The sequence below is a fragment of the Heteronotia binoei genome, chromosome 3 (genome assembly GCF_032191835.1).
Source record: "Heteronotia binoei isolate CCM8104 ecotype False Entrance Well chromosome 3, APGP_CSIRO_Hbin_v1, whole genome shotgun sequence".
Lineage (NCBI taxonomy): Eukaryota > Metazoa > Chordata > Lepidosauria > Squamata > Gekkonidae > Heteronotia > Heteronotia binoei.
Genome location: NC_083225.1, coordinates 132928333 through 133192933, shown reverse-complemented (window position 1 = coordinate 133192933; position 264601 = coordinate 132928333). Strand labels below are relative to the sequence as shown.

At 42.4% G+C, this 264601-nt stretch overlaps 1 protein-coding gene across 2 annotated transcripts; it reads left to right on the top strand.

Annotated features, from left to right (window-relative positions):
• The first annotated feature begins 103899 nt into the window (after window positions 1-103899).
• On the top strand, window positions 103900-238733 carry LOC132568537 (prostaglandin F2 receptor negative regulator-like). 2 transcript variants are annotated; one of them, XM_060234457.1, is made up of 9 exons: window positions 103900-104135; window positions 156612-156989; window positions 157846-158265; window positions 159926-160309; window positions 165732-166157; window positions 206157-206576; window positions 223700-223807; window positions 234097-234402; window positions 235528-238733. In XM_060234457.1, exons 1-9 carry the CDS (start codon window positions 104072-104074, stop codon window positions 235692-235694), a joined length of 2673 nt encoding a protein of 890 aa, XP_060090440.1. In that variant the 5' UTR covers window positions 103900-104071; the 3' UTR covers window positions 235695-238733. The 2 variants fall into 2 exon arrangements, with proteins under 2 accessions (XP_060090440.1, XP_060090442.1); XM_060234459.1 differs by lacking the exon at window positions 206157-206576.
• The last annotated feature ends 25868 nt before the right edge of the window (window positions 238734-264601 follow it).

Below are 264601 nucleotides of genomic sequence, written 5' to 3'. Positions count from 1 at the left end.
GCTCCTGTTGATTCTCTCAAGCCCTGTTATCCAGTCCTGAGGGCACTGCTTCCAAGGACACCTGACTGGGCCTGCTTACAGACTGGCTTGCCTGCAGGATAGAGGCACTGTTCTGTGGTAGGTCTGGTCCTATCTGGAAGGTAGGTTTCAGACAGTGGCAGTGGGGGGAATACTGCTCGCCCCCTTGACCCCGGCTCATGGGGTCCCATAAGAAACCATTTTGTCTCTCATTTACATGAAGCCAGTGGGAGATTTGGGCTGACTTGTCACCAACATTTGGATGATACTCAGCTCTATTTAACTCTTCCACCAGAATCCATGGCGGCTGTGGAAACCATAAGCTAGAGCATGGAGACAGTTTTGGGATGGATGAGGTAATAAACTGAAATTAAATCACAACAAAATGGAGGTGCAGAATTTAATTTAATCATAACAAAACATTGTGCCCCCTACTCCCAGCCCAGCCATTGTCTACAGAAGGATATCATGGTCAGTGGTAATGAAAGCCCCAGAGAAGTCCAGGAGAGTCAACAGTGATGCCCTCCCCCATCATTCTTCTGGTAAAGGTCATCAATCAGGGTCACCAAGGCCATTTCTGTCCCAAAGCCAGTCCTGAATCCAGATTGAAATAGATCTAGAAGATAATCCATCTTGTCCAAGACCACCTGAAGCTGGGTAACCACCACCTGCTTGAGCAGCTCACCCAAGAATGGAAAATTAGCCACTACGTGATAGTAGTTTAGGCCCATTAGGTCCAGGAATGTCTTTTTCAGGAAGGGTCTCACAACTTCTTATTTCAAATCAATTAGAACAATATTTTCCCTCAGAGTGGCAACTACCTTCTGGGTCCCGTCAGCCAGTCCAGAGCAGCATGTTACCATTAGCCATGAGGGGCAGTGGGCAAGGGTGGGGTGGGGTGGGTCACACATTTTGAAGCACCATGTCCACTTTATCAGGCATCACTAACTGAATATCATCTATAGAACTAAGACTAGATTCCACCCTAGTAAAATCCCAAGCTTGAACCAGTCCAACTGTGGTATCTAAGATGTGTCAGGTTATATTAAAGGAGCACATTCTTGTTTAGAGGGTACTGCTGCACTTGGGCCTACATTGGCAGCAGTGGTTGCCAGCTGTGCCTTTCACCAGTTTTGGCTGGTGAACCCGCTGTGTACTTTCATGAGCAAATGAGAGCTTTCTGTTATCATATGTGCCCTGGTAACATCTATAACAGACTACTGTACACGGGGCTGCCCTTAAAGAGTGTTTTCTTCAAGCTAAAGCCCCAATGTTGACTGTAGTAGTTGTAGGGATTATATCACTCCAGGCTTGTTTCATTGGCTTCCAGTCAGCTTATGGGTCCAATTCAAGATGCTGGTATTGTCTTGTAAAGCCTATACAGCTTGGGACCAACATACTTTAAAGACTGCCTACCCTACGAATCTACCTGATTCCAGCAGGCATCTTCAGGCCTTTTGTTTGGGTGCCCTCCCTGTCTGAGGTAGAATTTTCTAGAATTTATAATATTAAAGGTGCTTTTGCACCATCACTAGCATATTTACAAAAAATATACATTTACAAAAAAATAGAAATAATATAGGCCAGCTTTGAAAGTCTTCTAAAGTATCTCACCAAAGACTCCTGAGTAAACTTAGCTGTCATGGGATAAAAGGATGGGTTCTCTTATGGATTTAAAACTGGTTAAATGATAGGAAACAAAGAGCAAGAATAAATGGACAGTTCTCACAATGGAGAGAAGTAAGCGGTGGGTTCCCACAAGGATTGGTATTGCAGAAGAGTCGGTGGGGGCTAGGGGGACTTATAGAAGATCATCCAGAAATATAGGTCGACAAGAAACATCATTTCCAAATAGGGGAAACCAACATAATAAGGGTAATTTTTTACAACAGCGCCCAGGCAGATTGAGGAGGATCTAGTGGTCAATTTATCGACCTGCCGCCTCACTGAGGTAAAAAAATGGGTATTGAATTTAGGATTAGGTTTTGTGCCGGTTCCCATCTATACCCCATTTAGAACAAGGGTGGATCTTTTTAAATTAATACAGATGATCAAACTTAAAAAATTCTTTGACTCCCCAACACCCCAAGACACCGTAGGGGAGAGCATGGATGAAACACAAGTTGTATGCAGACTTAAATCTTCATTTGTTCCTAATGTGTCTGACCCAATGATAAACGCTTTTGAGTGGGTGGTGCTTAGAGATTTGAAAGTGATGGAGGACAGAAACAGGAGAAGATGGTAAAATTTGTCGAGGGAAGTGCATTGCAGAGATTACAGACTGATATTTCTATCATTATCAAGCCCGCCGACAAAGGCGGGGCGATTGTTATACAAGATAGAAAGGATTATGTTTTTGAAGTGGAAAGACAATTGTCGGATTCTATGACTTACAGGCCTGTGGGCTACGATCCTACCTCGGAAGTGGCCAGACTAATCAAAATTGTGTTAGATGAGGCAGACATCATGGGACATATAGATAGAAATTTGTACAAATTTTTGCTCAGAGATCAGACAAGAACACCTATTTTATACACTTCACCCAAAATTCATAAAGGTGGGCTCCTTCCTCCAGGGAGACCCATAGTGTCAGGAAATGATTCTTTATTGGAACCAATCTCACAATATGCAGATACGTTTTTGAGACCACAAGTTCAACAGACACGGTCTTACATTCGGGACACGGGAGATTTTATACAAAGGGGTAAAAGTACCTACGGGGTTCATTCTACTCACTATGGACGTGGCAGCGCTGTATACCAGCGTTCCCTTAGAAGAAGCCCGTGAGATGATAGAAAAGGTACTGGAGTCTAGGATGAACAAACGACCCCCCACTTTTGTTCTAATGGAACTCACTGATATTATCTTAGAAAAAAAAATTAAATTCTAGGATGTGTTTTACTGGCAAATACGGGAGGTTGCAATGGGCTCCACTTTTGCCCTGAGCACGGCCAATCTGTTTATGGCGGGGCTCGAAGAAGTGTAAATATATAGCCTGGCATCAAACCCTTTTTTTGACAATATTTTTCTTTATTTCCAGTTCACTGATGATATATTTGCTGTCCTGGTGACACCTAGAGTGGAACCATTCCTGGATTGGCTGAATGGTATCCATGGGAATATACAGTATACAGGCACAGCAAGTACAATGAGGGTTATTTTCCTGGATGTGTTGGTTTACATAGACACAAAAGGATGTTTAGCATTTAGACCCTTTCGAAAAAGCATGGATAGGGTCTCTTATTTGAAATTTCAATCGTTTCACCCACAACATCTCAGAAGAAATTTGCCCTATGGGCAATTTCTCCGTATCAAGTGCAATGCGACCAACCGCAATGAGAATGTAGAAGAAAGAAACAGAATGACAAATGATTTTCTGAAGAGGGGATACCCTCAGGCTGTGGTAAAATGGGCATTGGAAAGAGCTGACTCTGTGAGCAGGGAGTCCCTGGTTCACAGAGGTCCGAGGGCGGTAGATAGAACAAAGAGGTTAACTTGGGCAGTTGATTACACCCCCATGACTGAATCTATTCGTAAATTGGTGTTGAGACATTGGCATCTGGTCTCTGAAATTCTGGGCTGTGGTAATGTTCCAGTGGTAGACTTTAGGAAAACATGTAGTATAAAAGATTTTGTAGCGAAGACTCAACTTTCAAGATCTTTGGAGCAACACAGTGACTCTTTGCAGGAGAGGGAGACCCCTAGTGGTCATTTTAAATGCGGCAGGTGCTCAGTTTGTTCACAGTCACTCCAGATTAAAGAGTTTGTGAGTCCCAATGGGGTCAGAGTTAGATTAAAGCAATTTACAACATGCCAAACCAGGGAAGTCGTATACTGCCTGGTCTGCGAGTGCCCCAAGATTTACGTAGGGAGCACCACTAGGCCTTTAAGAACCCGAGTCCAGGAACACAAATCTAGAATTCGTCTATCTGTCCCAGATGCGCCTCTTGTCAATCACTTTTTACAGGTCCATCATGGCCCCCAGGATTTTAAATTTGCAGCAATATATAAAATACCTAATTTTTTGGAGGTTTGAGCTGAAAGTCAGAAATTACTTAGAGAGGAATCTTTTTGGACCTTTAAGTTGGGGCCTTTGGCTCCAGAAGGTCTCAATTCAGGTCTGGAATTGTCTTGCTTTTTATAGACATCATATTCAGATTTTTCTGTCTTCAAGGTGTCTTTTATGAACAAGATAGGTATGGCTGCAGTTTTTTTCGAAAATGCATGATTTGCGGGCATTAAATTACCTTCTGGCCAAAATGAATTTTAGATAAAGAACATAGCAAAAATAGCAATTTTATCTCAAAAAGAAGTCATTAAAATCAAAATTAATTTTATTTCACAGAGAATTCATTTAAAGTTTTTAAAACAAGCATGTTTGAATAAAGTTGTTTGTGTATATTTTGTATTACAAAAATAAAAAGGTACTTTAAAAATAGGAATTAAGGACAGAATACAGCTGCAAGCAATTAACGCTATAAGATTGTGAGCACTCTGCCTAAGCGTTAGGTATGCCAGCGGTCCGTGCTGAGCTCAAATTGAGCGATGTGCTAAAATTAATAGCAAAATTAGGTAAGAACATTGTGAACAGGATAAAATTCCACTCAAAATTGTTAATGTATTGTAATGGATTTTGAAATTATGTTTATGATTTTAGTCCCTTGGAATAGATAGTTTGGAGCACAAATGTGCCTGAGGAAGCAATTCTGGGAAACGGGGTCTTACTGGTGTCCTGTTGTGCCAGACCTCCATCATACGGGACTCTGGATCCTTCTTGGACTCTGAATCAGTCACTGTTAATTCTATGGAGCCAGTGATAATTATCTCCAGAACTCATTGTTCATGTATCTTTAAGGGTTTGTGTGAGACGAAATGAGAGTTCAGTATGTAATGTGCCAAGTGTTTTCAACAAATCAGCATGTGTGAGTTCATGTATTTATGAATATACTAAGTATTTTGTATAAGTGTTAGAGTGCATAAGTTATTTGCAGCATTCACGGCTGTGTACCCTTTTGGGGTTGTGTTGGTCCCACCTGGAGGTTGGCAACCCTAGTAATTGGCTAGCAGGTCACCTACATAGAAGCGTTTGGATTTGAAGCTGGTAGTAATGGAAGTTACCATCTGAGTTTGGGATAACTTGTATTTATATGAAAGTATACTGACCAGAGTGGCCTTAGTAAAAAATGATGAGAGTTAGGAAATGCAGATGTAGACTCAGCAGTTCCTCAGTCTCCACAGAGCAAAGGAGCTAGGGCAAAAGTATCATCTGCTCTCCTCTTATATCTCTCTGTGGGGTTGTGCCTGTGATTACAATGATGTTTTTTTTTAACATTATTTTAAAATTCTTTCTGGGCATTTTCCTCAGGAACAATGATGGGTGTGAATACACAAAATGCTTTCCAATCCCCTAATGTTTATTATTTTTTGAAAGATATTCGTTCTGAAAGATTGGTACTTCCCCTCCAACCCACAGCAATACTCTTATGCAGGTCCCTTCTTTATACTGTTCTAATGCTAAGGATGCAAGAGTTGGACTACAGGGAACATAGCCCTAAGGGCAAAGTAGTTCCAATTGCTGAAAGGGAAATGTTGGCTGCTTCTATTGGGAAGCAGTTCCACAATGTACACTCACAGATGCTTGGGAAAGGGCTTCTCTAGTCCAGGGGTGTCGAACTCATTTATTATGAGGGTTGAATCTGACATAAATGAGACATTGTTGGGCCGGCCATGTTGGATTGGGCCAAGCCATGTCGGGCCGGGCCTGACCATGTGTGTACCTATTTAAGATTAGGTAGCAGAGATATCAACTTTATAAAGGACACAGATAAACACACACATACACACACACACACATATATAAAATGTAAAACATGCTTAAAACATTAGCACTCATTGGTCTTAAAGGTGCTTCCTTTGCATTTCTCCCATGGGATCCAGGGAATTGGGCAAAGGAAACTGGCTCTTTCTTTCTCCAGGGGACTTGGGGGGGGGAGTCTCAGCCAATGGAAGGAAGAGAGGCTTGGCTCAGTAGCTCTGCTGTGTGATTGAGAGAGCCTAGAAAAGCAAACTCTGCCTCCCCCCTTCCTCCCCAAGGGAGGAGCCTCAGCCAGTGGAGAAAATAGAGGTTTTGCTCTGTGGCTGCTGTGTGATGGAGCAAGCCTTGCAAAGCAAGCTGTTATGCAGAAGGAAAGCAAGAGAGAGGGAGAAGGTAGTAGATGACAGCCAGTTGCTCGGGGGCCTGATAGGAGTTTTCCGGGGGCCTAATTCGCCCCCCCCCAACCGCATGTTTGACACCACTGCTCTAATTCTTCCTCTGTATCCACTTAGAATCTCCTTGTGCCTGTCCTCCCCCCCCCATGACTTTTTGCTGGTTTTAAAAAAGGTAACAAATATATCACTATAATGTCACAGAGTTAAAAACACCATTGTTACAGTGTTATAGTGATATCATATCACTATATAACACTGTAACAGGGGAATGGAGGGGAAATGCTGCTGATGTTGGGGAGGTGGTCCAGAAATTAGCACCTTCCCAACCATACAGTGGGCAAGCTCACTCTGAATCTGATCTTCTTGGAAAGATCATATCAAAACAGGTTTGGAAAAGAGGGTACCAAGGATAGGAAAAGGATAATCAAGGCATGTTTGGAGATCTGTCATGTGGATGGTCTCCTCCCGAAGAAAACCCACTATACTTTGATTGCCAAACAGAACAAGAGTTCCATGTGGAAGCAGCTGCAGTTTGTAAAACCCTTAAATATCCACTACAGTTTTATCCCCATTGTTTTTGGGACTATGAAATATTAAGAAATGTAGAGATAAGATGTCTATTGAACAGTAGGGGGAGCATGATAACCACAGTTGCCCTATGGACAGAAATTTTGGCCTGTTCTACTGCCTTTCTCTGTAAATGTATGGAACTTTAATTTTATTTACTGATATCAAAGCATCTCGAATGTAGAAAGTTAATCATCGCTTTTTTGACTGGCTGATCCCCCATCTGTATATACACCTGTTCAATAAATGTGTTTTTTCTTTTGCCAGATATTTTAAATGTTGTCTTTAACACAGATTTGTAGTAGAAAAGCCACAGACATTAAACACAGTCCTGTGTCACTAAAAGTATGCTATTAAAGCATATGGGTCATCTGTAGTGAAAGCAGGGCTGTAAGAGTAAATAAGGAATAACTGCTACAGAATCAACAAAAATAACTGTTTTATTTATTAAGGTCCAGTTATAGGGCAACATGATCCAAGGCCATAAAATGAAGTAGGTAGATATTTGCCAGACCCTACTGTCCTTTGGTTTGCCTGCCCTCACCTTTCATTACTATATTGCTGTAGATTATAAAGACAATCACAGGCTAATTCCTCCTTGTCTTCAAATCAGTCTCCCCATCAAGTTAGATGCATTCAATGAGTTCATCCTGTGGTTGCTGGGCAACTGCAAACTGCTTGCTTCTCCCATCTCATAACTCTGCAATATGGCTGTTCAGAGGCTTAAAATCATGGGATTGGGGTTTATTTATTTCATGAGATTTTTATTTATTTCATTAGTTTCTCTATTTCATGAGATTCTCTATGGTGTCCCAATTTGGATCATGGGAGTTAATCAGTAGATAATCTTTACTCCCTTTTTAAAACAGCAGATAGCAGCCTCCCATCATATAGTGCCACCGCAACAATTAGGCTAGCAGTAGGCATCAAGTCAGTCAAAGCACCAGCATTTCTCCATACTTTAAATTTTAGAGCTAAAATTCTGCATGCTGCTCAGAAAGATGGTCTCTGGTATTTCTTGAGCCACGATTCAGTTTATAGTTCCTGGTTCAGGACACTGATGATAGGTTTTTGCAACTACGAGTCACTCCGGATAGGGTTGCCAGGTCCAACTCAGAAAATATCTAGGGAGTTTAGGGGTGGAGCTAGGAGACTTTGTGGGTGGAGCCAGGAGTCTTTCCCATTCCCCTTCCCTAAAATAAAATAAAAATACAGCAGTGCAGTTCCCCTGAAATAGTCTTCATTTCTTCATCCCACAGCAGCCAGTTGCATTTCCACAAAGTGAAAGTGAACATACACACACACTCACTCACTCACTCACAAAGCAGTCAAAATAAATGCAGTTTGCAACCACACAATTTGTGATCTCACCGGGGCAATTTACTCACAGAAGTTACTGAATGTAACCATCTGCTGTATTTCCACCAACTTCTTCAGACTATCATAAGAAAGGAAAAGTTCTGTTTTACTCTTTACTATGCACATTACTTCTGAAAGGAATGTAAAACAAATGGAGGGACTGTGCTGGCTTCCCTTCCTTTCTCACACTCGTTGGAATAGCCATGTGGCTCTGCTGGCTCACCCTGCCCTCATTCACTCTTGCTCCTACTGAGATTTAAAGGCGCACACACCTTCCAAGTTTCCAAGATTCTTCTAAGCCTTCCAAGGTGGAAAGGCACATAGTGGCTGTTGGGGCAAGGCTTCCCCCAGCTGCCAGCCAGGTGGCTGGCAGCAAGGAAGAGCCTGCAAAACTGGGGGATACACCACCAGGACCTAAGGGCTGGCAAGCCTAAGTCTAGAAGATATTTCCTCATCAAATACTTCAGACCTCAAGAAAATATTAACACACCTAATAACTGAGTTCGGTTTTATTTCTACCTGGAATAGAGAAAGGCAGGTTTGGTCCCCAATAACGCTTAGAATTATTTCAGTGGGAGTATCCTCCCATTATTTATCCACCCTTTCTATTCCCAGAGCTACTGTCAATGTGGATCCAGCATTATCAATACCATCTCACACATAATGGTGGACTGCCCCTTGCTTTGAAAAGAAAGCGTGAGAGCGGTGAATCCAGAGGTGCATGATAGCAGTCGATGCAAAGTTTTTGGAAGCTCTTCTTGTAGGCATAAAGGCTTAAAGTTAAATTAAAATACTTTAGAAGAAGAAAGTCACTATTCTATGTGCGTGAACATCAATGGGGATAGAAAGACAGAAAAGTGGGATTGGAGTGTGCAAGAATGACAGGAAACTGGTGACAGAGCAGCCTTTGGAGGTGTGTGAGGGAGGAAGGGGCTCTCAAGTATGGGTAACTGTGGGCCTTGTTTCAGTCTGGGGGCAGTGGAAATTATGAGTCTTGTTCAGTTGTTCAAACCACAGAAACTTTACAGGCATAGAAGAGAACACGATTGTTCCTGCTAGTTCTTTCCTCTAACCTTTGGCTATGATATTTTCAGCAGATGAAGCTTTTCCAACTCCAGAGAGAAAAAACAGTTGTTAGTTTCACCTGCTAATCCCTGTGAGTCAGGCCATTATTAACAGGTATACAATGGGGGGTGGGGGTGGAATCAATCTCATGAGTGCCTTAATCATAAGACTTCCCTTTCCCTTTTTTCCAGTTGTGCAACTTGCTCTGAACTAGTGTGTGTATAACTGTAATATGTGTATAATTAATTTGACCCAAAAAAGAAAGGTTTTTTTGTACTTGGGGAAGGTACCTATGTATGAGCTGATTTTTATGCAGGTTTTAATATTTATAAATTGATTAAAGATTATTTGATTTAGTAGAATTTGAGCTTTCTTGGGAGTGACCTTGATATTTTTACATATAAGGTTTTCCTTCTTTTTTCAACTTCTTTGGTTACTTAGCCACGGTTGTGAGGTTAAAATGGAGGAGGGGACAACCATGTATGTCATCCTCAGCTCCTTGGAGGAAGAATAGAATAAAAATCTATTTGATCACCATATATGATCACCATAGGATCACTGTTGGAAGAAAGAAAGTTATGATCCTGCCTATATTGAAGTTTGGGCAGCACCATGAAATTTATTTTAACTGTTATTTTATTGTTTTAAATTGTAACCTTAAATTATTTTTAAATTGACTGTTAGCCGCCCTGAGTCCACTTGCAGAGAGGGCGGGATAGAAAACTGAAGTAATAAATAAAAAACAAATAAACACCAACTAACTGAATCCCTAGATAAGCTATATTGTCCTGTTCCCTGCCGATCACTCCTGGGCTTCCATAACCAAGGCAGTGATTTAACTCTATAAAATCTGCAGCCAAGTTTGAACCCATTCCTTGATACTTGTGGACCAGACAACTTGAATTAGGTTGCCAACAGACCTGGAGAAAAACACTGCCTTGTCCCTTTAACAGAGGCTTCATGTGTGGAAATGGACTCTTGAAACTTTCCATGACATGAGGGTAAATAACATAATCTGTGCTGAAGCTACACATCATTGTATATTATGCTATTAGTACACTGCAGTGATCATTCAGATCTGTACTGGCATGTCCAAACCAGACAATCTAGTTATAAAAGGGCTGCTGTAGAACAAGTGTGGCATATTATCCAAAGATGTGTGGACACAGTCCTCATAAAACCCTCTGTTAAATTCCACCCCCCATGGCTGTTGGCAACTGTACTTGAAGCACTGACAGGGAAAAGGCGAATGTGTTCCATGCAGACCTGAAGGGAGAGGCTGGGCCATGACAGAGTGACAACCTGCACCTTTTGCCAGAGGCTGAGCACATTTCAGAGAGCTCAGAGAGAGCAGATAAGAAGTGCTATAAAGGTGAGGTTTGGCTTTCTAAACAGCTGGGGAAGTTGCTGAGAATTTCTGAGTTTGTGTGACTTGTGATTGCTGAAAATTCTGAGATTGCGGCTGCTGGGGAACTGCTGTTTGTTTGGTTTGAGTGGGCTGAAGGTGATTGTTGCTGATTGGTTAGGAGTGGCTGTGTTCTGGGGCAGACTGAAGCCCCACCCTCTTTGCATTATTAAGCTGCACCTTTTGCCAGAGGCGTGAGCCTTTGATGCGGGCCAAAGGGCTCTTGGCATGTGGCTCTTAGCCTGGGGGCTGTGTAAGGACCAGGAACCCAGATCCCTATTTTCCTCGTGTTCCCAATAAGTAGACCCTCCAGAAGGAGAGCCACATAAAAAAACAGGATTTAAAAGGGGACTGTATATTTAAAAAAAGCTATCATGAAGGTAGAATGCCAGTAGAGAGAGTGGGGGCTTTCCAGTGTTTTGCACTGAGTGTCACATCAGTGACACTCTGCCCACAGGACAGAAGTCTTGGGTGTGTGCTCAATGCAAGGAGCTCCTGGTCCTCAGGGAATGAGTTTGCACCCTTGAGGCTGAGGTGACTGGAGAAGCAGAGACAGTCAGTTAGGCACTCGAAGACTCTCGGGGATGTATTAGATGAGCCCCACTCTGAACGTGGCAGCTCCATTGCTGCCAGGGAGCATGAGGGTCGAGAGGGAACAGGGCACCATGCTGAGGATAAGGGGAATGCGCCCTCAGTAGGGACCTCTTCTTCAGTTGTTGAGGGGGTATCCTTTCACGCCAAGGGACCATCCCTGGGCAGAGAGAAAGGAGGGGTTTGGTAGTTGGTGATTCAATCCTTAGGCAAGTAGACCGCTGGGTGGCAAAACCACGTACTGACTGTATGGTGACTTGCCTGCCTGGTGCAAAGGTAGCGGGCTTTACGCGTGTTGTAGATAGGCTGATAGACAGTGCTGGGGAGGAGCCGGTGGTCATGGTGCATGTTGGCACCAACGATGTGGGGAAATGCAGTCGTGAGTTCCTGGAGGAAAAATTTAGGCTGCCAGACAGGAGACTTAAAGCCAGGACCTCCAAGGTAGCCTTCTCAGAAGTGCTACCTGTTCCACGTGCAGGGCTGGAGAGACAGGCACAAATTATAAGTCTCAGTGTGTAGATGAGACGATGGTGTAGGGAGGAAGGGTTTAAGTTTGTTAGGCACTGGGATGCTTTCTGGAACAAGCGGGAGTTGTACAAAAGAAACAGTCTCCACTTGTCCCCAGATGGAACCAGGCTGCTGGCGCTTAAAATCAAAAAGGTGGCAGAGCAGTTTTTAAACTAAATCTTGGGAAGAAACCAACAGGAGATGAAATGTCTCTGGATTGAGAGGACATCTCAAAGAGATGAAAGGTTAGCTGTTACTTTTCTACCGGGTAATGGATCAGAGTTGTCCACTGAGAGGATGACAAATAGTATGAACTGTCTGCCAAAGTCTCGAGGCAGCAGGAGAAAGGTTGCGGGCCTAACTTGCCTGGGAAATTATAGATGTCTGTATACAAATGCTAAAAGTGTTCGAAGTAAAATTGGGGAGTTGGAATGTCTAGTGTTGGGGGAAAACATAGACGTTGTGGGAATTTCTGAAACTTGGTGGAATGAGGAGAATCAGTGGGACACGGTGATTCCTGGATATAAGTTATATCGAAAGGATAGGGAGGGAAGGGTTGGAGGTGGGGTGGCTCTGTATGTCAGAGAGGGTATACAGTCCAGTAAGACTGAGGTCAGAGAATTAGATTCCCTTCTAGAAATGCTTTGGGTCGAAATAGAGGGCCCAAAAGGTAATTTAACTATAGGAGTTTGTTATCGCCCACCAAATCAAAAGATAGAGGACGATTATAATATGATGGAAGGCTTAAAGATAGTGGCTAAATGTAAAAACTGTGTCATAATAGCTGATTTTAACTACCCGCACATTGATTGGGTCAATATGTGTTCTGGTCGAGAGAAAGAGATTGAGTTTCTTGATGCTCTCAATGACTGTGCTATGGAGCAGATGGTCTCAGAACTAGGGTGACCATAATGTCTGAAGGCCAGCCAGGGACACGGGGGGGGGGGGGGGGTGCTTCGCGCGCGCGCCGCCGGAAACAGGAAGTGACGTCACTTCCGGTGACGTCACTTCCGGTGATGTCATGCCACCACCGGAAACAGGAAGTGGCATCACTTCCTGTGACATCATTTCCCCCGCGTCACCTGCCGGAAACAGGAAGTGACTTCACAGCACTTCCTGTGACGTCCCCAAAAATCCCCCAAATATCACCGCCGGAAACAATTTTGCTCTCAAATCCTGTATATACTTCATCAGTATATGGGATAAGGCACTTTCTCAACTGTGCTGCATAATGCAGCCTATTTATTTTGTCCTGTTGGCTCTGTTGGCTCTATCTGCGCCACCTTCATCACTTTCGGGGTGTGGATCCCCCAGTGGGGTGGTCTCCCGACTCCCTCCGCTGACTGTTTCTGATAGCCCTGCGCCCCCTCTTTCATTTGATATGTGTCCCGTGCGGGTGCCACCCTCCCGCCGGGAGATGCCGCAAAATGAGCCCCCTTGAGGCTTATGGCGGCAGGGCTCGGGGGAAGCGAGCTAGACTGCTGTTCTTTTGAGGGGTTATAGAGTGTTTCGAGCCCGTCCCTGTGGCATCGGTCCCATCGTTGTGGGACCCAGGGGGCCGGCGCAGCGGCACGCCGAAGCAGCCTGTCACTAATAACACCGGTCAAGATGCAGGACAGGAACCTGGAAGTGACCGACAGGCTGCTTCAGCGTGCTGCTGCGCCGGCCCCCTGGGCCCCACAACGATGGGACCGATGCCACAGGGACGGGCTCGAAACACTCTATAACCCCTCAAAAGAACAGCAGTCTAGCTCGCTTCCCCCGAGCCCTGCCGCCATAAGCCTCAAGGGGGCTCATTTTGCGGCATCTCCCGGCGGGAGGGTGGCACCCGCACGGGACAGATATCAAATGAAAGAGGGGGCGCAGGGCTCTCAGAAACAGCCGGCGGAGGGAGTCGGGAGACCACTCCACTGGGGGATCCACACCCCGAAAGTGATGAAGGTGGCGCAGATAGAGCCAACAGAGCCAACAGGACAAAATAAATAGGCTGCATTATGCAGCACAGTTGAGAAAGTGCCTTATCCCATATACTGATGAAGTAAATACAGGATCTGAGAACAAAATTGCACTAGAAGACACAAACACAAAGCTCCCTTACACTGAATCAGTGCTTGGGTCCACCAAAGTCAGTATTGTCACATAAGAGAAGCCCTGTTGGATCAGGCCAGTGGCCCCTCCAGTCCAACACTCTGCGTCACATAATAACATAAGAGAAGCCCTGTTGGATCAGGCCAGTGGCCCATCCAGTCCAACACTCTGCGTCACATAACAACATAAGAGAAGCCCTGTTGGATCAGGCCAGTGGCCCATCCAGTCCAACACTCTGCGTCACATAACAACATAAGAGAAGCCCTGTTGGATCAGGCCAGTGGCCCATCCAGTCCAACACTCTGCATCACATAACAACATGAGAGAAGCCCTGTTGGATCAGGCCAGTGGCCCATCCAGTCCAACACTCTGCGTCACATAAGAACATAAGAGAAGCCCTGTTGGATCAGGCCAGTGGCCCATCCAGTCCAACACTCTGTGTCACATAAGAACATAAGAGAAGCCCTGTTGGATCAGGCCAGTGGCCCATCCAGTCCAACACTCTGCATCACATAACAACATAAGAGAAGCCCTGTTGGATCAGGCCAGTGGCCCATCCAGTCCAACACTCTGCATCACATAACAACATAAGGAGGGAGGGAGGGAAGGAAGGAAGGAAGGGAGAAAGGGAGGGAGGGAAGAAGGGAAGAAAGGAAGAAGGGAGGGAGGGAGGGAAGGAAGGAAGGAAGGGAGGGAAGGGAGGGAGGAAGGAAGGGAGGGAGGGAAGGAAGGAAGGAAGGAAGGAAGGAAGGAGGGAAGGAGGGAAGGAAGGAAGGAAGGAAGGAAGGAAGGAAGGAAGGAAGGAAGGAAGGAAGGAAGGAAGGGGAGGGAGGGAGGGAAGGAAGGAAGGGGGGAGGGAAGGAAGGAAGGAAGGAAGGGGGAGGGAGGGAAGGAAGGAAGGAAGGAAGGCAAGGGAGGGAGGGAAGGAAGGAAGAAAGGAAGGGAGGGAGGAGGGAGGGAAGGAAGGAAGGCCGCCCCCCGCCCCCCCCCCCCGCTTTCGGCCCCCTTACCTTATTCCAGGGCGGCGGAGTCCAGCGGCGGCGGCGGCGGGGAGTCCTCCGGCGGCGGCGTCGCGGCGAGGGAGGGAGGGAGCTGCCGGCGCTGGCCTCCAGGGACCAGCGCCGGCTGCTCCGCGGCTTCCCCGCGGCCTCCGCTGCTCCCTGGAGGCCCTCCAGAGACTCTGGAGGGCCTGCAGGGACCAGCGGAGGCCGCGGGGAAGCCTTCGCTGGCCGGCGCTGGTCCCGGAAGGCCTTCCAGAGGCTCTGGAAGGCCTTCCGGGACCAGCGCCGGGTGCCCCGCGGCTTCCCCGCGGCCTCCGCTGGTCCCTGCAGGCCCTCCAGAGACTCTGGAGGGCCTCCAGGGACCAGCGGAGGCCGCGGGGAAGCCTTCGCTGGCCGGCGCTGGTCCCCGAAGGCCTTCCAGAGCCTCTGGAAGGCCTTCCGGGACCAGCGCCGGGTGCCCCGCGGCTTCCCCGCGGCCTCCGCTGGTCCCTGCAGGCCCTCCAGAGACTCTGGAGGGCCTACAGGGACCAGCGGAGGCCGCAGGGAAGCCTTCGCTGGCCGGCGCTGGTCCCCGAAGGCCTTCCAGAGCCTCTGGAAGGCCTTCCGGGACCAGCGCCGGGTGCCCCGCGGCTTCCCCGCGGCCTCCGCTGGTCCCTGCAGGCCCTCCAGAGACTCTGGAGGGCCTGCAGGGACCAGCGGAGGCCGCGGGGAAGCCTTCGCTGGCCGGCGCTGGTCCCAGAAGGCCTTCCAGAGGCTCTGGAAGGCCTTCCGGGACCAGCGCCGGGTGCCCCGCGGCTTCCCCGCGGCCTCCGCTGGTCCCTGCAGGCCCTCCAGAGACTCTGGAGGGCCTACAGGGACCAGTGGAGGCCGCGGGGAAGCCTTCGCTGGCCGGCGCTGGTCCCCGAAGGCCTTCCAGAGCCTCTGGAAGGCCTTCCGGGACCAGCGCCGGGTGCCCCGCGGCTTCCCCGCGGCCTCCGCTGGTCCCTGCAGGCCCTCCAGAGACTCTGGAGGGCCTGCAGGGACCAGCGGAGGCCGCGGGGAAGCCTTCGCTGGCCGGCGCTGGTCCCGGAAGGCCTTCCAGAGGCTCTGGAAGGCCTTCCGGGACCAGCGCCGGGTGCCCCGCGGCTTCCCCGCGGCCTCCGCTGGTCCCTGCAGGCCCTCCAGAGACTCTGGAGGGCCTACAGGGACCAGCGGAGGCCGCGGGGAAGCCTTCGCTGGCCGGCGCTGGTCCCCGAAGGCCTTCCAGAGCCTCTGGAAGGCCTTCCGGGACCAGCGCCGGGTGCCCCGCGGCTTCCCCGCGGCCTCCGCTGGTCCCTGCAGGCCCTCCAGAGACTCTGGAGGGCCTACAGCGACCAGCGGAGGCCGCGGGGAAGCCTTCGCTGGCCGGCGCTGGTCCCCGAAGGCCTTCCAGAGCCTCTGGAAGGCCTTCCGGGACCAGCGCCGGGTGCCCCGCGGCTTCCCCGCGGCCTCCGCTGGTCCCTGCAGGCCCTCCAGAGACTCTGGAGGGCCTGCAGGGACCAGCGGAGGCCGCGGGGAAGCCTTCGCTGGCCGGCGCTGGTCCCGGAAGGCCTTCCAGAGGCTCTGGAAGGCCTTCCGGGACCAGCGCCGGGTGCCCCGCGGCTTCCCCGCGGCCTCCAATGGTCCCTGCAGGCCCTCCAGAGAGTCTGGAGGGCCTACAGGGACCAGCGGAGGCCGCGGGGAAGCCTTCGCTGGCCGGCGCTGGTCCCCGAAGGCCTTCCAGAGGCTCTGGAAGGCCTTCGGGGACCAGCGCCGGGTGCCCCGCGGCCTCTCCGCGGCCTCCGCTGGTCGCTGGAGGCCCTCCAGAGTCTCTGGAGGGCTTCCAGCGACCAGCGGAGGCCACGGAGAGGCCTCCACCACTGCCGCCGGGCCCCGCGCGCGGGCGGGGAAGGCGGGAAGTGAGGGAGGGAGCGGCCCTGCGCAGGCGCAGGGACGCTCCCTCCCTCACTCCCCGCCTTCCCCGCCCGCGCCCGCGGCCCACCGGCTCCTGGGCTGCCTAAACCGGGACCTTTAATGGTCCCGGTATAGGCAGCCCGGGATCCGGGATTGGGTGGCCAGATCCGGGAATGTCCCGGGAGACCGGGACGGTCTGGCCACCCTACTCAGAACCTACCAGGGGTGGGGCGATCCTGGATTTGGTCCTAAGTAATGCCCAAGACTTGGTGAGAGATGTAAAAGTGATCGCACCGCGTGGGAGCAGTGACGATATAATTATTGATTTCACCATTTCTATAAATAGAGAGTTGCCCCAAAAGACCAGCACAACCACGTTTAACTTTAAAAGAGGTAAACTCACTGAGATGAGGATGTATGTGAAGAGGAAACTGAAAGGAAAGGTAAATACAGTCAAAACCCTTGAAGAAGCTTGGAGGCTATTTAAAACTACAATCCTAGAAGCTCAGATAAAATATATACCACAAGCTAGGAAAGGCACAAACAGGTATAAGAAAAGGCCTGCACAATTAACAAACAAAGTAATGGAAGCTGTAAAAGGTAAGAAGGACTCCTTTAAGCGGTGGAAAGCTAGTCCCAGTGAAATTAATAAAAGGGAACACAGGATGTGGCAAATCAAATACAAGACTGTGACCAGGCAGGCAAAAAGGGACTATGAGGAGCATATTGCAAAAAACATAAAGACCAACAGTAAAAAATTTCTTCAAATATATTAGAAGCAGGAAACCAGCCAGGAAGGCAGTGGGGCCCTTGGATGACCAAGGGGTCAAAGGATTACTGAAGGAGGATAGGGAAATAGCTGAGAAGCTGAATGTATTTTTTGCCTCCATCTTCATTGTGGAAGATGAGAAGTGTTTGCCCGCTCCAGAACCGCTAATTTTGGAAGGGGTGTTTAAAGACCTGAGTCAGATTGAGGTGACAAGAGAGGAGGTCCTACAACTGATTGATGAATTAAAAACTAATAAGTCACCAGGTCTGGATGGCATACATCTAAGGGTTCTGAAAGAACTCAAAGGTGAACTTCTGGATCTCCTGACAAAAATATGTAATCTTTCATTGAAATCTGCCTCCGTTCCTGAGGACCAGAAGGTAGCAAATGTCACCCCCATCTTTAAAAAGGGTTCCAGAGGAGATCCGGGAAACTACAGGCCAGTCAGTCTGACTTCAATACTGGGAAAGTTGGTAGAAACCATTACCAAGGACAGAATGAGTAGGCACATTGATGAACACAAGTTATTGAGGAAGACTCCGCATGGGTTCTGTAAGGGAAGATCTTGCCTCACTAACCTGTTACAGTTCTTTGAAGGGGTGAACAAACATGTGGACAACGGGGACCCAATAGATGTTGTTTACCTTGACTTCCAGAAAGCTTTTGATAAAGTTCCTCATCAAAGGCTCCTTAGTAAGCTCGAGAGTCATGGAGTAAAAGGACAGGTCCTCTTGTAGATCAAAAACTGGCTAATTAATAGGAAGCAGAGAGTATAAATGGGCAGTCTTTGCAGAGGAGGACGGTAAGCAGTGGGGTGCCGCAGGGCTCTGTGCTGGGTCCCATGCTGTTTAACTTGTTCATAAATGATTTGGAGTTGGGAGTAAGCAGTGAAGTGGACAAGTTTGCAGATGACACTAAGTTGTTCAGGGTGGTGAGATCCAGAGAGGACTGTGAGGCACTCTAAAGGGATCTGTTGAGGCTGGGTGAGTGGGCGTCAACGTGGCAGATGAGGTTCAATGTGGTCAAGTGCAAAGTAATTGCACATTGGGGCCAAAAATCCCAGCTACAAATACAAGTTGATGGGGTGTGAACTGGCAGAGACGGACCAAGAGAGAGATCTTGGAGTCATGGTAGATAACTCACTGAAAATGTCAAGACAGTGTGTGGTTACAATAAAAAAAGGCCAACGCCATGCTGGGAATTATTAGGAAGAGAAGTGAAAACAAATCAGCCAGTATCATAATGCCCCTGTATAATTTGATGGTGCGGTCTCATTTGGAATACTGTGTACAATCTTGGTCATCACAACTCAAAAACGATATTATAGTACTGGAAAAAGTCCAGAAAGGGCAACTTGAATGATTAAAGGGCTGGAGCACTTTCCCTATGAAGAAAGGTTAAAACGCTTGGGGCTCTTTAGCTTGGAGAAACGTTGACTGCAGGGTGACATGATAGAAGTTTACAAGATTATGCATGGGATGGAGAAAGTAGAGAAAGAAGTACTTTTCTCCCTTTCTCACAATGCAAGAACTTGTGGGCATTCAATGAAATTGCTGAGCAGTCGGGTTAGAATGGGTAAAAGGAAGTACTTCTTCATCCAAAGGGTGATTAACATGTGGAATTCACTGCCACAGGAGGTGGTGGCAGCTACAAGCATAGCCAGCTTCACGAGGGGATTGGATAAAAATATGAAGCAGAGGTCCATCAGTGGCTATTAGCCACAGCATATTATTGGAACTGTCTGGGGCAGTGATGCTCTATATTCTTGGTGCTTTGGGGGAGGCAAAGTGGAAGGGCTTCTAGACCCACTTGTGAAGCTTCTGATGGCACTTGTTTTTTTGCCACTGTGTGACAGAGTGTGGGACTGGATGGGCCATTGGCCTGATCCAACATGGCTTCTCTTATGTTCTTATAGGTTCTTAACCTAGATATCAGTGGAAAGGAAGATGATGTTCGTTTCTGAAATTGCCTTTCCTGTGCAGTGATGAAAAGTACATGAGCTTTTTCCTCCTTTGCTCCTGGCCTTAATTTACATAGTCTTTCTCCCTGCGTACACTGCAAACATTTTTCCTGCCAAAAGCTCTTTAATGATTGTTAAACCAGTAGACATGTATCTCGTTCAACTCTGTTTCTTCTAGAGTAGCTTTGCCTGTTGAGTTTCTGCCTGCCATGCAGCTGGTAGAGGCACAAAACCTCTGTCAGGTAAAACTGATGGCAACCTAATTCCACCCCAGTAGTCATTTTTCCATGGTGTGGTACAAGGTGCGTGGATTTCTTGAAATGACACCTGCATGGTGAAATGAACCTGGAAATCCTTCTTTAGTACACCTTTGTTGCTGCCTCATCCTCCCTCTCCAAAAAAATCACCCCTCCCTTTTCAGGATTCTTGTTTCTGTGGAAAGTATTTTGCTAACGCTGCATATGTCAGTAAGCTTGTTGAGGCTTGCCTGCTTGTGTTGGATCTGCATGGAATGATGTCGTATCAATACATTTTTGGATTAATGCAGCCTGAAAGATTAAACATGATGTAACCTGCATCCTTTTGATCCTGTTAGTTAGCTAGTTAGGATGCCAACTGAAGACTGTCAGCATTTCTAGAATGACCACGTGTGGCTGTGAGGATCAGGAAGGACGTCTGGTAACAGGCTTGGGCAAGGCAAAGCAGGAGAGCGTTGAGCAAACCCAGATAAGGTCAGGCAAAGCTCTCACCTGGAATAACTGGCAGGGCACCCAGTTGGAACCTGGTCACTTGTGCAATCCACATACTTTTAAGAACCTGTTCAGGACAGGCACTTGCTGATGTGAAGGGACGGGGTGGGGGTAAGGTGAGGCCAGGCAGGGTAGTGGGTTCTGCCTGAATGGTCAGACCCTCCTGAGCCTAGTAGCAGCCTAGCTTGGAACATGCAGGGTAGGGAGAGGAAAGGCAGAAAAAGGGAACAGTGGCAGCTAGTGACTGGGTGGATGGCAGAAGGTGGCTTGACAGGACCATATCTGCCAGCTCTACTGGACCCATGGTGCTGGATGCAGGTAACAGAAATAGCTACACCAATCTACATGATCTTAACCAGTAGAGGTGGCAGATATGGACCTCTTAAAAATGCAGTTCAGTGCATGTTCATAATTCAGTGATGCAAGTGTTTACCAACCTTGGTTTGGTGAAGCTTGCCAAACTGATTCCAATGTGGGGATCAGAATGTGTGTAACCAAATGGGAAGCTACATAGGTCTCCCTTCAAACAATGAGTGCAGGTAAACTTATAGCAGCCAGCAAAGCCTCCCAAGTCCTTTCTGAATCAAGCTGCCTGGCAAAAGGAAAGAAGCAAGGCCTTAGAGCTGTTTAGCTAACTCTCAAACTTGAACTTTTTTTTGGCAGTGCTCTGAAATCCTTCTCTCACCTTCTATGCCCTTTCAGTGCTAGGCAGGGATTAGACTCCAATGACATCTTGAGACATTTTTCAAAGAGGGCTGCTTTTTGGTTTATATGAAGGGCAAAACTCAAAGCATCCTTTAGCTTCTGACCAAACTAAAGCTCAGTTATTTCTTGCAGTGCTATGAAAAATGCCAGGCCACAGATTGCCCTCCCCAGCATACCCACCACAATAGTGGTTACAGATGGTTGGTCTGAATGAAAAATATTAATGTAAACAGAGACCATGGAAAATGGACAGGGGTGGCCAGTGCAGGAGCTGGAGCAGTTCTGCTCACCAAAGCAGCAACTTGATCTTCATAAGAGCTGGATTTTTTTTTGAGCAAGATAAATACAGTATGAAGCTTGAGTCTAGTGGCACCGTTAAGGCAAAGTTTTATTCAAGGCTTTCATGTGCATGCACACTTCTTCAGATACAATGAAGAAGATGTTACCAGTCCATACATATAGATAGTGAACAGTAAATTAGCATACAACAATGAAGATGTTTGACAGATTCAAGGACCAAATAGGAATAACAAGCTTAGTTACACAGAGGAAAGTGGTGCTCAGAACATATGAAGCTGCCTTAAACTGAATCAGACTCTTGGTCCATCAAAGTAAGTATTGTCTTCTCAGACTGGCAGCGGCTCTCCAGGGTCTCAAGCTGAGGTTTTTCACACCTATTTGCCTGGACACTTTTTTGGAGATACCAGGGATTGAACCTGGGACCTTCTGCTTCCCAAGCAGATGCTCTACCACTGAGCCACCGTCCCTCCCCTAAAGTTTATATGGTTGCCACTTGTTTGGATAGTTAAAGAATTGAAGACTGATGGGCAGATGTATTCTTAATTGTGGAATGCTGAGAGTAATTAACTGAGACCCTGCCATTATGCTCCATCCATCTCCTTTCAAGCATGGGGTGACCTTACAGCATCTTCTTCTACCTATATGTATGGACTGGTAACTTCCATTTCGTTGTATCTGAGGAAATGTGCTTGCACACAAAAGCTTATAGCTTGAATAAATTTTGTTGGTCTTAAAGATTCCACTGATCTCAAACTTTGTTCTTATGTTTCCCCCTGGAATTAAACCCAAACAAACAATAACCATATAAACTAAACTTGTTATTCCTGTTTGATTTTTGAATCTGTTAAACATCTTCATTATGTAGTATGCTAATTTACTGCTCATCCTCTGCCTATTTGTATGGACTGGTAACTCCCATTTGGATGTAGCTGAAGAAATGTGTGTGCACACGAAAGTTTACACCTGGAATAAAACTTTTCCTTAAAAGTGCCACTGGACTCAAACTTTGTTCTGCTGTTTCAGAACAGCTACCCACCTGGATCTATCAAAGTATGTAGCTGTTATTGTTCTGCCTGAGAGAATCTGTATAGCCTTCTTTAACTGTAGAAACAAGAAAGAAACCATGAAGGCTTGCTCCTTCATGGCATAGAGTCCTGCTTTAATGACTCCACTTACATCATTTACTTTACTAGCATTAAACAATTTGTTTTTCTTTCCACCCTCAAGCTATACTAGAATTGATGCTGGAAGTTCCATGAACAGCTCCTGAAATCAGTGCAGGGTGGTCTGGCTCTAATCAGGACCATAGGGTCAGAGGTAGGGGTTAAGCATTTTCCCTGGTGCCATTTTACCAGCTTGGGAATCCACTATTTGCACTGTTGATTGTGGAAGTGGTGGAGAAGGAGAGCTGAACTCATCTCCTGGTGCTTGGGGCAAGACCAATACTTAGATCCTGATTCTTCTGTGGGCCTTTCAAAAGGCCTGATTTTGACTTTGCTTTAAGTTATGTGTACTGTCAATTACCTGCATCTGTGCAAAAATGGACAGTTAAAAAATCCTCACATGGCAGTTACCATTGTAGCTTTTTCTCATACAATACATATATTCAAGCATTCAGGCATGATTTGGCTTCCTTGACCATTGTTCAAAATGAATTGATAACTAGAAATTATTATTTTGTTGTATTTCATAGTCTCCATGTGCTTTGTTCTCTGCTTAGGCTTGACCTAGATGGCCCAGGCTAGCTCGATTGCATCAGAAGCTAAGAAGGGTCAGCTCTGGTACATATTTGGATGGGAGACCACCAAGGAATTCCAGGGTCACTATACACCTCTGATATCTCTTGCTCTAAAAACTCCATGCGTTTGCAATAAGTCAGTTGGAAACTGATGACAAAAAAAGCCTATTTTAATCATTTATACAGGTTGCCATTAAAGAGGCAACTCTTCTACCTGTTCTTAATTACCTAGTTCACATTTCTTTAAAAGCCTTATTATTCTCAGGAGAATCCAGAATCCAGGCTAGTATGGACAGGGAAATCTTCAGTTTAAAGAAAGGTTGTCTAGTAATAATACTCCGGAAGGACAACTGGTGTTAACCTTTTGTTCCACATTTAGACCCTGGAGATTTGTATTCTGTAATTTTGCTCATAAAAATAGTTTTTCTGCAGTCAATAGGTAGTCTATCCAAAGCCACTCTGAATCAATGCAGTCTGTGTTCACACATCTTTGGATACTGGACTATCATTATCAGTATTTCACAGTATAGTGATAATTAATAATAATAATATATTTTATTTATATCCCGCCCTCCCCACCGAAGCAGGCTCAGGGTGGCTCACAACATGTAAAAATTACAGTTTGCACTATAAAAACATCAATACATAAGAACATAAGAGAAGCCATGTTGGATCATGCCAACAGCCCATCCAGTCCAACACTCTGTATCACACAGTGGCCAAAAATTTATATATATATATTATACACACACACACACACTGTGGCTAATAGCCACTGATGGACCTCTGCTCCATATTTTTATCTAACCCCCTCTTGAAGCTGGCTGTGCTTGTAGCCGACACCACCTCCTGTGGCAGTGAATTCCACATGTTAATCACCCTGTTAATACAATGTTAATACAATTCAATACATAATTCATTAAATAAAACCATCATTTACAATTTAAATTAACATTTGCTGTGCTACAGATCAGATTTTCCTCAGTGGGTTTGGTGGCTGGATATAGTAGATTATGTCTACAGCAGGTCTACATTAAGTCTACATTTAAGCAAAGGCCATTGTAAAAAGAGTAGTCTTGCAGGCCCTAAGGAATTGGTCGCGACTCCACAGGGCCTGCACTTCATCCAGTAGTTGATTCCACCAGTGTGGAGCTACGATTGAGAAGGCCTGTTCTCGCGCTCTCTTTAGTTTGGCCTCCTTTGGCCCAGGGATTGTCAACCAGTTCTTTCCCCCGATCTCAGTACTCTCTGGGGCACATATGGGGAGAGACGGTCCCTAAAGTAGGCAGGCCCTTGATCATAATTCACAACTGGGTGGTCTTATTCTTACAGGAAAACCCAATTGCAAACAAGTGCAGTATCTAATTGTGTGTAGACAAAACCACAGTTCTGTTTTCACATAGTTTTCTATCTGTATGAGCACTGAATATGATAGCTAATGAACAAATTGGTTGATACCAACCAGCCAATACTGAACATAAATTAGTGGATTTGTGTCTTGCAACTGATCCTCTGTTCCACCTTTAGTACCCAGAGCTTCATTTTGTGACAAGGTGTGTAGTAAAAATAAGGCTGACACTGGATAGGACAGGTGCTGAGAAGAAAAAAAAAATCTCAGCTTCAGAACAGTCCAAAGGAGGAGATTTAAACTCTTTTCCTTTGCTTAGAGTTATCTACAAGCTTCTGTTTGACCTAAGTAAAACAGAACATCACTACAAGGGAAGAAAGAGCTTGCACCAACCCAAAGAAGAAAAGTACCACCATAGGAAAGCATAGACATTTTGTGTTATGAATATGGAATGATAAAGCTCTTAGGCTGTTGGTACTAATGTGATTTTGCAGTCAGCCAAGAGCTCTGAAACCAAGCATTAAGCTGTTGAGTGACGCTGTTAAATCTCAATGCTTCCGCACTGGGTTGTTTTTTGTGATTTTGCTTTTACTCAACGGCTCTCCTGGGGCTTCTCCATGATGTCTAGAATGATGCATCTTAACAAGAACTGGTAGAGGATAAAGACATCTCTGGAGAGGGCAACAGTGAAGCATAGCGTTTTAGGAAATTTAGCTCAACTGAATTTTTAAGCTGATCGAACACATTTTGCATTCCAAATGGCACTTCTAATTTTGTAAGAGATTTTAAAATGTCAACTTTTTGTTTAATCTGGAATAAAAATATTGGAGAATATTTTTACTTTTCAATCCCCCCCTTTGGTTGCTGTATGGTATATATAACAGGATAGAGCTTCCAGACTCTCTCTAAGTAGCAGCTAGTGAGTAGGGTTGCCAGGTCCAGTGGATGGGGCAGGTAGGGTTGCCAGATCCAGGTTGGGAGAACTCAGTGAAGTGCAATGCACAGACTCCACTCTCCAAAGTATCCATTTTCTCCAAGGGAATTCATCTCTGTACTCTGGAGAGGGCCTATAATTCTGAGGGGTTCCCAGGTCCCATCTGGAGGCTGGCATCCTTACTACTGAGAGAGCACTTGGAATTAAGATAGCTTCATCTATTATTTAGGCAGTTTAGTTGTCACAGAAAAACAGACTTCATGTTGTGAAGCTGCTAGGTTGTTGTTAAGTGGCTTATTACATAGATCTGCCTGAGATCATCAAAAGTTTCCAAGAAATCATTCAAAAATGCCTTTCTATATGCCCAAAGAGGTATGTGTAATAAACCACTTAATATATGTTATTGAAGACATGCAGATACAGTCCTGAAAGGGAATCTGTCAGTGGCTAATACCACATACATGTAGTGTATGGTGGGGGAGGACAAATACTCCAATGTAAATATTACAAAATGATAATGTGTGCAACACTTTTAAATCTTGAGCAAAGATCAGGCCAAAGACCAGGATGGCTTTCTTTTACTTATTGAGGCCTTACATCTTGGAAAACAACAATAATCAAAGTGGGAGGGCTTCTGGAGTTCTGGCATCACAGGTAGATCTTAGGGAGGGACGGTGGCTCAGTGGTAGAGCATCTGCTTGGGAAGCAGAAGGTCCCAGGTTCAATCCCTGGCATCTCCAAAAAAGGGTCCAGGCAAATAGGTGTGAAAAACCTCAGCTTGAGACCCTGGAGAGCCGCTGCCAGTCTGAGAAGACAATACTGACTTTGATGGACCAAGGGTCTGATTCAGTATAAGGCAGCTTCATATGTTCATATATAAAGTGAGATTTCTAAAAAAGTACAGGTCACAATATTTTGTTGCTTGTTTTATGCCACAGGTCAACAAATCCTTCCCATAGCATGATGAGCTGCTTTTATCCTGTAGGTGTTTCTTCAAACGGCTGTTCAGCCTGATGCTGAGGATTCTTAGCTACTGGGCCAAAATGGTAAAATAAGATTTGCCCTCTCCATTTTGTATTTTCACACTCAAAACAGCTTCCAGGGAAAGCAGCTGTGACCACACATTAGAATTAATGGAGGATCTGAAACAGACCACTTCTTGGGCTTGTCACTGCAAGCCATTAGCAGTCACTGCAGATTGAACTTTTGACAAGCTTTCTTATCTGTTTCTATCTGACAATTTGCTGCTACCTCCATCTAGGGTCAGCTCAAATTCATTCTGTTCCAAGACTCCCAGTCACATCCAAGACAATAGCTAAAAGCATCTTCAGCCCCCCAGGCTCACTTAACCAAAGAGCTGAGTGCATAAATAAAATATTGCATTCATGGGAAACGGATGCAGCCCCTCCCCAGGTTATCTCCCTGTAACTCCCAGACTCTTTGGGAGTCTGTGGTTTCACTTTGTGTGTGCCAGAACAAAGCCAGATGTTCTGCCATGGAAGAAGAGAGGTAAACACAGAGCAGAAGATAGGGTGAGTTATAAGCCAGAGGCTGTTGTGACTTACAGTTGTTTGATATGGAAAGGAGTCAATGATGGATAGACTGTCTTCAGAAGTGCTCCAGAAAATATGATGATTTTCAATGGGGTGTAAGCCCAAGTTCTGTGGCTTTCTCTGGGCAGCTACAGCCATACTTGCAGTCTCTATCTTTGGCTTCTGTAGCTATGGAGCAGCAGAAAGCAAAGGACAAATCAGAAACAGTGCATTGCACCCATGGCAATACTACAGCTAACATCCTGCAGGTTGTTTTACTGCCCTGGTCATCTGAGCTTAGATTGTTATTCATTATTGACATGCTTTAAGTGCTTTGTGGTATTAATTGTTGATTATAGGTTGGGTAACCAATGGCAAACCACCCCGTAAAAAAAAAGTCTGCTGTGAAAACATTGTGAAAGCAACATCACCCCAGAGTTGGACATGACTGGTGCTTGCACATGGGGATACGTTGGGTAATAGGCATGGGATAAGGCAAAGTTTCCATTTTACACAAACAGATGTCAGGAATGTGTCAGTCAAAATGCTTGTCACACAAGTCATCTGCACTTTATTACACATTAGCATTATACAAATGAGCCAATGTAGTGCTTTCTGGCTTGTAACAGCTAGACCTGAAGTTTCAATCCCCAGCTGCTCAAGATGGAACTCACTGGGTTAGTTGTGGACCAGTCACACTTTCTCTCTCTGTCAAAGCTATCTCATGGGATTGTTGTAACAATAAAGTAGACTCCTGGGACAAGGGCAGGATGCAAATAAAATTAATGAATGAACACCTACTAATGCATGGATTTGTGCACCTGCACATATGCTGAAGGTGCCTCTTCTGCATTAGTGCCTCAAGCACATGACCTTTCCCCACTACATATTTGCATTTGTAAATCTTAATACCTATGTAGGCAGCATGAATGGAAAGTGTTTTCTCCTGTCATTACAGTGCAATAGATATTACTGTTAGGATTTCTAATTCCATTCCTGGGTATGTGGGGGTGGGACCTGGGGAAGGTGGAGTTTGGAGAATAGGAGGGAGCTCAGCAGGGATGTAATGCCACAGAGTCCACCCTCCAAATCAGCCATTTTTCTCCAGAGCAACTGAACTCTGCAGTCTGGAGATCAGTTGTAGTTCTAGAACTCCAGGCTCCACCTGAAGACTGGTAACCCAAAGTACCATAAATCAGTTGGTGTTGCTGCTTTTCAGCTCTCTCTCTCCCCCTCCCCTGCTTTCACTGAAAATAAGTAATGTGAATCATTTGCTGAGGTACACAGCTGCCTATAAACACAGTAGGCTACCAGGTACATACTTAGCCAAATTTTGTTGCTGCTTTCAAAATGGATCTTGCTTTGGTATTTCACTAGCATTTTGTCTATGCTGAACTACTGCTGCCTGTTTGTAAATTTTATATTGTTGGGTGGTTTTTAACTTTTCTTGTACTCACTTTTGGATTGCACAGGTGGGTGGCATAATTTGCATATTATGCACATTGTTTGATTGTGACACTCAAGCACATTACTGGTTACATTGCTTTGTGTCTTCTCTCGGCAGCCACCGCAAAAAGTCTGGGGAGAGACATTTTTTTTTTTTATATGTCAGGAGTTATTTGTACTTTTTTTTCCAGACAAAAAAAAAAGGAAAAGATGTAGAGAGCTGCCATGGGCCAGAATTCTGACTGTATCCATTCAGGTGGTTATTGAAAGGCTCAGAAGCTGAGGAGGTCAAGGGTCAAATTCAGAGTTGGAGGGAGTAACTACTCATAATGCTCAATTTAGCTGTTATGTGCAGAAGGCAGAGGATGAAATAACAGCAGAGCTATTTAAGCTTTGTTACTTAAAACTGTTTCTGGAACTATCTGCTGAAAGTGTCTCTGAAGCCACTGGGAACTAGCTGTGGTCCTAACTGATGTTACTGCTTGTGACTGTCCCCCATTTCAGTCTGTGTGCCTTGCCTTGTCCCTCACTAGCCTTTCTGGTTAACCTGGCTCACTCACTCAACCTGGGTTCATCCTGCAGACCTTATTGAACCATTGCCATCGGACCATTGTCATGTCATCCCATGGTCAACAACCAAGAGAAGAGCACGTCAATCATAGCTATACATTTAATTACCTGTAATGAAGTGGGCTTGTTTCTCACTTAAAAAGAAACTGGGCACAATGTCACCTACACATTTTACTGTATATATCTGAACTGTGAAAAGCTAGAATCTGGACCATCTAATGGCCCAAATAGGCATCTTATGGCCTGCTTAGAATCTGGACAAAGCCTGGACACCAAACTGCACAATAGCTTCCGAGGTGAGCAGCAAATTTTCTCATGAGTAAAATGCAAGAGGCATGAGGAGTTATCCATACAGACTGATAGACTGTACAGTAAGGTACAACGGGTATATTGACATCATTTGAAAATATTTCTTAATGTTGGGTTTATCAACTGGATGTGGTCACACACACTAAATAATGCACTTTCAATCCACTTTCAAGGCACTTTCTAACTGGATTCTGCCATGTCAAATGGCAAAATCTACTTTCAAACAGTTTATTTATTTATAATTTAGGTTTATATACCACTCTTTTCTGAATTCACAGAGCTCAGGATGGTTAACAACAAAATATATAGTTTCAAATCAAACTTAAAACACGTAAAGTAATATCAATGGCAATATGGTGCCAGTTTGATAATATGTATCACTGTCCCACTTATTGTGGGAAAGAGAGAGGGAAAAGAAGGGGGGGGTTAAGAAAGGATAGTACCTGTTGCTGTCCTCAGCCAAAAGCCTGGCAGGACATCTCCACCTTGCATGCCCTATTGAACTGCATAAGGTCCTGCAGGGCACGGATGTTGTTTGGCAAAGAGTTCCACCAGGTAGGAGCCAGGGCTGAGAAGGCCCTGGCTCTGATTGAGGACAGCTGGACATCTTTTGATCTAGGGATCATGCAGGAAGCCCATTAGTATGACATAACAAATTGCTTTTTTAGAAGGTTTCAGTTGATGTTTTTACTCACATTCAAGATCTTCTCTATAATAAGTACTAAAAATCAACTTAATGATTTCAGGATGATTTCATGGTGAATTATGTATACCCCAAATCTAGAGATGGTTTGATATTTGTGATCTCACTTTAGTAGATTTAACATCTTGAAAATAGCATCCACTAGGGTTGCCAGATTGGACTCAGGAAATATCTGGGGACTTTTGGGGTGGAGCTAGAAGCAAGCTTGGGAAAGCATGATTGAACACCAAAGGGAGTTCTGGCCATCACATTTAAAAAGACCACACTCCTTTTAAATGCCTTTCTTCCTTTGGAAATAATAGGGCACCTTCTTTGGGGGCTCATAGAATTGGACCTCCAGGTCCAATCTTTATGAAACTTGGGGAGGGTTCTGAGGAGAGGCACCAGATGCCTATGCTGAAAATTTGATGTCTCTTAACAGCCCCCCCCCCGATACCTATGGACCAGTTCTCCATTATACCCTCTGGGGACCAGTTGCCATAAGGTATAATGGAGTGTCCATTGGACATTCAACCCCCACACACATAAGCTTTCTGATAACCCTGAAGCAAAGGGAGGGCCTCCAAACCAGGGGATCCTCTGCCTCCAATTGGCAACCCTAGCATCCACTTAAAATTCTTCTGGAGCTAGGCCAAGGTAGCTGTACATATGAAAGATTCCCTTCCTATGGTGTTGTATAAAGAAAGTCAGAATCCTTGGTGAGAGGACTTAAATGATCTTAGGAAGATTCTACCTTTTGTTTGTTCAATTCTGGCACTGATTCTGGTGAATCTTGCCAAGTCAGATAATAGCATAATGCAATGGACTTTGTGGAGTGAAATACAGTCACTTCATCTCATTCAAAATATCTGAATAACAAGCCCTATTAAAGCTGCATTTCAGTTTTCACTTATCTGGAAGTACTTTCCATTAAATTCAGAGGGTTTTTTATTTCTGAGTAAAAATGTTTTAACACTGCACTGTGAACCCTTGAGGTTATGGTGGCTCATAAGGCCTGACAAGCCAAGCCTTAAACCTGCTTCTGCAGTTTGGGGATGTGAGGAAAAATGTTGATTGAGTTTCAGTCTTTTTAAGAAAAGAATTGATGGTAAATTGGCTATGTTTAAAGTTGATAAAGTTGGAGAATAAAGACAAGGAATCTAAAGTAAATCCAAGGATATGGAATCTAAAGAAGTTAATCCAGGATTACAGTAATGTTGAACAAAAGTAGGTAAATCGATCCAAGTGGGCAGCTGTGTTGGTCTGAAGCAATAGAACAAAGCAGTAGACAAGTGCACCTTTAAGACCAACTAAGTTTTATTCAGAATGTAAGCTTTCATGTGCTCTAAGCAGATGTTATCAGACAAAAATGTAATGGCAAGCAGTCCTAAATATAGAAAAAGTGGACAGTGAGTTAGTATGTAGAGTCATGGAAATGTTTTTAGCAGATTTAAAGAATCACAAATTGGGGTCTGTGTGTGTTAGTGTTGCTAACTGAGCTGAAACAACAATGGAGGGTGATGAAAAGCAGATCGATGTCATAGGTGTAAAGTGCCATAAATAAGAGTTTGTTTTTAGTTCTGGGTTTAAATAGAGGGCATTAGTTTCTCAAGAGGTTTAAACATCATTCTAGTTTGCCATTAGAAAAAAAGAATACATTAAAATATGGAAGATGGGTTAGTATATGTAATAAGATAAACAGCCAATATCCCTTATTTGAGTATGTCAATACAACCCCCCCCCCAAGATTCTGATACACTGTTCTAAAAGAGAAGAAGATATTGGATTTATATCCCACCCTCCACTCCAAAGAGTCTCAGAGTGGCTCACAATCTCCTTTACCTTCCTCCCCCATAACAGACACCCTGTGAGGTGGGTGGGGTTGAAGAGGGCTCTCAGAGCAGCTGCCTTTTCAAAGACAACCTCTGCCAGAGCTATGGCTGACCCAAGACCTTGCTAGCAGGTGCAAGTGGAGGAGTGGGGAATCAAACCTAGTTCTCCCAGATGGAGTCGCACACTTAACCACTGCACCAAACTGGCTCTCCTTCATTCTAGTTTGCCATTAGGAAAAAAAAGGTACATTAAAATATAGTGGAAGATGGGTTAGTATATGTAATGAGATAAACAGCCAATATCCCTTATTTGAGCATGTCAGTACAAAAAAAAATTATTCTGATAACACTGTTCTGAAAGAGAAATACATTGGAATAACTGTATAGCTATACAACCACAGTAGTCTTGCAAATCTGTTATAATATAACCATGATCTTTACAAATAAAGATCAAGCCTTGTTTTTTAAAAGTAACTTGGATATTAAAGGGAATAAGAATAAGCAACAGAACTGAATATGTAGTGTATGGCAGGCAAAGGATATTACAAGAAGGTGATGGTTTAAGGAGTTCTGTTGAGTAGCACTGCAATCCTAAACAAATCTACACCCTTCTAATTGCATTAACTTCAAGGGATTTAGAAGGATTGTGCTGATAGTGACTGACTATTCAAAGCAGAAAGAAAATAAAACAATTCATAGGTTTTCACTGGCCCTTTTAAAACTAATTAAGGAAAGTTGTTCTTTATATTGACTACTTCTTGCATAATTGTTCCAATTAAATTAAAGCAGCAACAAAAAGAACAGAAGTCTGTAACTCTTAATGTTAAAGGTCTCAATCATGCAGTTAAAAGAAAAACATTTTTGGTTTCTTGATAAACAGCAAGATAATATGATTTGTTTATAAGCAATAAATATAAACACAATATTTATCAAGCTAAAAATTTGGACAGTAATTACTATTTGTGCCCTTGGGGTTGTGTTGGTTTGCTCTTTGAAAATGTCAACTCAATGTTTGGTGATGAATAAAAACAAAGCAAATTCTCCGCTATGAATCATCAGGAAAGGGACTGAAAATAAGGCTGTTGGCATAGCAATTCCTTTACATGAGTCCCTCATGTAGCCATATTTAGAATACTATGTACAGTTCTAGCTGCCATATCTCAAAAAACACATTGAAGAGCTGGGAAAAGGACAGAACAGGACCATTAAAATTATCACAGCACTAGAACCCCTGCCCTCTGATAAAGCATCTGCTTAGAAAAAATGGTGACTGAGGAGTTATAAAGGTCTGCAAAACTATTTATGATGCAGAGAAATGTATTAATTAAAAGAGTTATATCCTGACTTTCCTTGTGGTTCAAGGAAGTTCAAAAACTGCTCATTAATTTCATTGAGTGCCCACAAGTTCTTGCATTTAGAGAATGGGAGTAAAGTACTTCTTTCTCTACCTTATTTATCCCATGCATAATTTTGTAAACCTCTATCATGTAACCTCCTCAATCACTATTTCTACAAGATAAAAAGCCCTACCCTCTTTAACCTTTCTCCATGTGGAAGGCGTTCCATCCCCTTAATCATTTTAGTTGCCCTTTTCTGCACCTTTTCCAATGATGTAATATCCATTTCAAGGTACAATGACTTCAAAAATTCCAAAGTAGTCCAAAGGAGGCTGCATTGATTTATACAGGTGCATTATGATAATGCCTGCTTTGTTTTCAGTCCCCTTTCCTAATCCCATTATAGTGTTTCTCTTTTTTAATTGTAGTCATACACTGAGTCAACATTTTCAGTCAGTTATCTACCACAACGCCAAGGTTTCTTGCTTGGTCAGTTATCAACAGTTCAAACCCCATCAAGGTATATTTATAGTTAGAGTTTTTGGCTCCAATGTGCATTACTTTGCACTTGCCCATGGTGAAACTCATTTGCCACACTGATGCCCACTCACCCAGCCTTGACAGATCCCTCTGACATCAGGTTTGAAGAGATAGTATTAAAACTTTTCTAGATAAGGATGATTATAACATTTAAACTTTTAGTTGAATCCTGGACAGGGAGGTCTTCTGGATGACAGCATGTTCTGTACAAGGCTTTGCATTAAATCTTATGGGTATACTTCAGTGGACTTAGATTAGAACAGAGGTGGCCAAACTGTGGCTCTTTCACACATATTGTGTAGCCCCACTGCCCTGTCGGCCAGCTTGGAGAAGGCATTTCTCTCTTTAAGTCACTTCGCCAAGCCAAGCCAGCCAGTGACTTAGAGAATGCATTTAAAGTTAAACCTGCTTTCTTTTGACCCCTCCCTCCCGTCTGTCTTGTGGCTCTCAAACTTCCAATGTTCATGTCTTGTGGCTCTTAGGTTAAGCAAGTTTGGATTAGAGTAAGTTTGCAAAGGAGCACACTATAAGAGTCATACAACAAGGAAACAAACAAAAACCCTTTAAGAATCCTAAGGAAAATGGACTGATATGGACACAGCTTTTGTGACCATATAGTGTGATGATTAAAAGTCTATATATTAATAACTTGGGTTTCTTGTTAAGTATTTTGAAGACTCTATCCAAGTGTCATTTCCATATATTTTGTGATTTTGAATTTAGCTGCATAAGCCCTCATACAATTTCACTTTCAAAAAGTGGGCTGTGTCCTATCACTATCCAATTGCTCCACAAAACTAAGTTTGAACCCTTTGTCCAGTCTAAGCAGAGTTCCACAAACTTAATTGGCTTTTCCTTCATTGGGAGAACTGTAAGCCAAAATGCCCTCAAAAAGAGGTTGGGGAATAGTCAGGTGGGCACCTGGCTCACTAGATGATAGATAGATAGATAGATAGATAGATAGATAGATAGATAGATAGATAGATAGATAGATAGATAGATAGATAGATAGATAGATAGAACTTTATCTGAAAGGGTGACAATAGAGAGTCAAATTGTGACCTAGGTAACACCCAGTTTGTACAAAGGACCTTGGCTCTGGCTGAAGATGGTCTTCCTCTTCTTCTGTCTTCTTCTGGGCACCAGTCTTTGTCTAGAGTTCTGTTAAACAAAGAAAGTGGCGGTTGGACTATTAACCACTCCTGGGGTGGGTAGGTTGCTTGTAGACCAAAGGTGACATCTGGTGTGTACGTGAGCCGTCTGCTTCGATGGAATGGAGTCAAGCCTGGTAGGAAGGTGGCTGCGTGGTGTAAGCCCTCCACGGTGGATTCCATGGTCAGAACTTCATAACCATTCGCCTGGATAGCTCCTGGTGGTGCAGTTTCCTTCGCTCCAGTGCTGGGATGGCTGTCATACGGAATGACGGGAAGCCTTCCATTCTGCTGGTAGGCACTCTTGTACCGGTCTAGAGTGCTTTCGTGGCGTCATGGCTGCTTGTACTGCATAAGTCCCTTTTGCCCCTGGATAGGTTTACTCACACTCTCTGGCCAGACGTGTGCAAGTCACTTCTCCAGGTGCTCTGGCAACCAAGCTGGTAATCACGATGTTCTATAAGGGGGCTCTTCCTTACAGAACCAGTTAAGTTAGAGGAAGACTCCTTGGGCTGAAGGAATGTTGGGTCTGCTAATGCTTTATGTATTTTTCAGACATTGAATATCTGACAGTTATGAGATCTTATAATTTCCTTCAAGTTACTGTAATTTGTGCTATTTCCCCTCCTTTTGCAGCTGCCCAAAGAGACATTTGAATGTAGAGTTACACCCTTCTGGATCTACTGATGTCCATGGCTTAGAAGGGTATAATCCTGTTTACAAGTTCATTGTGAGTTTCCATATAGCAGTAGCCTCTGAAGGGAGGTTCCTGCCATGGTTCTTATTTCTGGCTGAATGCGGCTGACTCCTGTCAAGGGGATTGCCTGTCAGTGAAGTACAGCAACAGCCTACATGTGTATATGTATCCTGATGCCTTTGCTTGTCAATAGAGACCCCTGCTTCTTCCATTCACAGCATCAATTGCGGAAATTCAGTTCTCATCTAATGAATTCAGTTTTTGTTCTGGTCCCTGCAGTCTTCTCTATCTTTTACATGACACCTTGTATCTGTTCTCTTTCTCACAGTGGAAATCCAATACACACCTACCTGTCTCTTGAGGTATGCACATGTTCTTTTTACAAATATTGACAGACTTGGAGATCAGTAGTAATAAAAGATTGCCCAAGGGTAAAAAAAACCAACCAACCATCCCCACCCTTCAGTTCCCCAAATAGAAGACTATAGTGTAAGCAGAGGAACTATTCGTATCCACAGAAAATTAGTTTTTACTGCCGCTCTTGTTAATGAGAGCCGTATTTAAATTTAATTTTCTTCCCTGTTCAACTGCAATCTTTTTGAGAAAAATATCTTTTCTCTATCTATTGAAATGACTCAATGAGCTTTTTTTCATTATCAGCTATCATGGGACAACAAGTTATTTTGCAAATGCTCGAGAGATTGCAGAAAGTGTCGTGAGCTGAGGAAGAGGAATATGAGTCTCTGATAAAATAGAAGCTGACTAATTTCCTTTTCATCTCTGGATTTAAAAAACCACATAACCCAAATCAGTGCTGTTTATCATTAGTATGAAAAAAAAAATCTGGTCAAGCCAGTAGATAGTTAGTAACAGAAAGAAAGAGCTATGGCTGTGGCTGAAACATCTTTAGCTTGCAAAGATCATTTGTTGATTCAAGGCAATAATCTTCAATTAATAGTTTTGGGTTTTCCTTTTACTGTAGCAAAGCAGTGGCAAATCTAGGGAAGTATGCCTTTGTATTTTTCCTCTCCATTTCCCCAAGTGATGAACAGCATTTACCCTGAATTACTTCCTTCAGAGCAGGAAGCATGGGAGCCATACTGTATTTGTGTAATATTTACTTTACTTACAATATACATGTAGTGCACAGATAGAGGGTGGGGGGAAGATTCTATAGGTCTGCCATGTCCTAACAGATACCAGATAAATCCTGCAGGCACAGGAAATTTCCACCAAATCACAGCAGTGTCTATCTTATTCTGTCTCTTCTAGGCTTAAGCTTCTCTTTCTTGCACGCACGCACACACACACTCACTCACTCACATTTTCACCCACTCCTGGCTCCTTCCTTTTATCCAAATCATTACGTTTCAGGCCTATGATATACAAAGCATCTTCTACACGCACAGTCAGATCATATCACTGGGACAGTTATTTGGGGACCAAACTGTTCAATGTATAATTGGGTCGTGACTTGATATAGCACTCCAATTAATAAGAAAAAAAAATGAGACAGAAAGAATTTCAAAATGAAACAACCTCTGTTACCCTAACAAGATGCAAGGGAAAGCAAAAACATAAAGCAGTGTTGCAATATAGTAACACAATGGTGCCTTTGGTTATTGCCTAACTGGGTTTACTGGGGAATCCAAGGAAAAATAAGAGCTGAAAGAAAAACACGCATCCTGTTATCCTGAGGTCAGAGGCAGAAGGAAGAAAAGCTGGTCTGGAAGCAAGGAATTCCCAGAAAGAAGGAAAAATCCAAAACCAAAACCGACTATGAAGTTTAGTGTCCAAGTGAGGGGTGAAGATTCAAGAACCCATTGAGGAGTATCAGTGATTCATCAAAGAGGGAAGAAGTCTGGTATATAAGCCAACCATAATGTTGGGGAAAGAGGCTTGGCCACATAACCAGTTACAAAGTTGGAAGGGTTTGACATTACCTTTTTATGGGTTTGGAACAGGGTTGCCAGTCCTGGGCTAGGAAATACCTGGAAAGTTTTGGGGTGGAGCCTGGGGAAGGTGGGATTTGGGGAAGGGAGAGACCTGATCAGTATTTGTATATAATGCCTAGAGTCCACCCTCCAAAGTAGCTGTTTTCCTCAGGGGAACTCATCTATGTCATCTGGAGATCAACTGTAATACTAGAAGATCTCCAGGCAGCACCTGGAGGTTGGCATCCCTAAGTTGCAGAGGGGTGCACATCTAAAAGGAGTGACAATATGATTTAGGTGGAGTGATTGAGCTACCTGGACAATGGACTGGCTCTGGCTGGTCTGACAAAGGCTGAGCAGTGACTTGATGGCATTTCCTGGATTTAGGACTGAAGTATTGGAGCAGGTTGTATTTGGGGACGGCTCTATAACAGATTATTTATTATCCAGCAAACTTGAGTCAATTACAAACCTGAAACAAAGCGTAAGCATTTAAACATAACATTTTAAATGGCGTAGAAAGAAACTACATAATCAAAGCATACAGAGCATAGAAAGTCAGTTTGGTGTAGTGGTTAAGTGTGCAGACTCTTATCTGGGAGAACCGGGTTTGATTCCCCACCCCTTCACTTGCAGCTGCTGGAATGGCCTTGGGTTAGCCATAGCTCTCGTAAGAGTTGTCCTTGAAAGGGCAGCTGCTGGGAGAGCCCTCTCAGCCCCACCCACCTCACAGGGTGTCTGTTGTGGGGGAAGGAGATAAAGCAGATTGTAAGCCACTCTGAATATCTGATTCAGAGAGAAGGGCGGGGTATAAATCTGCAGTCATCGTTGTACTTATAGCACTAGGCAGCAATACAGTATTACAGGCCATAATACCTATCCTTTTACCAGTGCAACATTCTGAACCATTACATTACAGTTTAGTCCTACTACAGGTGCAAAAGAGCCCAGCTGAATAATTCCATTTTGCAGAATTTGTGAAAAGCCAGGAGAGTGGGAGCCATCTCATCAGGCAGGCCATTCCATAAGGCGGGGGCCACCACAAGAATACAGAAGCAAGGGCAGTTAGTAATTTTGCCCGTTTTCAGGGTGGCACCTGCAGAATGCCCTGCTGAGATGAATGAAGTTGTCATAATGGAGCACAAGGAGAGAGGCAATCCTGCAGATATGAGGGACCAAGACCATGAAGGGCTTTGCATGTGATAGTCAGTTTGGGAAGCTAGCTTCCAGGTGGGACCTGGGGATCCCCTAGAATTACAGCTCATTTTCAGACTACAGAGATGGGTCTGTGGCATTGTCTCCCACTAATGCCTCTGTCTCCCACATGCTCCACCTACAAATCTCCAGGAGTTTCTCAACCTGGATCTGACAACTCTATCCCCCCATCCTCTGCCAGTAGTCAGGGAGGACCTGGCAACCCTATTTGAGCCTGGTAACTGATAGGCTGCAGAATGGGAGTGATGAGATGCACACTCTTCCTAGTTCCTGATCATAACCTAGCTGCAGTGTTCTGTACTACCTGGAATTTCTGAGTGGACTTTGAAGGATGTAGCATGATTACATATGAAATATCTATGACAATAGGAAAAGTTTGGTTTGAATACTGTATATAGTTTTGCTTTCTCTCTGCCCCCTCCACATCTCATTCCTTATTTTTACCTCAGTCTTATTTGCCCCTTAAAATCAACAGAGTTTTATAAGCTTATACCTTGAATTAAACTCTATTGGCCTTAAAGGTGTCACTGGACTTCAACTTTTGCTGCTTCAGACCAACATGGCTGCCCACCAGAATGTATTTTTCCCTATTAGTTTTCTCAAGGTCAGAATTGATAAATAAGGGGGTCTAGGAGAAAGATAACTAATCTCGCAACACTAATGAAAAATAATAATTGCGTTAGTCGTATCCATCATCAGAGATGTGAAGTTTGGGGGTCAGAATAATTTTAATTTGGATGTTTTACCTTTTACACTTGTTCTCACTGGACTAATATGTGCTATATACTTGATAATGGAGCAAAGGCATTCTTGTCTCACTAATAAGAGTATGGATACAAGGAGCAACGGAACTACACAAAGGTCGCCCTTGAAACCAAATCTTAGCAAGGAATACAGGTTCCCTGCCATCCTCTTCCCAACACTGGCTTCTGAGATGCTCAAGTAAGAACTGCGTGGCAATTGGTCCACCCCACCCCATCCACCTAACCTCAAATCAAAAACTTATTTGAGGGATTTGGATATAAGACTTGAACACTGTACCAAGCCTTAATTTACTACCATGACTAATACTGACAAGCTTTCTTCCTTTGGGAACAGGGGGGTAGCCTGTAAAAACGAAGACGAGTCTTGTATTCCTTTAAAAAAAAAATCAGAGCAATATAATTTTTCAAGGGCTACAGCCCACTATCAGATTTGTGAAGTGAATCTTCAGTTAGTTGGAAGAAGGTAAACCTTGCAGAATTAAACAAGATTAGAGGTAAAAACTCTCTAGCTAATCTAACACCTGATAGGCCACTTGCTACAGAATTCACTCCTGGCCTATATAAAAACACTGATAATTATTAGATTCGCATTACAATCAGGAGCTTTTTAGATAATATATAAACAGAAAAATAGTTTCTTTTTTAGAAAACTTGTTTCATCCATTTGGAGCAGCCAAGTGATATTATCTGCTTTAATTCATGTGGTGCTGAGAGCAGCTATTTAAAGAAGGAATAAAAAAGAGAAGAATTGTAGTGTCTTAAAGCTTAATTTATTTTGGCATGAGCTTTCATAGACAACAGCCCAGTTCATCTGATGCAAATAAGCCATGTGTTAAAATATGTTGGGTCGCTTTGTTAAGCAACGATGAACCACACTGGTAGACATACAACCTGCTCACAGATAATTTTGGAATACAAAAAAGGGACTAAATTTGCCATAAAAATTATCCACAGTGGAGAACTTAACTACTTCTAATAATATCTGACACCAATTTGGAATGGAAAGTTCTAGTCAATCAGTTTGAATTAATTCCTTCTGCAAAATGACAAGTCTATCATTTGTCACTCCAGTGTGGCTCAGAAATGGCCCATTCCCCTTCCTGCAGTTTTCCCTCCTACTGTCCCTCCATATATATCTATATTCTTGAGCTATGACTACTCCATGAGATGATTGCTCCCTTTCATCATTATATCATATTAGGTCACTTTCGGTTTGGCATCTGTACAAGTATTGTAATTTCTTTCATGAAGAATATGGAGCAGAGGTCCATCAGTGGCTAATAGCCACAGTGTGTGTGTGTGTGTGTGTATATATATATATATATATATATATATATATATATATATATATATATATATATATATATAAATTTTTGCCACTGTGTGACACAGAGTGTTGGACTGGATGGGCCATTGGCCTGATCTAACATGGCTTCTCTTATGTTAAGTACTATAGATCAGCTAGACTAATTTTGCATGCCAGAAATGGGCTTTCTCTCTCTCTTTTTTAAAAGATGTACATTAGCACAATGTTCCTGTTGGGGTGAGAAGAAGGTTTGCAAATAGAACAGACAGACAACAGACAATGAACAGACAACAATATGAACTAATCTTTTGGGGGAGAAAGAAAAAAACAAAATGAATTATAATACTGGAAGTGAGGAATAATTTGTAGAAAGCAATAATTACAGTGGAGACCTTGGGGCCACTGAAAGCCTCCCAAATACATTGTTTCCCAAATAGAATCTATACTATCTGGTTTAACAGCTAACAAAGGGATATCGCTGAAATCTATGCAAGTGATGGGTGACTGTTTATATGTAGGACTAAAAAAACCTGAGTATTAGACTGCCAAAATGGCTGGAATTTTTTCAGTGTGGAATTGCTTGTTATGGGAGTAGGATTCTCTATACACATCTCTCATTACCCATCATTGTGTGTGGAAATATTTTTAAAAAACAGAAAAACCCAGAAGTGGTATCAGACTTCTCTAGGAATCTCTGGAAAGTCTATGGTTTTACCATAGGAAAAGATGAGAAAGATGCAGCTTTGAGGGCACAGATGTATTCCTGTAATATGATTTCCCTTTTAGAAAGACAAAATAAAAAGAGTGATGACAAGCATGGCTATGTCTAGCCTATTTCCCATTCAGTTTGATATTGATGTTTAAACACACATAGGGCACACTGTACACTATTACTGTAACTGTCACTCTGTACTCCCCCCTTACAACAATTGTGTCTCATGTTGCATATCCTCTTCTTAGCCATCTTCCCACTCTCCCTATGTGGCAGAGCCTTTAAAAATGTTAACAATGCATTTGCATTACTAGTGCTTCTGCTAGTTTACACTAGTTAATTTGTCGAAATTCTGGCTATTTCCTGACTGTGGTTGTGGTAATCTCATGATGCTATCTCAGATTCCTTCCTTCCTTTTTTTGGATGCAAACTTGGTATGATGCAATCGTGAAGGAAAGTTCCCAAGCAATTTGGGGAGCTGGAAGTGTGTATAAGCAGGAATTGCAAGATAATCAGGCCAGCAATACAAAGACTGAGATGAAGAGTGCTGGACTGGCCACTGCCTGACTTCAGAAATGATTTAAGGTTCAAATTAGGTATGGCTTTGGGAGATCCATAAATGGATCTCATGCAGTTTTACCCCAGGCTTAATAGCCTGAGTACAATATGTACGTATGCATATAAACCAATCCTGATCGATGACATGGCACATGAAAAGTGAGATTTAACTTTCTTCCCCTATGACAGTTGTCCAACTTCAGTTTTCTTCTGGAGAACCAATTTGTTCCATGTCAAAAATATCCAGGTGCCTTTATGGTACCTCTCCCTGTGGGATTAACTATAGTTTCAGGGATTTCACTGAAGGCGAGAAAATAGTGCTGAAGAAAAAAGGGTGAAAACTGATTCTCCCACCCCCATTCCATGGCCCTGATCCATAGTGAACCACTTTAAATGCTATTATGCCTAAAAATGCTTGAGAGATGCAGTGTCACATACAGTTAGACTCTAAATCATCCTAATGGGAAATCACTAGAATGGATTTATGATTAACTGTGAGTTCTGAAGAGCTTTCTTGAACCAGTGCCCTAGTTTGATGAACTGGTAAAGGAAGAAAATCAGAGCAGGTGGGCACAGAGCTGAGAAGTCAGATGCCAAATGTCATATAATGGGACATGTTAATGAATTGTTTGAAGAGCTGCTGGTGGACTTAACTCTAAGCATGTCATGACAATATTAGCCATCTTGTTCACAAGGGAATTTTCTCAGTCTTGAACCTTATACTTTATCTTAATGATGGTGCTCATACAGCCAATTCAGCCCTGAACAGTGTCACACTAAGACTAAAGATAAAAGAAATTTATTAATACATGTATCTATATCAGGGGTGGCCAACAGTAGCTCTCCAAATGTTTTTTGCCTACAACTCCCATCAGCCCCAGCCAGCATGGCCAATGACTGGGGCTGATGGGAGTTGTAGACAAAAATCATCTGGAGAGCTACCGTTGGCCACCCCGATCTATATAATATAAAGATTTAATAATTTTTAATCGTAATTGAATGAGAAAAAAAAAACTTGGCAACTGCCAATAGAATATTAAAATCCACCCCTGCTGAAAGAAACCTTAGATTATCCACCTCACCCCTGGAGTCCTGGATATAAGGTTTTATACAATGATCTCTTACCACATTAAGCAGGTAGCAATCAAACAGACAGTGTTGAAGGGTATCTATTTGGCCAGAACCACATTGGCACACTTACTCAGAGTAAATTACCTTGTTTAAGCCTTGAACCTTATAAGAAGAACCTTGCTGGATTAGACAAATGGCTCATCTAGTTCAGCAAATTGCTGAGCAGTTGGGTTAGAACAAAAAATTGTTGAGCAGTAGGGTTAGAACAGATAAAAAGAAGTACTTTTCACCCAAAGGGTGATTAACACATGGAATTCACTGCCACAGGAGGTGGCGGTGGCTACAAGCATAGCCAGCTTCAAGAGAGGATTGGATAAACATATGGCTATTAGCCGCAGCATATTGTTGGATAGGAATGGGCACAGACCCGAACCCGAACTAAAATCTGGCCCGTACTTTAGCTTGTTAGAGGTTTGGACATTTTGGTTCGAAAGTCACATGTTCAGACCAGGAAGTCTCCGAACTTTCTGTCCGGTTCGGAACCTCTTGTGCACTCTTGGCACTCTTGGGTGGAGTTTTGTGCTGAAAAGTGGGTATAGGTGGGATATTTCCAGCCATTGAGGGACCAATAGTGACAGTCTGATTTCCAATGACAGGCATCAATCTGACTTCCTCAGGACAGGGGGATGTATATAATCACTGGAGGCACGTTCCTGTCCTTTGTTTGCAACTGGTTTTTGCAAGACTTGTTCTTCTTGCACGTGAAAGAATATCTTTTGGTGGACTGGGTGGGGGAGAATTACTGGGGTGGGTGGAGAAACCTGTTGAATCTTCTGGCCTCTATACAAACTGCCAGAGTAAAAGCATCACCTCTCTCTTTTTTCTCCTTTCCTTGCTGTGAGGAGTGGGAAACATGGATAGATTTTTTTTCATTTAAAACATGTTTTTGATTTGATTTGGGGGTGGACTGTTCACTTTTGTGGGTTCTGAAAACTGCCCTTTTTCTTTGAATGCTGGCTGTGGGGTCCCCTTTCTGCTCCTCCAAAAAGCACCCCGTTTCTTCCTGCATTGCTTGAGTCTCTGCCTGGGAGGTGTCCTCTCTCCTCTCCCACTCAGGCATCCAAACTACCTACAGATTTCTAGGGGGCTTGGCTAACTGCCCTCTTCCTCGACGGTGGGGTACCCTTTCTGCTCCTCCAAAAAAACCATCCTTTCTCCTCTGCCACATATTCCCACACATTCCCTTAGCTAGTCCACCAGTGCCCCCTCCCACAGCTGTGCAGTGAGTCTTGGTTGCCAAACTTGGTTGTCGCTGTCACCTTCCTAGGTAGGATGGAAGGCTTGTCCCCAATCAGTCATCATGTCACTAGGGCTGAGTAGCTGGTCCCAGGAAGACACAGCCACCTGCAGCCATGTGGGTGGTCCCTGGGGAAGTACTCTGGGGGTCTGATGCCTGTAGCTTAACCAGGTCCACACTGCAGTGTCTCAAACTGATGCTGGACAACTCCCCCAAAAACAGTTTCCTGGAGGCACCTTGCTTGGTGGTCTGCTACTTGGATCCCCCCCCCCCAAATCTGACATGCCTGTAACATGTAGGCCATGTGAAGGGTCACCCCAGGGAGGAATTGTGTGTGTTGAAGGCCTCTAGCTCACCCAGGTCAGTTTTTGTCACTCCTGAACCAGCAGAGGTGACATCCCATTGAAAAGCATTGAACTGAATTACCTTTTTTAGGGGTCTGTAACTCAGCCCAAAGTTCAATGTGGACCAAACTTGGTGGGTACACTGAGGAGAGTGATCTGGAGACAACCTGCTATTTTGGAGCTTTGAAGCCCTGTGGGGTTTTTTAAAAACTGGACCAGTTTGTGAACCAGTGTGGTTCAGTTTGCAAACTGGTCTGGGAACTGGTCCGGTTCTGTTCGTGAACCGAACCAGCATTTTCTGGTCTGTGCCCATCCCTATTGTTGGATCTCTCTGTTTGGGGCAAGTGATGCTCTATATTCTTGGTGCTTGGGAGGGGCAACAGGGTGAGGGCTTCTGGTGTCCTGGCCCCACTGATGGATCTCCTGATGGCACCTGGGTTGGGTTGTTTGTTTGGCCACTGTGTGACACAGAGTGTTGGACTGGATGGGCCATTGGCTTGATCCAACATGGCTTCTCTTATGTTCTTATGTAATCTATTTTACATGTTGGCCAGCCAGTTGCCCTGGAGTTTTAGGTCATAGAGGCAAATGTCTTCCTCTGACATTGTCTCTTAGCACTGCTTTCAGAGCTTTACTACCTCTAAATGTGTGGGGGTTCACTTTAGTAATTGTGGCTTGTAGTCATTGTTGAATGGCCATGATCCAGTCTAATCCCCAGATAAAGCCATGTATGCTTGTGGCCATCACTACATCCACTGGCATTGAATCCCACACTTTAAACATTTTTTGAGTAAAGAAGTACTTCCTTTTGTCTGTCCCGATCTGTGGCCCATCACTGAGTTATGGTATTACAGGACACAGAGAAAATGTCAATTTTTTCCTATGCTATGCATAATTTTATAATAGCCCACTCAATAAATGTAGTTCTGAAGAGCTGCAGTCTTATATTAGAGAAAGCAATGGCTTGAAGTGGCACTAAAATCTCAATTTTTGAAAACTCTATCACCATCATCCCATTTCTGCTATTTGTAACTTTAATCTCTTTGTGCCTTCAGATGAGAAACTTATTTGAAAGCTTGAGCAAATATTCAGTCATTTTTCTGAAATTGCCAGAGGATAGTGAAATCAATCTGTTTTGCCTTATTAATAAAACCCTCTCTCAAACTCTCCCCCTTACAAACCCATAGCCCAAACAGCTGGAAATATAACATCAGAATTTGGCAGAGAACTAGATTTGACCGGAGGGAATGCCCTTTTTGGTGGAGGGGGGATGCCCATAATTTTTTTTTAAAATCTGTCTTTGTTTGGTTTTCTTGACAATTGTACACTGAGCATGAATAATACTTTTCTTTCTCTTAGCTTATAAACAGATAGAGAAGAGTTTTGCTGCATATATGTGTGGTTTAAGTCTCTCCTTTCATCACACAGTGTCAAGACTATATAAATATAACCAGGCTCAATGTGGACTTTGCAAAAGGCAGAGTGAGCCTTTTAGATCACATCTTGCAAATCTTTCTAGACAAAGGTTTGAACACATATCTCCCCTCACAGTTTTCTGATTAGCTTATATCTTCTGCTTTGTTCTTGAATGTGAAAAGCTGTTTCAGACAAGCCATAATCTTTTTCATGGCAGTGCACATCTCTCTCTCTCATCTGGCTTCTGTAGATGCTCATATATTACATTCAAGATTACAAAATTCATAGGATAAATGAGAGACACCATCTTGCTTGTGGCAATGCAAGGTACCACATACTTAGAAGGTACTGAAAACCGAACTACATATTCAGAAATATTACATGGAACAAACTTTCTGGGATTACACACTTAAGGAATCACGTATTTGAAGATTTTCTTATGTCACAGGTTCCTTGCACGTGGAAAGCAAACTACTCAGAAGCATGAGTTCTACTTCTCTCTGATGCTTAAGCTATTAAGAAAACTTTTAAAGTTAAATCTGAAAGCAAATAACCTGTCCTGAAATGAAGACATTGCCTATACTTGAATCTGAAAACACTGAAAGAACAGTAGCTCAAATACCAGGTTGCTTGTAAGATGTGATTTGGGTCAATTACATTTGAATTAATTGGTATATAATCAGAGCCTTGACATGTTTTTTTTTTTAAAAAAATGAGATAAAGTAAAGGAAAAAAAGACTACTGCTTATTGTTTAATTAGTCTTAATTTTTTTTCATAAACGCCAGCAAGGCTTTTTTTGTAGCAGGAACTCCTTTGCATATTGGGTCACACAGCCCTGATATAGCCAATACTCCAAGAGCTTACATTAGGCTCTGTAGCCCTGTAACCTTTTGGAGGATTGGCTACATCAGTGGTGTGTGTCCTAATATGCAAAGGAGTTCCTGCTACATCATGGAAGCCACAACCCTCAGTTACAAGAGACAATAACAGAACACTATAGTGGTCATTTCCAGCTCTCAACTCAAAACAGTTCAACACATCACCAGTGACTTACAACCTCTATTGGATAATAACAGTTCTCTTTCACAAGTAGTGGGTGGCAAACCTTTTCTTGTGCACGGATGGCCCCCCAGTCTCAAACATCTCCTCACCCACAATAACATCTTATTTGAACATTGACACTGGTACCAGAGTTAGCAATAAACCTGGATGCCAACTTTGCTACCACATACACCTAACTGGACCTAACAACATCAACCAAACTAAGGATGTCAAACTCATTTGTTAGGAGGGACAGATCTGACACAAATGGGACTTTGTGGGGCCAGGCCATGTGTGTCAAAAATGTAATGTGAAGTAGCAGAGATATAAACCTTATAAAGGACACAGACAAACACAATTAAAGATATTTTAAACTTAAAATACAAACATGCTTAAAACTCCTGCAATATTTTATTTAAAATGGAAAAGTGGGGGAATAGTGGGGTTCAGCAATGCAATTTTTAAAAATAAAACATCAAGAAAAAGCACAAGGATCACAGCAGAAACTAAAAATATAAAATGTTATGAACCTAGGAGAGCATGAAATGGCTGGCATTGCAAGCTTCTCCCTACTCTCCCAGTCTACTCAGATTGGCAGTGGCTCTCCAGTGAATATCCCCCTTTGGCTGTGGGTTCCCAAGTTAGAATACTCACTAGGCACCCGTTCTCAGGTTCATTCAGTAGAAACAAGCTGGCTCAAAGCATCAACCCTTTATTTGTAAGGACACAACACAGCTATAAGAATGCAGAAAATGAAACTGATCTCCATTCATTGAAACACATTGCAGCACAAAGTTACAATGAAAACATGGAATGGATTTTCCATTAAGATCTCTGGGTGCTATCTGTCTGGGCACAGAGACCTTAATAGAAAATCCATTCCACATTTTCCTTGCAGCTTTGCTTCCTGCTGCAGCCGGCAAAGACAAAGTAGAAAGAGCAGGGAACTTTGTCAGCCACAGGCCAGATGTTTGACACCCCTGAACGACACCATCTCAGGCTCATTCACTTGCTTATCTTCTAACACTGTATATGCCATTAAATGTCAGCAATGCCCTTCAGTTCTATATCTACATATGGCAAACAGGTCAAACCCTACAACAGAGGATGAAGGGACACAAACCTGACATTAAGAATCACAAAATTGAGAAACCTGTAGGAGAACATTTCAACCTTCCAGGACACTCAATGGGGGACCTCAAAGTAGCTGTTTTATTGCAAAGGAGTTTCAGAAGCAGACTAGAAAGGGAGATTGCTGCGGTACAAGTTATTACAATACTCAGGAAAGTGAAACCCCCAGGCTTAACCAAGATATCAGATTCTTACCTCACTACATATGCAAGTCACTCAGTGCTTGCATCCATTTATTAACTCTTACTATCTGTTTGCTAATTTGCTGCTATTCACAGGTTTTACCAACTGTTTTAATCCAGTCTTAACTATACCTAGTGTTCAATTACTTGTCCATCTTGACTCCAATTAGCCCTTCCTGGCAACTAACCTTACCCCCTCTACCTATATGTAATGATTATCAAAGTCTGTTTCAATGTATCAGAAGAAGTGTGCATGCACATGAAAGCTTATACCCTGAATTAAACTTTGTTGGTCTTAAAGGTGCCACTGGACTCATACTTTGTTCTGAGCAAGGCTGCTAACAATAGGATGTTTTGGAAGTCTAATTTATATAGTCACTATAAGTCAGAAGAGACAGGATGACAACGTGCACACGCAAACCCTATGTGATATTGGGCTGGTTTCTCTTACAGCCTGTCTCACAGGATTGTTGTGAGGGAAAAATGTGTCTAAGGTACCCATGTGCACCCACTGACAACTGAGAGGTGATTGATAACCACCTTCACATACTGTCATATAGAAGATAGTCTATAGAGGACTGTCATATAGAAGATAGTGCAGAGTTGTTTTCTGTTGCCCCAGAAGGTACAACCAGAACCAGTGGGTTGAAATTAAATCAGAAGAGTTTTTGACTAAACATTAGGAAGAACTTCCTGACAGAATGGTTCCTCAGTGGAACAGGCTTCCTTGGGATGTGGTGGGGTCTCCTCCTTTGGAGGTTTTCAAACAGAGGCTAGATGGCCATCTGACAGCAATGCTGATTCTGTGAATTAGGCAGATAATGAGAAGGAGGGCAGGAAGGGTTGCATCGGTGCTTAGTTTTCATGGCCCCATCTTACACGTCCAGGAAAATGCTGTTTACCACTTTGGAGTCAGGTAGCAATTTTTCTCCAGGCCAGTTTTGCCAGGGATCTTGGAGGGGTTTTTTAAAAACATCTTCTGGGCTTAGAGCAGGGGACACTGGGTGTCTGGGAAGGTACTACATTGTGCAGGGGATTGGACTAGATGACCCTGGAGGTCCCTTCCAATTCTATGATTCTTGAAGGAGGGATAGGATAAATATGCATAGGCAGATACTATAACATATCTGAATCAAAAGAGCCTTAAATTGTATTTTAAACTGCTCTTTACCCTCTCCACTTCAGTAATAAAAATTGTCTTCTCCCAGATGAACCATCTGAAGGCTTAGTTGATTAATCTACCTATTAAAGTTGGCGATCCCAATGCAAGGAAATATCCAATGAGTTGTATATGTCTTCTGAAGGATCTCTACTTCCATTTAGAATAATTGGGGAACAACTGGTCTGCATTTCCCAAAAGAACAACTGGGTTTGAAGTTGTCCAGAGACAGGGAAAATGCATATGTTGTCAAGGTGAAAAACCCTCAAGATAAGACCAGAATGAAAAGACTCAATCCTTTTAATTTGCAGGGCCAAAATACAAGAGGCATGGCAGAAATAATGAATGAATGTAAATTATCTATATCCTGTTTCCCTCTCTAATAATAGAGGCACAAGAGGACCTCAATGCCTGTAGAAGGCCATATATTTAAAACTGACCTCTATGCATTATTAATGCATGAAACTCATTGCCATACGATAGTTAAGGCCAAGAGCTTAGTTAAATTCCACAGAAGGCTGAACATTTGTACGTGCAGCAAAAACACCCTGATTACGTTCAGGGAGAGGTACTCAAACTCTACCAAAGTGAACCTCTCTTCCGGAACTTCCTCTGGACTCTAATTGTAGGTTTTGGAAACTCTGTTTCAGCACTTATCCTAGCAGCACTGATCCATACTGTGATTCATCACGCTCTGGGCCTTCTCCAGACACTGGAATGCTCCATCCTGTGCTGACCCCAGATGGAAGTGGCACAAGATGAAACAGATTATCTCTAGACTCATTTTAGAAGAAACCATTTTAGTTGGGTTTCAGGCTTTGTTTTGGGACAGAAATTATGTTGGTTGCCCAGGCTGAGAGAGAGGAGCTGTGGCTCAGGAGAAGAGCCTCTGCTTGGCATGCACAGTTCCAAGTCCAGTCCCTGGCATATCCAAGTCCAGATGGGGCAGAGAATTCCTTTATGACATTCCTTGAGAGGAATGTTCTGGACACACGTATCCATGCTGTGTTTATATCCAAGTTGGAGTGCATTACGGTCGTTCATGTGGCACTCCCTCTGAAGACTGCTTGGTACTTCGGCTGGTTAAAGATGTAACAGCTATGCTGATGGCAACTACAAGATCAGTAGTAATGGTATAGGTGGTGCATATCTTGCCCAATTAAAAAGCTTCTCACCAGCTGCCAGTTTGCTGCTGAACACACTTCCATGCGAGGCCTTCCACACTGGTAATCCTTGTTGCCTGACACTGCTTTGTGCAGTGATGGGAGAAAAATGGGGGGAAAGTTGGTGCCAGGAATACCCTGGAAGTGGAGTTGCTGGAAATTGTTGTTTTACCATAGTGTTTCCTTCCATTCCTAGAGCTATCACAGTTCCTAGGAACTCTGTGTTTTCCTGGAAGTGATATCATAGTGCATGTGATGCTGCCTGTCCCCACCATACCTGTGAGCCTCAAGCTCCTATTGGCCTGGTTGCCCAGTTGAGCCTAGGTAGGTGACCACCAGAGACAGGACTTTGGCAGCACTTTGGCTTTTGTACCCCTTCTGAAACTGTGCCCAAAATGTCTGGTGAAATTGCTCTTTCCCTCTCAATCCTTTTACAGTTGGTTTTAGGTATCCCATTCTAGGATGTAGTGTTAATGGCTCTGTTAATGTTTTTTAAATTTTTAGATATGTTTTATTTGCTGCTGTTTCTAATTTGCATTTAAGCTAGTATGGTTTCTTCCTATTATTTCATTCTTTTCATATTGTAAACTGACTCAAGTATATTTATATAGAGAGATTGAATATAAATGTTTTAAGTAAATAGAGGAACTAAGGCAAATATTTCAGGTTCCTGTATGAAGAATGGGGTGGGGGGGATCCTGCTGTGGTTGAAGAAGGTGGGAATGCACCAGCCTACCTTTATATTATTGATATTCAGTAGCAGGCTGGCTTTGAATATTTGAACATTCTCTTTGCAATCATGGTTAACAGCTATTGATAGGTCTATTTCATGAATGTATCTATTTCCCTTTTCAAGCTATCAGGCGTAGTGGTCATCTTGCAGCAGTAGCAAGTGAATTTCATAAGTGAATTATATGTTTTAGAAAGTGCTGCTTTTTTCATGTCCTCCTTCAACTACTGCCTATCAACTTCTTTGAATGACTCCAAGTTCTAATATTACAGGAGAGGGAGAAAACTCTCTCTCTCTCTCCCACATACACACACACTTTGGCCCTTTATGCACAGATGTTTTATTTTATTTATTTACATTATATTTTTTGCCTCACTTCCACCGTGCATGTCCATTGGGTTTACTTTTTCATTTTGCAGTTTGTTTCCTCTCTTCAGCATTCAGATTTTTTTTTTGTTCACTGTTTCCCCAAGTTTTGTATTAATAGTTTTGTGGTGGCTTTCCCATTGCTTCATTTCCAAGTTAAAGGTAAGTCTAGAGCATACAGATTCCCTTGGATTACCACCTGCCTTGTCCCCACCCCTTGTAGGCCACTCCCTTGCCTACATTTTAAATTGTTTCAAGCAGCGTGAGTCTTGCAATAGGAGACCATCACTAGTCTCATGCCACTTGTAAAAATAGTATATGACTCCTGTTTGGGCTGCCTGCTTCTGCTGTTTGGTTTGAACTGGGTGGCAAGAGGATGCAGCTCTGAGCTGGAAGCTATTGGCTCCCAGTGCACACAGCAAGCCTGGCTAGACTGTTGTCTTTTGCTGCCTGGTTTCAATGGGGTGGCATGAGAAGGCAGCTCTGAACTGTTCCTGCTGGGAGCTATCAGCTCCCTTTGCATACAGTAAGCCCAGCTGGGCTGTCCTCTCCCACTGCCCCATTTCAACCAGGTGGCACGAGAAGGCAGTTCCGAGCTGCGCCTGGCATGAACCATCTGCTCCTGCATGGACAGTGAGCCTGACTGGGCTGAATTCTCATGCCACCCAGTTCAAACTGGGCAGCACAAGAAGACCGCACAGAGCTAGTGTATTTATTCTGGCTTGCAGAATAAACACACAGGAGAAAAAGAATGGCGTGTACTGCAGGCACAGAATCCAAAGTCAAACTTAAAGGCTTGACTGCTTGAATTCTCTGCAGTAAACTGTCCGTGTATAAAGGGCCTTAGTCTACCCCTTGCATCATTTTCTATCACATTCACCTTCTCTAGTCTTTCCCCTGAACTAAAATGCCCCAACAAGTCAACTCACAGGGAAGGAGCGCCAACACCATGATATCTTTTCTTGTTTTTGTATCTTTCCACTCTCTGTGTCTCTTTTTGATACTGGGCAACTATACATTGTCATAAATTTTCTGGAAGTTCAATCATACCATCATGTTGCTTGGAGCCCCCCCACCCCCACCCCGTCCACTCCTGTTTATTGTCATTGTCAAGAGAATTCTGAAAGTGCAGCAAAGCAGGACTTTCTTTTCCTGATAATGCTACTTACCAATTTGCCTGGAGGAGCAACTTATCTGGATCATTTTTTAAAGCTTGCAATCCTTTGGTAAGGTAGAAACACTGCATCTTTTTGTTAGGAGATAAGCAATTCTGCATGTACGTTCTTAAGGACCCTTGGGTATATACTGTTCAAACTGATGATTTCTTGATTTGTTGAGCAGCTCTATGAGTTCAACTCTGTTTGACTAATAGTGCACCCTAAGCAGTTATACCCTTCTAAACCCATTGACTTCCATGGACTTAGATTAGTGTAACTCTGCTTAGAATTGCATAGTTCAGACGTGCTCCCTGAAAAAAGGCTGCTCAGGGTTATTTTGTTTTAGTTCTTAACCTTCTGTCACAGAAATCAATGGTACTTAAACATGCGTAACTTTGCCTGGATTAGGCCCAGTATTTTGCTTAAGGTGCCTACTATTGTCATATTGCAATAAATTATAGCATTGTATGTTACAAAGCTACTGCATGCCTTCTAAATCAGACATGGGGCTTGGTAAATGACCAGAAAAGGAAGAAAGGCTTTCAGAAATCCCCCCTCTCTCATGCTTCCTCCTCTCCCTACCCCCTCCTCTCCCTCCCCCTCCCAACATGGACTCAATGTGTATACAGCTGTGCCTGATTTGGGGATATGCCATTATTTTAAACTGCTGTTCTAATATAGCAGTAGAACAGAATGGTTCCAAATTCTCTGCCCCCCACCTCAAATAAACTGAGCTTCTTTATTTCTCTGAAGCAAAGGCAAGGAATTTACAACCACCCTGGTGTACAAAGCACCTTCTAGCAAAATTTCTCTCTGGTGGTTAAATCATTCCGAGCAAGACTACTGTAGCTTCTGCTCTGGTAAGAAAATGTGACCTAGTTAGGGCCAGTGGGGTTTTTTTTCGTGTGTGTGTGTGTGTGTGTGTGTGTGTGATGAAATCGAAGTGACTTGTGTTTTTGCTGAAATTTGACACCCAATACAGGGCACTGAATTCCTTCCCCACCGAGTATGTGTGTGTGTGTATTTGGGAATATATTGCCATGGCAACCACTTATCCCACCCCTCACTGATCAAGAGCATCTTTGCATTCTAAGGGAAAATGTCAGATTTCTGCTCACTTATCCCCTGGCCCTCTCCCTCTGCCCCACCTCTCCTTACACTGCTCCATGAAATCAAATTAAAGGGTGAAATGAATTTTGGAGCTGCTGCCAGAGACTGGGAAATGGCCGTGAATGGAAAAGGTCTCTTCATCCATCACTGACAATGGCAGACTAACTTCATCCCAATTTTAGAAAAACAACCCCCACTCCTACCATGCTTCGGGAAGTTGTAAACTCAGCAATGCTACTTCTTGATTCAAACAGCAAAAGTTAGGATGGTTTATTTCTACTTAGGATATACCCCAGTTTTGTTCATTCACAGTAATCCTTCAAATTTCATTTCTAAACAGATAACTCTGTTCTTCCCAACATTTAATTAAAGAATTGCCTAATGTGCATTTTCTTGTGATGTGTAGGAATTATCTATCACTTTATGTAAGAGATTAAAACACTGGTAAAAGTTTGTCTTTGAATTTTGAAAACCGCAATCACATTCTTCTGCTGAGAAAAGCCATTTCTGATTTTTGTTAATGTAAGAAGGCCCAGGGCTTTTTTTGAGCAGGAACGTACAGGAATACAGTTTGGGCTGGCTTGGTGTCAGGGTGTGTGGCCTAATATGCAAATAGGTTCCTGCTGGGCTTTTTCTACAAAAAAAGCCCTGAGAAGGCCTGTTGACCATGACAAAAATGTGGTCCTATTACTGTATCCATTCACAAGTTAGATTTGACCACTCATACAAGCCTTCCTGATATGAGTCAACATAGCATAATAGGTAGAGTGTCAGACTATGTTCTGGAAGACCTAAGTTGCCAGCTATGGGTTGGAAAATACCTGGAGATTTGGGAGGTGGAGCCTAAGGAGGTTTGCATATTGTATACAATATGTTTGACCATTGAAGAAGGCCTTTTAGGACCAAAACTTGTCAGGTCACATTTCCACTTGTGTTTTATGTATTTTAATCTGTAATTAGGTTAATGTTGGTCCCTTGAATGCTTTTAACCATTTAAAAATAAATACATGTATTTTTGATAATACTGAAGTTATGCATACTGCTTTTAACAAAAAGCCCTGAATTTGATTTGGTTTTTGATTTGGTTGATTTGGTTTTTTTTAATTTGGTTTTTTTTTGTTTTTGGCCCTACAACATGCCACAGAATATTTTGCAACATACAAGGATTCTGTTTCAGAGGCACAAAAGGTTTCTTGGCAGTTGCTGATGTGGAAAATGTTCCCTTAAGTTAGAAAGTTTTAAAACCACTTTGACACACCAAAGTGCAACATATATCAATACTGTGTCAACTATTACATATTGAAATCAAATACAGATGCATGTATTTGGAGAATATTCAAAGTCTCTGGATGTTCAAGCATTCTATCTTGGAACTGTTGACATCTAGCCTTGCAGTGGAGACTTTTGAGGGAAGTATTTGGAAGCAATTTCATTTCAAATCTGAGCTATTTCATGCAGATGTAGACCTCGGTTTGCCACAGAATGTACACTCAGCAGGGAGCTGCAGTGATTGACATTTGACTGAAAGAATTCTTCCCAAACATATATACTGAAAGGGCTAGTAGAGTGTTACATTGTTGTCTCATACTTAGTTAGGTACTCTAACTCTTAAATCATTCTTGACACTGTTACTGCCTGGCCAGGTATTTCTCATAATATCGAAGGGCACTTATTTATATTTCTCTCTCTACCAAACTTTCATTTTATTGTACTCTTTTCCTTTGTCCAGTTTATGGAGTCCATTTGAATTGTCGTCCACCCTCTGTCATCTTTGCAGTTCCTCTCAATTTGATGTTATCCGTGAATTTGACAGGCAAACTATCCACTTCCTACATGAAAGTAATGATTTATTTTCACTTTTTAGTCTCAAGACCTCCTCATTCCTATCCTGCTTCATGACAGAATGTTTTTAAAAGTAGTATAATAGCAAACCTTTGTTAATATTATGCTGGGTACTCTGTACATTCTACTGGTTTTGCTGGGGTGAAAAAATGCCCCCCTCCAGTTCCTTCAGAGATTCTCTAGTTTGACTTTAGTCCTTTGGAAACAATAGAGGATGGGGGCACCTTCTTTGGTGGGGGGGGCAGTTAATGTGTTTCTTAACATCCAGTCGGGTGAAGCTTGTGATCACTATTTTGATATGCTTTGGCTAGTGAACATATGAACATATGAAGCTGCCTTATACTGAATCAGACCCTTGGTCCATCAAAGTCAGTATTGTCTTCTCAGACTGGCAGCGGCTCTCCAAGGTCTCAAGCTGAGGTTTTTCACACCTATTTGCCAGGACCCTTTTTTTTGAGATGCCAGGGATTGAACCTGGGACCTTCTGCTTCCCAAGCAGATGCTCTACCACTGAGCCACCGTCCCTCCCTACATATTGAAACATATAGTGTTAATTAGTAAAAGTTAATATATAGTGTTAATTAGTAAATATAGTGTTAATTAGTAAAAGTTAGTACAGAGGCAGACTCCTAGCTCTCAAAATAACTTGTAGATATTTGACACGGTCATTTCTTGGATTGCAAAATGGAAAACAGAGGCCCTTCTGAGCGCTTGCTCAGAACATGTGGTGTGATGGAATTCCTCCTCCCCATCATGTCACAGCTGACATATGGTGACCCTGTAGGGTTTTCAGAACAAGGGACAATTGGAGGTGGTGTGCCATTGCCTGCCTCCATGTTGGCCCTGCTTAGCTTCTGAGAGGTGACCAGATCAGGCTATCCTGGAGTTATCCAGGTCAAGGCTAGGCTGAGAGTGATGTCACTGGCCCAAGAGCACCCAGTAAGCTTCCATGGCACAAGTGGGGATTCAAATCTGAACTTCTCAAATCCTAGTCCAATACTTTAAGCACAACACCATGCTGGCTCTCATGATGGAATAGTGTGTTGAAATTTGATTTATTTTTACTGGCATGATTATACATACCAAATTAAATACAATAAATGTTTCACTGTCTGCTTTTCTTTTCTGGCAACTGAATACAAATTTTGGGTCCAGTGACCCCTTTAAGACCAAACACTGTTCTGCTGCTTCAGACCAACACAGCTACCCACTGGAATCTATTTTCTGGCCATTATTATTATTATTCATTTTATTTCATGATTAATAATTTTGTCATATAGAGAAGGGGCCCTGACCTAGATATCTCCAGCCTAGCCTGCTCTCATAAGGCCTCAGAAGTTAAGCAGGGCTGATATGGGCAGGCAATGGCAAACCACCTCTGAACATCTCTTGCCTTGAAAACCCTGTGGGGTTGCTATAAGTCAGCTATGACTTTATGACAAAAAAAAAAAGAAGAAGAGGGTGTTAAAAATTATCCACCCTGTGCACGCAATAGGCTTGGTATGCTACTGCTTCTCCCATATGAATCTTACCTGTTGAGACCATCATCTGAAGACACCCTTTTCTGAGTGCTTTTAACCTTCAGAAATTAGATGGGTCTCTACTGGGAAGATTACTTTTTCTGAGGACACATCCCATTTGTGGACCATTCTCCCCAGAGATATTCTCCTGGTCCACTTCCTTATCATATTTTAGGTACTAGCTAAAATCTGTCTGTCTCGTCTTTTAGTAGCGAATGAGGGAGGAGTGTCTAGTCTCTACCATGGAACATTTAGCTGTTTTAGTCTGTATTATGGCTACCAGGAGTGTTTACCTTGTACTGATTAGCTGTTTTAAGTGATTATGTTGTTATCATGGTTATAGTTCTGAATTATTGTTTCCTGTTTGGGAAAACCATGATGAACACCCTTTTGGCGGCAGAAAGAAACTAGTACTTAAAAAAAAAATACAGACTCAGAGAGAAGCAGCCAGATCCCTTGTTAAACATTTAAATATGTAGTATGCACAAAAGAAAGTTTTCTGGTTGTTAAGCAATAATTCATCCTTGGTAATATGCTCAGATGGGATGTTTGTTTTATATGCTCAGTGAATGAGAGGATCCCATAAATATAGTCAGTTCTTATTGTTTTAATCATGTTATATTGTGCAGAACCTTTATGTATTTTTTATGTTTTCGTTTTAGATGTTGTGTTTCAGCGAAAGCTGTAAAGGGAGGAGGCTATCCAGAAAAAAACATTACAGTGCTCTAGTAAAATAACTCACCAACAGCACAAGAGTTGAGAATGCTGATATAATAATACTGTTGAATGTACACCGGGAGACAGAAATGCCATCCATTTTCATCACCAACAATTATCAATATGGAAATAAAGATCATAGAAACTGCTGTCCTAGCATGCTAAATAGCATTAAACCAGGGATTAAGAATAGTGTGATCCTGAATCACACAGAGCCATGTTAAAAGCAAGGGCAATTGCATCCAATTACCAGCATAATTTCTACCCAAGCAAAGCTCTGGCGCAACTCCAAGAAGGGGGGTGGCAGGGGGCCTCTGGTCACCAAATTCTGCTTTGCATGGTAAAACCCAATACTCTACTGAACAGGAACATGACACAGGAGGGGGAAAAGGCGAGAAAGACTGCCAATTTGTGCTAGATACACACAGCTCATACGGCTTTGTGCCTTTAGTGTGAAATGCTTTTAAATACTGGCCCAGATTATATTGACTTAAATAGATGTACTACAATGGATGTTGCTTTCTGAGTGGTAAGCTCAAACCGACATGTGCTAGAGGCTTCTTCTGGGAGACAAACAAGCAGAACAGAAGCAGGTGTGACTACATCTTCCTCCATTTATCTGATAAGAACTCCTGCATGGATGCATGTGTATACCCTGGGGTCTATTCTCCCATCTTCGCCTGAGAGACTTATGCAAGCATCTTCCATTAACGCTAATGGGCATTGCTTATGTAAAGCTCTTGGGCTTCGAGATGAACTGTCTTTACAGTGGGCTTTGAAAGAACCCCCTCAGGAAAACTGGAAAGAGAAATTGCAAAGCACAGTGTCTGGTATGGAAAACTGTAGCATGTGGAGGGTAAAAAGGCCGGCAGAATAAAAACACCAAGCAATTTAATGCTCCAGACTTTGCACAAAGAGGGAGAAAATAATCTTTAACAACGCCTTGGGAGTTACTGGATTACTACTTTTGATGTTATTGTTGGGTCTTTTCCAGTTAGACTTTTTCCATATTCCAGCACAATATATAACTAAAGTTTAATGAACATGAACATTCAGTGGTAGTATATTAAGAGGGAAAACCAATTAACATACAGCTTTATCTGACCAGGGCTCATGAGGGTGACCCTTTTCCTGGTGCAAGGGCTCAGCCTTGTGGAGTGTACAGTAATACTAGAAAAAAAAATTCCTCTGAATGTGCGCAGAACACCTTTCACTCAGCCAGTTTGGTGTAGTGGTTAAGTGTGCGGACTTTTATTTGGGAGAACCCAGTTTGATTCCCCACTCATAAGAACATAAGAACATAAGAGAAGCCATGTTGGATCAGGCCAACGGCCCATCCAGTCCAACACTCTGTGTCACCCAGTGGCAAAAAATTTTATATACACACATACACTGTGGCTAATAGCCACTGATGGACCTGTGCTCCATATTTTTATCTAAACCCTTCTTGAAGGTGGCTATACTTGTGGCCGCCACCACCTCCTGTGGCAGTGAATTCCACATGTTAATCACCCTTTGGGTGATCACTCCTTCACTTACAGCTGCTGGAATGGCCTTGGGTTAGCCATGGGAACTCAGGAGTTGTCCTTGAAAGCGCAGCTGCTGTGAGAGCCCTCTCAGCCCCGCCCACCTCACAGGGTGACTGCTGTGGGGGGAGAAGATATAGGAGATTGTAAGCTGCTCTGAGTCTCTGATTCAGAGAGAAGGGTGGAGTATAAATCTGCAGTCTTTGTCTTCTTCTTCTCATGAATAGGCACAGTCAGACTCTACATTGTCTGTTTGAGGGAGGAAGGCATTCAGGACCAACCACCTGGCCACACGTTCATACCCAACCTTTATGAGCCTGCTGGCACCTTTGAAATTCTAACTCAGGGCAGTGGGCACAAACACAAAATGGCTGCAACAGATGACAGAGCCAACTCCAAAATGTCAGGGAGTAAGGTTATACATAGCTTTGATAGTAATTCTTCAGCATTTCAGCGAGAAGCGCTCGCTCTCTCTCTCTCTCTCTCTCTCTCTCTCACACACACACACACACACACACACACACACACGCAGAGGAAGTCCAAGAACAGGGGAGAAGAGTAATTTTTTTAAAAATACATTGGGAATGGGGAGCAATAGGGAATAAAACTAGTATTGTGGTGGTATCCAATCAGATCTCCAATGGTCTATAAGACATCCTGTTGGGCAAAAGCCCCATCTAGTCTGGTCCACTTTCTAAAATGCTTGGTGGGTGACTCAAGAAATTGAGTCAGCAGGAACTGTGGTGCCCATGGCCACCATAGTTGTGACCCCTGTTCTAGAATGTAGATGGGCAAAGAACGTAAAGATGTAAAGATACAGACTTTGCTGTGATGAGACAAGATGCTACTGTGAACCCAGCTTGTTCAAGGTTGCCTGTTACACACAGAGATGCTTGAGCTCATACAGGGGCAGAGCTGCCTGGGCCCCAATGCTAGGGTGGGGCTATCTGCCCATGGCTCCACCCCTGCCAGAAAAAAGAGCATTCTCTTGCCATTGCCACTCACACCTGTCCTGTCTGGAGCTTGGGCCCTCCATTTGAAACAACAGTCTCTTGCAATCACTCTGTTGGGGGCTTAGGCAGCCAACTCAGCAGTGGCTGCTTATGCCAAGGTTCAGGCAGTTAGCTTCCAGGGACTGCTCCCACCTGCCTCACACAGGGCAAGAGTCAGTGCTTGGTTGCTCTCCGAAGGAGAGGCTGGTAGAGGAATGAGATGGCAAGGATTCAGCAGCCCTGTCCTAGACTTTTACCATGAACCCCAGAATCACTATGACCGCTTCTGCACTTGTACATGCACAGAACTTCTACCCACCTTCAAGTGTGTGCTCATACATGTTGAGTACAGAGCTTTCACCAAATGCCATCCACCTTACCCACCACCACAAGTGTATTCAGTCTCCAAGAACATGTGCTGTGCAAGGCGCTCATTTACCTGGATAGAAAAGTTTCCTTGAGTAAGTCACTGTCTCTCAGCTCCAGCCTCCCAGAAGCATTATTTGGTAACCAAACTACTATCCTTTCTGAACTTTTTGTAATAAGGAAAGGATACAAAGGTAACAAATAAACAACTTTCAAGTACATCTCTTCTAATCCTGATGTCTCTTCACCCACCAATCAAATATATCTTTTTCATGTGAAATCTTCCACTGGACAGAGGGAGGTGTATGTATGTGCTGCAAAGGAAAGATCCCCAAGTTTAAAAACCAGCTCTTGCATATAATCAAAATGGAAAACAACAACAAAGAAGCAGCATGAATACTTTTATGCCTGATAATAACTATAGTAATATTATCAACATGAATCAAGCAGTCATTTTTAAAACCAAAAACACCAATGGGGGTTGGGGCCTTTGATATCCAACTGTATTTCATGGGCTAATTTAAAAATGTATGACAGCAATTTAGTGTATAGAACCAGAAATATGGGGGTTCTTGGGTGATAACTGCATTGCAGGATGGCCAGCCTGATGTTCCCCTGAAACTGGGCTTGTTGTTCCCCTGAAATTATAACTGATCTCCAGAGAACAGAGATCAGTTCCTCACGATGAAAGAGAAGCTTCAAAGGGCAGACTTAATGGTATCACATTTTTACTGACCCCCCCCCCCCAAAAAAAAAAAAAAAAATTGCTATCTTCTCCCAGGCACTGCTTCCAAATCTTCTGGAATTTCCCAAGCCAGAGCTGGCAACTCTATAGATGGGCTCTGAAACTGGGTGGAATCTTGGCCCCCTGCCCTCCCTAAGCAATGTTCTTGCTTCTGGATAGACAGCTTCTTCTGACTTGGCATTGGTTCAAAATGTACACTGATTAACAATGCAAGGATACAAAAAGCAGAGAAGAATGCTGATATTGATTACTATTCTTGTTTGGGCAGTGATTCAAGAAAACGTGATGTGCCTATTTCTGCAGAAACACCACATTGTCTCAGATATTTGTGTCTATAGGATTGTGCTGAGGCTCAACTGGCATTTCCCATCAATTCCCCACCTCCTACTGCAGGCCCTCTTCGTGTCATTCCTCAGGCTTCCCAGAAGCAACATCTTGTGAAGATCAGTGGGCTGGGGTGGGAGGGTGAGGCAAGAAATTTCCATTCTGCCACTGGAAAATTCAGCCTGAATGCATAGTTTAGTGGTGTAGACTGAGATTGTGGGTGACAACAGCACTTAAAGCGGTAACACCACTTTCACCTCACCAAAATGGAATTTCAGTCCAGAATTGTTTGACAAAGCAACATTTATGACAATCTCTATAACGGTTCTCCTTAAATGAATCCAGACTGAGGCCAGTGTTTTCTGCTTAGCTGGGGATCTCTGAGCTTGTGATTCCATGGAAAAATTGACTATCCTGGACACATGGCCAGTCTTATGAAGGCTGTTAGCCATTAATAAATACTGGCAGTTTAAAATGTCCATCAGTTGATGCATGGGGCTAATAGCCATGGAACTGAAGAACGGTTGGAGAATCAAGTGTGTCTGTTTCCATGTGCCTGCAAATACACATGCACCCACTAGTTAATTCTTACCTCCAAAAATTATATTGCTGTGTGCAAATGTAAACAAGCAAATGCTTGCCTCAGGATTTGGATAGCTCTTATTTAAGACCTCTCATAAATTTTGTGATGGTTCTTAATGCCACTTAAATCTCAGCGGCAGCAAAACATATAGAGGCATTTCACCTTGAAGTATCCTAGACGTGTTTTATAGTAAAGATTGTTCATCTGGTTTGCTACAAATGTAAGAAAATTGCACCAGAGTCTGTGCAGCCATTTTCTTTTCATAAAAGACTTAGGAAATATACATTTTAATAATGGCAGTTGTTTTTTCTCTCTGCTAAGAGAAAGAGAGCAGATTTAAAGAGTTGCCTGTGACTTCATGATTTGGATCTATTTTGCCTCTGGTGAGAGTTTGGGATGATAGAGGCAGTCCTAATGCATTTCTCTCCATGCTTGCTTCTTTTAATCCATGGAGAGAGTTCAGTCTTCTGGGACAAGAAAATTCCCTGCCACCAGCTACCACCAAACAAGCTTTTAAAAGTATTTTGCTCTAGCAAACCACAGAAACCCAGCTGTTTGTGCAAAATCACTTGGAAATTGGAACCTGGATATAATTAGTCCAGATGAATTTGAGTCAAAAATGCTCAAGTGTTAATAATTCCGTAGCTGGGGAAAGTGCCTGCATTTTGGAGTAGCCAAAAGGAAGCTCACAATCACTGTTACCACAGCTATTGCCTAGAAGTCCCCACCTCAGAAATAGGCTGGGACTAGGGTTGCCAAGTCCAACTCAGGAAATATCTGGGGACTTTGGGGGTGGAGCCAGGAGCAAGGTTGTGACAAGCATAATTGAACTCCGAAGGGAGTTTTGGCCATCACATTTAAAGAGGCCACGCTTCCTTCATTGGAAATAATGGAGGATGGGGGCTCATAGAATTGGACCCCCTAGTCCAACCTTTTTGAAACTTGGGGTGGAGGATTGAGAAGAGGCACCAAATACTATGCTGAAAATTTGGTGCCTCTACCTCAAAAAACACTCCCCCCCGTGTAGGGTTGCCAAGTCCAATTCAAGAAATATCTGGGGACTTTGGGGGTGGAGCCAGGAGACTTTGGGGGTGGAGCCAGGAGACATCGAGGCAGAGCCAGGAACAAGGGTGTGACAAGCATAATTGAACTCCAAGGGAGTTCTAACCATCACATTTAAAGGGACAGCACACCTTTTTAAATGTCTTCCTTCCATAGGAAATAATGAAGGATAGGGGCACCTTCTTTTGGGGCTCATAGAATTGGACCCTATGGTCCAATCATTTTGAAACTTGGGGGATACTTTGGGGAGAGTCACTAGATACTATACTGAAAATTTGGTGCCTCTACCTCAAAAAACAGCACCCCCAGAGCCCCCGAAACCTCCAGGTCAATTCCCCATGTACCCTATGAGAATCGATCTCCACATAGGGAATAATGAAGTGCTCAGCAGACTCCTCCCCCACCATTTCTGGCGACTCTGAAGGGGGATTGGCCTCTCTACTCAAGAGTTGTTGCCAACTTCTTCAAAGTAACACAGACACCCCATCCCAAGAGGAAGCCTTTCAATCAGCGACTGAAGCCTCCGGAGGTAGAAACGCACATGGTTCTCTGGGGGCGGAGCTCCCCCCCTCCGCCGGCCAGACTCCCCGAGGAGATGCCACCCAGCCAGAGAGGACGCAAGGACTACGAGTCCCAGCATGCACCTCGCTAAGGGAGGCCGGACTAGAGCGAATAGCAAGCCGGTGGTGGGCGGGTCTTTGTGACCTGGAGGAAGGGAGAAGCCTAAAGCATGTGAGGGAGGGAGGCAGGCAGGGAAAGAGACACAGCACCATTTCCCCACCCCACCCCTGCTTCCGGATTTTTGGAGAGCGGGGGAGGAGGCTGCTAATCCAGGGGTCCCCGGCAGGGCGGGGGGGGGGGGTTGGGAAGCCTACCACCGAGCCTTAGATACCCACAGACTGATTCTCCTATGGGAATCAGTCTGCATAAGGACACTCCCTCCCCCCTCCCTGCTTTCTGATAACACTGAAGCAGGGGGAGGGCCTCCATGCCAGGGGATCCCCTGCCTCCAACTGGAAATTGGCAACCCTAGCTGGGACACCTGCAAATTTTAACTCTCTGTGACTGCCTCATTCTAGGCCAAGCATAATTTCTCTAGTAAAAACTTGTAACATCCCCCCTCCCCACGATCCCATGCATACAGATCATTCTTAAAATGACAGTTCTGGTTCTGAAATTACATAAATATACAATGCTATGGTGGGGGGGGGGGCTTTCATCCCAGGTGGGGTTGCTGTTGCCAATCAAGTGTACCCTTTTCCCTTGCCATGTTTGGGTTTAGCCTCCCCCAGCATGGCACAAGCAGGGAATGTTTCTCGTGCTGTTTGCCTTGAAGAAAGTGCCTGGAAATTTGCAGCTGTTTTTAAAATGTTTCTGTTTTTGTAAGCCAAGGATGAAACACCCCCAGAACTGTAATTTTTTTTAAAAAAAATAAAAAAGCAGGCAGCCCATTCAAAAAACTGAAGGAGGAGCAAGAATGATGGCTAAACTTTTGTTTGGCTTGATTGTAAAAGTGTCTTGCAAACTGCAAACTGTGAACCTGGAGGAAGCTGGGCTCACATCACAAGTGAAGAACCTGGTGTTATTTCCCTGAAGATACAGGGTTGGTTCCAACACATTGATTCTGCTGGTGAAAGGATTTCCATCCATACAGCATCTTTTGTGGCTCTTCCCCACCTACCCAGAACAGTCCCCCCAGTCCTGTTTCTGGGGGGTCCTCTCTCTGCCACCAACAGGATTGGGGGGGGGGGGTGCATTTCAAGCTGTCATGAGAGAAGGACAGCTACTTTGGCTGGGTAAATAAGATTTTACTAGATTCCTCATTGCAATTGTTAAAGGATTATTAGTGGACTGAAATAAGTTACATTGTACATAATTTTGTTAATATAAAGACAAATACCAGATAAAATAAAGTTTATATAACACTTTAGTACCTAGAATGCATGAGTTATTGAGGAAAAATCTAAGAAAAAAATGGTCTTTAAAAACTGGCTGAAACTGTCATTTTAAAAGATAGATTAATACAATTGGTTTGCCCTATACACATTAGGTGCAGTAAATGAACTTTCTCATTTTAAGGTGGGTCTAAACATGAATAACATTTGGCTATGGTTATGATGGCATTTCTTTGCACTTAATGAAAAGCAGCAATTTGGAGACTCTGACAAGCGCATTTTAGCAGGGTATTTTCTGTATTTGTGGCTGCTCTTTCTGAGAACAGAGGAGAATACTTTTTGCCCTTTCCCAGTTTGGTCAAGTGTTGCATTTTCCTGCTGACTGTTTTTATTCGTAAATTGTAACCCGTCCAGACACACTAATGAGGCATCTGTAAGTGTATACAGCATAGAAAGAAGGGAGCTAAGGGAGACGGAAGACAAAACAACATCACTTTGCAAGCGTAAAAAATTTATCTGAAAGATGTTTCTCTGCCAAAGAGATTTCACTAAACCATTTATCTGAACCATGAAACAGATGGGTAGCATTTTCAAAAGTGTAGGCAAATCACAGAATTCAACCTTTTGTGGGGTGATATCTGAACTAGGACAAGAGGAAAAAAGATTTGTATATATGAAGGAAGAAGCTTGTAAATGCTGCTGCTTTAAAGACAACCGCATCTGCTTTGACTGCTTCTCCTCCCTGTTTTGTTTTGCACTCTGTGGTGTAATCCATATAGTTGATGAACTGCACCATCTGTTTTTTTTTTTTAGGGTTGAAATTAAGATGGCATTTGTCAGGCTGATGTTGGGAAGCTGATCCTTGTTGGAAGTAATATCTGTTGTGTCATCCCATTAAACTGTTATCCCTTATCCAAGGAGCATAGGCTGGTGTCAACAATCTCTTCCTCTCTGTTGTAACAAGTAATGTTAACAGAGCCATGCACTGGGTGTTGGTCCAGGACCTTGTCTGGCAAGCTCAACAGGGGTTCCTGAAAACCATGCTGTAGTATTACACTTGAAGTACATATCATAAGATAAAATGGATTGATCTGACACTTGGAATGAAGGTCAAATGCTAATCTAAATAAGTGTGGCATAATGGCATGCACTTCTCCCAGTCTGCTACTTTGTTTGCCTATGTGCAAGCATAACTGAGTTAAATATTTGTCCCTGTGCCCAGCACCTGAAAGATAGCAGAAGCCAACTGGAGTCTTTGTGTTTAAATCAAATCACTCTGCCCAAGGCAGCAATGAGATTGGTGCACAAAACACTTTGGAAAAACAAATCTATCAGCACATTTTTGGTGGCAAGATTTTGCAGGATTCTGCTTATTGGAAAACATCCCTGTCAGTGACATACCTGTTGAGTCACTTTCTTTCTACCTTTTCCATTCTGATTTTCATAACTCTATGCTAGACAGCCAAATGCAAAAATAATGTCAAGAAAGATCTGAATGCCACTGAATATCACAAAGTCGAATAAATACTTCAAATGAAACACCCACAGAACTGTACACCAGCCATAATAGTTGTAATAAAGAACAAGATATATTCAGCTCAGGTTCTGATTAGTTAACAGCCAACAGCTCATTCTTACATGTGATCTCTCTCTCCCACAAACACTCTCACTGTCCTCTCTGGTCTAACTATAGGCTGGTGTTGTTGCAAGGAATCAGGCTGGAGTTGTTGGAGGGAAAATCTTGCCTTATATGAATGCTTTTAAAACACCATATAATTCACAGAGGAGATTTCCCTAACAAATGCTTGGAGAATAGGCCACTGGTGCATTAAGAGTCATCATGAGCCAGTTTGGTGTGGTGATTAAGAGCAGCAGACTCTAATCTGGAGAACCAGGTTTGATTCCTCACTCTTCCACATAAAGCCAGCCGGGTGACCTTGGGTCAGTCACAGTTCTCTCAAAGCATTCTCAGCCCCACATATCTCACAGGGTGTCTGTTGTGGGGAGAGGAATGGAAGGTGATTGTAAACCACTCTGAGACTCCTTCAGGTAGTGAAGGGTAGTGTATAAAACCAACTCTCCTCCTCCATTTGGCCATGGAAGCATAAAAGAAGACATGTTGCCAATCAAACTATAGAATTTGCTGCAGGAGGAGGGGAACATGTGCCACATATCTATCAAGGTGGCTTCTCCTTGGAAACGTTAGTTAAACAAACCAGTGAAGGTCAGGGAGAAAGAGTTCACTATCTCATAAAAAGGCACAGGCTGTATTGGCAACAGCTGCAGTTTCATCTCTCAGATCCCTTTCTGTTGTTATTGTGGAAAAGTCCTCAGCTGATTGGGAAATAACCTAAACAGAACCACAGAGAATATGCCTGGGTGTATTTTCAGAAACATGCTTTGTAAAAACCAAGTTCTTTAAAATACGCCATTTGTTTCTGGCTGGGTTTCAGTTTTACATAGTTAAATATGTTATTATATCTTGAGAAGAGAAAAGGAAATACGTTCCACATGCCAAAAGGATCATGGAGGACTTTTTTTCTTTCCTTCCTTGTGGTGTGTGAATGCATGTCTTTGGAGACACGTGTAAAAGAATGGAGATGGGTGTTCCCTTGGACTCTCCCATTAACTGCACTGATAACAGAGCCTAGATGGCCATCTGACGACAAAGCTGATTCTATTTAAGGAGATCGTGGGAAGGAGTGCAGGAAGGGATGCATCAGTGCTTAGTTCTTGTGGCCCTTTTTTACACGTCCAGGGACATGCTGACCACCACTTTGGGATCAGGCAGCATTTTTTATCCAGGCCAGTTTGACCAGGGATCCTGGAGGTTTTTTGCTATCTTCTGGGCATGAAGCAAGGATCACTGTGTGTGTGTGGAGCAGGGGGCAGGTATTTCTGAATTTCCTGCATTGTGCAGGAGGTTGGACTAGATGACCCTGGAAATCCCTTCTAATTCTATGATGCTTGTTGATGCAAGTCTGGTGGCTATAGTGGCAGTTTTCTGTGGTTTTAAATGGCTTGGATCCAACTATGTGCAGAAAGAAACATAAACAGACTTAGTGAAATTGTGAATGTACAACATCTTGTGCAAGACCTCACATTTCCCTCCCTATATATTAAAGGGCCCAAAAATGCACAATCTTGCACAAATGGAAATGCAAGTGGTCATTCAATGAATCTGGCTTAGTGCAATAAATCTGGCTTAGTGCAAGTAGCTACTGCAATCTTTTTCTTTCATTTCCACGTATGCAGAAGCTTTAGCATAAGTCAACATTTTGTGCTGTATCCACCCCCATGTCTGCTACAAGAAATTGCAAAACTCAATTTGTCATTTGGGGGGGGGGTTGGGGGGGTGACCACCTCTATTTTGATGACACAGAGCCATCAAATAGGTGTGGGATGCAAGGGCAAGATGTCACCCTTGTATTATATACATCTGTAATGTGTGAATGAAGGGGAATCTCTCTGATTCCATGCAAGTTTCAGGAATTAGTCACTTCATACATAACTAAGATCCAAATGTTATATGGGTCATGAATGAAAGTGGGACAATATCTTTCCTCTTAGGAAGAGTGGGCATTTATGGAGATGGTTCAGAGTTTGTAGGGACAGTTGTAGTGGAAACCAAGATGCGTAGCCATGTTAATCTGTCTGTAGCAGTAGAAAGACCAAGAGTCCAGTAGTCTTTAAGGTGATAATGGGCTCCTGCTCTTTTCTACTGTTCTGGAACTATATATTTTCACATCCTGCAGGGAATATAAGAAATCCTTTGGATGTGCAAGCACCTGACTACTGGCTGCTGTGTTCTGATGGACCTCTGAAGCAAAAACCTAGAACTCAGTTGGCTAGGGCCTTTTTATACATATGTACATATAATACATATGTCGGAGGAGAGAATGGAAAAGGAACTGCTCTTTCTTTGTCTCCCACTGTGTGTGTCTATGGGATAGATTGTCCATGTGAGTGACAGCCAGAAAGCATTCTTTTCTACTGTTACCCCATTTGCATTATTGAGCTGGGAGAAAGAGCAGATGCCAGGTACTGTAGTTTCTAAGTTAGGAAATAAATCTTTTCTGTTTCCATTTTTAAAATTAGACTCTGCATCATATTTTCTGTAGCCTGTGTATTTCCTGCAAGGGGGTTGGGCTAGATGACCCTGGAGGTCCCTTCTATGATTCAAGTATCAGTAGCCTGTGTATTTCCTGCAAGGGGGTTGGGCTAGATGACCCTGGAGGTCCCTTCTAACTCTATGATTCAAGTATCAGTAGTAGAATAAACCTTGTACTTGCTTAAGAGATAAAGCAACTGCCTTGATTCCTACCTGTAAGCCTTTCCTGGGTGCCAACATTATTCAAACAGCCCTGCTTGATGCTCCTCCAGTAGAAACAAAGGTAAAACTTAGGAGGTAGCAGCAGCAAGTGGATGGAAAGCACCCCTCCCTGCAAGCTCTTGAAAGAGAGTTGAAAAGCGGTGAAGGATCTGTAACTGAGAAAGCTGCATCCCCCTTGGCAAAACAGATCCCCTCCCCTGGCTACTGTGCAGGGCTGAATCTTACTTGCCTGCTTGTAAGCTTGTTGGCCAAGCTGGAAGTGAAACCAGCTTGTGAGGCACTGGGGTGGAATTGTGGAAACATTATAGTATGTAGAAAAGATAAGGCTTTTGCAATGTTTTTCATAGTTTTAGATACTGGATTGATAATGAGAGTATCTCTGATAATATATCTTTGTTATTTCATTGTCCAGATATGCTGAAACTGTTTTCTTCTTTGGATTCTTAAACTATATGAACTTTAAATACACAAAGGAGTTTTTTTACCTAGATAAGCTCCAAAGAGGATCAGGTGAGCCCGGAAACTGATAAAGAGGATTCCTGTTATAAAAAAGCTATAAAAAGAGGTGCATTGGCAATATGGTAAATGATTGTGGCTTTTATAACTGCTGGGAATTTCCAGTGTCAAGAGTGAGATTCATAGAAGTCCAAATGATACTCGCTAAGAGTTGCTGCCAAAAAGAATCTGAGCACAAAATCTGTTACCCACTCAATGACAACATTTATATACCCAGTAAGAGTTGTGAGAGCTCATAAGTGTTTGTACTATTCTAGGAAGTCTGCCAAAGTTGCAACTTAACATTACTCAGTTCTCCTTGATGCCAGTGAAAATGAACAAGCTGGCAAGTCACCATCTCTCACAGATGCTGAAGTTGCTACATTAGCAGTTCACCCTGCCACACGTTTTCTCAGGCTGCTTGTATTTAGTGACGTGTGGAATGCTTGTCCTGTATTCATGCTACAAAAGAAGGCCACTGTATTACAGAAGCTTGAAATGTTCTTCATCCCATGGCTTTAAAAATAAATCACAGGCTAACACTGGAGTTCAGCCATTACATAAACATACTGCTGCGACTTCAGCAGCTAGATGACTGGTTCCTCACAAGAAAAGCCAGATCTTATCCAGCATTATGGCTGTCTGACACTAGGTCCATTATTGGTTTATTCAAGGCAACAAAAGCCTTGTGCTGACCATGCCAGGTGAAAATAGCTTCCTTCCTCAGACCTTTGAATGAGGGGAGGCACTCAAACGTTTCCTATATAAACTATACAAGGTTCAAACAATGACTCATATTGGTGAGGAACACAAACATGTTGGTGAGGCAGCATGAATATGCTACCTCCCCCACACAAGACAGCAAATGCATTATTGTGTGTCCCCCCACACATCAAAAGGAAGACATAAGACTCAAGGTATGTATATATGTATTTTTATGTGCAAAATTTATATTCCACCTTTGCACCCGATCTGAGCCACAAAGGCAGCTCACAGTTAAAAACAAGGTGTTATGAAATATCATAAAACTAATTAAAACCAAAACTAAAATGCACATATAAAACAAAGAGACATCAATTAAAACATAAGACCAGAAAGGAGGCATAATTGAAGGAACGCCAGATGAAACATGTTGGCAGAAGACAGTGACAAAAGAGAACTGGCAAATATCCCTGAGATATGGATTAATGAGATTCATGGCTGCACAGTGCAACTCTTAGCACCAGTTCCATAAAAGAATGCCTTCCAGAATTTATCAGTGTCTGGGTAATCCCACCTTGGAACAAACCACTGAGCAGTAGCATTGCTGCTTCTTTTGGCTTTTCCTTGCCTACTCAATGAAAAGCATACCAAGGGTTGTGGCTTAGCAAGACTATTCTCCTAAACCAGTCACTGTGTGGGTTCAAATGATGATGCCTAACACCAGTGTGGAGTTCTTTCTGCAGTCTCCTGAACCAGCCAGCCTGAAATGGCTGGTTTTAGTATCTTCCCCCATCCTCAGATGCCTCAGGGTGCTTGCTGTTCTAAATGAACATCAATCACCTAACATGCATGAATCCTTCAAAACCTTAGTTAGGACCCAGGTAATATCCATGAGACCAAGCCTATTTAAATGTATTACTAATGTGAAGTAGGTATCCCTGATTCCCCACTTTTCCCTAGAGTCATTTTGGAATGCAAATTCCTGCTCATTCCTGAAGGAGCCAGCAAATCCCACATCGCTTCAAGAAAGAAGAGAAGGTATGGCATGTATTCTGATGTTACTTGACCTGAGCCCATCAGGGAAGGGTGGAATATAAATATAACTAATAATAAACAGCTCAGATACAAGACCTCCATCTTCAATTATTTTAATTTCAGCCAGCTCTGCTGTAACCAACCAGCCACAGTCTTCAAGACCTCGGCCAAAATTTCTGGGGCAGAGTCTGTCCATTCATTCATCAGCAGATACAGCTGGGTGTCATCAGCGTACTGGTGACAACCTAGCCCAAATCCCCAGATTAACTGGGCAAAGGGCACATTTGGATATTAAACAGAATCAGGGAGATGACTGTCCTTGAGGGACACCATATACCAAAGCATAACAAGTTTTCTGGAGGACACTTCCATTCTAGACCCACACCAGTCCAGCTTTCACCCGGGCCATGGGGTGGAGACAGTGCTGGTTGCCTTAGTGGATGATCTCCAGCGACAACTGGATCGACCACCAGCTGCTGGTCCATCGCCTTGCTGACACGGGGATTCAGTGGGTGGCCTTGCAATGGCTTTCCTCTTTCCTCTGTGGTCGGGGACAAAGGGTGGCGATTGGGGGATGATCATCCCAGAGGCATCCTCTTAATTGTGGGGTGCCTCAGGGGGCGGTGCTTTCCCCAATGTTGTTTAATATCTATATGCGCCCCCTTGCCCAGATTGTCCAGAGATTTGGACTGGGTTGCCATCAGTATGCTGATGACACCCAGCTCTATCTGCTGATGGATGGCCAGCCTGCCTCCGCCCCAGAAAATCTGGCCCTGCCGTTACAAGCCACGGCGGGGTGGCTCAGGCTGAGTCGTCTGAAGCTGAATCCAATGAAGACCTTTGTCTGAGCCGCGGTGGTCTGGGAAGGGAAATCCCTCTACCAGCTTTTGATGGGACCCCACTAATACCAGTGCCCAAAGTCAAGAGCCTGGGGGTGCTACTGGAGCCCACATTGGCCATGGAGGCTCAGATAGCAGCCACTGCGAGATCCGCCTTTTTCCACTTTAGGCGGGCACGACAGTTGGTCCCCTTCCTAGAGCATGGCGACTTAGCAACAGTGACTCATGCTATGGTCACCTCGAGACTAGACTACTGTAATGCCCTCTACATGGGGCTGCCCATGTCTCGAATTCGGAAACTGCAGCTGGTGCAGAATGCAGCGGCCAGGCTGTTATTGGGTCTCCCTAGCCGGGACAATATACAGCCAGGGCTGCGGAGACTGCACTGGCTGCCGATAGTGTTCCGGATTCACTACAAGGTGCTGGTTATCACCTTTAAAGCCCTATATGGCTGAGGACCTGCCTACCTTAGGGACCGTCTCTCCCCATATATTCCCCAGAGCGTACGTAGATCCAGATCGCATAACCTATTAGCAATCCCCAGGCCGAGGGAGGCGAAATTGAAGGCTACTAGAGAAAGAGCCTTCTCTATTGTGGCCCCCCACTGGTGGAACCAACTCCCAGACGATGTTAGAGCCTTGCAAGACCTTGCCCAGTTCTGCAAGGCCTGCAAAACAACACTATTTCGAATGGCCTTCAACCAAAATGTGTAGATGCCTAATATCACTGAAGAATGGCACAATGTTAGCACCAAATTGTTGTTTTAAAACTGCACTAATAATTTTAAATTGTAACCTGTTTTAACTTTTAATGGACTTGTGATTATTTTTATTGTTTTATTGTTGACATATGATGTTGTTAGCCGCCCTGAGCCTGCTTCGGCGAGGAGGGCAGGATATAAATATGAAAAATAAATAAATAAATAAATAAATAAGGCACCACCTAAGCCCCACTCTCTGTCCCTGACCATAGAGGAAGCAGACCAGCCATCACAAGACTGTCCCCCATATCCCTATATTGCAAGGAGGTGGGTCATCAGATTGTAACTTGCCATGACAAATGTTGCCATCAAGTCAAGCAGTAACAGCAGCACTGACCCACCTCGATCCAGGTGTTTCTGGAGGTCATCCATAGCCAGGGCAGAAACCAGAACGGAATGAGTCCAGGATGGAGGTGTATCCAGAAAAACTCAGCTACCTTGCCCAGGAACAGAAGGTTTGATACTGGGGGGTAGTTGTTGGCTGGGACCATAGGGTCCAAAGATATTTTTTTCAAGAGCGGTCTCACCACTGCCTCCTTTAGCAGCTTTGGGAAGGTCCCTGACAATAGGGACAAGTTGACGATCCCTTTCAGGAGAACCTGACTTCTGTCACTAGCCTTAACCAACCAGGATGAGCAAGGGTCAAGGAGGCAGGTGGTGGGTTTCACAGCTCCTAGGACTCTGTTGACTTCCTCCTGAGAGAGTCAGCTGAAATGGTTCCACAGATTCTTGTGGGATGAAGTTGTTCTGGTGGAAGAGGAGATTAACCTTCTCAGTTCTATAATCCAAGCCAAAGATATGAAGAGACTGATTATCCTGTGCACATGATTTATACCAAGGCCTGGATTTTGCACAATTCATGAGAAGACTAGCTCTTAGTGCAAGAGGTCATAATAGATGCAACTGTGCAGGAGATTCCTCACACTCCTTATTCAGAACATCCATTAAAGTTGAAGCTATTGTTCATAAAGGGACATATGGCAAAGGGAATCCCTGTGGCTAAGGAAACCCACAGGCTATGCAGGCACACTTGTCTGCAGTGCCAGTGTGGATTGAGACACATCTATCCATCATGTAGTGTATAGCTGATAAGTGCTCCAGCCATTAGCTGTCAGTGCTTGGGAACATAAAAGACACCAGGACCAAATAAAAACAAAACAAAAAGCATCTTGTAGCATCAGACATATGAACAGATCATAACTAACATGAGAAAATGCTGCACCCCCTGGAACATGTTGGTTGATGGTGGGGGTGGGGGTGGGGTAGAATGTTGAACAAATGAATGAAATTGAGAGAAAAATTGTATGAAATCAGAAAGACGAAAGGATTTCAGTCTTCTTATTTATCAATTGATGTCATTATAGGACCTTTGTTCTAGGTATTAGGAGCCATTCTTCCAACTGTCAATCCAGCTGTTTTACTTAAAAGAATCATTGCCATGGAAACAGAGATAATCTTTATTTCCTCACAAATTTATATGTGTAATTGCAGATGCTCCTGCCTCTTTGTTTGCAGCTTTGCAGCATGAAGTGGATCATTAGCTGAACATGCCTCAGAGCAAACCTTCCAATGTAAAGCCCCACTCAACACCAAACTGCATTCCAGTAAGCAAAAATGTTATCTCCTCTTATGAAACTAAAGGCAATGCCCTTCAATAAACAGCTGGAAGAGCTTTCCTGAGAGAAAGGTTCAGTTTAAAGATATATCAGGAGTCGCCACCATCCTGTGGGATTTTCACCAACATTACTAATTATTTCAGATTCAAATACCTCTGTATGAATGCCCAATCTTCCCTTCTGGCTTCCTGGCTTCATTACAAACCAACAAGCTCTTTCCAGATATCTTGCCAAGCTGTCTGATCCTCTGTGATACAAGCTCTCTGACACAGTTTTTACTGGTTTCAATTTTTTCTTGAATAATATTACAAGCCTACATCAGAGATGTCTTCTGGGTGTGACAAAGTGACCATTCCAAACCCTTTTGATTAGTAAAATCAATTACTTGGAAACTGAGGTTTGTCTAGGGGTGGCCTTAGGAAGATCAGCAGAAAAGATCCCATGGCCTAGGTGGATAAACTGGAAACAAATAATGAGCAATCAATCATCCCTCTGTTTTCTAAGGTCTGAGGAAATTGTACTGATTTCTCACTTCATTATGTTGTTTGCATACTGCAGCTTGGTTGACTCAAGCAGTCAAAAGAAAAGCAAGTGCACTATCATTTGGGGTCAGAACACATAGGTTCTATTTGCTAGTGTGATCATTAAATTGTTCATATCTAACACCAGTCAGATTAAAGTCTGGCTACAGGGGTGTGCAGAAAAAAGGTATTTTTTTTTGGGGGGGGGGGGGTGTTCATGTAAGTTGAATCCCCAAAATAAGTATTTTCTGAATCCCAATATTGGTACAGTATCCAGATTTGGAGAATATGGAGGATTCCTGAATTTTCCAGGTCCAATTGTAGCACGAGCTGAAAGTTCCACATGGCCCCAGCCAATCCTGAACTCAGTTTTTTGCAATTCTTTGCAGCTCAGTTTAAGCCAGTCCCAGCCAAGATGGCACAGAGCTGTCAGCTCCCTGCTGCCCTGGCCAATCCTGGGCTTAGGGTTGCCAAGTCCAATTCAAGAAATATCTGGGGACTTTGGGGGTGGAGCCAGGAGACATTGGGGCGGAGCCAGGATCAAGGGTGTGACAAGCATAATTGAACTCCAAGGGAGTTCCGGCAATCACATTTAAAGGGACAGCACACCTTTTTAAATGCCTTCCTTCCATAGGAAATAATGAAGGATAGGGAGACCTTCTTTTGGGGCTCATAGAATTGGACCCCCTGGTCCAATCATTTTGAAACTTGGGGGGTATTTTGGGGAGAGGCACTAGATGCTATACTGAAAATACAGTGCCTCTACCTCAAAAAACAGCCCCCCCAGAGCCCCTGATATCTCCAGATCAATTATCCATTATACCCTATGAGAATTGATCTCCACATAGGAAATAACAAAGTGCCCAGCAGACATTTCCCTCCACCCCCCACCCACCCCCCGTTTCTGGTGACTCTGAAGCGAGGGATTGGCATCTCTACTCATGAGTTGCTGCCAATTTCTTCAAAGTAACACAGACATACCATCCCAAGAGGAAGCCTTTCAATCGGAGACTGAAGCCTCTGGAGGTGGAAAGTCACATGGTGGCTGTAGGGGCGGGGCTTCCCCCCACTGGCCAGCTGACTGGGGGTAGGAAGGAGCCTGGGAAAGCGGAAGAACCCCCACTGGGACCTGGAGATTGGCAAGCTTACCAGGGCTGGGGCTCTGATTGTCAGCCCAGTTTAGACTGGATTGTCCAACAAAGTCCACCCAGGAGTCAATCCTACGGGGAGAGTCCACCCCCCAAGATCTTCTGGGGCTCTGCTGAGCAGCCTGATTTAAACCTTCATGGAATCATCCCTAGCAAAAGTTAGGAAGGTGACATTTTATAAATCCTAATAAAGAGAACACATTTTAGACAACTGTCTAGAAGTTCAGCTGGTATTTCCAAAAGAAGCTGAGGCTGAGAGTAGCAAGACTAGTGAAATGAAAATCCAAAACCAAAAGCTATCCAATATCTTTTATTAGTATCAATCAAAATAACATGAAACAGTCTGAAAGCTTTCAAGTTCTCATTTCATTAATGTAACAATTTCCATGTATTTTCTTTGCTCTTGATTGTTTAAGGAGCACATGTTTCTGCATAGCATTCAAGAAATCAGCTGTTTTATCAGCTGTTGATTTTTATATTTTCAGGAAGAGTCTTCGGTTATCCTTTCTTTTTCCTAGAAGGCCAAAGGTAATACCAGGTCCACAAAAGACTATCTATTCTACACAGGATGCATACAAGAGACCTTATAATCAAGGTCTGAAATATTTTTGGTTTCTCCCTCTACCTTTGTTTTAAAACTTCCAGCATAATGAAGAGATCTGGAAAACCTAAAAATTTACACATTGTTTTTGTGTTCTCCAAAAGCATAAAAATCAAGGGCACAGAAGATCCCTCCTAGCCTGTAAATTAGAGAACCCTAGGAAATTGTTACATCGGAGTTCATAATGGTACCAATTGTTAACTTAGCAGAATGGAAGCAATAAGAGGGACCAAAACAGGTGGTCATGGGACTAGGCCTTTTCTTTTATTAAGAAAGTTCATGTTGGACTACATTCCTGGAAGGCCACTGGCAGCCAGGAGGAAGCTGAGGCATGTGGTCCCTGCAGTGCTGGCAGCAATCTGGTCTGGACCCTGGTGATGATGCCAGCAGGTATATGTAGGCTCACAACAGGCAACACCACATCCATCATCATCATTGTCCTGGCTCAGATGGGAGCCCTGCAGGCATCACAGAGGATTACGGTATTTGCTTCCTCTTTCTCCAGGGCTGTTTTAGTACCATTCTCCATTCCCTTGAAAGTGCAAAAATCAAGAAAACCAAGAAAACATCTGTATAAGGGATATGTAATCATATGCCTATTTGAACAATCACCCAGGCCACTAACACTCAGAACAGAACTGGATAATCTAAAGTGCAGTTTACACAAATTTATATTTATTAATATGTACATTCCTCAAATGTGACTTAGCTTAATGAATATGATTTTTATGTTTTTTTAAAGGGTTTTTTGTTTAAAAATCATATTCCCCACAAATCTCCCCCCAAATCATCTAAAAATGGCAAGGCACATTTTAAAAGGTTATAAATTGTTCCTATATAGCTGGGGCTGCTCTCCTCTGAAGCAAAGTCTTACCTGTACGATGGCTTCAGAGGAATGCTTGTGGAGGGTGGGGTGGGAGAGAACACTTCTGCTGCATTCACCATTAGATCTTCACAGCAAAGATTCTGAACAGTGATCTTCTGAACTCTTTGCATATAAGACTGGTCATCAAGTACCCTTAAAGATGTGCCAGCTGGCTTCATTGAAAGTGAGAAAAAAGTCTTGTTGGAGTGATAATTGCCAAGAATTAATGATTTACAAAAGAACAGATGTAGAGGGCAGAACCATTCAGAGAGGCTCACAGATTCTTCTAGCAAAAATCTAATCTGGGGGCTCTGTATTGGTTGTGTCTTAAGTCAGAAGTGATCTTGCAAATTGTCCTGAAAAATTCTTCAGGACAAGCAATTTAAAAAGCCTTGGGAGTGCTTATTCAGTAATGATGCACTGTGGATAGCAGCTGCAGGGACTGTAGCTACACTCAGGATGGAACCCTTATGCAGATTCCCAGAGGTTACAGGCCAACCAGTGGATCAGCAGGACAGTCTACAACAGCTTGTTATCATGCACCCTTTGGCAATGCACAGGGAGACATCTGTAACTCCTGACCCATTTTCTTACTAGCTGAATAACTATTTAACTTGTCATCCAGCATTAAAGAAAAACAAAGGGAAATAAAAATGTGCAGAAAATGTGTGGGGTGTGTGGAATGGTTTAATATAGCCCAGTCTCATCATATTTCAGAAGCTAAGCAGGATTGGTACTTGGATGGCAGACCACCAAGGAAGGCTTTGCAGAGGCAGGCAATGGCAAACCACCTCTTGCCTTGAAACCCCTTGCTGGGGTTGCCATAAATCAGCTGCGGCTTGACAGCATTGTATGCACCCAGAAAATGCTTCTTGGTTTAGAGACAGTCATATATTACCCAAGGGAATTAGGATACCAGTTTCTTTAGTGTGCTATCATACAGAACTTTCAGTTTTCTGGGATGACTGGGCATCGGTGCCATCAGAGAAGCATACAGAAACATGGCTTCAGGCGGGGCCATAATAGGGGAAGGCAGAAGGCAACTTGACACTCTTCCTGACTGTTTCACAGAGCTGTGACACAGGTAGCTGCAGTTGGTTTCAGCCTCTCCACATGGTCCACCTCTTGCTCCCTGCCACAATGAAGCAAAAGAAGTGGAAAGCCATCAGCTTCTCAGAACAATTATTAAAGAGGCAAAATCTGAACACATCTAAAGGCTATGAGAATACATCTGTCTAATCTGAAACAACAGAACCCCTTGACCCCCCCTCAAATGTACTAAAATGAATAGTATAGAACAACAAACAAAACATCACCCCCAAGATTATGGAAAAGCAGCAAAATCAATGTAAATTATTCACTTACACAGTCCAAAAGAAAAAGCTATTTGCCCTGAAACCCTGCAATAAGAAACTCATGGGGAGGGGGAGCATTCCAGTTAGGTAGGATCAAGCCCTAAATTGTTTGTTTGAGGAGTGACATCCCGTCTCAACGGTATGACTTCCATCAAACATCAGCCACTAGCAAAAAAGGGAATGCTAAGTACAGAACAATAGCTACAAGAGCCATTTATGAAACAGTTTTTTTTAAGCTTGAGAAAACCAATAGATCCTGGTGAATGAACCAAAGAATAGTCCATAATGCATACATTCCAGTTTTCAGTTAAGAATTATCTTTCTGGGTGTTTTTTTTCTGGGCACAATTTGCAGAGAAACTTGGCACCATGCAGTTCTAATCCTTAATGATAGTGCTAGTTTGCCCATGCAAATGTTGCACCCTCCTTCCCTCTTGCATGTATTTTTACACACAGCACACACACACATTACCTCACTGTGAATATAAAACAGCCTGGGAATGCTGGCCAGGGCTGCTAGTCTGATGTATCTGACAACTTTCAATGGATGTTTTCACACAAATATATTTTTATTTCATGAACTATAAAGGCATCATAATAATACACTACATATATTTCCAGACCATAAATCAGCAAATTGGTTCTGAAAAATGCTCCCCCCCCCCCCCAATTTAACTGGCCAATTCCAGGTGAGACAAATGATGAGACTCTTTACCTCATTTCCTCAAATGCCCAGATGGATGGTATTACCTTGGACAGCCTACCAGAGATGTGTTTGAATACACAGTGCACATAATGATGACAAGGTGAGTCATGATGAAAAGCCGATAGTTCCTTGTACATTATCTGTTGTGCATGTGTTTCTGCCCTGCTGTTTAGCTCAGAGCGGCAAAGGACATTATGCCTGTCAAGGCCAATCTACATGAGCTGCTGGAAGATCCATGAATGGATCTTTGCATGTTTTAAAAGGAATATAGCTGTGAAGGGCCCTAATTTAGATCAAGGAGAAAAGCAGGGCTAACCACTCTGCGGTTTAGCTAATCCAAGTTGACACATACATTGCACTGCTATTATCACTGTTTTCTTTAAAGAGTGGTAATTACCACTGTTTGATTGGGACCTGGTTGTTGCTCCTAATAGATTCTCCTGATAGAGAATCTCTTCTCCCACTCCTGAATTTTATGCTACATTGGTACACTGCATCTACCCAATACTTCCTCACTCCAGTCCAGAGAACATTCCTGTACATTGGTAAGGTACACCAAACCATGACCAATTTTTTGCAACACCAGCAATGGGCTTTCAGTGCAAGTAAGAAGCAAAGGCTTCCTTGGTGGTCTCCCATCTAAATACTGACTAAATACACCATCCCACCTTCCCTCCTATCATTCCCATACATACATCTTTTGTGCTTTCATGAGTTCATATGGGAACTACTTCAACTCCTCCCCTTCTTTTCTGCATGGACCTAACCCATTGACTGCAGAAGATGTAAGCATTTTAAATTGAAAGTCTGTCCTTTGTGACCAAAGCTTAGTTGGACACAGATTGAGGCAGGGTTTCTTTTTAACTGCTGTTTTATATATAGGGTATCATAAAAATTTTCTACATTTGGTATGTACACATTGCCTTTGTGCTTAGATACCATAGCCCTTTTCTTTAAAATTACCACCAATTCCATCTCTTTATTTCTTTCTCAATATCATGATTGCTTTTCAGATAGACTTTCTTTGCATGTGACACATATGAACCTTACAGTCTGATTTCATAAAGATATAATGGATTTATACAATGGAAATGGCACTCCACTGCTTCCTTTTACAATCATCTTCATACATCACACACTGCAGCAATAACAAAAGAAAAGCAGAGTACTCTAAACTGTACATTAGCTTGTGTAAAATATAATGCAGATTACATTTACATACAGAGAACTCCATTTCTATGGGACCAACTCGGACGTAAGTCAAATTGAAAGTAGTGAGAGAAAGCTCAGTTTATGCTCATATATTCATTCATGCACTATGAAAGATTCAAACCTATATTGAAAAAATCCAAATGAGAGACCATTGCATGACTCCTTCCACAGCACTTCTGCATGTTTCTACTGCAAACAGTTTGAGGCAGCATCACAGGTACAGGCACATTATTTTGCTTTTGTTTTGATATATATTTAAGCTAACAGGACTAATAAAGATCCTGTCACACATTTCTTTAAGTTTATTTTTTATTAAAATGTGTATAGTCTGTCTTTTCTCTGAGTCTTGGAGCAGTTTACAATCCCAAATTAAACAAAAAAAAAAAGCAAGCACACCAGAGTCCTTAGCAACCTACCAATCAGGCAGTGGTGACTGATGATGTTCCTCTGAGTGACAAACAGAGGCACAGTCAACCACTGACTGCTAATGCAGTGACTGTCTCCACAGAGTGCCAGAAGACAAGGATGAAAGACTCAGTGATAGCACAACCCCAACAGAGGCACATGGCCTGAGTGTCCCTTAATAGGCCATACGGGAAGGGCATAACACAGCAAACAGGATGCCCACCTGCCCCTGACAAGGGTCTGACCAAGTAGAGTTTGTGGTCTACCACCCACTCATCAGGATACCCCCTGATGCACATCCACTGTGTGGGCTGCACCTCAACTGTTTCTGCTCCATCAGGTTCAGCTGCTGCACACAGATCCAGTCCTGAAAGGCAGGAGATGCCATGGTTGAGTGGCCAGCCATTTTCCAAATTCAATTCAATTTAATTAATACCTTTAGCATAAACACTCCCCAAGTTGTGTACTGTCCCTCAGCTGGGGTGGACATCCTGGCAAGACACTGTACTAACAGCTCAGTATAGGGTCATCTACATCTGTGCCACCACAACCACCATGGCATCATAGCCAATACTCCTAACTACATTTTCCTGGAGGAATGTCTGATCATATCACATGGGTCATTAATGCTGGGTACAGCTGCCTCAGGCTGCCCTCATTATGCACACACTGCTTGGCATGGCTGTTGAGGAGCATGCATTGTCAACACCTGGTGTGAAAGATAAAGGGTAGGTGAGTGCTGACTTCCGGGTCAAACCTGCTGGATCCCCACACCTGCTCATTTGTCAGTGTGTGCTTGCTTTTCAGGTGTGCCTCTCTGGAAGTGGGGTGCCCGTATGGGTTCTGGAATGAGACATATTAATTAAACAGCAAGGAAACTGGCTACCCCCCTTAGGTATAAGTGCTAAGTTTTCCCCACAGTGCTAACTGCCCTCTTTGTGTATTTCCCACTACATGAGTGAAACACAGCGTGCTCTAAGTATGCAGAGATGGAGTCCTGTGCTGCATTTGAGCTATGGGGTGCCCTGGCTGTGGCTTATCTAGTTCTGGGTGGGGGCTGTGATTGGGTACAGGGGAGGGGGTTTGGCTGCTGCTGGAGAAGGGTGCAATTCACTGCACCTATAGTCAGTGGTTCTAGGAAAAAATCACAAAGAAAAAAAGCTCAAAGAAAAAACCCCATGGACATAAATGCTCATAGGAAAAAAGCCCCCATGGAAATAAACCCACATGAAAATAAACCCACATGGAAAGAAGCCCACATTGAAAAAAGCCCTTAGTGAAAGTAGCCCACATGGAAAGAAGCCCACATGGAGTAGGGTTGCCAAGTCCAATTCAAGAAATTTGGGGGTGGAGCCAGGAGACTTTGGGGATGGATCCAGGAGCAAGGCTGTGATAAGCATAATTGAACTTGAAAGGGAGTTCTGGCCATCACATCTAAAGGGACCACACTCCTTTTAAATGCCTTCCCTCCATAGGGAAATAATGAAGGATAGGGGCACCTTCTTTTTGGGCTCAAAGAATTGAACTCCCTGGTCCAATCTTTTTGAAACTTGGAAGGTATTTTGGGGAGAGGCACTGGATACTATGCTGCAAATTTGGTGCCTCTACCTCAAAAAATAGCCTCCCCCAGAGCCCTAGATATCCATGGATCAATTCTCCATTATACCATATTTAAAATTAATTCCAACTATGTTTATTGATTTCTTCTTCCAGATACTTGCCAGAGTCAGTCCTGCTTAGCTTCTTAGATCTATGAGGCCTTAACTACTTTTGCTGTTTAAGAAAGAGAAGCAGGAGGAGGCAGTGGAAGCAGCTGAGGGAGAAGGGTGTCATAATTAACATAAGAAGAACCCTGCTGGATCACCCCAGTCTCTACAATTGGAGACCAGAGATATAAAAGGATTAGCCTGGTGTGGCCAGGCCATTTACTATCAAGATCCTGAAGAAAACAAGACTTTTTACTTAGGTAAATTCAGCATGCTGAGGGGAAAAAATAGATATTGGGAGGATATTTAGAAGTAGCATGGTTTTGATTTAGTAAAGCATGGTTTTTCAAATTCTGTTTCTCACTCATAGGTTTTTTTGGGAAAAATAAAAACCAGTATGTCTGCAGAAAGCAGCCAGGTATCTTTTTTGTACTTCTTTAGAATGTATTTTGAGAAATGTGTGCTCCACATGGTTTACTTCAGTGGTTCCCAACCTTTTTTGCACCAGGGACTGGTTTCCTGGAAGACAACTTTTCCAGGGACTAGGAGGCAGCACCGGAGTTCTGTTTGATGGATTGCAGAGGGACCTGGCTTGTCACAAACTAATGTTAGCTAATGCACAAGCAGGTCGCTTAGAGGTGAAAAAAAGGAAATATGAAGCACTATATGACATGGTTGCCACTTCTATGCAGCAATATGAGCAGGTGGAAGATAAACTTAGTTACTTATAGAGCTAATTTGCAATGAAGAATTATATCTGAGTTGTTATTGTTGTTGTTAAATAATTGTTGTTTTTACTATTAGGGTTAGATAGTCTTTTGTCATGGTCACTGGGTGTACCACAATGTATTAACATTAAAAAGTTTGACAGATTGTAAATTAATAAAGTTATTTAATTTTGTTTAAATCTATTTCTATGTAGAGTTTAATTTCTGTTATTATTGTTTTTCCTTCTTAATAAAGTTCATTGATAACAAAATGGTCACTTTTTGTTGCATGTGAATATGACATACTTTAATCCAAAAATAACAACAAAATATTATTGTGGTTATCCACAATTATAAAAACCTATGGTGCTTTATATATTTTTCCATGGGGGCTTTTTTTCTATGCGGGCTACTTTCACTATGGGCTTTTTTCTGTGTGGACTTCTTTCAATGTGGGTTTATTTCCACGTGGGCATGTTTCCATGGGGGCTTTTTTCCTGTGAGCATTTATGTCAGTGGGGTTTTTTCTTTGGGCTTTTTTCCAGTTACCATCCCAAACTGTGTCACACCATGGCCAGAACTCAGGTGCCATCAGGAGGTCCACCAGCGGGGCTAGAAAAGCCCTCCTGCTGTTGTGTCTCAAGCACCAAGTATACAGAGCCTCACTGGCCCTGACATTGTGTTCCATGTATACATTCTGGTGTCAGACCCCTTCTCTCACTGAGGGGCAGTTTATAGACAGATAACCTATAAACACCCTTCCTAATATAAATAACTTGCATTTTATTTGCCAAAGCCTGTGTACCCTGTTATTTACCTTATTCAGACTTAGCCTTCTGCCACTTAAAGGACTCCTTCTTACCTTTTACTTCTTCTATTACTTTGTTCATTAACCATGCTGGCCAATTTAATACCTATTTGTACCTTTTCTAACTTGTGGTATACATTTTATCTGAGCTTCCAGTATTGTAGTTTTAACTATTTATTTATTTATTACTTCGCATTTATATCCCGCCCTCTCCGCAAGCGGACTCAGGGCGGCTCACAACATTATAAAAACAATCAATCCAATAAAACATATAAAACCATAATTTACATATATCAACTTTAAAACCATTCTATAGCGCTATTTTCGTCCAGTATAGGCGGAGTGACTTCTCGACTATGATCGCCAGCATTCTGTAGGATGTCCTGTGGCAGCCCTTTTTCGATCAAACCGCAAAAGCCTGTTTTTTGAGAAATGTTGAACTAGTCTTCAAGCTTCTCAAAAGGATCTGACTCTCTTTACCTTTCCTTTCAGTTTCTTCTTCACAAGTCCCCTCATTTGAGATAAGTTATCCTTCTAAAGTAAATGTGGTTGTATTTTTCTTTTGGGGCAACTCCCTATTTACATAAATAAACTTAATAGCATTAAAGTCACTGTTCCCAACCTCTGCCATCATCTCTTATCAGGTCATGAGCATTAGTTAGGACCAAGTCCGGGATCACCTTCCCCTGGTAAGTTTTGTGACCATCTGCTTTATGGCACAGTCACTAAAAATATCTAGAAACCCAATCTCCTTCTCTTGACTTGAACACATATTGACACAATCAATGTTTGGGTAGTTAAAATCACCTATTATGACACAGTTATTTTGTTTAGCTGTTTTCCTTAATACTTTTGCTGTTTTTAAATCATCCTCAAACGTTTTATCCGCTTAGCAATAACAAACTTCTAGAGTCAAATTTCCTTTTGAGCCCACTATTTCCACCCATAGATTTTCTGTAAGCAAATCTATTTCTCTTAAATTATCGATTTTACTGGACTTTATTCCCTCTCTGACATACAGAGCCACTCCACCTCTGACCCTTCCCTCTCTATCCTTACACTATAATTTATATCCAGGAACCACTGTATCCCTCTGCACCCAGTAGCACCTTAAAGACTAACAAAATTTGTGGCAGGTTATGAGATTTTGTGAGTCACTGCTCACTTCTTCAGATACAGATAGACCTTCTGTTCTACATATTGGAAAGTGAAATTATTTCAGATGCCAAATGACATTTTAGGCAAATAACAATAGCAGGAGTGATTGGATTGGGTGTCATATGGAGAGGATAGCAGACATGTAGAAATCAGCATTGGTAATGAGACAGGAAACCTAGGTCTTGGTTAAATCCAGGTAGATACATTGTTTTGAGCTTCATTATCAGTTGCAATTCAGCAGACTGAATTAATAAGTTTGATTAGCTTCATCCCACCAAGTTTCTGAGATCCCCAGAATGCCTATGTTCCCCTCTGTTACTAAGCATTCCAGAGCCCCCATTTTATCTTGGACATTTCTAGCATCTAAATATAAACATCTATAATTCCCCAGACAGGTTAGGCCTGTAACCAGTGCTGGCCTGATGGTGCATAGTGCCCTAGGCAGGCTTCCTGTCTGCCACCCCCTCAGCCGCCCCTGCCTGGCCATTGCAGTGTCACGTTGCTGCGCTCCACTGCCCCCCTCCACACACGAGGCCTGGCTCCCCCCCCCCCCCCACAGCCCGCTGCCACCTTCCCTCCCTCCCATCCTGGAACTGGAAGCGAGGGGGAGAGAAGCCTTCTCCCTTGCTGGCTTCAAAGTGTTAGATGGTGTGCTGGCTGCATTGAAGCCGATCGGGTACAGCTTCGACGTAGCGAGGCTCAGCATGCCTCTGGGAAGGGGGAAAGTGCGGCTGCATTGTAGCGCCAGGGGGAGGAAGGAAGGGAAGGCACACAGTGGCAGTGGGGCAAACTAGGCAGTTGTCATGAGCACCGGGAGGGGGGAGCCCAATTTGGTACCCCCTCCTCCCAACGCCCTAGGCAACCGCCTAGTTTGCCTAGTAGGCAAGCCGGCCCTGCCTGTAACCTTCCTCCTGTGGCCTATAGACCTTGCTAGGTAGTCAATATTTTTGTCACCCTCACTCCCCTCTAGAACAGTAACAGCTACCCTTTCATCTCTTAGAGATGAGCCATCCCGAACCAGAGACATTTCATTTCCTGTTGGATCTCTCCCAGAATTGAATTTCAAAACTGCCCTGCCACCTTTTTGATTTTAAGCCCCAGCAGCCTGGTTCTTTCTCAGGACAAATGTCCAGGTCCTACTTGTTCCAAAAAGCATCCCTATACCTAACAAACTTAAACCCTTCCTCCCTACACTATCATCTTATCCATGCACTGAGACTCTTAATTTGTGCCTGGGTAGTTGCCTGCGCGTGGAACAGGCACCACTTCTGAGGAGGCTACCTTGGCGGTCCTAGCTTGGACTCTCCTGTCTACCAGCCTAAATTTTTCCCCCGGGACCACACAACAACTTTTCCCTACATCATTGTCTTTGCAAAGTCAGTGAGGTTGTTCATATATTCTGTTAAATCATTTCCACTTTGTCCTCCCAGTGCTCTTAAACTGGTGAGCAGAAAGAAGACTTTGATTTGGCAGCATAACCACCCCCTAGGCTATACTACTGTTCTTGTTTGTACTATTTAAGATTGCAGTTTTCATGATACTTGGTGGCAGCTTCTTAACAATTACAGTTCCCTCCATGGCAATATATTTGCATGTAAAAAGTACCTAATGTAATGTATTGTAAGTGTGATATAAGCATTTACCTGAAGGATGAAATACATGGACTAGGTAACTGGATAACCTTCCTAATCCATGAATTCAAAGCAGAGAAATATGTGATTGATTTCCATGTAACAGTAACATCTGAAATGTTCTTGGGTGTTATTTAAATATGGCTAGCAGCCTCTCCCTTACAGGGCATTTGGCCAGTCGAAGATAGTCATGAATCAAATTAACCCTGTTCATGTCACATCTTCCTCAAAAGCCCTGATCCCCTTTCTAGGCATGCATCATTTTGACTACCAGACTATTTTTACTCTTTTTCTATTTCTAGCATCACAGCACAGTGGCACTCATTAGGTTCAAGGTATAGAGGGGTGCCCCATAAGAAGTTATATACATTCTATGTATATATATGTTCCCCCCTCTCCATCTATAATCCCAGCTCAACTGCATTCTTTTATGTTACTTGGAATCTTTGCTGTTGGATTCAACTGTTATCATATTTTGTAATCTGCTTATTAATTGACTGAAAATATTTAAAAATAACACTTGTAATGTGCCTGGGGTCCCAGTGAGAAATGTGGAATAATAATAACCTTACCTGGATAGCCCAGTCAAGCTCAAACTCATAAGTAGGGTCTACTCTGGCAAGTATTCTGGATGGGAGACCTTTGTGGAGCACCAGAAATGGAGACAACGGCAGGCTTAATGCAGCCACCTCTCTGAATATCCTCCAGGCCCTCAGAGGTTGCCATAACTTCCAGGTGCATGCGCACACATACAAAATACAAAATGCTGCTGCTACCACCACCACCACCACTACTACTCTTTGCCTATAGGGTTTAGGGGAACAAAACAGAGGCACATGCTACTAGGTTATTATTTATGTCTGTTCTTGACCAATTAGGCAAGAAGGAGCACCATATGAAGATGCTGTTTACGGTGATGGTATACTGCATTAGACTACAATTTATACCAACTCACGATATAAGCACCCTCAGTAATCATGCACAATATTTGTTTATTTCATTTCATTTGTATTCCCCCTCCCCTGCAAGCAGGCTCAGGGTGGGTTCCATCAAAAACCATACAATAAAACCCATTAAGTAATTAAAATACATTTGAAAGAATCAGATCATCAGCATTAAAAATAAACAATGCCTCCACAGATAATTGGGCCCAAATGGTCACTAGGACCTGAAGCCACTAGAGGGGAGGTCAGATACAGAGTGAATGCCTGCAACTTCAACGAAAGACCTGGTGGAAGAGTCTTACAGGCCCTGCAGAATTGTAATAGGTCTCGCAGGGCCCTGATCTTTAATGCAAGCACATTCCACCAGGTAGGGGCCAGGACTGAAAAGGCCCTGGCCCAAGCTGAGGCAAGACAGATGTCCCTGGGGCTGGGAACCACCAGGGGATATTGGTTTGTAGACCGTAGAGTCCTCTTTACTCCAAGGAGTTGTTACATTCTAGGCACACTGATAATCAGTTTGTAGATTGTTCTTCAGATGGAAGAAATGGACTTATCTATGAGCAAGGGTCATTTTGTAGAAAAAGAGGTGCCAGGGCTCATTAGCACAACTTATTTGCATAATTCATTTGCATATGCAGCACACCCTGACATCATTGGAAAGTGTACTAGGTTATATCAGCTCAGCAGGTACCTTAAAATGCTTCTTGAATTATAATGGTCATAATAAAACCTTACTGCTACCATACTTTTAAAATTACTTTCTCCTATGTGGCCACAATGGCATGATGAAGATTTCCATCTGTCTGCTTGATATTTTGTGGTTATTTTTCCATTTTTTGTGGGGGGAAATATTGGAATGTTTGTCAAATCTTAGAGTTCACAGCAAAATTCTCACAGGGGGTTTGAACAATGGAGCCCAGAAGCAAGTGTTTGGGGGGGGCGGGATAAGAAAGAAAGAGCACAATAAAATGTTGAGGTTCTTGAGCTCTGCTCCTATGAGCTCCTGTCCAAAATTAGGCCTGTCTATGAGAAATGTGACATGCAGGACACTCTGGTTACATGAGTGGAAGAGCCACTGCAACAATGGGACTCCCTCCTCATTTTGCTTCTGATGCTGCACCAAGGAACCCTACTTGTGCCTCTGGTCATGCTCAGACTTTATGGGTACCTGAACAAGAAGGGGAAGCAAATCCTTAGCAATACAGTTGTTCCTCCAACCCTTTCTCTCCCTTGTATAAATTGATTACACAATCTGATGTGTAATCTTCCAAAATTTACTGATGTGGGACACATGCCACTCTGAGTCTATGTTTGGATGTCCTGCTTGGTTATATCTAGTGGTTTAAGATCATAAACTGGATGAGAACATGAATTCTTGCACCTCATTCTTCATCCTACACATTCTTCTAAGATATGTATGGAGCAGCTAATTATCTCAGGGCAGAAAATGAGAGATGTCTTTGAGCAAGCAATTACAGAGGCATCCATGTAAAAGAAAATGTAAATAAATAAATCTGCTGCAGCAGCAACAACAGAATAATAAAACAGAAAACTAACCATCACAACCACCATACATGAAAGTCAAATTGGATTCTTCCCATTGAAATAAACCATTTATCATATATTTACTGTGTGCCTCATAAATACATATGCAAAAAATATTTTTTCTTAAAAAACCAGAAGGTACTTGACTACTTTATGGTCTTTTAAAAAGCTTTTGACTTAATCTGACACCTGTGATGAAAGCTTAAATTGCTACAAAATGGAAATTGTGGGGAAAATGGCCTAAATCAATCGGCGTATCAGTCCATCAAGTATAAGAAAAGAATAAGCAACATGCAAATAGAGGCCTTCAAGCGTGTAAAAAAAAAAGAGAGAGAGAGGAAAAAACTGAAAAGGAACACCAGCGTTTTTACAAGATATAGCCACATATTCTGTGAAACAACTTTTGAATAACATCTCCTCCCTTAAATACAAAGATCACAGGCTTGATTTTTCACTGCCCGGCTGCTGCAAGGATTGTTAATTCTTGTAAAAAACTGAGTGAAATGTGCCACTGAGATCAATCTACCTGTATTCTACTGCTATGTATTTTAAACAGTACTAGGGACTTTTTCTTGAGACTATTACCGGATAACTAGGCTTCCCAATCCCCAGGTCCCAGAGGGGGATCCCCTAGTTTTACAGGCTTCCCCCCTCCCCCAGCCAGCTGGCCGGCGGGGGAAGCCCCACCCCCATAGCCATCATGCACCTCCATGAATAATTCCCATAGGGAATGATGGGGAATTGATCTGCGGGTATCGGGGGCCTCGGGGGGGGGCTGTTTTTTGAGATAGGGGCACCAAATTTTCAGTATAGCATCTAGAGCCTCTCCCAAAATACCCCCCAAGTTTCAAAAAGATTGGACCAGGGGGTCCAATTTTATGAGCCCCCAAAGAAGGTGCCCCTATCCTTCATTATTTCCTATAGAAGGAAGGCATTTAAAAAGATGTGCAGTCCCTTTAAACGTGATGGCCAGAACTCCCTTGAAGTTCAATTATGCTTGTCACACCCTTGCTCTTGGCTCTGCCCCAATGTCTCCTGGCTCCACCCCCAAAGTCCCCAGATATTTCTTGAATTGGACTTGGCAACCCTACGGATAACTAAAACAACTAGATTTTATTATGAGCACTAGAGATGTGCACAGAATTTGGGGATGGGGGTGTTTTATTTTGTATTCATTTCTTCTTTTTAAAACTTTAGTTTATTTCATTACATTTACATACAAAGCTATTATTATTGTTGTTTTGTTTCTCTCGGAAAGGGAAATACATTTCCAGCAATAATTTTGTGGTGGTGATCATTACTATCAAGTCACAGCTGATTTATGGTAACCCTGTAGGATTTTCAAGGCAAGAACTGTTCATGATAACCCAAGAGCACAGAACGCAAGGCACAGCCATCACCAGTAATATATAAATAATAGATAAGATGGCACTGAGCAGGCTTCACATATGTGGCCATCTCTGTACCAGGCATTCAGGGAATGAGATTGGATGAGAGCAGACAACAGAGTCACACCACTCACCCCTCTGACAATTGCTTTGTGAGTCTTTCTCCCCCATCTTTATCCCTAGTATTGGATCTGTTTGTTTACTTTTATCCCCCTTTCCTTCAGGAGCTCAAGATAGTGAACATGTTTTTTCTTCCTTCCCCAAGCCATCTTCACAACATACCTGTGAAGTCACTCAGAAAGTGCTCTGGCCCAAAGTCAGCCAATAGCATTCATTACTCTGAGAAATATTTAGTTTTGCTTTACTCAGTGGACCTGGATCTGCAGAGGTTCTGTAATCTCTGTTTGTGTTACTAATTGCAGTGTATCCACATCTCTGAGAGAAATCAGAATATTTAGCAAGGGTCTAGCAGGACAAGTACAGCATTTATGTATACACCCGCTCATTCTGATCTATCACACTGCCTGTAGTCATAGGGATGCAAACAAACTAGTTGCTTCTGTCCATCACCACAGCAGCAATTATACCTGTTGCTTCTTTCCCTGACTTCTCCTCATTCTACAGCACTGCATGAATGCCAACATGTACAAGCAAAACGTTTGTCTTGAATCTGAAAGGTGCACATCAGAAAACAAAATTGTGTGTGCTTATCTCTCTCTATAAGAGACAAGCTGTATTGCTGATGATTCACCTCACCTTCCATTGGCAGAGCTGCATGCCAATCTCAGTAAAGTACAACCCCATGCTTCAGCCCCAGGACTGATGAGGACTGGGCCACTGGGGAAGCTGCCTTCACCAACTACTACCTTTTCCCTCAGTGGCTGTTGTTAGGCAACCATAGTATTCCAAGCTTGGTTTTGTCAGTAAAAGGCAGAGAAAGGAGGTCCTCTCCTGGCCTATTTTGGCCTTTAAGGGAGAACTCATTGGCAGCATCTCTTAGTGACTGAGTGCCACCTGGCTGGCATAACTAAGCCGAGCTGCTTGATCCTGTTCAGCAGCAGCCCACTGTGACAACCAGTGTGGAGTTGCAGTTAGCGCTTCAGAGCAGGGTCTGCCAGACCCAGATTCTTGCTGTGGAAGCTGACTGTGTGATTTTGGACCAGTCACAGACTTGCAGCCTAACCTACCTCACAGGGTTGATGTGCAGATCAAAAGGGGAAGAGGAGAATGATGTAAGCTGATTTGGTCTCCACTGTGGAGAAAGACTGTGCTTTTCCTCAGTAGAGGCTGCAGGGAGGGGGGAGAAGATGGAAAGCTGAAGTCAGAGGGGCAAATAAAGGTAGGCTGATGGATGGCTGGGAAAAAGATAGGGTTGCCAATTCCAGGTTAGGAAATTCTTGGTGATTTGAGAGGTGGAGCCTGGAGAGGGTGGTATGAGGAGAGGTGGGACTTCAGACAGGTACAATGCCATAGACTCCACATGCCAAAACAGCCATTTCCTCCTGGTGAATCATTGCTGCCAATCTCCAGGTGAGGGCTAGAGATCATTCAGAATTACAACTGCTTTCCAGATGGCAGAGATTAGCTCATTTGCAGAAAATAGCTGCTCTTAAGTGTGGACTCTGTGTCATTATACACTGCTGGGTTTTTTCCCCTCATGCTTTGGTCCCCACTGTGGATAAATATTATACTTTTCCCAGGTAGAGGTTACAGGGAGTGGGAAGGAGATGGAAAGCTGAAGTCAGATCACTTCAGAAAATAGTCATCTTGAGGCACATACTCTATGGTATACCATAACACAACCATGCCAGGCTAAAAAAATCAGATAACGCTACAAACACACACTGATGCTAAACACTGCAAGGTTGAATATGGCAGGAAAAGGTGGCAAGAATGCACTGCAGATGAAAGGAATGCTGACCTTCAGGATCTGTGTGATCAGTGTCATGCTATGACACCATAGCAAATTGACGCTGAGTGCCCAAAGCCAAGGCACTCACCGAAATCCTTTTTCTAGAGCCCACTGTATTTATTCCTATTGTACAATAAAAGTCTTCTTTGTACTAGAGAACCACCAATGTGATTAGTGTAGCACTTTGAAAATACATTCCTATAAATATAATCTTCTTCTGTGGCAACATCTGTGTAAATGTGCCCAATGGCAAACATCCTGGTCAGTTACATACTTGCTCAGTCACTCTCTCCTCCTCCTGACATTCTTGTGCTGTAAGCCTTTAGCCGAATGCCATTGTAACAGAATAGAAGCCTTCTATTAATAATTCTCATTGATTTTTCAATTCTAATAAGTTATCAAAACTCTTAAATGGAGTTTTTCATGAGTTTTGATTAGTGCATATCATTTAGTAGCATTAATGTAGTGATAGCTAGAATGCAGTATCTGTAAGTGAAATATCTTTTGTGGAAAGTCTTTAGGATCAGAATACCAGCAGAATGTTCAAGTTATATTACAAACAGAAATGAACCAAAGGTGCGCATCATGTGGTCTCACCCCTAACTGCACAGAACTTCAACTATGCTGCAGCCCCCTCCCCCAACGCCTTTTTAAAATTATGCATCACAAACACTATCTGCACAAGGGTTGCCAAGTCCAATTCAAGAAATATCTGGGGACTTTGGAGGTGGAGCCAGGAGACTTTGGGGGTGGGGCCAGGAGCAAGTTGTGACAAGCATGATTGAACTCCAAAGGGAGTTCTGGCCATCACATTTAAAGGGACCACACACCTTTCAAATGCCTTCCGTCCACTGGAAATAATGAAGGATACGGCACCTTCTTGGGGGGCTCACAGAACTGGACTCCCTGGTTCAATCTTTTTGAAACTTGGGGGGTATTTGGGGGAGAGGCACTGAATGCTAGGCTGAACATTTGGTGCCTCTACCTCAAAAAACGGCCTTTCTGGAGCCCCAGATACCCATGGATTAATTTTCCATTATACCCTATGGGAATCAGTCCCCATAGGGAATAATGGAGTGCCCAGCAGACATTTCCTCCCCACCCCCTGCTTCCTGGTTACCCTGAAGCAAGGGGGAGGGCCTCCAAACCGGGGGATTCCCTGCCCCCACCTGGGGATTGGCAAATCTAATCTGCACGTATGTTGAAACCATTCTCACACATACAGTTTATCACAAAAATAATATAGAAACATTCTAATAGAATTAAGAAACATAGTACACCTATTTCAGCTGGCTTGTGATCTAAATCTGTTCAGAAGTTTAAGAAAGAAAAGTGAGAGAAAAACTACATGCTTGATAACCACAGAAAGTAGCCTACCAACACAGCATACCGTCCCTTCACTGAACCTGAGGATTAAACATAAATCCCAACAAACAACAGAAAACCATTCCAGTTTTTAAATCAACAGTTTCAGTTCCCTGACCTGTTCAAACAGCCTCACCTAGAATCAAAGAATGTTCAAGGCACTAAGCCAAAACCTATTACTGTAATTTATTATACTGGTAAGAGGAAGAGATCAAAATCCAGACAGCTGAAGTGCCCTGCATAAAGCTGTTATTATACTAATATATTTTATAACACTGGGTATATAGAACAGCATTAATTTCGTACAATAGGGCACACTCTTTACATGTTTTGGCTTTTGGCCTGTTTTTATAAATTGCTCTGGAGTGTTCATATAACATGTTCTCATTCAGTCAGAAAGTTCAACAATGACTTTAGCTATCAGATTAAAAAAAACATATTGCAAATGATCTTCCTCATGTTGTTTAACTTTATAACACTGGAAGTTTTGAACGGCCTGTCTTATGTAGTTGCAGGAATAACTTGATTGCCATCTACTAAAGGGAGCTACAAATTTTACCCCCTACACTGACAGCACCCATAAAATTTACACTCCAATCTAAAAACAAATTAAATGTTGGTTGTAAATAAATGTACTCACATGTATGCATTTATGCACAAAAAAGTTGCTTCCCTTCAGTGGGAAATGCACTTTTAAAGTCAGTGGGACTAGTTCACTGACTTTCATTTGATGGTGAGATTTATTTAGGTTGTATGTTCCCATTTCTGCATCATGCCCTTGTGGGATTTAAAACAGCCTGTGTACAGACATCTAAAAGAAAAGAAAGATTTTGAATAAGAAACTTATCTTGAAATGGTGGGTACTGTTGTAGGGGAGCAGGTCACCTTACACTATCTTTTCCTCTTTTTAAAAAACAATCACATAACATGTTTATGTGCTTACACATTTATCATTCACCTTACATATAATCCAGGGTCAAACAGCCTTCAGCTTAAAAGAAATGTTAAAGTTCTTACAGATTCACTGAAGTTTCCAAGAAGTATGAACATTGTCAGTTAAGACTCCTGCTTTAACTTCCACACAATATAAAGACATTCTGCCTTCTCTGGTATTCTATTTGCTTATAAAATAAACTCCATCCACCTGCACTTCCCTTTAATTTTTCTGCCCCAATCCTCTTCCAGCAATTCTAGCCAAGAGCACAGAGCAGAACTGCTGTTTGGTGGAAGCACAAGGCAAAGACTAAACATGCATGTACAGCACCATAATCTAAGCAGGTGAGCCACACACACAATATTTCAGATCACACATTTGGAACATAATATTAAGAAATTAAACATTTGCCCTGGCCTGGATAGCCCAGGCACACCAGTCACATATTGGAAGCTAAGCAAGGTTTAGCCAAAGTACTTGGATTGGAGTACCAGCAGTCAGGAGGACAGGGACAGGCTTTATTCAGCCACCTGAATAACTCCGAATATTCTCAGGGCTCCAGTAGGGGTCAGTCACCAGAGGTTGCCATGACTTCCAGATGCAGACACAAACCCTCCAAAAGAATTTAAAAATTTAAAATGCATTCTAGAAAACTTGCATGCAAGTGATAAACTGAAAATACAGAGTATGAGTTTTAAGTTCTGAGGACAAAAGGCCTTCTGATGTGAGATCACAAAACACATGCTCAATGTGTGAAATTATTCAACCCACATTTTGCAGATCAAGTAGATCTGTCTCAAAACAAATGCTCAGCAGATCACTCAAGTGACCCAAATCACAGACTACAATTTGTAACAATGTAAGTAAGCGGGATGTGGCCTTTATGCAACTACCTACTCACCATGATATGGGAAATAAAATCTCTGTATGTGCAGGAAAAATCTTGGATCAATATTATACAGACACAGAGGAGAGTGGGAGCAGTTTCAAGTTAACTAGATTGATATAGCAATTGTCAGAAAAACAAAATGGGAAGGTGGATTTTAGAAAGTAATGCAATAAGATAAAATCACACAATTGGGGAATGCAAACAAAACACATTGAGGAAATGAGCAATCACCAAGCAATCAAACAATTCCTAGGGTGAGGTCAGACGTTCAGAAAATCCTGCTACGGGCATGAGTGGAGTCCGGAAGCATGTTGGATTTTAAGCGGTTGTCCAAACGTCAGCATCTGCGAATGGTGGTTAGCTCGTTCAAGTCCTGCGTTGAGATGACTGGGGCGCGGACTAATTTGATACTGCTTTAAATCCGGAACAAAATTCTTCTGATGGTTCCTGAGGGGAATTTCTCTGTCTGAACGCTCCATCGTTGGCGACTCGTCGGAAGCGCACTACAGCTTCCCTCCCAAAGCCCCCTTCAAGTGATATCATTGCGCCAGTGAATGAGCGAGCGAATGTTGGCTCGATAAATCGTTTACCCGCCCCTATGTCCGAAAACAAAACTCACTTTTGAAACTAGATGTGAACTAGATGTGAACTGATTTGAATTTCTGGTTTTTTTTCTGCACGCATAGTGCTTGTGCTGGAAAAGTAGTGCCAACGGACTAGCAAAACTGTTAGTGATCCGACCCATTTAAAAGTGACGCACATCCCCGCCCTCGAGAACGAGGTCATGGTGGGTGTGCGAGGTCTCTCGTGGAGAAGGGAGGAGACGCTGAATCTGCTCGATAGTGCAGATAGCGGACATCACTGCGCCTGCGTCTTTAATTGACGTCTCATGAAACGAGGTCCGGTAGAGCACTCTGATCGACCAGCAACGGGACCCACATGGGATAGAACGGGAGCCTGGCTGTCATCTGATAGGAAAATTGGTTGTGTGGATTATAATAGAGGCACGTTGCAGATGGATTTAATGGTGAGTGTGACCGCACCCCTAGTGGAAGCTGTCCCATTAAGCTAGATGTGACCACCTAACAGCCAGTCCAAGTTTAGCCCCTGGTGGATGTATGTGCATGTGTCCAAGACAGATGCAGAAGGGAATGTAGCAGACACCAGGGGGAGGGGATGGAGATATGAAGCTTTAGCCAAGGCAGGATAGGAAGAGAGAGCTGGAGATCAGCATAAAGTCTATGGTAAAAAGGAGGAAGAAGGGGAGCGGAGGAGTCACTGGAACATAACTCTGAGTGAGTGGAAGCCTGGGATGTGGGAGAACTAGGCAAAAGAGAGCATGGCTAGACCCAGATGGTCAGTCATGTTGGTCTGAAGCAATAGAACAAAGTTGGGGTCCAGTAGCACCTTTAAGACCAACAAAGTTTTATTCAGAATGTAAGCTTTCATATGCATGTACACTTAACCAGATGATGAAATGGGGTACAGTGAGCAGAGTTATATATAACTGGTGGGGAGTGGTTAAGCATGCAAAATAGTATCACTTTAGAATCTATGGTAAAATAGGACAATTAACAAATTGAAAGAGAAACCAGTTTGGTTTAGATACCATTTGTTTTCAGGAAACAGATTAACAAAGCCAGAACAATACCCAGAAAAAAACCTGTTACAAGACAGACCCAAAAAAGGCAACAACAGAACACACAACTCTCAAATGAAAAAAGTTAAATATATCATCAACAACATACAACTTCTATTGGACAATGACAGCTCTCTTCAAAAGTACTGGGTGGCAAACCTTTTCTTGCACACAGACAGCTCATCACCCACAACAATACAACTCATTTCAGCATGGACACTGGTACTAGGGTCTGCAATCAATTCAAGTGCTAACTTTGCTGCCACATACACCCAGACAACACAATCACTGGACTTAACAGCATTAACTACACCATCTCATACATTTGTTCATCTTACAACATTATATGTGCCATCAAATGCCAACAATGCTATTCAATTCTCTTCATAGGGCAAACAGGACAAACCATCACCAAAAGATAAATGGACACAAATCTGACATTATGAATGACAAAACTGAGAAACCTGTAGAACACTTTAACCTTCCAGGACGTTTAATGGGTGACCTCAAAACTTAGCTGTTTTACTGCAAAGGAACTTCAAGGACAGAATGGAGAATACTGAATGCTGAATTACGAATTATTATGAAATTGGAACAAACACCTCCCAAGGACTGAACAGGGATATTGGTTTCTTATCTTATTACATATGCTAATCCCATTCTCACCAAGTAGAGCTATATATCCACAGTGTTCTAATGTATTTCTCATTTAGAATAGTGTATCAGAATTTTTTTTTGTATTGACAAACTTAAAATAAGGGAGATTGGCTGTTTATCTCATTACAAATACTTCCACTATATTCTAATGTATTTGTTTTTGTATTGGCAAACCGGAATGATGTTTATGATGTATGCTACATGTTAAAAAGTAAACTAGGTGGACAGGAGCACCTCTGAGAAAAACATGTTCTCAGTTTAATGTAGGCTTGAAGAGCTATAGAGCAATTAACAGACTCTGCATTTATTGCTTTGTGACACTCTCACCATCACTCTTAAATTCTGACATGTTTATTGACTTTGTTGCTTTCCAACACAACAACTAATGGGACTGCCAGGTCCTTCCTCCAGGGAGCGTTTTGTAGAACTTGTGATATATGTGTAGAGAATTTCACAATGTTCAGATCTTTCACAAATTTATGCACAAAATTAGAATGCTGTTGCCTACATCTGGTCCGAAACGGGCTTTACACTGCTAGCTGTCCGTTGGAGCTCTTTTTGAATTCATGTCTTGGATTTATTTATGATGTGGACTGATATAAATATATGTACATAAATATGCACATGCGGTATGTAAAATGATGAGGTCGCTGAATGGCACTTTTTTTTGGTATAAATCACATTTTGTAAATATATTTTTCACAGAGTGATTTGGATTTATTTGGTTGCAACTAGTGGGAAGGTAGCAGAAGCAGCCCCAGTCTCCCCCCCCCATTTAAAGACCCCCATGGATCTTTAAGTGGGACAAAACCCCCAATACTGCCCCCCACTGGTCTGTGGAAAAATTGTTTTCCCCGAAACCAGTCCCTGGTGCCAAAAAGGTCGATATTGGTTTTTCAAGTTCTGCTCATGTTTAGTGAACTAGTTCAGCTTGTGGGCCCAACAAACCCCATTTGAAGGGACTGCAGTTCCTTCAGATAGAGTTTGTGAAAGTCGCAAAAACAGTTGGAACTGTGGGGAATGCTCTTTGCCACTCAGCTGTTTCAGGCCTTTCTTGTGCAGTCCCTAAAGGACTCAAAACAGGCTCTTAAAAAGCTGTTCCACTTCTCCAACCTTTCCATCCTCTCGCCTTGTCACTTGCAACCCACACCTTTCAAGCTTCAGATTCTCTCCCACCCCATGATCCATCCCCAGCAGCTTGCAGTGACCACCAACCATAGACCTGGACTCATTGTGGCTGACTTGTCTTCCAAATCATCATTGCATGGTTTTAAACCATTGCCATCTGTGGAACAGCAGCAACTGTAGCAAAACCCATCAGATCTGGGCACACCTTTGCACAAGGAGGATTTCCTCTAAGTCAAAATGGTCAGGACTTTGCCTCCTCACCCTCCACTTTCTGGATTTCTGCTCAGCTTGTTGGATTTGGAGGTGGGAAAGACTGATCCAGTCACTGCCACTTCTTGGACAGAATAAGTGAAAGGGCCGCCCACTGAAAATTTGCCATTTTGAACAGTTCTTTCCTTGCTCCCTTGGCCTTGATCCTGGTTTTCCAGATTCTGCTTATGTCCACATGTTCCCCCCCTCAATTAAGCATGCCTGACCAAATGGCACAAGGATAGTGGCACCAGTGGACCAAAGCAACAGCAGGTCCAAAAGAGGAACCAGCACCCTCTGTCACCTGGCATAAATCAGCACTACCCCCCCCCCTTCCCGACTCTCTCCTTTTCTATAGACTGGGTGATTGTACCTTTGCTTGTACACAGACCCACCCAAACGAAATAGGCCTGAAAAGTGATATGTGGTATGGCTTAATTCAGATTCCAGTTTGTTTTTTTAAGGAAATTATTGAATTCCTCCCCTATACAAATGATTAGATCGTGAATCCTGACTCCATTTTCCAAGGCTGAAACAAACAGGTTCACATGAGGAGGCCGTAGCCCTTTGACATATCTCTCTTGCCTGTCTATTTTTGTTGCACTTCTGATTTTCTTTGAATACTATATTATACTCAAGACTTTTATTTTGGAGCAACTAGACTATCCCCTAGGGATTCTGGTTTCTGCCACTGTTGAATTATGCCACAATTTTCATTCAGTTTAATCGTTTCCAGTTAGTATTTTACATTCCTTCTGCATTTTTGGGGTATTAGATTCATAATTCAAGGAACCTCCTGGAGATCAGTTTGCATAGTCACATGGAAAACTGTGAAGCAGAGGCAAATCTGATTCCCTCTGTTTTTCCTGCATTTTGAACATGTGCTTATTCAATACAGCTCAATTGGATCAAAAATAGGTATTTTGAATTAAAGCTCATTCAAACTGATACCTTGGAACAATGGGGAATTAACTGATTATGACAGTCCTCGAGTCACATCTTTGTGAATTCTGGTCTTCAACCAAGTGCCACATGTGAAGAATGCAGATAAAACAATGTAGGACAGATGAGTTACACAGAATACAAGGCTATAGAAATGTATATAACATACCAAATCAACCTCTCCTGGCATGATCTTCCCTGATCTTTACCTCAGCACTTATTCAAGGTCCCTGATCCATGAACTGTCCACCTTGCACCAACAAGGAGGACCTTGTCACTAGTGGTCCCCATCCTGTGGAACCAGCTGCCTGAAGAGGTGTGTGCCTTGCACGACCTCTCTAGGTTCCACAGGTCTTACAAGGCTGGTCTTTTTCAGTTGGCCTTTGGGTAATGATCCACCAGGCAGCTGGTATGTTTCAGCTGTTGTCTTCATCATCCACACATCCTACTCTGCTTCATGGTGAATAGATTTTAACGGCGATTTTTAATCATTTTATTTATTATATTTAATTTATTATATCTTTTGTATTGTTTTTATCAGGTGTATTTTATATGCTCTTAGCCACCCCAAGTCCCTATCAGGGGAGGGGGGGATAGAAATTTGATTATCAACAACAACAACAATAATAATAAACAAGCACTATGTATTGCATTTCACTGTACATCTTATCACACAAAAGTTAAGACAGGAGTCTTACAACACAATTTTATGCAGTTATTCTAGTCAAAACTCATTGAAACTAACAAACTTACACTGGAGCAACCTTCATAAGGCTGCAGTGTTAATAAAGTTAATAAACTTTATTTGATTTCCTACCTAGAATATTTGTATCTATGAATTGGGCAGCATAAAGAATCCGGATAGCCATTTCAGATGTAGCAGAGCTCTTTATTCCATTTAGTGTCTGGCTAAGAAATTTTGAAGGACATATTTGAGAGGGAACTTTTAAAAATCAGGTTTTTGTGATCAGGTGATTTCATGTACATGAGATTTATGAGGAAGAAAGGATATTCCTCCTATTTCCAAATAAACGCATTTTGCTTTTCTGTCTTCAAATGACGAGAAGAACCTTTCTCTTAATCGCTATTCAGAATTCCCCGTCTCTTCCAGTGATCAGGCTGTGGGGATGATGAAAGGAAATGGGAGGGATTTTAATCATCCGTCAGATCAAGAGGTTGCAGAGGAACCCTCCTGAGCCTGCATTTTCGAAGTCAGAAAATATCCACAAACGAGCAGCGCTTTCTGCAATCCCAAATGCATGGATGTGTGTGTGAGAAAGGGGCATTCAAATTCTGGAAGGCATCCTCTTAAGTCACAGGTTTATGCCAGGTTTTCTGAAAATTCCTATTGATGTTAAAAGGATTTGCTTCCAAGTGCGCAAGACTAGGCGGGAAAACCTAAACATGTATTATCAGTACGGGACTTACTCCTTAATAAGTATGTGTACAGAGTGCATCGTAAATCTTTCGTCCCAGAACTTCTCGCGTCGCGATTCGCGACCAGGTTGCTGGGCTTCTCTCTTTCGCAAGGTCTTTGGCTGCGCCTCTGTGTCTAGGGGCGGGCTACAAGAATCTCTTTCCTTTCATTCGCTTCCCGCTCTTGATCCGCCTGAGATTTTCTCTCTGCTGGGTTCAGCTCTTTCACTCCCGGAGCTGGGCGGGAGCGTGCGGAGGAAAGAACGGCGCTCGAAGAAGCCTCTTCTTTCCCGGTTCAGCGTTCCGCTCCCTACTTGGAGCCGCCACTTTGTCCCCTGTTGGGATCCTCGAGGAAAAGAAAGAAGGCGGGATTTGCTGGCCGGCGGCGCGCACCGGGCTCTGGCTGTGGGGCGTGTCTAGGCGGCTAGGTGCAGCCGGGCTTTCCTTCCAAGAACTACTCGTGGATGGCTTTCCTCGGCCCGGCAAAGGCAGCGAGGGCACTTCCCGCGCAGAGCTGTCGAAGGACAGGCAACTCCAGCGGCCACCAGCAGGCGAGGAGTGCCGCCGCTTGCCCGTCTCCGCCTCCCTTTTAAAGGGAAAGAGGACCCGGGCGGCCTCCCCTCGGTACCTGTGGGAGGGGGAACAGGGCGAGGGCAGGGAAAGTTTGTGGTTGGCTGCGCGGCCGGCCTGAAGAGGGGGACGGCGGCGGCAGCAGCGAAGAGGCGGGCGGCTCCCGCCCTCCAAGCGCCGGCGGGGAGCGAGCGAGGGCTGGTGCTGGTGTGGTTCGCGCTCCGGCTGCCTTTCCCCCTCCCTCTGTCGGAGACTCCGCTTGGCTGAGGCGGGGGTTGACTCGGGGGCTCTCTCTCGGGCGCGCTGCTCTCCCGCCCGCCCGCAATTCTGGACCCAGCGGCATGGGGCACCGCGGGCAGAGCGCGCCCTTTCTGCTCTTCCTGCTTTTCTTCTTGGGACTATCTGGTGAGTCTTTGGGGGGGGGGGGGGGCAAGTAGTCTGAAGGCGGGGCGATGGGGCCAGAGGGATGCGGGGAGGGCGAAGCCCCCTAGCGGCGGGGCCCTTGAGTCGATTCGGGGATTAGCGAGCTGTCCTTGGAAATGGTTGTTTGCTTTTACCCTCCAGGCACATATGGCTGCTGTGTGTAACCACTGGGAGTTGTGTAGCGCTTATCTCCTGAAAACAAAGAGAACCCAAGCTTCCACCAGAGCTGTGTTCTTTCCCCTGCCTTGTTCGTTGATCTCGAAGATGTGGATAGATGTGGAAGTGGATAGAATAGTACTCTGTTTATGCTCAGAGGCTCTTAATCTATCTCTCTAAGCGGGAGCGCTGACGTCAATCAGTGCGCGCTGTGGCATGATGATTTCCCAAATGGAAACATCAAACCTTTAACCTCGAGTTAATGGGGGAACAATCATCCCCTTTTCGTTCTCCACTTAAATTCATTAAATGATGCTTTAAACTCTTATTTTCTAAGGATGTGCTAGAAGTGTGTGTTTGGGGGTTGTGGAATCCAGTTTTTAAGTCCTCTTTAACCTTACAGCTGTATTAGAGATAACTAGTCGGGAGGTTGCTAGATCTTTCTTCCCACTTGCGTTTGCTGTCAGAGAAAGAGGCAGGTTCATAATGAGTTAGAAGGGGTATGGGAAGACTGGTTTATTTAAGGTGTGAACTTTTCAGGCTATTTTCTAGTACTTGCTTGCTTTGAACACAGAACCTTCTTTTGTTGTTAGTTTGTAGTCTACAGTGCCTTGATTAAACTGTTCTTAATTTCTGTTAGTATCTTTTATTGAATAGGTTGCTTTTGGAGGCTGCTCTGGTAAAGTCTCCAGCAGTTGTTTTTGCTTTTTGGTGTCTAAATTAAAGACACCTTAAATTTCTGCAAGGTATCCCTTGAGCACTAAAAAGCTGTCAAAACATAGGACTGAAATTAGCTGTGCGTGTAGTCTGGTGGTACGTTGGCATTCAGAGATGCTCTGGTACTAATTTTAGTTTTGTTAATTTGAGTTCTGAGTATGCTATATTAATTAATGCATGGCACATCTATAATTGCTAAAAGTTTTTAACAGCTGTGTCAGTGTTGGTTCCGGTGCTAGACAAGACAGGGTGTGTTCCCAAATTGAGCTTTAGTCTTTTTAGTTCTTAGGGTGCAGTTGTATAACACATTTTAAAATAAGACATGTGCATAAAAGTGCCAATATCTAGAAAATATAATATGTAGGAGAGTTTTTTAAAATAAAAAGAGAAAATAGGATCGTTTCTTATTTCAAATAATTTAATCAGATGTAAATATCAGATGTAAAGCATATTTGGGTTTTAAAACCCTCCATCAGTTTTTACAGAATTCAGAACAACTTTATTGTTCTGCACAGATATGCTGAAGATATAGCAATTTAATACTTTGAGGTATATAATGAAAGGAGTCCTAATTTTTGTCACAGGTATCAAAGAGCATTGTTGAAGTACTTTGATTTTCCATCACTATAATGCAATGGCATATTTTGAACACTTGGAAGTGCTATAAAATATTCTTATTTATGTCTGGAATACCAGCTCTTTCCATGTCTAAAGTGCTGGATATTCTATGTTTAATTCCCTACACCTGCTTCAAATATACAGTAAATTTTAAAATGATTCTGTAATATAGTATTTAGTGGCGTAAGTAATGTTTGTTAAGCACAAAAATAACAGTTCTGTCCTTTAGAGAACACAGACTCCGAAAAACCTGTTAGTTTAAGCCCATTACTGTTTCAGTTGTTTATAAACTGAGAGGGCAGCAGGAATACTGAACTGCCACTCTTCCCATGCTGCCTCCACATGGGGTCTCTGTCTGTCACTGTTTCCCCTGCTAGGTTCTGATCTTGGAAGTTCTTCTGGTTAGGACAACAGTGTTTGGAGGAAGAGGCTTCAGAGATGGAACATGAGGAAATTTCAGTCCACTAGCCCACATGTCCATCCTTGATCCTAAACGTGGACCTTCCCATCACTTTATAAATTTGGGGGTGGAACAGGGTTTAAAGAAATGCCTGCATAAGTAACATACAGTTTAAGCACAAGTATGCAAATTCAGACATGTGCATGTGGTACTCCCTGCTTGATACTCTTCATCTCAGAATGCTGTGAGGGATTGCTTATTTGAAAGAGCCCCAATGCCAAAGATTTCCCTGTACCTGAAAAACTTAGTATGTTGGACAGCCTTTGAGTGTCAAAAATTGTTCTGTTTTCTTAATATCATTTTGCATCTTTGTGCTGTGTGGTCCTCAGAAGAAAGTTTCAGCAACTTCAATGGAAGTAGCAATTGTGTTTAAAATTAGAATACTAAAACTGTCAGAAGTTTTTAGTATGCTTGGGCAGGACTTGAGTCTATGAATATGGGGAAATAGAGACATTAGAAAAATGTCTCACTAGCATGTCATATACAGAGGTGTTGTGATACGTATCCTGTGGTAATGGTGGCCAAAAGTTTTTCCCTGTTTAATCAGAAATAATTATCTGGATATTGATTTGCTTGATCAGGAAGGTATAAAAGGAAATGCTTTTCACTTCTGCCACTTCAGAAGAGCAGATCTCCCAGCTGTGGTTTCCCATGCAAAGGATGAGGCACATGTGCAAGGAAGCTTGCTGAGCATATGGGATTAAATTCTGGATCACTCCAAGATCAGATCTTCAGTGGCCAGTACCCCCTTAGCACAGGGGTGGCCAAACTGTGACTTGGGAGTCACATGTGGCTCTTTCACACATATTGTGTGGCTCATGAAACCCCCACCACCCAGTCTGCTGGCTTGGAGAAGGCATTTCTCTCTTTAAAACCTGCAGCGTGGAGAATGCACTTAAAGCTAAACTTGCTTTCTTTCCACCTCCACCTCTTCCTTCCTTCCTGCTCTCAAACATCTGACATTCATGACTTGTGGCTCTTAGACATCTGACATTTATTCTATGTGGCTCTTGTGTTAAGGAAGTTTGGCCACCCCTGCTTTAGCAGCATGAGATCATCTCCAAAATCAAATACTCAATAGGGCAGAGTCTGCAAATCTACATGGAAAGCTACTTTGCAAGTTCTTATTGCTGTTAAAAGTGGAATGTATTTAATCTGTAACCTAAGCAAATGTCAAGCTTTCCAGTCCTAATTTAGATAAGTTCTCCTATTCAATTAAGAGGTTGCTTTTTTCTTTTGGTGGGAAAGGACTTCAGGGAAGCTAGTGACTCATATTCTTACTGAAGTATATTCCCAACCAACTTGAAGAATGTTCAGGTAATCAATATTTGTTTTTCATGCCCCAGAGGACTTTGCATTGCTTTTTCTGTCTAATCGCCAGTTTTTGGTTAGCGTTTGGGATCTTTCAGAGAGTGTAATTTCATGTCCATTGTTGTTTGCTATGACTTGCATTTCCAGCTGTTTGATTTCTTTGATGCTACAACAGTTAGTAATTTGAATCAAGGTTTAATTCAAACCCTGCAGTTAAAGGCTTCCAGTAATTAGTTGCTTGTCTGTTTATAATCATGAACCTCATGAAACAGTGCTTTTTGCAATTGCAATTATGGTAGAAAGACAAAACAAGATGGAGTTTAAAAGACTCTGTCCATTAGGTATACTTTATGTTTGATCAGTAATAGAAAAAGATAGTTAGAGGAATACTATGGGATATTTCTGGTGCTTGAGCTAAGTAGACAAGTGTGGAGTTACCTTTTCATTTCCAACTGCCAGAATGCTGTTGATCCTTATCATAGAAGTATTAGAGATAATCAATTGTTCTTCTGTTCCACCATTACAAGATGGAGTTTGTGCAATTCAGCACAAAAAAGTATGGCTCTATTTGTGACCCTTAAGGATGACATTTTTTTCTTGCTCTTTCAGTTGTCCCATTCAATTGTTTACTTTCAAAGCAGTTCCATGCTGGCAGATGGTCACCACTTTTCTTTCCTAGCTACATGAGTAGTAAAATCCTTACTTTGGACAAAAAGTTGTAACCCTCTTCTTGTGCCATTTCTGGTAACGTTTTGAGTAGACTATGTGAGAAAACCTGCTGTTTGAAGATAAAAGTATTGTTCAGGGTCGCATTATAGAATAATTGGGTACTGTATAGCGATGCAATGGCCCAGAAAAATTTGGCCAACATATTTTCTGAGTGAGGTTTTTAAATCTTTCCAATGGGAAATTTGGAGAAATATAAAAAAAAAACCCTGATGGGGTTTTTTTTTGCACTTTGAAAGATTAAAATGCTTTCTAAAGGTAAGCTTTTGTTTACTGAAAATGTATAATATGAAAGTACTTGGTTTTCAGTGGAAAAATGAAAAATTTTAGGACACATAGAGAAAAAGAATTCCTGTGAAGTATTTTTTCCATTTTGGTATGAGTGTTTGCTGTATATGGTACAGCAGTTTGCAGTTTTCACTTTAATATTGGGTATATATGCATTTTGATTATAGAATTTATATTTTAAAATGCATAAAGTTCTATGTTTTGTTTTGTTTTTTTTAACCAAACTAGATGGGGAAGATTGGCCCATTCTGTGTCTTCAACATTTATGGAAACTTTACCTCTCTTAATACTGTTTACTAGTCATTGTCAAACTTCAGCGATCTGACAACCCCTGTTCTGATTTTTAACATTTCATATACTGTGCTCCACTCCTCCCTCTCTGATGCTTGCCGCGTTCCAGGTGGCCCCCTTTTGAAGTGTGTGACAAGCCACCTACGGACTATGAATACCTCCATCCTCTAGTGTCATTAAAACAATACACTGAGAATCCCATTAGCTACACTTTAGAAGCCAGTTCAAGAAAAATATTTATTTTGTCAGTACATGGACCTGCAAGGCTGTGTCTCAGATGGCAGCTGGTTTTGCAGGGCCAGAATACAGAAGTCCCTGATCTAAGTTCAGACTCATCCCTTGACTGGAAGGGACTTTGGACCGGAAGATGCAAAAAAACTTCCTTATTGGTTAATAACTTCTAGTTAGTGGCTGGCAGAATAGGAGTTAGAAAAATACTGTCACCACCACCACTCAGGCACTTCTCCAGCATAGTATTAGAGCAATAACAAAGTGACAAGGTAGAAAACATAGAAAATACCCTGTAACCCACCCAGTAGTACCTGTGCAGGCTAGCACGTGGGGAAGAGATTAACAGCACAATCCAGAGGGGGGGGTGCGGAAAGTCTTTTGGGAGCAGACAAGCCGCTACGTGGACGCAGGAAAGGTTTGCACTGACGTACGACTGGTGCCGCCACAGTGGAGGGGAGTTACATGGGTGGGGGGCCGCCCGAGCGCCATTCTGCCCGAGAGCAGTGGCGCCTGAGGACTGTGCCTGAGCGTGGCCGGAAGTGAGGCGGAGTGTGGCGTTCAGGTGGAGGAGGGGGTAGAGTTGGGGGCGCGGCCAGGTTTAGGCAGCTTCCTGAGCAGTTTGGCCCATGACATGCCCCCCTGAGAGGCACAACGTTACGCCAACAAAAATAGCGATGTGTCCCATAGGCACTCATTGAAACCGAAAACAAAGGTTGCCTCCACTGCTGCAGAAGCTCGCAAACCCCTTAGGGAGTGATGTGGTTGCCTTGCCAATCCCCTCGTGCCTCGGGCTGATGAGCTCCCTCCCCAGCACCCAATCGCGGTCTCCCCCTTCCTAGAAATACTTCTGCTCTGGCCTCGCACAACTCAGTTGTTAGGGAGAGGAAGGCGTGGCGGGAAGCTCTGCCAGCGAGCTCCCAGCCATACAGACTTAGAGTGAATGACAGGCAGACACATTGGCGACGGGTTTTGCACTGCGCAGTTACTTTGACAGTATCTTTGACTTGTGAGGGGGAGAGAGAGATCTCTCCCCTGGGGCTAACTGCTCTTGTTTCTAGGTCTCCACAGGTTCCGGACTCCCGGAGGCTCTGCATGCGAGGACTGTTGCCCATGGCTGGGTAAGTTCCACTGTCCTCCCCCCAGCCTCCCCCTTCCCTCGCTCTCGACCGCTTGGTGTGCAAGCATCTCTGGCATTTGGACCAGGCAGTGAGCTCCGGCAGGGGGCATGTGCTGACCTCGCTCCTCTGTGCTGCCGCCTGCTCCCTTCCCTTAGTCTGCCCTCTGCCACGTTCCCAACCCCTGGCAGGGCATGGGGTGTGTGTGTTGATGCGGGGAGGTGGGTTAGAGACTGTCCCTTTAAGAGAGCGCCCAGCTGAAATGCAGCCTGCTTTTCCAGCTGCCGCCCCTGCAGGTGTTCTTGATCTCTATCTCCGTTTTGCAGGTGGGACTCCAACACAGAGGCTTCTGCGTGTGTTGCTCCACCGCCCCCCCACTCCCTCAGCTGCTTCTGCCTGCCGCTCGGAATGGAGCCCCGCCCAAAGCGACACTGCCCAGCGCGCTCCAGGGAGACTGTTGCACTCTGTTCTGGAAAAATAAAGTCTGAGCTGTGCCCTCTGTTGTCTCTCCTGCTTGGCATCTGCTAGACGTTCCCGGGGCAACCCCACCCCCTTGTCAGTGGCCTCTCTGAGGGAATGCCTGAGGGTGGGCAGACTTGTTTCTGGGGGGGAGAATGGGCTATGAGCCGCCATGCTGCCCCTCTCATGGCTGGACAGGGGAGGGGGGGTGCCGCCCCTCAGCCTGCCTGGGCTGGCGGCCTACCCGACTGTACAGGGCTGTTGTGCGCTGGGCACTTGGGGGGGGGCACTGAAGTGGATGCATGCCCAGCGGCTCGCACTCTGAGTTCTGTGGCCTCCAGGGGAGGTGTTCCTTGCACATAGCAGGGGGCGGCAGCAGGGCAACACCGGGGGGAGGGCTCCAGGGGGTGTCTTTTGGACTTGGTCTGACTACTCCCAGACACACATTCCAGCCGCTGTCTAGGACAGGAAACTCCTGCACTTGGCACTTCCTGCTTGTCCGTGCATGCCTCTGCCCACCTGCCTGCCATTGGCAGAGTCTCTGACAGCGGGAGGATTGACAACCTCTCAGGCGTGGGCTTTCCACCCCCTTGCCTGGTCATGTGCAACGGGCTGGCCAATCCCGTGGTCCCGCACGAGCCTGTGTCTCCCCCACCCCCGCCTTGCCAGCGGGCCAATGGCGTGTGCCTGGGTGAAATCACCACGGCGACGGGTTCTCTTTCGCTCGTTGGGCCGCTCTTCCCCCTCCAAGCGTGGCGTAACGTCTCCCCTTTGGAAGCCAATGAGCGGTGCCATAGATCCACGCCCGAGCGGCCGGCCACCATGTATGTCTGGATTGGACTGCCCGAGACCTATCCCAGAGAAATAAATTATAGTAAGCAAAAATGACTATAAAAAATTATTATAAAAGATGGAAAAAAGGAAAAGTGTGGTTAGATTCTAAAGGTGGTGGGAAAAGTGCAGAAACAAAATACAAGGAAAGGCACACAGCAACAACAGCACAAAGATATACAAACAAAAAGCAATACAGTTGATTAAATAAACTAAACACACTACCTAAACACATTCCTCAGAGCATGTGCAAAGATCTTTTTGGTAACAAGAGATTTATGTAACCTCCTATAGATTAACTTTCTTCTGAGGACATAAATTTGATGACAAAAGAAAATTCCAAATGCCCAGAGACTTTGGGTAAATGGAATTAGACCTAAATCAGCCACCTATCTAAGGATGATAAATTGATTTCTCTAATCCCATACAAATCCCCATCTCTGATATCAGAGGCCACTGTTACCAATCTGAGTTGTATAAAATATAGTTCCACCTCCATTAAACATCTGATAATAACTTTGAACTTACATACAAATATGTGGTGTGGACCAAATTAAATTATCCCTTGTCCTAAAGGCATTATGTTTGTCAAGATGGAATGGAAATGAATGGGTCATTCTAAATGAACTTCTAGCGATCCAAGATTTCAGAAACTCTGGATGGAACTCTTGCCCTAGTAAGGTTTATGGTTAGTGTCAATGAACACACGTTTCTGTATAATGTGAAACAAATATGACTTTTCCTTTGTGTACAAGTGGTGCACTACTGCAGCCCCTTTATGGCATGAACACATTTCAGATATTTTGGGAAAGTGCAGATGACACTGTGTTAAGTGTCATCAAGTCACTACAAATTTATGGTGACTGTATGAATTAAAGACCTCCAAAATGTCCTACTGTTAACATTCTTACTCAGTCTTGAAAACTCTGGGCCATGACTTCCTTGATTAAGTCCATCCATCTTGTGTTTGGTCTTCCTCTATTCCTACTGCCTTCAACTTTTCATAGCATTATTGCTTTTCTAGTGACTCTTGTCTTCTTATGATGTGACCAAAATACAATAACCTCAACTTGATCATTTTAGCTTCTAGGGAGACTTCAGACTTGATTTGATCTAGAACCCACTTATTTGCCTTTTTGGTGCTCCATGGTATCCATAAACTCTCCTCCTACACAGATTTTAAATGAATTAACTTTCTTCCTCGGACCTAGCATTATTGCTTTTCTGGTGACTCTTGAGAGCCAGTTTGGTGTAGTGGTTAGGAACATGGACTTTAGGACACAAAGGGTCTTCCTGGGTTTCTGCGCCTCGAGCTAGGAGGTGGTCGGAGGAGCTTGGCTCCAGTGACCCCCCCCTAATCGGGCGGTGGGAGGGGTGCTACAGCCATAGCATCTCGAGGGGGGCCTTGGGGAGGCTCCCTGCTAGCAAGGAACTCAACAGGATTCAGAAAAACAACGGTCGTTGCTCCCTGTTTTTCCTGTCTGCTCCAGTGCTCCCACCGCCAAGATCGCCATGATGGCAGCAAGAGGTGATTGTCCGACTGCTCTTTTCTTTCAATAAGATTCATTCTGATGCATCATTCTGCTACCTTCATCACTGTAATTCTACCATAAAAGTAAATCAGCTATCTAACAATACTGATTAATGGATCTTTTAACATAACAACAATTGGAATTGTTCCAAAAGAAAGGTGAAGAGGAGGGAAATCCCCCCCTTTTTTCTCCGCAAGAAAGGTTACAGAAAGCAAAGAACAAACTGGAAACTTTCAACAATTTAAACTGGACTGAGCAAAGATATTTGAATTGATCTGGTTTATAAATAAATAAGTGTCAATGAGATCACCTTCTGGTTACAATACGGTCTGAACAAAAAAGGGATATGCTTACAAGAGAAACGTATGTGATGCTTAATTAGGACTGAAATGGTTATAATTGAAATGCAGGAGGAGAATTTCAAGCTGAAGGAAACAGGTTAACTGGGTCTTTGAACTATTCTCTAACTTTGATTAACAGACTGAGCTTTTTATATGGAGGAAATGGCAGCTCAAATCAAAGCGTGAGATATTATGATTAACATAACCTCCTTAAAGCAGGAACTTGGTCATTTAGCAGAGTTGGTGCAACAACAGACGGGGACTTTTATTTTGAAATACAGCGAAAATGAAAATCTACATGAGCAGAGTAATAAAGAGTCCCCAGTGATGTCGGTCAAGCTGAGAAAAAAAGCTAAAGATTTGTTGGGAAAGGTCTGGAAGAAAAGCAAAATGGAGACATAACTGTATAGCTATAAAGTTGAAATGGAAATCAACATCGACTATAGCCTGCATGGGAGGATGTGACGAAGTGGTGATCGTACCACTTTCAGCAAAACGAAGGGAGATATCAAGAGGAGAAAAGGCAAATTTCAGCAAGATGATCAAATTTTGGAAAGCATTCAAAAAGAAGAGATTTTAAATTGTTTTTGGGTTGTTGTTTTTTGCTCCGCCTTAAAGTAGATAAAAAGTCAACCTGGGTAAATTTGTAAGAAGACAGGCAACACAAATATTTTGTAATCTTAAATCTGTCTTGATAGTTCTGACAAGAGAAACTGTCTATAACGAAACAAATAAACTACTGTGTTTTCTGTTTTTGCTTTCTCTGTCTGCTATAAATAAATAAATTAAGATTAAGGATTATGCAGCTATATTTACCTTTTATGCTTATGTTTACTGCTAATATTGTTAAAGCAACTAGTTAGCTTTTATTTTAAATGATGTTAAATTTAACCAGTCAGCTCTTTTTCAGGGTTAGTTCTTCTGCTTTTCTCATTTGTATGCACTAAAGATGAAAACTTTAGATTTACATTATAAGCTACAGAATAGCTAAAAGTATACAACAAAATAAGAAGACTGTAGAATTAACGGGTTATAATGGGCAAAACTTTAAGGCTTTCAGGTAGAAAGAATCTGGTAGTTTGTCTTGAGGTAGAAATGTAACAGGTATATATGCTGCTTCCCTTTGTATTTTTGTATATGTTTTTCTATCTTGTATCCCCTTTACTTTTTTGCTTCAGTAACCCTGCATTTCCTACCCTTTTTATATTCAAACTTAATAAAAATTTTAAAATTGGGAACATGGACTTTAGTGTGGGAGAATTGGGTTTCATTCCCTACTTCTCTACATGCAGCTCTGGTATGACCCTGGGTCAATCGTCAGTTCTTTCAGAACTGTTCTCTTAAGAGCAGTTCTGAAAGAGCTCTCTCAGCTCCACATACCTCATAGGGTGTCTTTTGTGCAGGGGTGTGGAGGGAAGGGAAAAGGAGATTATAAACTGTTCGGAGACTCTGAGTTAATGGTGGGGTATAAATCCAGTCTCTTCCTCCTCTTCTTCTTCATCATCTTCATTGTCATCTTTGTTGTCTTCCTGTCAGCTTTCTTCATAGTCCTTTACACCCACACATAGTAATGGGGGAATACTACAGTATGAACTATCTTGATTTTGGTTGCCAGAGACACATCCTTACACTTAAGGATCTTTTCAAACCTCTTCTCATGGCTGTCCTTCCCATTGTCAATCTCTTTCTGATTTCTTGGTTGCAGTCTCCAGTTTAGTTGATGATTGGGCCAAGGAGTAGAAAATCTTGAGCAATTAGAATTTCTTTGTTATTAACCTTAATTCCACAATAAAAATTCTGCAATAGTCATTACTTTTGTCTTGATGTTCAGCTGTAATCCTGCTTTGATACTTTCTGCTTTAAACTTCATTAGTAGTTGTTTCAATTGTAGTCTACAAACCAGCATATCTGCTGAACTGTAACTATGAAGTTACACTTACAAACCTAGGGAATTATATAACTAGTGGCTGAAATCCAAACAACCATACATCCAATGGAATTTTGTGCTTGTTTCTCCCTCTCCTAGGCTTTGAATGAGAAGTTAAAAAGTTGATATCCCATGGTGACTGATGTTCAAAGAAAGTATGGGTGTACATAGCCTGAAGTAGCTCTTTGGATTATGAGTATTTTCAATTAGGGCCCAAATCCCATGTCTCAGAAGTCTTAGAATAAGAGATTGAAATGTACAAAAATGAAGCTGCAACAGTTTCTCAAATTCCGAGTCATGTTCTATCCCTGTCTTGAGGATTGAGTGGCTGGGAGCCAACCATGAGCCCAGTTGAATACCAGGGATATGCAGATTGCAGCTCAGTTCTGGAATTTTTTCTTAAATTCTCCATAATCCAATCTTAAATTACTTCAGAAGATTGTGCAGAATTTTTTCTGTTTGGGATCCAGCAAGTATCCTAATGTTATTAAGTAAATCTGTGGCACAACTACATTTAGAATACTGTATACTGTTCAGACTCTCCTGTTTCAAAAATGTTGTTGCAGAGGTAAGAAATAAAGTAGAATAGCTTCCTTAAAAGGAAAGGCTGAAGGATTTGAGGCTTTCTAGTTGGGAGGCGGGAGGACAGAGGTTTTTAAACTATGATGATGATGTGAGAGAATGAATGAGAAAAATAGAGCTTTCTTCAACTCTCTGTCCTATGACATTAGAATTTGAGGCCATCCAGTGCAGTCCTCACTAGCTACCTGCCTTCAGCTGCCTGCTAGCTTAGACTTAACTAACCTAGCCATGCTGATCCATGACAGGTTAAAATGCTGCCATGTGCTGCTCTTAATGACATCTGAGAAAATCTGATTCGGAACGTGGCAGACCATCTTTTGATTTAGACCCAATAGAACCAATATGTTGTTCCAATTCTGCAGTGGTTGTATTGGATGTTTATCTATTTCCTGGCTCAACTTAAGCTTCAGTGTTAACCTTTCAAAGCCTTACATGGGCTGGCATCTACATTTCTAAATGAATCTTCCAATTGCATTCTTTATGCCAACTCCTCCTTTCTAGGGTTGCCAAGTCCAATTCAAGAAATATCTGGGGACTTTGGGGGTGGAGCCAGGAGACATTAGGGGTGGAGCCAAGATCAAGGCTGTGACAAGCATAATTGAACTCCAAAGGGAGTTCTGGCCATTACATTTAAAGGGACGGCACACGTTTTCAATGCCTTCCATCCATAGGAAATAATGAAGCATAGGAGCACCTTCTTTTGGGGCTCATAGAATTGGACCCCCTGGTCCAATCTTTTTGAAACTTGGTGGGTATTTTGGGGAGAGACACTAGATGCTATACTGAAAATTTGGTGCCTCTACCCCAAAAACAGCGGCCCCAGATACCCGCGGATCAATTCTCCATGATTTTCTATGGGAATAAATTTCCATAGGGAATAACAGAGTTCCCAGCAGACATTTCCCTCCCCTCCCTTCGCTTTCTGATGACCCTGAAGCGGGGGGAGGGCCTCCAAACCGGGGGATCCCCTGCCCCCACCTGGGGATTGGCAACCCTATCCCAACCTGCCTGCTCTCAGTGGCTGGAAAGATCACCCTACACAGGGCTTCAAGAAGCTGCTGGGTTTCTTCTCAGGCTGAAGGGGAGGGGAGATCATTTCTAGCTTCCTGCACCTGGTCTCAAGTCTCAACAGTGGCACTAGGGTCTCTGCAGCCCAAGGGAGGAAGGCAGGAAGGAAGGAAGGCAGACAGACATCGTGTTTGTCTCTATCCCTGTGGCCTCTGCTGCTGGAGCCTTAGGGAGGGAAGGAGGAGGGGGAAAGGAAGGAAGGACACCGTGCTTCTCTCTGTCTAACCCCACTGCTGCTACTGGAGCCCAAGGCAGGAGACAGGGGAGGGGAAAAGGAAGAAAGGACATCATGCTTGGCTCATCTCTGCCATGGGACAGAGAGAGGGAGGGAAGAAGGAAGGAAGGGCACCGCACTGGTCTCTGCTGTCACTGCGGCTACTGCAAACTGCCTGAAGCCCCAGAGAGGGGAGGGGAAAAGGGAGGGAGGAAGGAAGGAAGGAAGGAAGGAAGGAAGGAAGGAAGGAAGGAAGGAAGGAAGGAAGGAAGGAAGGAAGGACACCGTGCTCACCTCTGCCGCTGCTGAAGCCCCAGGGAGAGAGAGAGGGGAAAGGAAAAAGAATGAAAAAAAAGAACGCTTGTCTCCGCTGCCACCGGCCACCTGGAGCCCCAGGGAGGGAGAGAGGGAAGGGGAAAATGAAGGAAGGGCACCGTGCTTGTCTTTGCTGCCACCACTGCTGCTGGCCACCTGGAGCCCCAGAGAGGGAGAAAAGGGAGGGGGGAAAGAAGGAAGAGCACGGCAATTCTATCTGCTTTTGCTGGCCTCCTGGTGCCCCAGAAAGGGAGAGGGGATGGGGAAAAGAAGGAAGGGCACCACGCTTGTCTTTGCTGCTGCCGCAGTTGCTGCTGGCCGCGTGGAGCCCCAGAGAGGGGGAGGGGGGAAGAAGGAAGGGTACCGCGCTTGTCTTTGCTGCCGCTGGCTACCTGGAGCCGCAGAAAGGGAGAGAGGGAAGGGAAAAGGAAAGAAGGACACTATGCTGGTCCACGCTGCTGGCGTTGAACCCCCGTGAGAGCATGACTGGGGAACTTCCCCGGGAAAAGAGCCTCCTGCGTTGCATTGCGGCAGGGCGGGCAATGCACATGGGAAAGAAGGCCGCCTTGGGGCCTCCTCCTGCCCTTGCAGTGGCTCCTGCCGCCGCCCGATAAAGAGTGGGTCCCACCCGAGAGGTGGGAAAGGCCGGGCCGACTGGCGGGAGGGAGGGAGGAAAAGGGCAGCTCTGGCTTCGGCTGGGATGGCTGGTGCGGCGGTGGCAGCAGGAGGAGGAGGGGGCGCGGGCCCAGCGGCCCTGGACAAGACCGGCTCACAGGAGGAGCAGGGGGCGGCAGCGGCACGGCGGCCTCGCCCGCTCCGGGATGGGGCGGCTTGCCATTTCCCCCCTCCCCCCGCTTCCGTTTTTTGGGGGAGCGGGGGAAGAGGGTGGAAATCCTGGGGTCCCCCGCCAGGGTGGGAGGGTTGGGAAGCCTACTCCTTTCTCTCCCCCCACCCCTTCAGGAAGCTGAGAACCACAGGGACATTTTCTAGGGTTTTCTTGAAGTAGGTGGCCATTTCCGGTCCAAACCACACCTTCCCTTTATGTTTTTCATAGGCTATGTACAGTGGCTCTGTTTGAAAAGAGCTTTGCATTTAATCAGTTGCTGCATTGTTTGTTTTTCTTGTTTTTAGGCTGCTTGCTTTGATACTGCTGATATTTTAAAAACTAGTTGTGCTTATTTTTGTAAAATGCCTGGATTTACAGTGTGGAATAAAAAGATGCTATACAAGTATAAATTCACTACTGCAAGAGTTGAGTGAAACCATGCCACATAGCTTTAAAGGAGGATCCAATGTATTCTGAATAGATGTATTAGCAGCTGTTAGGCATGAAAGATATACATGACCTGTATTTTCTTAGTTGTAACACATCTTGAGTACCAGATGTTGGAGAAAACAGAAAAACCTCTTACCCTTCATTCAGTACTTGTGAGTGTTTAGAGACAAGTGGCTGACCAGTATTGGAAATGGGATTCTGTACTAGATGCCCCTTTGATTCCACCAGCTAGTCATAACATAATTATTTTTTGAGTTTATATGTTTAATATAGTGTTGATGGTCTTGTTTTCATAAAAGTTTTGTGTTGTAAATTTCAAAAAAATAAATAATTCCTGTAAATTACATATTAACATGGGATGTATAACATGGAATGTATATCTCCTCCAGCTGCAAAACTGAGGACACACACTTTCCTGGGAAGAAGCACTACAGAATAATATGGAGTTTAGTAGACCTTACTTGCACTATAAGTATAGATCTTTATTGTTCTCAGTGCCACCTATGAGAAGGGTAGAGTAATTTGAAATAAAGCTAAGAAAGGGAGAGCAATGACTGCATAAAAATAAAATTGATATCAGTTTACCATGTTTTTGAGTTGAAGTGTTGAATTTAATCTGTGATCACTCTCAGTGTCTTGATGGAACATCCACATATCTTTAAAACAAAACCATGCAAAATCAGTTACATGCACTTAAAATAGCACTGAATTTTAGGATTGCTTGTGTGTGCTAGATAATACTTAGCAGGCTGCTAAGACCAGTGTACCTTTGAGACTTCCTCTCTTGGTATATCCCCAAAAGAGTGTTGTGCTCTGCAGATCAAAATGTACTGGTGATCCCTGGCCCAAGAGATATCTGGCTGTCCTTGACATTTTCTGCCCTGGCTCCAACCTGGTGGAGCTCTCTGCCTTATAACTTCCACGCCTACTTCAGTTCCTCAGGGCATGCAAGGTGGAGATGTTCCACCAGGCATTTGGTTGAGGATAGCAACAGTTCCATCCTGGAACTCTCTTCTCCCCCCCCCCCCCCCCTGTAAGATAGCAGTGTTCCTGGTATTTTGTGCTATCTTCAGCTACACTTTTTTGCTACTGTTTTTAAATCTGTTTTTAAATATTGTTTTATTCTCATGTTGTACACCACTCTGAGCCCAGTTTGCTGGAGGAAGGCAGTTGAAGAATCTTTTAGTAATAAAATCCATGGCATGGTGGCAAATCCCAGCTCCCTCATTGGTTGGATGTGGGGTATCAACTATTAGCTAGAGAAGTGTCTGTTAATGTCTCTGGCCTCCCATTGGCTGACTTCCCTGCCTACTGTAGGTCCAGGAATGCCACCTTTATTGTCTTTTCTGCCTTTTTGCTGTCACTCCCTGTCTCCCTCCTCCCCTCAGTCTTATCCCAGGATGGTTGCCTAAGAAGGAGATAGAGAAGCCTCTCAGGATTGTTGCTCAGATGAAAGAGCGTAGATGAATGAGGAGAATGATGTAAGCTGCTTTGATCCCCCCCTCACCGTGGAGAAAGACTGTCCTTTTCCTATGTAGATGCTGCAGGTAGGGGGATGGCAATGGAAAGCTGAAGTCAGAGGGCCAGATAAAGGGAAAGAGGTAGTGTTGTCAACTCCAGATTAGGAAATTCCTGGAGATTTAAGGGGTGGGGTCTGGAGAGGGTGGGGTTTGAGGAGGAATGGGACCTCAGACAAATACAATGCCATTTCCCCTTGGGGAACCACTGATGCCAATCTCCAGGTGATGGCTGGAGATCACTCAGAATTACAACTGCTCTCCAGATGGCAGAGATCAGCTCCCCCTGAGGTGGGGGGGGGGAGTGAATGCATTCACTTGGGTGGGTGGGAAGACATCAAGGGTGGAGGGGCACTCACCCAGAGCCTCCTTCTAGAGCCCATTATATTTTTCTTCACAATGGCCTTACTCTTAGTCTAATTAAATAAATAATATGAACAGTGCACTCCTAAAAGGGCTTTGTTGAGAGTAAGCCCCATTGAATAGACTTGAGTAGGATTCTTAGTATACCTGCCTATTTATTGCTCTGCTGTCATTCATGTGGTGAGTGAGTTGAACTGAATTCTTACCAACAACTTTACCTATTTTCACCTTTACAAAGTTGAATATGAACATTTATTGTTTACCTAATTTTTGTATCCGTTAGTTACATATCTAGTTTGATAATATATTTAGAGAAATTATATTCTGTCATGGCATCTTAAAAATCCAAATATGACACCTAAAAATGCAAGCAATAAAGAATAATTATCATCAGTACTCAAACATAATAAGAATAGCACTTGCAAAGCTGGCTGCATATCAGAGTCATGGGTTTCTCCACAGATGTCATGTGTTTTTCCATAGAAGAATTACACATATACATACATATATGTGTGTGCGTGTGCACGACAGGCTCAAGGGAAAAGGACTTTTCATGTTCCTTGTGCAGAGAATAGCACAAAACCATAAATGGACTTTCTAGTACCAGATATTGCATAACTGTGTAAGTATAGATTTGCATATAATTTGGCAGCAGGTAAGGAGGATATTGCTTAATTCAAATGAAATATAAGGTCTGTGAATCATCACAGGTCATATTTCAGTTGCACTAAATTACAATGTAAACTATCCCATGTAATGGAAAAGATATTGTGCAAGTGAGTCTAAAGAAATTGCAAAATGCTTTGTACTTGAGAATGAGGAAATAATTATTTGAGCAGGGAATGCTATCAGTGAGGTGAGAGTAGGTACTGGAATGCAAATAAATGGCTGCGGTGAGCTGGTTGTGTTTTCAATGAAAACTGAAAGCTAAGATTTTCAAGATTTATCCTAAACCTTTTCTAGTTGGGGCAAAAATGTGTTTAATATCTCTGATCTATAACTGCATTCAAGTGTCTGGGCAAGAGAAGAGCAAAACAACTTGTTATTGTGCTCATGAGCTTCTGTCCTTCCTCCTGATGCAAGTGTCTGGGATATTCCCTCAACCTCTGTATTTCTTGCTATCTGAATGTTCAGAAACCTACTTTGAGTATTGCACCTGTGCCTGGCACTTGCATGGATATGCTGCTGTAACCCTCAGTTTCACTTTCTTCTGCTGCCTTTCTGTTCCTTTGCCTCCGTTTGTACAGTGAGTTTGGGTATTTGGAGGGCCTTCTCAGTTGTGACACCAAAACTGTGAATTCCATCCCATGGAGATTCATCTGTCTCTCTCTTTCACTGTCTTCTGCCAGCAGGTGAAGACTTTCTTGGTGTTCTCATATTGACCCTCCTTTCTGTTTGTTTTCATCACTCCTTTATATTAAATATGTTTTAAAGTCAATGCCTTTTTAAATTGTTAACTGCTCTAAAGGCCCTATTTTGGTGGAAAGGCAGATAAAAATGGTTTAAATAAATCTAAGTGTTGGCATTCTAACATTTGTTGCTTTGCTGTATGTGTGATACCATCATAACTGCTTGAATTGGCTAATTATACCCCTCAAGAAACAATTTCACCATATTAATCAATTGTTCCAAAATTTAATTAAGAATCTTGACACTTCATCGGCATTACCGTTTCTGTGAACTATTGCCCAGACCTGGGCCCTTTCTTGTAAGCTAGGCCAGCAGGTCTTTTAGGCAAGGGATGAGAGGTGGCAGAAGGAAAGTGGCTTTTATACTCCACCTGCTTAAGTATGATTTGGGACCAAATTGAGGAGAGAGCTCAGTGTTCATGAGGATAAGCGTATAGGTGCACATGTACTCGAACCACACTTGGAAATTTAGTGGCTCATTCTTTGTAGACTGAGACCCCATCTGAGGGTCAGCCAGCTTGTTCTTTCTTTTTAAGATGTAGTTTAAAGTTATATGTAGATGGATACACAGACACAAAATATCAGGGAATCTGCTTGATTCCCCCCACCCCCATGAGCCTAACAGGAGGTGAGGGAAAGGACAGACTTTATGAGTTTATAGTTGTGAAATTTTTAGTGTCTTCACTTTTTCATGGCCTGAGAACTGTTTTTTTTTTTTAAGGGAACTGGGCATATCTGGCTTGGACAAGCAGGCTGTCCTTGCTCCTTGCCTTCTCAGAGATGATCAGAGGGTGCTGGAGAAGAAATAGAGGAATGATTCTTTCCCTGCTTCTGTACTTCCCCATGTGCCTGTAGACTGGCATGATGCACCCATCCACTTGTCAGAGGCAAGATTTTATCCTTCCATTTTTCTTTCCCTTTCTGAGTCACCCTAGGTATTTTTTCTTTTTTCCTGAATAATTCTGATTGTCCCACCCTGTCACAGTATTTTGCTGCTGGCTGAGTGCAGGAACTTGAGGGAAGGGGTTGAGAGCCCCAGGTAATTTACACAACTGGAATGCAACTTGAGGTGTTCTGAAATTACAAATTAACAAAATATTTTATTCAACATAGAGGGGAAAGGTCAGATGAAATCAGGGTAAAATTTCTGAGGTAACTCAGTATAGAACTCTGATGTAAATTAGTATATGCACAGACTTTAATTCATAAGTTTCAGGTTATTGAGAGTTTCATAAACTTTTTACAGTGACTTAGGATCATTAAGATGAGAGGCTTTTGTTATAGTATTTCCCAAACACTCCAGTACACTTTCTTTGAATAGTCACTGACTCTTTTGGTTTCCAGAAGGCTGGGGCACTCTGAACAGTATCCAACCCCCTTCTCCTAACACACCAGTACTCATCTTGAGTTTTATCTGACTCTTAAGGTTTCACAAGATAGTTCCATCTGACATAAACTTGAAGACTGAAATCATTCATCATTCATCATTGTATCATTTTTCCTTTCAATATTTATATACATTCTTGGAAATAAATGATAAATTAAATGCAATGAATGAAGTCCATTAGCCATTTCTTTTATAATATTGAGGAACAAAAAAGTAACATGAGGATTTCCAATTAAATGCCTAGAGTAGGTACCAACTGTGGTGCCTTTCAGTGTTGGAGAACTGTGCCATTGTTCTGGTGATATAGACAGATACATCAGAGGAAATGCTGGAGATGCTTTCAGACTGAGATCAGATTGAGAAAATGTGGGAAAATATTTGGCTTTCTAACTTAGTTTGGAGGGTTATCGTCTGGGCTGAATATGTTAACTAGTAAAGAAATACTTGATGAAAGGGGTTTGATGAACTGATAAAATCCTATTTATGTAGAAAATTTTGTTGCTTTAACAGATCTATTAAATGTGCAGTGGTTTTTACATTTGCCAATGTTGTTATAAAGGATTCCAAAATACCATAGGAAAGTAATGGCTGTATGAACATAAAACAGTATTAATTGATTCAGGTAAGCCAGCTTCTCTTGGTGTGCATTTCAAATTTGCCACAAAGGCATGGCTGGTTTAATAACTAGTTTAAGAGTTTTTAATAAGTGAAACTGGGTGATAATCACAAACTAGTACTCTGATAAATTTGAACTGTTACTCCTATTGCATTGTCTGAAACTGATGGCTCATGTAAGATAAGGTGTGTGAATGAAGAGTTGGTAAAACTACTTACCTAGATAAGTGCTCTGCACAGCTGTCATATAAGTTTCTAAGTCTTCAGTCTGGCCTGCACACAAGTATTGTTGATGATTAAGCAGCAGTATAGGGCAGCAGCACAGTCCTGTTCATGATGCAGGTTCAGCTAATACATGGACCAAGATCCCTTTAAATATTAAGTAAGAGTAAGTGCTGTTCAGTGTCTTTTCTATGGCTGCTGTCATGTTTTTGTTAGCCTTGAGTGAACTAGAGGAAATGTCAATATTCATAAGTTACTGAAGTAGTACAACTGAGAAACAGCCTATAAAAGTATTTGATGGTAAATATGTATGTATCCATCTTTCAATCAGATATTCATTTCAGATTCAGTGTCCTTTTCAGTAATGCTCAAAATGGTTAATGGAGGCCTGGTTGTCTGTGGAGATTGAGAATCTCCTCTTGGTGACCAAGGCAAGGAACTTTTCAAACTATGACAGTTCTTTTTTAGGTCACAAGTGACAACTGTTGACATGTGTGGAGAGGATGAGTGCAGATGACTAATAAGGCTGGGCTAATTGCACTGTGCTTATTGTCAAATGTCCAGTTGTGGAAATATTTGATTTCTGATTATTAGACCTATCTATGACCACTTATAATTGTTTTTAAAATGGGTTCCTCTTGAAGGTGTATCAGCTTGCTTGTGTGGAACACATTCCATGTGAGCTGGGAGCCATTGGGTTTCAAGCAATAGTGAAACAAAATTTCAAACGATAAATGACAGTAATAAAAATGTACTATGTGGTTAACTAGTTGCTCTTATTTATTGTTCCTTGCAAAAGAAACATGATCAAATATGTGTGATGCTTTTTAAAAATATTACATTTTTACTTGGGGCCAAATAAGATAATCCTGGTTGCAACTTTCTTGAGGACATTAGGCTGCTACTGTTGAACAGAGCGCAGGGTCAGAGTCTGCTTTGGTCTAATCTAGCAAGTCTTCGTAAATTCATTCATGTTCATTGCCCACTCTATGGCTGAAACTGGTCAATGGGCCAGCAATCATATATAGAAAACACGGCTGTTCTTGAAATCAGTGAAGTGTATGCTGTATACACTATTGTTCAAAGCTGACTAGGGGCTTGTCCTTAAGCTCATGAGTGGGAAGGAGCTGTCCCCATAGAGCTGTGAAATGTCATGTTTAGCTGTAAGATTCAGCATGCTTAAGAGTGGAATGGGAATGTTTTGCTCGGTCTGCAAATACTGTCTGTGTACCTAACCTCATCTGGCGTGGCTCTTGTAGAAATCCGAAATTAACATTTATGACAATGTGAGGCGTCCTAAGTACTTCAGTAGGAAACTAGGTCTGAGGTTGTTGAGTGATATATTTAAATTCTCAAATTTAATTACTAATTGTTTAAAAAGATGATGATTCCATTAAAAGAGCTTGTCAGATGACTAAGGACTCTTTTAGGGGTGTAATTTGATGAGGCAACTGGATGATGGGTGTGGGAATAAAGGCTGAATTCAGATTATTGCTCATTCTCTCTGTTTTACTGTTCTGCAACTATTAAAAGATTTATATCCCATCCTCTCTCTTTCATTGAGAGACTCAAGGCAGCTGCTTGTAAGATGCAATGTATTTGAGAAGGAAATAGAAATTCTGATATGCCTAGCAGTCAGGTTCTTTTAACCTAAAACTGACATGAGTAATAGTAGAAAAGAGGAAGAGTTCAGTATATACTGTATCTGAAGAAGTGAGCAGTGACTCATGAAATGTTCTTATATATTGAGACAGAGGGGTGTTTGCATATGTGCAAGTGTATAAAATTGCCTAAATAAGCCCTTTGTTCAGTTTTGTCTCTGTGTTTGGAAAGTGTAGGGAAGAAGGCTGCCTTAGTGCATGGTCTTCCAATAGCCGTTATGAATGTATGCTGTATACACTATTGATTAAGTCTTGGGTGGAGATAGACAATTATATTGACAGGATTGTGTCAGGCCTATAAAACAACTGACCTGTGTGCACAATGTGTTTGTGTGTGAGAATGAAGACTGATAGCAGCAAAGTATGGAAAGATGAAATGGAGTGTTGGAACCATAGAGTAGATGTTAAAATCAGTTGAAAAGGTAGGGAAGTCATTTCTACCAATAATGTTTTTGTATCTAAATGTAGGGAAGTAGCATGTTTTAAATATAGTTGTGTTACATTAGATTCTGGTAGGAGTTGTATGATCTGTGGTGGTTTAATCAGACTGTAGGCTAAGGCAACAATCCTTTCAAGCAAACATGCTTAGAATAGTCTGGAAAGGCTTTTTTTATCATTTTGTAGCTCAACAAATGCTACTTACTTGTTACACAAAATCAAGGTGTTTTTTCCTGAGGGTGGAACTTCTATTGCAAATATACATTTGGCCAGCACTCAACAGTACATTATCTGGTGATTATGAAATTAAATGATTGCAACAACTAAATGTAAGGAACTAGGAAAGCACACATTTAATGAACCTTAAAAATACAAAGTCTGCAGCTCCCTTCATATAGAAGAAGAGCTGGCTTTTATACCCAGCTTTTCTCTACCTTAAGCAGTCTCACAGCTGCTTACAATCACCTTCCCTTCCTTTCCCTACAAGTTACCTAGTGGAAAGAACTGTGACTTTGACCCTACAAAATCACCGTGTGGAGAGAAACGTGACTAGCCCAACCAGGGAATCAAATCCAGTTCTCCAGATTAGAATCCACTGCTCATTACACCACATATTCTTGTATAACAACATGTTCTCCCTTGAAGCAAGGGTACCTTTCCCATTCATGATGACATGGGAAAGTTTCTTTCCCTCAATTGTTGAGCCTTTGTTTTCTGTGCCCTTGCCCACTTTTATCTGTATATCTCCACTTGCTTCATAGGAGTAACTAGGAGAAACAGCTGCTTAATTTCTTTAATTGTCATTGTCTCCAATGAGCAATCACTTTTCAGCCTGTATTTACTGCTCCATAGAGTAGCTGTGTCAGTTCAAAGGAAAAAACAAATCAAAGCTATGTAATACTTTTTATTAGGACCAACCAGAAGAGTCCAAAATAGTGTGTTTCTAATAACATGAAGGGACCTGTGTTTGTGTTAAGCGCTAAAATGATATCATACGTTCAAACAGTGAAAGTATGTCCCATCTGTGGATATTTAAATCTAGGGCCCCACAGAAAGCAAAGAGATACTTCTGCAAACTTGGGTGACCCCTCAGGTTTGCAGAAAAATCAAACTAAAAAAAATGAGGGGTTTAATCTTCCTCAAATGAAAATGCTGTTATCTGCTCCTCCTCTGTTGGGAGGAGGAAGCCAAGCTGGGCCCAGCAGCAGCACCTGGGGGAGGGCTCAGTAGGCCTGCTCAGAGCCACACCAGGTTCATTTCTGAGTGGTGATGCTGGGGAGGGAGAAAGTCCTAGTGGGTCCTGAAAGAAACTGCAGTCAACCCTGCAGTTACGGTAATTGGAGGGGGGGGAGGAATCTGGACTCTGCAGTGGGCTGAGGCAGGGGTAGGTGGGCCATTTAGTCTACATGTTTTACTGTTGGACTGCTGCAATGTTGTAGTAATAATTGGTGACAATTATTTTACAGATGTCAAACTCCTTAAGTTTAAAACAGAGTTCAGACTGCCACGCTCAGATTTTGAATTGAGATTTTAAAATTAACATGAATTTTAGAATTTTCCAAAATGTTAATTGGAAGCATGTTAGTATTTCTGAAATATAATGTAACTAGTGGATGATCCACAGTGACTTGCAGGAGGCCATGTCATTTCCCCCTTAATCCCCACTATATTCTCTTTCTCTTCTTCAGCAGCCCAGTAGCCCCTCCTGTTTTTCTGCTTCCTTTTCTCCTTCCCAAATAACTTCTACCCACCCCTGTGTCTTCAGCTTTTCCTCCTTCATGTCCCTGACAGCCTCTCTCTGGGGAAAGTCTGGCCAGGCTGCATGGTGGCTGGAGTTGAACCATGGTGTGCTGAATTATTTGGTGGCTCCCACCATCTGACCAGGCCATGTTATGTGGGTAGTGAACTTCTGTTAGTGGCCACTCATCTTGTCTTTGGTGAATCCTCCATCAGTGGACTTGACAGAGGAGTGGAGGAGAGACTTTTTCTATGGTTATGGTCTGCTCCTCCCTTTATACATTTGCTGTATAGAAACCAAGGCTTGGTCCATTGTTTTGGTTGCCTAACACCTTCCAACAGCCACTTCCATTGAATGTTCTTTTCTTAAAGCTACACACATGTTCCTTTTGTTCGGAGTTTTAATCCCCTGATATATCTATATAGATATAGATAGATATCAAATTTTTCTACAACTCTTGAGCCTCTTTTGGGTATGTAGAGATATCCTCCCCCACTCTGTCCCCAGCTCCATATCCTCTGTAGTACTGTTTGGAAACAGATATATTGTGGCAATTGCATCAGGTGTTACAGTTTCTCACTTCACTATTGTTCATGATAACTAGGTTGAGAGACTTCTGAAATAGTGGTCATGCATTCTCTTACGAAGTAAGGGCAGACATCTTTTGTTTTGGATGCTTGAGAAATATGTTGTCTCCAGACAAAGTATTGCACTGGCAGAAATCCCATTAATCTTAGTGAAACTTGAACTGTCAGAGTAGTTGCTGATTAAGCTCAAATGGCTTATAAATATTACCAGGTGAGAGAGAATGTCAGTGGGATACTATTGGTGCTATTATTCCTATTATGAAGTGTCTAGAAGTGCAGTCCTGAGCGGTTACACCCTAAGTCAATGTGCTTAGAAGGGTGTAGCTTTTTAGGATTGAATGGCCAGTACATGAAAGCAGTTCATTGGAGGAATGCAGCTCTTTGTGCAACTTACTGTGTCATGTACCTTTTGTGTTGGGGGAGGGAGATGCACAATGGTATGCACCCCGATCTAGCTTCTGTTTTCTTCCCCATTATAGCCTACAGTGCTCTTCAGCTGCATAAAGATGAAGGGGAATTGGTCAGAACTGAGGCTTTGCACGTCTTTTTATTGTTGGGCAGAAGAACACTTTGGGTAAGATGGGTACTGTCAGTATCAGTAATAACCAGAGTACATGTGGGAGTTATTATCTTGTTTCCTTAGGTCCCAGAGAGGTTATCTCCTCCTCTTGACGGTTTATTGTGCAGAAGAAGTGTGCCTATTGTTTATTATTGGGAGTTATTATCATTCAAATGCTACTGGCATAGTGTATGGCTGGGATCCAAATAACTGTATAATTAAGATGAAACTATGCTATGTATAATTCTGGAATCATTTTACCAATTTAAAGTAAATTATAAAGAGTGACTGCTGGGATTTGCAGTCCTAATGATGCTAAGACAGAACATTGGTCCAGCTAGGTCAGTTTTGTCTACTCTGACCAGTAGTGGTTCTCCAGAGAGCCGGTTTGGTGTAGTGGTTAAGTGTGCGGACTCGTATCTGGGAGAACCGGGTTTGATTTCCCACTCCTCCACTTGCACCTGCTGGAATGGCCTTGGGCTAGCCATAGCTCTGGCAGAGGTTGTCCTTGAAAGGACAGCTGCTGTGAGAGCCTTCTCAGCCCCACCCACCTCACAGGGTGTCTGTTTGGGGGGAGAAGACATAGGAAATTGTAAGCCGCTCTGAGTCTCTGATTCAGGGAGAAGGGCGGGGTATAAATCTGCACTTCTTCTTCTTCTTCTTCTTCTTCTTCTTCTTCTTCTTCTTCTTCTTCTTCTTCTTCTTCTTCTTCTTCTTCTTCTTCTTCTTCTTCTTCTTCTTCTTCTTCTTCTTCTTCTTCTTCTTCTTCTTCTTCTTCTTCTTCTTCTTCTTCTTCTTCTTCTTCTTCTTCTTCTTCTTCTTCTTCTCCTTCTCCTTCTCCTTCTCCTTCTCCTTCTCCTTCTCCTTCTTCTTCTCCAGTACTCTGAACCAGTAGTAGTTCTTCTTAGATGGATCAAAGTTCTTCCCATTGCCTACTGTCTGAGACGTCCTCCACCACTGAGACATAAGGAACTGGCTTGGGGTAGCAGGGTACTGTGCTATTTACCTTATTTTCCCTCACTCTGTTTTCTCTCTAAATACTGCCAGCACAGTGTGTTCTGTCTGCATATTGGTTCTTCCCTTAAAATCAGAGTTTCATTGGCTACACCATGTGAAACTTCTTAGAAGGTGGCTAAAGGCCTACTGTCAACCAAGAAATTGGAATTAGCCCAGTTGAATTTGTGGTTTTGAATAGCTGACTGCTATTTCCATCAAACCGCTTTTGAAACTCCTCCCAGTTTGGCATAGTTCTTTGACTTGTGATTAGAACATATAATCATAATTTATTAGATGATTTTAGTTAAATGAGGTCTACATCTGAACTGGCACATGGAGCAACTTTGCTTTTGTTCAAAAAGATTATGCAAATTAAGCAAATGGATGTATGAGTAGAGACTAGGAGTTGCTCAGCAGATATGTCCCAATGTGGGCATTTTTATATACAACATATAGTCATCTTCAGCAAGAAAGCCATCTTGGCTGGAGCTCCCAATAAAGTACCATCTTTACTGGATATATTGTGACTTTCAAGTTGAGCTCAGTCTGCCATTCCTTCTTGAAACATTTTCCCAGATAGTGCTGGAAGAAGTGTGAAGTAAGTGGCTTTTATCAGTTAATTCAGGGTTTGTGGTATGAATTTCAGTTGGCAGAAGCAGTAGAATTTTGGTACTGCATGATGTGGGAAGTCAGGGTTCTAAGTTCTGATGTGTTTAAGTTAAGGAATTTGGAGTAACTATATATATGGCTTTTGTTCTTCTCTAGGTAAAAAGGGTGGGAGGTTTTTTCCACATTTGGAGAAGTATAAAAGTTCCTGTTTGCTCTAGCTCCAAATGGATAGACAGATGTGTCTTGCAAATGCATTTAATGGATACTTTGTTGCTAAATTTTTAAGGAAATAATAGCTTTGGGGGAAGGAGTTTTGACTGAAGTGGCCCTCAGCTCTTTCCCTGCTCACCTTTTTCATTTCCTCATTATCATTTCTCACAATACAAGAACTCGTGGGCATTCGATGAAATTGCTGAGCAGACAGGTTAAAACGGATAAAAGGAAGTACTTCTTCACCCAAAGGGTGATTAACATGTGGAATTCACTGCCACAGGAGGTGGTGGCGGCCACAAGTATAGCCACCTTCAAGAGGGGTTTAGATAAAAATATGGAGCACAGGTCCATCAGTGGCTATTAGCCACAGTGTATGTGTGTATATAACATTTTTTGCCACTGTGTGACACAGAGTGTTGGACTTGATGGGCCGTTGGCCTGATCCAACATGGCTTCTCTTATGTTCTTATTTCCCTCAAGTTGTAGATCGGGGTGGCCAGCTTCCTTAATATAAGAGCCTCATAGAATAAAATCAGATGTTTGAAAACCACAAGACAGGAAGGAAGGCAAATAGAAGGGGGAGGGAGAGAGATGTGAAAAAAGCAACTTTAAATGCATTCTCCAAGCTGCTGGCTGGCTTGGCTAAGTGATTTAAATCCCCCCAATTAATGCTGGTTTTCTTTTACAATCTGACGTAAGGGGTCCACAAATGTGTTTAATGGTTAGTTAGCTCTTAGCTCCAGGATGAACCTGAAGTCTTTATGCCTTTCCAAATGCAAAAGCAGCACGTTTCTCTGCTCAAATTCCCCACCGTTACTTTTTAAAAAAAGAAAACATGAGTTTTAAAAAAGAAAACATATGCTCAGGCTATATTAGGTTGTTGCTATCGTGTCTCCATTTTTAGCTGGCCTGCTTCTTTCCCCCATCATTTTATCTCCATTACCAGCTTATCTCTTTCATTCACACCCACTTGAGACCCACAAAATGCTGTTTGGGGCCTTATGCACACATCAGAAGTTGGGAACCAGCAGCGAGGGGACAAAATCTGGTTATTTCCAGCTTGATTGTTTAACTCCCTGGAAACAGACACCCCAGAATGTTATGGACACCCACTAAGCACCAAGGCATTAAGGTACATCTTGATACACAAGCTCCTATTATTGTTCATTTGTTTTTCTAGCAAAAGGTTTTGGTTATATTGGTATATTTATCTAATAAAGTTTTTGCCTCATGTGGCTTAGTAATGGGCTGTTTGGCCCTGTCTCTTGAGTTCTACTTGTTGGTTATGTAATCAAGACCTCTTTCAACATGCCTAATTTCAACCCCAAGCTTTAATTTTCTTACCTTATGTAGAAAAGCTGCAAGAATCCAGGAATTTCCTTCACCAATTAGGCAGCTCTTCTTTTTTTTGGTATTTTTTTATTTTGTGTGTGTGCACGTGTGAGTGCATCTGGAAGTCTGGTGACTGACCCCTACTGGGGGCCTGGAGGATATTCAGGGAGGTGGCTGAATAAATCCTGTCCCCACCTCCTGACTGCTGGTATTGCAAGGAGATCTCCCATCCAAAGTACTTGCCAGAGTCAACCCTGCTTAGCTTCTGAGATCTGACGAGATCAGACTTGCCTGGGCTATCCAGATCGGGACAGACAGTTCTCTTCTGAGCTCACCTATGTCACCCTTCCCTTCCGAAGCCTGGGAAAATAGAATACTTTATATCATATTCATTTCCTACAATTAAAGCCAGAATCTACCCCAAAGTGTACATTTCAACTTGTGTGTTGCTACAGATACTTCCTATTCCTGGCAGGAAGTATTAAAAAAACCTGCAAGACTACTAATTTCCAGGGTAGCATGTTTGTGTTTTTGAGTACTGTGCTGAAGGAAAGATGGCAGGAAGTTTATTTGGTTTTTGGTATTGGTTTCAAACAATTTTATTAGTAACATATGGCAATATATTCAATTTCTTATAACATTAATAATTACTTTTTCTCTATCCCATATATTACTTTCTACCTACCCCTCTCTCCATTACTTGACCCCCGCCGGTGTACTCTATTCAAACCATCATTATAAAAGGTACCCCTAGTTAATAAGAACCCCAATTCATATCGCACTTTTAGTTCATCGTTATCAAAAATTGTCCAATGTCCCTTTATTTTCCATTCTTTTTCTATGTATCTTCTGAACTTCTTCCACTCCATCTTAAATACTTCTAAATCATAGTCTCTTAAAGTTCTTGTTAACTTATCCATTTCACTTCATGTCATAATTTTAACAATCCAATCCCATTTCTCTGGTATTTTTTCTTGCTTCCACAACTGTGCATACAATGTCCTAGCAGCTGAGAGCAAGTATCAGATTAAAGTTCTATCTTCTTTTTGAAATTTTTCCATTTGTAATCCCAACAGAAAAGTCTCTGCAACTTTGTTGAATTCATATCCCAAAATCTTAGAGATCTCTTGCTGAATCATCTGCCAAAACATTTTATCTCTTTCACAAGTCCACCACATATGGTAGAAAGAACCTTCATGTTTTTTACATTTCCAACATCTGTCTGGCATTTTGTTATTTATCTTTGCCAATTTTTTAGGAGTCATATACCATCTATACATCATCTTAAAACAGTTTTCTTTAATACTTTGACATGTTGAAAGTTTCATAGAGTTCTTCCACAAATATTCCCAAATTTCCATCTGTATTTCTTTATTTACATTAATTGCCCATTTAATCATTTGAGATTTCACTACTTCATCTTCTGTAGACCATTGTAAAAGTAATTTATATACTTTTGAAATTAATTTATCATTGTCTCCAAGCAGAACTTTTTCCATTTCTGTTTGCTCTTTTCTTATTCCTTCCGTTGTAATATCATTCTCCACCAAGCTCTTTATTTGTTGCATTTGAAACCAATCATATTTATTATTCAACTCTTCAGCAGTTTTCAATTCTATTTTGCCATATTTTGCCACATATTTAGCAAATTATTTCTTATATAATGGTGAGAGATTGCTAAATATGTGGCAACTCTTCAGCAGTTTTCAATTCTATTTTGCCACTTTGTATTTTTAGTAATTGACTATATGACAACCACTTTTCTTCACCTATCTCGGCTGTTATTTTTATTACTTCAGCTGGTACTATCCATAACGGTCTCATCTCCATACTTCTTATATTTCATCCACACAAATTCTGAAATTTTTCTTCTCCATTTATCGAATTGTTTACTATCCTTCACAATAGGAATAGTTTGAAACAAATACATTATTCTTGGTAGAATATTCATTTTAATTGCAGCTATTCTACCCAACAATGACAAATTAAAATTGTTCCATTTTAGCATGTCTTCATCCATTTTATGCCATAACTTCTCATAATTATTTTTAAACAGATCAATATTCTTCATTGTTATCTCCACCCCCAGATATTTTACCTTGGAGGTGACTTTACAACCCGTTAGTCTCTGAAGTTCTTGTTGCTTATTTGCATATTTTTACACAGAATTTTTGATTTTTCTCTGTTAATACAAAGTCCCGCCAGCTCCCCATATTCTTGTATTTTAGCTAACAGCAAAGGAGTAACTTGTATGGGGTTTTCATTTATAAACATTATATCATCAGCACAAGCTCTGTATTTGTAAATAAATCCTTTTATTCTTAATCCTTCTATATCTTTTCTTGAATCTGCATCAATAATATTTTAGGAATCATTATAAACAACAATGGTGAAAGTGGACAACCTTGTCTAGTACCTTTACTAATCTTCATATCTTCTGTAAGATCTGCATTTATACATAACCTTGCACTTTGTTCAGAATATATTGCTTTTATCATTCTTATAAAGCTTTCTCCTAGCTCCATTTTTTCCATTACTGCAAACATAAAGTCCCAGTTTAAGTTGTCAAATGCTTTCTCTGCATCTGCAAAGAATAATGCTACTTATTTTTCTGGATGTCTTTCATAATATTCTACAATATTTACAACCGTTTTAATATTGTCTCTTATTTGCCTTTTGAGAAGAAACCCTGCTTGATCTTCCTTTATAAAATTTATCAAATACTGTTTAAGCCGTTCTGCCAAGATTCTTGTATATATTTTGTAGTCATTTAATAGCGAAATTGGTCTGTAATTTTTTACATTTGTGACATCTCTATCTTCCTTAGGTATCAACGAAATAACAGCTTCCTTCCATGTGTTTGGTATTTTCCCTTTTATTCTTATTGTATTCATCAACTACTGCAATTTTGGTATTAGCTTATCTTTAAAAGTTTTAAAATATATAGCTGTATATCCATCTGGCCCAGGTGCTTTTCCATTTTTCATTGCGTTGATTGCTGCTTCAATTTCTATTTTTTCAATTGGATCATTCAAAACTTTTTGCATATTTTCAGTTAAGGGCTCTATTTTTATCTTTTGTAAATATTCACCTATCTTCTCTTTCTTTATTTTAACACCTTTAAATAATTTGGCATAATACTTAAAAAAATTCTCTTTATATTCCCTCTTGGGTAACCACTTCTCTTCCATCTACCACAATTTTATTAATAATTTCATTTTCCCTCTTCTTTTTCAGTTGCCAAGCCAAATACTTTCCCAGTTTATTTGCTCCCTCAAAGGTTTTCTGCTGTAATCTTTTCAGACTCCATTCCACTTCTTTATTTAACAAATGTCTCATTTGGGTTTGTAATATTGTAATTTCCCTTATAATTTTCTTTTTCCCTGGCCTTTTTCTCACCTCCCCTTCTTTTTTCTTTATTTCATTTTGAATATCCAACAACGGTTTCTCTTTTACTCTCCTGTCCTTATTATTCAAAGTAATCAACATTCCTCTCATTACTGCTTTATAAGCATCCCAGTCCGTCTGAAAGTCTATATCCTCTTTATCATTCATTTAGAAAAAAGCTTTAGTTTCATTTTCTAGGTATGTCACTGTTTCTTTATTCTGTAGCAAATCTTCAAACATCTTCTCAACTTTTTGGACAATTTTGTAATCCACATTATTGGGTTATGGTCAGCCCCAATTTTAGGTAAAATCTCTATTTTCCTTGTTATAAGACCTAAATCTTTAGTTCCCCACAACATGTCAATTCTAGAAAAAGTTTTATGTCTTGCTGAAAAAAAAGTATAGTCCCGAACTTCAGGGTTAGATTTCCTCCATATATCTTCTAGATTATCTTGTTTAACCAATTCAAAAAAAGACTTTGGCAGTTTTCCTTCTTTACTGTTGTTTTTTTCCCCTCCAGACCTGTCCAATGAGTTCTTAACTGTTCCATTAAAATCTCCCATTATCAAAACTTGGTCATAGGTCAGTTCATCACGCTGTTGTATAATGTCTTTTAAAAAAGCATCCTTTGCACTGTGATCAGGCAGGCAAAAAGGGACTATGAGGAGCATATTGCAAAAAACCAACAATAAAAATTTCTTCAAATATATTAGAAGTAGGAAACCAGCCAGGGAGGCAGTGGGGCCCTTGGATGACCATGGGGTAAAAGGATTACTGAAGGAGGATAGGGAAATGGCTGAGAAGCTAAATGAATTTTTTGCCTCCGTCTTCACTGTGGAAGACGAGAACTTTTTGCCCTCCCCAGAACCACTAATTTTGGAAGGGGTGTTGAAAGACCTGAGTCAGATTGAGGTGACAAAAGAGGAGGTCCTACAACTGATAGACAAATTAAAAACTAATAAGTCATCGGGTCCGGATGGCATACATCCGAGAGTTCTGAAAGAACTCAAAGTTGAACTTGTGGATCTTCTAACAAAAATCTGTAATCTTTCATTGAAATCTGCCTCCGTTCCTGAGGACTGGAAGGTAGCAAATGTCACCCCCATCTTTAAAAAGGGTTCCAGAGGAGATCCGGGAAATTACAGGCCAGTCAGTCTGACTTCAATACCGGGAAAGTTGGTAGAAACCATTATCAAGGACAGAATGAGTAGTCACATTGATGAACACGGATTATTGAGGAAGACTCAGCATGGGTTCTGCAAGGGAAGATCTTGCCTCACTAACCTGTTACATTTCTTTGAGGGGGTGAACAAACATGTGGACAAAGGCGACCCGATAGATGTTGTTTACCTTGACTTCCAGAAAGCTTTTGATAAAGTTCCTCATCAAAGGCTCCTTAGAAAACTTGAGAGTCATGGAGTAAAAGGACAGGTCCTCTTGTGGATCAAAAACTGGCTTAGTAATAGGAAGCAGAGAGTCAGTATAAATGGGCAGTCTTCGCAGTGGAGGACAGTAAGCAGTGGGGTGCCGCAGGGCTCGGTACTGGGTCCCATGCTCTTTAACTTGTTCATAAATGATTTAGAGTTGGGAGTGAGCAGTGAAGTGGCCAAGTTTGCGGATGACACTAAATTGTTCAGGGTGGTGAGAACCAGAGAGGATTGTGAGGAACTCCAAAGGGATCTGTTGAGGCTGGGTGAGTGGGCGTCAACGTGGCAGATGCGGTTCAGTGTGGCCAAGTGCAAAGTAATGCACATTGGGGCCAAGAATCTCAGCTACAAATACAAGTTGATGGGGTGTGAACTGGCAGAGACTGACCAAGAGAGAGATCTTGGGGTCGTGGTAGATAACTCACTGAAAATGTCAAGACAGTGTGCGTCTGCAATAAAAAAGGCCAACGCCATGCTGGGAATTATTAGGAAGGGAATTGAAAACAAATCAGCCAGTATCATAATGCCCCTGTATAAATCGATGGTGCGGTCTCATTTGGAGTACTGTGTGCAGTTCTGGTCGCCGCACCTCAAAAAGGATATTATAGCATTGGAGAAAGTCCAGAGAAGGGCAACTAGAATGATTAAAGGGCTGGAGCACTTTCCCTATGAAGAAAGGTTGAAACGCTTGGGACTCTTTAGCTTGGAGAAACGTCGACTGCGGGGTGACATGATAGAGGTTTACAAGATAATGCATGGGATGGAGAAAGTAGAGAAAGAAGTACTTTTCTCCCTTTCTCACAATACAAGAACTCGTGGGCATTCGATGAAATTGCTGAGCAGAAAGGTTAAAACGGATAAAAGGAAGTACTTCTTCACCCAAAGGGTGATTAACATGTGGAATTCACTGCCACAGGAGGTGGTGGCGGCCACAAGTATAGCCACCTTCAAGAGGGGTTTAGATAAAAATATGGAACACAGGTCCATTAGTGGCTATTAGCCACAGTGTATGTGTGTATATAAAATTTTTTGCCACTGTGTGACACAGAGTGTTGGACTTGATGGGCCGTTGGCCTGATCCAACATGGCTTCTCTTATGTTCTTATGTTGCACCATTAGGCGCATACAGTCCCAATAACGTTTTCTTTCCATTTAATATTGTTTCTACTGCTACAAATCTCCCATCTTTATCTTTAAACACTAATTTTGGCTCCAATTCTTGTTTAATATAAAAAATCACTCCCCTTTTCTTCTGTTCAGCCAATGAAAAAAATTCTAGTCCCAATTGTTTATTCCATAAAAAATTGTAATCCTTTTGTTTAATATGCACTTCTTGTAAACAAATTATATTACAGTTCTGTTTCTTAATCCAATGAAATGTTGCCCTTCTTTTTTGTGGTGAATTTAGTCCATTTACATTCCAAGACAATAATTTGTAATCCATCATGATGCAAATTCTTTATTTTCTTCATAAAATCTACGCATTTCCTGTGCATTTGTAATTGTGATTCTTTTCCTCTGAAGTTCGAAGCTCAGACCTTCAGGTATTATCCATCTAAATCTTATTCCATTATCTCTTAATTTTTCTGTCAATTTTTTGTATGTTCTTCTATCATTTATCACTTGCCTTGGCAACTCCTTCATAATTCTTACTCTACTGCTTCCCACTATCAATGTCTTTTCAAAGTTTTTATTCATGATCCTTCCCACCATTTCCTTTGTAATAAATCTTATAACAACATCTTTTGGTAAGTTATTTTTCTTGGCATAAAGTGAGTTCACTCTATACATGTAGTCATACATGTTTTTAGTCTCTTCAGGATCTTCCTCTAAAAATTCTGCAATTATTTTTATTATATATTCTTTTAGATCACCATCTTCCTTTTCAGGTACTCCTCTCGGATGTATCTCAGTCTCCATCAGTTTGCAGTCATGGATTGTCACTTTTTCTTGCATTTTCAACAAGGTGGAATCATATACTTTCATTCTGCCTTCTACCTCCTGCACTTTCTTAGATGTTTGCTCTGTTTCCTTTCTGAGATCCTCCATATCTTTTTTAATCTCTTCAATAATTTCTTTTTTCGATTCAGTTATCGTCTCTCTCATACCTCTCATCATTCTGGCCTCCATTGCTTCTAATTGGTCCTGCATTTTTTCTAATAAAGTAGCCCTTGTACAGGGTTGCTTGTGTTCTGACATTTAAAAAACAGCAAAAATTTGGACCTCACCAAATTCAAATTCAACTATCAAATTCAAAAGAATAGGACTTGCCTTTTATAATAAGCCTAATTTCACCGTCCTCCAAGCTCCCAAAGTCAAAATATATTTTTTTAATTTTTTAAATGTTTCAAAATGGCGGTCGCAACTTTTTGCTGCTCCTTACAATTTTTTTTCCCTTTTAAAAACTTCTAAAGTCCACATGTCCAATAGTACTTATTTCTTGTCCTCTTCTGAGTTAATTATAACAATTTTTAATGTCCCGAACACTTTAAAAACCTTATTTTAATTTTGACCTCCAAGCAATGGCCGCCGCTATTTCTCAATGGTACTGTATTCCTAGAGTAGGTTTTCCATCCACTACTTCCTGATTTACTTGCCACGAAGTCTCATTCACAGTAGTAAGGAGATCTCACGATACTTGACGTACCTGTTTTGCTTGAATATGCTGCAGATCTGTGACGATGGTGCTCTTTTTTCAAAACTGCAAGTAGACCAAACAATAAATTCCTTTCCACTTTTTAGCACTGTTGTTTATATTTACAAAGTCTAAATTTCACCTCTTTCTCCCTTCTTCTTCCAAGCTTTCTAGAGTTTCATTTCCCACCTTTTAAATTTACTCCATTAAATTGTAAATAGTCCCAGAGTGAAAGATAGTAATCTGTACCTTCTCTTCCAAGTTCCCACCAGTCTTACGTAGCTTTAGATGTTTAGCAATGTCCAAGAAATTTAGGATTCTGTCGAGCTTATGTCAAATAAATGACTCTGAAAACTTCTGCAGATGAAAATGCAACTCTTCCCGGAGACCCCTCAAAGCCTCAAAGGAGCCCCCCCGGGACTCCCTTTTAGCCAAGGTAAATCTCCTCAAAGTTTCCTGTGCATATCTTGGACTAATCTCTGACCGAGAAAAGTAGGCAGTAGGCATTAATTTGCCTTCCACTACCTCGAACAGAAATTCCAGCCTGCTCCTGTTATGAGAAGCAGCTCAGCTCGACATTTACCTCCCCCGGAAGTCCTCAGTTTTTGGTATTTAATGTAGCATCTCTTCTCTATTTTTTGGACTGATGAAATGTAGGCTTAAAATTTTACAATTTGATTTGATTGATTGATTCAGTTTATAAACCACCCTCCCCCAGAGGTCTCAGGGTGGTGTACAACAGAAAACAGTTTAAACCAGTTTAAACAAATTCAGTAAAACAATTAGAACAATACGGAGCAACAGTATGCACATCCAAAGGTATCTAATGTCAGTTTACAGCCTACACGTGGAGTGGGGGAGAAGGGCGAGACATGGAGGCCAGACTTGATGGTGACCCATTGCTGTCATCAACCATAGCCCTGGTGTCTTGCAGGCTCTGTGAAATTGTATCAGGTCCCACAGGGCATGCTTGTCACCAGGCAGAAAGATCCACCTGGCCAGGGCCAGGGCTGAAAAGGCCAAGGTCCTGGTTGAGGACAGCCAGATATCTTTTGGACCAGGGATCACCAGTTTCCTTCTGATAGGCATGTTTCAGTCTCATTTCCTCCAGCAATAACTCAATGAGCTAGAGTTTCAGGTTGCCAGACAATCTTTGGATCTCCTGAATATTTTTTACTTGGGTTTTTTCCCCATGTTTCCCTCTTTGGTACAAATCAAATAAATAAATAACAAGCCCCTGTAGCAATTTCCTGGATGGAACGGAAAAGACATTTGGCTTCTATTTCAGTGCTAAGCTTGCAACTTGAGCCTAGTTGTTTTAGAAAGGCTTTTCTAGAGGAAAGTTTCTCTAATCTTGATGGCCTAGGCTAGTTCATCGTCATTAGATCACTAAGTAGGATTGGCTCTGGTTAGTATTTGGATGGAAGCCCACCAAGAAAAACCCAGGGTTACAATTCAGAGGCAGGCAATGGCATAAGAACATAAGAGAAGCCATGTTGGACCTCTGATGGACCTCTGCTCCATGTGTTTATCCAGTCCCCTCTTGAAGCTGGCTATGCTTGTATGCTTGAATGCCTCTTGCCTTGAAAACCCTCTTTGCCGTAAATCGTTTGTAATTTATGACAGTTTCCACTACTAGTGGAAAGTCTACACAATGGCTGTTGGGAAAGATTGAGCATCTGTTTTTTTTTTTTTAAATAAAACTTTTGGAAAGTTCCACATCAGGCACTTGAGGCTTGAGTGGTGAAGCAGAGCAGTTTTTGTGCAGCTTGATATGGTCAGGTTTTCTTTCTTCTGGTACTATGATATAAATAATGGTACTCTGATGGGGACTAATTTGGTAAAAAGGTGGGACATAAATCTTTATAACAAATAAATTCTTTGGTTTTATGATTTTATTTTAGTTAGCTTTTGTACGTTGCCTTGAGCTATCTTGGATATAAATATTTAAATAAAAGTTTTCCATGGTAGCATAGTGTTTGTACAGCTGTCTCCAAGGCTCCATTCAGGGTCTTTCTGGACTTTTGAAAAAATGAATTACGTATGTTCTTGCCGCATTCAGGTCTGATATATGTTAATGGTTAGTTTTCAGTAATTGGATTTTATCTGCTGCTATTTTTGGATTTATCATGAGATGATGTTTGTAGTGACTTGCCTTGAATTCATCTTTTAAAAGGGAAGTGGGATACTAATTGCAAAAATAAAAGGAAGATGTATCTGTCTTCCACATATCTTGACACCTAAGAGTTTTATTTATGTTTGACTTTTGGAACCAAGCTTAAAACTATTCAAAATAGTGTTTGGTTTTTGCTTGTTTGGAATTTGTGTTTGGTAAAAGCATGATAAGACTTTCTTGTTTCCTTAGAGATCAGATTCAATAAGAACAAATTAAGAAACACTAGTAATGCACTGAAGCTGGAATTCAGAGCTTGATTGATTAATTCACTTGGGTGGCAGAAGATAATTTTTGTCTTGTAAAGAATAGGGAGCTGAAGGAGCGAAACTGCTTGGCTACTGTTGGGTTTGTCAGTGTCTCAGCCTAACCTTCCTCACAGAATTGTAATAGTACAAAATGGGAATCAGTACTGCATATAACAGTGTTCCTTCATAGAAGAGTCAGATAACATTTTTGCTGTTCCCTCAGCTGATGTTTTAATTCCTGTTTTTATGTCTTTGAACCTGTTTTAACTCTGGTAATTGTTTTAATGATGGGTGAGTTTTTAGAGGGGTTGATTTTAGTAGTTTTAACGTGTGATTTTATCATATATGTTTTAAATTGCTAGCTGCCTTGGTGGTTCTTGGGAGGGCAAAAAGACAGGGTATAAATTTTGTAAATAAATATTGTGGTTTCTATTTCTTTGGTTAATTTTTCAGATTGTTACTCTGTATTGATAGGCCTCTTGTGAAAGTCAGCAATATTCTAGTTAGTTATTTTCTCTGCAGTAACTAGAGCAAATGTGCCCAACAAACACATTTTGCAGTTGTTTGAACTGGAAAGATTTGGGACCATAATATTTAGCTGCTTCTTTGATTTATAAAACTTATCACATAAAACTAATAAGATCAGGCAGAGGCTTACTCACATGCATACTCTTCTCTAATCATGGTAAATATGTGAGTCTTGCCAAGAGGAGCAAGCTTCCTCTCTGCAAGATCTAGTGATTAATAAATTTAAGAGTACCATTTGGTGTTGAATGACCTAAAACAGACTCCCCAAGAGCTGGTAGCAAATTGTCTAATTGCAGGAAACTACATCTAAAGCAGAGAGAGAGTGCGTTGTGTGTGGGAGAGAGAGTTACTTTGAAAGCATTCACTCTACAAAAGTTACAGCAGTTAGTTCCTCTTACCGCTTTGGAAATATAGTGATGAGAGTAAGAGCTATCTTGAAATGGAAGGATATTCCATGAAGCTGAAAATTGAGTTCTTCACCAGGCTGTGCATAATTTTAGTCTTGTATAAAGAGGTAGGCTTTTGTTTCACTGGATATATCTGTTAATGCAAATACAGAGTAGCTGGTGATTATGTGTTAACAGTACACTGAGACTTCTTGAAGGAACAGACCGTTCTTCCCTTCTTATGTTCCTATTGATGTATCATGTGATTCTTGGGGGTGGGGTGGGGGAAGCGGAAGAACTCAAAATCTGAAGGCCAGTGGCCAGTCTCCAGTTCTTACCAAAGAAAATGTGTTGTTCGGACAGATAGTTATTACTGCTTATAAAAACAATGGGTGCAATTATATTCAAGGGCAGAAGATCTCTCTGTGTATTTACTCATGTAATAGACTGCAATGCAGTCGTAGAGTACTGCTGACTTTCACATTAACTCGCTTCTTCAGTTTGTCCTGGATCCAGTATAACCCCATGGCTCTTAAAAGAGTCAGTGAGCATCAGCTGGACCCCATTAAAGGTGGGGAACACAATGTCCCTCAAGACCTCAACATGCCCAGTCAGTGTTACCTCTATCTTGACAGGATTCAGCTTCAGCTTTTCAACCTTAACCATTTAACCACAGTAGTGAGGCACTGGTTCAGGATCTCTACAGCATCATTGAGTGATGAGCTCTCATCAGTATATAGACAGCAGCCTATTCCAGATAAACAAATGATTTCTCCTAATGGCTTTACACTGAGATTGACTAGCATGGGAGTAGCATTGAACCCTGAGGAACCTCACAAGTCATGCCAAACTGACGATAGTTGGTCTCCAACAGCAGTCCTCTGAGACCTAACTATAAGGAATGGTCTAAGCTAATTGAAGGCAGAACCCATAATTCCTGCTTCTACTTCCAAATGTCTGGAATGACAACACAGTTCAAAGTATCAAATACCAGTGATAGATCCAGTGAAAGTAACAGAGAGACACTGTCTACATTCAAAGAGAGATAACTGACTAAAGTCACAAGTACTGATTGTCCCCCATAGCCTGGCCTGAAGCCAGACTGAAAGGGGCATAAAGCAGAAGAACCAGGAAGACATGAAGTTGTTTTGCCACCACAGTTTTCTCTATCATATTGCTGAGGAAGGGCAAATTAGGGACTGGGCCATAATTGGCCACATGGTTTTCTAGTGAAGGTTTTCTAGCCCATGAATTGATTATTGTTATTGAGAAAGAACAGTAAGAAATCTTCTGACAGTGTCTGTGTGCAAGGATGCAAAAAGGAACTATATGAGCATGAAATAAACTGTGCATTCAGTCCTAGCTGATGCTCAGAACATATTTGAATAACCAGAAAGTGGTCTAGCGTTACATGGCTAGAGATGGTCAAGTGGAGAATCCAGTACCCATTTTTCCAATCTAGCACAATTAGCACCTGATCACATTTCTGAGGCTTTGCTTAAGATGCAATATGCATTATTCCAGCCTGATGGCAATAATAGGTTTTAAGCAATTATGCTCAGGCTAATTCCTTTTGATAAGTACTTCACATTATCAGTTAAAAAAAAAAAAACAGCCCCCAGGGAGCAAACAGTGTTTTTGTATCTAAGACATATTCTGGTGTTGTCCTTTACCAACATTCTGGGATGATGATTCTGTAGATCTCTTGGGGCATACAATCATCAGGCCCTGTTTTAAGGCAACATTACAGCTGGAAGGCAAACCTATATTGTTGGGCAATGTCATTTAGAACATGGCATGAGCTGAAGATGCTCTGCTGCTTCTAGGCTGATTAGAATTTAGCCATAAAGATTACAAGTTGGGCTCTTCTAACGAAATAGCATTCTCCCTTCACTGTCTCTCTTCAGGATGAGACGGCAGGTTGCAGTCCTGCTGTATCTTGGAAGGAATGGGAAGAACCTGCCATTACATTTAGGAAAGACTTCACCAGGTCTGCTAAAAGGAAGGAAATAAAATTTAGGGCAAAAGAAGTGGGAGAAGGAATGTGTGGAGTGAGGGCAAGACAGATTTCCTCTAATTAGATTTAGGTAATTGTATTTGAATTAGCTAGCAGAATTTGACACTCTGAAATTCCTTTCAGACTGCCTAACCTACTTCTTACTCTACTGCAAAACACAGTAGGAAATAAAGGTTGTAATTGATAGATTCTTCCAGTAAATGGTACTGAGGACATAAACAAGCCATTTTCGGCAGTTTTATAAAAACTCCAAAAAAAAAAGTTCAGGAGTTGTTTTTCTTTACAGGTAGGAAAAAGTAACTGTTAAGGAGTAGAATTAATCATCTCAGGCTTTAGAAATAAGATCATAGCACTGGTGGTCAGCTGATAGAATTAGTATTCAGATTTATCTCAGTCTGTTTGCATGTACTTTTAATACTCCAGAGTCAATTGTTTTCTATGTTTGACCCTGGGCATACAAATACACATCTTAGCTGTGTGCTTTTTGGGTACTCCTGCAGCACCCTTTTTGATACTCAAAGAGGAAACTTGATTATTTTAATCATGTCATCAACAGCTATATGACTGTGTGTGTGTGCATGCCTGCAGTTCTGGTACATTTCTGGAATGTTAAAAGTACAGGCAGAGCCTCCATCCTTGATTTTGGGGGGCGTGCCTGTCTACATTAAACACTAGGGAACTAACTCTGGAATGCAAAACACAGTAACTGGAAAAAGTAATTAAGAGCATTTCTCACAGGCTCCTGAAGAAACCAGTTGCAGGCTTAATGTGTTTCAGATATTATCATTATAATCTAAAAGCAAATGCAGTTATATATGTTATCTTTGCAATGTCTAAAGGATAGGTTTGTAAATAATGATGCACACAAGACAGCAATCTATCCTAAATAATTGGCCCAAAGGGGCCTATTTCAAGTACCTGTTACAACAAAATGAAATTCAGGGTTGTAATTTTAGAAACAAAACACATTGTAATTTGAAGGGCAGGGTGGGGAGTTCATTGTTGGACACAAATCAGAAGTTCCAAAGTGTGTGTCAGTATGGAAAGTGAAGGGAATTTTTGTTCTTGGATTTAAGGAACATGTCAAGTAGCTTAGTGTACAGTTGCGGAGGAGAGTGGAATTGATTGATCTCATCTTCCCACCTGTTGTGATTCCCACCTGTTGTGATCTATTTGGCCTCTGCACATGGTGGAGAGCCCCATAGAAGATGGAAGTGAGTACATGGTGCTAGAGGACTTTGTTCTCCTTCAGTGGGGGAAGCAATCCAAGCTTGGTTAGGCCACACCTGTGATTCCAGCTGCGTTGAGACTTGATTGTTGCCTGCTGTCATCAGGGGAGAAATGCAACTCAAAGCCTCGGATGTCTTCCCCCCCCCCCCCCAACAGCTGACTGTGAGACCATCAGGAGGTTTTTTAGAACACCTGCCCCAGTGCCCAAAGCCTCCAGAGTATATTTTCTGCATTGAGTGGGTTGCTGGTGATCTAATTAGGATCCTGAGGTTCAACCCTTGTGATCAAATCACTATTTTCTGAAGGCATGGTTGTGCTTCCTGCCTCCTTGCTGCAGGGATGGCAGACCCATTAGGATGGTCCATCCTTAGAGACTAATTAATCCTATTGGACTCCAGGTTGCTTTGGTCAAGTTTGAGAGCATCACTGGTAGGAAGGTGTTTTGGAATGGGGCTGTAGACAGGATAGCTTCTTGGCATTCTTGCTCTCTGGTAGGCCTCCAACTCCAAGAGCTGGGAGATGTGAAGTGGACTGGAAGACAAACTGAGCATTGTTGGTAGAAGGCTTGGATGAAGTAGCTGAGTATCCATAGATCACATTTGCAGGCCTATGAGGTGAGCAGTGATAGGAGGCAAAGGATTTCCCCCCATCACACCAGCTGAATCTCATCCAACTCAGTTGTTGCAGGTGATTTATCACTTAACTCTGGCCCTACAGTTTTATAAATTGCATTTGGGATGTGTCTTCAAAGACTAGGCACGTAAAACAGAGCCTTGGATATAGTCAAATGTAGCTTTCTGATGTTACTATTAATTCTTAGCTTCTTATGAAAGTAGATAAAACTTAGAGGTTAATCTACAGCACATGTTTTAGGTCGATAACTGATCTAGTGGTCAGGCCACAATGTTCTTGCTTTGGGTTCAAGCCATTGTGTGGGAAAGTCACACTGATGCTGAAGTAATTAAATCACTGACATTGGGTATTAATAATGTAGTTGGTTACATTGAGAGTAACACCATCATAACTTTTGAATTGAACACTTGCTGAACTTTTAATCTTGGAAAGTTTCATTCTGATTTATATTTAACAAGCTTTCAAATAATGGTTCTGAATCTGTTCCAGTTCTGTTGTTTTGTTTTGTTTAAATACCTGTTTGTTTTTGGACTCAGTTTGAGTTTGATATGCTGCCACTTAATCCACATTGTTGAACTACAGGTAGAATGTATACATAATGTGATGACCACTGTACCATGAGGATTGGATTAACTTTATGGATGATTACCGGTAATTCATATGTTTATTTGCTTGGAAATAAATTTATTTCCAATCTTCCAGAAAGTTCTTACAAGCAAATATCTTTCCATTTCCTCTTCTGAAAGGTAGAAAATAACCTTTGATATTTTCCACCAGTATGATTCAAGATCCATTGCTTCAGTTGATGCATGGACAACAGCCATGTTGACCTTTAAAGGGAGGATGAGTTGGATAGAGCCTGGTAATCCTTGTATAAATATGCAGACCTTGACAAAAATCTTCTGTTGTGATGTCTTCATTTTGGAATATTGCATCCTTGGTTATGAGCAACTAGCCCTTTAGACCAAAGAAAAACATGTCATCCTGTTTGCTTAATGCGTGAATCTCCTATGAGATGTTATATTTTTCTCTGTACTGTTTGTTTTAACTAAATGTATATATTCAGCAACTGTTAGGATTGTGCCTGATTGTTACACTTTTTAATATTTGGATTTCTAATAGGATTAGGGCTGGCGAGGGGTCCCCCCCCCTTCTTTCTTCTAAACTCTGCACACCTCTTCAGCCAAGGGTTAGCTTGGAGAAAGTTTTATAGTAAGTAGGTGAACTTCCAGGCTGTCCTTAACATTGTGAGATTCCATGACATCTTCCATCTGAATGTTGGCTCTTGGCAGCTTGTCAGGAAGGAGCAGGGCAGATTTTAATAAACTCAGAGGCATGATGAGATTTATTTATTTATTTATTTATTTCGATTTATATCCCGCCCTACCCCACTGAAACGGGCTCAGGGCAGCTTCATTATTCCATGAGCAAGACTGCTGGAAAGTAAAGGAGCAAGTGAGGGGTGGGCTTTTCTAAAACAAGAGCTCTTGCAAGCTCAAGCCATCCCTATTCCAGCAAGAAGGAACCATGAACGGGATCCAAAAAGCCAGTGTGGATGAACAGAGATCTCTGAGATGTGCTTGAAGTTGAATCCAATGAAGACAGAGGTCCTTTGTCTGAGCCGTGGTGGCCTGGGAAGGGAAATCCCTTTACCAGCTTTTGATGGGGCACCACTGATATCAGCACCCAAAGTCAGACTCTTGGGGGGTGCTACTGGAGCCCACATTGGCTATGGAGGCCCAGATAGCAGCCACTGCGAGATCCACCTTTTTCCACCTTAGGCAGGCATGACAGTTGTCCCTTTCCTAGAGCACAGCGACTTAGCAATGGTGATCCATGCAGTGGTCACCTCGAGACTAGACTACTGAAATGCCCTCTACATGGGACTGCCCATGTCCCGAATCCGGAAACTGCAGCTAGTGCAGAATGCGGCAGCCAGGCTATTATTGGACTTCTCTATGTGGGACCACATACAGCCAGGGCTGCGGGGACTGCACTGGCTGCCAATAGTATTTCGAATTCGCTACAAGGTGCTGGTTATTACCTTTAAAGCCCTATATGGCCGAGGACCTGCCTACCTTAGGGACCGTCTCTCCCTACATGTTCCCCAGAGGGTGCCTAGATCTGGATCACAAAACCTATTGTGAATTCCCAGGTCGAGGGAGGTGAGATTGAAGGCTAGCAGAGAAAGAGCCTTCTCAATTGCGGCCCCCCATTGGTGGAACCAACTCCCAGAAGATGTCAGGGCCTTGCGGGACATTGCCCAGTTCTGCAAGGCCTGCAAAACAATCTTATTTCAACTGGCCTTCAGCCAAACTACATAGATGCCCAACACCACTGAATGTACTGTATTAATTTAGCACCAAAAATTGTTTTAAAATTGTATTAATACTTTTAAACTATTTTAAATTGTTTTAACTGCTTAATTGATAATTGATTATTGTAATTGCTTGTTTACTGTTTTATTGTTTGATGTTAGAATGTTGTTAGCCACCCTGAGCCTGCCTCGGCGGGGAAGGCGGGATATAAGTACGAAAAATAAATAAATAAATAAAATAAGGGAGGAAAAGGAAATATTCAAGAAATGGAGGCAGGGACATACTCCAATGAGGAGTATCTGTGGGTTGCTAGGCACTGGTCATCAGAGAGGCCAAAGCTCATGATGAGCTAAAGCTGGCCAAAGAGGCTAGCTACAACAAGAAAATCTTCTTCAGATACGTAAGGAGCAAATGCAAGATAAAAGAGGCATTGGGCCCACTGTTGGGTGAAAATAGAGCAACTCTGACAGAGAACAGTGAGAAAGCAGAAAAGCTTAATGCTTATTTTGCCTCAGTGTTTTACCTGAAGAAGAGTACTGGTTCATCTACAGATGGTAATAGGCAAGGCGTGATGTCTGGGCTGTTGGTTGACATGGACAGAGTGGTAATTGAGAAGCACCTGGCCACACTGAATGAGTACAAATCCCCTGGGTGAGATCATATGCACCCAGAAGTGCTCAAAGAACTTTCTAGAGAGCAGCCAGTTAAATAGGAGCAGCCAGTGTGATGCAGTGACAAAAAAGACAAATGCCATCTTGAGGTGTGTCAACAGAGGCATAACATCCAGATTACAAGTTCCACCGTAAACTGCATTGGTCAGACCACACCTGTATGCAGTTCTGGTGGCCTCACTTCAAGAAGGATGTGGGCAGAATGCAGTGGGTGCAGAGGAGAGTGACAAGGATGATCAGGGGCCTGGAGACCAAGCCCTGTGAGGAAAGGCTGAGTGGCTTGGGAATGTTCAATCTGGAGAACAGGAGATTGAGTGGGGACATGATTGTTCTCTATAAGTATTTGAAGGGCAGTCACTTAGAGGAGGACAGGGAGCTGTTCCTGTTGGCAGCAGAGGAGAGGACTCATAATAATGGGTTTAAATTAAGGGTGGGAAGGTATTGACTGGATAGTAGGAAAAACCTTTTTACAGTTGTTCAACAGTTGTTTTAGAGTTGTTCAACAGTTCAACCGCTACTAAGGAAGGTGGTGAGCTTCCCCTAACTGGCAATCTTTAAGCAGCACCTAGATGAATATTTGTCAAGGATGCTCATCCTGCATTGATCATTGGGTTGGACTAGATGACCTGTATGGCCCCTTCCAACTCTATGATTCTATTATTCTAAGCTGAGCTAGTTGTTCACTTGTGTGTCTCAAGTAACAGCAACAGAACACAACCAAGGCTCTAAAATTTTATATATGTCATTTCAGGGTGTTTTGTTGGAGATTTGAAATTGTATCTTTAGTCCTGTTTAATTTAGCTGTCATTAGATAAGATGAAATGTAGTATTTGGAATTATTCATTTGTTTATTGGATTCATTAGTTTATTAGTCACCACTCACTTAAAGCATCTTGTGGTGACTTACATTAAAACCAATAAGGTAAAAAAAACCCCTACATAAAACAAATAACAAATATTAAATATTAACATTAAAATATGCTATCACCATACCACTATTAAACAGCTCAAATATGTGATTACCCTCCAAAAGCCAACCTAAATAATTCAGCTTTGCATGCCTTTCAGAAACTAAACACGTCTGGCAGGGCACAGTGATATCGTCCAAAAATGCATTCCACAAGATGGGGGCCACAGCTGAGAAGGCCTTTCCCCTGGGACAACTAACCAAGCCATCCTGGGGCCAGGCACCTGCAAGAGGTCCCTAGACAATGACCAAAGGGAATGTGGGGAGTTGTAACAGGAGATGCGATCCTGTAGCTATGAGGGTCCCAGACCATAAATATTTCTTAGGAATATCTGTCACATTTAACTAAATCTATATAAGGCTTCTTTACACAGGATAGACTTCCAGCAGTATTATTCTACATGTACTCTGCATCAGATGTGGCACATGCATTCATCTTCCACAGTATGTAGTGGGCACTTCCCCCCAGTAGGTGATCCGTACTAGAAGAAAATGAGACGCACTAGATATGTGTGTATATTGCATGGTACAATACATATAACATACATGGCATGGATATTGTGTAAAAAGCCTTTACTGGCCTTAGAGGTATACGAATCTTGTGTTCTTGAGAGACTAATCTCCGTGCTAGAATTATCATGGTATCATAAGATATTATAGAATTCTTTTAAGTTTGGAATATTCCACTTCAAGCTTTTTAAAATCAAAGGTTTGTTTTAAATTCACATCATTTTTTCCTTTTGAGCAAATGCAAAGTACTTGGATTATTACATCAGCAAGGTTAAAAATATTATAGCATATGAACTGGAAAGTCATCTCTGCTTCCCACAGTATTAAAGCTGCTGCATTATGCAGATGCAAAACAGAAGTACATGTCTTTACAAAATGTATTTCTCTGTCTATTTGGCTATGCCCTGAGGAAAGTGCATTACAAGAAAAAGTGTAGTAAAGATGATGTAACAATCTGTTTTTTTGGTTATTCAATTTGTTATAAGTATTCATGGATGGTGTGTGTTTTATTTTAATATTGGCTAATGTTTCTGGTGGCTTGTGGAATAAGATTCTGTTCAGCCATAAGGAGTTCATTACTGGAGAATCATGGATTTTACAATGCTCATTTGAGAGAAAAGGGGAAATAATTGTTTCTGTTGTTTAATTTTTCAGGTGAGTCTGTAGCAAGGAAGGATTGACAGGAGAACAGCTGGAGCTTATTTTAGGAAAAGAAAAATTTCTGCACCTCACAGCCACACTGGGATGAGGACCAAACCCATTTTCCCATTAAAATACTTAACAGTACTCTGCTTTGACATGAATTTATGGTCTAGCAGCAGTTCTCTTGTTTTTGCGTTAAGAGAGTGTAAGCTTATACTTTTAGTGCTGAAGTGTACAGCTCTTGCTTCTGTCCCGCTGGGTGAAACTGACCAGTAAGGAACATACATAGACTAATACTTTGATTAAAATGGCTTATTAGGCATGATCAAGGTTGGAATTCTAGCAGGATATTAGGGGCCTTTGCATATTAGGCCACACACCCCTGATGTAGCCAATCCTCCAAGAGTTTACAAGGCTCTTTTTTGTAAGCTCCTGAAGGATTGGGTACATCAGGGGTGTGTGGCCTAATATGCAAAGGAGCTCCTGCTAGAATTCCACCCCTGGGTACAATTAAAACAGAACTGTAATACATGAAAAAGGCAAATATGATACATGGACAGAAGGAAGAAATTATAGCAAATAATAGCAATAAGATGTAGTAGTCTGGTCTTCTAACTACTTACAGCATGTCTAATTAAACACTAAACTAAGCCCCCCGAATTACTCTAAATTCCAAACAATTCATAGTTTTGGGATTGCAATAGTTTAGGGAGAAGGGAGGGGGAAGAAAAATCTAAAGCCTTACTAAATAGGGACCAGGGGTTAAAAGAGGGCAGTTATCTATTCATTTTCTTTGAGGTAGGGGATCTACGTGACCAGTGTGGTCCATGAAAATTCCTTTCCTTATCTATCTTGCTCTCATCAAAGGAACCGTCTTAGTTGCTCATCCCATCCTTTGTCCACCTACCCATGTCCATGCAAAGCTGTTCTGATTTGTTGAACAATCAACCATGCACTTTTGGGTATGTTTCAACTTTAATATATTTATGTTCCTTCAAATATAATCTGAGATGTAGTCTGAAATATAGTCTTCACATAGCATTCTCTGAGATCACATAGTTAGGATGTTTCCAGTTGAACAAGATTATTCTTGTCCATCACTGCTGGGCCTATAAGAGGCCAAATTTAGGGTTCTTAATCACCAAATTGGATTTCTTCAGGGCTCAGTGACCATGTTTGGGGATTGGATTAACACAGCATACTTGTGCTGGGATACACTTGACTTTTGGAGGGTATTTGATCACGATGAAGTCACATTTGACTAACCAACTGATAATGCAGTTTCCCCACTCTGTGTAATACTCAGCTGCAAAGCTTTTACTGTATGACTCCTCCAGAACTGATGGAGAAGTAAAACAACTAGTTACTCTTTTTCTTTCCCCCCTTCCCATCCTTGAGGAGACTTGAATCATGGTTTTAAGTGTATGTTTGGGGAGGGAATAATCAATGTTGGACCCTCTTTTTTACTTTGTGATACTGAGAATATGAGTTGCCCTGGAAATAAAAAAGTCAGCATTCAGGGCTGCTGATGTTGCATTACTCTAAGAAGTTAAACATATAATATACTGGGGGGGGGGATGGATTATGATGAAGTGGAGTTACACAATGTTTAAACGATTTTGTTTAGAGGTTGAAATTTGAAGAGCGTCTCTGCGTCTGAAACAGTTTTCCTTTTATGGAAAGTATTGAGCTGTAAATAAAGGCAGTGCTTGCTTAGCGTTCTTAGTAAGTGAGAACTCTTGCCAAAGCTGATACATAGCTGCAGAAGTGATCAGAGTTCCTGAGCAAGCCCAGTGAAAAGCTTTTCATTCTGGCCTTTATGTTTCCTTCATATATTCGGTTATTTATATACCCTCCTTTCTCCCAGGGTCCCAGGTAGGTGGTAAAAACATAAAAATGATACAAAGCAATTTAATAAGCATTAAAACAGCACATTTTTTAAAATGCTAAAATGAGCATATACCCCTTGGCTAAAATGAGCATATACCCCATATATGAGCATATACCCATACTAGTCTCTACATTATGCAAATGTCTATCAAGACCCCTTGGTTGCAAAAGATTGTGTATGTGTTCTGTTCTCTTATTTCTCATTTAGTCTTCCCCAGTTTGAGACATTTTGCTGTTGTGTTAGAGGCTAGAGCAAGGATGCACTGGTGCATAGGTAGAGTTTACACAAGGGATTTAAATGGCAAACGTGTTTTCACAGCTGAAAACACATACAAGCAATGTTCTCTCTAAACTGCAGAGTCTTGTGAGCAAAAATTCTATTGTGTGAGCTACTGGTATTAAAGTTGTGAGCTACTGCATGCTCTGGGGCCATTTTTCTACTGTGTGAGCTACTGGTATTAAAGTTGTGAGCTACTGTGTGCTCTGGGGCCATTTTTCCTTTTAATATATTTTATTCAAGTTTTAGGAAAAAGGGGGTAAGGGGTACAGAAGAAAGGAAGGAAAAGGGGGGCATTTTTCCTGAGCTAAGACAAAAATGTGTGAGGTGGAGGCTAAAAATCTGTGAGCTAGCTTAGAGGGAACACTGCATACAAGTATATATGTGTGTTGCAGAGCTGAAAGTAAGGAATAGGTACTACGAGAGGGGACTCACAAGAAACTTGTGGAAGTGGCTGTCCCATTCCCTCACCTTTGATTCCTCCCTTTTCTCCCTACTTTTCTTAGTCTCTCATTCTTTTTCCCTCCTGCCCTTTTCTTTCCGTCTCTCCTACATGCCTGTCACTTTCTCTTGTAACGGCCCACCACACTATCACCCTCTCTTTTTCTGCCTCCCCAGCTCATCACTCTTTTTTTCTCTCTTTCTGCTTTCTCTCTTTCTTTCTCGGGTGAAGTCGGGGGGCATGGCAGCAAGTGTGCTCAGAGCCCAGCTCTGAGCACACCTACTGCCTTCCTGACCTCACCAGGCAAAGTTGAGGGGGCATGGCAGCGAGTGTGTTCGGCCCTCTCCTGCTTCAGAGGGAGCCGGGAAGAGGTCTTTCCAGCTTCCTTTGAAGCGGGAGAGGGCCGGGCATGGGGTGGGCCAAGTGCACACGCTTTGCGACCCTCAATGACATCACTTCCGGTGACGTCATCAGACTGTGCGTGCAAAGCGAGTGCGAATAGACCCCTTGGGGGGGGGGCGCTGGGTTCAGCCTGTGTCGCTAGAACCCCTAGTGCCAGGCCTGGCTCCAGTCACTGGATTTAAGATCTGATGACTTTGCTATTAGAATATAAGATTAATTTGAAGTCAATTCATGGATTACATCAATAGCCTTAAGATTAGAGAGATACTTGTATTTGGTTGCATATATTATGAATGAAATCAAAGGTACCTTGCTATTGGTTGTGCTTCCTTGTTTTCCTCCTCTTAAATGTACTGCAGCACTGGATATTTGGCATGCCTATCTATGGGACTATGTTTTGTTCCTGTGTCCTTCTATTTGGTGCCTTTGGAACCTCAATACACTTAAGATTGTGGGAAGGAGTTCCAAAATGGAGGCTTGATGGATACCTTGCAAGGGCTGCAAGGACTATGCTGTCCTACATATTCTGTCCTTTTAGTTACATCTCAGAAATGCACACTGTTGGAAAATCTGAAGTATAAATTATGACTGGTGTTATGATTAATTTTATTCATTTATTTATTAGATATTTTAGTCACCACTCACCCAAAGGGTCATGTAGCGACTTACAACATTAAAACCAATAAGGTAAAAGCAACATAAAAATGAATAACAAATATAAAACATTAAAATATTAACATTTATGACTATCACCATACCACCATTAAAACGGCCCAAACAGGTGGTTACTTCCAAAAGCCAACCTAAATAATTCAGCCTTGCATACCCTGCAGAATAATACTTTTTTGTCTACATCAGTTTGAATTTTGTTCACAGTGAACAGAAGCAGGAAGAGTCCTTTGCAGTTTCAGATGAATAAAGCAAACATTTCATATGTCAGTTCAGTGCAATAATTTTGTTGAACTTTTGTCTCAATTGACATGAAATAACTGTTTGCATTCCTAACAGTTAAGATGTTACTAGAGATTGATCAGATTTGTCTAAAACTGAATCAATAGTTTTGTTTATAGTATTTTTTAAAAAAACACAAAACCTAGGGGGAATTAAATCCCACCTTTCCCTCCAAATAAAGCATATAGTAACTGCTTTACTGAGAAAGCATAATGAGTCCTAAAATTGCTTTTGAATCTATAATTAGTAACAATCGTATTTGTTGCAGAGGGCTAGCTCAGGTTTACTCACTATCAGGTTTAGACACCACTTGTCTAAGTTGCATGAAGAAGTGGGAGGAAGATTTACAAATTGATTTGACTGTACACAAATGGAAATGGACCTGGGAGAATGTTACTCTGAAATTAATGTCAGTGAATTTGAGGGAGAAATTTTACAAAGTAGTTTTTCAGTGATATCTTACACCTCACAAGTTAGCTGTTACATATATAAATCAGATGCATGTTGGAGATAAGGCTTGCAACATACAGACTTGATGTATATGTCTTGGCCATGTTCAAAATCAGTTTATTTTGACAAAATGTGTTTTAATATTTGTATTGTCTTGTTTTCTCTTCCAGCCTCCACCCTCGGGCGTATTGTGAAGGTGCCTGCTGGTCCCTTAGTACGAGTTGAGGGCACAGAAGTGAGAATTCCCTGCAATGTTACTCAATATGATGGACCTAGTGAGCAGAACTTTGATTGGGAGTTCTCTAGAAACCCTTCTCAGGACTCTAAATTTGTAAATGTAGTAAGTACTTGGGATCCTTCATTCATGTCTCAGGAATATCGAGATCGAGTTACTCGTGGAGACATCATGTTGAGACGCAACAGCAACAATGCTGTGGAACTTGTGATTGGAAGCATTCGTCCTACGGACCAAGGGGTATATCGTTGCACTACGCCTAGCACTGATTCTGTCTTTCATGGAAATTACAATGCTGCAGTTGAAGTCAAAGGTATTTCTGCAGGGTGAGGGGTATTTACAATTGGCATTGGGTCTTAGCATAATTTTGCAAGCATTACTTGGAATGTCTGAGGAGAATTAACTTGATCTGTCTTACATGGAGCATTTTTGTCTTCTCTGTTTGACAGAAGAAGGATTTTTTCCCATTTAGATCGATAAAATGTGTTATAAATATTTGCAAACTTATTATCATAGAGTAGAAAATAATAACCTGTCCTCAGCTGGATAAATTTTAAGGTCACATATTAAGATCTGGAATGCGCTTCTATTTATGCTTATCGGGTAAAACTTTGATGAACTTTATTATTTTTGATCTCCTGTAAATGTTACTGAATTTTCATAGTGAACTGGTAATAACTGTACCTTTTCACACACAGCTGCCTATACATTAGTGATGCACATTCTCCAAGAATGACAGATGTCATTGCACTGTGGTCAGCTGTATCTCTTAATGCCCCATAAAATTATTTGATAGTTTGACTTAAAAAAAAAATCTGATTGAAAATGCCTCCTGCCACATTATGTTTTTTTTTCTTCAGTGATTTTGTGTTTGTATAATCATAGTGTAGTGGAAGGCAGGGGGGAAGCAATTTATACTTGAAAAACAGATGGTCCCTTTCAGTGATGGAACAATTGATTGAGATATGAAGAGTGTGGTGTTAAGATCTGCTGGTGTTTTCTGACATGAATGATTTTGTTTTGCCTCTGCATAGTCATTTGTATAATTAGTCATCTTTTTTTCATGACAAGCTACCACAGTTTGACTCAGTTTCACAGTCACCTTTATTGTAAAATCATTTATTATTATTATGAACAGCAAGCCTGATAACTTTATCTTCTCTAAATAGTGATTGCAGATGGCTTAACTGTGACTGGATCAAAAGCACGGTCTGCATCTGCTTGGAACTTATCGGAAGGGGATTCATTTCAGTTGCACTGCTCAGCTTCCACCAATTCCTCGGAACACACCCATCTTCATGTTTCTTGGGAATTCAAGAATGGCCTTGTGTGGCAAGAAATCCTCTCTTTAACGCATGAGGGCAAATTTCAGCCTGGCCCAGATTATAACGAGCGCTATATCAGTGGATATGTGCGTTTAGATGCCATGGCCAATGACATTTACCGCTTGTCTGTGTCTCAGGCTCTTCCATCAGATGAGGGTGCCTACAGGTGTCGAGTGAGTGAGTGGGTTAAAGATGCAGATGGCTCATGGCAAAAGATCCAAGAAAAAAGTGTGGATGTAGCTAGTGTTGTGGTGCAGCCAACAGGTGAGTGTGCATCAAATGATTATGGTCTGCATCTCTATCTCTGGTAACAAGGGTAGCGATGTGAAGGGTTTGAGTAAAATTAGTGTGCCACCACAGAGGGAAAATAACACTGTGTGTGAAAGTTGTAGACACAGCTATTTGCTGTCTTAAATGTTTCTTATGGCACAAAATATCAACTCAAGTTTACTAGTGATCATTAAGATCCTGCAATGAAAAAAATACAGCGTGTTAGGATATCCTTGCATAGCTATTTTTGGATGACATGATGATGGTGGTGGTACTTGTTTCAGATCTGATGTGTTATTGTTGAAGTAGTTTTTATAACTTCTTCCTAGAGGTTTCCCCTTTCAGGAGTCTTTGCTAGGGTATTTGTTCAAAAAGACTTTAGAGACTGTTCAGGGCTTAAAGTTAGCATAAACCTGCAGTTGTCTTTAAATTAGTGATCTCATTATTTAGTATGGTGTGTATATGAGTATCCAAGTATACAGATGACAAAAGATATAGGCATGCAGTTGTCATATTGTGAAAGGAATAACAAGTAAGATGGACCCTTGACAAAGTAAAATTATGATCTACTTTTGGAAGTGTGTTTTGACAAAGTCTGAAATCCTTTTAATCATCATAAGATAATGTTTGAGAATACTACCAGGACAGGTAATTGCAGTATTATTTAGGTCTTTATCATGGTTAAATTAGGAACTCTGATTAAATCAACTTGCTTTTTCTTTGAAAGTGTGTATCAGTTAGTCCTGGGGTGGCCATACTGCAGCTTGAGAGCCACATGTGACTCTTTCATGCATATTGTATGGCTCTCAAAGCCCTTACCACTCCATCAGCTGGCTTGGAGAAGGTGTTTCTCTCTTTAAATCACTTCTTCAAGCCAAGCCATCTGGCAGCTTAGAGAATGCATTTAAAGTTAAAGTTGTTTCTTTTCACCTCTCTCTCTCCCTCCCTTCTTCCCTCCAACATCTGATGTTCACGTTTTGTGACTTTCAAACATCTGACATTTATTCTATGTGGCTCTTACATTAAGCAAGTTTGGCTACCCCTGAACTAAACACTAAAGTAGACTTCTGTTTTTTTCAAGTTTTCTCTTTTTCTTGCATTTTTTTGTCAAGTTCCTAAGTTTATGATGAATAATGCTTCATTACACAAATGTTGGTTCAAAACAATGGTTTGAAACATTTGTGTAAGAGAGAAGTAAGCCCTTTGTTGTTTCAAGAAGAAGAAAGTATACCAAGATATAGTGGAGAACCTTTGAGTCAGAAAGAGATCTCACATATATTATTACTGAAATATAAGATGCTGTATGTTAGTCTGTCAATGAATTTTAGTAGAAAAAGTGCAAGTGAGTTAGGCCTTTCATATGTCAACATAAACAAAAATAGCTTTTTAATTCCAGGAATCTGAAAATATACTGGAATCTCTCTAGGCTTAAGCAAGGAGGTCTCAGCAGAACTTGAAAGAGTCTGTGTTTTGTTGCCTTTTATTCTAACACTGAACAATATGAACCTGAAGCACTTTGCAGGAAATAAAAAGGTGTACAGAAATAAGCAGACAGTATGAACTTACACTTACACAGTATGAACATAACACTGTATTATGAAGTTTAAAATAACAATGTTCTGGTGTTGAATTCTGTCCCCTCCCCCTCCTCCAGCTTTAGGTGTGTTCATCACCAGAACTAATGTATCTGTGACAGAGAGAGATTCCCTCTACCTTACCTGCAACTTCACAACGGATAGAAGTGGAATTTTCCAAGCTGAGGTCACATGGTACTACAGTGAGTCACCTGATGGCCCTATGGAAGATGCTCAGATTTTGCTGAGTGCAGACCGTGACTCTGTAATTAGTGATTCTACTCTAATTAGCCTCAGCCATGTGGACCGAAGTTCTTACCACCTGTTGGTACGTGACATGAGCATTGAAGATTCTGGCTATTACTTCTGTCAAGCAGCTCTATGGGTGCCACAGTACAATGGTAGCTGGCATAAGGTAGCAGAAAGAACTTCTGTGCCTGTCACTGTGGAGGTGACTCCATTAGGTAAGCATCCTGATAAACGACTTATCCTATGGTTTTTTAAATACTAGTGGTCTCTAGGGTGGTGTTTGTTGGTACCACTGTTTTTGATACCCATTGGCGACTTCTTCAAAGCAATCAATCAATCAATCAATCAATCAATCAGTCATTTTATTTATATTCCGCCCTCCCTGCCGAAGCAGGCTCAGGGTGGCTAACAACATCAAATCAAATACAGTAAATTATACAATAAGTATTTAAAAGCAATAGCTAGTTTAACTAAAATTAATAAAATTAACATTCTGGTGCTATTTCAACAAATGGTGAAAGTCACTTAGGCAAGTCCCTCTATCTTTTTAATCGGTGAAGGCCATCCCAAAGAGGATGGTCTTGCAGGCCCTGCGAAACTGTTCAAAGTCCCGCAGGGCCCGCACTTCTTCCGGTAGCTGGTTCCATAGGTGTGGAGCTACAATAGAGAAGGCCCGCATGCGAGTGCTCTGTAGTTTTGCCTCCTTCGGCCCGGGGATGGTCAGTTGGTTCTTCCCTGCTGACCTCAGTGCTCTTTGGGGTTCATATGGGGAAAGACGGTCCCTCAGGTAGGCAGGTCCTCGGCCATATAGGGCTTTAAAGGTAATAACCAGCACTTTGTAATGAATCTGGTATGTAACTGGCAACCAGTGCAGTCCGCGCAGCCCTGGCTGTATGTGCTCCCATTTTGGGAGCCCCAATAACAGCCTAGCCGACGCGTTCTGCACCAGCTGCAGCTTCTGGGTTCGGCACAGAGGCAGCCCCATGTAGAGGGCATTACAGGAATTCAATCTCTAGGTGACCGTTGCATGAATCATTGTTGCTAGGTCACAGAACCATTCCTTGCTGTGCTGCACTTCACTGCAGTAGGATGTGCTTCAGGTGAGATTGGAAGTGCATCTTTGTGTCTATATGGAGTTCCCACATGGAAGAAGCTGCCTCCGTTAAAGCAGGATACTGTGCTGGGAGCTTCCCAACATTCTGTGATTGGTCTCCTCCTCCCATCAATAGCTGCCATTCTGTTGTGGTGCCCACTGCATGTGCTTTAAAATGTCACCACAGATTGAACATGGTTGGTGACTCTGGTTAATTTAAATACACGTTAATAGAAAGTGCATTTCACTGGAGATGGTCCTTTGTTCTTCCTAAAGTCCATATTTGGGGGAAAGGTCTCTCCTGTAACAAAATTAAACGGCAAGGTACATGCTCATAATTATAAGCCTAGTCACTTTTATGATAGGTTTCAAGAGTGCCTTTTAATGTTCAGTGTATTACTTCTACATCTCCATTTCTATCTGCCTCGTGTAGATTCCCCATATGCTTGCAGGTGGATGGCAACTGATGCTGGGAGGAAGAGTTGGATGAAAGACTATGCAAATAACAGCAATTCAGGGGAGGCCAATGCACATAGGACTCCGCTGCCTCAACCATAGGCCTGGTGGAACATCTCTGTTTTGCGGGCCCTGTGGGACTGTGTTAAGTCCCGCAGGGCCCAGTTTTCAGTAGAGAGAGTGTTCCACCATGCCAGTGCCAGAGCTTAAAAGGCTCTGGCTCTAGTTGAGGTTAAGTAGACATCTTTAGAGCTGGGGATCAAGCTGATCTTGATCTGTCAAGTGTAATGCTCTATGAGGGCCAGCACTTTAAATGGCCCAGCCTTATTATTTAACAGTATGATAAAGCTATCAGCTATATAAAATGCCCTGCAGCAGTATAATTGGTCAGCTGAAGAAAATATGCAAAACTAATGTTCAACTTCTTTTAGGTGTGTGTGCTCCATGTGATTGCTTCTAGTTTTGCCAAAAATGTGCTTGTGTGACTGCTTCTAGCTGTTATAACCAGTTTCTACTAAATAAGGTGTGCTTTCTTCAAAAAGAACAAAACAAAAAACAGTGAATTTATAAATACAAATATGCTGTACATTTCAGTAGCCTCATTGACTTGCAGTAAAGTGTATTTTGTGAAAGTGCCAAAACGGCTCAAAGCAGCTCTGGTTTTCTATAGTACTGTGCCGGCAAATGGGTAATGTCTCAGGAAATACAATGTATTTCTTAGAATCCCCTTGAAATGGTGATCTTGGTCTCAAATCTGCTAGATTTCTTGGGGCACATATCTTGGGATGATTTACTAAAACCTAATGTGAACAGATTACAAAGTATTTATGGAAAGGGGGGGCTATAGGTTTAGCTGGAGATGCTTTTTCATTTTTTCTTACTGTGATACTCTGTGTTCTTGTTATCTTGGAGTACTGTGTCTTCACTAACTCATGCACTGTTTTCCTAGCTGAACTCTTTAACTACTGTCATTCTGCTTTCTATGCACGTATTTTGAGAAATGAGCATCAAGGCAGCATATGAAAAATTGAAACCCAAGCACAAATTTCTGAAGAACCATGTTGTTTTGTAAAGTCTGCCTTGATGTGTCAGCATCTCTTAAAGGATAATTAATTAAAAAAATCAAGTTTCTGGCTTTTGACTTCACAATTAGGAGCCAGATGATTCTTGACAGCCTTTCAGACAATGGAAACAAGTTTTTTACTTTCTCTTTGATAAAATTCAAGTGTTGGTGTGCATACTCTTATGAATGGCAAAGCCAGAGGCCAGGTAGGCAATGAGCTATTCCTTGCCTCTCAAAGCGCAGTGCAGGAAGCTTCCTGACAGGTGACTAGCCACCTGTACTTTTGGGAGCTGAGATAGCTGCTGAATAAGCTTTGTAGTACTTGTGCAGTGTGATTCTAAGCATGTTTATTCAGAAGTGTCACTGGATTCAGTAAGACATATTCTCTGTATAAGAAAGCTTAGGATGACAGTGTTAGAGGACAGAATGTGCTGGGCCTTTTTAAGATTTGATAACAGAATTCAAAGAAGATGACAACATTATTAGCATTCCACTTCCTTCTGTTTTCCACCTGCACAACTGTGGGAATGAGCCAGTTTGGTGTAGTGGTTAAGTGTGTGGATTCTTATTTAAGAGAACTGGGTTTGATTCCCCTCTCCTTCACTTAGAGCTGTTGGAATGGCCTTGGGTTAGCCATAGCTCTCGTAGGAGTTGTCCTTGAAAGGGCAGCTGCTGTGAGAGCTCTCTCAGTCCCACCCACCTTACAGGGTGTCTGTTGTAGGGGAAGAAGATATAGAAGATTGTAAGCCGCTCTGAGTCTCTGATTCAGAGAGAAAGGTGGGGTATAAATCTAGTCTTCTTCATAATGTCTCTATTGTTTAGAGCAGGCTTGGTGTAGTGGTTAAGTGCATGGACTCTTATCTGGGAGAACCGGGTTTGATTCCACACTCCTCCACTTGCAGCTGGTGGAATGGCCTTGGGTCAGCCATAGCTGTCACAGAAATTGTCCTTGAAAGGGCAGCTTCTGGGAGAGCTCTCTCAGCACCACCTACCTTCCAGGGTGTCTGTTGTGGGGGAGGAAGGTAAAGGAAATTGTAAGCTGCTGCTCTGAGATTCAGAGTGGAGGGCTGGGTATAAATCCAATATCTTCTTCTTTCACACATATTATGTGACTCTCGAAGCACCACTGCATGCCATCAGCCTGCTTGGAGAAGGCATTTCTCTTTTTAAATCATTTATCCAAGCCAAGCCAGTTGGCAGCTTGGAGAATATATTTAAAGTTTAAGTTGCTTTCTTTCCCCCTCCCTCTTTCCCTCCCTCCCTTCTCTCAAACATCTGGCATTCATGTCTTGCAGCTCTCAAATATCTGACATTTATTTTATGTGGCTCTTACATTAAGCAAGTTTGGCCAGCTCTGGTCTAGAGGTACCTACAGAACTCCTCACTGAATTCTTGTTGCCAAGCGGCATGTGCTTGTTTAGAGAGAGTAGCAACTGCTTTCCTACACCTTTGTTTTGAATCTTATCTTGATAATATTCCCAGCCTCAAAAGCTGGCTTGAACAGGATGCCCTTTTCTGTGTTGAAAGTATTTCATGCACCGCTGGGAATTTCCTTTCCTTTCTTTTATATTCCCAATTAGTAATTACTTGGGTGCAGGTGAAGAAGGGGGGATAAAAGTGTTCTTCAAGTGATCTTGTATTGCCTGGGGTGGTGGTGAGGGGGTGGGGGGAGGGCAAAACTGAAGAAGAGTTCTCATCATCTGAGGTTCATAAACTGCATCCAGAATTCAGCACCAGCCCCCTCCTGTTTGATTGAAGCTGGAGAGCTGGCAGGGTATTAAGCCATTGAACTGGCGGCTAGGCGGTTCTTTGACAGCTGACAGAGTGCGGGAATGAGGCTTATCTAGCAAGCCTTTTATTCCTTCCTTCTAAATCCTCTGTCTGAGATTCGGTGTGAAGAGCCTAGCTGGAGCACTCCTGTCAAAGCCAAAACTTTCTCTAGCAAGCCACTGCATAGGGCCTTCCAAAAGCCAAAGTAATTAGCTGAATCCGTATTTGCCTTCAGCTTTCCTTTAAAAAAAATCAAAGCAAAAAACAGTTATTCATGCTTTTTTTTTTAAAACCAGCTACTGCAATAAACTGTGTCCTATCTAGTACCTCACCAGTTCTTTGATTTATAAGCTCTGGGGATAGTACTTAATATAGTATTCCAGGATATCTGTGTAGTAACAAAGAGCAGAGAGGCCCTTCAGATTCAGTGTTTTTATGATATTGTCAGAACAACTTAATAAGGCTGTAAAGGTAACTCGAAGTTCATGGTCAGTTGCTACCTCCAGTTCTGAGCACCGGGAGCAAGTAAATGTAGGCTAAGCTCCAATGATAAATAATTTATTGGTATTTTAACTTGGCTCGACATCATTGGCCATGGAGTATAAAATGGGCTGTTAAAATGGTGAAAAAACTGGGTACAGAGACCCAAAATCCTATAGACATGTTTTTGCAAAATGTTGGACTTATGTAGTTGAAAATTTACAGATGGCTTGCAATTTGAAATGTTGAAAATTCATAGACTGCTTGCAATTTGAAATGTTGTTTTCCATGACCAGAACATTGTGTGAAATCACTACAAAATAGCTTTACTTATTGTGTTTGTAGTTTCAGCATTTGTCTTATGTTTTTGTTGGAAGATGCCAGTGGACAGTGCTGTGAAGATAGCAAAGTTCACTTATTATTGGAATCACCTAGCTGATCGTTGCCTTGGCTAATGGTAGTTGCTGCATCTCAGGGTACAACAGGAAGGCAGAGGATATAGCAAACATACTGAAATTATGCAGATGTGGTCTGGACTGTGACTGGATGGTAAAACATCTAGGAATTCTGTGAATGCTGCCTTGAGCTTTATTATAGGAGGCAGGCAGAATATGATGTAATATGCCATGCCATTACTAGCAAGGTACTACGTCACATGTAGTCTGAAGTCATTAAATAATATGTTGATAGATTACTTATGTTCTTTATATGTATTCATTTCACTCTTCTAATTTGTTCCCTTGATTTCTTTTCTTTCCCCCCAAATTCTATGCAGAGCCAAATTACCATGTGTTTCTCAATGCTTCTAAAATGCCAAAATATTCAGAGGATCCCACAGAACTGGAATGTAGGATCACAGAAGTGCAAAACACAGAAGCAAATGTCCGTTACACTGTGTCTTGGTACTACAGACTGCCTTTACGTAGTGATGAAGTGGTTAAAGATGAACTTCTTGCCACTATGGATGCAGACTGGATGCTGGCAGTTGGGGAGAGGAGCAAACAACGAGCCCAGAATGGGGAAATAATTTTTTCTAAGCCAGCTGTGAACACCTTCCGCTTACGAATCCAGTGGACCTCAGAGGCAGATAAAGGAGAGTATTATTGTATAATTTCTTCATGGAGCAGGCAGCGCAACAACAGCTGGATAAAGATCAAGGATGTGGCTTCTATGCCTGTAAGCATTTTATGGTCTACTCAAGGTAGGAATTTTGCCCTGTCTCACTTTAAGTCTTGTGATTAAAATTGTTGATGACTCAGTGGTTTGCTTTAATGGGTACATTCAGATGGAAAAATTCTGAAGTTCCTGGTAAAAATATATAGGACTGTCATAACCATATTTATAAAGAGAAGTGAAGTGGCTAATAATAGGAATGAGATGTATGGTGTCATCTAGGGGAGTATAAAGGAAGAATAATACTATATTCAACAGTAATGCTGGGTTAAGGTTGCTAGGAGCTGTGGGCAAACATCTTGAGTCAGTGCTGGGTATATGACTCTTGTATTCCTATGGGTTTTTGGAACTAGCACTCCAGGATCCCTTGGTAAGAAGTACCGGTTGCCCTACTGGGTTAAAGAGCAGGATCTAACTGCACTACAAAATAACCAGTTTTTAACTTCCAGTTAACTTCTAACAACCTGACTATATATTCTATAGGTGACCTGAGAAATGACTGTAGAATTAAAACTTAGCATTATTTGTATAATTTGTGGTGGTGTGCTCCTGTTCTTTCTAAGGACCAGGGGTTTTTTTTAGCAGGAGCACACAGGAACATAGTTCCAGCTGTCTTGGTGTCAGGGGGCGTGGCCTAATGTCCAAATGAGTCCCTTCTGGGCTTTTTCTACAAAAAGCACTGTATGAAACAATGGTGATGTCAGGAGGTGTGGCATAATATACAAATAAGTTCCTACTGTGCTTTTTCTACAAGAAAAGCCCTGCTAAGGACTGTGACAATGTAGTAGAAAGTAGCCTGGAATGCATCTGAAGGGTGGGTGCATTGTCAGAAAGAAATAGTAGCCTTGAATTAAGGAACTGATGCTGGCGTCAGGAGTTGTGCAAAGCACTGAATGTTTTGGCTGAATGTTTTAAGATTTAATCGGACATAATATGCACATCCCCAAGCCTTTGTCCATGCTAAAATGGGAAGAAACCTTTGTTTTAATTGTCAGGGATAAGTAGGGCACTGTGGGCACAGGTTAGCAGGGCCCATCATTGTTGTCCCAGTATAATGTCTTATTCGGCCTTGCTCAGTAAAATGGGAAGGATGGGAATGAAATCAATTTAACTTTTCTTACACATTAAAGAAAAGTGCTCTAGAAGTCTTATCCCAAGAAAGTTATGTCCAAATGGAAGCTTCTACACTTCCAGGTGAGCATGACAGCACACATTGTGGAGTGTGGGAAATTCCCTTTCCAGAGATGTCTCCCCCACTGCCATCTGTCTGTTTTGTACAAAATGAGCACAGGGTTTATGAAAGCTCTGTTAGTCCATGCTGGTCACTGCTAGAAGTACTTGCAAGGGGCTGGAAAATAAACTGCACTTGTATGCATTCAGAGCTGTTGTTATGTCTTTATGAGGTTTTTGCAGGATATAGCTGCTTGGTGGCAGTGGTAATATTGTAAAATTGTACTTGAAGGGCTGACTTGAAAGTTAGTGTGGTCAGCAGATATTTTGAAGTCCAACTTCTGCTACAATCTTAGAGAATGCCCTGGACTTAAAAGTTCCTTGTATATATACAAATGGGGGAAAATGAAAATATAACTCAGTGAAAATAGTAGACTTTCAGTGCAATATTGCTCATTTACTCCTATCTAAGTCCATTGGAGACAATAGTTTATACTGGTGTAATTGTCAACCTTCATTGGGCTCAGGATTTGACTAGCTGATATATTTAAACATAGGCAGAATTTAAACAAAGCATTTTGCCTGTTGGCTTTAAAATACTCTGGCCCTGATGCATCCAGTCGCATATAAACAGAAGTGGTTGTATTTCCCAGATGTTGTATTGGGGAAGTCAGCTGTTGGAATCAGAGCATGCGATTAAGGGAAGCACAGAAGATTTAGTCAAAAACCCCTTTCTGTTTTCATGTGAATTTCAACTAAGACTCACAATGTGCAGCCAAATCTTAGTCTCTACTATGCAGCTGAACAAAGCTTATTTTTTTAAAATGTAGCTACCTGGTCTGATAATGCATTCACTTGCAGAGGAAGCACCAGAGTGAGCTGGAAAACTCCATCCAGTAACCCAGCAATCCTGGTGAATGCACAGTTTATAATCCCCCTTGCCCCCCATACCTGGCTTTCTGTTGATGATTTAATATAAATATTTGGGGATGTCAGTTCTTGTCAGGGAATTCAAAAAGCAGAAGGGTATGGCACATGATTTACATTCAGATAATATCTGCTTCCATTCTGCCATCTCTGGTTTGAGACATCTAGACAACAACAACAACAAATTTTATTTGTATCCCGCCCTCCCCGCCGGAGCAGGCTCAGGGCGGCTAACAACATGGTTCAGAGTTAAATTATACAAGTAAATAAAACTACATTAAACATTATCAGCATTTAGTTAAAATCTGGTTAAGCTTTAAAATTAAATTAGTTAATTTTTAAAAGTGCTAGTGCTATGTTTACTTTTTCTGATGGCGGTTTCCTTCGCAATTTCCATTTTCATCAGGGAAGGCCAGTCTGAAGAGGAAGGTCTTGCAGGCCCTGCGGAACTGTTCTAGGTCCCGCAGGGCCCGCATTTCCTCTGGAAGTTGGTTCCATAGGCTCGGGGCTATAGAGGAGAAGGCCCGGTTACGGGTGCTTTGCAGCTTCACCTCTCTCGGTCCGGGGATAGTCAGCAGGTTTTTCCCGGCTGACCTCAGTGCTCTCTGGGGTTCATATGAGGAGAGACGGTCCCTAAGGTAGACAGGTCCTCGACCATATAGGGCTTTAAAGGTAATGACCAGCACTTTGTAACGAACCCGGTATGTAACTGGCAGCCAGTGCAGTTCGCGCAGCCCAGGCTGTATGTGCTCCCATTTAGGGAGTCCCAGCAACAGTCTAGCCGCTGCGTTCTGCACCAGCTGCAGCTTCCGGGTTCGGCACAGAGGCAGCCCCATGTAGAGGGCATTACAGTAATCCAGTCTTGAGGTGACCGTTGCATGAAGCACCATTGCCAGATCTTGGCGCTCTAGGAAGGGAGCCAACTGCTTTGCCCGCCTTAGATGGGAAAAGGCTGACTTGGCAGTGGCTGCAATCTGGGCCTCCATTGATAATGCAGGCTCCAGTAAAACTCCCAGGCTCTTAACTCGGTGCGCCGCTTTCAACGGCGCCCCGTCGAAGACCGGGAGAGGTATTTCCCCTCCCCGAGCGCCCCGACCCAGACAAAGGACTTCTGTCTTCGCTGGATTCAGTTTCAGCCCGCTCTTCCTCAACCTCTAGACAAGTAGAGATGATAAAGATCTTTTCTCAAGACCTCAAAGAAGTCCTCATTAGTTAGTCAACAATACCAGGGTAGACTTTATTTGAGGAAGCTTGTTATGTTTATACTTTGAGATAATTGATCACTGATCATTATGAGGAGATTTCTCTTCAGCAAATCAAAAAGAGAAAAAGAAAATAATTTTTGCGGAAAGGTCCAGCGCTAGGTCGATTCTCTGATCCCCCTTCTGAAGCTTGTAAGGTGAAATGCTTAGTGGCTTTGTGTGTCCATAAAGCTGTCACCTGGCATCTTTTTTCCTTTTTGGTTTGCTGGCATATTGCTGGGTCTAGCCTAGTTTTTCTTTCTCTTTTGAAATTTTTCTCCATGCAGGTGTTAAAGGCAAATGTGCATTTATTCCATCCAATGTTATTCTATGTAAGCCAAAATGCCCTCAAAACGAGGTTGGGGAATTAGTCAGGTGGACACCTGGCTCACTCAGGATCTTTTTACCTATGTATACAAGATACACGTCCAGAGAAGTAATGCATAAATAATGGGGCCTCTAATTTAGTAAAATCAATTATAATTTATTGGGAAAAATATAGGCTTCCATACAAGACAAAATACTCATAAAGTCACACATTCAGTCCTAGGAAATACAGATAGATAGATAGGGGAACACATGGGTAGACAAACAGGGTGATATTTACCTATCGTAGTCTTCAAGGAAGGCTCCAATGGCGACAAGCGAGGAAGTGGGAGAAGGGACCCGAAACTGATCAGGAATTGGGGATGGATCTATGCAGCGGAAGTTGGGATACTGATAGAAGCACACCTGTGGGTAGCTAGTCCATAGATTATAAGGACTTTCTTGAGCTCTCGGGGGATGGGAGGTACGAGAAAGGGGAGGCTCTGCAGTGACCATGAGGGCTGGACTACTGCAATAGCCAATAGAAAGTTCATTGGTGGCACCTAATTGGGTGCCTGTTCTTGACCAATGGACTTGCCTGGTCCAGGAGTGCCTGAGTAAACTTTCAGGTTGAAACGGACCTGGGGACGGCTCCAAAGTCGATGCGGTGAGATCGCTCCCTCCACCCCCACCCCAGCACGCTGAAGGGAGCGATCCTGCCCCTTCTCTCCCAGCCAGGCATTCTTTCCCCGTGATTGGGTGCTTGGCTGGGAGAGATGCGGCGAGATCGCTCCCTCCACCCCCACCCCAGCACGCTGAAGGGAGCGATCCTGCCCCTTCTCTCCCAGCCAGGCATTCTTTCCCCGTGCTTGGGTGCTTGGCTGGGAGAGAAGCGGCGAGATCGCTCCCTCCACCCCCACCCCAGCACTCTGAAGGGAGCGATCCTGCCTCTTCTCTCCCAGCCAGGCACGCAAGCACGGGGAAAGCATGCCTGGCTGGGAGAGAAGCGGGGAGATCGCTCCCTGCGAAGTGCTGGGTTGGCAATGGGGGCGGAGGGAGCGATCTTGCCGCTTGTCTCCCGGGGGCTGCAGGCCCCTCCCCCCTCATCTTTTAGTATTTGGACCATAAGACGCACGTACTTTTCCCCCCGCTTTTTTTTGGGGGGGGGAAGTGCGTCTTATGGTCCGAAAAATACGGTACATCGTGGTGACAACAGTACTGCATTTGTCCTTTGTTCCTTAACATGCCCTTTGTACTCTTCATTTTCAGTATTCTGTGCAGTCTCACACTGGTACTGTAGAGGCTCTCTACAGCTATTCTAATATATTCTAGCACTCCTTCCCTGCAGAGCTTGTTAGAGGCCGTTTTCCCACCAATGGTCACATGCTCTGCAGAGAGGAGCCCCCCTCTCCCTCAGTCCTTTCTTCGCTGCCATGTTGTGGGGACATTTCTCTCCAACTACAAAAACTGTGAGTTTTTCTCTCCAAATTTCGCTTCTTTTAGGCTACTACAGCTTCAGCTGTGTCACAGAAGTCACTGTTGAAAAAAATGTACCCAGTGTAGATTTGACTGATCTCCTCAGACAAACACCTTTTATGCCTTTTCTGTCTTGCTGAAGCTCATAATATGGTCATGCCCACATGTAAGATCATCCTTCAGTTCACTCCTAAAGGCCTCTCTAATCGAGCAGCTAACTTGAAGGCCAGTTTCTGGGAGAAGGTGCTTTCCTGCTCCAGTAACCTGGTGACAAAACTTCTGTCCTGACAGAGCATAGCCAATTGCTTCACCGGCACATTCATTATCCAAAGGAGAGCTAGAGCCTGGCCAGGGTTTGTTAGCACTCCCAACATCAAACCATCCCTCAGGGTTCTGTGCCTTCATCTCCATGGCAAAGTTACCCATATTATTATCTATTCCCTAAACCTCAGGAATGGAGTGACTGGCAGCAAAGGAGAGTTGAGCCTAGACACTCTTCTGCTCTGAATCAGAAAGTTGCAGGTCCACCAGCATGGTGTCCTCCAGCAATGCCCTCTCATATGCATGGGGGCATTCAGATTCTGAGAAAGAGCAAAGAGCAGAGTCACCTTTAGGGCCAGATTCATATTTACCATAGGAACCATCCTCAGATGATACAGTGGGAGATCCTAACCCAGTGTCACCTAATGAAGACTTAAAACTTTATAAGCCTGCTTGCAGGGTGTAAGTTGAAAAATTAAATTAAATTAATGCTGAACAAATGATAAGAATAGTGATGACATCTATCAATCCAAGACCTTGTGATAAGACCCTAGGAATAGTTTACACTAATTCACTTAGTGTGGTTGCCTTTCTAATGTTAGATGGAATTGACAATATCTCCAAGGCTCTATGGCAGAAACTGGTGACCATGGCTGCTACGTCTAAGAAGATAGACAACCTTTATAGGGTGCGGCAGGGACATTTATTTTGCCATCCCCAGCCTCATCCCTCATAGCTGAGGAGATACAAGCAAGATAACCCACAGGAGCTCACTCATCACTAGCTGATAAAAAGGGCGAAAGATTGACACATTTAGCAGGAAGATCTGTTTGTTTGCTGCCCTTAATCTGTACATCACTAAACTACAAGGTGATCATGGGAGGATATGAGCTGTTCCTATGGGAGAAGATGGCTGCATATATAGATAGACCTTCTACCTGAGGACAAGAAGCCTCTCTCCAGATTCCTACCGGCAGACTATGACTTTCCAAGCAGCAAATTAATGCTGGCAGACACTTAGCTGATTCTTCCTCTAAGGCTATGGCTTCAGCATTCATACTAAGGAGACATGCTTGGCTGCGCATGCTTGGCTGCACATGGCTTTTCCCCCTGATACCAGACAAAAGGTAGAAGACCTACCATTCAAAGGATCAACATTGTTTGCATCTTCTACCAATGACATGCTATCTCAAATTTAAAAGAATAAACAAACAGCCCCAGTTGTTTGGCATCACACAGGTCAAGCAGCTCCATTTAGACCCTGACTGGTGTATAGATATCATAAGTCACAATCACCATATTTCAGACCCACCCCCCCATTAGCAACAGAGGGCAGAGATCCTTCTCAGGACCATGAATCAAGGCAGACATAGGCCTAATCATAGGGCTAGATACTCAAGCTCTCAGCACCAGCTGCTTCCCAAGAAACAGCAGCAAGCTGCAAAAAGTTCCTTCTGATTAGGGCGGGTTGTAGATCAGACACCCATTTTCTTTAGTTTGTGGTTAGCTGCCTTCAGGGGAAAATGGCAAGAGATCACTAAGGATAAATGGGTTCTGTCAACTGTTGATTTAGGTTATAGGTTAGAGTTCTGACAATGGCCATCCCTCTAGCACCTGGACTGAAACCTGAGTAACTCTATGCCAGAGTAGAAGCAGGAACTTTTGTCCCCATTTTAGGGGCAATACAGAAGGTCCCCAATTTGGACCCCATTACAGGCTTCTATTCACATTTCTCTTTAGCACCAACAAGAATGGTAGCCCTGGACCAATTCTGAACCTGAGGGATCTAATTTTTTTCTTAAAGGCTAGAAAGTTTAAAATGTCATGGCATTCAGTTTTACAAATGTTGACATTAAACTGTTGATTTTACATACTTGACCTCCTGAATGCTTATTTTCATATTTCCATTCACCCTGGTTATTGCAGATTCTTGTGTTTTAAATATAACCACATCTCTTATCAATACATGGCTCTTGCCTTTACATTAGCAACTGCCCCTTGGGTATTTTTGAAGTGTTGCTGTGGTGATAGCCCTCCTAAGGTCAAAAAGGTCTTCTATTTACCTGTATTAGATGATTGGCTTGTGGTTGCATCGCAGGGCCTGTAAAACAGAATTATTTTGACTGGCCTATAACACCTGAGTTGCAGAGTGCTGTCTCTCTAATAGCGACTGACAATACCAACTATGAGAAACTGTGTAACATCTTAAAGACCACCGAGATCTTAAGGACCACCAACCGTTAGAACTAATAACCTTAAGGAACTAAAATGAACTTGAATTGCCTGTTGAAGAATGTCTTTGAATCTGCCTGTTTATACTGAGTAGCACCACAATGTTTGTATTTTAGTGATTTTAGTACCATTTAAGTTTATTTATTTAATATTGTAATGGTTTTATCTGATTGTTAGCTGTCCTGAGTCCACAGAGAGGGTGGGATATAAATTTAAGGTAAATAAATAAATCCTCTTGAGAGAAGCTGAAGTCACAGACAATACTCCCTCTAAGCTATGGAGTCTTTTGAGCAAAAATTCTAGTTTGTGAGCTACTGGCATTAGCGTTGTGAGCTACTGCATAACTTAGTTTGCTCTGGGGTCATTTTTCTTGAGCTAAGGCAAAAATGTGTGAGCCAGGAGCTAAAAAACTGTGAGCTAGCTCACACTAACTCAGCTTAGAGGGAACACTGGTCACGGATGACCTTGATTATCCAGACCTGTCAGTAATTAGGCCTGATAATTATTACAGAAAAAATCAAGTCTACAACATAAATCAACAAGGGGGCACAGCATCATTGGCCCTATGCAAGGAGGCTACTTCTCTCTGGGAATTGGTGATAATCCAATGAGCAGGCACTGCCAATACAAGAGCAAATATACTCAGCAGAAAAGGGCACTCAGAGCAAAAATGGGTACTTGGGGAGAAATCTATCCTTCCAATTTTTCAACAATGGGGGTTCCTGAGAATAGACCTCTTTGCCACTCAAACTAACACAAAAGCTCCAATGTTCTGTTCCAGGGCAGGCACAGATCTCCTCTCCCTCGGGGATAATTTTAGATCGGCTCGACAGGGACTCTTCTTTTTATGCCTTCTCTCTGCTCTCTCATTCCCAGAGTGTTGAACAAGATTAGGGAGGAGTGTACATGGTGCATTCTAATCACACCTTCCTGGCCTGGGCAAGTCTGGTTTCAAGTCCTTCTGTAGATATCCAAAGGGACTTATATACCTCCCTCTAGTAGCAGACTTACCCCACAGGGGACCCATGTTGCACCACAAGGTGGACAAGCTCAAGTTGATAGCTTGGTTGCCAAACAGTTCCTGTTTGGATTCTGAGAACAAGTGTCAAATGTTCTGCTTCATGCCTGCAGGTTATTGACTAAGAAGTTTTATAAAAACAAATGGGTTGTTTCTCTAATTGGGCCAGGAGTTCAGGTGGAGAGTTGCCCTATTGCTTTAGTTTTTGAATATCTACTATAATTAAAAGAATCTGACTTGACAATCTCTTCACTTAAGGTTCATTTAGCCACCATATCGGCTTACCATACTAGAGTTCAGGACAAGATGCTGTTATTTACACCCTGAATCCAAGTGTTTTTTGAAGGCTTGCTCAATTTATTTCCCCCATTTCCACCTATAGTTCCTCAGTGGTCTCTGTCAATAGTTCTTTCTCAACTCATTGGGTTCCTGCAGCCTGGATACACGGCTCTTGTCCTTTAAGATTGCATTTTGGTGGCTGTAACATTGGCCAGAAGAGTGGGACAGCTGGCAGCTCTAAGTTCCAGGCTAGTCCCACTCTTCTGGCCAAGTTCCAGGCTAGTCACATACCGGTAAGTATTAAGGCCCAGTTTAAGGTTTTTACCTAAAGTGGCCTTAAATTTTCACCTGGCACAAGATATTGTTCTGCCAGTATTTTTTCCATTCCCTATTTCAGAAGCTGAAGAGACACTACACTCATTAGATATTAAATAGTCTTTATTTTTTTACTTTTACTTTATACTTTTTCCTTAGAGAGTTTTAGGCAGTCCCAGGCCGAGGTCAGACACACATAAACTGACGGGCATGGATGAAAGCCAGATGCATGTCGGATTTTATGTGGTTGTCCAAACATCAGCATCTGGCAATGGTCGTTGGCTCGTTCGTGTCCCGAACTGCCACGACTGAGACGCGGACTTTTTTGATAGTACATTAAATCCGGAATAAGAATGCTTCCGACAAGTCCCGCACGTACTTTCTATGTTTGAACGCTCCATTGTAGCTGACTCGTCGCAAGCGCACATCCGCTTCCCTGCGAGAGCCCACTCCAAATGATATCATTGTGCCAGCAATTGTTGACTCAGCCTTCCAACCTTCCGAGTTGGTAAAATATGTACCCAGCTTGCTGGGGGGGGAAAGTGTAATGACCGGGGAAGGCAATGGCAAACCACCCCGTAAAAGGTCTGCCGTGAAAACTTTGTGAAAGCAGCGTCACCCCAGAGTTGAAAACGACTGGTGCTTGCACAGGGGACCTTTCCTAAATGGGGGGGGGGAGGCAGATCGCCCACCTTTGCTGTCTCCCCGCCAGGTGGAGAGACAGCAAAGAGAGTTGCCGTGCCCCCCCATTTAAACATCACAGTGGGGTGTTTAAATGGGGGGGAGGAAGGTCCACCTTTGCTGTCTCCCCGCCAGGCGGAGAGACAGCAAAGAGAGTTGCCGTGCTCCCCCCACAATTTAAACACCACAGCAGGGTGTTTAAATGGGGGGGGGGGGAGGAAGATGACCCACCTTTCCTGTCTCCCCGCCAGACTCCTGGGCTTCCCCTTCCTTTCTGGGTGTTTTTATTTTATTTTATTTTTTTATTTTTTACATTTAAACATTTTATTGAGGCATAAAAGTAGCTTACAATCCAAAATGCAAGAAGTTTACCGTGAAGGTTAACAGAAATAACATCGTAAGCTTAATAGACAGAATACAGAGCAAAAACAACATTTAAAAACAAAATAAACAAAATACAAACTGAAGGTAATAATAATTATAGTTATTATAACACAGTATTTAAAAATAAAATAAGATCAGGGAAAGGAAAAAGGAAGATATAATACACTTTAAATAACTTGAAATTAACTTGTTAAAAAAATTTTATAGCAAAAGGAAATCCTTATACATTTTATTTTTAGAATAAGAGTTAGCATAAAATGGGTCGGTGTCAAGCTTTTCTAGAATGGGAAGCCAAGTTGCCAGATATTTAGCGTAGGCTTGGTATGGGTCTTTGTGGTCTATGGCTGCCTGAATTTTATCCATTACAATGTGTTCCCAGACTTTAAGTAGCCAGTTGTCAAGTGTCAAATTCAATGAGTTTTTCCAGGACTGCACGATCGTGGTTTTAGCAGCTGTCAGGAGTTTAACTATCAAGGATTTTTTAGAAGATGAGAGACGGGTATCAGACCAATGATTGAGAAGTATCCTGGGTGTTTAAATGGGGCAGATTTTTCTTTTCTGGCACCTTTAAAAAAAAAAGCCAAGCACAATATCCCACAGTACTGCGCTTGCGCGAGTGTGGAATGCCATCTCAAAAAATGAGGTCCGGTTGAGACCTCTGATCAACCAACAACAGGACCAACGCTGCTTAGAACTGAAGGATGGAGGGATGTCTGATCAGGAAATTCGTTGTAAAAAAGCTGCGGGGTATAATAGCGACAGGTTAGGGATGGATTTAATGTTGAGTGTGACCCCAGCCCCAGAGACCTTTTGTCTCCTCCTTTGGTAGTTATAAAGGCAGAGCAGCTTCCACATAAGACTATTTCTAGGTGGATAGCTTTGGCCATCCATTTGTGGTATGAAAAGGCCAATCTGTGATGTCGGTTGGAGCTCTGAGCTCATTCGATAAGAGCACAAGCAGCATCTGCAGCATTCCAGAGAGGCACTCGCCTGAAAGATATCTGCCAAGCTGCGATGTGGTTGTCATTGGACACCTTCATAAAACATTACTCTTTAATTTGAATGCAAGAAGAGATTCAGCGGTTGTTAGAACTGTGCTGCGTTCCTTGTTCCATTGAGACTTATCCCACCTCCAAGGTAAGGAACTCTGTCGTCTCCTAATATGGAACTACACAGAAGATTGAAGATGGAAAACAGGGTTGCACTACCTGTAACTGTTGTCCCTTGAAGTGCGTTTTGTGCAGATACACATTCCCTCCCTTCTACCCTGCTGTAAGTTAATAGAATGTTAGATTTGTGATACTCACAGCGGCTTAGGAGAATTGAGGGACAGGAGAGCTGCTTCCTGCAGAGCATGTGATCATTGGTGGAAAAAGAACCTCTAATGTGCTCTGTAGAGGAGATAGTTAAAAGAATACATATATTCCTGTAGACATTTTAATTATATTTTGAAAGATCTAAGCATTTGAACTGAGTTTTATTTATTGTCATCTTCAGTAGAATGACTTTCTGCAGGTTGGGCCTTGTGCAGGTGATGTGTACCAGATGGCAGAATATGTTTCTTACTTCCAGATAGTCCTTGCCTCAGGTGGACCCTTTGGCTTTTAAGGTTCATTGCATGTCTAGTGTTGTGTAGTGGAGCAACAGCAAACACCCAGTTCTGTTTGGTTGAGGGGCTATTTCTTAAAAATAACTGTAGGGCAGGTAACTCAAGGGCATCCAATGAAACTGATGGGCAATAGGTTCAGGATGGACAAAAGGTAATACTACTTTACACAGGTAAATTAGCTACCTTTATTGGAATGAGGCTCCAGGGCTCAGTTCCTGCCTGATGTCTGTTGCAAAACTTCCAACCTATGCTTAGCTCTGTCTGTTTTCTTTGCTTATTAATTGAAGGTAGTTTTAAATGTTTGAATTCAAGTGGCACAGAGTTCCCTATGCATTCACACTCTTAATATTTCAGTAAATCTTTGACTTCCTTTATGGTATCAAGACCATTTGTAATTTTGTGGTTGGGTATGCTGATGACATGTAGTATATCTCAGTAAGTTTCTAGAAGCTGCTCTCTGTGGCTAAGGATGACAAGCTGAATCCATACAAGTCAGAAGAGATGCTGATTGGAAAAGCTGCTAGTTTGGAGTGAATTGCACTATCTAGTCCTGGGTGTGGTAGCTTTATATCTGGCAAATAGTATGCTTAGGGTACATTTGGACCTACCTCTGCTAATAGAAAGTGAAGTCATTGCTTCTGCTAAAAATGCCTTTTCCCAGTGACATCTGGTTTGGTGTCTAACTCTCTCCTAGAATTGGCAGATGTAGCCACTTTGACCTACTGTTATATCTCTAAGACAAATTGTTGCAGTCTGCTAAATGTTGGACTGTCCTTGAAAGACAGTGCAGAAACTTCCAAGTGGTTTAGAATGCAACGGCATGTTTGCTGATCAAAAGAAACAGCATCTGCCATGTGACATCTTTCCTTAGATTGATTACATTGGCTACTGATATGCACCTGGACTTGGCTTAAGGTGCTGGTTTTGACCTTCTGAGCCTTCTGTGGCCTGGAAAGCCACATATCTCAAGAACCATTTCTCTATGCCATTTGAATTTCTCATTGAATTTCTCAAACAATTTCTCCCTATTTGACCCATTGCTCAAGTATCTTCAGAAGTATTTCCTTTTTTGTTCCTTCACACAGGGAAGTTTGCCCTGACTTGGATGTGTATGTGTTAAGTGCTATCAGGTCACTTTCCACTTATGGCAATCCTGTGAGTTAATGTCCTCCACAGTGTCCTGTGGTTAACTTCCTTGTTCAGGTCTTGTAAACTAAGGGCCATGGCTTCCTTGACTGAGTCAATGCAGCTTATGTTGGGTCATCCTCTTCTCCCGTTGCCTTCAATTTATTATCTTTTTCAGGGACTCTTGTCTTCTCATAATGTGACCAAAGTATGACAGCCTCAGTTTAGTCATTTTAGGTAGAGTTCAGGCTTGATTTCATCTACAGCCCGCTTATTTGTCTTTTTGGTAGTCCATGGTATCCATAAAAATCTCCTCCTACACATTTCAAATGAATTAACTTTCTTCCTGTCAGCTTTTTTCATTGTCTAACTTTCACACCTGTACATAGTACTGGGGAATACTGCGGCATGAATTAACTTGATTGTGGTTGCCAGCAATACATGCTTACATTTAAGGATCTCTTCTAGCTGCTTTATGGCTGCCCTCTGTATCAATCTCCTTATGATTTCTGGGTTTCAGTCTCCCTTTTGGTTGATGATGGAGCCAAGGAATAGAAAGTCTGAACAATTTCAGTTTCTTCATCTTCAACCTTAAAGTTAATGTAATTCCTCAGTAGTCATTACTTTGTCTTGATGTTCAGCTGTAATCCTGCTTTAGCACTTTCTGCTTTAACCTTCATCAGTAATTTCATGTCTTCAGTATTTTCTGCCAGTAGTGTGGTGTCATCTGTATCTCAAATTGTTAATGTTCCTTCTGCCAGTTTTCACTCCATCGTCATCTAAATCTCATCCATGTCTGTTCTACATAAGGATTTAAAAGATAGGGAGATAAAAAGCATCCTTGTCTGACACCTGTGCCAATTGGAAACAATTCTGTTACACCATATTCTGTCCAGAGTATAGCTTGCATATAAAAAACCTTTTTTAAAAACAAACAAACACACCCATAGCTTTTCCCGATCCACTTTGCTGTAATCTATGAAACACAAACTGATTTTCTTCTGAAATTGTCTCATATGCTCCAGAAACCAGATTTTGAGCATCACGTGAGAAATTAATGTGAAGGTCCAACACATGCTACAGTCTTGGATTTAAATCCAGTTTGTGGGCCTGTCATGACTCAGGGGGTATTATTAATTGCTGCCACCACTCTGGGTTAAGGGTTCCCCTTGATTAGGCCCAGAGTTCCCTCCCAAGCCCTTCAGGCCTCCTGTAGCTTAGGCCAAATAACAGGCATGAGGACCAGGCAGAGTGAACAACAACAAAAAGGTTTATTTCAGTGCAATATAAATTAACAAGGTGCATTAACCAGTAAAAGGGTGAAGGGAAAATAAACAAATGCCCTAACGCGTCTCTCTATACAGTCCCTACCTAATACCAATACTCACCCCTTGCCTTGGATGAGGGAGCTTTCCCTTGCTCAAGCTCTCCAGGCACAGCCTACCTCCAGCTCAGCCTTCCAGGGAAAGAATACCCACTTCCTGGGCTTGGCCCTTTTATGTCCTCCTCCCAGGCCCCACCGCTCTCTGGGCCAGTTTCCCTCCAAAACCTGGCCACCCCATCAGAGGGACAGAGGGGATCCTGGGAGATATAGGCTTTTCCCAATAACTCCTAAGTAGGCTTCCCTGGGGCCTGCAGGCCTCACTAGGCCCAGGATCATGGACAGGGCCATTGTTTTGTTTTCCATATATGTTGTCAAAATCATGTTAAAATTTTGCTGGACTCTGTTTCTGTGGCTTGGAATAGCTCTATTAATATCCCATCTATTTAGGGTTGCCAAGACTAATTCAGAAAATATCTGGGGACTTTGGGGGTGGAGCCAGGAGACTTTGGGGCGGAGCCAGACTTTCCCATTTCCAAAATAAATGCATAAAAATACAGCAGTGCAGTTCACCTGAATAGTCATCATTTCCTCATCCCCCAATAGCTGCAATTCTAGTAAATGAAAGTGTAAATACACAAAAAGCAGCCAAAATGCACAGAGTTTGCAAGCTCATATTTTTGTGATCTCACTGGGCTTTACTCATGGGAACTGCTGTTCTTCAGCCTAACACAGGCAAACAAAAGAGAGAGAGGTGGAGTTTTCCTCTATTCCATAAACAGGCTCCTATACAAAGACGCTGAAAACAATGTAAAACAAGCACCGAGACAGACACACACTATTACTGCCTCCCCTACAATGACTTCTGAAAAGTACTCTCTCTCTCTCACTGGGTCTGTTTCCTCCACAACGACATCTGACAATTACAGGGGCTACGCTGCTCTCTCTCTCTCTCTCACACACACACACACTCTTAACTTGCTGTGAAATGAAAGCAAAACAAAGGGAGGCTCTGCTTCTGACCCTTCCCCATGAAGTACTTTGTGCTTCCTGCTCAACTAAAAGGGGCACACACACACAAAGAGGCATTTTAAAACGGGACTTGTTTGCAAGTGTGGGAGATCTAGAGGTACTGGTGGCTGCGGGGGTGTGGCTTCCCCCGTGGCCAGCTGGCCAGCTGGCTGGGGGCAGGGGGAAGCCTGCAAAACCAGGGGATCCCCCGCTGGGACCTAGGGATTGGGAAGCCTACATCTATTCCTAAGGATTTGTTTCTCCCTTTTGCTCTCAGTGGAGCTTTCACTTCACTTTCTAAAACTGTGGCTTCTTCTTCAAAAGATTCTTCTTAGAATGAATCTGCTATCCTTTCATCCCCACTCCTCCACTTGCACCTGCTAGCATGGCCTTGGGTCAGCCATAGCTCTGGCAGAGGTTGTCCTTGAAAGGGCAGCTGCTGTGAGAGCCCACTCCAGCCCCACCCACCTCACAGGGTGTCTGTTGTGGGGGAGGAAGGTAAAGGAGATTGTGAGCCGCTCTGAGACTCTTCGAAGTGGAGGGCGGGATATAAATCCAATATCTTCTTCATCTTCATCTTCTTCATCTCTTTTGTATATTTCTTCAATGTATTGTTTGCATCTTTTCTTTAATTTGGCCAGGACAGGACTGACCTGGATAGCCCCAGGCTATCCTGATCTTGTCAGATCTCAGAAACTAAGCAGGGTCACTTAGGGTTGCCAAGTCCAATTCAAGAAATATCTGGGGGTGGGGCCAGGAGGCATTGGGGGTGAAGTCATGAGCAAGGTTGGAACAAGTACAATTGAACTCCAAGGGGGGTTCTGGCCATCACATTGAAAGGACTGCACACCTTTTCAATGCCTTCCCTCCATTAGAAATAATGAAGGATAGGGGCACCTTCTTTGGGGGCTCATAGAATGGCCCCCCTGGTCCAACCTTTTTGAAACTTGGAAGGTGTTTTGAGAAAAGGCATCATATGCTATGCTGCAAATTTGGTGCCTCTACCTCAAAGAACATCCCCCCAGAGCCCCAGATACCCGCAGATCAATTCCCCATTATTCCCTATGGGAATCATTCTCCATAGGGAATAATAGAGTGCCCAGTAGACATTTCCCTCCCTCCCTCCCTCCTTTAGAAAGCAGGGGAGAGCCTCCAAATAGGGGAATCCCCTGCCCCCTCCCTCCCTCTCTCTCTCTCTCTCTCACACACACTTACTGGGTCTGGTTCCTTCACAACTTTATTTGCTCTGAAAACGAAAGCAAAACAAACGGAGGGTCTGTGCTCTGATGAAACTGCTGCTGACCCTTCCCCATTAAGCGTTGCCTGTTTACTGCTCAACTTTAAAGGCACACATTTTAAAAACGGATCTGTTTGCAGGTTTCTAAACCTGACAGAGCTCTAGAGGTTCATGGTGACTGTGGGGGCGGGGTTTTCCCTCGCTAGCCAGCTGGCTGGGGGTGGGGGGAAGCCTGTATAACGGGGGATCCCCTGCTGGGACCTGGGGATTGGGAAGCCTAGTCACCATTGGTTAGTATTTGGATGGGAAACTAACGAGGAAGTCCAGAGTTGTGACAAGAAACAGGCAATATCTTGCCTTGAAACCCTACAGGCTGCCTTAACTCAGCTGTGACTTGATGGCACTTTCCACACCATAAGGAAGTTCAAAGTATTGCTGTTATGCTTTGGAACAGGCATGTTTTTACATTTTTTCTATTCTTCTGATTTAGCATGTATTGTAACATTTTTTAACTTGAATGTTTTAATAGTACCTTTTAATGAGTCAAGCTGGTATAAAATTATCTAGTAAGTAATGTAATCTGAGTCTACAAAATTCTGTGTTGGAGAGAATGCCTGAGGGATACTGAAGATACTGAAACAATAGTACTTAATGTTTGAAAAGATGTAACAAGCAGCTAGTTAAAATGCAAATCTTGACCAAATATTTCTCTTTTATGTGAAGATTTGCATCTAGGATTGAGAATTAAGTTTGGCACTTATCTGATTTTTACGCTACCAGTGAAGACTTGTGAAATGAGCATTCTATTAAAATAATACTTGTGGTGGCTACAGTGTATTTGAGTTCTTGCCTGAGAATAGTTTCCTCTGAGTATCCATAAAAGTGGCTGTAATGTGCTGTGTACTCATGGCAGAATTTCTTATCCAAACCAACTTTTCCTTCCCCTTGAAATCAGGAAAGTATGAGAATTTCATTTCGGGATCATAGGGTGTGCAGAGATGCAGCTCCATGGTCAATAACTGGACTATTTTTATGGTTTGCTCTCTCCAATCCATTGCAGTTTATGTCACATGAAACAGCTATGATGTTTGTGTAAAACCATAGAACAAATGGTTGTCAGCTACCCTGGAGCTGTTTGGAGTCACCTTTTTAAGGTAGTAATGGATCTGTAGTACCAGAATAAAACAGGAGACCAATGGCACTGCAGACTAACAATTTATTCCAGCATAATTTTATTTGAATGCAAATTAACTTTCTCACATGCATTGCAGTGTACATGGTTTATGCTTGTTTTCAAGGTAGGGCAAGCTGGTTTAAAATATGATTCAATAAAAAGTCAGCAAAGCATCCCATACACAGTGCACACAGAGCCCTTAGCACCATGCTCTGAAAGGTGTGTTTTTCTTCTCCCCACATATAAAGCCTAATGAAAAATTCTGTAGAACTCAAAAGCTTGCACAATCTAATGTGGTGGGGTGTTTGGTATTAAAATTTATTACATACAGGTATTTTAAAAGGTGTTGCATGGATTCAGGTCACTCAGAGTGAATGAAGATGCATCCTAACTGTTGATAGAATGAATTAATGGTGTATGTTAACTTCTGACTAATGTGTCATACTCTTTCTCTTCACAATCACTCCTCTCTATTAAATCTTTCTTTCTGTTTCCCGTTCTTTTAACTCAGGTTTCTGTAAGCTTCTTTTTCTCATGCTCTTGGAGTACTTTGACAATATTTGGATTTGACTCTCTCAAGTTTTTAATAAGTCCTCTGTAACAGGAGTGGCCAAACTGCAGCTTGAGAGATTTGGACTCAACAGGAAGACAGACACAATTTTTAAAAAGAATATGTCAGCATATTAGGACTAAACTGTGGTGATATTTTAATCAATCTTATGCATAATTCCATAAAGTAGTAATAATTGTTCTGTGGCTTGTGGAGAGCCACATTTACAGTTTCCATCAACCAAAAGAGCCACATTTACTTCCATCTCTGGAATGAGTCCTGTGCTTCAGGGAACCACCAGCCAACCACAAGCTCCACTGGACAAGGGTCTTGTGCACTTTTCAGAAACCTGAGGCAGGTGCCACATTGCAAAACAGTGGTCAGAAGAGCCACATGTGATTCTTGGGCCACTAAGTATCACTGTCATAAAACTAATTCACTTCTACCTTTAAATATATACACTCTTATTTTCTGTGCTCCAGGTTGAGATGTGGGTCTTGACATCTTTGGAGAGCAACCCTGCTCTATTTGGAGCAGTGTGGAACAAATTAAATGCAGGCCATTTTCCCACTTACCTTACCCCGGAGCGACGTCCCTCTTCACCGCGCTGCGTCTGCGCGGATTTCGCACAAACTGCCGCGCAGCACCAGGAAGAGCCACGTAGTCCTGGGGCTTTTGCGTCGCAGGTTTACATTTGCGACGCAAAAGCCCCGGGACTACGCGGCTCTTCCTGGTGCTGCGTGGCAGTTTGTGTGAAATCCACGCAGACGCAGCGCGGTGAAGAGGGACGTCGCTCCGGGGTAAGGTAAGTGGGAAAACGGCCGCAGAGTACTATGCAGAACTAACACATTGAATATAGATACTTAGTTCTTGTAAGGGGATCAATCATAAACAGAAGCTGAGAGCTAAGAGCCAAATCAAGGAGTACTTCTTAAGATCAAGCCTGCCTTTCTGAGACAAGAATCAGTAGCTTTTTACTGACAAGCTTCTGCTATCTCTTATTTATATTTAATGTGTCTTGATCATCAAAGGCAAGTTTTTAGAAAGGCAAAGAGGAGTTGGAATAAGGAATCAGAGGATGGTTTTGGAAGAAGGTCAATAAATAAGACACCAACAACCTTCTTTGTTGCTAATCTCTGTAACTTTGTTTGAGTAGTAGTTGTATTTGTCAGTGCAGGGAGCTGGTTTGATTTCCAGTTCAGGGCAAGAAAAAGGAAAGAGAACAGGGTAGACATTAGTGCTTAAAATTTAGTACTTTTTATTATATTTAGTACTATATTTAGTATAAAATTCAGTACTTTTACTATATATACAAATTTACTATATTTGTTTTTCACCAGCCACCAGATATTATCCAATGAAAAACCTTTGCAAGTGCAAGCAGCAGACTGACATAGATCTTGGGGGGGGGGGTAGAGGAAACTCCATCATCTTTCACCTTGATAATCCCCTACTTTCAGTACTCTTGCTTAAATCCTCTATACCACCTCCTCATTCCCTCCAATCTATCTTCCATGGCCGCCTTCTTCTCCCCTTTTAAGCAAGCTACTACTTGCTTAAAAAACAAAAATGCTGCATTTGAACAGGGTTGCTAGACAGATCTCAGTCAGCACTTTCAAAAGGTTTATCTCCCTCCTTCTTCTTTTGGGATACCTGGGGATACCCATTCTATACCTGGCCCCATTATGTGTGTGTGTGTGTATGATTAGCAGACTTGGGCCAGATCCAGAAGCTTCTCTAAATCAAATGATTGCTAAAGCCAGGCTGTTTCTTTTGGAACATCTTGAATAATCCATTACATGAGAAATCTATTAAAATTAGATTATTTGTCACCATGATAACCATAAGAATTTATAATCCCTTTTGCCTTGAAGTCTTTATTGCTAAAATATAATGAAACTCAGTTGAATTCATGTCTGCACAGTAACGTGATTGGATCCTGTGATCTTAATTCAAAATTGATCAATAGGCTCTCGGCAATATCTATATTCCTGGTTGGCAACTAATTTTAAGGTGGTGACCATTTTTTAACAGAGTGAAGGCTACCAATATTAGTCTACTGTAGAAGCCAATGTTTTTTAAAAATGCTAACCATCATGGCTTACCAATGCATACAGCTCAGTAGAATGGAATTAGAACAGAATGGAATTAGCACTGAAAGCAAGGTCTAATTTTCACTTAAGAGATAAGCCGGTGTGGTGACCAAGGTTTACTGCTTTAGATGGACCCACATGATTTAATGCTGCTCCATAAAAAGTAGCATGCATACATAAGAAAACTAGAATGGGAAGGAAAAATTCTGGCCTAGCAACTTATTAATTTTCTTTGTGGAATAATTTTTTCCCATGGGAAGGTGTCCAATCATGCAAGTCCTACATGCATTCTGAAGTGGTACAGGTCAGACGCTGGTTCATTGCTTTCATGAATAGCCACTGCTCATGTCAGTATGTGCTAGTGGATGTTGTTTGCTGATTCAGTGAAGGTACAGCATTTTATTTATTTCCGTATATTTATATTCCGCGCTTTCCCATAGCGGGCCAAAAGCATTGCCAATTGCTTACTGATGTTCAATCAAGAGTGTTCCTCAGCAATGTATTTTCTGTTTCATCAGCCTTAACTATAGGTAAGCATCACTTCAGCAACAGCTGTAATCACTGCTAGGATTAACCAGGATTTCCACTCAGCATGGAATTATCTGAAACCAGTATCATTGGGGGGGGGGGGGATGGAGGAAAGGAGAATAATGTAAGCTACTTTGGGTGCCCATTGTGGAGAAAGACATGATATAAATGGAGCCAAATAAATTTCAGATCCTGAGTTTAACCTTAAATTCTTAGCTAGGATCAGGATTTACCCTAGATATGATCAGCATTGTTGTCTATCTGTCAACTGACTGCTGGCATGGGCAGGCCTTGAATTCAGCAGCAGCTCACAGGAGTGCAGCTCCTGAACCCTTCTGAGGGTTACCCCTCTTCCTCCCCACCTACCTTGTCCATTGAATAGTAGGTGTATAACAATCTCTGGATTATGAAAAGGGGCAGGCAGCCAGCCACTAGGGGCTTTGCCACACCCCTAGCTGTCCTCATTAACCCCTAGAGAAGTCCACGGCACCCCCTTTCTCCACTTTGCCAGTTTGGTGTAGTGGCTAAGTGCATGGAATTTTATTTGGGAAAACTGGGTTTGATTCCCCAGTCCTCCACTTGCAGCTGCTAGAATGGCCTTGGGTCTGCCATAGCTATCACAGAACTTGTCCTTGAAAGGGCAGATTCTGGGAGAGCTCTCTCAGCCCCACCTACCTCACAGGGTGTCTGTTGTGGAAATTGTGAGCTGCTCTGAGACTCTGAGTGGAGGGTGGAATATAAATCCAATGTTGTCGTCTTATGATTTTGGGCGGCGGGTGACTTGCTGGCCTTTTGACTGCGAGAAATGGCCAAGGAGAGCCCCAGGTGAGCGATAGATCTGGGGAAATTCTCCATTGACCCTGCTCCCAGTTAGAAAGTAGACTAATCATAGATTAGGGAGGGAAATGCAAAGTTGAAGCAACAGGAGCTGGGTGGGGAGAGTGCAAGCAATAATCTTTTAGGGACGAAAAATGGAAAGGTTCATATGTTGCCTTATTTAGCATGAATGTAATCCAATATTGCTATTACCCCTATTATCCAATATTGCAATGTCATACTGATATTGTTAAGAGGGGGATGCTTTAACAGAGCAGTTATCCTGTTGATGAATTATTTAAGTTATTGGGCAGGAGTCTACTGTAAGGAATACTCTTGATGGGGAAGGAATTCAAGGTTATTGCCCTGCAAATACTGGTTGCTTTGTTTTGGCCTAGGTGTGAGGGGATCCACCCTGAACTGGATGGCCCAAACTAGCCTGATCTCATAAGATCTCATAAGCTAAGCAGGGTCAGCCCTGATTGGTATTTGGATGAGAGATCATCCAAGGAATACCAGGGTCACATTGGCAGTGGTAGGCAGTGGCAAACCACCTCTGAATGTCTCTTGCCTCGAAAACCCCAAGGGGTTGCCATAAGTCAGTTGTGACTTTATGGCACTTTCCATCACCATGAGGTGATCCAGGGGTGTCAAAGAACAAAGCTTTGGGGCATATGACAGTTTTCCCATGGAGACCTGGCTGACTTGTCAGAAGATGCATTTAATTTCACATAGGCCTGATCATGATTTATTGGTTTGATACAAGATGGTGTCTCTCTGTACCTTTGGCTGTGTAGGACCTTGGGATATTAGGGTGCTTCTGTGGGAGTGGATCTCCACAGGGGAAAGGTGTGTGGGATAACAAAATTTACAAGCTGAATTGATCTCCACATAATGTGGGTTGTGACGTAACAAAATTCAAAAGAGGGCAGGCCCATTTCTTTTGAAAAAATAGAGAACATTCTATAACTATGCTGCACTAACCATATTTTGGTGACACAGGATTTTTTTAGAGTTAGGTGAGTAGCTGTGTTGGTGTGAAGCAGATAAGCTTTCATCTGCACGCACACTTCCTCAGCTGTGCACATGCACACAAAAGCTTATACCCTGAATAAAACATTGTTGGTCTTAAAGGTGCCACTGGACTCAAACTTTTTTGTAGAATTCTGTTATTCTTTATTATCTTTCTTATAATATGCCTGAGAAGTATGTAATTGTTTCTGGTTTGAAATCTGATTATGATGATGTTCTCAAAGGGGCTTAATGAACCTTTAGTGTATATATGGTTTGTATTTTACACTTATGACTAAGATCCAGGCATGTACTGTATGATCAAAGGAAGCCAAGCAAGTGTTACCCATGCTATGACAATGACAGGGTGAGTTAATGATTTTCAAGTCACCATCATCTTCACACGGGACTTCAGGAAACAAATTTAATTTTCAGCTTAAGCATACTTGTTTGCTGGAATGTTTTGAATGGCTGTACCTCAAACTATATGCAGCTTCTTGAATTAAAATCAAAGCGTTTAAATTTGTGTTTAGAACCCCATTGGAAGCTAGTCAACCCTCTACACACAGTGCCTTTGTACTTTCCATTAGTACAGCCGTAAGCTGAGCTCATTGCTCCAATCTGAAAGGAGGTGACAGCAGTATGGATAGTAGTTGTGACATTTGCTTCTGAAGAAAGAAATATTTACATAGGCATGCACACACACAGAGAGGGAGAGTGCACTGTCTAAAGAGCTTTACTGTACAGTGCATGTAGTAAAACAAGATACAGAAATCAATTACTTATTATCTAAGAAAATTCTTTCTCTGAATTCACTCTATGAAATTTCAGTATGTCATTTTAATTGTATGATTATCAGTTGCATTGTATCTATATCCTGCATTCACTTCTCATAATCTTCCACGTTCTAAGTTCTATTATTCTTACTATAGGAAAATGAAGGTCCAATAAAGCCAGAAATAAACTGGGAACATTGTAGTGTGAGATGATGCTTGTTTAGCACTGTTCCTGAAACCATTTAGACACCAGCTTTAATCATACCTGTCAGTTGCAGGTCAGGCAGCATCAGAAGTACATAGGTGAGATGGTTTGGTGCACATTTGGCTTGGTAGTATATCAGTGTTGAAAAATTAGTCTCCCCATCTGGGTTACTGCAGACATGATCTCAAGACAAAAGGCCAAGTAATATTACATAAAGTATGTGAAAATAAATTGAATCCTCCTATACTGTCAAACATGAGCAGCTAGATGTCCCAAATTTATGAACACAGAGAATGCTTTTTAAGCTGCCATTGATGGTAGCTGCCAGTGCTACTGTCCTCTGTGTTGTTACATGGATGGCGACGAGACGAGCCCCAGAGAGTACTGAGGTCAGCGGGAAAGAACTGGTTGACAATCCCTGGGCCAAAGGAGGCCAAATTGAAGAGCACACGAAAACGGGCCTTTTCTATTGTAGCTCCGCACTGGTGGAATTAACTTCCGGATGAAGTGCGGGCCCTGCGGAGTCTTGATCAATTCCGCAGGGCCTGCAAGACTACTCTTTTTAAGATGGCCTTCGCCTAAATATAGAGCTAAGCTAGACCCGCTGTAGACATATCTAGCCACTAAATTCATTGAAGATCTGAGATGTAGCACCCAAAATGTTAATTTTTAATAGTAATGTTGGTTTTAAACAATGGTTTTATTTAATGTATTATTTATTGAATTGTACAGATGTTTTATTGTATACTGAATTTATATGTTGTGAGCCGCCCTGAGCCTGCTTCAGCGGGGAGGGCGGGATATAAATAAAATGTATTATTATTATTATCACATAGAATTTCAAGATGCTCATGTACATGCTAAGGATTATTTTTTTGGGGGGGGGGGGGAGCCTTTTAATAAACATCCATTGTTTTTCCCCACCCTCCTTTCTTGTCCAGGCAGTCTTGAGTGGGAAAATCCTCTTGTCCCATGAACTTTGCAAAGCATGTATATGTATCTCATCTTTATGTTGTCTTTATGTATCTCATCTTTATAAGAGAAGAGCATATTGGGGGACATCGTTAAACTACTTGCAAACAAGTGTAGAACCTAAACTTGGAATTACTGGTTTTGACAACAACAACAACACAACAACACATTTTATTTATATCCCGCCCTCCCCGCCGGAGCAGGCTCAGGGCGGCTCACAACAAAACTCATTGAGTTATACATTGAGTTAAAATACATTAAGTTATAATTAGCAATATAAACCAGCAGGTAATTAAAAACTATTAAAATTCTAAAAACAATAAGTTAGTGTTAGTATGTTGATATGTTGGTGCTATTCAGATGATGAATTTACTTAGCAATTTACTCAGTGAAAGCCATTCGAAAGAGAACAGTCTTGCAGGCCCTGCGGAACTGTTCAAAGTCCCGCAGGGCCCGCATTTCTTCTGGAAGCTGATTCCACAGCTGTGGAGCCATAACAGAGAAAGCCCGAGTATGGGTACTCTGGAGTTTTACGTCTTTTGGCCCGGGAATAGTCAGCAGGTTCTTCCCTGCTGACCTCAGTGCTCTCCGGGGTTCATATGGGGAGAGACGGTCCCTAAGGTAGGCAGGTCCTCGGCCATATAGGGCTTTAAAGGTAATGACCAGCACTTTGTACCAAATCCGGTATATAACTGACAGCCAGTGCAGTTCACGCAGCCCCGGCTGTATGTGCTCCCACTTTGGGAGCCCCAACAGCAATCTGGCAGCCGCGTTCTGCACTAGCTGCAGCTTCCGGGTTCGGCACAGAGGCAACCCCATGTAGAGGGCATTACAGTAATCTTGAGAACAGCATTAAGGCAAGGAATAAATAGAGATAAGTGGTGATCATGTAGCTTTGTCTTTTTGTGTTTTATTCTGAAATGTTGTAATCTCATGCCTTTGTATTTGCAAAATGTAGTAGAAAAAATCTGCACAATGATGCTAGCAATCTACTCTGTTTATGTTTTAAATTGTACGATTCATATCAGAGAAAGTAAATATACTGCAGAAAAAGGCTGTTGCTTCCAACTTAGTACAGTCCAGAAGTTTTAATGAAATAAATGGGGCTATCTCTGGTGAGTGGTTTGAGACATTTTCCTGCAGATAGTTCTACCCCAAATCAACATTCAGTGGGTGAAATACAGTAGAAAAAATGTGCTACAGTTATTCTACACTATAACTTAGTTGAAGTGATAAGATAAGACTTGGAAGCACATGCCAGTTTTTTCAGTATTGCAGTTCAAGAGTAACTCAGAGCCAATCTTGGAAGTTTATCTCCGACTCTCAAGGGTCACAATTACAGCAATTAACACTAATCAAGAAGACATGAAATGTGAATGATCACATTTGAATTCTGCTTTATAAGGAGAAAATGGAGTTTTAAGTACAACTCTATTTTTCTCTGTAGCAGGAGTGGCCAGACTTTGCAATAAGTGCAATAAAATACTTTTCATTTAGCTAATAACCCATCTTAATGTTAGTTTATGGAATGTTTCCACATTTTGCCTTTCCGATATAAAATTAGAAATATAAAATCAACACTGAACAAGTGAAAGCTAGATAAACAGCTCAGAGCTCTTTGCACATTTAATAGCTTGAAATGCCTTCCTTTTTCCTTGAAAAAAGACTGTTTTTATTATAAAATTAAAATAGTCAAGGATAGTTCATGTAGAAAGAATGGAATGCATTTCTGTTTAAAAGACAGTCCAAATATTGTTACAGAAATGCAATCAACTTTCAAGGAATGATTAAAGGCTAAGTAGACAATTTCAGCTTGTATCTCATTTATTGGTTGTGGAAACTGGCAGCCATACTCTTGTTAATACAAATACTTAACTTGTGTATGGACTGAACTGGGAACTAAGAGATCTCTCTAGCAGGCCTTTGGTCAGACTTCATATTCCAAGCATACATTACATTCTGTAATTGATGAGATGCATCTCTGAATTACTGTCCCCCCCCCCCCCTCCCAGAAGGATTAAGGAGAAACTATACAGTAATGACAGGTGTCTTAAAGAGAGAATATTTTAAAACACCTGTAGTTTGCTTAATTGGTGCAACACTCTGACATATATCAAAGCAAGAACCATGGTTCCTCTGTAGGCCTAGCAGTCTGTCCACTAGTCCAGCTGGCACAGTTTAACTGTGATGGAATAAGGACCTGTTGTAAAACAACCAGAGCACCTTTCCTCGCAATAATGTATTTATAACTGCTCTGTTTAATGTAGCACTAAATAAATTTAGGCATAATCTATATATGTAATAGTGACATATAGCCCTCATCTGTGGATACCTAAATCTGCTGATCAGGGTCACATTGACGCTAAGCAGACTTTTCTGCAAATTTGGGGGGCTCTTCTGGTTTGCAGAACAATCTGAAATGTTAAAAATGGGGATTTAAATACCACCCAAAATAAATTCCCCCCATGCTCAGTCAATGCACTTACCAGTTGAGCTGCTTCAGGGAGTTGCTCTGGGCCTGGCTGCCATGGTGGTAGCAGATACCAGGAGCCATTCCAGGCTTGCAGCAGTTTCCAGGCACTCCTGCTCTTGCTGCTGGTCTCAAAGGTGGGTGAAGCCATGCCAGGCCTGGCGGTGGTGGTGGTGGGGGAGAGAATGGGATTCTCCCGTTGCAAGCTCCCCATTTATGTACTTCAATCTGCAAAGTCATCAGCTCTAATCCCAATGAACTATTCAAAGAAGGGTTATTATGCAAATTCTCAACTAACTTATGAGAACAAGAGGCCAACTGAGAAGACCATGGTGTAGAGACAAAGAGTCCTACAGGATCAGACTGCTTGTCCACCTAGTTCACCATGTAGTTCACACAGTATCCCACTAGTTGCTCCTGGGAGGGTCAACAAACTGTCCATACAGGCCAAGGCCTTCCCCTGATGCTTCCTCCTATTTCTGATATTCAGAGGTTTGCTATCTCTGTATATGTTGCTTCCCTAAAGTTACAATGGCTACTGGCCATCGATGGACCTATTCTCCATGAATCTGTTTGAGTCCCCCTTCTTCCTTTGGATGCAGGGCATAATGGAAGACTTCCTGATTTTGTTATTATGATCTATCATTATGTACCTGAACAAATTGGAGTCTTTTTTTGGGGGGGGGGGAGGGGTCCTCTATAAACTGTAGTTGAGGATAACCATTTGTGGGGAAGAAAGGAATTTGTTTGGCCAGGCACCCACATTTGGTCAATCATGTCAAACTGGCATTTAATAATTCTGAAGTCTTCAGTTGTGCTATAAATGTGAGGGAAGGAAAGAGACTGCATGGGCACATCAGGAATCCAAGTTTACCTATTGTGAAATAAACCTCTCTGATATCTGTATGCAGCTTTGTATAGTTTTTCAAGCGGAGACCTGAAGTAATGCTACCGGGGCAGGACAGGATTAAGAATAGGTGTCAGATCCCCCCCCCCCCCTTTGCAGCCTTCTTCTTTGGCCTTGGCACATTTTCTTCTGAGATTTTTCAGCAGTGATACTTGGAATGATCAAGTGCAAGCAAATTCAGCATGGAAGCTCCCCACATTGAGGGTGTTTGTAGTAGTGATATTGGTTAGTCTAAGACACTGTTAGTGCTCTTCAAGTACTGACCTGATGCTGTCCCCTTGGAATGCTGATTATTTCTCTAGGGCTAAGGTCACTTACTTCCTCTGAAACTGATCCCTCATTAGTGTAGGTAGAGCTTTGCTCTGGCTCTGAGTGATTTCTAGCTGTTGAAAATAGGTGGTTTGGTTGCCCCTTTTCTTTCACTTTTCTTTTAAAAAATAACTGTTGCCTCTAAGCTGAGTTAGTGTAAGCTAGCTCACCATTTTTTAGCCTCTGGCTCACGCATTTTTGTCTTAGCTTAGGAAGGATGGCCCCAGAGCAAACCAATTTATGCAGTAGTTCACAACTTTAATGCTAGTGGCTAATGAAGTGGAATTTTTGCTTACAAGAATCCTCAGCTTAGAGGGAATATTGGTCTTGAGAATAGCAAAAGTCTTGTACAGAACTCCTGTTCCCATTCTTCCCAAGTAAAACCCAAAGTCAGTTGCAGGAATGGCTGAGATTGGTATCAGGAGGAAGAGGAGGAGGAGGAGATTGGATTTATACTCTGCCCTTCACTACCCAAAGGAGTCTCAGAAAGGCTTATAATCTCCTTTCCCTCCCCCTCCCCACGATAGACACCCTGTGAGGTAGGTGGAACTGAGAGAGTTCTCCCAGAACTGCTATTGAGCAGAACAGCTTTGAAAGAACTTGTGGCTGACCTAAGGTCACATTATCAGGTGTTATGTGGAGGGGTGGGGAATCAAACCCAGTTCTCCCAGATAAGAGTCCATGCACTTTACCACTACACCACTGGCTCTCTATAGAGCATCTATTTTACCTTTTCCCATAAAATTGCATTCTATGATGTACTATGAAGTAGGTTTATAAGCTGCCTTCAACCAAAGTCAGCAAGCTCTAGGTAGGAAGTTTTACTTTTTTCTGTAGCTTGAAATGTTTTTGTGTAAGGTAAAAGGTAAAGGTAGTCCCCTGTGCAAGCACCAGTCATTTCCGACTCTGGGGTGACGTTGCTTTCACAATGTTTTCACGACAGACTTTTTTATGGGGTGGTTTGCCATTGCCTTCCCCAGTCATCTACGCTTTCTCCCCAGCAAGCTGGGTACTCATTTTACTGACCTCAGAAGGATGGAAGGCTGAGTCAACCTTGAGCTGGCTACCTGAACCCAGCTTTTGCCAGGATTGAACTCAGGTCGTGAGCAGAGTTTAGGACTGCAGTACTGCAGCTTTACCACTCTGCACCGTGGGGCTCTTTCCCTGTTATTGTGTGCAGCTGCTTAACTGTCTGCCATGCAAGAGAATAGCAAAAAGTAAATATGTGCCAGCATACTAGTGATATAAAATTGGGTAGGTTGGGAACTTAAGTTCATTGTTGTAACCACACTGGAACTACGTCTGTGCAGCCCAGCTGCAGAAAAGATTTCTAAAGCTTTCTAGTAGACTTTGAAGGCCTCTCCTCCCTGTGGTGCTTTCCCACCAAAATGTTCACATGACCAGGAGGAGGGCTGCTACTCCCTTAGTTCTCAGTGAAAGAGGAGGGTATGAAGCTCTCAAAGGAAGAAACCATGGAGGACTGCCTTCCCAATAGTTGTTTATTGTCCGATATTAACATTCACCCAGAACTGTCTTATAAAAAAGCAGAGAGCTCTCTATCGGGGTGTCAAACATGTGGCCTGGGGGCTGAATCAGGCCCCCAAAGGGCTCCTATCAAGCCCCCGAGCAACTGGCTGTTATCTGCTTCCTTCTCCCTGTCTCTTGCTTCCTTCTGCATAACAGCTTGCTTTGCCAAGCTTGTTCAATCACACAGGAGCTACAGAGCAAAGCTTCTATTTTCTCCATTGACTGAGACTCCTCCCTTGGAGAGGAAGAGGGGAAGGCAGAGTTTGTTTTTCCAGGCTATCTCAATTGCACAGCAGAGCTACTGAGCCAAGCCTCACTTCCTTCCCCCTCCTGGTCCCCTGGGGAAGGAAGGAAATAGCCAGAGTTTCCTTTACCTGGTTCCCTGGATCCCATGGGAGAGATACAAAGAAGGCACCTTTAATACCAACAAGTGCTAACATTTTAAGCATGTTTTAAGTTTTTTTAAAAAAATGTAATTGTGTTTAATTTAATTTAACTGTGTCCTTTATAAAGTTTATATCTCTGCTACCTAACCTTTAATAGGTATACACATGGCCTGGCCCGACAAGGCCCAGCCCAACCTGCCATGACCTGGCCCAATAAGGTCTCATTTATATCAGATCTGGCTCTCATAACAAATGAGTTCCACACCCCTGCTCTATATGTATCCTAATTAAAATACATGTAGGAATGTGACAAAGAAAAACAGCAGTCTCTTGGAGAGAGCCATGATACGTAAAGTGGCATTGAGCAGCCATGTACTCAAGACAGAGTTTGATAGCCTCTGCTAACAATGGATGGGGTTGTGTGAGGATGCTGACCTTTTTGGAGCCTGAGAGTCCAGTAAAAGTAGTGCTGGGTCCCTAGCAGACTGCAACCCAAGATAAGTCACATTGAAGGAATGTAAGCAGTTGGTAGACATTTGTCATCAGAAACTAGTGCAAGGATAGCATTGTGTGATATGAGGACTGAGATGCATTCCCTAGTAGGGGATGATTCATGGTCAGGGTATCAGACACCTTGTGAAATTTCATGAATGGAAGTGGCATAGACTACAACCCACTGTATCCTCATTCCACAGTTGGAAGAGCTGCGTACTAGAAAAAAAACCATATTCTAAATGAATTACTAAGGAATTGCAAAAAATCAAACAAGGGATTATATCTCTGCAATATCTTTAGAAATCCAGTGAGGAGGAGGAGGAGAAAGAAGAAGAAGATACTGGATTTATATCCCACCCTCCACTCTGAATCTCAGAATGGCTCACAATCTCCTTTACCTTCCTCCCCCACAACAGACACCCTGTGAGGTGGATGGAGCTGAGAGATGTTTCCCAGAAAGCTGTCCTTTCAAGGACAACTCTGTGAGAGCTATGACTAATCCAGTGCCATTCCAGCAGCTGCAAGTGGAGGAGTGGGTTCTCCCCGATAAGAGTCCGCACACTTAACCACTACGCTAAATTGGCTCTCAAACATTTAAGAGAGTATGAGTCCCACCAGTGGCCAAAACATAATCAACAACACAAGAAGCAGAGTCCAAACCCTGTTACAGCCTCAGTGGAGACTCTTTTTCATTTAGAGGTACAAGTTATGGTAGTGAAGGAGTGGTGCTTGCCACTCAGAAAAATCTGAGGCTATTGCTACAATGCAGGAGAAAGCTGATCAAACCTACCAAAATTGTTAGCAGGAATGAGATTAGACAGATCTGCATCATAACAATGAAAGCAGTGAAGCAGATGTGATGTGGCCGAAGAAAGTATGCACCACAGTATGCACCATAAGTGTACTTGTGTAGCTTGCAGAGCAATCTGTGTAGCAAAGCAGCCAGAGAAAAAGCATAAAGGCAGATTACCTCCTGACGGATTAGAAGGGTCCCTGTCAAGAATGCTGCAAAAAAAGGCTGAGGCATGGAATATCCCATTATAGGGCAAGGCCAAGTAGCAGAGGACTCCAATCAGAGTATCTGAAAATTGGGTCTGTGTTAGTCAAGGAAAACTTAATATTCCATGACTATATGGAATATTGTGTGTGTTTGCACAAAATAAAAGACAAATTAATTTTGTAGAAGACCAGGAACCACTGGGAGACACATGCCCATAGGCCCCCACACAATAGTGGGGGAGGAGGCATTTAAGGTGACACTTCTGGAGACTTGGAGTCAAAATAAGTACCCTGAGAAAAAGGCAGCGCTGAGACCACCAATGTGATGCAGATTACCTGTTTGGAAAGAAAGACAAATTTGGACTTCCCCCGAAGAGTAAAATATACACCAAAACCCAAATTATGGTACAATGTCACCTTTTTTGTGTGTGCCATCAAATCACAGCTGATTTATGGTGTCCCCCAGGGCTGCTGCATTGCAGCTTGCTTTCACCTGGCTCCCTCAATTGTGTGTTCCCTCCATTGGCTGAAGTCTCCTCCCTCTTCCTCCTTTGGGGTGGAAGGGGGCAGAAGGGAAAGAGAGAGAGTACAAATAATAATTCTAAATAGCACCTTTTTTTGTGTCCTGGAGTAGTACTAACTGGATAATTTAATTAATGGAAAGACAAGGCAATCTCTCCTTAGAGGAGAGGTGGGGAAGATCTTGGGTCTGAGCACCCAAAGTGACATGGGCTTGAAACATGTGAGAAACCTGTGAGTATTGGACAAGGCACCAGACCAAAGTTTTTATTTTCCTTGTAGAGTAAATCACCACAAAGAATAGATTAATGAATTTAAAGGATTTTTTACAAGTCCAATTACCAGAGACTTTTCAGTAGGAGATGCTCCAAATGACCTGGCATCTTTCACATGGGAAAAAAAGTGTGCACAACTTTTGAGACATTACATTATTTGAAGGGGGGGGGGAGAGGTGACTCTTAAGGATCTGGCAGCAAGCCTGTAACTCTTCATAGAGTGTAACTGGACTGAAAAATTCATAGCTTCTCTGTGGACCCCCCTCCTGCCCCTGACGAATTCCTAGCACAGCAGTGTAAAAAGACTCACCCAGGTTAAAGGAACAGATTTGTCACATACATCCCTAGCATAGTCTGTAAATCATGATGTGTCAAATTACCTTTATGGGAGATAGTAAAGGGCCATATTGACCTGTTGATTCACAACTTAAAGGGAAAATCTGGCATAGAACTTCACTTCCCATCCAAGCTAATGGTTTGTGGCACTCACATTCTGCAGTGACTGAATTAGAGATGAAGTGCTATTTAACCTGCAGATCAGTAACAACAATGGAGATGAACAGTGGAATCAAGTAAATATTTGCTGAAGACTTGTAGTAGAAGTTCTAACAGCAGTTAATAATTAGTCTGTGTGTCAAAGACTTTGTCCCATCAGGCAGCTATTTTGAGTAGAAACATAAGATGTCCTTTAAAAAGATGGATATGAAGTTTATCTCTACCCCATCTTACTCCCCAGTTAGGACTCAAAGTTACTTATAACATTTTATACGTTCCTATTCTTCCTCACTAGAACCCTGCAAAGACAAGTCAGGTTGAGATAATGTGGTGAGCCCAACGTTACAAGCAGGGTTTCAGACAGAATGGCATATGAACCAGGGTGGTCTCTCAGATCCTAGCTCAGTGCTCTAACCACTATACCACACTGGCTTTCACTGCAGATGGTGTCACATCAGAGTGATTCCTTGGACAGTCTGTCCCAGAAGCAGAGACTGAGATCCCTGAGGAGGGTCCATGACATTCCCTGCTAGAAAGAAGGGCATACATGAAACTGACAGGGGAAGCTGACAGTGTGCCAAAGCCCCTGTTAGGATTAAGTTTCAGTGCTGAGAGACTGCAGCAAGGTGGTGGTCAATGTGTCAGCCTTTAGAACTAGGTATTAGCAAGAGGGCTCAGAGCCAAGATCAACAGAGAATTAGTTCTGACCCTGGAACTGAGGAAGTCCCAATAGAGTGAGTGGTAAAATCAAGCTCAGTAGGCCTGAGTATAACTAGCCTGTTGTCTCTGAACATCTCTGTTAATAAGAACAGGAAAATCCACCCAGTTCAGCAACTCTCCAAAACTACAGGGACTGAAGAGCTCCAAACAATCCCAACTAAGGCATAATACCCTCCTGATACATACAATACCATTTGTTCACAAAGAGCCATTGAGGATTGCAAGGCTCTGTTAAGCCATGCCTTCAAGAATTTCACCTTGAAACTGAGGGCAGCCAGGAAAGGATTCCTTCAGTCAGGCATAGCTAATCCTTTAAAAGAGGCTCCCATCAGGGCACACCTCCAGGCTTCTGTTTGGATTCCAGAGAAGCCAGGGAGGGAGAGAGTTGCCAGTGTGTGTCTGCACAGAAGACCTCTCAACGAACAAAAGTTACATTTAAGCAGACCTTTCTTTGAGCAGGAGGAACGCAGTTCCGGCTGGCTTGACATCAGGAGGTGTGGCCTAATATGCAAATAAGCCCCTGCTGGACTATTTCTACAAAAAGCCCTGTGAAAAACAATAGTGATGTCAGGGGTGTATGGGCTAATATGCAAATGAGTTCCTGCTGGGCTTTTTCTACCAAAAAAGCCCTGCATTTAAGTACAGTCCTGTTTTATGCTCATAGAGGTTCATCAATGAAAATGGATACACAGTAACAGTATGGATGTCCACTGCAGCAGACAGACAAAATCATAAGAGCATCTATGGACTGTTTATCACTGATTATGCCTGTTTAGAAATGATAGGTGTAGAATGTGGATAGAGATACAAAGGCATGGGAGGGATAAGAAATATTAGAGGGGGGCTAGGACTCTCCCCCCCCCCAATTTTTCCAGTGAAATTTTGTGAAACCTGATTAAAAATACTTTTAAGAAACAGACTTTTTTCTCTTTCAGAATGATGGTTTAAAAAAAAATCTAAAATATAGGGTGCAGTAGTTTGCAACTCTCTTTTATTAGGATTGGATATATTTGCAATTTTGCTTGTAAAAAGAGAAGAGTTGGTTTTTATACCAGTTTTCACTACCTGAAGGAGTCTCAAAGTGGGTTACAATTGCTTTCCCTTCCTCTCTCCACAATAGGCACCTAAACAAAGGCATTTGTATTCTGAAATTGCATAAATATGTAATACAGTTTTATATGCTAAATTATAACTGTTTCACAAATCTGCAATCTGAATGCCTTTGCCCAATAAAAGACATGCAGCTGAAGTCTGGATGAGTAGGAAAAAGAAGTTATTGCAATAAAGATGCTGAGCAGTGCTAAGCCAAGGCCTGCATACCAAGCTGCTCCACCCCTTTCAGGGTGGTCAAAACTATAAATACTCTTGATGATACGTTGGTACATGTTGGCATATATACATACTAACCGGCTGCAACATCCAGCATAATTTCATTGCAAGATTCAGCTACGCATTGCTAATACATTATATCAAGTTGGCATGAGTTCATTGGCTACAAACTGATGTAGCAAAAAATCATTATGTGTGCATTTGTTTTGACCACTTAAATCTGGTTTGAGGTCTAAGAACCCCCTACTTCTGTTGTTACTGAGAAAAGCAGTAGAGATTCATGAGGCATAGAGAAAGATGTTTCTGCTAGAGAAAAGGATGGTATGTTGGTTGTCTTGGTCTCAGCGCCTGCACTGAGACTAACTCTTCTATCTTTTTCAGCCAAGCCTGTGTGTTAACTCTTAAATATGTTACTTAAGCATGCTTATGGCATTCCAAACTGAAGCTGTGTCCCACATAACTGTTACATCTTATGATGATAAAATGGCAAAATAAGTTTATATTTTGATTTTTGTTGTTGTGCTGCCAAGTCCCAGCTGACTTATGGCGGCCTCTTAGGGCTTTCAGCACTATTGACCAGGGGTGTCTAATATGTGGCCCATGGACCAGATCAGGCCCTTGAGGCAACTTTTAGCTGTTATCTGCTTCCTTCTCCCTATTTCTTGCTTACTTATGTGTTACAGCTTGCTTTTAAGGTTTTTTTAAAACTTTAATTTTGTTTGTGTCCTTTATAAAGTTTATATCTCAGTTACCTACCATTACATTTTATATCACATCTTGCCTGGCCTGACAAGATCTCATTTATATCAAATCCGACCCTCATAATCCGAGAGCCAGTTTGGTGTAGTGGTTAAGTGCGGGGACTCTTATCTGGGAGAACCAGGTTTGATTCCCCACTCCTCCACTTGCACCTGCTGGAACAGCCTTGGGTTAGCCATAGCTCTGGCAGAGGTTGTCCTTGAAAGAGCAGCTGCTGTGAGAGCCCTCTCAGCCCCACCCACCTCACAGGGTGTCTGTTGTGGGGGGAGAAGACATGGGAGATTGTAAGCTGCTCTGAGTCTGATTCAGAGAGAAGGACGGGGTATAATGCAATTCTTCTTCTTCATAAATGATGAGTTTGACACCTCTGCTGTAGACATTCAGAGGTGATTTGCCACTGCCTGCCTATGGGCCATGACCCAGGTATTCCTTGGTGGTCTCCCATCCAAATACTAGCCAGCAGTGATCCTCTTTAGCCTCTGAGATCTGACAAGATCAGGTTAGCCTGGGCTATCCAGGTCAGGGCTATGTTTTGATAGGTGTGTATATTTCAGTTTCCCTCAAAATTTCCATAGATTTTACATCTGTAAGTGCATTGGGCTAGAAAATTAATCCTAAACTGTTTTCTGTCACTGAACATCTCCATAGGCAAAATTCTCATCATTATCATGTAATCTTTATTACCTCTATAGACAAAATTGATACTGATTACTTAAAATGAAGTTACCTGTGTGGGGCTCAGTGTAAACAGCTGTCTGTGTAAAACTGATGTAGGTGCATGGTGTGTAGATGCTACTACAGATGCAGCAATTGGATGTAAAGCGCAATAATTGTTAGTCTCATTAATTTTTATTAACCTAATGACCATTATGAGCAGCCTTTTTTGTTTTCGATTGTTTTCCTCTCTTTTTGGAAATGAATGCACAGCCCTGCCCTTCCCGAATGGTAGTTAAAGGTGCATATCTCAAGGCTATTGCATCCATTAGGTAATAGCACTTTGATTTGTGTAGGGTTGCCAAGTCCAATTAAAGAAAAATCTGGGGACTTTGGGGGCGGAGCCAGGAGACTTTGGGGGTGGAGCCAGGAGACATTGGGGGTGGAGCCAGGAACAAGGATGTGACAAGCATAATTGAACTCCAAGGGAGTGCTTGCCATCACATTTAAAGGGACAGCTCACCTTTTTAAATGTCTTTCTTCCATAGGAAATAATTAAGGATAGGGGCACCATCTTTTGGGGCTCATAGAATTGGACCCTCTGGTCCAATCGTTTTGAAAATTGGGGGGTATTTTGGGGAGAGGCACTAGATGCTATACTAAAAATTTAGTGCCTCTACCTCAAAAAATAGCCCCCCCCAGAGCCCCCAATACCCACGGATCAGTTCCCTATTATTCCCTATGGGAATTGTTCTCCATAGGGAATAATAAAGTGCCTAGTAGACATTTCCCTCCCCCCCACGCTTTCTAAAGGGGGGGAGGGCCTCCATACCAGGGAATCCCCCCTCCCTGCCCCCTCCCTCTCTCACACACACAAATACTTACTTGGTCTTCTTCCCTCTGCCTGCTGTGAAAACGAAAGCAAAGAAAGGGAGGGGCCGTTCTCCGAAGCCCTTCCTGTTTCCTCCTTCCTGCCCAGCCTTAAAGGGGCAGACATTTTACAAACTGCTCAGGACAGACATTTTACAAACTGCTATACCAACATGAACCCTACAGGTATGTTCTCCCCCCCTCCACCCCCCCACCCCCCGCTTCCTGATTTCTGGAGACTGGGGGATGAAGCTGTGAACCCAGAAGTCTCCCGCCAAAGCGGGGGGTTTGGGAAGCCTAGATTTGTGGAATGAATGAAACTGAAAGAGAAATGGGCAAAAAACGTTTGCACAGAATTACTGCTGCCTTTTCTAGGCTATTTACCTGCTGCTCTGCAGTCTCTGTGTTCAGAAAGCCAGTGCATGCCTTTATCTAGTACAAATGGGAGCCTGTCTGAGCAATGCACTTTAATCTAATCTTATGCCCAGCGAGTTGCCCTTTTCTGGTTGTCAAACTATTTATCTGAAATAGGCCACATCTATGGTCCAAGCAAACTTGTCCCTTCTGTGGGCATAAGCTGACCATGCTGCTGTGTTGATCAACTGATCAAACTTGCATACTGGATTTATGGCTACTGGGGAACAGAGGGGTGGGTGGGAACACAGGTGGGGGCTTGGATGAGCATTTGGGCAGGTTAGAGCCCTGCCTCAGACTTTGCACACACTCATAACAACCTAGAAATAAACTCTGCATCTGTTAACTCTGTGACACTTTTAATATGGTATATGGAATGATTTGGTACTCAGCCAAGTTAGCATTGGCACATTGTTCTTTCTTGTTCTTGCCTTTATATAGTATTGCACTGTGATCTTCTTTGTGTGATGCTGCTATAGTTGTCATGCTTAGTTTTCTCATCTTCTAGGTGGTGCTACTCATTGTGAAAACTGCTGTTTGAAGGCAGAATACTGTAAAATGTAATCACAACAAATACCTTTCGGCTCTCTTGAGGGAAGACAAAAGTATTATTGTATGTAGTTTTAATTTTGGGAAGTGTGTGGCAAGCTCAGTATATCTTATTTCCCTGTGGCCTTGTAAAAGATTCACCTCCTGTTTAATATGCAGCCAGTTTTTAGTAGAAGAAAATGTATTGTTGTACAAACAGCCCCAAGCACCAAGCTAGCAAAAAACAATAAATAACAGGAATTCTGCCTTCCCCCCCCCCATATGTGACATATCTGTGCAAATGGAGATCAGGTTGAGTAGAAAAAGAAAATAAGATTAAACAGAAAGAGAAAACAAGTGTTGTATACTGGAACTGTATATAATGGTAGCTCAGTTCCTATTTACAAGTAATAGCTGTAAGTTTCTGGACAGTAGACCAGTCATAGAAATTGGATACTGTATTAGTGATTACAGTAACTCCTTTCAACCAGTTTGGGGGTACAGTGGAATTGTCTTCATGAGAATAATCTGAATGTCAGTCTTGTTCAGTCTTGATCTGATATTAATATTTGAACTTTTGTATTCTTAAATGTTTTCATTTCTTGTATAGTATGTTTCCTGAAATAAGAAATTGGGTTACTTGATAACTACACTTGATTTAAACCTTCACAGTTTCAAACAACAAAATTATTTTGATCCTAAAGTAGCTGGGTTCTTAAGCTGATTATGTTATATTTATGCCATGCACCCAAGACATATGTAACCATATATTTACATGGAGGGAGGGAGAGTGCCTATCAGTGCTGAAGGAAATCACAGTCAGCAGTTTCTTCCAGTGACATGCATCTGTGATGGAGAGCTTGTGTCACCAGGCCATATGGCATGAAATGGGTCTGGTTGCACTGCTTCTACAACTGATTTTGGTTGCAATTATGCAAGTTCAGGAAGTGGCTCAGGAAAATAAGCATATAGTCTAGTCCCTAATGTCACTTCCTTTAGACCTGGGAATATTCTGTATTCAAGAACACGGTGACAAGAAGTTACCACCATGCTAGCCTATACATACTGTACTCTTGTTTCTATTCTGCCTTAAAAGTCCTCTAAAAGAAAAAGGGATTAAAAAGCACCAAGCATACCATTGACAAAATGCAGGTGGAAATGCTGGATAAATATCTATAATAAAGTGAGAAACCTTAAGTTTAGAGATACTTCAAAGAACTGTCCATTGTTGAATATCGTTTCTAAAATCTTCCGTATCAGAAATTCTGTTGGTTTCATACTTGAAGGTTATCTATATTCATTTTCACAGGCATTCTGTAATGTGAAATGGCAGCCCTGGCTTCTTGTTAAAGCTCACTTAGGACTTGAAGCATGGAGATAAAATTTTAAGTATGTAATTATTCTGCACACCTACCTTTTCCTTGCTGTTTCTTTTTCAGTTATAAATGCAGCATGCTGCTTCTGAAAGCCCTCTCACATGGGGAACTCACTGTCCTGCAACTGTGCATGTAACAGACTGCAAAGCACTCCAGAACTTTTGTATTAAAATGCACTGCAGGGACTGGAAATGGCTGTTTTTAATCCCTTGCTGCTTTATATGTTTATCTGTCCTTTGCTTGTTTCTTATATCTATGCCTTCTTTGCTCTTCTCAGATTATGCACTGACTGTAGAAGCTGTGAAGCTGAAGCCGTTCTTCATGGCTGGGCACACCTTTGAAATGACATGCAAGGTGTCTTCCCGGAACATCAAAAGTCCTCGTTACTCAGTCCTCATTACAGCAGAGAAGTCTCTGAATGACCATTCAAATGCCAATGGAACCATGCGCATCATTTCCCTCAATCAAGATTCAGTGGTGAGACGGGAAGATTGGACAGACCAGGACCGGGTGGATGGTGTGGTCCTAGAGAAGGTCCAGGAGAATGAGTTCCGCTACAGAATGTACCAGACGCAGATTTCTGATGCTGGGCTGTATCGTTGTGTGGTGACTGCATGGTCACCAGGGGGTGGAGGCATGTGGCGAGAGGCAGTCAATGGCTTATCCAACCCCATCCAGATAGACTTTCAGACCTCAGGTCAGTACACAACTTCAATATGGCAATAGTGGAAAGAACATAATGAAGACAGTGCTTGCAAAGGTGGTTGATGAGGGAGGATGACTTCTTCAGTTCCTGCAGACACATCCTGAGACAGCTAGTATTTAGGAAATTGTGGACAGAATTTTGTCTCTGTTCTGGAACAAAATTGTACACTACTTGTAAGTCAGGAGATTCATTTAATCACTAGGAGAAATCAGGACATGGTTCTTCATGTGCATGGGCACAATTATAGGGGATCCAGTCTGTTGTAGATTTGAACTTCTATTATAAGTTGCCCAATGCATACATATTTCATTATGCTCAACTGCAGTTTTTCACAATTTCTGCCCAGTCAGAGCTGTGACTAGTAGTGGTACATTGTGTAGCTCTTCTATCTGCCCCGTTACTATGGAGGGGGGGCGGGGTTCACAGTTGCTTTAGGGATCAAAAATGGATGTGCAGTGGACAATTTCATATGGTCATTTTAAACCAAGTATTTTATAATCCTGTGTTTTGATCACATTGCCCTTCTGTGTGGAAGAACAGGTAGGGCACGCAGTATACTACTCAATGCAGGGAGGCTAAGCAGTATTTAGGGTTCAGCTGTTTTATGCCCTGAATGCCAGTCTGAAAGTCTGTTATAGCAACAGTAATATTTTGACTCTGTACATGCAGTAGTGAGAACCACCTGCTTATCCATGCTATGAATGAGAAGTGATGTGTTGATCATGCCTTCAAGCTGATTGTTCTTTCAGTAGATAACAACCTCTTTTCTTCACCAAGCAGAACTTCCAGTCTGGCAGCAAAAATGCAGAGTGTCTCAGTTGTAGCAGACATCTAAAAGGCAGATTTGTGCATAGTGTTGGTTTGTCTACTTATGATAGAAATGGGGCTACACTGAGTAAAGGGCCACAGTATTCCTTACTTACATATTCCTTACTTCCTTCTGTCTCAGCCCCTTTGTACATTTTCTGCTCTTATTTTTTTAATTTGATTTATTTGATTTGATTTTTAGCTCGCCCTTCCCGTAGAACAGGCTCAGGGCGGGTTACATCATAAAAGACAATCATCAGTTAAAAATCAATTAAAATATATTAAGATCTACAATTACAGAGTAATAGTAGAGACTAAAATGGCAAATTCTGCCTCACAAACGTGGTCTATTGTCCAGGTCCAGCAGGTCCTACAGCACTAGGATGGAATGAATGTGGGGAGGCCAATAACAAGTGATGTCCACTGCCTCAGCTGAAAGCCTGGTGAAAGAGCTCTGTTTTACAGGCCCTGTGGAATTGAAGTAGATCCCGCAGGGCCTGGATCTCCAGGGGGAGCTCATTCCACCAGGCAGGGATATTGCTCTTATTGGGCAATTTCCCCCCCAAATACATGCACAGGAGAGATAATGGTAGATAAGAGCCACTCCACATGGCATTATGGATTCATTTTTGACATGAAAACTGAAAGTATGATGGAAAGGCATAGTGGTGGTATGACCAGTCAATGTCCAGTGAGTGTACATTACATATGCTCCAGAGTTTAGGGATACTTGGTTCCCCTTCCAGTTTAAAGCATTCACTTAAACTCTGCCATGCATTGATCTTGCATTGAGCAGAGGGTTGGACTAGATGGCCTGTATGGCTCCTTCCAGCTCTGTGATTCTATGCCTGTGGTACTGTGTTCAGTGTGAAGCAATGCTAACACACTGGCTAGTCCTTGTTTATATCCCTGCTGTGGTTTTGTTCAAGTTAAAATATCCGAGATGCTTCATAACACTGGAGATGGGCCCAACGTAGGCATTTTCCTTTGTGTACATCTTAGAAGCCAATAAAGATTGGAAGAACTATTGTTAAAGGAAATCCTTAAAGATTTTCACATAAAAGCTTTTAGTGGTTGCTGCAAGAGACTTCAGTGTCTGTATTGATTTCTTTTAAAGCTGGAAGGACTTATTTGGATTCGAAGATCTTCGTAGTACTAGCTTGGCTTCCTGCCAGGGCTTTTCTCGGAGCATCTCTTTGTCTGAATGGTTTCATGTTTCAAGGAAAGCTTTTCATTGTACATACACATCACAATGTGCAACCTAGCTGAACTGCAGGAGGTCTCTAAGGCTACTTTTTATCTGTGCAGGTTGGTGACTTTACATGCATTCTTGCTCCAGTGATTATGATTTTTTTTTAATTATTGCTGCAGGAACCCTAGCATGCTATATGATTATTATTTTTTTAAATTATTCTTGTTTCCATGAACTTCTACAGATAAATATAGCAAAATTATTTCCAGTAGATCTTTCCAGTTGGAGAGTTCCCTATTCATCCCATCTCACTCACTAATGATTTTAAAATGTTCTATGTAACAATTTAGCTCTTGTCAGACCCAAAGACCTGCATTCTGTCTCTCATAGTGTCTAACTAGTCAATCTGGATGATGAGTCAGGATCCTTCCCTCATTGCTGACCCCTAGGCAGGGCTGGCTTGCCCACTAGGTGGTTGCCTAGGGCACTAGCAGGGTTGGGGCACCGAATTTGGCCATCCCCCCTCCCCCCTAGACAAACGTCTAGTTTGCCTGCTCCCCAGCCTTCTCCTCCCTCCCTCCCTCCACCCCCCCCCCCCGGTCTATTTAAATGCCTGGAACCGGCAGTGGAGCGCTGGTCTCTGGGCTCTCTAAAGGCGTCCCCCCCCCATGCTGATCAGCTGATCGTGGGATGGGGCGCACCTTTAGATAGCCTGGAGCCCGGCACTGTAGCGCCAGTTCCAGGCATTTAAATAGACCTACGGGGGAGGAGGCAGGGGAGGGAGGAGGTGGTACGGGGGTGGGGCATGGCAGGCCTGAGTCTGCTATGCGCCCAAGGACCGGGCCTGCCCCCATGAACTGGTATCTCAAGGCCTCCTGCTTGTGAATGTGAAGCTCCTTCATAGTCTCTGAAGTCATACCTAAGGCCTGTGTGCCTCTACAGACTGCTCAGAATCTTCTAAAGCAGCAACTTTAATGGTGTTGACTCTACCTTTGCCCAAGTCCAGCACTAGAGGGCTGTACCTTCCCACTCTGTTCCTTTGACTGCCACAGTAATAACATCACTTGAATTGTTAAATCGTTGTGCTTCTTTTTCAGTCTTTCTCCTTAAAATTTCCAACTTTTCTGTCTTGTGGGTCTGCCCTCAGTCTCTCTTACTGGTCCAATGTTTTGATGTCTTAGTCTTCATCAACAGCAAACAGACCAATCTGTTTGTCCCCTCCCCGCCCTGAGATATCACTTGTTGTCATTGAACCTGCATGATGCAAAGGTGTTGCCATTCAGAGCCAGGGTTGGGGCAGGAAGACATAAATTAGGACAGTGTGAAAGCCAGTTTGGTGTAGTGGTTAAGAACAGTGGACTCTAATCTGGAGAACCAGGTTCAGCTTCCCACTCCTCCACATGAAGCCTGTTGGGTGACCTTGGGTCAGTCACAGCTCTTTAAGAGCTCTCTCAGCCCCACCTACTTCAAGGGTGTCTGCTGTGGGGAGAAGAAAGGAAGGGGACTGTAAGCCACTCTGAGACTCTGAGTGAAGGGCGGGGTATAAATTCAACTCTTTCTTTTCTTTCTTTACCTTTGACATTCATATTATGAGAATGCAGAACTTCAGAGCTCACCAGCACCACTTCCATTCCAAGCCCCAGCACCACCCTCTGCCGTGATACTGGACAAGATTTGGCATTTGATTCACATTCCCAGGCCACCCTCCCTAGAATGTGAGTCACTCCCAGGCGGCAATTAATAGACTCCTTTTCAGAGGTTATATCCCAGGATATGCACATTTCTAAAGTAACACTGGTGCAAGTGGTTTCTGTGCTCTTTGCTATGACCATCCTTTGCTATGACCATCCCGATTTCTTTTTTCACAAGAGAAATTAAGCTTGAGGCTGACTGTAATAGTTCCATTGTAAGACTGTCTCCAGCTTCCCCCTCAATCAGATGTGAGAGAGTTCACAATTATTTTGTCTTCTGTGCTGAAACAGGTCTGCTCTTTCAGAAAGAAACACAGACTATGTTGCTATGGTAGTACAAACAAGGGTCAAAGGGTACCCATTTCCATATGATAAATAATTTGGTGACCTTCTGTTTTGCCCTGTCCTGGCTGTCTTTCTTGCACACTCTAAAGCCCCCAAATGTTTTGGCCTTTCCTCAAAAGGAAGAACCTCCGACCACCTGAGCATTTGTTTGCCCTTTCTGGCACTTGTAGTCTTTACAATTGGGGCACCCATAACTGTACACAATACACAATATGGTACCTGTACCATAGGTTCTGTAATGGCATTGTGATACTATCTTATTTTCTATCCATTCTTTAATAACTCATATAATGGAATTTATGTTTTGGCAGCCACAAGTAGCTTTTTCACCACCACTGAACTGTCAGCCACAGCCTAAATACCTTGTGCCCAGTAACTGCTGTCAGTTTAGACCTCTTCAGAGCATTTTATATGCTTAGGATTTTTTGTCCCCAAATGCATCATTTAACTGGAGCCAACATGGTATACAAGTTCCATTCTTCCATGGAAACTCACTGGGCAACCTCAGACCACTCACACATTCTCACCTTAATTTATGTCACATGGTTGTGAGAATAAAATGCAGGAGAGAACAATTTGAGTCATTTTGGGTCCCCACTGTGAAGTATAAATGAAGCAAGTAAAAAAATAATCCATTTTTGTTGCCCATTCACCTAATTTGAACATCATTTTGGGGGACTTTTCAGTTGCTTGTTTTTTCTTCATCCTGAATAATTTACTTTCTGCAAACATGGCCATCTTGTTACTCATCCCCAACTCACACTATTAAAATGGTACCAATTGTGGTTGGGGGGGGGGGGGTATAACTGCTTGCTTGTTTCCATTATGAGAAATGATTTTTTTTTTAGTTTTTTTAACATTTAGTCAGAAGCCACTTCTTTTATAAGCTACCTTCTAGAGCTTATAAATGTAGAACAAAAATCATCTATATGCTTCCTCCTCTGTAGCTATCGAAGATAATTCAGTGTGCTGTATTCAGTCTCCTAAAATGAGTACTCACCAGTGCTTTTGGGACAATTTCACAGTCTAAACGGTCAAATGGGCTTTGATTAGGTAGGTTGAAATATCTCTCAATTCATCCCATTAGACTTTGAATTCTTTCTGTATAGTGTATACTTTAAACAAGTTGTGGGCCACCTAGAGATGATCCAGTGTTTTTCTTTGTTTCATAGTTCATAATTAATAGTCTGCTTCACTTTCAGCTCATTACATTTTCTCCAAAAAACAATGAGGCAAGAGCACGAGGCATCTACTCAAGGATGGAGTGGTGATAAACATGGAACTAAAGAAACGCTACTTTGATCAGCAAGATCTTTAGAGATGAAACAAAAAATACACTGTTATATGGTGGAAGGGTGGAATATTAACAATGATTTGACCCCGTTACAATAATCTGGTATTGCAGCTTTTCTGGAACTGTTGTCATTTGGGATGGCATAAGGGATAGGCATATTCTTTGCATTGTACCATTGTACTACTACTGTATGTATATAAAGCTGCCAAGTGGAATGGTATGACTATTTTAAAAGGAACATTCTACTTGTTGATTACAAGTTCTGTTTCTTTAGATTCTGTAGTTTGGCTGCTGTAATTTTTCAGTACTTGCTGTACTAATCTTCTGTACAGCTTGTGATCTAGGTCTCTGTGCATGGTTAGGAGTTATCAGCGTGGAGTGTCTTTTTTTCTTCTCTGGGTGACCCAGTTATTGTACAAGGCTGCAGATGGAACTTCATGTTGATATTACAATGTTATGGGGCAACTCTGACCTCTTAGCAATACTGCTTGCTGTGATTGTCAGTATTTTCTCTGAGACCCTTGCATTTCCCTAAGTATGTACAGCGGCCATGTAATGGATGAGGACTGGAAGCATTAGGTTGGCTGTGGTATCTCCTCTTAGGGGTCATAAATGTATTTGAGTAGAATAAGGAACAGCTATGAGAGCCATCCTTAGGACAGAGACTATGGAAAAGGGGGTGGCTGCATAATCTAGGACCGACTCTATACTAGCCTTTGCCCAGGTCTCATTTTTGGCTATTGAGTTTGCACAGGGCAGGGAGCAAGCAGGGAACATGCAACCCTGCTCTAGAAATGCCAGTGCAGGATCTGGAAAAAATAGCTATGAGGAGCCCCACACAGAAGGGAGGAAAGTGCTAAATGCAGAATTGGTCTAGATTATTTGTGTTGAAGCTCTATTAAGACATGCCATTCCAAGGCTGCTGAGTGGCGGGGGGGAGATGGGGGAGGACAAAATTCCCAGGGCACAAGTCAGCTGGAAGGCCCGTGAAGCCGCACTGCAGTCAGAATGCATCATGATTTATTTTACCTCTAATACACTTCTGCAGTGCAGCCACTAGGGGCTCAGCAAAAGCAGAGCACAATAAATTGGCATTTTTCTCCTTTCTGCTCCCAGCAGCTTAGTCTGTGGAATTTATTAAGCAAGCCAATACTGGAGCAAGGCAAGACCAGTCAGCCCATCTAGACTCATTATCAGGCTGCAGCCTCCTAACAAGGTTATTGTTTCCAGCAGTCTCTTTACCTCTTCCTTTCCTTGCACCCAGCTCCATTGTTTTGTCTGCTTAGCCACATCTTTCAAAGGTGTAGACCTCCTTAACTTTGTTCTCTCCCTCTCATAGTATGCCTTGGTTTCTCTCTCTCCTCCCCCCCCCCCCCCCCCCGCACCACCTTCTAACTCACCTCCGTCTTGGTCTCAACTCCTTCTCATCCCTGGTTGTTCAACTTAGGACATAAGAGTAGCATAGCAGGAAACCCAACCTGGCTTCTCTTATATTCTTATGTGACTCTTGGCAGCCCTGCACCATTCAGTAACATCCTGAAGATGGAATCTGAGATGAGCATGTAAAATAACTGTGAGATCAAGAGGGCAACATGCTTCTTGCCTACCTTTCTTTAAAGGGAAGAGGAGCTATCAATAACTGAGTAGGATGTGCCACTTCAGCGCTCTGGGTAATGGTGAAACACAACATCGTGAACTGATACGTGCTTTAGAAAAAAATAGGTGGATGTAAGCTTTGGCTATCTTTATTACCTTTTTAGCTACAGTAAAATAGCATGTTTCATATGTGTGTTGATCACAAAAGACCTACCCTGAAATATCACACTAGACTTGGTTCCAAGTTGTACTACAAAATTTGACTTCCTTCATGGCAGCTACAATTTATAGTTTACGTAGCTCCCCAGCATCCCTGTGCCAACTTGGGCTTGAGGCCTTCCCAGTGATTAGCTCAACCTGCTTCCTGTATTCTGCTGTGGCATGCCTGCTCCCATCCCAGTCATGCTGAGAATTGTTCTTTCTGTGCTCCATATAGTTAGCTACCCACATCCCAACACTGACAGGCCACTTAGATCAAACATGAAAGTTTTGTTGCAGCATAACTATTAGAAATTATAGCTAGATTTGAGTTTAGTAGCACAGAGACCAATAAGATGTTGGGGGAGTATAAGCTTTCCAGAGTCAAAATCTCCCTTTATCAGATACCACTGTCAAAAGCTTATACCCCCAAAATCTTGTTGGTCTCTAAGATGCTACTGGAATCGAATCTAGGTGCTCTACTGAAGAACAACAGCTACCCTCTGAAACTATTAGAAATTATGACACCAATTTGTATATTCTGCTGTGTCTGTATAGTGATCATGAAGTACAGGTGTTGCACAGGTTCATGTTCCCCCCTCCTCCTATGTGTTTTCCCCAGGCTTGCCCTGCTAATGTTCAAGCATGATCTTCCTGCAAAACTGTTGCTCAGTGTTTTGTTCCACTAAACTGACAAGAGAAATATGTACTTTTGTGAGTGATAAGTAACTGCCCACAAACTGCCTAACCACTACAAAATAGAGGTGAAATGTAAATTGGGCTGGAAAGATATACTCCCTGATCCTTGGGTGGTGGTGGGGGAGTGTGTTGCTATTGCAGAGCAAAGGAGAAAAGGCTAAAAGAGGGAGGCAACCTGTGGGCAACCTTGAGGTAATCTTTGGATCTGGGTTGATGAGCTCACATCAGAGGAATGTTTTTGCAATCCGTTTGAACGGAACCAAATGTAGCAAGGTCTGATGTGCTATGGGCTGAGACTGGTATTAAAAATATGAATGAAACAAAATATTCTTTACTGATGAAGAAACACACTTCATCATCTTTGGCTCCCCTCCCCCCACCCCATACTCTGAAAAAGAGATTTGCTCAAGACAGCATAAAAGAACTTGATTTTTTATTTTAAAGAATCATTTTTCTATTTTAAAAAATCATTTTTTTATTTTAAAAAATCATCCCAGCCTTCAATTCTTTTGCGCTTATTGGATGGAAATGTGCTTTCTTATGTGGCTCTTGTAAGCTGGTGGCTGGAAATGTGATACTCAGCTAAAACTGAGGATTTTTTTTTTTGTAATATCTGTTTGATGTGTGGTTAGCGATAAAAAAAATATTATCTACAGGAAAAATAACTGGCAGTGGTAGCTGGCTGGAACTGTATGTGGGGAAGGGATGGTTTGTTTAAATGAACAGATGATAGTAGCTTTACTGTAATAGTGCCAAAGCTGATGCTGGGTAGATATGAGTAATGTTTTGGATTAGAAACGGTTTGTGCATTACATCAGTTTTTCCTCAAGTGGTTCATGTGATGGGCAGGGGGTGATACTCAGTTCAATGTAGCACTGAAATGTCAATGTTCTTATCAACCTGGCATGACTAGATTACATTCTTGCCTTCAAGTGGCTCTAGAATTGGATTGTGTCTTCCCCATGTTTTAAGAAAATAGCCCTAACCAAGATCCCAGATGTTTAAACTTTATTCTTTTACATGTGATTAAATGACATGCCTATTTTCTTGAATTTCTTTCTCTCCCTCCTGCCCGTAGACAAAATGTGATATCAAGATACTGTTCCTTAATTAAAATAGCCCATTTCAAAGAGAGCAGTCGCTTTAGAGAGATTATACTGCAGTAATGTGCAGGGCTTAGTGATGTTGCCAAGGTTATGGTTGCTGGATTCAGAATACAAACTTGTCAAGCTTGCAATACTCATGCGCATTTCAGTTCAGGCCTCAAGAGTTCTTCTATGGATTTGAATATAAAAGAAATTCTCAGTCTGAGCATACCTCTTTATAAAGGCATGTACAGTTTTTTTCATGTTAATCCCTTCTGGAGAAGTGTATATTTATTTTGTAATTTCTTTGTGACTCTGCGCATGCAATTTTAGTTAAAAACACAAATATTTATTTATTTCATTTAATTTCTAATCTGCTCTCCCTGAACTGGCTCAGAGTGCTGGACAATTCATAACGATACAATAAAACTTTCTAAAATACAACCTAAGTTGATAAATAGCAATAAAATCAACAAAGCAGTATACAATTTACAATTTAAGATGGTGTACTCAGACCGAGGAGCAGTAGAAAACATCTGGAGAAGGGTAAGAAAGGGGGGAAATGGGGGAGAGGGGAAGGAGGAAGAGGGCAGAATTCACTGTAGCTATCAGCTAGGCACCTGATACCCAACCATAGGCCCTGTGGAACAGCTGTTTTGCAGGTCCTATGTAGTTGTACCAGATCCCGCAGGTCCCTTATCTCTCCCGGAAGACTGTCCCATCAGAGTATCTTCTGGTTGAAGACAGCTGGCTGCTCTTTGGGCCAGGGACCACCAGCAGATTTTGATCATTCAAGCATAACTCTCTATTGGGGACATTCCAGGAAAGGCGATCCCAAAGATACGCAAGGGTTGGCTCTCCCCACCCCTTGCCTGCTTGATGACGTCACTTTTAATTTCCCAATGGAGCTGGGGGTGGGGGCGCTACGCAGGTGTCTGCTGTGAGCAGCAGAACCCTTAGCGCTGGCCCTGCCTGTGAGAACCCTTGCAGCTGCATTCTGAACCAGTTGCATTTTCCAGATTAACCTCAGGGGAAGCCCTACATAAAATGAGTTACAGTAAATACAATGAGTTACAGTAATGTAGCCTGGAAGTGACAATTGCATGGATCACCATGGGTAGGTCAGAGAGTGATAGGTATGGGGCCAACTATTTAACCTGGCAAAGATGGAAAAACTCCAGCTGAACCACCTTTGTGACCTGGGCCTCCATTGAAATTATTACTAAAAATTTGTTGGCTTAGATTTTATTCCTGTGGATTTATACTCTGGTTTCTCTTCAGATCATATAAATTTTATTCCTGTGCATTTTTTTAAAAAAAATAAACAAATCTTTATTAAATTCTCATTCAGAACTCCTAGGAAAAGGTTATTTTTCCAGATGTTCTCTTCAAAAGCTGAATAATACTGAACTCTGAATTAACTGGAGGGTAGTTTCATTCCCTCTCTCCTTTCTCAGGAAGTCATCTCAGTCCGCATATCACTAAAGCCCTTGCCCTTGAGTCATTTCAGGGCAGTCTTCAGTAGTATGGAGGGAAAATTATCTCTTGTCTAAGCAGCATTTGGATTGTCAGTTACAGTTACCATTGAGATAGCAACAATATACAGTTCCCCTTTTCTAAGATATGGTAGATCATGCAGGTGAATTTAGGAGTTGTTCATATCAGCCCTCCCCTTTAAAAGGTCATCAAAAAGGGAATCTTCACAATGCTTTTTCCCACTTTGACCTAGTCCTTTTGTGAATATAAATTTCTGCTTGTTAACAAGTTGGTATAGTCCTAAAATAGCAGCTTGCAGTGACATAGCAGCTCTCAGTGAGGTCCGTTTCCCTGACATAGCAGCTCTCAGTGAGGTCCGTTTCCCTGAGGAAGGTAGTCTTCAAGAACATGGTGCTGGCTATACCCTCTACTGGTCGGGTAAGTCAAAGGCTGAGAGCCACCTTTCTGGCGTTGGCTTCATGGTCAGGAACTCCATTGCCTCCAAACTCGAAAACCTGCCAACAGGTCACTCAGATCGCATCATGTCCATGCGCCTCCCACTTCAAAACAAGTAGCATGCAACACTCTTCAGTGTGTATGCCCCAACCCTTCAAGCAGATCCTGCAGAAAAGAACAAGTTCTATGCTGATCTACGCAACCTCGTACGGAAGACCCCTACAGAGGACAAGGTGATCATCCTTGGCGACTTCAATGCCAGAGTAGGTAAAGACTCGGAAGCCTGGAAAGGAGTACTTGGCAAACACAGCATTGGCAACTGCAATGATAACGGGCGCCTCCTGCTAGAATTCTGCACGGAGCACCAGCTCACCATCACCAACACTATCTTTCAGCAGAAGAACAGCCTGAAGACAACCTGGATGCACCCACGGTCCAAGCACTGGCACCTTATCGACTACATTCTGGTGCGCCAGAGAGACCTTCGAGATGTCTTACACACCCGAGTAATGCCCAGTGCGGAATGTCATACGGATCATCGTCTTGTACGCTGCAATCTCCGTCTTCACTTTAAACCCACACCCAGGAGAGGAGGTATCCCTCGGAGGAAGCTTCAAGTTGGCAGCCTTCAGTCAGCCGAAGTTAAAGCTGCCTTCCAGGCAAAACTCCAGTCAAGAATTGAGGACCCCAGTTGCCCCACAGACCCTTCTCCAGAAGCACTCTGGGAACACCTAAAAACTACCATCCTGTTGATCTCTGAAGAAGTCCTTGGGTTCTCCACAAGGAAGAACAAGGACTGGTTTGACGAGAACAATCAAGAGATCCAAGAATTACTAGTGAAAAAGAGATCTGCCTACCAAGCACATCTTGCTCAGCCCTCCTGTCTCGGGAAAAAAACAATCTTTCGCGCTGCATGTAGCAACCTCCAGTGCAAGCTTCAGGACATTCAAAACGAGTGGTGGACCAAGCTTGCAGAGAGAACCCAGCTGTGTGCAGACACTGGTGATTTAAGAGGGTTCTACGAAGCCCTGAAGGCAGTATATGGCCCATCATATCAGGCTCAGAGTCCCTTGCGTAGTGCAGACGGCCAAGTGCTCCTCACAGACAAGGCATCCATACAGAACCGGTGGTCGGAGTATTTTCAGGTTCTCTTCAGTGCCAACCGCGTAGTTCAAGATTCAGCGATCCACCTCACCCCACTTCAACCAGTGAAAACAGAGTTGGATGAGATCCCCATCCTAGAAGAGACTGTTAAAGCCATCAAGCAACTGAAAAGTGGCAAGGCAGCGGGAGTTGATGGAATCCCACCAGAGATCTGGAAGCATGGGGGCACAGTACTACATAGCACACTTCACAAAGTACTTGTCACCTGCTGGGAACAAGGCAAACTATCACAGGACTTTCACGATGCAATCATCATCACTCTACACAAGAACAAAGGGGAAAAGTCAGACTGCTCCAACTACCAGGGGATAACCCTGCTCTCCATCGCAGGCAAAATCCTTGCCAGAATACTCCTGAACAGACTGGTGCCCACCATTGCAGAAGAACTCGTCCCAGAGAGCCAGTACGGCTTCAGAGCTAACAGGAGCACCACCGACATGGTATTTGTTCTCAGGCAGCTCCAAGAGAAATGCAGGGAACAGAACAAGGGTCTATATGTGACTTTTGTCGACCTTACCAAAGCTTTCGATACAGTTAGCAGGAAAGGCCTGTGGCAAATCTTGGAACGTTTAGGATGTCCCCCAAGATTCCTCAGCATGATCATCCAGCTACATGAAGACCAGCGAGGCCAAGTCAGACACTGCAACGACCTCTCGGAGCCCTTCCCAATAGGCACAGGTGTAAAGCAAGGCTGAGTTCTCTCGCCAACTCTCTTTACAATCTTCTTTAGCATGATGCTTCAAAGAGCTGCAGTAGATCTAGATGATGATGGTGTCTACATCCGCTATCGCACCGATGGCAGCCTTTTCAACCTGAGGCGACTAAAGGTTCACTCCAAGACAATGGAAAAACTTATCCGAGAGCTACTGTTTGCTGATGATGCTGCACTCGTCTCCCACTCGGAATCAGCTCTGCAGCATATGATGTCCTGCTTTGCAGAGGCTGCCAAGCTATTTGGCCTAGAAGTTAGTCTGAAGAAGACAGAAGTTCTCCACCAGCCTGCACCCCAGGAAGATTATACCCTCCCTCCATCATTGTGGGTGAATCAGTTCTGAAGACAGTCCAGCAGTTCAGCTACCTGGGGTGCATCATCTCCTCAGATGCCAAGATCGACAAGGAGATTGACAACAGGCTGGCAAAGGCAAACCGTGCATTTGGCCGACTGCACAAAAGAGTGTGGAGCAACAAGCATCTGAAAAAAGGCACAAAGATCAATGTTTACAAAGCGGTTGTGATGACAACCCTCATCTACGGCTCCGAATCGTGGGTTTTATACTGTCATCACCTGCGACTCCTTGAGCGCTTTCATCAGCGCTGCCTTCGCACCATCCTTAACATCCACTGGAGTGACTTTGTGACCAACACTGAAGTCCTCAAGAGGGCGGAGGTTACAAGCATCGAGGCACTGCTGTTGAAGACGCAGCTGCGCTGGGCAGGGCATATTTCTAGGATGGAAAACCACCGCCTTCCCAAGATTGCTCCGTATGGCGAACTTTCCACCAGCCATCAAAATAGAGGGGCACCAAAGAAGAGGTACAAGGACTCCTTGAAGAAATCCCTTGGCACCTGTCGCATCAACCATCACCAGTGGTCTGACCTAGCCTCAGATCGCAAAGCATAGAGGCACACCATCCACCAGGCTGTCTCTTCCTTTGAGAACGCACGCATAGCTGGTCTTGAGGACAAAAGGAGATTGAGAAAGAATCACACTGCTACAGCACCAACCCCAAATCAGACTTTTCCCTGCAGCCACTGTGGCCGGATCTGCCTGTCCCGCATTGGTCTTGTCAGCCACCAGCGAGCCTGCAGCAGACGTGGACTACTGCACCCTTCTTAAATCTTCGTTCGTGAAGTCAAGCCGAGAGAAAGAGAGATAGTCCTAAAATGACACCTGTATAAAAGCATGGGGAAGGATTTCAGCTCATTGCCCTGTTGAAGAAAGTAGAAAACAGATTGTCTAGGTGCTCATGCTCTTTTGAGAGCTCTTATGAAGACCGGAGGTCAGTAGCTACTGCATACTAAATGGGTTGATTTAACAGGGGTTTTATCTAAATATTATAGGATTTTCAGCATTTAGTATATTCCTTCACTCTCTCCTCTGTGAATTTGCAAACACGAGAGCCTTTATGTACAGAAAGTTTCCAAACTCTGAAAAAGAATAATCTAACCATCTAGCTTTAACTGTTGGCAGTAACCTCTACATTGGGTATGTAAGTTTTAGTTCTTCTCCTTCAATAGGGTGATAAAACATTGGATGATGCAGTAAATCTCTCTTAATTTGATACAGGATTAATTTAATGTAGTTATTTTTGTCTGAACTGGTAAGCATGTGGAACAGCTTTTTACTATGACATTCTTCCTCTGTAGGGATTGGGTCTTCAGATGCAACTAAATTTCTGCATTGACAGAAGATTTTATATATGTTCTTTCATGTAGATTGTGTCCTCTCTGCTGTGACATGGCTCTGTAGGTATAATGTTTTTTTTTTAAAAGCACTTCCTCTTCATTTTCTTCCCCCCTCATCCAAGTTACCTAGGTAAATTAGTTTGGCATTGTAGACCACAATTTAATTTAGGAGTGAAAATTAAGAATGCATGACTGGAATGAATGTGCCTGGGAAGGATTCAGTAAGGCAGTAATTGCTTCCATTTAAAAGTAGAGTTTGGTTACAGCATTGTAGCAAATAGCTTTGCTTTTGGATGAAGGGGAAAAAATAGTAAATCAGATTTTCCCCTGCTTTTTTATGTCTTAATAATAAAAAAGACCATTTCTCTTTGCAGTCTCTGACTTCTGTGGCTGAATCAGCATTGACCAAGAAAAAAATATAGTTTGCAGCCGCTAACATGCTTTACAGAAGCTTGCCTGACTGTTGAATGTGTCCCTGGAGAACAGTGACCTGACCTGAGTAGAAGTGAAGAAATGCTTACTGAAGTACTAGAGCAACATAACAAAGAGTGCAGGGATGTTCCTAAATGTTAAGGGCCAAACTACATGCTACTTGAACAGGATGTGTGTGTGTCCCTCTCTGTCACCCTTTCCCTCCCTTTTAACCAAAAGCAGTTTCTAAAGTTATTGATTTAGCCAGTACATGTACTTCACCCATAACCTTCTGCCCATTTTTGACTCAGAATCACTTTCCCAGCTGTGCTTCACCCCATGGGGGAAAATATGAGTTAATAGTTTTTCTTTTATCTATTCTGCTTAAGAATTTCAGTAACCTACACAGGAGTTTCTTGAAGAATGGGAACACTCAGGAAAGTGCAATCCCTCAACCCCGGATATTCTGGTACAAATTTGTTTGATATGGAACAAATGGACCAAAGTGCCATGAACAGATGTCTGACACATCATCCATCCCTAGATGCTTATTTGTTGTAATTACTGGGAAAATCTTGCATCCCACCTAGACTACTGCTGCATCTCAATGGTGACACATGTACTTCTAGTTGCGTACCGCTGCCCTATTGGAACATTTTTCCCCGTCATGAGCATTCTTCAGATGAAAGAGTTCTGCAAATGATCCAGGACCATGTGAATAATAATCCATTACATGCTTTGATAGTGATTGAGGCATCATTGGATGTATGGTGTTTACTGCATCTGTAATTTCCATAGTTCCATACTTGAAAATGAGATCCTGGTGGCAGGGCTCAGCACAGCCATACTTAACTCTCCTTATGCTCTAATATGAAATAACTTTATTTGTTTAGAAAAATGTTGCACCATCACTCCAGAAACCTCAAGGAAGCTTACAAAGTAAAAATATTTTTTAAAACCCAAAATGTCAAAACATATTCATTAAAATACAGAATTAATGACACGTATAAAATATTGTGGTGGTTGTAAAATAAGCAGCTTTCAGTGTTATCATGCTCAAATATTCCCAGGGGCTCAGTATTTTAAATCTATGATGAGTGCCTATGACATTTCAAGTATCATACAGGATGGATTTCATCATGTGACGTCATTGGCATCAGTCTGCTACTGAATTTATTTTAAATGAACTTGTAGCAAGTAATGATATCTGTTGGTTTGTCAATGGCTTGCAGTTCAGCCATAACATAATAATAGCCATGTAGCAGGCTTCCTAGGCTTTTGATTATTGGCATGGTACCTTATATTATAAGTAACAGTTGTTTCCAATGTACAAATAAATTTGCTTTTGTTATGGCAGACTCTTTGATCCATTGCGTGTAAATATAGTTAGAGAAATGACATTTCCACACTGTTGTGCACAAAGCAGCCTCTCCCTGAAACTGAGAGACTGCTAACAGATGAGTCATTAATTATAATGATATTACTGTTCAAGCAGCTACGGAGGAATTGTAGTTCCATTATCAAATGTACCAGTTGTTCAAATTACGCAAAAAAAAAGGAAAGATGTGAAATGCAAATCTCTCAGAACGTTTTGTGCAAGGTAACAAACATTGTTGAACTGGCAGAACAAGACATGTGTATGTCAAACCTTATTTTAGCTTCACTGTATTGAGTCAGTCCTTTATGTGGAACCATCTTTGTTCAAGAAGGCAGAATGTCTGTGAAGGAATATCTCATGTCCAGTACCCTCTTACGTTATGAGAAATTGTTGCTACAAAACTGCATGTTCTGTGTAATCAAAGGCCAGTTGAGTGAAGGTGGACTGAGCTGACTTCTGTAAAGAAGCTGATGTGGGGATATTTGACAGTAGTTGACTAACATGTCAGCTACTTAATTCAAATATAGTTCTCATTGTCATAATTGTACCTTTTACATGGCTTCAGCAGACATTGCAAATGGACTGAATGGCTTATCAGTGCTAGACATGTTCAAAATGCTCTATAATTCATATGCCTACAAGGGAGTCTATGAGACTCCTGTGAAGCTCTATTTGACTCTACTTGTTTGAAACTTCAGAAATCCTCTGAGCAGCTTGTTGTTTGTCATTAGCATAAAATATATTTAGTTTCATAAACATGAGAAACTAATTCTAGAAGTCCTTGGTGTGATGCAAGTTATGAATACGACCTGGATTTCATGGCTTCATACACTATCCTAGACCAACAGTATGTAAGAAGCATAAGAGGAACCCTGCTGTTTAATGATATTAAAAAAACCTTTCCTCCACCCCTCAGGTCCTGTTTTTAATGCCTCAGTCCATTCAGATAATCCAACAGTTTATCGGGATGAGCTGGTGAATTTACTTTGCATCATAACCATTGAAGGAACGGTACTCAATCCAGGTATGATTTGAATAACTTTCAAGTATGATTGATTTTTTTCCTATGTGTTTAATAAAAATCTTAAACCTATGGGACAACTAAGAATATGTTATATTTTAAAAATAGTCATTGGAATTAAGTGAACTCACAGTTCAAGTGGAGGTTTTGGAGATAGACCCTTTAAACTACAAGTACCATAACTTGGTAGCTTCTCCCTTTATGAAGCTTCCTGTAAGCTGAATGATGTATTATTATGAATATATGAAATTTAACAGCTGTTCATGCACATTCCAGCAGTGGTTGGTAGTGCAGCAATTTCTCAGTCATTCCAGGGAACTTCTGTTTGTGTTTTCTAAGTAAATATGGGTGATTGGTGAAACACCTGCCTCAGTTCTGCACTGGTTTATCCCTGTTTATACACGTTATCCCTACAAGTCAAACTAGAGTTTGTGTGTTTGCTCAGTGAATAAAACAGGGAATGAAAGCAGTAGATGCATGTTTTACGACAGTTAGTTGGAAAAGGCTCCCAGCAGAGTCTGGACTTTTAGACAGGGAAATCTATAGTGGCTGTTCATCTAATTCTACATTTCCATTTATTTATAAAGCCATCAGGCAAAATCATACACTTGAAGCTGCCCATATAATAATCAGCCTTTTATTTGCTAATATAACCATTTATGTTTTAACTTTTGAAATCTGCTCCCGTTCCCCATGAAAAGTTTCCCTTTAATCTGTACCTTCCATGAACACTTACATTTCAGTTTGTATTGGAGGACATTTATTTGAGAGAGCCGTCTGGTTGTTGTGTGGGTACTCAGCACACAAATCTGAGCTTAACTGTTTTCTGTTAAGCTCTGCAGTTCACCTATAATGATGTAATTCTGATAGGTGTTCATATTTTTTATGCAGTATGTTGAAGACACATTTAGGGCAAACTATTCATTCACTCTTAATCCTTAGTATTTGTGTGAATGTGTTCAAAGTGCTTACAGCAAATATTTTGAAAACCTTGCTATGCTGAGTCAAGCCAAATGCTCCTTTTGTCAGTTAGCCTTTTTTTGAGTTGATTCTTTTTGTTCACAACTGTTGGTGCTAGGCTGGGATTTAATATGCAGGTGCAATGTTGTTAACTTTCAGTGAAGGGTAGTATTGAAAGGACTCCATTAATGTGCCAGCCCAATGAATAAAGTGCTGTGCAAAGGTGTAACAAGCCTACACTTGGCAGGCAGCTATATAAATTCTGCTTCTCAATTGCTCAGGTTGTGGCTGTTTAACCTCACTCCCCTAGGATGGGCAGTTGCGATTGCGCAGCAGTGTAGAAATAGAGTACAGTTGTTGGCAGCTTTATCTCTGTTTGAAGAAACTAGGAAAGGCAGTTGCCACAGCTGTGGCTACTTCTCTTAGACCCAACTGTCACACGGAAGCAGTCCCTTAGCTAGTCTCTCCCCCCACCCTGCCACCTTTGCAGGACTGATTCTGGCCTTAGTCAGTGTGTCCTCCATCTCCAGCAAGTTACTTAGTGAAATAATAATAAGTGTACAGGTGAAACTGCTTGGACAAATCTGGATTATAGCCTCTGCAATCTACAGGATACCACCTTAAGTACTTCATTCTAATACAACAGGTTTTTCATCTGGCCTTTTTGATAAATAGATTCTGTTCTTTTGCAAAATGAATTGGATCAATTCTTATTTATCTTTTTAAATTTACATGGAGACTTTCTCAGCTTTCTTAATAGCATTATTATAAAATCCTGGTAATTTGGGTTTAAAAGATATATAAAAGCACTCATTTCCATAGCTGTGTATTCTCAGGGCTAGTTGAAGCAATATTTTGTCTTATTTGAATTCTTATTTATTGCAGGCACAGCTAGCAAGTACACTGAGATTTTATTTATTTTGTTTTCAGCTTAGTGAGACTCGTGAAGGTCGATATGACCAGGGAAACTAGCTAAAGGCCAGACAGCTTAGGCCTGCTTGTCAGATTGAGGTGCATAAATATGTACTTTACATTTTGATACTTTCAGATTTTCCCAGGGGAAGGAAGCCTAGCATCTTAGTTTATCCCATATATAAAAATGTAAGGCATAATTTACCGCACTTCCACATGGCAACTCTCCCTCCCTTACACATTAGCATGAGTTATTCCAAAGTGTGACAGATACTGTAGCATTTCTTAGAATAGCAACTGCCTCCAGCCTTCTCTCTTTAAAGTCCATTAGTATTAGAATTATGCCAAATCCGACCAGTGCTTCCATTTAACTGAATCTTGGCTCTGATGGATGTGTTCATTGCTGCTTTTGCAGAGAGTATCCAGCAGTGACCATTTCCACAGTTCTCTAAAATTGTGGGAACGTGTACAGAAATGTTTCCTAAAGGTGGTTCGTATTCAGATGTGAGGGGTAAAATGTGCCAAGAAAACTAGGCTGAACTTACCATACATTTCAGTCATTGCTGTCAAAAACTTTTATATATACATAATTCCTGCTCATGCAACATTTGCCACCAAAGCTGAATTGTAATATATGTGCTGTTTCCTCAAGCTTTCTGGCGCTTTGTACTTACACCAAGGCCTTTGAAAGGCCCAGCCTAGAAGTTCTGCTGCTGTGTTATTTCAGAGTAGCATTATGGAGCTGCTACCTTAGCCTGGGAAGCAGCACTAGGAAAAGATTTCTTTCCTCTTAAGAGTCATGGGTAAAAGGACAAGTCCTCTTGTGGATCAAAAACTGGCTAATGAATAGGAAACAGTGAATATAAATGGGCAATTTTCTCAGTGGAGGGTGGTAAGTAGTGGGATGCCGCAGGGCTCAGTACTGGGTCCGATACTTTTTAACTTGTTCTTTAATGATTTGGAGTTGGGAGTAAGCAATGAAGTGGCTAAGTTTTATTTATTTTGTATTTATTTTATTTGATTTGATTTATATCCCGCCCTCCCCACTGAAGCAGGCTCAGGGCAGCTAAGTTTGGGGATGACACTAAATTGTTCAGGGTGGTGAGAACCAGAGAGGATTGTGAGGCACTTCAGAGGGATCTGTTGAGGTTCGGTGAGTGGCCATCAACATGGCAAATGAGGTTCACGGTGGCCAAGTGCAAGGTAATGCACATTGGGGCCAAAAATCCTAATTATAAATACAAGTTGATGTGGTGTAAACTGGAGGAGACTAGAGAGAGAGATCTTGGGATTGTGGTAGATAACTCACTGAAAATGTCGAGACAGTGTGCGATTGCAATAAAAAAGGCCAATGCTATGTTGGGAATTATTAGGAAGAGAATTGAAAACAAATCAGCCAGTATCATAATGCTCCTGTATAAATTGATGGTGTGGTCTCATTTGGAGTACTGAAGAAAGGTTAAAATGCTTGGGGCTCTTTAGCTTGGAGAAACGTCAACTGAGGGGTGACATGATAGAGGTTTACAAGATTATGCATGGGATAGAGAAAGTAGAGAAAGAACTACAATACTCATGGGCACTCAATGAAATTGCTGAGCAGTTGAGTTAGAATGGATAAAAGGAAGTACTTCTTCACCCAAGGGTGATTAACACATGAAATTCACTGCCACAGGAGGTGATGGTGGCTACAGGCATGGCCAGCTTCAAGAGGGGATTGGATAAACATATGGAGTAGAGGTCCATCAGTGGCTATTAGCCACAGCGTATTGTTGGAACTCTCTGTCTGGAGCAAGTGATGCTCTGTATTCTTGGTGCTTTTGAGGGAGGGCAATGTGAGGACTTCTAGTGTCCTGGCCCCACTAATGGACCCCGATGGCACCTGGTTTTTTTGGCCACAGTGTGTTGGGGTGGATGGGCTATTGGTCTGATCCAACATGCCTTCAATTATGTTCTTATGTTCCTCCTTTGCCACTTCACTGATCAAGTATTCAGCTGCACAACAGCAGTTCTGAAGTTAAAAAAAAATTACAGAAGATCTTGCTCCCCACTTCACATCTGTTTAGATCCAAAGAAGCTTTGGGTTGAGGGGCTGAGGCCCATACTTAAGGGAGAGTGCAGCTTTTCATGTTGTTGAACCAGTCATCTGAAACCTATGGCTTCTGAATTGTGGCTTACTCCCACAGAGGTGGTGGAAGTAACTGACTTTAAAAGACACTCCCTACAAATGTGTATTTTTTAAAAAAAAAGTGTTTGTAATGTGTTCTTTGTTGTGAGCAAAACCTGCAGTCACTGCACATATTTGGGAGATTTATAAAACATGTACAAATGCTGATAGCAGAAGCATTTAGAATCTATTTTGAAATGTGCTATTAAATGCACTTTTTTCCAAAAAAGGAATTGTATTTTTGAAATTTTTGACAACTGTGGGACCTGCACAGGACTTGAGAGGGCATTTCATTTCCCCTCCCCTACCATTTTATCTTTTCCTTTTCTGAAAGCCCCCATAGCTTCTTTCCTGTTCCTGCTTTCTTCTGTCCTTCCCACACACTAGCCAGCTTACCTTTCTCTTGACCCGCCTTCAGCTTTCCCAGCTTTCGTCTCACTGCAGGTAGCCTCTCCCTTGGGAAACTCTGCAGTGCCAGTAGCCGGCCCTGTTGCAGGCATTCCTGTATTTCCTCCTGTATTTCCCTCCCTGTGCAATTTCCTCTCTTCCTCCTCCTAGCCATGCCATGTCCTCATCTTACTATGCTTCCATTCCTACTCACTAACCTTTTATATACCCCTCACCTTCGGTTATATATATTCTTTAAATACCTTGTTGAAATCTCATCTTCACAATGGGGATTCAGAGCAGCTAAAAGCATTCTCCTCTTCTCCATTTTATCCTCACAACAACCCAGTAAGTTAGGCTAGGCTAAGAATGGCTGCGATCACAAACACTAAATAATGCACTTTCAGTTTACTTTCAGTGCACTTTCAACTGGATTTTGCCAATTCACACAGTAAAATCCAGTTGGAAAGTGGGTTGAAAATGTGTATGTGATCACAGCCAATATGAAATTGACCCAAGATTAGAATAACATAGATCTTCCATGTCCTAGTCTGAGGTTCTACCCACTGCACCACACTGGTTTTGTTGGGATAGCTGCTGTGGAACTGTAGGAAGCATCTGGGCCTGGGTGAGTCATACAAGTTGCATGGTAACAAGTGGTGGTTGCTGGGCAACCCCGATGAGTCCTTTCACAAATGCCATAACAGCCCTGGAAAAGGCCCTGCCCTCTCCTTTTGCCTTTTACTGATAGAAACCATGACTGTTGTGGTTTTCTAGCAATGGACACTGAGGACATTAATTTCTTAAAACTATGGGTGCTGTTTCTATTGCTTGGGGAGCTTTCAAACTCAGGTCTCAGGGTTTAGAAAGTATGTGCATTGCATTTTACAGAATGTTCTAAAAGCTGTTATTGATGCTTCCTGTTGTGTTAGAATGCTGGTTTTTACATCCATATTGGTAGCATAGCAACATGGGTATTAAAACTTTTGTGGTCTGGTGTGCATCTTCATCAGAAAAAGAACTGTCAGCAGTGGGCCGAAAGGCCAGAAAACACAAGAGTCTATAACATTCCTTTGTGAAGCTCAAATATGAGAGAAAGAGATATATAAGCAGCCTGACTAGCCCTGACTAGCCTGATTTTATCAGAGCTCAGAAGCTAAGCAGGGACAGCCACGGTTAGTTCTTGGATGGGAAACATCAAGGAAGACTGAGATTGCTATGCAGAGAAAGGCAATGGCCAACCACCACTCCTTCTCTCTTGCCTTGAATAACCCATGGTCCTGGGATTGCCATGAGTCAGTTGTGATTTGATAGCACACAATTCTTATAGCTATATGGTGTTCAGTATGCACTATAGCACAGTGACCAGTCACAGAAGCAGTAACTATTAGCATACAACAGAATGAAGATGTTTTAACAGATGCAAAGACCAACAGGAATAACAAGCTAAGCAACCGTATAAACTTACATTATTCCTGTTTGGTTTTTACATCTATTAAAACATCTTCATTATGTTGTATGCTAATTAGCTGCTCACCCGCTGCCTATATGTATGGAGTGTTAACTTCCATTTCAGTGTATCTGAGAATGTTTGCTCTTAAATAACACTTTGTTGGTCTTAAAGGTGCCACTGGATTCAAACTTTGTTCTATCTTAAATAACACTTTGTTGGTCTTAAAGGTGCCACTGGATTCAAACTTTGTTCTATGGTGAATTCAGTTTGCTAAGTGAATCCAAGTAATAATCAGTCATGGTAAAAACAGTACAACTAAAAATATCTGTTACACAGCACATCACAGGTTGCAGAGAAGGTAAATCCAGTTAAATTGGCATCAGCATGCTCATCCCAAGTCACTAACAGTGCAAAGTGGAGGTAAAACAGGAAACTGGGGATATGTTTCTCACCAGTATTTTTCTGCCTCTGTGGTACCTACTCAAGATCATCCTGCTCAACTTGTCATCTACCCCCCTTGACCATTAGAGTAATAGTGAAATAGAAAGACTGACTGCTGCTTCTCTTCCCTGCTGAAATCATCACTGATCTTTGCTAACCTAATTTATGTAGTGGCATCACAAAATGTAAAGAGACAGAGCCATGTGGAAGTCCTCATAAAATATAAGAACAAAATCAATTATACTCCAGCATGACCCCTTCAGGAAATTTTAAAAACAAAGGGCTCTCAATGGCCTTTCTGCCTTCTGCCTCTTATAGATTCTTTGTGGATATATTGACTTGGTTATTGCACACTCTATATGCTCACTTAAATTTATTGGTTAATATTATCTCACACTGCAAAATTTATTTTTTGTAATTATAATTGCAGAATGACAGCAAGAGGCTGTATGTTTGAGTATTACCTTCATAAGTGGAGGAAAGAAACTTCAAATACAAATGGGTAGAAAGCAGTAATAAATCCTGCTTTAAAATCTGGATTCTTAGCTGTTGGGGGAACTAGTGCACTAAGTGATGCTCATCTTTGCTGAGTTAATTCTTCTGCACTCTTCAGTATAATTGGATCAAGTTAGTCAGAAATACAAAGCTTGAAATGAGATGGCTAGATATGTAGGTAATGAATGGCTTTAGGGGTTGGAAATAAGGTATCTGGGACACTTCCATCCCTCTGGTAATAGATTCTGTTATCCCATCTGCTGGATATCTCATTGATAGATCTCAGACAGTAACACTGACTGGTTGTCCATATGATTTAAAACAAAACAAAAAAACCCTTGCATATGTAGTTTGACTTCCTATCTATACCAGCTGTAGGGACACCAAGATTATTTACGCTGCCCTACAAAAACTAAAAAATTGTTTTTTAAAACCACAACAAAAATAATAAAAGAAGTACCTGTACCTTTAAGAAACATATTTTCTCAGTGGTCATTGCTAGGCAACCATAACAATTTTGCTAGCGTTTTAGGCTTAGTTTCTCTCAGGAAAAGGCAAGAGAAAGGACCCTTTTCAAAGCTGTTTTGGCCTTTGAGTGAGGACTTACTTGAGCCAGGCCGGGCAGCAACCATTGGGCAACTTGCTATCCTCCCCCACACCCCACACCCACACCCACTTGCATGATTCACTCTTGCTTGGCTGCTTCCTACTGTTTAATAGCAGCCACTTCATGAAATACACTGGTTAGATCTGGGAAACTCAGGTATGCTCACTGGGTGACTTTTAGCCAGTCACCCACACTTAGGCTAACCTACTCCACAGGGTTGTTGTGAGGATAAGATGATTCAAGCTGCTTTTGGTTCCCATTGTGGAGGAAGGTAGGATTTAATGAACTAACTAAATAAAAAATATAGCTGAGGACTGTGGTGGGCAGATACAAGGTAGTTTATTTTGGGGGTGTAAAAGAAAGAAGAGAGCAGGGAGACCTGTAGATACATGGGTTGCCAGAAGGATGGAAAGAGGAAATTGTGTAGGGAGGTGATATAGGGGAAAGTGCAGTACCCCTCACAAGTCAGTCCAAGTTCCCTCCCAGTGCTACTTGGCCTAGCTCAGAAGGCCATTCAGCAGGGCTATAGTTTTCCTGGGAATAGGCTGCCAGGGGGAGTAGAGGAGAGAAAGCTGAGGATGGGGGCAGATAAAAGTAGGCTGACTGGAGAGTGAAAAGACCAGAATGAAGAAGAAAGGGAAGGAGGGTATGGGGGCTTTCAGGAAAGGGAAGAAAGATATAGCAGGGAGGAGAAAATGAGATTTTTTATTTATTTATTTATTTATTTATTTATTTTGAGATTTATATCCCGCCCTTCCCACAAGTGGCTCAGGGCGGCTTCCAGTGATAGATCCAACAAAATTACAGTATTTAAACATTTATTTATTCCCCCCCCCCCAAAAAAAAAGGTATTCGCAGGTCTCCCACTGATATTTGTTTACAAAATTTATATTCCACATTGCTGCCCTCATTAGAGTCACCAAGGCAGCTAACAAAAAATAATAATACATTATTATTTCATTATGCCACCTATGCACTAGGATATGAATGTGCCCAAAGAAAGTTACATATAAATACCTGTCACGGGTCTAGTTAACTTTTAAGAAGTTTGATACCATATTGCAATTTCTTATAAGACTCTGACATGTTCATTGTGAACACACCTATTTTGCTCACAAATCGCGAGGATGAACTTCCACTCAAAGTCAGACTCTGACAGATGCTATAGGCATTATATCTTTTGGTTCTCAGCTGGAAGGTGGGAGGTGGGCACAAGGATATTCATCCAAAGACAGTTGCAGTGATTAAACTGCATCCACAACTACCATTCTAATGAGGTTAAAAGTGCAGATTTGCTAATGGACTCAACATAATCTTGCACATTGCACAGAAGAATAGAGGATATACTGATAGACTGTGACTACCTGTCAGCCAGTGTTAGAGGTAGAAGGCATAGCAAAGATATTTGAGAGGATATCCCGTTAGTGAAATTGGTGTAAGGCATTTGTTCCTAAAGATGTATAACTGCAGTACATTTATAGATAAAATGTGGTCTAAATTAGAAGCACGGCATACTGGGGAATGAGCCTTGCTATGTTGATTGTATTCGTGCCTGTAAGAAACTTCCATTTATGCTTCCATTTATTCTCTGTATTGGGGGAGTGTTGCTATTAGTTTCTTTATGTGCAAGTGATGGAAGTTTGTAATTTTGTAGGGAGTGATTTAAAGATGCACTCACATACACACAAGTATAGCCACCTTCAAGAGGGGTTTAGATAAAAATATGGAGCACAGGTCCATCAGTGGCTATTAGCCACAGTGTGTGTATATATATATAATTTTTTTCCACTGTGTGACACAGAGTGTTGGACTGGATGGGCCGTTGGCCTGATCCAACATGGCTTCTCTTATGTTCTTATGTTCACACACTCCCTCAGACACACATTTAAAACCAGGCATTTGTGCCTGGGGTAACTTTTTGAATAAAGTGTGGAATGCCCCCTGTAATACTAGCCTGTGCTGACACCCCATTTTACATAGTGTCCAAAAGGGGCTGTGATCTCAGTCTTCATTCAGTCCAAAAGAAGGGACTGTGATCTCAGTCTTCATTCTGAGCTACGGAGATGAGAACATCAGAATGAAAACCCTTTTTGCAGTGCTGCCAAACACAGTCCATTACCCATCACAGACTGTGTGCTCCCCTACCAGAAATTTGCAACCTCATGCAAATCATCATGATCTCTTATTAGAGTCAAGGTTGGCCTTATTAACCATGCCTTTAAAATGTATTTGAGGTGTCGAGAAAGCACAGCTAGAGATCAGGAAAATAATAATGTGAGTTTGGGAAGTATAGCAATGTTAATAGGAAAACCTGAATGTTTAAACTGGCAGGATGCAGTAAGAAGCTGTGACTTAATAGAAGGAAAGTTGAGCTTGCATGGGACAAGTGGAAGTACAGGATGCAATGACAATGCCTGACACTGGGTTGGGGGAGGGGAGGGGAAACGTCAGAGAGTGCAAAAATGCCAGGAACATGTTGAGGATTATGAAATTTGCTAGGATGTTGTAGAAGTAGCAGATCTCTGGAGAAGGCGATATACACATTTTGGAAATAACCCCTACATTAGATCAAGCCAGGAGATGAGGCTAGGAAAAAAGGGGGGAAATGAAGATTATAAAGAACACTTTCTAGGGCAGTACATATATGCCAGTATTGGGGCTTAGAAAGGGTGTCTGTATTCCTTGTGTGATCTTTTTATCTTATTTCTATAGTGGAATAGCTAGGTAGCCTTGCCTCAAATAACTGTTGCAGATGGAATTCCTTTATATTAATTTTGTCATCTTGTGCATCATAGTAAGAGGTCCTGTTCTTGTAAGTGTTGCATTTGATGCACCATACCCTTGTCATGCTGCGTCTGTGCTTTCCATTTCAGATGATATGTCCTTTGATGTCTCCTGGTTTGCGGTGCGTTCTTATGCAATGGACAGACCCCCTGTTTTCCTAGCTTCCTTGGATCGGAAAGGAATTGCAATCCAGGCCAGAAGGAATGGGAGTAGTGATGTCAGCTTGGCAAAAATTGCCCCCCTGGAATTTCAGCTTAGAATTCATGGCTGTGAAGATCAGGACTTTGGTAACCATTACTGTGTGGTAATCCCATGGGTCCGGTCAGCTGCAGGTGTCTGGCAACAGGAGATGGAGGTCAAATCCAAGCCCATCTTTGTGACAGTGAAAATGGATGGTAAGAATAGTCCAGATTTTGATTGCATTCTTATCAAAGAGCAAAATTTTGTTACTGAAAGGTAATCAACATATTAGTTTCCTTAACCATCTTATTTAAAAAGTCAATATGAGGTCTATCTCCTGATATCAGGTTTGAGATTTTTCCAGATTTCTAAGAGTGCTAAGTATTGTACTGCTAAAAAGCAGGTACAATTTTCAAAATGTGGTCTGTTGATTGAATTCTTAGAAGCATATTTGCACTATTTTACAAAGCTTTGTTGCAAAGCTATAAAAATAGAAGAAATGCTGTTTCAGTTGCACAACTGGCCTGTAATCATATTGGACATGGAATGTCTGGGGAACAGTGATTCCTGTATTCAAAACAGATTGTTATTTGAGACTACTCTGTTCTCCTCACTGACTCTTAATAGTGCTGGATAAACACTTCATGGCACTTGTATTGCTTACTTAGTTGCCTTTAAATGACAGTCAAGTGGAAGCTAGATGGCTGTCCAGACAGCTGCTCAACTGAAAGTTTCCTTGTCCAATATTGTTTTAAAATTCAGGATAAGAGGTAGGGTTTTTAAGTAACTGTAGATAAGAATTGCTGGCAAATGCTGCTTTGGATATGCTAAGCCAATCCAGCATTCCTAGACTGAATGTGAAACAGCCTGTGAATCACTGTGTCTTGTTTCTTCTAGGTAAGATTAAAATAAGTAGCAAATAGAATAGATCTTAGCCCTGTTCAGACATTACAATCATGTGTACCAGAAGCCTACTAACTGGAGTGTTACCTGTGATGCTCCCAATGTGTGCAATCATCAGTTTGTATGAATAGGGTAATGTGTAAACTTTTCCCTGAGTATACAGCTTCACTGCACATGAACAGTCTATTGGCATGTACCACAGTTGTATATGGAGGGAAAAAATCTGCATTCCTATAGTGACAGCATGTATTCAGAGTATTGCAGGTGTGTGCTCACATTGCTGGACTGCTGGTACACATAGTTTTAACACCTGAAGAGGACTACCAAGTAAATAATGTTTTACAAAGTGAATATTTCTAATCTGCTTATCATCAGTAAAGAAATGTTTATTCTAACTACTTCTTTTCTGTGTTCTCTTCCTTCACCCTTGCTCTCAGTGCTGAACGCTTTCAAATTTCCACTCTTGATTGGCATCGGCCTTGCCACGCTCATTGGACTCTTATCTTGTCTGATTGGCTACTGCAGTTCCCGCTGGTGTTGCAAGAAGGAAGTTCAAGAAACCAGGCGAGAGAGACGCCGGCTGATGTCTATGGAGATGGACTAAGCGTAAAAATGAGAAGTGGATGCATACATTTCAGAAGGGACTTTTGGCAGGCCTAAGGCCACTCTGCAACTTGAGTCTGTTGCATCAAAATGCCCCAGTAACAAAACTGTCTGATCTTGTCCTGGACTTAGGAACTGCTCCTTTTCTACCCGTGTTTCACACTGAGAGCACATGTCATGTTTGTTAGCCTTCAGCTTGTCTTCCAATGGCACTTCTTTTGGGGATTGTTCTCTCTCGCAGGTTAACTGTTCCACAGTGTTCTTCCAGCAGACTTTTAGGCAAGATTTGCTACCAAGATTTGCTTTTAAAATCTCTTTTCCTTGTTGGTTTAATTAGAAGATGGAATGGGAAGAGCTCATAGGAAGTAAATGGCTGCCATGTAACTCCCAGCTGCAATCTCTAGAGAAGGAAATTAATGTTTATTGCTCTAGATATAGCTTGTGAGTTGACAATCTCCTGTTGCTAGTGGGAGTTCATTCCAAGTTAGCACTTGGATTATTTTGTCTAAGGCCTTTGTTTTTAAAATGTTGCGGGTTTAGTGGCACTGAAGGCTAATATCAGACAGCAATACAACCTCCTTTTACAGTGTCTCTTTCCACTGTAGTTTATATAGTACCCACCATTGTTGTTCTAGTAAGAGGTGTTTGAGTCTCTGTGCCCTAATTGTTCCAACCATCTCAGCAGAATCCACCACCAGATTTTCCACTTCTTCTTACAGTGTTAATGGATTTTGTGTAACAGCCACTGTACACCTGGGATGGAGACTGCTAAATGTTCTTACATATATCATAGGACCATGTAACTAAAGGACCTAGAAAGTCTGGAACTGAGCATGAATCCTCCTGATCTAAACATTTCAATGCTGAGGTTTTAAAAAAAAAGTCACATTGGGTAGCATACCATGAGTGAGGTGCACCAAAACAGAGATGCCTTTAGGTCAGTGAACATGTGACTAGATCCACAACAAGCTATGGTTTGCATATGCTACTAACTGTGCAATCACCATGCAGAGTTTGATGCTGGAGCAATGGGTCAGTATCTGCAGTTGTTACTCAGGGTAAGGAAGGGAATGGATTTTGTAGGAAAGAAGTCCCTGGAAGTTCTTTCATGTATGCCACAGTTATAACATTGCACTGTGTCCTTTGTCTACTATCTAGGACTGGCGATTATTTATCATCATGGGGCTCTTTGCTGCTGCAGTAGAGAGACCAAGATCTTGTCTTCCACATACTTGTTCATCCATGATCCCAAGAGCTGCGCCTCTGATTTAACTGTGATTCAAGGCATCGCCTTCTTCCAGCACAACCAGTATTTCTAAGCAATAAGTCAGAACATATACATTTTACATACAATATTCAGCAAAAGACTTATGTGGCTAGAGTCATTGACTGGAAATTTAACAGAGCAAGTAACCATTTTTTCCTTTCTTTGTGAAATTGTAGAGTAAATGTCAGATGATCTTTGTTATCCAGTGGGGTTAAAGCCTGCATTTCTTTGCGTAGTTCTGCAAGCCTTTATCTGGGGATATGCATCTGAGGCTCCTGAAACTGCACTGAACTTGTGTACATGTCAGAACACAACAGAAACTTTACAAACTTGTAAAGTGCATAGAGTCAGTGTGGTTGGAGTTGTATAGAAGGAGTAGTATTGGCTGGCTGATGGCTGTATACCTTTTTGGTAGGCTTCCCCATCACAAGCTGCCCTGCATTGTGCCAGTCTGCTTGCATTGTTCATTTGATATTTCACTCATCTAGATAAATCCTGTGACTTAATATTTTATATGATGGACCAGTACTTGAGGGGCTTTTACCACATTGTCAGACCTGATTTTTTTAAAAGAAGTAGAAAAGGAACAATTATTTAAAGCACAAACTGCCCTGTATTGCATGTTTTAATGCCAAGTCTCCCCATTAATACATATTTTGAGGGGAAAACAATTTAAATGCAATAATTAAGTTCAGAATAACTACTTCATACAAAGGTGATTGTCTTGTGGGAGTGATTGCCACATGATGAACTGAATAGCTGGTGACTAGTTCAGTTAGCTTTAAAAGTGCATTGGAGAAATTAATGGAGAATAGGGCCCATCAATGGCTATTAGCCGCAATGAGTAAATATACTCTGCATGCTGATCCAAGGCAGTTACCATCTAAATACCAGTTCTTAGGGCAGAAAAAGCTTTGGCCTCCATGCTGTCCTTAGAAGGTTTTCTAGGGGCATCTGGTTGGCCACAGTGTGAAATGGGGTGCTGGATTAGGTGAACCATTGGTTTGATTCAGCACAGCTTCTGTTGTGTTGAGAAATGATTAAGTTTCCTCACATACTTGTTGCACACTGACATTGTCTCTCTATGGAAAGAAACTCAGGGTTATTTTGGTTCAGGGATTCCTTGCCTTTCATAGCAGGGCTCCTATTCATTGAGTTGTTGCCCACCCCACCTAGACCATAGGAAAAGTCATTTTGCTTGCAGACAGAATTACTTGGTCAATAGGTTACATTGTTGTTCCCTCTGATTTGAGGCAATGCTGCCTCCCCTGTACTAAACTGTACCTTGAAGTAGCAACACTCCAGCAGTCTCCTTCCAATTGTGCCAATTTTATACTATCTCCTTTTTTAACAGTAGAGCTTCTCTCTTCAGAAAATTCTTACCTGTTTTGTCTTAACTTCCTCCAGTATGTCTTCAGAGAGAAAGTTGCATGGGATTCCGTTATGAGGTCAGCAATATTGTCAGAGTTGCAACCATGGAATCAACAGTCAAGTATTCTAAGGGCTTCCGTCAATCCTGATTTGTCTCTTTCCATGCTTCCAGCTCACAGCTGGGAATTCAGGGCACTTGGGATATGAATCGGGTATGTTTTCAAAGAGAACTTGCTTAAAGGAAGGGAAGCTTTTTTGTTTTTCAAAGAGGGGCTTTGGCACAATTCTGGAAGCTTTTAAAGAAATTTGTTAAGCACGGTTCTGGAATGTAGGAATTGGGACAATTACTATGAAGTGTAATGTGTTTTTTACATTGAAAATAAATTGTCTTTTTATAAATAATTTTGTGTGACCATTATTTTGAATTATGGATGTTTGAACTGTAGCTTTGAATTTCTGGTTTAGCTGTCACTGGGTACAACTGAACTACCTGATGCCTGTTCAATACTGGAACTGTTAGATAAGCAACAGTTTGTTGAGCATGTATCTGACCATGGCATAGTTCCCTAGTTGCTAGGACTTTGCATGTGAGTACAGTATCTATGTAAGGATGAAGAAGGGCATGCACTGAAGTCCTAATGCTTTAAGCAGAAGTCAAAAGATTGCACACACACTTCACTACAGCCCCAATGTTTGTGCCACAATATGCCCCTTCTCTGTTTTCTGGTGACCAGATACACTGGGGGACAGGACTCTTGTAGTGTAAAAGTCCTATAAAAAAGGGAACATGGCTTAATTCAGGTTTTTGCACTGCTGGATGACCAGGCAGAAATCCCCTCTTCTATACAGTTATTTTAAAAGCCCAGCCCTCCACTGCCTCTGATCACCTGATGATCTTAGAGCTGAACTTTTTCAGAAGACTAATATATAGGTAATATCATGCCCAGGACCCGGGGAGGAGAGAACTATGTACCCACTTAACTAAGTGCCTTAATAACTGTTATCAGTATCTGGGATTTTAGTACATAAGATTTTTAGAGGTGGGGCTGTGGCTCAGCAGAAGAGCCTCTGCTTTGCATGCAGAAGGTCCTAGGTTTAATCCCCCACACCTCCAGTTAAAAGGACCAGATAGTAGGTGATGTGAAAAACCTCCACCTGAACCCCTGCAGAACCACTGCCAATCTGAGTAGACAATACTGACCTTGGTGGACTGATGGTCTGAGCCAGTATAAGGCAGCTTCATGTGTTCATGTGTGTTCAGATCTCTAATACCATTGTTCCTTAAAACTATGTATGTATTATTGTGGTTGTTAGTATAAATGTACTCTATAGTATGATGGCTGACAAAATTCTTCCAACAAGGAATAAATCTAACACTTTTTCTATAGGCAGAAGCTTTGTATTCCAAACAAAAAGAAAAGTTTAGCTTTGAGGTGCTTGCCTAATCAGTTCAAGGAGTCAAATTAATTTAAAGCTAATTGAGAATCAGCCAATTTTAACCAGGCTTTCCACAGCCAGGTGGGTATAGGCGGTACTCCCTTTGAAGCGTAATTTAACTTAATATGCTTAAAAAAAATACTGTCCAGCTGTTGTTCCTTTATAAAATTAGAATCTAAATTTGCAGAGTTTCACTTCAAAGGTACAGATGGGCTGTTAAGACAAGGAAAATGTTTTTGCAAGGGAAGCATTTGACAGGTACCTCAAGTAATTTCCAGACCAAACACAAGGTGATAATTGCTTTTTAAGATCCACATTTTCTAGGGTTAACACTTAAACAGGCAAATATAGAAAACCAGGTCTGTTTACATGATTTGCCATCTCTTCATGCTGGTTTATAAGTGTTTTGATTTTATGGGTTGGGTGAGAAATGGTTCAAGAATGGGCACCTTCAATACAGTTGCAGTCAGTATGTGTGGTCTTGAAAAAAAATTTCAGGAATTGCACTGACATCTTGCATCCTCTCAGCTCTGTTGGTGACACTGCAATGCTGTGTTAATCACTACAGTGTATGACCCCTATGGTTGTGAAAACTATACTACATCTATTGTCTTCCCTGCAGCCATCCTCCTCGTTGGCAAGAGCTCTTGGATAGAGAGGTATTATATGACCCCCAAACCCTAACCCAAAACAGTCACTGGCAACAGCAGAACGTTATGTGTGCTTCTCTCCTAAAGTTTGGACACACAGGTAAAACTAACCACTTTAATGGTAGGTAGAGGCTTCTACAAGGAGCCCTGTGGCACAGAGTGGTAAACTGCAGTACTGCAGTCCAAGCTCTGCTCACAACTTGGGTTCAATCCTGATGGAAGCTGGGTTCAGGTAGCCAGTTCAAGGTTGACTCAGCCTTCCATCCTTCTGAGGTCAGTAAAATGAGTACTCAGCTTGCTGGAGGTAAAATGTAGATGAATGGGGAAGGCAATGGCAAATCACCCCATAAAAAGTCTGTCATGAAAATGTCGTGATGCGATGTCACCCCAGAATTGGAAATAACTGGTGCTTGCACAAGGGACCACCTTTACCTTTTAGAATGGCTTCTGCTCCTGAATATGAAATAACTTGAAGCCTCTGATAGAGACTGGTCTTTGTCTTGCAGAACTAATAGTTACAGACTATCTTTATATTCAACAGATTACCTCAGAAATCGGCACTTTCTCTTACTTTCATCCACTAGATCCTACAGTATGATACACAGGTGCTCCTTATATCCGATTGGCCTTTTATAAGGAAATTTAGTGGTCGATAGGGGTTAATTATTTGACTTTATTCACCTTGCTCCTTTGAGGTATCAGATGCTGTCAGTCTTTTATTCATCAAAGCTTCTCAGCTTCTGTGAGTCCCTGGTAAGCAGAAGTGTGGAGCATGGGGCTGAATGCTCTGGCTGAGTGGTAAAGCGTCTGTTCTGTATAAGAACATAAGAGAATCCATGTTGGATCAGGCCAACGGCCCATCCAGTCCAACATTCTGTATCACACAGTGGTCAATATATGTGTGCGTGTGTCTGTGTATATATATATATATATATACACACACACACATATACATACATACATACATACATCTAATAGTGTACTCTGCTCCATATTTTTATCCAATCCCCTCTTAAAGCTGGCTATGCTTGTAGCTGCCACCACCTCCTTTGGCAGTGAATTCCACATGTTAATCACCCTTTGGGTGAAGAAGTACTTCCTTTTATCCGTTTTAACCTGACTGCTAAGCAATTTCATTGAATGCCCACGAGTTCTTGTATTGTGAGAAAGGGAGAAAAGGACTTCTTTCTCTGCTTTCTCCATCCCATGCATAATCTTGTAAACCTCTATCATGTTACCCCGCAGTTGACGTTTCTCCAAGCTAAAGAGCCCCAAGCGGTTTAACCTTTCTTCATAGGGAAAGTGTTCCAAACCTTTAATCATTCTAGTTGCCCTTTTCTGCACTTTTTCTAATGCTATAATATCCTTTTTGAGGTGCAGTGACCAGAATTGTACACAGTATTCCTAATGAGACTGCACCATCAATTTAAACAGGGGCATTATGATACTGGCTGATTTGTTTTCAATTCCCTTCCTAATAATTCCCAGCATGCCGTTGGCCTTTTTCATTGCAATTGCACACTGTCTTGACATTTTCAGTGAGTTTTCTACCATGACCCCAAGATCTCTCTTTTGGTCAGTCTCTGCCAGTTCACAACCCATCAACTTGTATTTGTAGCTGGGATTCTTGGCCCCAATGTGCATTACTTTGCACTTGGCCACATTGAACCTCATCTGCCACGTTGACGCCCATTCACCCAGCCTCAACAGATCCCTTTGGAGTGCCTCACAATCCTCTCTGGTTCTCACCACCCTGAACAATTTAGTGTCATCTGCAAGCTTGACCACTTCACTGCTTACTCCCAACTCCAAATAATTAATGAACAAGTTAAAGAGCGTGGGACCCGGTACTGAGCCCTGCGGCACCCCACTGCTTACCATCCTCCACTGTGAAGACTGCCCATTTATACTCACTCTCTGCTTCCTATTAATTAGCTAGTTTTTGATCCACAAGAGGACCTGTCCTTTTACTCCATGACTCTCGAGCTTACTAAGGAGCCTTTGATGAGGAACTTTATCAAAAGCTTTCTGGAAGTCAAGGTAAACAACATCTTTTGGGTCCCCTTTGTCCACATGTTTGTTCACCCCCTCAAATAACTGTAACAGGTTAGTGAGGCAAGATCTTCCCTTCCAGAACCCATGCTGAGTCTTCCTCAATAACTTGTGTTCATCAATGTGCCTACTCATTCTGTCCTTGATAATGCTTTCTACCAACTTTCCCAGTATTGAAGTCAGACTGACTGGCCTATAGTTTCCCGGATCTCCTCTGGAACCCTTTTTAAAGATGGGGGTGACATTTGCTGCCTTCTAGTCCTCAGGAACAGAGGCAGATTTTAATAAAAGATTACATATTTTTGTCAGGAGATCCACAAATTCAACTTTGAGTTCTTTCAGAACTATTGGATGTATGCCATCCGGACCTGGTGACTTATTAGTTTTTAATTTGTCAATCAGTTGTAGAACCTCCTCTCTTGTCACCTCAATTTGACTCAGGTCTTTCAACACCCCTTCCAAAATTAGTGGTTCTGGAGCAGGCAAACACTTCTCATCTTCCACAGTGAAGACTGAGGCAAAAAATGCATTCAGCTTCTCAACCATTTCCCTATCCTTCAGTAATCCTTTTACCCCTTGGTCATCCAAGGGCCGCACTGCCTCCCTGCTTCTAATATATTTTCCTGCTTCTAATATATTTGAAGAAATTTTTATTGTTGGTCTTTCTGTTTTTTGCAATATGCTCCTCATAGTCCCTTTTTGCCTGCCTGATCACAGTCTACAGCTTCCATTACTTTGTTTGTTAACTATGCAGGCCTTCTCTTATACCTGTTTGTGCCTTTCCTAACTTGTAGTATATATTTTATCTGAGCTTCTAGGATTGTAGTTTTAAATAGCCTCCAAGCTTCCCCGAGGGTTTTGACTGTGTTTACCTTTCCTTTCAGTTTCCTCTTCACATGCCTCCTCATCTCAGAGAATTTACCCCTTTTAAAGTTAAACGTGGTTGTGCTGGTCTTTTGGGGCAACTCCCTATTTATATAAATGGTGAAATCAATAACGTTATGGTCACTGCTCCCAAGTGGTGCGATCACTTTTACATCTCTCACCAAGTCTTGAGCATTACTTAGGACCAAATCCAGGATTACCCCACCCCTGGTAGGTTCTGTGACCGTCTGCTCCATAGCACAGTCAGAAGGTCCCAAGTTCAGTCTCCAACATCTCCAGTTAAAACGGTCAAATAGTAGGTGATGTGAAAGAACCTAGAGAGCTGCTGCTAATGATCTTGATAAACTAATGGTCTGACTTAGTATAAGGTAGTTTTGTTTGTGAAAGGGAGTGAGAATTCCATTGAAAATATGATCTAGTGAAGTCTTGTGCCCACAGTTGAGAAAGATGAACCCAAGGATGGTCTCCCCCCCACCCTCCCACTAACATTTTGTCTCTTTAATCTTCCGGTAGTATCTGAATAATTCTTTTTGAATGAAACTCATGCATACTGTAAGGTGAATTAGGTTCACTGAGCCATGATGCAGAATCCAGTCCATAGTGGCAAGACCTGCTTTATTTCAGTATGTTTTGTATCATATGAGCCAGTTTATATTTGTTGATCTGAATTTCAACAACTGAAAGCTTCCTTATTTCATTGCTTTTTTGAGTCATCAGTGCCATTTCACACACACACACACACACAGAGAGAGAAATACGGAAAGACAGTCCTGATCTGAGGCATTAAAAAAAGACATTTCCACACAAAGGTCTTCTGAAGTTAATGGGCCTTGTGAAATGGAAACTGATTTGGATACTGTCTTCAAAGCAAGTAGCACTTCAAAGCAGCAGTGGGGGTAGAAGCTGGTTTGTGGGATTCCACTAACTGTCTAAAACAAAGAAATTGCATCTGATTGGACTATAATGGTGGGAATGACTAGAAGTAGCTGAAATCGGGTTAGTGATAAGGCACTTGTATGCATGCTGGTTTATATCCTGATTACTGCACATTAAGGGATGCCTTATGTATGGGCTGTTGCTGAAAAAGATTTCTGTCTTGCATCGTTGCCCCAAATACTTCTCAGTGGAATCAACTTACATCTACAACTATCACATGTGGAATTGCCACCTGCTGTGTGTTAGACAGATCATAGCCCATTGAGCATGTATGTAAATTCTGCCCATCTGTCTTTTTACTGCTCTTGAAGCTGCTTTCCCATAAAACACAGCATCTCTACCAATCTTGCTGGATCTGTGCATAGTGCAGGATTTCTTTATGATGTATCTTAATGTTGTTCTAAAAGGTCTTTGTGGTACTTTTCTATTTCAAAGTTTCTACCCCAAATTCCCAGCTCCTGCACATTTTAGTAAGCTCTGATCCTGTGGCTTAATTCAAGCCAGCATTTGCAAGGATACAGTTCAGGAACTAGTTATCAGTGCAACAGTTTACACTGGTATAGCCAAGTGTTGTTTTTAACTTTGAGAATGATTTCCCAATTATTGTTAGCATTCCCCGCCTCCCCCCGCAGTTCTGTATCCCACACATCAGAATGTGCCATTTTTTTCATCTCATCTTATTTGAAGAGGCTATTGTCACACTTAGAGAACATTAATAAATTTTAATGTTTAAATTGAGTTCAAGATCACATCTCAGAATTTCTCAGGAGTTGCTGTGAGGCTTAGGAACACTAATGTCCCACATAGTAAGTGGGACTTCCTTTTCCTGTTAAAATTGTCCTTTGCTCACATGGGGTCCGTTCATACTGATAAATTCCTCCACACATTTGCACATAGGGGAATTAGGCTGCACAAAAGGAATTAGAAGGAGCCAGGCTGAAAAAAACAGCAAAGATCTCAGTATTCACAGCTGCATTTGGGGCATGTAAAGACCAGTCCATGCTAACCTGTGTCCACCAGAAGCAGTTCAGAGCCATTGTATGCACCATTAGAGATGTGAAAGCCTAGGGGAAAAATTGGAAAATTTGGAGGGAAGAATGGTTTTATCTTGTGTGTGTACTCTTTTTAATTTTTAATAAAACCTTACTGGTTGAACCTCTGCCTGGTTATTTCCTAGAGTTTTCATAGGGTATTCCAGTTACCCACCTCTTGCTCCAACTTCAAGCTAATTTCCCCAAATTAAATGGAGACTTCCTAATTTGGGTAACAGAAAGAGCTATCAGAATGATCTCAGATTTTGAGAACTTGTCTTGTGAAGGAAGGGTAAGTCATCTGGAGCTCTTTAGTTTAGATTAGAAAATAGGGTGACTGAAATGCAACAAGAAAGGGAGCTACAAAAGTATGCATGGTGTAGAGACAGTGGACGGATAAATGTTTCTCACTCTCCCCAACACAGGGTTAGCCAATGAAATTGGTTATGAATTGGTTAGCCAATGAAATTGGTTGACAAGAGGAAATACCATTTACAGCTGGTACTTGACATGTGGAATTTGTTGCCACAAGGTATGATGATGGCCACTGGGTTAGATGGATTTTAAACAGGGTGGAGTGGATTTATAGTCCAGCATTGGCTATAAATAATGATAGCCAATTAGGGCCACTGAGTTCAGAAGCATGATTATCAGGGAGTAGTCAGTGGGGGAGGGTCTTCTTTGTGGCCACTGTAGGAAATAGGATGCTGGACTCAATGGGCCACTGATTGATTTAACTGAAATTCTGGTCGTTTGTTCCTATATTGTTTATGACAACTGAATTTTGGAATGCCACAATTCTGTGAGATTTTCCTGATCAAAAGCATGGCTTTTGTGCTCTTCTTTAAATGTGTAATAACCAGTGGCTTTGTACAGGCTGTTAAATTCTGTCTAAATCCAAGAATTTAATGTTTTTGTTTCCCAAAACCTTCTGCTTCTAGAACTCTTGTAATGGGATCCTTGTTTTTGTTGCTCTAATTAGTTTTGAACTGCTCTGTCTCCAGAACTTATAGACCTAAATAAGCAGCTTAATATTAAAAGCCAGCTTCTTTCCCTAGTCCTTAATGTTTATATAGCAAAACCTGGAATGATTGAACAATACTCTGCAAGGACTCAATTCCAACATCTTTCTTGACAAATGCAAAAAGAATATAAACCATTAATGATCTTTTGGGAGGTTGGAAGAAGCATGAGAAGTTACTGGTGACCATGGAAGATGAACATTTAAAAGATGATTTCTTAATAAGATGCTAATACAGCTTTAAATCCTATCACAGGCTAGATATAGTCATGTTATGCAACAGATTCTAATACCATCCTACTATCTACTTAAGTAGTCCAGCAATGAAAAAAAGTGAGGCAGTGATTTTTCTCTCTCTGTCTGTAAACCTTTCCATAAAAAGGGACAGTTCTTTGTGGTCACTGCACAGGACTGCAAAAAGAACATGGTTCTTCAGCCATAGCACCAAGTAGCTAAGCCCTCAGCTTGAGCAGAGAAGCAGGGTTGCTCAGAGCCCTGAATCAGGTGGACACCCAAAACTTGGCAGAGGAAAGAAATTCACAATCAGAATGGTATAAAATGTGGGTCCTCAGCCAAAGCACCCAGAACCTAAGTCCCTTTGTTCAGTGTGAGCAGAGAGACAGGGTGGCTTAGAGCCCTGAGTCCACCTCATACCAAATTCCAGCAGGAGAGAGGTGTTCACAATCAGGAATAAAAGAATGTGCTCTTCTATTAATGAGTTTCCTGCCTCTCTGTCAAACTACCAAAGGCAACAGAGGAGAGGCTGTGGAGCTGAGCTCATATAGCATTCTGATCCCATAGGCCAGAATGGTAACTATTATTGACAGCCAGCAGTGCCTGTTAAGCTTTGGAGAGCACCTATTGGTGTTTCCAAGGCTGGAGAGTTCCAAACCCCGCCCCCCAGTACCTGTTGCTTTGAAGTTCTATAAACAGTTTAATTGAACAGAGACAGTCTGTCTGGAAGTGTATCCATTCATAAACAACCACAAATCACCATGAATAGAATGGAAATTCATGGAAGGTTCATGTTGGTAGCTCCGTCATGAATATTGCTATGCGAATCATGAACCAGCCAAAATTTGTGATGAACTTCAGTTCATAAGCCACTTCATGCCCATCCACAATTGTAATGCCTCTGTATAGACTTATGGTGCAGACTCACTTGAAATGCTGTGTATGGGTCTGGTCACCATAACTCAACAAGGACAATGCAGAGCTGGAAGAAGTACAGAAGAGGGCAACCAAAATGATTAGGGGGCTAGAGCACATTGGCAAGCACCAATGACTGCATAACAGACAAATATAAAATAATGGATTTAAGCAGCAGATTATGAAATCTAATCAGGACTGACTGCACTTGCCTGTGCCTTCCACAATCATAGAATAACTTCTAGTGAGCCATTCATTGTTTCATTTGCCTGCTCTGTTCTCCTATTTCATGAGCTGTTTTCTGCAATCTTCCTAGCTGCTTAACAAGGAAGACAATACCAATTAAATCTCTTTCAGGAAGACTCTGTGGTAGCAACTGTGGTTGTGCTTCTGCTGCAGTTTCCTACTTAAACCTGTCCATTCCTATATTATTAAAATGTCTCATGGTTTATACTTTCATCCTTGCAATATATTTATCCTGACCATTTGAGTTAATCATATTTATGGATGCTGTCATCTTTTAAAAACAACTAGTCTGATTCAAAGACTGGAATATCAATGTTCTTTGCCAAGTCAGAGTATACGCCTCCTTACCAGAAAATGTCCATCTGTATTGGGGCACGTTTGACTAAGACAGACTGGTTTCAGCCTATTAAGTCACCTGTATGTCCCAAGGAAGTGGCCTATGCATCAGTTAGGTTTGAGCACTTCTACTGAGTAGTAACTGCCTTCTGCTGAGTAGTAGCTGCCTTCTACTGAGTCAACCACTGGTCAATATTGTCTATTCTGACAGGCAGCAGATCTGCAATGTTTCATGGATCTTTCAAACCATCTACTATCTGATCCTTTCACCTGGAGGCACCAGGGATCGAGCTTGGGACCTTCTGCATGCCAAGCAGATACTGTACTGCAGAGTCACTTTCCCACCCAAGAGTTCTCACCTAGAGACACTGGATCTGCAAGAGTGATGAAGGTGCAAAGTTATCCAGGAATATTGCAAGTCATGTCTTTAAAAAGAAAAGGTTTCTACTTCAGCTATTTGCCATAGGACCACAGTGTTCTGTGCCAAAACTTGATTCTACAGAAGCATTGTCTGCTTTGTTTAATGTTGGATTGGCTGAACTGAGCTGTTGCTTCAGTCGTTAAGAGTATTCAAACTGCCGCAACCTTGCCACACTAGACAGTTAAATAAAAGGGACCTTGAAAAAGCCTTGGCTTGATTTCCCCAAGTGCCTGGGTTATGTACACACAGGAGGCACCTCATTGACTGAAACTGCCTGAGCCACTTTAATTCTGTGTGAAGAAACAAAAGCTGAGCAGCTTTGCACTGTGGCTAAACGTTGCCACTTCAAATCTAGGCCTAGAAAGGCTAGAAAATGTTTCCAGTAGTAGTTGAATACTAATTAGCACCACATCACTTCATCACTGGCTCCAGGAGTTGCACAACCCCGTGTTTTAAATGAAACACAGTGGATTGTCGTCTTAATTGAAAGGGAGATGTGTGTGTGTGGGGGGGAGAGGTCAGAGCCTTGTTTTGAACCTTAAGGGCTTTCATCCTCCTTCAAAGTAGAGCCTTATGGCATAATAATTAGAGTAGGACCAGGGAGACCCAGGTTCAAATTCACATACTGTCATGAAGGTCACTGGAACAGCTTGGGCCAGTCAAACATTCTTAGTCTAACCTACCTTAGGATACTGTTGCATTCATCCTGCTTGTAGGCAGGCTGGCCACTGTGTGAACAGAATCCAGATGGCCAGGAAGCACCCTGAAAGCTCCCAGGATGGGGTTTGTAAGTGCTCTAGATGCTCCCCAGGGTGCCCGCAGCCTGTCCCTCTTTCACGGGCCATCAGGATGCTCCCAGGTGTTCCTTTTCCAGCTGGCTCACTTCTAGGTCAGTTTGATGCCGCCCTGAGCCTGCCATCTGTTAGCACCCCAGAAGTCTTCCCTGGCTTTCTCTCTGGCTCTCCTGTACTTGCTGTTTCTCAGTCTTTCACCCAAAGATGCTTTGCTGTGTTGCTGGCAGAACCCACCTTGGCAAAAACCTCTTATTGCACACCAGTGAAGTAGATCACCCTCACCAGCCTGTCTTTGCTACACTAGGGATCTGTTCAAAACAGCTGGACAGGTCCTTGCTCAAAATGGAAGTTTCAGGTGTGTAGCCATTTAGTAGTAGAAGGAGGAAAAAATCAAGCTCAGTAGCACCTTAAGGACCAACCAGTTTTCCCAGGGTATAGGTTTTCATGAGTCAAGAACTCACCTCATGAGATATAATTCTGGTATCTGATTAAGTGAGCTTTGACTCCCAAAAGCTTATACCCTGGAACACTGTGCTGGTCTTTAAGGTTCCACAAGACTAGATCCCCCCCCACTCAAAATGAGAATAAAAGGAGGTGGGAGTTTGGAGTCTTTGCCCCATTCAGCTGTAGAACAAATTCTTGAACACCAATTTCTATTTGTCCTAATATTTCGTAAGCCATACATATCAGTGATAGTTTTAAATTAGCGCTGCCTGTTACTTTACTCCTATTGTACTCTTATAACCTAATGTTGACACTCTTGGTCTACTGCAAATTACTTGAATGCATCAATTTATTTCCTAGGTTCTCCAAAAGCTGCTTCTATCTATCATCCCCAGAGCAGCAATCTTCTTATAAAGTCGATTTCTTCTGAAGTGGCTTTGCAGAAGATAGGTTGATTGGCCAATTGTTTTTTAAGTAGAAGGTTTAAGAAACTTTAGGAAACCAATCTGATGTTACATCAAGGACTTGTGAAGCCTTAAAATTCTGTAGTTCATGGCAGCAATGCTGATAAGAGCCTCAAGAAATATTGAGTAAGCATTTATACCCCTAGAGGGCGCTAGAGTAACACTAGTAATATATCATTTGTCATAGTGGGTGTGTGGTGAGGAGGGTGGGTGGAATGAGCTGCTTATATGAAACTAGATCTCAAATAATCAATGTCAGGCACATCAAATGTAGCCCTAGGGAAAACTGTAATTTTTCTCCCTACAGTGTGTGGGACTGCTTAATATCTCATGTTTGTTCTCACCTTTCCTCCTAGCACAACAGGACTAGGGCTTTAGAAGCTGCTTGAAAAGGGGAATTTCAGATGTTGTAGCTTTGTTCCTCACCAGCAACACTGACCAAAATTTCTTCTGTGCAACTGCTTGAAGGTACAGTTTCCCTTTCTCCCCCTTAAATGTGAGATAAACCTATCTGAGAGAAACTGAACAGGTCTTTAAAGTCAACATTCACTCCTTCATAAAAAAAACACTTATTTTGCAGCTTCATCATCTTTGCAAGGACTTCTCAATATTTTCCTCAGCATTTTCTTTTAGCAAGGGTATCCCCATATGTATGCTAAAGTTCATGATTCATGTTCTTCAGAATCATGTGATACAACTACAGCTTAGGATTTATTGGCAAACAGGGCTGATGCTGAGTATTATTACACTCATTTTGTTTAAAACAGATATTCTCATCTTCAAGGATAACAACAATGACATATAAATAATGTTTCCTGTCATAGATCTCTACAAAATTTCTATAGGCTTGTTATACCTAGTTAGCTACTATTTTGCTTTAACATCACTGAATTTTAAACTAACCCCACAATGTCTCAGAAGCTGACAGTGAAGAGAAGTTTCCCTTGAAGAGAAAATCCTATTGTTGGCAAATACATCATGAATCCTGTGTTATCAAGAAATATATATTGATGGGCCTCAACTATGATGAGGAAATTGGCTCTTGATTTCAATGATGTTATTTATATGGGACACTTCTGGTTCAGATATGATTTACCTGTTTTAAATTAGGTATGAATTTTGTTATGAATAAGAAAAGGCTTCACAATGATGCTTTGGCCTGTATGAAAATTTAAAAGGTTGATCACATATTTCTGATTACAGGCCCACAAATGCTTATGATGCAATAAAATTCCTCAAGAGTCTTCGTTGTTCATAAGAGATCAATATGGCTACATCTTCTAGTGTTTGAAATTTATGACTACTAATATCCAGGGCTTTTTTGCCCCTCTGGAAAAAGAGGTGCCGGAACCCTTAAGAGGGAAATGAATTAGAAACACATGGGTGCCCCTCATGAACCTTTAAATATTTTTTTTAAAAAAAATTGTTTCCACGAAGAGATTCCAGAACTCCATTACACTGCATTCCCCCAGGAAAAAAGCCCTGGTAACATAGTACTTCAGACAGCAAAATCCAACATGACAAACATTCTTCCAACCACAACTTCTGTGAAAATAATATGATGCTACTTGTTTTTCAAGAGCCACGTGGCACAGAGTGGTAAAGCTGCAGTACTGCAGGTGGAGCCTTCTGCTCACGACCTGAGTTTGATCCCAGTGGAAGCTGGTTCAGGTAGCCAGCTCCAGGTTGACTCAGCCTTCCATCCTTCCGAGGTCGGTAAAATGAGTACCCAGCTTGCTGGGGGGAAAGTGTAGATGATTGGGGAAGGCAATGGCAAACCACCCCATAAAAAGTCTGTCATGAAAACGTTATGAAAGCAACATCACCCCAGAGTCGAAAATGACTGGTGCTTGCACAGGGGAACTACCTTTACCTTTTTACTTGTTTTTTCACTTAAATAACATATGAGTTTAGACTGCTATAAAATAAAATCAGCAAAAGGGATCTCCAAGTTATTGGGGGGGATTGGTCTGTATATACATTTATTAACTCAGAAGGAGGTGTTACAGTTCATCATGAACTGAGCACATCTTACTTTAGTTTACAACATTTTAAACTGATAAGAAAAGGGGGAAGATGCAAATGAGAGAAATTCCAACAAGCACCAAAGAGAGGAATCTGCATCTGTGAGTCAGAGCATCCCAGAAAGGGCACCAGAAAGTAAAGCAATAACTGAGATTTAGCAGTCTGACAATGAAGGTTTAGAAATGGCTATAATAAACATCACAAGGCTCATAACAGCATTTCAGTAATGCTGAGAATATAAATATGATTTTGGATAGTACAGTCATCAAGCAGAGAGAACTGTCATTTGCTCTTGTCCCTAAAGCACTGTAGAAATACATGGTACTCCCATGCAAATGTATTAGTTATACTTCTATATCATTGCAAACACAGAAAAATTCCATTATACATCCTTGGAGTTAAAGATTCAAGAACTGAAATTCACAGGCTGGTCCTTATAAGGCTTTTTGGGCAGGTGGCTGAGTAGCTAAAGGAATGTGGGCACTAGGCCGGAGTTTGGGTCAGTCAAAGTGGTAATTCAGACTACTCCTGATCAATGGGCTGTCTGAGGTCCAAACAAGCTCAGATGTGAAAGAATGATGCAGAGGCAAATCTAGATCCTGCCAACATTAGGTATCAACTGATTTCCAACGGCAGCAAAGGTCCCAATGCCTTCTCTCTTACCCAGGAACACCAGCATATGAGAAGATTAGAAATGTGTTATGAAAAATTCTTCCAAACTACACCCCCCCACCACCACCACCAAAAAAAAAAAATCTTCAAACTGACACTAGGACAATGGATTAAAACCAGAACATGGAATAGAGAAGATGTTAAGTCTGTGACGAAAGGAAGAAAGCTGATCACAGAATGGCTACATGATTATGAGATAGGAGGGACTACCAGCTGTCCTCTTTTTATAGACATGGCCTCTCTTTCTGATGTCTGTCCTCTTTGGGGCTTCAAAAAAACCTGATGAAAATGTCCTCTTTTTGGATTGGGTGGCTGAGCCTGTTTTGCCTTATAGTTCTGCAGTGGAGGCAAGCTTCAGCTTAAATAGTAGGGGTATTTGGAATGAGATTTGTCATAGTGATCAGTTGTTTGAAACAGTCAGTTGGGAAATATGTCCTCTTTTTTTGCTTGGAGCCTTTGGGTTAATAATATCAGAAACACAGTAGTATAGAAGAAATTATATTAATAGGAATGGAGCCAATCAGAAGCTACTGAATTTGGTCCATTGGAAGATTAAGGAATGGGCAGATGTAGTTCTAGCCAATCAACTCAGCAGAAAGTATTTTCAAGACTGGTCATGGGCATTATCTGTGATATTCCTGAAATATATAAACTGGTAAACCATCATTAAACACAGTATTTTCACTTAATGCAACCAATCCTACCAGCAACACTTTTAGCAAACAAAATGTACTGTATCCACACCAAGATGTCTGTGCATATCACACTTATTCTTGTCATCTATACTTTGAGTTAACCTGGTTTGGCAGGGAGATTGATTAACACTGGCAATCTTAATCAAACATTGAAACTTTGACTGAAACAGATGCTGCCACATCCCTTTTCTGTTTATCAGGACTGCTGGAAAGACCATTCTAACTTTTATTTTCAGGGGAAAAATACTTAGCAGTGGGGGCGGGGGGGGAGGTTATGGGAATATGTTTAAAATGCTTTTGCTGCTTTTCTTTATGCACCTAGAAATGCTATGTGGATTAACGGCTATGATTAGTGTATAAGTACCTGACCCTACCTCAGAAGGGCAGTTCTAATAAAGAGTCTTTTACTATAAACATGTATCTCTTTCAATAAATACCTTATGATGACAGCTGCACAGAAGCTGACACGAATCATCTGGCTAGCACCACAGAAGGGCAGATTCACATATATCCATAATTCACTTTCATTCACCTTTCAATGAACTTGAGCAATTATTTGCAAGTGGGTTTTGCTGTTTTACACAGAAAAATCCAGTTACAAAGTAGTTTGAAAGTATCAGCAAATAGATGCCTCCCAGTTTGATTTCTGCTGTGTGTAGGATTTGGGGTTACTGTCTGTGCTCCACTTTCAGATCACTTAAATAGTTTCCTATCTCAGCCAGTAGCTTCATCCCATCCCAGACGGCAGTTCACATTGATGCTCTTCATCTAAAACAATAATCCTTTCAAATTTTCAAATCATTGTCTGGATTTGGTCAGCTGCTAGGCAAGGATGGAAGGGAGGGTCTTGGATTCAAACATCCAATTTCCATTCTGTTGCATTGAGTACATTCAGTTTGAGCCGATAAGTGTGACCGGTGGCCAAGAGCAATGGACTAGGGGCAGAAATTGGCACCATAAGAGTGCTGCATCCTGCATCTGCCTATTAAACTAATGAGAGAGCAGCATTTGACTGTAGGAAACCAATAATATGACTGTTTGTAATTGCAATTCCAGCCCTGCAATCACAGCTTAAAAATGCAGACATTTTCCTACTTGTTGCAAATCTCGTGACCACAGGAAGGAGGAAAATGGGTTCATGTTGCCCTCTGGAGCTAGCTTTCTTCATTAATATTATTTTTGTGGGGTTAGAGCTGGAAAGTTCTCTGGTTTACACTGCAGTGCCTCTGTTTCTTCAGCAAAGGAAAATCTCCAAAGCTTATCCAAGTGAGAAACCTCAGGTTTATAAGGCATGGCCATAAAAGTTAATTGAATCAAATCCTATTTCAGGAGTGTGGACTCTAATGAGATAATAGATACTGCCAGTGAGGCTCTCTGCCTTTCCATTAACACTCCTTGCATTGTGAATGCAATCTGTATGGACAGGAAATAGTTGTTTTTACTAGGAGTGGAAGAGAAACAAACAAAAAAAATGGAGAGCTTCTTGGACATCTTTCATTGACCAGGCCCCAAAATCCAGTTAGTGCTGAGATCAACACTGAAGGACTTGGCTGGTGTACTATAGTGGATAGAGTGTAGGTAGGCTTCCCAATCCCCAGGGCCCAGTGGGGGACCCCCGTTTTTACAGGCTTCTCCCCGCCCCCAGCCAGCTGGCCAGCTGGGGAAGCCCCACCCCCACAGTCATCATGTAGTTGTAGAGCTCCTGCAGGTTTAGAAACCTGCAAACTGATCTGTTTGTAAAATGTGTGCCTTTAAGGCTGAGCAGGAAACAGGAAGGGCTTCATGGGAAATGGTCAGTAACAGTTTTGATGGAGAACGGCCCCTCCCTTTCTTTTGCTTTCGTTTTCACAGCAAGGAAAGTTTGGCAGGAACAAGATCTAGTAAGTATTTGTGTGTGAGAGAGAGGTAGGGGGCAGGGGATTCCCTGGTTTGGAGGCCCTCCCCCACTTTAAAAAGCGTGGGGGGAGGGAAATGTCTACTGGGGACTCTATTATTCCCTGTGGAGAACGATTCCCATAAGGAATAATGGGGAATTGATCCACGGGTATTGGGGGCTCTGGGGGGGGCTATTTTTTGAGGTAGAGGCACCAAATTTTTAGTATAGCATCTAGTGCCTCTCCCCAAAATACCCCCCAAGTTTCAAAATGATTGGACCAGAGGGTCCAATTCTATGAGCCCCAAAAGATGGTGCCCCTATCCTTCATTATTTTTCTAAGGAAGAAAGGCATTTAAAAAGGTGTGCTGTCCCTTTAAATGTGATGGCGAGAACTCCCTTGGAGTTCAATTATGCTTGTCACACCCTTGTTCCTGGCTCCACCCCCAATATCTCCTGTCTCTGCCCCCAAAGTCTCCTGGCTCCGCCCCCAAAGTCCCCAGATTTTTCTTGAATTGGACTTGGCAACTCTAAGTGTAGGACTAGGACCTGGGAAGATTGGGTTCAAATTTTTTACTGAGCCATTGAGGCCTGTCAGATGACCTTGGGCCTGTCACAGTCTTTAAGCCTAATTTACCCTCACAGAGTTGTATTGTGTGGTTAAACAGAAGGGGGAAAATTATTATTATTATTATTATTATTATTATTATTATTATTATTATTATTATTATTATTATTATTATTATTATTATTATTATTATTATTATTAATTTTGCCTCATCCTGGCCAATGCCAAGCTCTAGGCGATGTACAACAAAAGGTACACATAAAATCAATAAAACCCGTGATTTAAAATGTACACATAAAATCAATGAACCCAACCCAATGAACATACTTTATAGTGTGCTGTAATTCTGCTATTCCAGGCATTAGGAGCAGTTCTCCCCTTAAATAAAGGGGGGGAGGGGTGCCAGCCCGGCAGCCATCACTGTCCTCAAACAAAAGCCTGGCGGAACATCTCTGCTTTGCAGGCCTTGCGGAATTGTAAAAGATCCCACAGGGCCCTGGTGTCTTCCGGCAGAGAGTTTCACCAGGTTGGGGCCAGGACTGGAAAAAGTCCTGGCCCTCGTTGAGGACAGCTGGACCTCTTTAGGGCCGGGATAACCAGTAGATTTTGACCAATAGATGTAGTGCTCTTCCAGGGACATAGTGGAGAAGGCAGCCCCGTAGATATGTCGGTCCTAGACCCTCAAGGCCTTAAAAGTCATAACCAAAGCCTTGAATCTAACTTGGAACTCAATCAGAAGCCAGTGTAGCTGACACAGCACAGATAGAATGTGTGCTGTCCATGGCATCCCGGCGGGGACAACGGGATATAAATAAAAGTTTATTATTATATTATTATTATTCCTGTCAGGACTCGTGCCACTGCATTCTGGACCCACTGGAGTTTCCAGGTTAAAGTCAAGGGCAGGCCAGTGTAGAGTAAATTACAGTAGTCTATGTGATAAGCCACTTGGAGTTCCTGATCAAGGAGAAAAGTGTGTGTAGGGGGGATAGAATAAACAAGTGGGGACCAGCAAAAAACTTGAGGAAGTGGCTACCCCATTTTCCCCACCTTTGTTTCTTCCACTCTCCCCCTACATCTCTGTCTCTCACACTTTCTTCCTCTTTCCACCTATTCTCCCTAGTCAGGCCCCTCTCTCCTCCATACCTGTCACTTCATCTCTCTTTCTGCCCCATCACTCTCCAGCTGCCCACTTGTTTCCTCCTCCCAAAAAACAGCAGTAGCAATGGTGACTCTCCAGGAATCACTATGGATCTCCCAGATACAGAACTTAATTTCCCTTAGGGTTGCCAGCTCCAAGCTTAGAAATTCCGGTATATTTGGGGGTGGAGCCTTGGGAGGGTGAGAGTTGGGGAGGGTATAATGCCATAGATTCCACCCTCCAAAGCAGCCATTTTCTCCAGGGGAACTGATCTTTGTCATCTGGAGAGCAGTTGTAATTCTGGGTGATCTGAGCTCCAGCCCTCACCTGGAAGCTAGTTCCCCTGGAGGAAATGGCTGCTTTGGAGGGTGGAGTCTAGGGCATTATACCTGTGAAAAGTTCCTCCCCTCCTCAAATCCACCCTCAGGAATTTCACACCCTGGAGTTGGCAACCCTGTCACCTTCTCGCCCAACAGCCAACCTACTTTTATCAAAGATGTAGCTGACTTTGCTATGAGAATATATAGGCTTCCCAAATCCCCCGCCTAGGCGGGGGACCCCCGATTTGGAGCCTTCTCCCCCGCTCGCCAAAAATCCGGAAAGCAGGGAGAATGGCGGCCCTTCCCACCCAGGCTGCCACACTCTCTCTGTGGCCGTCTGTCGGTCGCCTCTTGCGCCACAGCGGAAAGAAGGCGCTTTGCCAGAGGGCGGCCAGAAAAAGACCCCGTGGCGGCGGCAGCAGCAGCCTCCCAGGGGCTGGCGACACCATGAAAGTGACCATGCTGGACCTTGGCACCGTGTTCGCCAAACTCTTCAAGCCCCCCGCTTCGTCCTCCTCGCCCCCTTTCTCGCCCGCCGCCAGCGCCCTGCCTCCCAAGTTGCTGCTGCTCCTGCCTCCATCTCCGTGCCCTCCTTTGCCCAGCCGTAGCGCTGCCTTGGCGCCCGCAGGGGGCTCATCTATCCCCGGCACCACTTTCTCGCCCGCCGCCAGTGCCCCGCCGCTTAAGTCGCTGCTGCTCCTGCCTCCCTCTCTGTGCCCTCCTTTGCCCAGCCGCAGAGCTTTCTTGGCGCTCACAGGGGGCTTGTCTATCCCCGATGCCACTCGAACGGGCCCCGGGGCCAAGCCCTCCAGCGCCCCGGCCACCAGCTCCCCACGCTTGGCTGTGCCGCCTTTGCCCAGAGAGCCGGGGGCTTGGGCCGCGCTGGCAGAGAAACAGCTGCTCTTCTTCACCTTGCCCGACATCGGGGAGAAGGGCGCACCTGACACCGACCCCCAGGAGGACGCTGCGGTGCCCAGGCAAGTGGGCTCAGGAGCCGCCAGTTTCTGTCTAGGCCCTAGGGGCTTATGTTGCGAGGTGGGGACTTCAGACGAGCCCTGACTGAAGAGTGGGGTCGTGCAGGCTTTTGGGGGGAAATGGAGTGCTGTATTTGCCTTCGTACTCTTGGAGGTGGATCTCAGCCCCCTTGAATATTTATTTTCTTAAGAAATTCCAAGCAGATATTACTATTACCAGGTAGTACTTTGTATTAGATAGTATGTTTTATTACACACATGTGTTCTAGTTCTCCAGAACTCTTCATGGGGTTGGATGGCGCTCCTTTCTTTGCTTGTTGCTCACTGGCTGGTCTGCGGGACGCGACAAAGATTTCTACAGTTGGGCGGGGGGAGGGGAAGGGCTCGGAGGAGAATATTCCCTCTTGGGGGGAGGGGTTTGTCAGCTGGGCGAGGGGAATTCCTGGAGATGTAGGGGGTGGTGGGAGGCTGTTTTTTTAGGTATAGGCACCAAATTTTAAATATAGCATCTAGTGCCTCTCCCCAAAATACCCCCCAAGTTTCATAAAGATTGGACCAGGGGGTCCAATTCTATGAGCCCCAAAAGAAGGTGCCTCTATCCTTCATTATTGCCTATGGAAGGAAGGAATTGAATAGGTGTGCTGTCCCTTTAAATGTGATGGCCAGAACTCCCTTTGGAGTTCAATTATGCTTGTCACAGCCTTGATCTTGGCTCCACCCCTAATGTCTCCTGGCTCCACCCTCAAAGTCCCCAGATATTTCTTGAATTGGACTTGGCAACCCTAAGAATATAAGATCAACATATTATAGCTAATGGCCCTGAATTCACCTGGCATGAAAATATCAAGGGACAAGAACATGTATTTAGGAAGCAAGTGACAAAATAGCAGCCAGCTTCTTGTTCTTCTAAACAGGATTGTATGAAAATCTGGGCAGTTTTTTGGGAGGGGTAATTATCATGAAATTACCCATTACTAGAAATATGCCTATTCTGTCAATTTTCCAAAGGATTCTAACTATCAACATGGTGTTACTACAACAGAAAAGTATTTGCTGTTTTCATGTTTACAGTAGTCTTAGGCAACAGTAGATTTCAGAGACTGGAGAAGGCCATTTGTATTGTAGCAGATTATAAAAGTCTTCTAAGGCTACAGCAGGTGGAACTTCCTCCAGCCTAAGGAAGCTTCCCAAGAAACCTTCCTGCAATTCAAATAGCTCTTCTGTTGGAAGAGAAGTCCCTTCATTGGAGGGAGGCTCGTTATGCTGGAGGAAGATTTCAAATTTTGCTTAGTGGAATGATGGGATGCAGGCCAGAGTCTAACTACAGGTGGGGACCAAGACGTTTTGTGATGCCTGCAGAAGCTCTGAAGTGGGTGTGTATTCTGAGAGAAGGGGTTACTACTTCTAGGGAAAAAAATGAGTGTAGAACTGATTAAGGATGCTCCTTCCTCCCACAAATTGTTTTATAGGATTCCATTTGTGCTGTTGGATTGTGCAGCTTCTCTAAGATGCAAATTGATCAGCCAAGCATCTTCCATGTCATTTAATACATGGTTTATCACCTTTAGAGGTGTAATTTGGGCCTAAAAAGCAGCTGTACCATGGAGAAGAGGGGGCTTAATATTTCCCTTTTGTTGATTTTATAATCTGAAAAACCATCCTTCAAGTTGTTTTAAATCCCAGAAGGGGCAAAAAATTACCTGTATTATTCCTGTTCTTCCCCCTCATGGGGCTTAAAGCAGTGGGACTGGTGTGTGTGTATTTCTGATTGGGGAACTTGTATAGTTAACTCACTACCCTGTGACTACTTTTAGACTCACTTTACACTTATTGGAAAATTATGTGCATTTTGTCCCTCAGATTTTCCCAGATGCAAATGCATTGCACTGGCATTACATAGAAGCTGCTGTTTTAGATGAGTAGAAGAGATTTCCTGCTGGTGTCATAGACCAGCTATAATCCCAGCAGCTATCATCCTGGCATGAGACAAATACACACCTCAGATGGGGTGTGGCCAAACGGACCACTTAAAGCAAGACGAAAGAGCCTTTTTCTGGACCGGGGCAGAAAAATCCGACGTGGCAGCGTTCACATGAACGGTTGTATAAAGAGTTGGTCCCGTTAGTGAAAAGCAGTTGATCGATCACACAGTGATGGTGATTTCTGGGAGGAGGGGTCCATTGAACATGCGCCCAACTGCTTGGAGCTGGGAAATCAAACATTGCTTCAGCGGCAGGGGGGAAGGGGGAAAGTTTCCGGAATTAACGTTGCCGATCCAAACCAAGGCACTGGCAGGAATTATTTTCCTAGAAATTGGCTGTGACAATGATATCTTGAAATCCTCACATTGAAAAGAAAGATGTTTTTCCAGTTCTGAAAAGTGGGATAACGTTTCCCCTCCCCCCCCCTCCGATCCTGTGTTGATTGGAGAAGCAGAAGCGTCATCTCAGATTCCCAGATGATCTGGCAATGCGCATGTCTGCTGGGGCTTTTTTTCAAAAACAAGGTGGGAGGCAGTATCACGCGTGAGCTGTCCAAACAACAAAAAGCCGATCTTGTGTCGCTGTTTTGAAAAAGGGCCGGACTTTCTGTGGTGACAAATTAATGCGGCACTGATCTGCAGCAAGTCGGAATGATGCTGGATCACGCTCGATTGCCAGATGTGGATGTCTGAACGAACACATTTAATCCATCAGCGAGAAGGAGCTGTGTCGCCACTAATGGTACGTCTGGCCACACCCATGGTGATGTTTTTTACAGGAGCAAGTCCCTTGATGGAATTGTGTGCGTGTCAAATTGTTTTTGTAACACTTTAAAAAGCGGTGATTCTGGGGTAATTTTTTTTTTAATCCTTCAGGCTGTGTGCTGCCTAGGTTATGGATGCCTGGGACTGCAGTGTTAAACCTTGGCTACTGATTGACTGGGGTTTTGATATCTAGAAGGCTTTGCATGCCCTGTTTTCTTTCTCTTTGCTCAAACATTAGCAGCAGGAAATGAGAAGCTGACACATCTCTTTGCCAGGATTAGTGCTCTTAAGGTAGTGAAGTGAAAGGCTTTTATGTGTTTTATCCTTGGGTGTGGTTAGAGTATAATGGAGGGAAGATAAATTAGAAATCCATTTCCACTTCTCTTTTACTTCCCCTGGCTAAATAGGTAGATTACTATATACTGTTGCAGCTGCTAAAGTATTGGATCAAGTATAATCTTGGTGTCCAGGGTCAGACCTCCCACCCCTGTACTTACCTCCAAACCATGCCAAGGGAACCATCCAGGGAGGGCAGAGTCTGAACTTGGTTACTCTATGAAAGGTATATCCTTGTTCAGGCGAAAAACAAATATGAGGCATGCTCAAGTGCTACTGCAGCCCTCAAGTTTAGATATACAGGATAAGCAGTCTTTAGTAGAGATGGACACAAACCAAGAAAATTCAGTTTGGTTTGTGGCATGCCTGGTTCGTGAACCACAAATTGTCACAAACTTTTAGATGCTGAACAAACTGGTTTGGTTTATGAAGTTTGTGATGCAACAGAACACCCCTCCAGTGTGCTAGAGACACCAAATGTACATAGAATCTCTGGCTGACTCTCTTCTACCTACCATCCAAGTTTGGTGAGGATTGGATTTATGGGGTCTGAGTTAAAGCCCCCCACCAAGAAGCTGCTCCCTGGAAAGTGCTTTCTGGGGAAATTACAAGTTCAAGAGATTCAGGAGTATAGAATGGATCCTGTACAAGTTAAAGACACCAAACTCATAGGGGATCTCCATATGAGTCTTCTCTACCTGACCTCCAAGTTTGGTGAGGATTGGGTTTATAGGATTTATATGCATACCACAGGCCCCCATCCCCAGGCACCAAACCCATCCTGCCAGCTCACTGGAGTCTGGCCCTAGCAGGGCATTGCCAGGGATCTCAGAGCCTCCTTCCCCTGAGCTGTTCATGGGGCTCTCCATAAAGGCAAAAGAGTTGTTAGCACTTCCCAGAAACACCAGCAGTTGGTAACACTCTTTGGAGGGGAGGACTCTGAGCTGTGATTCAGAGGATGTGGAAAGCATCCTCCCCTTCTACATCCCAACTACCTCCTGCTGCTCCCACCTTGAGTACACCCCTTTGTGGCCCAGCCCAGTGCCAGAAAGCAGCTGTGCTTCCCACCATCTCCAATCCTGGGGCTACAGTTTGGAAATATTTGCACACCCTCTCCAGTGACCTCTCTGTGGCAGAGTGCCAGGTGTACCACACCAATGTCAGGAAAAGCGCACATCCCCAACAGTTGTTCTCCATTCTCCGCAGGCACCTGCAAAGAGTGCAACCAACTATGTTGCTGCCAGAGGAAAGATTGGTGGTCAGTGGGAGGAAGAAGAGGCTCACTCCATCTCAGCAGGGAAAAGTGGAATGGGAGCAGGAGGCCCTTCCAAGAAAGGCTCCCCACACTTGGGCTGCTGTGGATGGAATTTCAAGGTGGATCACCTTCCAAGAGTACAAAGGGCTATGTAGAGGGCCCGGGAAGCAGTCACTCACCTTGTTGGCAAGATGTTTGCTGCGGATGGCCAGCCCTTCTTCCTCATGGAGAATTTGGCTTTTTGCCAGCTGCAGTGGCGATGGTCAAGGCTCAGCTCCCCAGAACACAAGGCAGAACCCTGTGCTTCAAAGCAGACCTCTGGAGCAGTCAGCAGGACTATTGCAGCATGGCCCAGGCCCCAGGAGGGAACAGTCCTACCACTGGGCTATAAAGTAGTTCTGCTCCACATGCAGGGGATGGTTGCAGACCACACAGCACAAAATATTGCTGTTGTGTGATACAGAGTAGACTGAGGAAGTGGGTGGGTGGTGGTAACATCATCTGTGGTTACATGGTCATGGATTCCAGTGCCAAGATGCTGGTAGAGTGAAGCATGCATGCCTCAAGGGCATTGGCTGCTTGGCACACATGCTTCAGCTGGTGGTGAAGAATGCTCCGGGGTGGGGAGTAAGGCAACCTGAGATGCTGCCCCTCCTCAAGATGTGTTCCTTGCTTGAGACCTGCCAGTGCCTGGCCACCCACTCCTTGCACAGCATCAAGTCTGCCCATCTGCTGCACAAAATACAGGGGGAGAGGGATGAGAAACTCCACCTACATCATGATTGCATGTTTGGTAGAGCAGAAGAGTATAGTGCAGGCTGTTATCTCCTCCATGACCATCCTGCACATGAAAGAGGAATGGTGTCACAACATTAGCTCGAATGACTGGCTAACCCTCTCAGTGTATGTTTTCATGCCTTTCCAGGACACCAGCAATGTGCTCTGCACCCGCACAGCTAGCCTGAGGCAAGCCATCCCTGATTCAAGAACTGGGAGGTTGGCAGTGTTGGGGATGCCAGGTGTATGATGGTGGAGGATTTGGCAGAGGTGATGGTGAGGGAGTACCTCATCAAATACTTTGATCCCAGCGACACCGATTTCCTGGAGTACTGGTCATGCAAGGCAGTCATCTGACCTGACTTCTCTTGCATGAGCCCTTAGTCCACCTAACTCCCAAACCCAAAAGGGAAGAGGTGTTCACAGTCAGTAATAAATGAATGTGTTCTGCTTTTAACAAGTTCCCTGCCTCTCTTTCTAATTGCCAATAGCCAACAGAGAAGAGGCTGTGGAACTGAGCTGATATATATAGCATTCTGATACCATAGAGCACAATGGGAACTCTGTTATTGGCAGCCAGCAGTGCCTGTTAAGCTTTGGAGGGCTCGTATTAGTGTTCCCAAGGCTGGAGATTTTTTTAAAAAAACCCATTGCTTTGAAGTTTTGTAAACAATTTAATTGAGTGGAGAGAGTCTATCTGGAAATGTAACCATGCACAAACTGCCACAAACAGCATAAAAGTTTGTGGAATGTTCGTGCTAGTCACCCTTCCACGAACATCACTTGGTAAACCAGCCAAAATTCATCATGAACTTTAGTTCATGAGCTGGTTTGTATTTATCCCTAGTCTTTAGCAAAGTGAGAGAGCAAGGGCGTTTTCGCACAGAGCTTACCCCGGAGCGATGTCCCTCTTCACCGCGCAGCGTCTGCACGGATTTCGCACCAACTGCTCCGCAGAACCAGGAAGAGCCGCGAAGTGCCGAACCTTTTGCGTCGCAAATGTAAACTGCTAAAAACCAGTT

Excerpts from the sequence above, each read along its gene's own strand:
- LOC132568537 (XM_060234457.1), top strand. The coding sequence starts at position 104,072 with ATGGGGCACCGCGGGCAGAGCGCGCCCTTTCTGCTCTTCCTGCTTTTC. Across the intron at positions 104,136-156,611 it reads TTTCTTCTTGGGACTATCTG|CCTCCACCCTCGGGCGTATT; the intron begins GTGAGTCTTTGG and ends TTTCTCTTCCAG. Across the intron at positions 160,310-165,731 it reads TGTGGAGGTGACTCCATTAG|AGCCAAATTACCATGTGTTT; the intron begins GTAAGCATCCTG and ends AATTCTATGCAG.